Raw genomic sequence first — 276,613 nt, forward strand, 5'->3', positions numbered from 1 at the left:
CAGGCAGCTGGTTTTGGCCTGGACAGAGGCAGGAGGCATCCATCTGGTACATGCTGACCGACTTGAGTGGCGGCAGCATCAGCTCTGGCTGTGAGATGGCACCAGGCCTGTCAGTGCAGTGCAGCAGACACTTCTAAAAAGTGCCTTAGTAACTGGATATATTCTGTGCAGGCTTGATCCATGAAACATTATGAACCTTCCTGTCTTATCTTTCCTTTATACTGTGTAAGTCTGAACATTTCAGTACCTACCCCTTCTGTCTGGAGTGACTGTTGATGACTTTTAACCTTGTGATCTAGTTTTGATTAACTTCTGTGATTATATTAGATTAGATTAGTACTTGTTCCATAGATCATGAATAAGACACTTCCTAATGATGTGGAACGTGTCAGGTTAATAAAAGGTGTCTGTACAAGATAATACATTACACAAAATATTACATGACACTTAATATTTTTATTTTTTTATTTTTGTGGGGGTTGGGGAAATTACCCACTTACTACATCCAAAAATTCATCTAAAGAGTAGAAGGAGTTGCCATTAAGAAATTGTTTTAATTTCCTTTTACATGCTGTATGGCTATCTGTCAGGCTTTTGATGCTACTAGGTAAGTGACCAAAGACTTTTGTGGCAGCATAATTTACCCCCTTCTGAGCCAAAGTTAGATTTAACCTTGAGTAGTGAAGATCATCCTTTCTCCTAGTGTTGTAGCCATGTACACTGCTATTACTTTTGGATTTGTTTGGATTGTTAATAACAAATTTCATAAGTGAATATATATATTGTGAGGCTACAGTGAAGATCTCTAGCTCTTTAAATAAGTGTCTGCAGGATGATCTTGGATGAGCTCCAGCAATTATACTGATTACACGCTTTTGTGCAATGAACACTCTTTTACTCAATGATGAGTTACCCCAGAATATGATGCTCTATGAAAGCAGAGAATGAAAATAGATGTGGTAAGCTAATTTACTGAGATGTATATGGCCAAAATTTGCAATGACCCTAATAGCATAAGTAGTTGAACTCAAACGTTTCCACAGATCTTCAGTGCATTTTTTTCATTTCAACCGTTCACCAGTGCATACACGTAGAAATTTTGAATATTCTACCTTAGCTACTGATTTTTGATTGAAGTCTATATTTATTAATGGTGTCACTCATTATGTGGAACTGTATGTACTGTGTTTTGTCAAAGTTTAATGAGAGCCCATTTGCAGAGAACCACTTAATGATTTTCTGAAAAACATCATTTATAATTTCACCACTTAATTCTTTTCTGTTGGGTGTGATAGCTATACTTGTATCATTGGCAAAAACCACCAGCTTTGCATCTTCATGAATATAGAACGGCAAGTCATTAATATATATTAAGAACAGTAGAGGACCCAAGACCAAACCTTGTGGTACCCCATTCTTGATTGTTTCCCAGTTTGAGAAATCACCAGTTTTTTGCATATTATGTGAACTGCGTATTTCAACTTTCTGCACTTCTCCAGTTAGGTATGATTTAAACCATTTGAGCACTGTCCCATTCATACCACAGTACTTAAGCTTATTTAGAAGTATTCCATGATGTACACAATAAAAAGCCTTTGAGGGATCACAAAAAATCCCAACAGGTGACTTCTGGTGTTTTTCACATTCAGTAACACATGGGTCTGCAACACTTTTAAGATACTACCAGTTCACGTGCACACACTTGAGATGTCCGAATGCTGTTCTGTCAGTCATGACCCGAGAGTTAATAGACGTAAATTAATGTCACGCAGCAGTTAATTGTATCAAAAACACATTACCCAACATCAACGCGAAAGGATCTCCAAGTTAATGTCACGAGCAGTGCAAAATTGCTAATTTAATAATTGTGGAAGGGGCTAGGCTATTCCCGTAACCAAGTGAACTTCCCATAGCTACATTTACTTAACATTTTCGTGACTAGAACAGCTTCTTACATCATACACGTGACAAGAATTTGGGATAGGCAGAGTAGTCAACAGGTATGAATTATTGCAAAATTTTCATGTATATTGTAGTTTATTACAATTATTGAATGATCTCCCAAACTTTCTAAGCACAAAACAAAATCCTTACTGATTGAGCTCTGATTAACTTTACATTCTATACTCTTTCAAGAAACAGCTGAATTGTAATATTACTGTAGCAGACCGTAATCACAATAAAAGTGTGGGTGGAAGTATGTTGTATTTGGTTCCACTTCTACATGTTCCAGAAATAAGCAAGCAAATGTTCATTTATTTTGGAATATTATCACAAACTATGTGTTTAGGAGATGCAGAGACAGAAGTAGATTATGCTGTGTAGAAGTCCATATGGGTACAATAAGTTTCCCTCACTAACACGAGATGAGGATAGCATACATGTTTGAAATGCAAATTAGGGCTGCATAATTTAATATGTGTAAGGATACAACTACTTGTCTACTATGACCCTAGTTACTAAGTTTGCATACGTATGCTATGGTCATGCTGTTAGTACCAACATATGGACACAGTGAAATTTCATCCTCTTTTGTCCATTATTGCTCAATGATGACAAATTCCAAAATATTTTACCTACATAGTCGTGCATGGTATCATTAAAACCTCTGTGAAAAGGTCTGCACACTTGCCTTGCTTAAAATGAATCTATATAAAATTCACAAATATGTGGCAATAAGATGCTGCCCACACGACACGTTTCAAATAAGTGATGATTTCTTAGACTTAAGTGATGAGTTCATTCTCTATGTGTCAGTCATATAAGTTAGCATGAAAATGCTGTTAGATTGTTTTAGCTGAGGTATGTATCGAATTAAAGAACCACATAGTGGCTGGACTCGGAGGTTATAGCTCACACAAATAAATCTAATTAACATCTGAATTAAATACACACATCATTTTATTTCTACCATCTCTTAATAAATGTTGACTTTAACAGCTTGTTTCTTAATAAATGTTGACTTTAACAGCTTGTTTCTTTAAGGGCCTCCTAAGCTAGGACGAAGTCTGGAACTGTAATTATGTCAGCGCAAACAAAGTGGAGTTTACAATGAGCATTTACTCCAAAACAGGTCAAATAAATTAATTCGACAGCCCTACATTTTATTGTGGATCAATTCTATCTAGTAACATGAGGAAATTAAACCTGATCATGAATTATCAAAACTTTTTTCTTAGAAGACTGCAGAGCTTTGCAAAATGCATTAGACACTCACCAGGTCCTGGACAGCTTTGCCACTCAGGCCGCCTGAGATTTTGTGGGGTAATTGGAAGGAAGACAATTGCCACTAGCTGCTCTTCCCCCATGGGTAGCTGGCCATTCTCTCACTTGAGGCAACCTCTCTGAATCTGCTTTGAGACTGGAAGTAATTAAGTTGGTACCCAGAACCTACACCACTGTACTACCATCAGACCCTGATGAAGCACAGAGGAAATGAGCTTCCAAACCTCGTTGTTTTTGCAGTGTCACACAGGAAGAAGAGAATAGAATGGAAGGGAAGGAAGACAGGCAGCATTTAAAGAAATATATATATGTGAGCCTTTTGTGTCACCATTGGCAGAGCAGTCAACTTTCAGTAGTAAAACACAGTTAGTTGCTGACCAAATTATGCCCCCCCTCCCCCCCCCCCCCCCCCCCCCACACACACATAGAGAGTGAACATCACAAGAGTGGGAAATACTATCTCCTTTCAATGTGATTTCACTTGTGCTGTCAGAGGCAGCTGGCAGCTTTGGAGTGAGTGACTGGGGATCTGGACGTGGGCATCCAAGACAGCTTGCCTCCTCGTAACAATGGGAGAACAGCTGAATTTTGCTGAATGGAAACCAGGGTCCCTCAGGGTGGAAGGCAGCAACAGTCACACTGGAGGCCTCCAAATGGTCTGCTAAGACTCTGAGTGGACTTCAAAAATTTTTCAGTATAGGAAACCAATTAAATATGCCAGAATTTCAATCAAGAACTGATTCTAGTATTAATTATTTAATTTAGATGCCATCGGTTTAGTGAAGCAACTGAAATCACATAATAAAGACAAGTCCTGCAATCTAGATTATATATCATTTAGATCACTTTGAAAATGTTGATATAATATCTCCTCATTTCAAAATCTTATACAACTGCTCACTTGCTGAAAGCCACACAGATCACACCACTAATTAAGGAAGGAACGAAGAGTGATCCAATGAATTATGGACCCATATCATTGACTTCTGTTTGCCACATTATTTTGGAATATATACTGTATTTGAACATTGTGCATTACTTCCTGAAGATAAAGAGCTAGTTGGAGAGGGCGGGAGAGGGAGAGGGGGAGGGGGAGAGGGGAGGGGTGTGATAAGTGACTTGAGATGGCAATAATTAAAATGAGGGCATTTTTTGTTGAAGTGAGATTTATGTAGAAATTTCAATCTACAAAATACTCCTCAGAATGTGGAAATACTCGGTTGACCTCCATGTAAGTACAGAGAAATTGCCATTGTAATAATTTATGAGAGATCGGAGCCCACACGGAAAGATATAAGAGTTTGTCTTATCTGTGTGCTGTTAGAGAATTGAACTGTAGAGAAATAATATGAACGTGGTTTAATGAAGCCTCTTCCAGGCACTTTGATGCTGTTAGTGTTGTACATCATCGATCTACATTTACATGACTACTACACAACTCAACTAGAGTCTTGCTTTGCTCCAGACTGACATAGCTGCACTGGAAATGAGCAGTTTAATGTGATGCCACTCCATGTTCAATATGCACCTGGCCTGCTTTGCTTGTCTGATCAGCTTTCCTGAATACTTTTCAATGTCCCAACATTACATTTCAGTCACTCTGGCTATTGTAGCCTCAGTATACTGCGTATGCATGTAAGTTACACTTTCTTGCTTAATCATGCATGGTCAACAGAATGACAACACCTCTCTCCTAAAATAATTTGTTTCATATGTATCTTAGGCTATGCGGTTCATGTGGTATGCAGCAATGTGTTCCATAATGCGAACATACTAATTGCAATATCAAAGGTCTCCGCAATCTGAAACTCCACTCCATTACTGTGGTTTGGCCTGCTTTCCTCTGCTTCCTGAGTTGCCAGGGAGGATGTCTGAATTTTTACTTGGCTGAACCAATATGTTCTTTCACACCACAGCACTTCATAGCAGACTCTTATCAAGCTTCCAGTAGAAAATTTATATACATCAGCTGGCTATCCATTGATGAGTATCATTTCAGTATTTGATGTTTTTCCAACAGAAAAGAATTGGTTATCAGATTTCACTCACTAAACACCAGGAGTAAATCTCTTCAAATTTTACAATGGGTATTTTTCTCACATGCAGAAAATGTCTGGCTTCTGCCGCACTCCCCTCATTCTAAACTTCGAACACATTTTGTATGTACACAATCAGTGTTTGAGATAGGCAGTTAATCATGACATTGATTCAGGGTTCATAATGGAGATGATTCAGGTACTTGAAAAATAAGAGAATGCATCCCAAATGAGGTTACTATTTTCTATCTCTCAGTACTGTTATGGAGACCCAATCAGATTCCCTTCGTCATAGTGTGAAGTGGGCCATCTCCTCTCTACATCTGAATATCACATTGGCCCCATCAGCAGAGTGCACGTACAGCTGCTGAAGCAAGGTTGTTGTCTGACCCAAACCAACATCACAATCGAGGTGAATCAGTCAACTTGTAAAATCAAAATTTGATGACAGACTATACAGATTTCTGTATGTAAGCAACCAGTTCAGGTAACTTGACATGAACACATGTTGTGTAGCTGTTTCTGGACTAGCCATGATTGAAGTATATGGAACTGATAGGCCACATTGTGTTGGGCAGATGTATATGCTCTGGATAGAAATTAGAGGTTAGTATTTCCATATCACATTTCTGCACTGAGATGTTTGCAGCAGTATTAATTGCAGTTCTCTCATAAACAGCATTGATGTAATTATTTGAATAGCCTGAAAGGTCAGGCAAAACAGGGTTATGGTGCTTGCCATTGATAGCATTTGCATGTGCCAGCCAATCAATTTATGTAGCAGATAATACAAGAACAGGATATATATTGCTAATGTTGAGGTGTCATGTGGGAACAGGGTGCATCTCTATTCATAAAGGCATGGAATGAGTAAAAACCTTTTTTCTCAGTTTGATTTAGACTGGAAGTTAATCCACAATTGACATTCATACTACTTTTGGTTTTCGAAAGATCAAAGAAAGATTTTATTGCTGTAATAAAACCTTTTGGAAAGGAAACAATCCATCATCACCAATGAGATGTGTTGAATGTTTCCAAGGATATCTTTTATAATATTCTCCTGTATTGTAATATTGGTTCCAAATCCGTTACACAGAAGTGAACATTTATCTTTTGAAGGTCTGGAGTTAATGACATCATTGATATATTGAACAACTTCAGTAGTGTCCTTGTGTAGAGCATACTTCAAGACCTGAACTGTTAGTCATGAAAATATGAATGATGACATCCATTCTGCACTGCTCATCCACTTACACTAAAGTACATTTTGATAATCTGGTGTGTTATTGTTAAATCACTCTTTTGGTGTTAACAAATGATAGAGAAACTTTCTAATTTTCAAACTATCACACAGGAAAATGTCTCTGTCTGTGTACTCACTCTGGTACAATTTCAACAGGTGATTGTTGAAGGAAACACACATGCTCCTGCTGTTACCTGCTGGATTCAGAAAATAGTTCAGTAATATTTTTTGCACTGTATCTTATGTCAGAGCTACAAGAAATATTGTACGTTCTTTGACAGTTTTGATGATACTCTGAAGCAAACAACTAGTCATTACTATATACTAATTTTAATAAACTCATTGCTTATACAACCTGTGAATAGTGACAACCTGTACATTGGAATGTGTATCAAATGCCATGAAGGGCAACACTTCAGATGTATGGAGGAATTTAATTGCAGGTCTGAAAGATCTTGTACATCTATTATTGGGGGTCATAGTTAGAAAAGGATTTTCTTACTTTCATAAGTGTGTAATTTTGGGGAGAGGGCCTGTAAAATTAATGCGTGGGCACTGTCCTCTGTTGCTGCTTAACAGACCAGACATAAGTATAGAAAGTGTTCTGTCATAATGTTTTGTGCCTGTACAAATATGAAGTGTTTTATCTTTCACTGAAAGAAAACTGCAGAGAGCATTTCGTCTTCTTATCAAACCTGTAAAATCCTTCTAGTTCACATCTCTCTCTCTCTCTCTCTCTCTCTCTCTCTCTCTCTCACTCTTCTTTGGTTGACGTTTTGCAATATGAAGCTCAGTTATAGATTGTCTGGATCTGAAGAACCAGCAGCATTACCAGTTGTTGTTTTCAATACCTCAGCAGATTGTTTATGATCAGAAAATGACATTCTGGCCTTACCTGTTTTTATGTAGATGCGGTGAGAAACCTCTGTCACCTCTACTCAGATAAAAATTACTTGATAGTTGACAATACACATGTTGGAGTTGCTTTCCTTCAATCGGAGCACTCAGCATCATGCCTCAACTGCTCACTGCTGCCAAACTATCACAACAATTGGCCAGTTCACTTCCAGTTCTTTGTTCAGTTATTTTTCGTGACGTGTTTGGATCCCAAATATTGGGTTTGGCCCACTTAGATCACATTTCATCACATGTGACATACCAAAACAAACACACACACACACACACACACACACACACACACACACTGATCTCTGTAATTACAATAAGTTTCACATGACATTTTACTGTCTCATTTTCATCATCAAATTGAATTTTCAATTTTGTCTTATTTCTCTTCCTATCATTCTTTTCTCGTTTGGAACCATCATGTGTGCCTACAACATGAAAGCAAGTGGCAACCTAGACAGCTCATTAATTGGTTACAGGATATCTCATGTAGACAGCGTGAGGATAGTTTGAGGTAACCAATGAGAGTAAGAAATTACAATTTGCTTTTAGTGCTGATACTGAAATTTTTCTCTTTCCTGAGTTGCTAATAGATATTAGCCTGAAATGCTGTGACAAAAGTGATTGTGATTTTAGTTTGGCTGTGGATTGTTTACCACCATTTTCTCAGCTTAAATTAGGGACTCATCTGCACCAGTTAAGTCATTGGTCACTTCACATTAGCTGTAGGCAGACCATCTTGCGTTTGCATCATACCTAATGGTGGCTACTTTGGAAAGTGCTCCATGTTACACATTAACAGCATTTTCAAAGTGACCCACTGTGTTTGTGTGCCACCTATAATGGAGCAGCAACTGGCTGCCAATGTGGCTTCACTGCAGCGGCAAGTGACATACATAAACTGTCTTAATTTTGAATTTCAAAATTTTCCTGGCGAACTGACTGTTCAAACAAATTTTGAGCTTGCAGCCAGTGGTCGTTTAATACTTTGCATGATATTTCAACTGGGTACCTGTCAGTCATCTTAAGGTGAGCCGCTGCAGACTGGCGAAAATGTCCTCCGTTCTGCAATATATAGCGTACTGTAACTATTCTGCGCATGCGTCGAAAACTTGATAGATGAACCACACTGCCCGCCGGCAGCGCTCTCGCTGGTGGAATAGCGGAACTCAGTCGCCCTTTGCGTTGCTGTTTGCCAAGGCCATCGACGCACTCTGTCATCTTCGATTTGAGCAAATCGTGGAGATGATGGGATTCCATGCACTGTCCAGCTGGTAGCCGCTGTCACGATTTAACAGATTTTCCGCCAGTCGTATTTCTATGGATTCTTTAATAATGGAGTCCCAGAAAGACGTTGCTGTGGTCAAAATCATTGTTTTCTCATACTCCATTGAATGTCCAGTAGAAATACAATGTTCAGCAATAGTGGACTTACTTAGCTGCAAAAGGTGGGTGTAACGTTGATGTTCAGTGCAGCGTTCTTTCACGGTGCGTGTGATTTGACCTTTGTAAGCCATACCACATTGGCATGGTATCTTGTAAATTCCAGCCTGGACCTTGTGGGATCAGTTAAGGACAATCTGTTACTACGAAAGCCCGGAATTTACAAGATACTGTGCCAATGTGGTACGGCTTACATAGGTCAAACCACATGCACCGTGAAAGAACGCTGCACTGAACATCAACATTACACCCGCCTTTTGCAGCCAAGCAAGTCCGCTATTGCTGAACATTGTATTTCTACTGGACATTCTGTGGTGTCACCGCCAGACACCACACTTGCTAGGTGGTAGCTTAAATCGGCCGCGGTCCATTTAGTACCTGTCGGACCCGCGTGTCGCCACTGTGTAATCGCAGACCTAGCGCCACCACCAAGGCAGGTCTCGTGATACGAGAGAGCACTCGCCCCAGTTGTACGAGAACCTAGCTACCGACCAGATGTATGAAGCCTTTCTCTCTCATTAGCCGAGAGACAGAATAGCCATCAGCTAAGTTAATGGCTACGAACTAGCAAGGCGCCATTAGCCATACAGTGATTGTACTTAAAGTCTTCTGTGTATCGTCAAGATCGATGTACCACAAGGAATGAGTAAAGTTAAGTATTAAACCTGCTCCGTACTTTTCTTCCTAACATTAATTACGTATCCTGTTCCAGTACTTCACGCCCGTCTGCGTTAGTCTAGCTTGCCTTTTCAGCCATCTCAACTTCACGGTGTCGGCCCAGATACCGACACAACACATTCAATGGAGTATGAGAAGACAATGATTTTGTCCACAGCAATGTCTTTCTGGGACTCCATTATTAAAGAATCCATAGAAATATAACTGGTGGAAAATCTGTTAAACCATGACAGCGGCTACCAACTGGACAGTGGAATCCCATCATCTCCACGATTTGCTCAAATCGAAGACGACAGAGTGCGTCGATGGCTGTGGCAAACAGCAACGCAGAGGGCGACTGAGTTCCGCTATTCCACCAGTGAGAGTGCTGCCAGTGGGCAGCGTGGTTCATCTATCAAGTTTTTGACGCATGCGCAGAATAGTTACAGTATGCTATATATTGCGGAACAGAGGACTTTTTGCCAGTCTGTGGCGGCTCACCTGAAGATGACTGGCAGGTACCCAGTTGAAATATCGTGCGAAGTATTGGACGATGACCGGCTGCAAGCCTGAAATTTGTTTGAACTGTCTTAATTTTAATCTGACTATAGTTACAATATCTTGTCTCAAAACACAGTTTTCAAATTTTGTACTTGTTGTCCAGTCTGAAGACTGATTTGGTGCACCTTTCTTTAACAATACACAGATACCATTTACTGCCAGCTCTGTTTCTGCACCACTGCAGTTGAATACTGCTTGTTGTTCAGTTAAATAATCTACCCTTAAAATGATGTGTGGGGTAAGAAGTGCAAATATGAGAAAGTTGCTGCTAACTTAGCTCATTGCCACAGGTAGTTCAAAGTAATTCCCATTCAAACTTTTCTCCTCCCCCACATCTGTTCTCGTAAATTTCATTATCGATTTTGACTGGTTTTGATAGGTACCAATTTTCTCACAACTACCAAATACAGTATCACTAAAAGAGCAAAACAGGATATTGATTATCAAGAATGCAAGAGAGAAAGACTTCATTGGTGAAAATCAGGACAGGGTGAACCACAGAGGCCTGATGTCTAGCGTCTGCATCTGACAACAATCCCTGTATATCTGCAAGATCTACAAAATCAATGCTGCTAAATCAGCTTCCTCACTCCTCACTGTTGCATCAGTTACTATCTGACATGTCATTGCTGTGAGAGACTTTCTCTTGTAGGATTATTTCCTGGGTTCACGGATGTAACCTTAACAATCTTTACACCATTGTATGCCACTGGTCTCTCTGGGTCATGGCTGTTTATACTGCACTTAACTTCTATAATTATTTTTATGCATTCATGGGGTACCAAAGCCCTCATCTCTGGCAATCAGATTGTACATAAATATCATAAACAAGTGAGAGTTTAGTTATTTGGTCTGCGCGGCTGAATTTGTGTGTCCTCGGTAGGTAGTCGACGGTATCAGTCAGAAACCAAAGCTAACAAAGTCTTGTTTTTCTAGAAGGCTTTGGAATGCTTAAATATCATCCTTGCAATGGCTTGCTGGTATCACATGTCTTAGCCTAACAAGTAACTTCGTCAAATATATGATAAATCATAGTTTCTCACAATCCATGTAGTCCTGCAGAACTGATTCTTTTGAAACATGTATCTGAGGAAATGGGCAAGACTTCTAAAAAATCAGCATGATGTTGTTTGATATCAGCTTACATTGCCTGCCAGCTCCTCATCAGATACTACCACCACAGCAGGTAAGCTGAAAGGAACAACTTGACAGGAGATGTGACACTTGTAAGGTAGGGGCCAGATGCTTGTAGCCAATTCCCCTTCTAAGAACCTGATCATTATCAGTACGGCACAATGGAGTCAGTGAGTAATGAAACACTTGTATCCAAGTGCTAGGGTGGATATTACTACCTGTATTCCAGAACACTTGAGGCTGTCAGACAACAAAGGAAAAGAGTGAACTGAAAACTGTGGAAGTCTTGTTGCTGCAAGTTTTTTCCTGATCTGTCGAATTGTGTGATGAATATTTTGCCTCTGAAAAAGGTCGTACTCATGGGAGACTAATCTTAATATGGGGAGTCATGTTTGTTGTGGCACCAATCATTGCTTACTACTGTTTTAGCTTCCTCTACTGAAGACCAATTTTTTGTTCCACCTCCTTCATTTGGAATGGAAGAACATTGACGAAATTGGGTTCTGAGTCTGATCGCATGAGGAGATCTGGCACCCATGGCATAACGGGGTAGCATTCTCCTGAAATTTATTTGGTTTCTCTCTCTCTCTCTCTCTCTCTCTCTCTCTCTCTCTCTCTCTCTCTCTCCCCCCCCCCCCCCCCCCCGCCCCCTCCCTCTCTCTCTTTAACTTCTTTGAAGTACTGGAACATTAGAGGGCTTACCTGCTGTGGCAGTAGGATCTGATGAGGAGCCGGCAGCCATGGGACTTACAGTCCATGTCTCCTTCAGCCACTGGCTGCTATCAGGTCGCTGTACAATCTGCTAGTTTTTATTCATAGTAACAAAATTATGAAGTGAAATGAGGCAGCTACAGGTGTGTGCTTGTCCTGCAGTGGTCGAATAGTAACAAATTTGATTTCATTTGATGCCGAGACACTATTCCAATACAATTAGAGAGCCTCTGCAATGCTGTTAGCTTTGGGAATACAAAGTGGACTGAGGCATGAATGGAAATATGGACTGAGGAGGGAAGCCCGCAAGGGTGGTCAGTGCAACTGTGCAAAACGACTGTGCCAGGTTAATGTATTGGTTATTGCATCTGCCTAATGAGAAAGAGGACATTAATAAAAATTTTAGTCTTCATATAGACAAAACTGGTGTTTGAAGTCTCTGGAACTATACAGAGTGGTCCATGGATAGTGACCAGGCCAAATATCTCATGAAATAAGCATCAAACGAATAAACTACAAAGAACGAAACTCGTCTAGCTTGAAGGGTGAAACCAGATGGCACTGTGGTTGGCCTGCTAGATGGCGCTGCCACAGGTCAAACGGATATCAACTGCATTTTTTTAAAATAGGAACCCCCATTTTTTATTACATATTTGTGTAGCATATAAAGAAATATGAATGTTTTAGTTGGACCACTTTGTTCGCTTTGTGATAGATGGTGCTGTAATATTCACAAACGTATAAGTACGTGGTGTCACGTAACATTCTGCCAGTGCAAATGGTATTTGTTTCGTGATACATTACCCATGTTAAAATGGACTGTTTACCAAATGTGGAAAAGGTCGATATCATTTTGATGTATGGCTATACTGATCAAAATACCCAATGGGTGTGTGCTGTGTATGCTGCTTGGTATCTTGGACATCATCATCCAAGTGTCCGGACCACTCACCGGATAGTTACGTTATTTAAGGAAACAGGATGTTTTCAGCCACATGTGAAACATCAACCACAACCTGCAACAAATGATGATGCTTAAGTAGGTGTTTTAGCTGCTGTCGTGGCTAATCCACACATCAGTAGGAGACAAACTGCGCTAGAATCGGGAATCTCAAAAATGTCGGTGTTGAGAATGCTACATCAACATCGATTGCACCCATACCATATTTCTTGGCACCAGGAATTGCATGGTGGTGACTTTAAATGTCATGTACAGTTCTGCCACTGGGCACAAGAGAAATTATGGGACAGTGACAGATTTTTTGCACACATTCTATTTAGCGACAAAGTGTCATTCACCAACAGCGGTAAAGTAAACTGGCATAATATGCACTATTGGGCAATGGAAAATCCACAATGGCTGCAACAAGTGGAACATCAGCAACCTTGGTGGGTTAATGTATGGTGCGGCATTATGGGAGGAAGGATAATTGTCCCCTATTTTATCCATGGCAATCTAAATGGTGCAATGTATTCTGATTTCCTACGCAATGTTCTACCAATGTTACTACAAGATATTTCACTGCATGACAGAATGGTGATGTACTTGAAACATAATGGATGTCCGGCACATAGCTCATGTGTGGTTGAAGCGGTATTGAATAGCATATTTCATGACAGGTGGATTGCTCGTCAAAGCACCATACCGTGGCCCTCACATTCATCGGGTCTGACGTCACCGGATTTCTTTCTGTGGGGAATGTTGAAGGATATTTGCTATCATGATCTACTGACAACACCTGACAACATGCGTCAGCACATTGTCATTGCATGTGCAAACATTACGGAAGGTGAGCTACTCGCTGTTGAGAGGAATGTCGTTACATGTATTACCAAATGCATTGAGGTTGACGGACATCATTTTGAGCATTTATTGCATTAATGTGGTATTTACAGGTAATCACGCTGTAACAGCATGCCTTTTCAGAAATGATAACTTCACAAAGGTACATGTATCACATTGGAACAACCGAAATAAAATGTTCAAACGTACCTACATTCTGCATTTTAATTTAAAAAACCTACCTGTCACAGGAAGTGCAAAATGGCTAAGCAGGGATGGCTAGAGGACAAATGTAAGGATGTAGAGGCTTGTCTCACTAGGGGTAAGATAGATACTGCCTACAGGAAAATTAAAGAGACCTTTGGAGAGAAGAGAACCACTTGTATGAATATCAAGAGCTCAGATGGCAACCCAGTTCTAAGCAAAGAAGGGAAGACAGAAAGGTGGAAGAAGTATATAGAGGGTTTATACAAGGGCGATGTCCTTGAGGACAATATTATGGAAATGGAAGAGGATGTAGATGAAGACAAAATGGGAGATAAGATACTGTGTGAAGAGTTTGACAGAGCATTGAAAGACCTGAGTCGAAACAAGGCCCCGGGAGTAGACAACATTCCATTAGAACTACTGATGGCCTTGGGAGAGCCAGTCATGACAAAACTCTACCATCTGGTGAGCAAGATGTATGAGACAGGCGAAATACCCTCAGACTTCAAGAAGAATGTAATAATTCCAATCCCAAAGAAAGCAGGTGTTGACAGATGTGAAAATTACCGAACTATCAGTTTAATAAGTCACAGCTGCAAAGTACTAACGTGAATTCTTTACAGACAAATAGAAAAACTGGTAGAAGCGGACCTCGGGGAAGATCAGTTTGGATTCCGTAGAAATGTTGGAACACGTGAGGCAATTCTAACCTTAAGACTTATCTTAGAAGAAAGATTAAGAATAGGCAAACCTACATTTCTAGCATTTGTAGACTTAGAGAAAGCTTTTGACAATGTTAACTGGAATACTCTCTTTCAAATTCTGAAGGTGGCAGGGGTAAAATACAGGGAGCAAAAGACTATTTACAATTTGTACAGAAACCAGATGGCAGTTATAAGAGTCGAGGGGCATGAAAGGGAAGCAGTGGTTGGGAAAGGAGTGAGACAGGGTTGTAGCCTCTCCCCGATGTTATTCAATCTGTATATTGAGCAAGCAGTAAAGGAAACAAAAGAAAAATTCGGAGTAGGTATTAAAATTCATGGAGAAGAAGTAAAAACTTTGAGGTTCGCCGATGACATTGTAATTCTGTCAGACAGAGCAAAGGACTTGTAAGAGCAGTTGAACGGAATGGACAGTGTCTTGAAAGGAGGATATAAGATGAACATCAACAAAAGCAAAACAAGGATAATGGAATGTAGTCAAATTGAATCGGGTGATGCTGAGGGAATTAGATTAGGAAATGAGGCACTTAAAGTAGTAAAGGAGTTTTGCTATTTAGGGAGTAAAATAACTGATGATGGTCGAAGTAGAGAGGATATAAAATGTAGACTGGCAATGGCAAGGAAATCGTTTCTGAAGAAGAGAAATTTGTTAACATTGAGTATAGATTTAAGTGTCAGGAAGTCGTTTCTGAAAGTATTTGTATGGAGTGTAGCCATGTATGGAAGTGAAACATGGACAATAACTAGTTTGGATAAGAAGAGAATAGAAGCTTTCAAAATGTGGTGCTACAGAAGAATGCTGAAGATAAGGTGGGTAGATCATGTAACTAATGAGGAGGTATTGAATAGGATTGGGGAGAAGAGAAGTTTGTGGCTCAACTTGACTAGAAGAAGGGATCGGTTGGTAGGACATGTTTTGAGGCATCAAGGGATCACAAATTTAGCATTGGAGGGCAGCGTGGAGGGTAAAAATCGTAGAGGGAGACCAAGAGATGAATACACTATGCAGATTCAGAAGGATGTAGGTTGCCGTAGGTACTGGGAGATGAAGGAGCTTGCACAGGATAGAGTAGCATGGAGAGCTGCATCAAACCAGTCCCAGGTCTGAAGACCACAACAACAACAACAACAACCTGTCACCAGCTGTTTGTCTAAAATTGTGAGCCATATGTTTGTGACTATTGCAGTGCCATCTATCACAAAGCGATAAAAGTGGTCTAACTAAAACATTCATATTTCTTTACATACTACTCGAATATGTAATAAAAAATTGGGGTTACAATTTTAAAAAAACACAGTTGACATCTGTTTGATCTATGGCAGCGCCATCCAGCGGGCCAACTATAACGTCATCTGGTTTCCCCCTTCAAGCTACACAAGTTTCGTTCTTTGTAGTTTTTTCGTTTGACGCTTATTTCGTGAGATATTTGGCCAGTTCATGATCAATTGACCACCCTGTATAGTTTCATTTGAGTAAATTATCTTGCTTTAGTGTCTCTACTTCTAATGTAGGTGTCCGGTTGTGCAACTTCGCATTGTGTCCTAAAGAAATGTGTAATCATAAAGGCCGAGCCTAAGGAAAAGTCAATGACTAAATTCCAAAACACAAATAAATGTCAAATTTTAAACTGACTAATACTGTAACAGCCTATTAGAACAGGGATCTACTGACAGCTAATATTATACACAGTGCAATAAATGTAATTTGAAGTAGCAGTAAGGTCAGAAGAATCAGAGAATGCACAGGCAGCAGTGAACGTGTTCCAGTGTCCTTGTGCAGTGCGCCAGAACATTTTGACAGAAAAAAATTCCTACTTTCAGTAGTTGATGACGAATTGCCATTCAGACTGGCCTCATTGTTCAGTATCCAAAGTCAGTATTAACAGAATGAATACAAATTATCAAGTTGCAGACTGATACACTGAAATGACTATGTCCAATCTAGCTGCAGCACAGGCTAACACTGAAGCACTGAGATAGCTCATAATATGCTGAAACACTTAACACCTTACCCAGCCAAGAACAATGACCAAAAGATGATGTTACATGCTCTGCCTGCTCGCTCCTCAACTATCTCACATCACTGACATCCTTTACCAAGAGTTACTATGTGCCTTACCACCATTCCAAATACAATACAGTTTTTAAAATACTGCCAATGTGTAGAATATACTTGTTCAAATAGTGGTAACTGAAGACCATTTATTTTTAGGTACATATTGTTAATATGCTAACATAAATACGTTTCATATTATGCATGAACTGGAAATGGGATAGCTGCTCAATGGATCACCTTAATTTTTCTCTTACTGGCTTTATATTATGTTGTTCATTTATCTTTGTTATAAATGTTAATCCATGTATTTCTGATTGAATGAACATAAAAATACAAACGTGTTACATATGGTAAATAATGGTGGTACTGCTAATAACCTGGTCATGATAGTGACATCACAATTAGTGGCACAAGTCAACACCATAGAGATGGGCTATAAAATGCTACTGCTTTTTCTAGGTTTCAAGATAAGAGAAGGAGGCAAGAGTTAAAATTTTTGGGGCTTACATTGATTAATTATTGTCCCACACTTTGACGACTGAGGGGTGTGGGGAAGGGGGGGGGGGGGGGGGTTATTGTGAATGCGATTGACATAAATTGTTTGGATGCTTCTTGAAAGCTCGTACACTTCTAACTTTATGCTCCACAAAGTGGTGGGTTTTACACACACACACACACACACACACACACACACACACACACACACACAAAGAAAACAGCACTGGCACTTGAAGCACCGTCTGCATCAGGATCACCATTTTTTTAATCACCTTTAGAATTTCAGCCAGCACTTTCTTCAATCTGATATTACATACAAATTTTTCTGTAAAATGCTCACCTTCTACACCTCTCAAAAAAGAATTATTACTTGTTTTTGCTGAGATGCACAGCTTTACTGCATTTGTTTCCCTCTGATAATCCTTAAGGAGCATATAATACATTATTTTTGCTCCACTGTTATGTACTGAATTTCAAAATCACACTCTTCAAGAGGGGTTGGTCTGCTGTTCATTAGTTACCAATTTAGTATGAATGAAAGTATTTTATGACCTGTAACAATATGTCAGCTGAGTAAAAGCAAGACTTTCAGATGGAAAGTGCATCTCCTCCTGTAACAATGTGCTTGCTCTCCCAGTGAGTGAGTGAGCACATGAGTTGTGAAAACAACAGTAATATTTTTGATGACTCTAGTACTGGTTCCATTTATTTTTTCCTTGGTGCAGAAAAGTATGAGGTTAACAATGTAGAAATTTTTGCTTGAATCAGGACAGTGAAGTACATGTGCCTCTATATAAATCTTCTTTCATGTTAGTTACACATTTGAGCTTGATAGTGTTTATTGTGACTTCTGACCATTTCCCACAACTTCAGTTTTGGAAAGGGACATTCCTAAAACTTTATTTAGGTTAATGAACCTTGAATTCTCTGATTATGATTTGGGCTTGTGGTACATTCTGGCCATTGATTTTGCACTCTGTCTCCGCCAGGTGCTGGAATTTTTAATTTTATGTTCCATTGTTTTTCTCAAGACCAAAATTTCTTTAAGACTGCAGTTTCAAATTCTTCATATTTGGAATAATTTTTGGATACACAAATGTCCCAGAGATATGCTTAACATTAAACCAAACAATCTAAAATAAACACGTGTTAGTCACATGAAATGTCTCTGAAATAAATGTTTGAACTGTTTGATAAAGGGCACAGCATGTATACGTTGGTTGGGTTCATTGTCCTGAAAATTCCATTATCTAAAATTATTTGAGGCACGTTATCATTGTTAGTCTCCACTTTGTTCAATTCTGCATTAATTTTGTGCAGTAGAAGCTCTTCATTTATTCAGTTCGATCCTTGGTCAGAGTCTGTGACTTTACAGTGGATGCTATTTCCTTCAGTACCCACTACTGCTCACCCACAATCTCTACTGAATTTTTTCACCATGGACACTATTGCATAAAGTTGCTGTCAATGATATTACATTCCAACATGTACATGTACTTTTCCTTTACAGTGGGTATCCTGGTACTTCGTATTGCTGATATCACATCCTAGTCACTTTCCTCTTACATGTAGCTGATCTCCATTATTTGTTTGACTTTACTGTTTAAGCTTGTTATCAACATGGTTGTCCAACAGTATCTTCCCTAGAATTTGGCAGTTGGTTTGACTAATGCCTCCTATGTCAGTTGACATATTTTAGTATTTGCTCCCACGGTGTGAAGCTGCTTTGACCCCTGAAATACTTTTATTAACCTTTGTCACTTATGAAACTTCTTAGGCACATCTTATCTAAGATAAGCTGTCTATAAACATAGAGTACAACATAGTGATTCAAGAGCAAGATACGTAATTCAGTTTTGAATAGATAAATACTATTCCTTAAGATTTTAAGTTCAATGGGAAGAAGGTTGAAAATTTTTACAGCAACATATATGCTATATATAGCATCTCTATACAGCAGAGAGAATTCATGTAATTCTTTTGTTTAGTGCCACACCTGTGAATTGCTGAGTTTTGTTACCAAGGATCTGGTCTCTAGGAACATGATACATTAAAGAAAATAAGCGTTTAGAAGCAGTAGTAAATATTCTCAGGTGGCTAAATTACTTGCAATGGAAGGTTCACAGACTCACTCTACATATGACTCCAATCTCCCTACTAAGCAATGAAAATATTTTGAGTAAGTAAAGAGTTCCCCCAGGACGTAGAACAATGTGACACTATTGAATGCACAGAAGTGGGATAAGCCGCCTTTCTGACCTCTTCATCTCCAGAATGAGAGATCAAAAGCTGCTGAGCTGATAAATGTGATGTTTCCAATGTGATTTGCAGTGTAAGTGAATGCCCAAGCACTTGATGGTATCAACTCTTTATCTGCTGGTAATTGTGTATCATGGAGTGTATCTCACTTTTTGTGACTTGGTGTAAATTGCATAAATTTTATCTTACTTAGGTTGGCAGGAAGAAAGTTAACAAACCCGCTACATAACTTTGGAGAAGTGTCATTAATATTTGTCTTTGACAGATGTTCCATTACAATAATGGTGTCATGAGCAAACATGGTACCATTTCCACTTTACACCTGTCACAACTGAAGGCAGAACTTAGCATAAATCAGAGATGCTGAAGGACCAAGAAGGACAGAAGGTGTTTCTCTACCCAAACACTATTCCAGATAAATTATTATTAAAAGACTAATAAGGTTCATAACACCTAGTACCAGTTGCATGTAGCCTATATAACTGCTTTCTTTGATTTTCATTATTTCATGCAAACATGGAGTGAATTTAAATTCCTTTCATAATTTGGTACTCAAGAGGTATGATCTTACGACAAATGTTTAACACCATAGGATGAGTATTACAGTCAGTAATTGCATATACATCTTGAGACATTGTAGCTCAACTTGAATGAATTATGCACACTATATATACAGGGTGACCATCTGAAGTTTCGGATGAGATTATCTCGAAAACTATACATCACATAAAGTTAGTGGGTAAGGCAACTTTGTAAGCTCGAAGGGGTACATTGTAGATTGTAGATTGTATTTTATTGGTCCTGTTGTCTACATAGCAGCTTATGCATAAGACATTGGACAAGTCAAGTTATAAATATACAGGCTGAAAGTAATTTCAAGGCATACATATTTAAGCTTACAATAATACATATTTAAGCTTACAATAATACACTTTACACACAAGTATTTATATAACACATTTCATAAATTTAAATATTCTTCAATGGAATAAAAGCAGTGATGCTGTAAATATGACTTTAGAGATTTTCCAAATGTATTGACCTCAGTGATAGCTTTTATGTTTTCAGGAAGTTTGTTATAAAGCTTAACTCCCATGTGAAAAGTACCTTTTTGGCACAGTGCTGTGCTGATTTGAGTCATATGTAAGTTCCTGTTTTGTCTGGTAAAGTGCTCATGTATATCACAATTTTTTGTAGCCTCTGGTCCTTGCCTATTACATTTAATTTAAAGAACAAAAGGGTTTCCATAATGTATACACACAGTAATGGGGGAATACCAGATTTCTTAAACAGGGGTTTACAAGAGTCTCTAGGCTTGCACCCAAACAAGATTCTAATGGCCCTTTTTTGTAGTTTAAAAGTGCTATTAGCTATTTTAGAGTTTCCCCAGAAGGTGACCCCATATCTAAGACGAGAATGAAAGTACGCATGATATGCATTCATTACTGTTTTCTCACTACAGCATGATTTTAATGAACAAAGAAGATAACATGTTTTGCTCAGTTCTGTATTGAGACATTCAATATGCTTATTCCATCTGATGTTACTCTGCAGCAAAGTCCTAAGAATTTGGTTTCAGTACTGTTACCAACTGGTTCGTCATTGATAGAGACTGATGGGATAAACATGTCCTTGTTAGGAACATTGTGGAATTTTAGAGCAACGGTTTTCTTACTGTTTATTACAAGCTGGTTACTCTGTGCCCAGCTGCTAAGTTGTTTCGTGACCGTGTTTACTGTCTGCTGTAACTGTTCATCGTTGTCTCCTTTTAATAGAATCGTGGTGTCATCTGCAAATATGATTGATTTGTATGCATCAATATTTAAGCTTAGATCATTTATGTACAGAAGAAACAGAAGGGGTCCCAATACGGATCTTTGAGGTACACCACATTTTATTTGTTTATAGTCAGATAAGTGATTAGATACAGTTTTTAGTTCAATATTTGTGTGCTTGACGCACACTGCCTGCATACGATTTGTCAGGAAGGAACTGATCCACTTGTTGGACAGACCTCGAATACCATATCTTTCTAGCTTTCTTAGCAGAATTTTATGGTCCACCATGTCAAAAGCTTTTGACAAGTCAATAAAGACTCCTATTGTTTCCTGTTTTTTATCCATCAGGTTTAGGATGGAATTGATGCACTCATAGACAGCAGTTGTCGTTGACCTCTTATTTCTGAATCCATGTTGTTCATTACATAGGATGCTGTTTTTATTTATAAATTTCATAAGTTTGTCATACATAACTTTTTCCAGTACTTTAGAGATGCAGGAGGAAATTGTGATGGGTCTGTAGTTATTTACATTGTCTTTATCCCCTTTTTTATATACAGGAATAACTTTTGATGTTTTTAACACATCAGGGAAAGTGCCTGCCTGAAGCGAGCAGTCGCATAAATGTGTGAGTACTTCAATTGGGTTTGATGCGCTCTTCTTTAACATTGTTGCAGGTATACCATCAATACCTGCCGATTTGGAATTTTTTAGTCCTTTTATTGCTTTAGCTACTTCATCTTGTGAAACAGAACTGATGTACATTGATCCTCTACATGTACTTATTTTATATTCATTTGCCTGGATGCTCTTAAAGTTTGATTGTAACATATTTTCAGCAACACCTGTGAAAAAGTTGTTAAATGTGTTAGCTACTTCTAAGGGGTTTGTTACTTTTTTATTTTTATGTGATAGTGTTATATTTTTCCAAGGTTGTCTGTATTCTCCACATTCTTTTTTTATAACACTCCACATAGCCTTTGATTTATTAGCTGAATTATAAATGATTTCATCATTATGCATTATTTTTGCTGCTTTTACTACTTTTCTTAATATTTTGGAGTATCTTTTATAGTATGCGCGTACTACAGGTGAGGAATTTTTTGAGTTACATATTTCATGAAGTAGTCTTTTCTTCTGGCATGAAACCCTTATTCCCTTTGTGATCCAGCTGTTTGTTCTAGAGTTTCCCCGTATGGTTAATGTTTTCAGTGGGAATGCAAGTTCAAAGAAATGGGTTAATGTATCAATGAAAGTGTCGAATTTTTCATTTATATCGTTCATTTTGTACACTCCTAGCCATTTTTCTTTCTGTAATAAGTTGTTGAAGTAGTTCACATTATGCTGATTATAGCTTCGATATGCTTTTCTAAGAGGCTTAATATTTGAGCAAGATGATCACTAAAACCTGCATTGAAAATTTTTAGTCAGGTGTTGTGTAAACTCTTCTTTACTAGAAACTGATCAAGAACTGTTTGACAAGTGTCTGATACTCGGGTAGCTGCTTTTACTTCAGCCTTTAAATTGTAGGACGTTGCAAGTTTCAAAATGGTCTCCCTATTTCCACTATTCGTGAGGAAGTCAATATTGAAGTCACCACAGATAATCAATTCACAATCTATTTTATTTACTTTATTTAGCAATGACTCCATTTTGTTTAAGAAAAGTTCAAAATTCCCGGACGGTGATCGGTAAACTGTAGCAATAACCAGGTTGAACTGAGTAATTTTTATAGCTGCAATTTCATAATCCTTTTCGACATTTGCCCTAGTTAAGTCAGGTAGTGTAATAAAATCTACATTTTCCTTTGTGTAAATTGCTACCCCACCCTGTTTGCTGTTTTTCCTGCAGTAGTAAGCAGCCAAGACAAATTTGTTTATTTTCGTATTCTGGATTAATTCTGGGTTAAGCCAGTGCTCAGAAATGCATAACACTGAGATATCGTTAAGTTCATGTGTTAATAGAACGTTAATTTTATCGATCTTATTACGCATGGATTGCACATTATGGTGATAAATTTTTAGTTCGGGCGTATTCACGATTTGGTAATTGGGAATCATATTTACAGCATCATATACCTCTAGTTTAAATTAGGAACGTCAGCAGCGTTGTATTTTCGTTCTTCTTTCTTGTTTATTTTGTTTTCCTCGCTGTTGGAATGATGTTCAGGAAGCTGATAAATTGTTCTATCCCTTACAAGTCTTTCTTTGATTATTTCACTAACACGATCACAAACAAATCTTTTCCCATCATAGTTCAAATGCATTCCATGCTTCGTGTGCAGATTTCCATGCAGCTTGCTTATATCCAGTACATCGCACTTAGTGTATTGAGAACACAGTTTCCTTATTTTAATGTTTGTTTTCCGAATTTCTTTGTTTACACACGAATTATAAATCAGATCATGCCTATGAGGAAGTGTGGCAACTACTGTATTTCTGCATTTATTAGCTTGTAAAAAATTCTGTAGCGTTTTCACGCAAACCTCTGCTTCATTTTTTGCCACATCGTTTGAACCCATTATACAGACGATAAAGTCATTTTGTTGCATTAATTTCGTCTGAGAGTTAATGTCTACAACATTTTTACATCCCACTCCCGGTTTCACTACACTAGTTACTGCTATGTCGCGATTTTTCTCACGGAGCATGCTGGATAGATTCCTGCCATGACTGTCTGCTAGTAATAGTACATTTCTCTTTTTCCCTGATGATCTGTGTTTGTTGTTGACATTATTTGAAAAAACGCTATTCATTTTCAGTTCACTGTCTTTTTCAAGTTCACGATCATTTGGAGAGTCGTTATCACAGTCACTTGTTTGCAAAACATGATATTTGTTTTTCTCCGAAAATGTGACATTTTTAGCAGACTTTGTTGTTCTTTTTGTAATTGGAACACTATTTTTGTACGGCACTTTTACCCACTCGGATGATATATTACTTTTGTCTTGCATCACTTCACTTAGTGTTGGCTTCGATCGCAGATCCCGATTTTCTTTCTTGAGTGAGTCGATATCGCTTCTTAAGGAACTGACTATGAATTGTAAGCTAGCAATTCATTCTTTTAGGGTTGTTATTTCAGTGTTACAATTCTTACAAACTCCCTTTTTAACAGCATAACTATAACTATTTCTCAAGTTAGATTCACACACTTCTACACTCGGGGCCATCTTGATGTGATCTCCAGCCCCGACCCCCTTGGGTGGGGTGGGGGCAACTTTTAAATCTTAAATGGAAACCCTCATTTTTTATTGCACATTCGGATTCTCTATAAAATAAAAGCAAGCAAGTTTTGTCTGAAACATTTTTTTAAACCATTGACAGATGGTGCTGAAATTGAGAAAAAGTAGAATTGGGGAAGAACTCTGACTTACTTAGAATTATCCAAGAAAGATGCATGAAATCAATAAAAATGTGCACCATTTCTTTCGTTATGCCAAATTAAGCTACTTTTGTGCAAAGTGCACTGTATCCTACTTTTAGCGTTACCCAGGAATGACGACATGGACATAGTAAAATGTGTTCATTAGTGTGAAGCCCCTTGCCTCTCACAAATTGGGGTGCTTAATTAACGAAATTATCCATGAAGAAATTGTTCAAAATTATCCCCATTTGCTTCAACCCATAAATTCAATCATCTGTGAAAGTTGTCCACAGTTTTGAGTAGCACATCCTGTGGTATGGCTGCACATACTATTCAAATGCATTGCTCCATATCGTTTCAAGTTGTGGGCTGTCTTTCATAAACAATATTTTTTAACTAAACCCACAAGAAAAAAATCAGGAGATGTTAAGTTTGGTGAATGTGGAGGCCACTGAATTGGTCTGCCGTGTCCTATCCACCAACCACGGTACCATAAATTTAAAATGTTCCGCAAATTTTTCGCATAATGGGGAGTTGCTCCGTCCTGTTAGAACCACATTTGTTGCTTAGTTTCTAAATCAACATCTTCCATTAGCTCCAACAAATCATCATGGAGAACTTTTTGATAAGATTCCCAAGTAACATTTCGGTCAAAAAAATATTGTCCTATCAATAACCCATTTAAAATTCCACATTAGACCATTAACGACCATTTGTGTTGATTGTCAGTGGGTCTGTGCATGTGTGGATTGACAGGGGACCAATAATGACAATCACAATGATTTAATTCGCCATTGTTTTTGAATGTGGCTTCATTGGTGAACATAACATATCTAAAAAAAAAAAAAATCATTGGCACTTCTTATAATTTCCAAGGCCCATTGACAGAAATGCATGCATATTTGCATATTTTTCTGTGTTAATGCCTGTGCCAGTGTGATATGATATGCATGATATTCATGTGCCTTCAAAATCCTCAAAACAGTTGATTTCGGTATTTCAGTTTGTCTCTGAATCACACGACTACTAAATTAGGGATCCAGTTGAACACAGGCGAGAACGGTATGGGTATGAGCTTAATTTTCATTGTATTCACGAAGACGAGGTGGATGGTGCATGTATCCATTTTGAGCTCATTGAGTGCAAATTCAAATAATGTTTCCACTTGGATGTTGTCTGTTTGGGAAACAATCCGCATACAATTGCACAGCTGCAGCGTAATTGTTATGGCATTCACCTAAAGTTAACATCATATCAACAATCTGTGCAGGGGGATAGTGGGCAAGTTTCACTAAAGAATAATTTACTTTCATCAGTTGATGTTTACGGTTCACAATCTGAAAGTGAAGTGATGTCTGATCGCATTGCACTGACCTTTATACTGAGCCATAGTTCACAGTTTGGCCATGGTAGCACCACAGTCAGGTGAGTAATGCAATTGTGAAGAGTTCCCTAATGAGATTTTAATATCATTCCACCTCCCTCCATCAAAAACTGTGGCAGGTAGGACACATTTTGTAACAAAATAGTTTAATTTGGCATAATGAAAGGATTGGGGCACATTTTGTATCAGTTTGATGCATCCTTCTTGGATCATTCTAAATAAATTGGAGTTCTTCCCACATTTTAATGTATCTTGATTCATCGCCATCTGTCGATGGTTTAAAAAAATGTTCCAGACAAATCTTGACTACTTTTTTTTATGGAGAATCCTAATCTGCAATAAAAAATGAGGGTTTCCATTTAAGATTTAAAAGTTGTCCCCCGCCCCACCCAAGGGGGCCGGGGGCTGCGGGTCACGTGTAGTATAATTTGCTGTACCCCTTTGAGCTTACGAACTTGTCTTACCCACTATTTTTACCTGATGTATAGTTTTGGATATAATCTCATCTGAAACTTCAGATGGACCAACCTGCATATCTCCAAAATTTCATAATGAGAGCACTTTGTGATTTCCAAAAAAATTTAAACCTTTCCTCATTGCTTAACATCAAATTTAACACAGTTGCATACTTGCAAAGCAGTCAGAAGTCTGAAGTTTTTCTCTACATTGGAGTTTGAGTCTTTAAACATACTGAAGATGATTTATCTGGAAGACATTTTTATGCATCATAATTTGAGAATATTTTTATAATAATGTTATAATAATCACTTACAGCAAAAATTCTCTTACCAAGATGTATCTAATAATCAAACAGAATGTATATTATTGTACTTTCAGTTATAGGTTACTCTTACAATTGTACTTTATAGATAAGTAACTGATGTATGTATATGCTGAAATGTATCTGTGCCATTGTCCTAATTATCTGAATGTTAGTAGTCTGTTACACTGATACATGAATTACAACTTGACCAAACAGATTGTGATCTGTGTATATTTCTGTTAAGCTACGGTCTTTCCAAGAATGACACAACACTTCAGTATTATAAAATACGCATCATATTAGTGTATCAGAGGTTGACATGGGAATTGTGTGGGACTAGATATTATCACCCTTCTCACTGTGTATACTATGTAATCTTCCTTGGCATATGGTATGGGAAGACTTGTATATTGTCTTTTAGTGTGTCTTTGGCAGAAATTGAAACAGGTGATTAATCCTTCATTCTATGTGTTGATGTTACTAGTAGATTTTAATACTTGTGGTTCACAATGGTACAGTATGGTCCAGCAGTGTAAGGACAGAATCTTTGTCCTTCAGTTATAGTTACACCTAATTTACCGTTCTTTCCTTTGTATTTGATACATATATACAGCTTTTCATGTGTGGTTATGTGTGTAGACTGGGAATTTTATCTGTATGTCATATCTCATGCAACATAGTGCATACTGTTAATGTATTTATAACTACAGCCTCCAACAGACATTGCTTTCTTCTACAAAATGTTCACATGCAGGTCCTCAACCTCCAAATTAGGTTATCAAACTTGCTAAATGGTATATACAGAAATTTTTGGTCAAGGTGGTGTAACTACAGTTGGGAATTTATTAATGACCTTGTAAGTATATGGTTGTCATTACTTTTTAAACTTTACTTACTCATAGAAAACTTACTGTAACATAATCTAGAAACACACAGATGAAGTTCTACGAAGCAGTATTTACTTTCTGTTAATTAACCTGTGAATACAGGCAATTACTATATTTTACCTTGGTTAAATTGTTATACAGCTACCAAAATGGTAGTACGTTTTTGTACAAATTGTCTCCATCAGTTGAAACACGCTAATTCTAATATCTCTCAACTTTGTTATTTTATATGATGTTTTTCCACGTTTATTTTTTATTTTATTTATTTATTTAGCATTCGTGTCATCGCACAAATGATATTGGACTTGTCATACACAGAAATTAACAATATAGAATATACAAAATGAAATTGTCTACAGTTGGATTTGTCATACACAGAAATTAAAATATAGAATGTACAAAATGAAATTGTCTATAATAAATGACAGCAAACTTACAATTTCTTTCCACATAAATGGTTTATAGTAATTTGTTTCTTAGTTACAATACATAACTTTATAACTATATAAAGTATAATAAAAGCTGAAACAAACGAAGATCAAAAATTTTGGAGGTTAGTGTGTAAAGTCATTTTCTTGGTCTTCAAGATATTCATTTATTGAGTAGCAACATTTATCAATTAAAAATTTTCTAAGTTCAAGTTAAAAATTTGTATTGAACTTTAAATCTTTAATGTACTGAGGCAGTGCATTATAGAGCTAAATACGCATGTCTCTTACATGCTTCAGAGTTCATGTTCTTTTTACTTGTTCTATGTGGAGATCATTCTTGTTCCTTATTTATAGTTGTCCCCCCATGAACCATGGACCTTGCCGTTGGTGGGGAGGCTTGCGTGCCTCAGCGATACAGATGGCCGTACCGTAGGTGCAACCACAACGGAGGGCTATCTGTTGAGAGGCCAGACAAACATATGGTTCCTGAAGAGGGGCAGCAGCCTTTTCAGTAGTTGCAGGGGCAACAGTCTGGATGATTGACTGATCTGGCATTGTAACATTAACCAAAACGGCCTTGCTGTGCTGGTACTGCGAACGGCTGAAAGCAAGGGGAAACTACAGCCGTAATTTTTCTTGGGTAAAATATTCTGGAGGTAAAATAGTCCCCCATTCGGATCTCCGGGCGGGGACTACTCAAGAGGACGTCATTATCAGGAGAAAGAAAACTGGCATTCTACGGATCGGAGCGTGGAATGTCAGATCCCTTAATCGGGCAGGTAGGTTAGAAAATTTAAAAAGGGAAATGGATAGGTTAAAGTTAGATATAGTGGGAATTAGTGAAGTTCGGTGGCAGGAGGAACAAGACTTTTGGTCAGGTGATTACAGGGTTATAAATACAAAATCAAATAAGGGTACTGCAGGAGTAGGTTTAATAATGAATAAAAAAATAGGAGTGTGGGTTAGCTGCTACAAACAGCATAGTGAACGCATTATTGTGGCCAAGATAGACACAAAGCCCTTGCCTACTACAGTAGTACAAGTTTATATGCCAACTAGCTCTGCAGATGATGAAGAAATTGATGAAATGTATGATGAGATAAAAGAAATTATTCAGGTAGTGAAGGGAGACGAAAATTTAATAGTCATGGGTGACTGGAATTCGTCAGTAGGAAAAGGGAGAGAAGGAAACATAGTAGGTGAATATGGATTGGGGGGAAGAAATGAAAGAGGAAGCCGCCTTGTAGAATTTTGCATAGAGCATAACTTAATCATAGCTAACACTTGGTTCAAGAATCATAAAAGAAGGTTGTATACCTGGAAGAATCCTGGCGATACTAAAAGGTATCAGATAGATTATATAATGGTAAGACAGAGATTTAGGAACCAGGTTTTAAATTGTAAGACATTTGCAGGGGCAGATGTGGATTCTGACCACAATCTATTGGTTATGAACTGCAGATTGAAACTGAAGAAACTGCAAAATGGCGGGAATTTAAGGAGATGGGACTTGGATAAACTGAAAGAACCAGAGGTTGTAGAGAGTTTCAGGGAGAGCATAAGGGAACAATTGACAGGAATGGGGGAAAGAAATACTGTAGAAGAAGAATGGGTAGCTCTGAGGGATGAAGTAGTGAAGGCAGCAGACGATCAAATAGGTAAAAAGACGAGGGCTAATAGAAATCCTTGGGTAACAGAAGAAATATTGAATTTAATTGATGAAATGAGAAAATATAAAAATGCAGTAAATGAAGCAGGCAAAAAGGAATACAAACGTCTCAAAAATGAGATTGACAGGAAGTGCAAAATGGCTAAGCAGGGATGGCTAGAGTACAAATGTAAGGATGTAGAGGCTTGTCTCACTAGGGGTAAGATAGATACTGCCTACAGGAAAATTAGAGGCCTTTGGAGAGAAGAGAACCACTTGTATGAATATCAAGAGCTCAGATGGCAACCCAGTTCTAAGCAAAGAAAGGAAAGCAGAAAGGTGGAAGGAGTATATAGAGGGTTTATACAAGGGCGATGTACTTGAGGACAATATTATGGAAATGGAAGAGGATGTAGATGAAGATGAAATGGGAGATAAGATACTGCATGAAGAGTTTGACAGAGCACTGAAAGACCTGAGTCGAAACAAGGCCCCGGGAGTAGACAACATTCCATTAGAACTACTGATGGCCTTGGGAGAGCCAGTCATGACAAAACTCTACCATCTGGTGAGCAAGATGTATGAGACAGGCGAAATACCCTCAGACTTCAAGAAGAATATAATAATTCCAATCCCAAAGAAAGCAGGTGTTGACAGATGTGAAAATTACAGAAGTATCAGTTTAATAAGTCACAGCTGCAAAATACTAACGCGAATTCTTTACAGACGAATGGAAAAACTGGTAGAAGCGGACCTCGGGGAGGATCAGTTTGGATTCTGTAGAAATGTTGGAACACGTGAGGCAATACTAACCTTACGACTTATCTTAGAAGAAAGATTAAGAAAAGGCAAACCTACGTTTCTAGCATTTGTAGACTTAGAGAAAGCTTTTGACAACGTTAACTGGAATACTCTCTTTCAAATTCTGAAGGTGGCAGGGGTAAAATACAGGGAGCGAAAGGCTATTTACAATTTGTACAGAAACCGGATGGCAGTTATAAGAGTCGAGGGGCTTGAAAGGGAAGCAGTGGTTGGGAAAGGAGTGAGACAGGGTTGTAGCCTCTCCCTGATGTTATTCAATCTGTATATTGAGCAAGCAGTAAAGGAAACAAAAGAAAAATTCGGAGTAGGTATTAAAATTCATGGAGAAGAAGTAAAAACTTTGAGGTTTGCCGATGACATTGTAATTCTGTCAGAGACAGCAAAGGACTTGGAAGAGCAGTTGAAAGGAATGGAGTCTTGGAAGGAGGATATAAGATGAACATCAACAAAAGCAAAACAAGGATAATGGAATGTAGTCAAATTAAATCAGGTGATGCTGTGGGGATTAGATTAGGAAATGAGACACTTAAAGTAGTAAAGGAGTTTTGCTATTTAGGGAGTAAAATAACTGATGATGGTCGAAGTAGAGAGGATATAAAATGTAGACTGGCAATGGCAAGGAAATCGTTTCTGAAGAAGAGAAATTTGTTAACATTGAGTATAGATTTAAGAGTCCAGAAGTCATTTCTGAAAGTATTTGTATGGAGTGTAGCCATGTATGGAAGTGAAACATGGACAATAACCAGTTTGGACAAGAAGAGAATAGAAGCTTTTGAAATGTGGTGCTACAGAAGAATGCTGAAGATAAGGTGGGTAGATCATGTAACTAATGAGGAGGTATTGAATAGGATTGGGGAGAAGAGAAGTTTGTGGCACAACTTGACTAGAAGAAGGGATCGGTTGGTAGGACATGTTTTGAGGCATCAAGGGATCACAAATTTAGCATTGGAGGGCAGCGTGGAGGGTAAAAATCGTAGAGGGAGACCAAGAGATCAATACACTAAGCAGATTCAGAAGGATGTAGGTTGCAGTAGGAACTGGGAGATGAAGAAACTTGCACAGGATAGAGTAGCATGTAGAGCTGCATCAAACCAGTCTCAGGACTGAAGCCCACAACAACAATTTATAGTTGTGACAGTCTGTATTTGTGCAGAATTGCTTAGATTAGCTTTGTTTAAGAGTACACATTTAGGTATAGAGATTGATGGCAGAGTAAGTATTCCTAACTTTTTGAAAAGCGGTCTGCAGTGAGCTTGTGTTGGACTGTGGGTAATTATTCAAACAGCCCGTTTTTGTAAAATAAAAATGTCTTTCAAATCAGATTTTGAGCTGGCCCAGAACATTATTCCAAATGAGGCAACAGAATGAAAGTATCCGAAGTATGCCATTCTGATGCCTTCTAGAGTGCAAACATTTGCAATAACTCTCAGTGCAAAGCAGGCTGAGTTTAGTCTGTGTGTAAGAAATTTTACATGGTGTTTCCAATTCATAGCTTCATCTATATGCATTCCTAACACTTTTGCAAAATTCACTCTCTATTAGTCTGTCATCCAGTTCTAGATTAATGTCTTCATCCTAAATCATTTTACCAAACTGTATGTAATTTGTTTTCTTTACATTGAGTGTAAGTTTATTTGCACTGAACCAAGTCTCAATACTTTTTAGGATTTTGTCAGTAGTTGACTGTAACGAGTTTTTAAAGTTGCTCACTATCAGACTTGTGTCATCTGCATATAGTACAATTTTGGCTGTATCATATTGTAACTGTAAATCATTGACATACATGAGAAAGCATAGTGGTCCTAAGATGCTGCTCTGGGGTACTCCTAAAGGAACTTCTTTTGCTTCTGAAACTAACCTTATTTTTTGATTTGAATTTACAGTGGTGAGCTCTACAATCTGAGATCTGTTTTTGAGATATGACGCAAACCACATTTTAACTCTGCCTCTAATTCCTACTGCTTTCAGCTTATCGAGGAGGATTTCATGGCATACCATATCAAAAGCTTTAAATAGATCTAAATTGATTCCTACTACACTTTTGTTTTTCTCCAGTTTTTTAATTATTTCTTGGGTGTAGTCTATGACTGCAGTTTCTGTGCTTTGTTTCACATGAAAACCATGTTAATTACTATTCCAAAGTTTATTATTGTCTAGGTAACTAGTGACTCTCAATTTCATCAGTTTCTCTAATATTTTGGAGGAAGCAGGAAGAAGTGACATGGGACAGTAGTTTTCTATTTTATGTCTGTCTCCATTTTTAAATAGTGGCCTCACTTGTGAGATCTTCAGTCGCTGAGGAAACACACCTTCACTAAAGAATAAATTTGCAATATGTGCTAAAGTTTTAGCAATCTGCACTGTAGTCCTTATTATGATTGAAACTGATACTTCATCAACACCTGTTGCAATTATTGGTTTTAAACTTCTAATCACTCTAATTACTTCCTGTTCATTTGTTGAAGGAATATTCAATCTGCAGGCAACCCTTGCAGCATGTATTATTTTTTGTTTCATGAAGTTTAAGTTTAGTGAATGTGGTACATTTAAAAAATAGTTATTAATATAGTTTGCCATTCCCTTCTTTTCCATATTGCAATTTTCGCTGCTTTTGAGTGTTATTTATTCCTCTTCTCCCAAGGCAGTAGTTTCATTCCTCACAATGTCCCATATAGTTTGTGGTTTGTTGTCTGAGTTACTGCTTAAATTTTCATTATATAGCAACTCTGCCTTTGCTATCACCTTTCGGTATATTTTTCTGTATGTTTTTACATATTCTACAACCTATGGATCTTGCAACTGAATTCAGGCTCGTTCACTACCTATTTTTCACGTGGCTCATCTCCAAAGGGGTTGGTAGTAAACGGTTGCATTTACGCCCCTACTATTGAGTCATATATTGGCTAGCTTTTGAACAGCAGTGAATTGAACTATACACGTTCAGATTAAAACTTATTTATTCAAAAGAAACACTTTAACTTTGTGGCCATGCATTTTTAAGTTCACAAAAATCCAATCTGTACAAATAATAATTGATGCAATTCATACACTGTTTATTGTCTTGCACCTACACACGTTCATGTTGTTCCTTCACATACACTGGCGTCCATGCTTACACACACTGCACTTTACCGCTCCCAACTTACCACCATAACGGACAATGACCAAAGACCCGGTTTTCCCGCTCATATCCACAGTCCTGAGTCAGGTCACGTGACACTACATTAGTCAAAATAATCCCTAAACAAGGCCACAATTCATTTACAATTTTTATAAGATTTAAATACTTAAATCTAAATACATTATATAATTTTACACGTTTATTGCCACACTTTTATAATTCATTGCAATTGAAAGAAAACCAAAACACTATGCAATGGAACTACAATGCCCATCAAAACACAAAACAAGTATTTTCCGGTCTATTTTGCACAGCATATTATCTCTGCTGCTGTGCCTTAAACTTAAATTATGAACTACTTGAAAGAGCTCCATATTATCCCCTGTTACCTTACATACCCTCACTTCATGGAGACATTACCTTAGTAATGGCAACATGAAGTAGCACCAAACAGAGCCAACCCATATTACTTTATATATAAACATTTTAATTATAACTATAATGGCGCCAAAACATGTAGAACAGTGTTATAGTGGTGAGTTAATCAGAGTAAATACTGTCATCAGAAAACATACAAACATTATCCAACAATGTATCCAACTCAAATATACACTTAGATAGTCTCCTCTTGAATCTGGTTGGGCTGGCAAAATGCAAAGAAATTTACATAATATAAATGCCCATGCTAGTCTATATGTAGGTTGCACAATCACTGCACATTAACACTTCCACTCTTTACACATTTGTTTCTGTTGTTACACAAGGTGGTTGTAACCAGATCCTTGTGTTCACAGCTTTATGCATTGGAATGCAGGCTTCCCAAACTTGTCAGTTAGCAGTACTGTGCTTCCTCCTGTTAGCCAAATCATCCTATCAAAATTTAGTCAAATCCTCATAAATCTTGCCTAGACATGCAGACCCACATTTCCCAGGAGTCAGGCTATCCAGCCCCTCCCTGGAATATCATGTGTTCGCTGATCAGCCCTTATTGAGGTTTATACAAATGACAAACATGCACACAAATCAAACACAAACATGGCATAGTTAAATATATTCTATTTCACCCTTCAAATGTTCCCAGATCAGGAGCTTTGACATTTCTACCCCCCACACCAAGAGAATTTATTCCCAGATGCAGATTATTATGTTTTTAAGCACCCATTCAGCTATATCACTGTACATAAATAAGCTCAATTTTTTTCCATGAATTCCTATATCAATTTTCACGTAATATTTTGTAATATCTTGAAACCCATTCTTTTCTGCCATTTCCATGGCTAACTAGATTTTATTAAAATCTCAATAATTTTTTAAACAAACTGTTTGCAGATTTCCTCCCTCCTATAATCTCCACACATTTATACGGAAATAAAGACCATATATACAATAGGTTTCAGTTCCTGTATGACTTTTTCAACAAGGCTTCTATCACACCCACACCAGTTCTACAAATCTATTGGACAACGGATTCCCTTATTGCAAATACATACAGTATAATGAAGTTTGTTGACCACCAACAGTGGCATTGCAACATATACAGTAACACAAATAATACTTCAGCTATAAATACATGTACACATAGATCCCAATAATTATTTTTTTATAGCTTCATATAATAGTCATACCCCACATGCAAACACACACTTTTTTCTTTTTAACTAGACAATAGTATACATGAGAATCTCACTTCCTTACCCTTTATTCTTTCACCACATATTTTTTCAACTCCGTTACATTTCTGAGTCCAAATGGCACTGGATATACCAACCTATATGCATTAGGGTGTGGACAACCAGTTATCTCAAAGGGTCCATGGTACAATTCAAATAACTTTTTGATTTCGCCATAAATGTCACTGATTTCACCATAAATGTCACAGATTTTTTCTTGTTCCTCACCAGCACCTTATCTCCCTCCTTTAACTTTGTTGTCTTATACCTTTCTCCGTGCCTCCTCTGTCTCTCATGTTCTTCTTTCTTTCTTTCTTTCTTTCTTTCTTTTTTTTTTTTTTTTTTCTTTTTTTTTTTTTTTAGAATTTGTTGTCTGGCCATCTGCATCTTCTCTTGACTTGTCAAGCCTTGAGATGGAGGAAAATATGTGTGTTCTGCTATTAGATTGTCTGGCTTGATATCTTTCATGAGCTCATAGGGTGAGAATCCTGTTACACAACTCATCACTGTGTTCATAAGATCCTCAAACACAATTATATATTGTGCCCAAGTACTATGCTTTTTACTGCAGTGTGTCCCGCATAGCCTACCCAGCTCCCCCATATACCTCCCAGCCAGGTTTCCCACAGGGTGATAGACTGAAATGCTTATATGCTTTATCCCAGATCTTTGCACAAACTTCCGCCACATACTAGATACAAATTGTGCTCCGTTATCAGACAGAACATTCTCTGGTTTTCTAAATGATTAATTGAAAATCTCATATAAAGATGTGAAACAAATACTAATAAAGAGATAGAGGGGCTGGCCAGTACTTACCTCAGCTCAGTACAGCCGATAGATACACAAAAAACAGAACCGAAAATTTACGTTCCAAGCTTTCGGAACAAATGTTCCTTCATCAGGGAGGAGAGAGGGGAAAGAAAGGGAAGAAGGGAGAGTAGATTCAGTTACTCACAACCCAGGTTATGAAGCAATAGGGAAAGGAAACAGGGAGGGTAGCAAGGATGGAGGCATGGTTGTCAGAGGGAAGCCAAAGATATTCTACTGTAAGTACTGTGCCAGCTTCAAACCAAAGAGGATGCATACAGAAGTAAAGAGGTATATAGTATAAAGATAAACACAACTATGTAGGATGAAAAGATGCGTGAATGGCTAAAGAGGAAAGGGAAAGAGGAGAAGACTGAAGAGTAAATGGGAATGAGGTTGTGTAACGTAGGTTCAGTCCAGGGGGATGGCGGGATGAAAGGATGTGTTGGAGTGCGAGTTCCCATCTCCGCAGTTCAGAGGGGCTGGTGTCGGGTGGGAAAAGCCAAGTGGCACATACAGTGTAGCAGGTTCCTAGGTCCCTAGAATTATGCTGTAGGGCATGCTCCGCTACTGGGTATTGGACATCTGCTAGGCGGACAGTTCGTCTGTGTCCGTTCATGCACTCAGCCACTTTAGTTGTTGTCATACCGATGTAAAAGGCTGTGCAGTGCAGGCATGTCAGTTGATAAATGACATGTGTAGTTTCACACGTGGCCCTGCCTTGAATTGTGTACGTTTTACCAGTAGCGGGACTGGACTAGGTGGTTGTGGGGGAATGCATGGGGCAGGTTTTGCAGTGGGATCAGTTACAGGGGTAGGAACCGCTGGGTAGAGAAGGTAGTCTGGGAATATTGTAGGGTTTAACAAGGATGTTACAGAGGTTAGGGGGGTGATGAAAGGCAACTCTGGGTGGTGTGGGGAGAATTTTGTCAAGGGATGATCTCATTTCAGGGGTTGACTTGAGAAAGTCATATCCCTGGCGGAGTAATTTGTTGATGTTTTCGAGGCCAGGATAATATTGGGTGACAAGGGGGATGCTTCTGTGTGGTCTGGGGTTAGGAACATTGTTGTTGAACGGGGAAGAATGTATTGCTCGGGAGATCTGTTTGTGGACAAGGTCTGCAGGATAGTTGTGGGAGAGGAAAGCACTGGTTAGGTTATTGGTGTAATTGTTGAGGGATTCGTCACTGGAGCAGATACGTTTGCCACGAATACCTAGGCTGTAGGGAAGGGAGCATTCGATGTGGAATGGATGGCAGCTACTAAAGTGAAGGTACTGTTGTTTGTTTGTGGGTTTGATATGGACAGAGGTGTGGATGTGAGCTTCAACAAGATGAAGGTCAACATCCAGGAAGGTGGCTTGGGTTTTGGAGAAGGACCAGGTGAAATTCAGATTCGAAAAGTAGTTAAGGTTATGGAGGAAATTAAGGAGTGTTTCTTCACCATGAGTCCAGACCACAAAGATGTCATCTACAAACCTATACCAGGCCAGGGGAAGCAGCCGTTGGGTCTTCAGGAAAGCCTCCTCCATGTGGCCCATGAAGAGGTTGGCATAGGACGGAGCCATCCTGGTTCCCATGGCCGTTCCCCTGATTTGTTTGTAGGTCTGGCCTTCAAAAGTGAAGTAATTATGGGTGAGGATGAAGTTGGTAAGTGTGATAAGGAACGAGGTTTTTGGAAGATCTTCGGGTGGGCGTTGGGAGACGTAGTGCTCAAGTGCAGAGAGACCATGGGTATGTGGGATGTTTGTGTAAAGGGATGTAGCATCTATGGTGACAAGAAAGGTTTCAGGTGGGAGAGGAGTGGGAATGGATTTGAGGCGTTCTAGGAAGTGGTTTGTGTCTTTGATGTAGGATGGCACTCTGCGGGTGATAGGTTGGAGGTGTTGGTCTGCCAGAGCTGAGATATGTTCTGTTGGGGCTTTGAAGCCTGCTACAATGGGACGGCCAGGGTGGTTCTCTTTGTGGATTTTGGGTAATAGGTAGAAGGTAGGGGTACATGGCTCAGGTGGAGAGAGTAAGTCTATGAAAGCCGTTGTGAGGCCTTGTGAGGGACCTTGGATTTTTAGGATTTTCTGCAGCTCAGTCTGGATGGAGGAAATGGGATCCTGGGTAACAGCTTTGTAGGTTGAGGTGTCGGAGAGTTGACGCAGTCCTTCTGCCACATACTCCACATGGTCAAGTACGACAGTTGTGGAGCCTTTATCCGCCGGGCGGATGACAATAGGGTGGTCTATTTTCAGCTCCTTAATGGCACGGGATTCAGCTGGGGTGATGTTGGGGGTTGTCCAGATGTTCTTCAAGAAGGACTGAGAGGCAACACTGGATGTGAGGAATTCCTGAAATGTCTGCAAGGGATGGTTTTGGGGGAGGGGAGGAGGATCCCTTTGAGAAGGCGGTCGGAACTGTTCTAGACAGGGTTCAACACTGGGTCTAGTATTTGGGGGCTGTGTTTGGGTAGTGAAGTGATATTTCCAGTTGAGGTTCCGGGTGAATGAGAGGATATCTTTAACCAGGGCAGTGTGGTTGAATTTAGGTGTGGGGCTAAAGGTTAAGCCTTTTGATAGAACAGATGTCTCTGGAGGAGAGAGGGATCTGGATGAGAGATTTAGAACTGAATTGGGACTGGTGATATGTGGCATTTGTCTGTGGTTATAGTTGAGATTTGGTCTGTGTGGGGCATGTGCTGGGATGGGGAGATTGAGTAGGGTGGCTAGGCTAGGTTTGTTGACTATGAGGGGGGTTTGTTGAAGGTTCTGTTGTGGTTGGTGTTTGTGAGGGATAGAGAGAGGGACCCCACTTCTTAGGTGTTGCACTAGCACTGTGGATAGTTTTTTCAGGTGGTGTGTGGCATGGAACTCAAGTTTGCAGCTGGCTTCTAGGATGATGTTCCTGAGTGTGTTCTCCAAGCAAGGGTTTGAGAGGTAGAGGACTTTGAAGAGAGATAGGAGCTGTTGGGATTGGTGGTTACATGAAGTAGTATAGAGATTCAGGACAAGTTGGGTAAGGGCTAAGGATTGAAGGTTCTGGAAGTCCAGGAGAGACTGGTGGAAGGAGGAATTGCACCCAGAGATGGGAACTTTTAAGGTAAGTCCTTTAGGGGTAATTCCAAAGGTTAAGCAGGACCGAAGGAACAGTATGTGGGATTGCAGTTTGGCTACAGTGAATGCATGTTTCTGGAATGAATGTAAATAATGTGGTATAGGATTAGGGTACATAGTGGGTAACTGGTGGGTAGGGAAATTAAATAACTAAAGTTAAAATAGTAATCATAAGAAGGAATAAAACATGGAGGGAAGGACGAGAAAGAAAGAAACTGTGTTGGTAATGTTCAATACCAAAGGAAGACCACTAAATAGGAAAAATACGGAAAAAGTTGACCAGACCAAGCAAGTATGTCCAGATCAGGGGAAAAGAACACACGTTGCTCAAAAACAGAGATAGCGAGTGGCGAGAAAAAAAAATCGCGCGTGCCGCAAAAGAGATCGTGCGTGCCGCAAAAGAGATCGTGCGTGCTGCAAAACAGATCCCATGTGCCGCAAAAGAGATCCCACGTGCCGCAAAAAATATCGTGCGTGCTGCAAAAAAGATCACGGGTAGCGCAGAAATGTCTCAAAATCTCTGGTTTTATAACATTCACAAAGTAATCTTTCTCTAGCTTGTTAATTATATTCTGGCTAGTCGCCTTTTTTAGTGGATACAGCTTTACAAACTTTGAGAATACATCAACAGCTAAAAGAACATACTTTACACCCCATCGACCTGTTGGCAGCCTCCCAAATAAATAAATAGCCAACAGTTCACCATTTCTTTTAGGAACAATATTCTGCATCTCTCCTTGTACTGCAATAGTATTATACTTCACTTTTTGACATTTGTCACAAGAAGCCAACTGTCTCTTTACCCTCCTGGCCATGTTGTTAAAAACTAACTTGCAGTATTTCCAAACATTTCTGAGCCCCATAATGCCCATGGCTAAGGTGGATGTAATTGATTAATTTTTCCACGTGCTCATCTGGAAATCATACCTTCCACTCCTCTTTGTCGAAATAAAATCCCCTTATAAATTCTATAATTTTTTCATGTTCTTTACTTCCCTTCCAAAGTTTGTTTTGATAAACTTCAGAGGTTTGGTCCCATTCTTAAGTCTTCTCATGTCCTTACAGATGGATTTGATTTCCTTCTCTCCACCCAGTCCTTTCATATACAATATCTGTAGTTCTTTCTTGTCTCCATTCCCTTCATGTTCTTCTCTAATGAAAGGTATGCTTGATAAGGCATCAGCCACATTGTTGTCTGTGCCTTTAATATATCTTATCTCATAGTTAAACTGCTGCAGAAACATGGCCCATCTCATGAGTTTTTTATTTAACAGCTTACATTCTTGCAAATAGCTCAGAGCCTTATGGTCTGTGTAAACAATCACTTCCCTGCCTTCCACATATATCCTGAACTTATGAAATCCAAAAACTATGGCTAAAAGTTCCTTCTCTGAGATACCATACATTAATTCATGTTTGGACAGCATTCTGCTTGCAAAAGCGATTGCCCTGTGCTCAGTCTTCCCATCTACTACCCTCTCCTGAAATAGCACTGCCCCTATCCCATAATCTGAGCTGTCTGCCCCAATACAGAAAGGCAAAGACAAATCTGAGTAGTACAAAATTTTGCTATTTTTTAAGCTATTCTTTATGGCTTTAAATTACCTGTCACACTCAGATGTCCAGCACCAGGTTACACTTTTCTTTAATAGTCTACATAAGTTAGGTGAATTCAGGCTATAATTACTTATATACTTCCTGTTGAATGAACATAGTCCTATAAATGACTTCAGTTGTTTCCTGTTTGTTGGCAGCCAACAATAGCCTTGATTTTCTCTTTATTGGGCAAAATGCCATCAGGAGTTAACTGATGACAGATAAATAGTAATGTTGCTTGAAAAAATTCACACTTACTTAACTTAAGGGTCATCCCCCATTTATACATAGCCTTGAATACATCCTCCAACAGCTGACAGTGCTCTTCCCAGTTGCTACTCATAATCAAAATGTCATCTACATACACTGTCAATTTTCTCATTAGTTCATCACCCAACACATGACTTAAAGCCCTTACAAAAAGTGCAACAGGTATTGATAAACCAAATGGCACAACTGTAAACATATAAGTCCTGCCCTCAAATAAGAAAGTAGTGTACTTTCTGCTCTCTTCAGCCAATTGCACCTGCCAGAACCCAGAAGCAAAATCAACACTTGACAGAATTTTATCATTATAAAATTTTTGCAACAGCTAATTCATGTTCTCTGGCTGATCATTTTCTTTGACTATTATTTTATTTAACTTTCTTGCATCCAATACCATTCTTATAGAGCCATCCTTCTTTTTCACCACCACTACTATTGGATTACAATACTCACTCCTCCCCATTTCCAGTATGCCCCACTTCAACATCATCTTTATCCTCGCCCTTACAGCCTCTCTATTAGCTATTGCTATAGGATAAGGTTTGGCCCTTATTACTACATGTGGCAATCCCCTCAAAACATAACTGAAATCTGCAACTTTTCCAGATCTGTCAGAGAACACATGTTTATGTTTACTCAATAAATCTGTAAACTGCACCTTTTATTCCTCATTTAAATGTCCCATTTCATTTACTTTGTCATATATCTGCTGTTCAGTGCACATTTCATCACCTACCTCATCTGTCCTTTGTAAATGAGTCATTGTCTCACCTCCTTTTAATTCCCCTTTAAATTTTATTCTTCGTCCGTTTCCACCAGCATGAAATTCTACCACTCTGTCCTTTACAAAAATGCTACTGTCATACTTGTACAAGAAGTCCATACCCAAAACTACATTCAATGCCAAACCCTTCACCACAAAGCAACTAATATCAAAACAATACTCATTACTATTAAATTCCAGTAATACTTCTCTGGTGATGGGCTTGCTACATGTCCCAGTTGCTGTCTTAATTTTGACTCCTGTAACTGGTAATTCCATTAATCCTAAAACCTTTAATTTGCTGCCAGAAAGATTCAGAAATTGCAGATGAACTTGAGCCAGAGTCTAATAATGCTATACCTGTAATTCCTCCCACATTGATATCAATTATTGGCTGTATCACCTCTATTTCTACTCTGTTCTGCCCTTATTCCTGTAATAAATCTCTTTCTACTTCACTCCTGCTTTCCTCTTGCATAATGCAAATATCTTTAGGCCTTTCTCCAAAACATACATCAGTATCCCCTTCAAACAGATCCTTAATAGCAAACTCAATATTCTCTTCTTCACTTAGTACTTCCAATTTTCTGGCAATTTTAAATTTTATTTTACCCCACTCCTCAGGCATCAAAGCTTTATGTAATTTTGCATAGGACACCCAATCACTCAAATCATAATCAGCCTCCTCCTTTCCTAACCATCTACAATTAACATCTTTCAGGCTTGCATCCTCATCAGTTAAGAAAACATGGGTTTCAATTTTATCTTCTGGGCAACCTACAGTGACATTCTCCATATTATTACACATTTCCATATCCACATTGAACTCATTATCACTACCACAGTTAACACCTGCTCCCACAAGCACATTAGTAGATAATTTACTAGCATTTTCCACATTGTCAAATACACCACTCATATTAGCCTTCACATCACACTGAGTAACCCCCTCCTCACCTTTTCCACAATCCTCCATACTATTTCCGATAGACATCTCTACCCATTCATCACATCCATCATTACTGTGAACATTGCCCCTTTATTCCATATCCACCTCCGTTTCCCATTTTGGTGAAACCACCTCTGTCTCTGATCTTTCAACGAATTTTGCTGTACACAAACAAATATTGTCCTCTTCTGCTTGTTATTTCACTTCCCTCTTAAACATGTCATCAAAAACTCAAACTGTTCATTGCTGATATTAGACTCGTTCTATTTTTTCCTCTTATACCTTTTATCTGTGTTTCTATAATTGTTAAAACCTCCCCACAGATTTTCATTTCGTAAGACAGCATCCATATGACACATACCAATTTCCCTATTTTCCTAGTTTTTTGATTCCCTACCCTGTCCATTTGTATCTGGCATTCCTATTCTCATACCTTCTCTATCACTCCTCATCTGATCAAAATTGTCTCTTATCCCCCCCAAAATTTCTGTTATATCTTGGTGGCCTGCTTCTCCAATCTCTATCCTGATTATTCTGATCACTTCTATCTTCTCTCCACCTTTTATGATTATTACTGTCTCATAATTAATACTGTTTCCCCTTTCACGATACGTTCAACTCTCCCTCTGTTCCATGTATTTAGGTCTGTAACACAATGCCCTGTCCATATTATCCACAAAATTAAGAAATTCTTCCACTGAATCTGTTGCACTGTGAATCAGATCCCATTGCAAATTCTCTGGTAATCTTCTCTTTGGTGTAGGTATTTCTGTTAATACACCCAGTGGCCTATCCAGATGATTTAATTTATTCAGTTCTCTAACACAGAACTCTCTTATACTTTCCTTTCCACTCTTGTAACTGGGCCCATTCAAAAAATCGTTTTGCAATCTCAATTGTTTTGCCTGGCCCCAGTATTAGTTCAAGAACAGGTTTTCAAAGGTTTTAAAATCACAAAATTTATCATCATTTTGGTTTGCCGATGTCTGAGCTCCCCCTTCCAGCTGCCTCTTAACATATTTATTTTTTGCCTACTCACTCATCCCTGTCATAAAGTTATCCTTACACGCAGTTAGAAAGTCAACTGCATGGTATTTATTCTCCACACTAAAAGGTTTTGACTGAAATCCATGCCCCATAGGATATCCCAACAATAAATTTCCGTTCCCTGCTGCCACATTATTAACTGTTTCCCTCAAGACATTTATTTCCCCTTATAATTCCTTCTATTCTCAGTAATCCTCTTATGGCAATCCAGCAGTCCTATCCTAATGGATTCAATGTCTGCCTCTGTTTGTTTTTTAAATAATGTGCATTTCTGTTCCTGTACCTAAACCTGCCCCACAAGATCACTTTGCACAGTGTCCACCTTGGCTACTAGTCCTCTTTCAACCTCATCAACTCTCTCAATAATTCCCTCAATAATTTTAACTGTGTTTTCGACTTTATCTGTAATTTGAGTGAATTTGAGATCTAGCTGATCAAATTTTTCACTCACTGTCTTTATTTTATCACTAAGCCTCAATTCCATATCCCCTACTTTCGAATCCATTTCTCCAACTATTGCAGATTCTATTTTTGAGTCTATTTCTCCTAATTTACTAGTAAGTTTTACAAAAATGTACTCAGGTCACTTCCTGGTATCCAGCCTATTTTTTTTTATTATTTTTCTTTTTTTTTTTTTTGGCATGCTAGGGCTACTACAGTTACTCTTAACATCCACTGATTTGCCTTCACTTTGAGATTCATGCGTCTCATCAGCCATGGCTAATGAAAGAGCACAATTTTGCAATGTAGCTGCTGGCTGTACTTATCCTTTATATCCTCGTGTGACGCGACATCTGCAGTGAGCTCCGCAGCACATCTATGCAATGAATCGTAGTCGGCGGCATGGACATGCAGCAAACTCAATCAGGAGTGAGAACTCGTTGCGTGGGCCCCTGGCAGCATGGTTGGTGGCACAGACAATGGTGTTGATCGTCAGCAGCATGTGGATACAGCTTCGACTGCTTTACCCATAGCAACACATGGACACAGCATGGACGACGGTTTTTTCCCACGGCAACATGCGGACACGGCATGGACGACTGTTTTACTCGCGGCAACACGGGGTCGACTCATCAGGCTGAGTGAATGACTGCCTCACCATCGTGGTGGCCTTATATCAGCATAAACAAGGGGCAGCGCGTATCTTGTCCAGCACAAAAACACTCCGCTACTGCTAATGCACCGATTTAGCTCAGAGCCCCCACACTGACTGTTCAAAAGCCTAACCATCAGATGAATACCCAATTCCAAAATACTATGGGATAGAGAAGAAAGTCCTATCTCAGATGAGCCCCCAATCACAACTGAACTCAGACTCGTTCACTACCTATTTCTCATGTGGCTCATCTCCAAAGGGGTTGGTAGTAAACGGTTGCATTTATGCCTCTACTATTGAGTCATATATTGGCTAGCTTTTGAACAGCAGTGAATTGAACTATACACATTCAGATTGAAACTTATTTATTCAAAAGAAACACTTTAACTTTGTGGCCATGCATTTTTAAGTTCACAAAAATCTGATCTGTACAAATAATAATTGGTGCAATTCGTACACTGTTTATTGTCTCGCAGCTACACATGTTCATGTTGTTCCTTCACATACACTGGCGTCCATACTTACACTCGCTGCACTTTGCCACTCCCAACTTACCACCATAACGGACAATGACCAAAGGCCCAATTTTCCCTCTCATATCCAAGGTTCGTATGAGCAGTTGCCAGCGGTCTCATGCACATGCGCAGAGCTGAATTCGCATATGAGCAGTGCCTTCCTCCCATTTCTGGCTACCTGAAGTGTGGCTGTTTGCTGTATGAGCAGTAGCAGCAAGTAGCCAGAAGCTACTCAGAAAAAATTTTCTGGCACACCCAAGCTGCCAGATTCGCGCATTGAGTTATAGGGGGTGGGGGGTCCTTCCCCACGTGACCCATGTATATGTTTTGTGTCTTCTTTTACAGCTTCCACGTCAATGAAAACAAAACAGATTTCTGTGGCCGGGAGCCATCAAGTGAATTAATATACATTCTCATAATCATGAAAGACCAACATAAGTTAGTAGTTTCAATTTTCTGATTTTCTACTATTTCCATGTTATTAGCAATCAACCATTAATGTCTTAATGAAGCTATTTCTGTCTGTTTTATAGAGAAATTTGCTTCAGTTAATTTTTTTCCCACTGAGGCAGTTAGTTTATTTGAAACAAAGTGTTTCATTCTACACTATTGGCTACTTTCAACCTCATTCAATTTAAAGTGCAAATTTTCATTTTCTGGGACGAATGAAGTTATACCATAATAAAGATCCAAACATGAGAATACAGTAATGGACCTCCAAGAAAATTGCTATCACGAAAACCACATGAAAAGCTGAATATCGGGTACTTGAGAGTGCATCTGGACATAGAAATGTGCAATTAGAACAGAATGAAGCATTTCAGTACGGTTTATGAAATTCTGATGCTGCTGGAGCAGTCTCTGATGTCCTGTTCCTTTTATGACACTGTAAGATCTCTTAATGCTATATATGTATTAACATACGTGAACATTGACTTGAAGCTGACTAAGTAGGCAAATTTGGACAGTAGTTTGTAACTAAATATTTTGTTTCAAATATAATGGTAGCTGTAGCAGAATTTTACAAATCTCCCTTCTGTGAAAGTGGTTTTCGATCACAAGGCAGTTGTCTAGTACTTCCTCTAGGCCTGAAGTTATTTCTTAATTTGTGTTTATGTCTTAAATTTATAGAATGCCATTCTATGCTAAATTTTAGACTGGCAGCATACCGTGTTTTATCATTTTAACCCTCCACATGGCTTCATATTTATTCCTAGAGTAGAATATAAACTGTCAGTTGTACAGTTTCTCTGCCTCACAGACAACCATGTTAATTTTTTCACATTTTGAAATAGTCACGAATTTATTGACCTTTATTCCGGTGTAAGCTACACAACAAACTCTTTTTTGTTGCAAGAAATTTGCATTCCATCCTACTAGTTTTTTGCAGTGCTGTGTAGATGTAAACCTGTTGGAAATGCTACATTACAATATTGCAGAGTACGAATTTTTTTAAAAAATCTGTCAAAGTCACCCCTTAGCAAAATTTTATGGCACTTTGAGCTGTGGAGTCTAATTTTGAAATGATATTTTTCCAAGAACTGCTTCCTTATTTGCATCCTTTATCTGTGTGGGATATGATAAAACAATTGCTCTAAGTACAACTCAGTATGTCCTCTCAACAATATGCCGCACGGCTACACATGGTCACGTGATGCCCCACCAGAAATACGACGAAAAGCATACGAGCAGAGCAAGCACCAAGCACGGGCTGCCTACATCATCATAGCTGCGCATGCGCAGTACAGCCTGTTGTCTGGCGCTTTCTGGTAACTGCTCAAATGAAGCACCACAGTCCTGAGTCAGGTCACGTGACACTACATTAGTCAAAATAATCCCTAAACAAAGCCACAATTCATTTAAAATCTTAATAGGATTTAAATACTTAAATCTAAATACATTATATAAGGTTACACATTTATCACCACGCTTTTATAATTCATTGCAATTAAAAGAAAACCAAAACACTATGCAATGGAACTACAACACATCAAAACACAAAACAAGTATTTTCCGGTCTGTTTTGCCCAGCATATTATCTCTGCTGCTGTGCTTTAAATTTAAATTATGAACTACTTACCTTACAATCTGAGCAAGTTTTAATTTCTTGGTTCAGTCTTTTCATGGTTGTACTGGAAATCCTAATGCATGTAGTTATCCAAGGTTTCTGTGCTTTTTGTTCTGAAGACTTGGACCCCATTAACTTCTTAGGGAAACACATTTCATATTGTGACATGAATATAGAAGAAAAGGTATTATATGCATTATTTGCACTTGATTCTGATCTCACATCTGTCCAGCTTTCATTGGTTAGACAGTTAACAAAATGTGAGCAGTTGTCTTTAGAAAAAATTCTTTTATAAGTGTGACGTTTTTTTCACACGCAAGTTAAGCACAAGAGCATTATGATCAGATAAACCAATGTCAGTGTTATTTACCTCCACTTCATTGGAATCTATGTCTGAGAATACATTATCTATGAGGGTCTGTGATGTGTGCATTATTCGGGTAGGACCTATTACATGGGGTAACATGTTAAAACTCTGTTAAATATTCAGAAATTTATCTTTAACCACAGAAGATTTATGGTAAAATCCTCACAAAGAAGCACAGTAGCTTTTTCATTGTACCCAATGTTTAACATAATTTCTAGTTTTGAAAAAAAATTTATCTACATCTCCACATGGTGGCCTGTACACAATCATTATTATCATTTTCCTTTGCTTACCATACAACTCAATAGCAGCTGCTTCAAAATGTTTTTCTACACTTGACTTTTCAATATCATATATCCTTTTGAATTGTATCCCTGTTTTTGTATAAATACAGAAACCACCACATCTGGCATTTTCCCTGCAGTAAGAGCTAGCTAGTCTAAAAGGGTGTTTAATTCATATTCCATACACCAATGCTCTGAAAGACACAAGCACTCAATGTTAAACTCATCTAAAGCAACTCCTAGTTCAAGGTATTTATTTTTCAGAGACTAAATATTTAGATTGATAACTTGAAAAGAATTTGATGCGAGCCTAGATTTAGTTACACTTACATTTTGTTTTATTGACCTGGTTGTAGAGAAGTTGGTTGTCTGCACATTTGTTGAAAGTTCTATACTGCAACTTTTCCTGTTCTGGGATAGAAAAAATCCTGGTTCATTCTTGAAGGTCGTTTTGGTCTTAAGCTCATTTTTCCATTCTTCGGTGTGTCGGTTGTCACAGTAGGCTGCACTGATCTTGTTTTTCCATTATTCTTGCAACTACTTGGAATAGTGGAGTGTGTCCCTAAATTATTGATCTTGCTTTCAGATTTCTGTGTGCTTGTTCCAGCAGGAGTGAGCTGTACTGCATTTGTTATTACATTGGTTATTGAAGCTGTTGGAGTACATAATTTGTTTTGAACTAGGCCTTTAGGCACAGCTTTCATAGTTAGAGAAGGTGCCATGGTTGTTACCTTAGTATCTATACACATATTAGAGTACTGTGTTGTGTCTTCTGCTTCAATTTGTAATATAATAGGATCATCATCTTTCTTGTCAATAAATTTCCAGATGAGCTTTTTTTATTTGTGTACAGACATATTGCTTTCCCATATTATTCAAATGCATACCATGTCTGGTATAATGCACAGTTTCTAAGCCATCAAGTTTTAAAAACAATGTATTTGGGAAGGCTTTGGTAATCTTTTCCAGTGTTCTGTTCATGACTTCAATTTCCTTGTTTACACACAAACTTGGAACTAGATCTTTTCTGAGTGGTATGCTTGATACCACTACATTTAGATTTTTTAAATGATTCAGGGCTTTTCTGGCAGATCTGATGGCTTCTCTGGCATTGTTTTGGTAGACATCATTTGCACCACTAAATATTAAAACAACATCCTTTTTAGTTATTGGGCATGCTAGTGTTTTGCAGTCCTGTGTGACTTTATTCATTGGAACACCCGGCTTAACTATACCTGTTGCATTAGCTTGTAGTTCTTTCAACATATCTGCTATTTTTCGTCCATGACTGCCAGCAAGAATAAGAATTTCTCCTTGAAATCCAATGTGTCCATTTGTATTGTGTTTGTGTTCTGGTCTGTCGCTTTTTTTTTATATATATATAATGTTTACTATTAATTGCACTGTTGCTTATACCAACACATTCCATAACACACACACTTGGTCTATTGCTGTCATATTTAGGCTTCTGAACCCTTCATTCTGCATTTCTTTTTCACTATTTACAGTTTCCATAGGTTTTGTTTTGGATGACCCATGGAATTTCAGGTAACTTAGCAGTTCAGTATTTTCCTTTCAAAGTTTTACTATATCACTCTTTAAAGAATGAATTGCTGATTGCATATTTGTGATGCATTTTTTTAGATGTTCAGTATCAGCTACAAGGTTAGTACATGGCATATTTTTACCTCCAATGGCTGTATTTTCGTTCTGAGAAACATCGCATACTTCCTGCAGAGGAACCATTTTCTTTCGCTTCTTAAGTGACACTATTAATCACAATAAATTTTGGATCACAATAGACAAGGAATCTTTTGCATATTACACTTTTTTCACACTTTACGTTTATATTTTCAGGCTAACACACTCACGATTTCTTACTAGCCACCATGACAACAATCTAAATTTGTAACACAATGTAGGAGGGGCATTCAATAAGCAATGCAACATATTTCTTTTCTCTCAGTGTCAATTCAAAAAAATGCCCAATTTAGTTTTGGGGCATGATGGAATCATAGGAACTGAAGTAGGAATATTCCATGAAGTCCCGATAAGTGACAGCACCATATGTAGGCTTCAAAATGGCATCTCTAATGAAGATGCATTCCAAGCAGAAACTTGTTGAGTTTTCTATGCAAAAACAGACAATCACAGATGTTCATAGGCTCTTGCACAATATCTATGGAGACCTGGTAGTGGAAAAAGAAGCATGCCAGCCACACACAGTTGTGACTCCTGCAATGTTGGAACACGCTGACACTCTGTTCTGATCCACTGACCACAACACGTTTCTGCTCAGATGGATGTCTCTGTTGGTAGTGCAGACACACTCGTCTACCAATTGGGGTACCCAAAGGTGTGCCCTGCTGGGTTCTTAGTAAACAACCTCCAAAATGCTACTGTGTCCAGAGTTGGGTCTATCATCCCAGACTTCACAGGTGTCTGCCCTGATCCTCATAATTTGTATTTTAGTGTCTTCTACTGGGAAAAAGATGATAGTCACTGCAGAAGACTGTTCTGCAAATGTAGGCCAACATCCTTCCTCAAAACAGTGTCAAAACTGACTCACATCAGGAGCCAAATTGCTGAGCAGCACGCTTCTTTCAACCATTTACATGCCTTACCTTCCCAAAAATGAGCATCAGCATTACAAAAGCCAGGGCACAAATATATGAAGGGTAGTTTATGAGTGCTGTTGACTAGAATTTGTGGATCCTACATCATGCACTAACACTGCATTCAACCCAATACTAGTTGGGATACTTTGTAATTACTCACAGCACATCAAAGTTAAGTATTAGTGGCTATCACTTTTGTGTGATGTGGAAGGAGCCAACTAAGAAGAAATACGATGCAAGGTGCCAGCCTTAGCACCACCACCTTAAACTTGCAATTCCCTTCCAGATATCTGAGATGCAGCCAGTGAGATCTGGTTAAGTTGGTTCTGTGTGCATGTCACATGTAATATCTTTGGATTTAGTTTCATTTTAGATATACTTTTGATAGTATTTAAACTTGTACCTTTTCTGCAAATTTAATTTATTTCTCCTGGTGATCTGTAATATGTTTAACCAAAGAATACTATTTACATAAGTATTTGAGATTTGAACATCATTTTCTGTTTTTGTTTTGCAACAATATTACTGCAGAGAAGCTGTGGATTTCCTACTGACACAGGTGACGCAATGTATTTTACATCAATATGTGAGCAATATAGTTACCATCTTAAGTAATGTAACTTTTTTGTATGTAATGTGCTAGTTGAAGTAAATGGAGTGGATAAGATATAAAGTTACTTGTTATATTACAGTTGCCAGTTAACTATAAATATTTTACCAATAACAGATAGTTAGCGTACCATACCTTCAGGATTAAATGTTTTAAAAAAGAACAATAAAGTCACTATTTTTGCCATGTATTTATTTAGTCACAAATGCCATGCCATTCATGCTCTTGGCACATTTTCATTGGTGCTACATAAATTTAATATAAATTACGTAGTCTGTTGTAAAATTGCCACACCGAGCTGTTAAGTTTTTTAATGTAAATGTGCATTTAGCTTGGTGTGGTAATTTTGCAACAAAATGTATCCATGCAAGCTGAGATGCAAATTTTAAGGTTTCACTATAGATCAATTGTGGTAGTTACTATGGTGTTTTCCACATCATATTTTTGGTGCCAGACATTGTCTTAGCCTTTGATAAAGAACTATTTGAATTATGTTGCTTCTTTAATAAAGTAATTGGTGAAACATGATATTGTGACTGTAGAGATGCTATGATAATGCTTGTTTATAATGTGGAAATCGAGACACATACTCATAGAAAAATTGGAAAGCCTAGATTTTGGCTCAACCTTTTTAAATCACTAAAATTGTTTTCCAATTTGAACCTTACCTACTCTGTCATTCTTTCTATTTGTAGCACTGCACTTACATTATTCACTTTAAGATGAATGACTAGCCACTCACAAATATAGAGAGAGAGCTGTAATAGAAGACTTATACATCATTCCAGAGTTATATTGAAGTGTACTGAGAATGTTTCTGAAATTCTTAAAGAAAAGCCCAGCTGGCAGTTTTATCTGAATAACAATAAGAAATCCTTAGTGACCACTGTTTGAAATTTCATTCACATTGCCTCAGGTGGTCTGAACCTCCTTAACACAAGCAAAATGAAAGTCTACAAGTTTCTCTTGCTGTATCCATGGCATGTCACAATTACCATTACAGACTTGTAGGAGGGGTTGTAGAAGAAAAATTGTACATTTCCAGACATGGGTTCATTAATGTTTCTTAATGGATAAAGTTTAATCTAAAACCTCCCTGTAACAGGAATTGTGAGACACCCTGTCTCTTTTAATGACCAGTTGGATGTCATGTGTTGAGTGTAGATTGTTGAGCTTCAGTAAGTCAATGTCCTTTATATCTAGTTTGCTCATAATTCCACTTTCTACAAAGTGGCAGATGTTATCAATACTACTACACAGAAAGAAATTGTATATTCATTTTGTGTGTTTGTTTGTTTCTTCTTGTTATGCAAATAGGTCAATCTTATTTTTTAGAAGCTTGTTGTTTACAGTAAAGCTTATTTTGATGCCACTGTAGTGAACTAAGTTTTTGTAAAGGCTATGTAAATTATTGAACTTTGTTTTGCAAGTAGTTTTTTACCTGGTAATGGAAAAAAACTGCTTGCACTAAGAGGCTTTGCTTCAGTCTTAGTTAATGGATATAAATACGCAATAATACAAATACATAATTATTCTGTAATGTCCATACAATTGTGTGTGTAGATATTTTTGTACAAATATTACCCCAGTCTTGAAGTTGTCCATTGTCAACAGTCATGTTTCCCTTATAAATTCAGTTTTACACTGGCAAAGAATGTGAGTGAAACACATTAGGTAATAATACAATATTTTGTTCATAAATATTGACAAAGTACTTACGCTGTTGGCAGGAATAAATATATGTTACCCTTATTCTATTATAACAAACTTTTTTGCTGTTCACAAGATACTATAATTGGTGTACATATGATGGTGTCTCAGTCAGATGCATGTATTCATCAACCCATCTTCAAGCTGTCTTCTCCGTTGCCCTCAAGAACAGTCTGCGGGAAAAAGGAACACTTCAGTCTTACTGTACGAGCTCTGATTTATTTTATGATGATGATGATGATGATCATATCCATGACACTATCTCCCCCATTTCACAACAATACAAAATGAGCAGCCTATCATTGAATTTATTGTTGACCTCCGTCAATCCTCTCTGATGTCAATCCCATATTGAACAGTAATACTCTAGAAGAGTGTGGACAAGCATAATATAAGCAGTCTCTTTAGAAGGCCATTTGCACTCTTCATGTGTTCTCACATTAAATCGCAGTCATTGGTTTGCTTCCCTCACAATATTGTCTACATGATCATTCCAATTTAATTCATCTGTAATTGTAATTTATAGATATTAAGCTGAATTGACAGCCTTTAGATTTATGTATTATGAAACTGAAATTTAGTCGATATCTTTTTGTACTCATGTGGATGGTCTCACTTCTCCTCATTGAAAGACAATTGCCACTCTTTGAACCATACAAATATCTTGTCTAAATCATTTTGCAATTAGGTTTGGTCACCTGATGACTTTACATGACTTTAAATGATGGCATCATCTGCTAACCTTGATAAAACCCAACAACGTTTACTGAGTTATTGCCTATGCGATTTTATTTTCCCATTAAAATTCTTAGGTATTTATATTGCCTCAAAACTCTATTTGGAGGAACATGTCGAGGTATGCCACTCAGGATATTTTTTCACATATATGATTATCTTTAAACTAGAGAGGAAGTGAGCTTGGGGTACCTTAGGGTGACATAATTTGGACTATTCCAGTCACATACGTCATATGGTCTGATTATATAGGGGCACTCCCCTCACATCAAGAACATCTTGAAATTACAAAAAAAAAAAAAAAAAAAAAAAAAAGGTCATAGGGAGCACTGTTGTCATGTCATGCTCTTTTTCACAGACTCAGAATACTCACAATTACATATTTGTGTGTCTGTACTCTATACTAAAAATAATATTTCAGAATTTATTGCCAGAGGCGAAATCTATGAAAACAACACCAGAGCTAATGGTAATTTAGACATACCACGCCACAGATTAGCAAGAACAAGAAATTCCCACAAAGTAAATACACTCAGAATGTTCAAAGAACTGCCAATTCATGTTCAGTCTACAGATATATATTTTTTTTAACTTAAGCAGTACAGCTGGCTGTCAGATCATCCATTTTATGACATTAAATAATTCTTTGAGGTGCCTGAGAAGGATATTAACATTTAAAAGTTTTCTGTAGTTAATATATTTATTGTGTGCTTTGGTTAATAGTGTGTAATTACATAGTGTATACAATACACTGTGTACAGGGTATACTATATTACTGTAGAGCTTAGTGTATTAACTATTAGAATCTATCCTGGTGTAATCTGGTACACTGCCATGCTTAAAATGTATACTGTAATTTATTGACATTAATTTATTTTATTAATATGTATATGATACTGCATCCTATATGGCAAAGCCAATATCATCGTAAAATGATCTATGGTGAATAAAATTCTTGATTCTTGAACAATCTAAGAGGACTGCTCAGACTGTCTCCTAAATCATTTGTGTAGAACAGCGAAGGGCCTATAACACTCCCTTGGAAATCACCAGATGTTACTTCTCGTTTACTTGATGACTTTGCATAAATTGCTATGATCTATGACCTCTCTGATAGGAAATGGTAAATGCAGCACACAACTAAAAGAATAGCATGGCTATGTATTATCGATAAGTCGCATATGAGGAATAGTCTTGAAATGTAAATCTAAAAATACTGAATCAGTTTGAGATCCCCTGTCGATAGCACTCATTACTTTCTGAAATCAAAACACTAGTTGTGTTACACAAGCAAGATATTTTCTGAGTTCATGCTGACTGGGTGTTAACATATCATTTTCCTTGAGGTAATTCATGATGTACAAACATAGTTGAGGCCCCAAAATCCTCCTGCAAATCTCCATTAGCGATGCGGATGTGTAATAGAATGAATTACTCCTGTTTCCTTTATTGGGTACTGGTTCGCCTTGTGCAACTTTACACTCTTTACACATGGATCTTTCAAAGAGTGAACAGTTGTATCTGAAACGAACCTGACTGGTATACAATACCGACCAGAGGCCTTGCTTTTATCAAGTGATGTAAGCTACTTCTCAACACAGAGGATACCTGTTACTAAGACAGTCATGTAGGCTGTCATTCTTGATTTTAATACTGGAATATCTACTTGGTTTTCCTAAATTCTTTCAATAAAGGAAACTATGTTTGGTAACTCAGCTTTAGTGGCACATCACCAGTAGCATCTCCTTTTTTATTATGCAGTGAAGGTATTGATTGTGTCTTGGTGTTGTTGTACTTTATATACAACCAGAAACTCTGAAACGAACCTGACTGGTATACAATACCCACCAGAGGCCTTGCTTTTATCAAGTGATGTAAGCTACTTCTCAACACAGAGGATACCTGTTACTAAGACAGTCATGTAGGCTGTCATTCTTGATTTTAATACTGGAATATCTACTTGGTTTTCCTAAATTCTTTCAATAAAGGAAACTATGTTTGGTAACTCAGCTTTAGTGGCACTTCACCAGTAGCATCTCCTTTTTTATTATGCAGTGAAGGTATTGATTGTGTCTTGGTGTTGTTGTACTTTATATACAACCAGAAACTCTTTGGACTCTCCCAGATTTCATGGCAGGTTTGTAGACGCTATTAAAAGGCTCTCACACTGAAGATTGTGTTAAATTTCCAGCTTTTGTGAGACTTTTTTTTGCCAGTGTTGGGATTTTACATTCTTTTACATTTGGCATGCTTTTCTTCATAATTTCTGTAACAGCGTTCTGACCTGTTCTGTGTACCATGTGGGATCTCTTATTAATTTATTTGGTATACATCACTCAACTGCCATTGATTCTATTTATTTTATTCCAAGCAATGTTTGGTCTAGGCTTATATAGTCAGATCAGAAGGAGTGGAGTCTGTCTCTTAGAGAGGCATCAAGCGGATTTTTATTTGCTTTTCTATATGTATATAATTTTGCTTAGTTTTGATGGGTTTGATTTGATTTGATTTATTTCATGTTCTATAGGTCCAACTGTGTTGGATACACAAGGACGTGGAACGAGTCAGTTTTTTACAAATACAATCTGATAATCTTATAGCACATACAGAAATTTGAGTACATAATTGTATAAAAATGTATACAGTAAATTCTTTGGGCTGCAATACAGAAAATGAAAATATATATTTTCTTAGCATCATTAAAACACTACAGAAAACAGATACAGAGCGCACACAGATACAGATCTGTCAACTTGTATTATATAATATTAAAATATTACAATTTATTTAGTTAAAAATGCATCTAGACTGTAAAAAGCTTTTTCTAGCAGAAATATTTTTAGTGTTTTCTTAAACTTACTCTTGTTATGTATCTCTGTCTTTATTTAGGGAGGAAGAGAATTGAAGAGTTTTGCTCCAGTGTAGTGGACACCCTTTTGTGCCAAGCTCAAATTTCAGAGTTCACTGTGTATGTCATTCTTCCTCCATGTGTTATGCTCATGATAATTACTGTTTGGTTGAAATATATCTATATTTTTACAAACAAAACACATGAGAGAAAAAATATATTGGCATGTAGTTGTGTATATTTTAAGTTTACGAAAACTATTTCTACACAAGTCTCTTGGGCGCAATCCACATATAATTCTTAAAGCTCACTTCTGTGCAATGAACACTTTCCTTGCTAATGGCTGGTTGCCCCAAAAAATTTCCGTACTCAATGAGAGAATGAAAATAGCCATAGTATGCCACTTTTGCAGTGTTAGGTTCAACACATGTAGTGACAACCTGTAAAGCATAGGTAGCAGAACTAAGCCTCATACAGAGATCAATAGTATGTGAAGACCAGTTCATTTTCTTGTCACTGTGCACTCCAAGAAATTTTTTTGTTTCCATTCTAACTATTGTTTGATTACCACATGTCACACTTCTCTCTCTCTCTCTCTCTCTTTCTGTTTTTGTACAAAATTGAATAAAGCTGGTCTTACTGAGAAAGACCATTCATCTCGAACCAATTAACCATATCTGAGAGTATGTGATTAATGAGTTCCTTAAGATTGTATTCTGTTCTACTGCCCATAAAAATTGTGGTATCATCAGCAAATAATGTAAATTTACACGCAGGCTTGTACATGATTGTAGATCATTTATAAAAATCAGGAATAATAGTGGCCCAAGAATTGAGCCCTGAGGCACCCCAGATGTAATGGAACTCCGTTCAGAATCTGAGAAAGTGTCACATACTCCACCCGAGCTATTCAAGACAACTTTTAGTTTTCTGTCTTGGAGGTACGACTGTAGCCAATTGCCTGCAACACCACTTATTCCTACTAATTTTGCTTTTTGCAAGAAAATCTGGTGATGAACACAGTCAAACGCTTTGGATAAATCACAGAAGACACCAAGTGCTAGCATTTTTTCATTAAGGGTTTCTAGGACTTCATTTGCAAGTGTGTAGACTGCGTCTTCTGTTGAACGGCCCTTTTGAAAGCCAAATTGGCTTTTGCTGAGAACTCCATTCTTCATGAGATAATCAGTAATTCTTACATGTATTAGCTTTTCTAGAATTTTGGAGAAAGCTGTCAGCAAAGAGATAGGTCGATAGTTAGTTCAGCTTTATCGCCCTTTTTGTACAGGGGCTTCACAATGGCATACTTAAGTCTACTGTGAACAACACCTTTCTGTAGGGAAGCATTGAAAATATGACAGAGAATGTCCCTTATCCACATGCAAGAATGTTTCAATAAATTACTAGATATATTATCAACCCCTGCAGAGTTCGTACTTTTCAGAGACATGATGATTTTTTGAATTTCTTCTACAGTGACAGGATTAAGGTGCATTTCTGAAATTGTGTTTGAATATACTGCTTGACAAAGAGTTACAGCTTCATCAACATTGGGCTTGCAACCAATCTGTTGAGTTACTGATAGGAAGTGTTTATTAAAAATCTCAGCCACTGTTTTGGGGTTATCTACTAGGGTACATTCATATCTGATACTATACATCTTCTTTACTTGTTGTATCTCTTCCTGTTTCTTTTTTTACAATGCTCCAAATTGTTTTTATTTTATTATTGGAATTATCTGTTTTTTTTTCTCATAATAAAGGGCTTTCGATTTCTGTATTAGTTTCCTCAAAATTTTACAGTATAATCTATAGTGTTCTCATTTTTCTACATCTTTACAGAATCTTATTTGCCGCATAAGTTTCCCGTTTGGTTTAAATGACTGTTTTATACCTTTTGTAATCCAAGGCTTACTTACAGAATTGGAAGCACTGTTTCTGACCCATTTCTTGGGAAATATTTCTTCAAAAAGAGCACAGAATTCATTTATAAAACAGTTAAATTTAGAGTCAACATCATCATGGCTATATATTAAAGACCAATCCATTTGCTGCAACCTGTGGTTGAAAGTTCCTTTTGCCTCTTCATTCATTACTCTTATGAATTTCCATTGAGGAAATTCTTTTTTGAACAGATTAATGTCATAAAGTGTGAGAATTTGTCCATCATGATTTGAAAGCCCACTTATAACCTGCCTGACAATATAATTCTGATGTCTATTTACATCTAAAAAAATGTTGTCTATCATAGTTTGGCACTTGGATGTAATTCTTGTTGGGAAGTTTATTACTGATGTCAGATTATGTAAGGTCATCACAATCTCAAAGTCTATTTTATTCTTATTTTCTGTCATAAAGTTTATACTGAAATCACCTAAAACTACAATATCCTCTGCTTTTGAAAGTAACCCTGACAGAAGGAGTTCCATTGAATGCAGAAAAGTTTTTATGTCACCTGAAGGTGCCCTGTAGACAGCCAACACTATTATTGGGTAGAATTTAGTTATTATTTCTGTGGCACATGCCTCAAATTGTTGTTCCACACAATATTTTTTAATATCTATAGCTTTGTATGCTACACTATCCTTAACATAAATTGCTACTCCACCTTTATCTTTACTTTCCCTACAGTAGTATGTTACTAAACTATAAATTACTATAGATGGCAAGGCACATTTATCAGTAATATGGTGCTCAGTTAAGCACAAAATCTAGGCATTATTTATACTGTCCTTTTCACTAATGTTAATAAGAAGTTGATCTGTTTTGTTTAAGAGGCCCCTTATATTTTGATGAAAGAAAGAGATGCCTTCCTCTTGCTTTTTTATTCTATTAGTGCTATTACCTGACTGAGAATCCATTAGAGTCTTTTTTGAGACAGGAGAGAGGAGACACCTGACACTACCTACTGTTGTCCCTTCTTTTTCTTCAGGCCCACACATAAAAAATCGTTGAGATGCGAAGGAGGCTCAGCATTTCCTCTGTCCCCCTTCCTTCTATTTGTTGTTGTCGATGGTGATGCTGTTTCTGACACTTCAAATGTTGGTTCTGCCACTACTGATATGTTTCCTTGTGAACTTGGAGTCTTCTCGTATTTGTTATTTTCGTCTAAACTAATATTTGGCTGATGAGGAACGGTAGTCCTTTTGTCGTTGAAATTGATGTCCACTGTTCTTTCTGTTAAAATTTCATCTTTTTTTACATGTTTTGCTGGTGCTAATGATGTTTCTAATAAATTTTTTTGAAGTGTTTTCGTTATGGAGTCAGGCGATGGCAATGTAATTATCATTTTGGTTTTGAATTTATTTTGGTGGTTTTTTATTACCTTGGTTATCAGGCTTGTCAGATATTCTTTCCCCAACCATTCAGGCGAAGTCCTTGTTGCATGTGGAATCTATGTCCAATACTGCTTATATCAACGCATTTCACGTTTTTGAAATGTCTGCAGATTTTTGCAAACTGACTGTTGGCACTTTTTATTTCCCTGTTAACACATGACCATCTTACAAGATCATAGCGATGTGGAATATTGACAAGTATTACATTAGTGTGAGTGAGGTTCCTCAGACACTGTCTAAGATCGCGCGTTGCACTTGCTGTTTTGATATTACGATATTTAGAGTCGCTCCAATAAGTGTGTGGACACTAACCCATATATCCTTCATGATGCTCCATATTTGCTGAGGATGATTTATTGCTAAGAGGTCAACTATGCTTTTCCAGCAATTTATGCTTAAAGTGGGCCCCTGAACTAATAATTACACTGGGGAACAGGCATTTTGTTGTCCTAGGTCTGTGACTTGTTCTTAACTAGTTTTTGATCCCTGAATTCAAAACTGTTAGCAGTTTTTCTGTATCACGTCAAGTTTTTAAACTACAGGATACTCTCTCTCTTTACCCTAAAAGTCATTAAAACTGGGCATACAAAGGAAAATAAAGTGGGCACTAACCAAACACAGTAGAATTTTAGAATATTTATTCATTAATAGGTTATTATAATATTCAAAGTTACATTGTGTTTATACAAATAATAAAAACAAAAATATTAGGGTACAAATTTGTGCTTATAACTTTTCCTACAATGCTTCTCCATCTGGGGACATTCTTGCTTGATGCTCCAACAGTAGTCATCCATCATACCAACATCCCATTACATTGATAGCTTGCTTCTATGACCAAATCTTGGTGGAATCACTCATCCTGTTCATCGCTAACAGCACTAAGATTTTCTGGAAAGTTAGCAAGACGGCTATAAAAGAAATGCAGTGTAACAGGCAAGCTTTTTAAAGCTCCCTAAGAGTTGTTTGAACAATTTTGATGTAATTCTGGGCTCGTGTATTTCCTAAAAAATCCTTGACAATACTTTTGAATGCTAACCAAGCATTCTTTTCAAGCTCAGTCATTGTTTCTATCAAATGTTCATCTTTAATAAGTTGCTGAATTTATGGCCCATCAAAGACACCAACCTCCATCTTCTCATATGACAAGCTAGGAAATGCCAAAATGATGTACTTAAAAGAGTCCCCTTCAGTTGACAGAGCTCTAACAAATTGCTTCAGGAGACCTAGTTTTACACGCAAAGGTGGAAATACAATGTTTTTTTCTGTCAACAAGTGGATCATTTACAATGTTTGGATCACCAGGTTTTGGGTCAGATCTTGGCAGCCACTTTGACTGCACCCAATGCTTCTCATGAGCTCTGCTGTCCCACATACACAGAAAACATGGATACATGGTATATCTGCATTGCTGGCCAAGAAGGAAAGAAACCATTTTAAGGTCAACACAGATGACCCATAGTTGCAAGTTATATTGCAACAAGTCAATGACCTTCTTTATTTCTTCGTATTTTTCATGCAGGAAAACTGAATGGCCTATTGGGACTGAACCGTATAAATTTACGTTGTGGAGGAGAACACACTTCAAGCTACATTTTGAGTTATCTATAAACAATCGCCATTTGGTTGCATTATAGTCTGAAATTCCCAATTCCTTCATTAAACCAGGTAGGTTGTGGCAATACACAAATCCATCAGCACTCTGAAAGAATTGCAGAAATGCACTTTCTCTTAATCGGAGTAGGTAATTTTAGCTCCTTTATCTAACAAGTTTTTTTTTCATGCAGTCTTGATGCTAGAAGTTCTGATGCTTTTTTTGGATTGTCCCAAATCCCATACCAATTCATTTAAATCCTACTGATTAAATCCTTTATGAACAGAATCATTGTCACCTTTAAAATCTTCATTGCGGCGATCACTTCGATCTTCGACCGACGCATCTTCTTGTATATCCAAAGAGGGTAATTTCTTAAACACTGGTACTGGAGTTTCATCTGAATGCATCACAGGGTGTATAGCTGATATATATAATCCTGATGTTTTTACTATACAAAAGTAACAATCACTGAAGTGATCTTTGGGTTCTCGCCAAAACATTGGTATACCAAACGGAAGTTTATCGCATGTTCCTTTTGTGCACATTCTCAAACCCTCCACACACTGCTTGCAGACTTTGTGAGGGGCCCATGATTTTTCTTGGTCACCAATTTTTACTTTAAAATAAGCAAAATAGGCTTCCCTGACAAAATTACTGATGTTTGTCCGTTGACTGGGTATGGTAAAACTGCCACATATGTAACAAAATGAATCAGGGCTGTTTAAGCACTTACGATGCAAACTACCAGTGGCAGACATAAAGAAACTTTCTCGTTCATATATAAATAAGAAGTAAATACTGCTAATCTTGTGTAAATACAAATTATTGTACTATGCGTCGGAAACCTGCTTCACTATGTCAGAGTGACAAGGACCCCTGTTTACTACAGCATCTCATGCATAACTCACCACATTAGTCTAGACATTATGAATCTAAATGTGTCACGTGGCATCACTATCCCACCCCAGTCATCACTGGTCTAAGGTTCACCAACAGAGTGCAGCACTGCTTTCTGTAACAAACAAGTTACCTGTCAGAAGCGTAATCGCATGTGCAACAACTGTAGAAACAAAACTTGATGTGATAAGAAAAAATTAATTACAGTTTTGGAATCAGCATGTCCATTTACCTCTAAAGCATCCTAACAATCGAAGTCAACAGAAATTAAGTTACAAATTGTTCCCCAGCATTATTGTGCAGAATACTTCTCTGAGAAAGCATTCAGTACAATTTTGGATGATGTCTTATTGAGATGCCCACTAAACCCGCTGGGTAGAACAGGTGATTAGTATTGTAGAAAGGGCCAAATAATGTGTCAGTCAGTTTCACTACAAAATATTAATTTATTGTAATTTAATAACACCTTCAAACCTTTACAACTATGAGTTACAAAATCCAATTCTTTCACGGCTGAAGGCCTACAAACAAGAAATCTTAAAAAGCAACAAGATAAATTTCAAGTGACAAGGTGCAATACAAACGGCTGAAGGCCACAATTAAATTTCATAATTTTGAAATATATTACCATCATCTTTTAAGGCAGAATGCCATAATGTTTTCACTTAAGAGGAAATTTTGAGAATAAGATTTTCAGAGGCTGAAGGCCTACAGTTGATTTTCCAAAAATTCAAAAATACCTTAACCTTTACGTTTTCAATAACACTACATAAAAAAGCAATGCAAAGACAATAACTAAATTTAAGAATAAGGTTTTAAGTGGCTGAAGGCCCACAATTGATTTACATAAATTGATTTACGTAAAACACAATAATTTTTTATTTCTTTCAAAGCATTAGCTGTAATAGATTACCAACAGACCATTAAACACCCATGAAAACCAACCAACCGACTACCTGCAGACCTCCTAGCTGGAAACTACATGCACAAGACCAAAGATGGTACAAAGTGCAGTATCAATACACATTGCTACTGCCACACATAGGAGGAGGAAGAACCATGGCATAATCCACGACAATGATGGGAAACCAAACACAGATAGACAGCCAAGTTCAAGGAAATAAATAGTTTACAGTGAGCATGGCTCAATCTCCCCCCCCCCCCCCCCCCCCAAACTTAACCGAGGAAGGGGTTAATTCAAACCCTGAGCCATTTGAACTTAACTTGACTAAGGTGAACCTGATATTGCTTGCCTGAGCTGTTCTCCTTAACCAACAGATTTCCTGGGCCTAATATATGCATAATAGTGCAAGGCCCCAGAAAACGAGGAGTAAATTTACTAATGTTACCGCCACGCACCTGCCTCCTTTGGAAATTGCAGACATAAACTTGATCCCCCTGCCTACCTTTAAAGGTTTCCCAATTACGATTATAATGCTCACCTTTCTTATTATGAGCTCTGAGTGTATTACGGCTGGCCCAGTTCCAGATTTCCTTGATGACCCTCGGATTAACATTAGGTGGAATAAGATCCTGAATTCCCCACAAGTTGGAAAGAGGGGAATTAACTGGGTAGGAAAACATCAAAGATGCAAGCATAACTTGTGAGGCTTCATAAATGGCGGTATTAAAGGCAAAACTGAGCCAGGGAAGACTGGAGTCCCATTTCCTGGATGTTTTCTGATGATAAATAATCAAAGTGGACTTAAGATTCCGATTAACCCTTTCCGCAAAGGTCCCCTGGGGATAATGCAGGGTGGTGGTGACTGCTTAACACCATTCTGAAAGAAGAAGGCGTTAAAGGGGCGCAAAAGAAACACAAGCACGTTATCAATAACCAGCTGCTTGTTGTTGTTGTTGTTGTTGTGGTCTTCAGTCCTGAGACTGGTTTGATGCAGCTCTCCATGCTACTCTATCCTGTGCAAGCTTTTTCATCTCCCAGTACCTACTGCAACCTACATCCTTCTGAATCTGCTTAGTGTATTCATCTCTTGGTCTCCCTCTATGATTTTTACCCTCCACGCTGCCCTCCAATACTAAATTGGTGATCCCTTGATGCCTCAGAACATGTCGTACCAACCAATCCCTTCTTCTGGTCAAGTTGTGCCACAAACTTCTCTTCTCCCCAATCCTATTCAATACTTCCTCATTAGTTATGTGATCTACCCATCTAATCTCAGCATTCTTCTGTAGCACCACATTTCGAAAGCTTCTATTCTCTTCTTGTCCAAACTATTTATCGTCCGTGTTTCACTTCCATACATGGCTACACTCCATACGAATACTTTCAGAAATGACTTCCTGACACTTAAATCAATACTGGATGTTAACAAATTTCTCTTCTTCAGAAACGCTTTCCTTGCCATTGCCAGCCTACATTTTATATCCTCTCTACTTCGACCATCATCAGTTATTTTGCTCCCCGAATAGCAAAACTCCTTTACTACTTTAAGTGCCTCATTTCCTAATCTAATTCCCTCAGCATCACCCGACTTAATTAGACTACATTCCATTATCCTTGTTTTGCTTTTGTTGATGTTCATCTTATATCCTCCTTTCAAGACACTGTCCATTCCATTCAACTGCTCTTCCAAGTCCTTTGCTGTCTCTGACAGAATTACAATGTCATCGGTGAACCTCAAAGTTTTTATTTCTTCTCCATGAATTTTAATACCTACTCCGAATTTTTCTTTTGTTTCCTTTACTGCTTGCTCAATATACAGATTGAACAACATCGGGGAGAGGCTACAACCCTGTCTTACTCCCTTCCCAACCACTGCTTCCCTTTCATGTCCCTCGACTCTTATACCAGCTGCTTAGGTGGCCCGAAAACACTAAAGACACTATTCAAGTGATTAATCGTGCTGGTAGCGGTAATGTTATGGCTTGGAAGCAGTCAAGTAAACCCAGAAAATGCATCAATCATAATGAGTACATATTGATGACCCCTTTTAATCCGAGGTAAAGGCCCCAAATAATCAATATAGAGCTTGTGCATGAGAGAGGACTCTCATTCAGAACTCAAGCAGCCTTGTTGAAGGGCATTATTGGGTTTGGCTACATTACACGATCGGCATTGAGCTATCATTTGTCTGACATCCTGGTCCATAGAGGGCCAAGTTAAATGCTTCTTGATCTTTTGGAGTGTCTTACAAGTCCCTAAATGGCCACCCACCAATGAATCATGAAATCAACAGAAGACCTGATGCACCAAGGCAGCTGGCAGACAGATGTTAGACTGCTTAGCATTGCCCACCTTCCTGCAAATAATCCCCGTCTTAATTTTATATTCTTCCAAGAGCTCTCCTGCCAACACACATTGCTTAATACCAGCCCACACGGGGTCCTGATCCTGATGGTGGGCAATGTCTTCCTCCAAAAGGGGAATTTCACCTAACGCCATACAATTAAGATTGTCACCGTCTTCCTGCTTGCTTCCCTGACTAGACACGTCTTTGGTAAACATCCTGCTAAGAACATCTGCCAAGACATTTTCAGAACCTTTAACATGTTTAACTTTGAACTGAAGTGCCGATATACATACTACCCACCTGGCAATACGGCCGGTCTTAGGTGGTCTCACCAGTACCCAGCTCAACACTTGATTGTTGGTTTCCAATTGGAGAACCCGATGCTCAAGGTAGAACTAATATTTCTCTAATGCAAACAAAATGCCCAAAGCCTCACCCTCATAGACAGAGTACTTAAGCTCAGAATCTGTTAACCACTGAGACACGTAAGCTAATGGTTGTCTCTGCCTCTCAAATTTCTGGAGGAGAACAACTGAAATACTGGCATTAGAAGCATCAGTCTGTACGATAAACCTTTTGCTAAAATCGGGTACTCCAAGAACCAGCGGGTTGGTTATCACTGTCTTAATATGCTCAAAGGTGACCTCCTGGGCAGGTCCCCATTCAAAATGCATGCCTTTACGGTGTAACTGATTTAAGGGTGCTGCCAACTGAGCAAAACTAAGCACAACACACCTAAAGTAATTTCACATGCCTATAAATCCAGTGATTCCCTGCTTATCAGCAGGAGAAGGCGATGCCCGCAGGGCTTTCGTCCACTCTTGGTCAATGCAAATACTCTGACCTGAGGCTATATGGCCTAAGAAAAATACCTCCTGCCTAGCTAGGGTACCTTTACTAGGTTTAACGGTTAGACCAGCTCACTGTAACCTCAAAAGAACTTGCTGGATATGCTCCAAATGATCCTCAACACAGCCGAAGGTCAAGTCCCCAGGAATATTATCCAATAAATGAGTAAGCACTGCTGCTCTGGTAGCTAATCCAAAGGGGACTCTGTTAAACTCGAACAATTTCCAAACAGCACTAAAGGCATTGACATTTTACATTCTTCAGCCAACAAAACTTGATAATAGGCCTGATTCAAATCAAGAACAGTAAACCAGTTAGCGCTAGCAAACCAAGTAAAAGAATTATGCAAATCGGGCAAAGGTACTGTTAGAGTACAACCTTGGTGTTCAAATGCCGGTAGTCTACGACAGGTCTGAAATCCCACCCCTGATCCTTAGGTACAAGAAAAATGGGAGAAGCATAAGCAGAAGTAGAGGGTCTGATGACTCCTTGTTGCAGCATCTGAGATATCTTAGTACTGAATATCTTAACCTTCGTGGGTGAGAGGCGATATGGAGATAGCTTAATGGGGGTGTCATCGAACAAACGGATATGATAGTCAAGAGTGCTGGTGACACCCAGATTATCGCTAAGCAGTTGTGAAAAACTGTGCATCAAATTATGTAGCTGAGACACCTGATTGGGCAAGAGATGGGCCAGATCAAATTCATTAGCTGCAATCTCTACACCGAAGGTCCCGGTGGTTCGCCATACACCAGGTTTAGTACACTTGCTAAGGTCAAACTTCTCACCAGAAGAGAACTTAAAGGAAAATGTGCACCTGGAATAATCCAAGATGAGCCTAGTTTTATGAATGAAATCACACCCCAATATTAGATTAACAGGCAGTCCCTTAACCAAAGCTAAAGATACAGGCCAGGAAAAATCAGCATCCAATACACTCTCTCGGACCCAACCCTGCAAAGGTAACACCTGGCCATTGGCCACCTGACATCTCTGCCCTGGGGACGGGACCAAACGAATTTTAGTAAGATGCCCAAATTCCAAAAACCACTCGAAACTCAATAATGACAAGGAACTACTGGAATCCAAGACAGCACAAACAGGCTTGCCACCTACCTGAGAACAAACATAAGGCAAAGGGGATGATGTGGGGGTGACCACGTGAGTACACTAAGGCCTAAAGGTTCGAACCCAGGTTCGCACGCCAACCCAGCGTCGTCTATTAGCTCTAAAAGCACGAGGCTGATCACAAGAGCGTACCAAACGAGCTGTACTGCCGCATCTGAAATAACACCTGGGTTCCCTTTTGCTAAGTTCAACAGATGTGGATAATCCAGAATCGGCCCCTATGTTGTACCCTGCAACATCCCGACACCCGTGGCTCTCAAGGGGTAATGCGGATGCTGCTACAACCACATCACAGAGTTCTTCCCAGGTCTCAGGCTGCTTACGGAAAACAAAATGCAACTTATCCGCTGCACACATTCCCTTGAGAATGATAGAAACTTATTCATGTCCGGGTAATTCAATCAGCAAGGCCAAGGAGGCTGTGTGGATTCTATCGACATACTGATATAACTGCTCGTCATCCCTCTGCACTTCCCAAATGTGGTAGCACTCAAGTTGTTTGTGAACCCCAGTGGCTAATCTTTGACTAATTACAAGCCCCCTTAATTGATGCAAGGTAAACTCTTCTGTCATGGCTCATGAGAGGATGTTCTGCAACTCACCTATAGCAAGCGGATATAGCAATGACAGGATCACGTGGTGTGGAACACGAAAAGCGGCCACGTGCTGTTCGAGACAAACCAACAACCACAATAGATTTTCTACTTGATCAATTTGCTCTACAATCAATTTGGTCAGACACTGAAAGAAATGAGGCAAAGGGTTAGGCAACTTAGCAAATATGGCATCTAACTTAACAGCCGCTGGAACAATGCCACCCCAACCTGGCCCACATGTTCCACCTGACAGCGCAAGTCACTATCTTCGAAATTCTCCCCATCCAACTCCAAGCATGTAAGCTTAAACTGCAACATTCTCACCAGAGTTCCCAACTCAGCAGCCACACAGTATTGCATTGGGCCAGAATTTTCACTTTTTCTGTTAGTGGTATTGCCTTGGACATATACTGTGCAGGAATTGTCTACAACAAAGAACTGAACAGAGAAACATGGAAAGAATGAGAGACAGAGGTAGGAAGAGAATTTGAGTGAAGGACAACATTAGATGAGGACAGGCATACAAAGAGATCTCAGTTCTGTCTCAGATATATTTTTGCAGCAACATTAGACATAAGTGAACAGTGCCACACACAGTAGTACTGATATGTCTGCTGATTAAGAGTTGAATGATGTGCAACTTGTATGTGCTTTCAGCAAACACAGAAGAGGGCACAGTGACATTACTGCTTGGTGTTTCTGCGTCAATGGCAGCCACATCCTTGTTTGGTCTGTGAGTTGCAGCCTTAATCTGTGTTTCATGAGTTGTACATTTTAATAATTGCATATTTTTCATTGTTGTAAAGAGCTCTTTACTGAAACAAAGGTAATATGTCTAACAAGATGAATAAATTATAGTTATATTAATCCATGTCACTCGCTACTGGAGACTGTAGATCTGTTATACCAAAATATTCAGACAGTACACCAGTACAACTTTGAAGTTCATCAGAGTTCTGGTTCACCCTGTATAATTTCACCAACTCCAAACATTTTGGGGCAACTATTTTCACTTTAAGTTAATTTGTTCAGGAAATATCGTTATTTGGATACATATCAAATACACCCCCCAGGGTGCTCACCACTCTTTGGCGGGTTTGTGCTTGGCTACCACATGGCCCCATTGGCTACGTCACGTCCCAGCCTGTGCAGCATCTTTTCCCTTCCAAGCTGCAGGTCTATCCTCTTGCTATTCTTTTCCCCCCACTTGGGGAATGTTTCTGGGATGTCATTGGGAATGTTCTGCATTGCCTGTCATTGACATAACAACAGTCTCACCACTGTTTTCCATTCCATTTTCCTTTCTTTGTTTACCTTCTCCTAGCCTTCCTCCATTTTGGTGTTTGAGGTTCCTCTCTTTCTTGTTCCTCCTTGTACACTCCTGAAGGCTGACCCATGTGTCTTATGTGTAACAGATGACTGGGTAATGCGTAATTCCCAGCCCTGGTTCGACAGGTAGGTTTCGCATGTACACCCTGGTAGAGGCCAGGCCCAGGGAGGAGTGATTGGACAGAGGGACCAGTCAGCAATTTGCCTCAGCTGCTACCTTCCCAGTGTTCTGGAGGTGTGAACTGAGGTGTGAACTGTTGTGTCTAGACAAGACAGCCTAGACACAATGAGAGGAAGCCGAAAGGCACGCGCAAGCTAAAGCAGGATGGCGGGAGGTCTGAAACAGGATACGTAATGAATGCTATAAAGAAAAGTACGTAGCTTCTGGAATACTTAACTTTAATCCATCCTTTTGGTACATCTGGAGATTGTGGCGGTACAAGTGAGACTCTTTAGATACATGCAATGTTACTAATGGCGCCTTGCTAGGTCGTAGCCATTGACTTAGCTGAAGGCTATTCTAACTATCTGCTCTGCAAATGAGCGAGGCTTCATCAGTGTGCATCGCTAGCTACGTCGTCCGTACAACTGGGGCTAGTGCTAGTCAGTCTCTCGAGACCTGCCTTGTGGTGGCGCTCGGTCTGCGATCACACAGTGGCATCACGCGGGTCCGACATGTACTAATGGACCGCGGCCGATTTAAAGCTACCACCTAGCAAGTGTGGTGTCGGGCGGTGACACCACATTCCTCCCCCGCAAATCGGCGAACGGTCGTGTTATAAGGCTTCTGCCCGCCGTGGGGAGGACCCCATGTTGACGTTTGCGATGAGGTGGGGAGCCTAACAACAGGCGAGGCTGTGCCACCCGCACCCGGCCATTCGGTCCAAGGGGATCTAGGAAACGCCTGAAAACCTAGTCCAGGGTGCACGTCAACATGCGGTGTATGTGCCCGTAAAGAGACAGGAGGGGCTGAAGGGTCGACCTCCATTGCGTCGGGGTATCTGACGCGCGATGACGTCATGTGGTCCGGAGCGGGCAAGAGTTCCATGGCGGAGGACTGCTGGTCACGGGAAGCGATTGGCGGCGCGTGACCCAGGCAGGCTCTTGGCGGCTGCAGCGAAGCGTCCACTGCGGGCGGCGCCGGCGGGAGAACAGACGGCGGCGGCGCGTCGCGATGGGGCAAAATGGAAGGCAGCATCGGTAACACCTGGGGATAAGGCGAGCCAGTAGATGGGTCCCCAGGGCGCTGACCGGACGGCACCGTCGCTGAAAGCAGACGGGGAGCGGCAGAACCCAGGCGACGACAGAGGCGCAGCTGATTGAGATGCCGACGCACCTCACCAGAGGCCCCCAAAACCAAATACATCGCGCGGCCGAGACAGCGAAGAATGCGCCCTGCGACCCAACGCCGTGAACCTCGATAGTTGCGATAGAATACAACGTCACCTGGAGCAAAAGCAGAAGTCTGCCGCTGCACAGGAACCTGATGCGGCGGGTGCAGCAAAGACATCAAGGTTCGATGAGGATGACCGTGGAGCAACTCAGCCGGCGAGCGACCATCTCGGGGCTGAGAGCGATACGATGACAAAAAGAGCAACAACGCGTCCTCCCGAGAATGCGACTCTGTCAACTTCAACATCTGTGACTTGAAAGTCCGGACCAATCGTTCAGCGGCACCGTTTGACTGAGGCGAAAACGGCGCAGATGTCAGATGTTGAAAACCATTGGCCTGGCAGAATGACTGAAATTCTGAGGACATGAATTGTGGGCCATTGTCGGAAACAATAGTCTGTGGAAGACCTTCAATGCAAAAGATAGCAGACAACGCTTGGATGGTGGCAGTTGACATCGTGGAAAACATCCGGACAACAAAAGGAAAATTACTGAAGTCATCTACCACAACCAACCATCTAGCATTCCAGAATGGACCAGCAAAATCGATGTGCAAGCGTTGCCAAGGGGAAGTGGCTTTTGGCCATGCAAAGACTTTCCGCGGCGGTGCGGATTGTTGTTCGGCACACGCCAGGCAAGAAGAGCACATATTCGTAATCGCAGCATCGATTCCGAACCAAGTACAGTGCTGATGAGCAAGTTGTTTCGTTCACACTATACCCCAATGTCCGTGGTGAAGAAGCCATAAGACAGAGGACTGTAACGAATGGGGGACCACGACCCTGGACTGATCATTATCAGAACGCAACAACAAAACACCACGTTGAACAAAAAGTCCCTCCTTATGAGCAAAAACTCGGCGAACCAACGGATCCTCGATCCGTGACTGACAAAGGCAATTGCGTAGCAACAAAACGCAAAACGGTAGCAAGGACAGGGTCAGCAGCTGTGGCTGTAGCTACACGACCAAAACCAATCGGAACTTAGTAACACCAAACACGAGAGCCAAAGCTTCCTTCTCGATCTGTGAATAATTTCTTTGCGCAGACGAGAGCAATTTTGACTCAAAGGCAATAGGGCGATCAAGCGATCCATCTTTGTGCGCAAGCACAGCACCGATCCCTAAATCCGATGCATCTACCATCAACAAAAGGGGTTTCTGGGGATAGAATGGCGTAAGGCAAGTATTTGAAAGCAACGCCGATTTCAACTGGCGAAAAGCGCGGTCGCATTCCGTCGTCCAGACGAACGGAACACCTGTACGGCGTAAGCGATGAAGCGGAGCTGAAATGGAAGAGGCATTGCGCACATTCACTCACACCTTGTGATTCTAAATTGTTTAATGTTCCTGCGACCTCATCACGCAATGCGTGGGGAACATTGCGCGCTGTGAAAAATTTCGGTTGCGCGTTGACTTTCAGTTCCAAATGTGCTTCATAGTTCTTAGCGCAACCAAGGCCCGGTGCAAAAATGTCTGCAAATTCTTCACATAGACGAGAAACACTGGCGGAAGGCACAGTCTGGTTCACTGAGAGGACCTGATTTAGAATAGACATGTTAAACAACTGAAATAAATCTAAGCCAAACAAGTTCACTGCAGTAGAAGAACGAAGAACGTAAAATGATACAAGGTTTGTTTGTCCCTTGTATGTTGCAAGAAGAGTGCACTGTCCTAACACAGGGATATTCTGACCTGAATAACTATTTAACTGAACATTTGCGGCACGCAACGGAGGTTTGCCCAGTTGTTTGTATGTGTCGCGATTGATCAATGAAACTGCAGCTCCGGTATCGAGCTGGAATGGTATGACCTTGCCATTAAAGTCCAAATCTACAAAAAGTTTATTGTCCTGCTGACGACATGAGCGACTGTCTCGTGCAATTTGAACTGATACAGGTACAGCATCACTTGCTAATTGACGTGACTTCCGGCGACGTCGACGCACAGTTTTTGTGGGACGAACACAGGCACTGTTAGAGAACGTGGCACTGGACGAAGTGGAATTAACTACATGAATGTCCATGGGCGAAGGGTCACGAGCCTGAGTATTCTTGGTTCGATTCCGGCGCGAAGCAATGGGCCTGGAATGGTTGTGATTGTCTGATCTGAGCTTTTTCCGGCAAACACTTTGAACATGTCCTTTCTTATTACAGAAAAAGCAAATAGCTTGGTGTGACGGGCAATTTTCACGCGAATGTCTAGTAGCACACCGCGGGCATGATTTCACTGCAGTTGTATGCTGTCGCGGCACACCTGGTTTAGAGCGTGGCGGCAGTTGCGCAGACGTGCGCGAGGGCAGTCGACCGTTCTGTGCAGCGCGCCCGGCGGGCCGGTTAACCTGACACACGGCTGGCGAAGTTGCAAATGATTGCTGAGCAAAGTCAAGCGTGTCTTGTCTATCCAATATGTCTATCACTTGTTGAAGGGAAGTATTAACCAATTTCAAAATCTGTTCTCGTATACGAACATCAGAAACGTTCTGTGCTATTGCATCACATACCATAGTATCTGAATAAGGGAGTCCACATTCACACTCAAAAGCGCAATCCCTTGTAAGGCCTTGCAATGTTGCAACCCACTCCCTATTATTTTGACCAGCCGTACGTTTTGTACGAAAGAAAGTATACCTTTTTGCAACTACATTAACTGTTTCTTTGAAATAGGCATCTAAATTTCGTCGTAGGACAGAGTTGCTACGTTGCGTCGGGGAAATAATTTCACTACCACACGGTACGTTTGCACCCCTACACATGCCAATAAATGAGGCTGCCGCTCGTTACCTTGAATTCTGTAGGCGTCGAGATGAAATCCAAACTGGCGTGACCACTCCGTCCATGTTTCCTTAGCTGGTTCGTAGGGACGAAATGGGGGTGCAACTGCATGTTGTGGCTGCGGTAGCGGTGAAGCGGCGGCGGCCGCATCGTTTTGCAGTGCACGTTGACCCTGGACGAGCCGTCCAAGGGCATCCAATAACGCCTGCGTCTGCTGATTCTGCAAGCGATAAAATTCGGACAGTACATCTGGCGAAGTCATGACATAAGTAAATGTAAGCAATTAGAAAGAACAAGACCCTTTGTTGACTCGTCGCCAAAAATGTTGTGTCTAGACAAGACAGCCTAGACACAATGAGAGGAAGCCGAAAGGCACGCGCAAGCTAAAGCAGGATGGCTGGAGGTCTGAAACAGGATACGTAATGAATGCTATAAAGAAAAGTACGTAGCTTCTGGAATACTTAACTTTAATCCATCCTTTTGGTACATCTGAAGATTGTGGCGGTACAAGTGAGACTCTTTAGATACATGCAATGTTACTAATGGCGCCTTGCTAGGTCGTAGCCATTGACTTAGTTGAAGGCTATTCTAACTATCTGCTCTGCAAATGAGCAAGGCTTCGTCAGTGTGCATCGCTAGCTACGTCGTCCGTACAACTGGGGCTAGTGCTAGTCAGTCTCTCGAGACCTGCCTTGTGGTGGCGCTCGGTCTGCGATCACACAGTGGCAACACGTGGGTCCGACATGTACTAATGGACCGCGGCCGATTTAAAGCTACCATCTAGCAAGTGTGGTGTCGGGCGGTGACACCACATGAACAGTCACCTAAGGTGGGTGTGCCTCTTCGTGAAGGGGGCCCCCAGGAGTGGGCCATTGTAGATGCTGGCAATCATGGGGGATTTTCTCGCAATGAGCCAGTCGTCTACACAATCAATGTCTACAAAACATAAGTGAAATGAGGCTAACAATTCAATGACCCTTCCAGCTACACTACTGTTCTTGAAGACAGTCAGTCCTTTGCAGTGGTAAATCTGTTTATTATTCAGAAAAGTGTTGATGCAATTAGCCCTGTGAAGTCCTGCTCTTGTTAGTGGAATGTTACTTTGTGCTTGAGAGTAAGTAGTAGTCTACAAAAGCAATTGCTTGCTGCTTTGATTCTTCATGGCTATCCTGTTTGTGTCGAGGCCTGTAGGACTCTGAATTCTTCTCATAGCATTATTTACAATAGGCTGCTCAGCGGTCTGACTGAGGCCAAAATCCAATTGTACCTCTCTGATCAGGGTGTCATTGCTGTCTATCAGGTGATGATAAAGGTAGATTCCTCCTTAGTGCCCACACACGCTCTTTTTCTCACCTTTGATAGACTGGTGCTCCTGTCCAAGATCAAAGCAGGCTATGAAATTATGAGAGTCCATCCATACATTTCCACCCCGATAAACTGCTACCAGTGTCACATTTGGCCAAGTGTCAACAAGACACTCATGTGTGGTTGAAAAGATGTCACCTGTGGTAGATATGCACCTGAGGGCAATTGTCTGCCTCTTTCTTCCCACTGCATGAACTGCAAATGGTGGCCATGCTGCTTCTTCTAAATATTGTCCAGTGTATCTCAATGAGTGGGCTGTCCAGGAGATTTGTGTTAAGGAAAAAGTCCCTTGCCTGGTTGCTCACAAGTTATTGGCTAATTGCAAATCCTGCATTCCACTGTCTGGCACTTATAGTACTGTTCTTGCTACATCTCGCTCCATGAAGGGCATGGTCACGTGTACATGTGACCTCTAATTCAGCTCTGAGGTTGCGAAATTTCCCATTGACCCCTCGTCCAGCTGTGAAACATGCCATCAAATGCTCACCTCAAGGAGCAAAGTTACCAAGTACACAACTGGCAGGCTGGAAAGGACAGGAGAAGTACTCCTGTGAAGACATTCAATGGCCCTTCTTCCAACCAACACCTGAGTCTTCCTCAGCTAATTGGAAGACTCAAAGAATTCTGACAAAGGCAAACGGTGTTCTCCCTCGCCAACTTGAAGATCCTGTTCGACGGTGTTGCCACATGATGCCTTCACCCGGCTGGCCTCTGTGTTGCCAGTGTGCACTAATAACCATGTTTCTTGTTGGACTCAGCAGATCAACTGCGCAGTAGAGCTGATGCTTCTGTATACCCCATGGAACAGGATCCTCCTGCCTCTGTGCCCTGTAGAAGAGTGTCTTCGCAAGCTGGCACTCGGCAGCTGCCGAGGTGACAGCCCCTAATTTTTCCTCATCATGACTCTCCTCCAATCAAATCACAGCGTCCCCTTGTATTCTGCCTTCAGGAAACAAAATTGAGTCCTCACAACCACTTTCAGCTTTTGCATGTCTTCCCTCTGAGATCGGCATTCCATCTCATGGAGGAGTCTTGATGCTCATGAGGGATGACATACATTGTTACCCCATGTCTCTGACTACCCATCTTCAAGACGTTGCAGTTCGCCTTTTCCTTCCTCATCTGACTTTTCCCTTTATACCATTTATATCCCTTTGTCATCCAATGTCAGCAGGACAGACTTCCTCCAGCTTATTTGGCAGCTACCTCGCCCATTTATGCTGCTTGGTGAATCTACGGTTCTCCAAGAAGCTGTGAGAGAGGTGCCATCTTGGTTGACATTCTTAACCAACTTAACCTCTTCTGCCTTAACACAGGAGCACCCATATTCCTTTCCAACTCTTCACGCACCTATTCCCATTTGGATTTATCCTTCTGCGCTGTCCAGCTTGCCCATCATCTCAAATAGTCTGTTCCTTCTGACACCTACTCGAGTGACCATTTCCCATGTGCTATCCATTTGCTGGCTCCTGCACCACCTGCATGCACACCAAAATGGCAGCTTACTAAGGCTAACTGGTGGCTTTACTCCTTCCTGGCCACCTTCGAAGAACAAGATTTCCCCAGTTACTGTGACCAGTCAGAATATCTTACAAATGGTATCCTTACTGCTGCAGAACATTCCATTCCTTACACTTCCTCTTTACTACACTGTGTTCCAGGCCCTTGGTGGGCTGAGGCATATCGCAACTCAATTCACATGTGAAGATGTGCTCTCCACATTTTTAACCTTCATCCTATGATGGCAAACTGTGCACCCGTCTGTCTATAATGAATGCAGGGTCGTCACGTTCTTTGGGATAGCAGAAAAGCTAGCTGGATTTCATTCACTAGTTCTTTTAACAGTTCCACCCCTTCCTCTGTCATGTGGACCAAACTCTGATAGCTCTTTGGGACCAAGATTCATTCCCCAATTTCTGGCCTGACAGTAGCAGACGATTTCATTGCAGAGCCTACTGATAACTCCAACACCTTGGTCCACCATTTTAGTGAAATTTCGAGCTCTTCCCACTATCACCCTGCCTTCCTCCATCGGAAATGAGTGGAGGAGGTTTGGGTGGTAACCTTCTCTTCTCAGGATTGAGTGCTACAATGCTGCCCATACTCTGAGGGAGCTAGATCATGCTCTCAGTTCATCTTGATCCTCCGCATCAGGATCAGATGCTGTTCATATTCAGATGTTGCAGCATCTGTCTCTTGAGGGCAAGTACTTTCTGCTTAATATGTACAATGATATTTGGGCAAAGGGCATGTTTCCCAACTGCTGGCTTGAAGCCACTATCATATCCCCACTTAAGCACAGTAAGGACAAACATCTCCCTTCTAACTACCATCTCATCTCACCTCTCTCACGAACTGTGTTTGCAAAGTCAGGGAATATATAATTCTTTCCAGGCTGGTATGGTGGCTAAAGTCTCACAATCTACTAACTGCTGCACAGTGTGGATTTGATTGCTTCATTCTGCAGTTGACCATTTTGTCACTTTGTCCACCCATGTCATGAATGGGTTTCTGCAGAAATCCCAGGCTGTGGCTGTGTTTTTCGATTTGTAGGAGGCCTACAACTGCTGTTGGGGAAATGGTATTCTTTGTACTCTTGACATGTGGGGCTTCTGTGGCTGCCTGCCATGTTTTCTTCTGGAATTTTTAAAACACCCAGTTTTCAAGGTAAATGTGGATTCTGCCTTGTCAGACACCTTTATCCAGGAATACAAAGACAGCCAAAGATGGCAGATTCCCAATGAGAGAGGCAAAGGGAAGTGTTCCATGTGGTAGAAATCTCCTGGACAGCCCGAATTTATTAGATGGGCAGTAGCCTCCAAAGAGTCGGCCCATGATTTATGTCAAATCCCTTTTGCTCAAATATGCAAATCCACCTCAAAACGGGTCATTGAAAATGGGGATACGTGGCTGACCCCCCCCCCCCCCCCCCCCTCTCAGCCAATCAGTAAGTTCATTACCAGGAATACCCATGTGGCTGAGAAGCCAAAGGATATCAACGAAAGAAGCACCGCCACCGCCACCACCACCAACAACAAGGTGGTCACTGATGGCATAGACCAAGAGGTGTTGAGAAAAATTCCGAGTAATAGCCTGTATGAGATTGAGTCGATACATAACAAAACTTCGATGAGCGAAGACTGCGTAATGAAGCAGAGTACCTGATAGATGGCCATCAGTTCCTCAGTAAACACCCCACATGTGGCAGACAAGAGATGGTGTTCCATGCCACCAGATGATCTGCAGACATATCCAACATGATCGGGAGATGTAGAACAGTAGATTTCTGAAACTTATATAAGAGTATTCAGTGGAAACAACAGAATATTATTGGACTGATGAGGCTTTTGGACCCCAGAAGAGATCCATCCAAATCCAGGGCTGAGGAACTAACCAAGGCAGGGAGGGCATCGAGAGAGAATATGGGGAAGAGGACAGGGAGGGTAGATTGAGGTCACAGGAGAGATAGCCCAACTGGTACACACACCCAAGGGTACACATGGGTAGGCAATGGCCCAAAGCCAAGAAAACAGTAGAATAGGAGGGATGAGAAGGGGAGGAGTGGATAGTGATGGCATAGGAAAGAAGTAGCTGGGACTGCCAAATGGAAAGGGCAGAAATTCCAGTGTCAATTAGAAGACTATCGATAGGGCTAGTGGAAAATGAACCCATGGGTAAACTAATACTATGCTGGTGAACTGGGTCCAAGAGGTGCAGTGTGGAAGGGGCACTGATCCATCAACTTGACAACCATAGTCCATTGAGACAGAACCAATGCCCAGTAAAAATCGAGAAGATTCAATGATGAAGTAGTGTGGGCAAGAACACAAAGAACATTGAGTTAATGGAAACAGCCATCCTTAAGATGACAAGCAGTGACAAAGTAAGCTTGTAGTTAAAAAGAAGACCCATGGAACTGAACTTTGGGTCCATGGTCAGGCTCCGAATCAGGATGGTGACAGAAATGCATACCCTTGACTTAAAGGGAGAGAACAAAAACCATGCAAAAATGTCCATGTGGAAGTGTGCTGGATGGCATCCTGGAGCAGAGGATACAGAAATCATCCACGTACAGAGCAAGGCTGACCAACAGTCTCACAAAGACCACAAGCTCACTAATAGTGATTAGCTAATATACAGTCCTGCAGAACACCATTCTCCTGGGTCTGCACAGAGCTGAGAACAGTGCCAACCAGACACTAAACAACCAGGGGGCAGGAACTGGCTACTAAAAGTAGGGAGTAAAGCCATGAAGACCCCACTTATTAAGTGTAAGGATGATGTGATGGTTCCACCACGGTCTTTGTTGTAGGTCTTACAATGATTGAAGAAAACTGTGACGAGATGACACTGCTGAGAAAAGGTCTGTAGATCAGCAGACTCCAATCAGAGCAGATCATTGATCAGAGACCATCCCTCCTGAAAGCTGCACTGGTAAGGAGATAAAAGGTCTCGAGATTCAAGGACCCAACTGATCCAATGAGGCACCATCAGTTCTAGTAACGCGCATGAGACAATTGTCAAGTTGCCTGGCTGTGCCGAAGTATGTTGCTTAATCAAACAAATACATTTAAAGGTAATAAGACTGTCAGAGGACAGGTGCTGCTTAAGATGTTGCAAGACATGATGATGATGATGATGATGATGATGATCATGGACAGTGGTAATAGCCATGCTCCACCGCAAAACTGGCCAATGGTGAATGGGGCTTGTCAAGCAGTGAATGGCAATGTGGGCAGCACAGAGTACCTAAATGGAGAAATCATGAATGACTTCGTCAATACAACCTGACAAAGAAGGTCGAATAAGATCTGGAAGGTATATAGAGGCCAGTCAGCACAAAGGAAAGCCCCATGAGGTAACGTGGTCATTAGGACGTGGGAAGAGGTCTGTATCACAGAGGGCATCATGTGGTGAACAGTGTAAGGAAGAGAGAAGTGAAGGGGAAGAGAGGAAAAGAGCAATAGTAGAGAACTTACCTTGTGCGGCATTAAAATGAGTCAGTGAACCTTCCTTAAGGAGGCTCAGATCATAGTCTCAAAGAAACTGTTCAGTGAGGAGCCACAGAGTTGATGAAAAAGCACTGTTACACAGAGGATGATGTGCATTAAAATCCCCAGGTAGAAGGAACAGTGGTAGGAGTTGCTGAATGAGGGCAGTTAGAGCAGCAGCTTTAGGTGGCCTGTCAGGAGGGGGGAAGATAGCAAACCGTGACTGCATAGTCGGCATGGACCTGTGTAAATTTTCACTTCTCTGTGCAGGATGTACCTTGAATCATTGGATTTGAGATGTACATCTTTACTTGGTACTGGGCATCGCATCAAGTGTAGATTAGACACAGATGAAGCAAGATTACATCAGTTCATGTGGAGTAGAATAGTGACAACCTCTGTTACATCAAGTCACCTGTGTGCTGCAAAGGGCTTTGCTGTATTTTTTGTGGCCTGGCTAGACACTGTTGTGTGGTAGCGGCTCAGCACTTAACCATCAGTTACTTGCATGGTGTTCTGCTTCTTGCAACATTGAGTGATTGAAGAAATGATGCAGCAAACTGTCCTACAATGGGTGTAGTAACCCCGTTAAAACCATTTTTTCATCTAAGAGATTTAGTAAAGTTTGCACCCAATACAACTTGTCATTCACTATGCCACAAACATCTGTGAGGGTACGGTGAAGCGGCTTAGAGGGGGGGGGGGGGGGGGGGGGGAGGAGGAGAGTAGTGCACTAATCCCCTAAATTTAGAAAAGTTAACTTGTATGACAACCGTGAGGACTGTGGTAGTCCATTATCTCTGCCTATTATCTGTGACAATTGTGTACACAAATTATGAATCCAGTTATCATGTGCTTTAAGACAAATAAAGTGGTATTTGTAATAAGATAATATGAAACAGGTGTCTCTTGTTCATAATTAATAAGAGAACTTCATAAAATGATTGTAATTTGCCTATGATAGTTATCAGTCTCTTTCATGTTAAAACTATCCTCAAGTAGTAAGATTTAGTGCAAAATCAGCTTGCAGTGTCAGAAACTGGTTAAAAAACCATTCAAATGACATCTCATTTATCCCCGTACAATTATTGTGTGCTGAGAAAAAGGGATGTCTGTTTGAGAAATAATATATATAAATAAAAATGGGTAGCTTTGAATAGCAAAGGTGGAACAGAATCAGATGGGCAAAAAGATGAGGCCTAGTGGAAGTCCCTAGATATCTTCGGAGATTATGAATTTAATTTATGAAAGGAGAAAATACTAAAATGAAGCAGCCAGAAGGGAACACAGGTGACTAAAAAATGAAACTGACAGAAAGTGCTAAATGACAAGGTGGGAATAACTAGAGGACAAAGGCAAGTCTATAGAAACATGTATAATTTGGAGACAAATAGGTAACCTATTGTTTGTAGGAAAACTAAAGAGGTCTGTGGAGAGAAGCAATGCAGCTGTGTGAATCTAGAGCTCAGACGACAGGACAGAATTAAGCAAAGAGAGGAAAGGCAGAAGGAGTATACAGAAGGGCTATACAGTGAAATAAATTTGAAGGCAATATTACAGAAAGGGAAGAGTATGTTGATAATTACAAGGTGGGAGATGTGATAATGTGAGAAGACTTTGACAGAGCAGTGAAAGACTTAAGTTGTAACAAAGACCCTGGAATTGTTTGTTGTTGTTGTGGTCTTCAGTCCTGAGACTCGTTTGATGCAGCTCTCCATGCTACTCTATCCTGTGCAAGCTTCTTCATCTCCCAGTACCTACTGCAACCTACATCCTTCTGAATCTGCTTAGTGTATTCATCTCTTGTTCTCCTTCTACGATTTTTACACTCCACGCTGCCCTCCAATACCAAATTGGTGATCCCTTGATGTCTCAGAACATGTCCTACCAACCGATCCCTTCTTATGGTCAAGCTGTGCCACAAACTTCTCTTCTCCCCAATCCTATTCAATACTTCCTCATTAGTTATGTGATCTACCCATCTAATCTTCAGCATTCTTCTGTAGCACCACATTTCGAAAGCTTCTATTATCTTCTTGTCCAAACCATTTATTGTCCATGTTTCACTTCCATACATGGCTACACTCCATACAAATACATTCAGAAATGACTTCCTGACACTTAAATCAATACTCGATGTTAACAAATTTCTCTTCTTCAGAAACGCTTTTCTTGCCATTGCCAGTCTACATTTTATATCCTCTCTACTTCGACCATCTTCAGTTATTTTGCTCCCCAAATAGCAAAACTCCTTTACTACTTTAAGTGTCTCATTTCCTAATCTAATTCCCTCAGCATCACCCGATTTAATTAGACTACATTCCATTATCCTCGTTTTGCTTTTGTTGATGTTCATCTTATATCCTCCTTTCAAGACGCTATCCATTCCATTCAACTGCTCTCCCAAGTCCTTTGCTGTCTCTGACAGAATTACAGTGTCATCGGCGAACCTTAAAGTTTTTATTTCTTCTCGATGGATTTTAATACCTACTCCGAATTTTTCTTTTGTTTTCTTTACTGCTTGCTCAATATACAGATTGAATAACATCGGGGAGAGGCTACAACACTGTCTTAATCCCTTCCCAACAACTGCTTCCCTTTCTTGTCCCTCAACTCTTATAACTGCCGTCTGGTTTCTGTACAAATTGTAAATAGCCTTTCGCTCCCTGTATTTTACCCCTGCACCTTTACAATTTGAAGGAGAGTATTCCAGTCAACATTGTCAAAAGCTTTCTCTAAGTCTACAAATGCTAGAAACGTACGAGGGCAGTTCAATAAGTAATGCAGCACATTTTTTTTCTCGGCCAATTTTGGTTGAAAAAACCGGAAATTTCTTGTGGAATATTTTCAAACATTCCCGCTTCGTCTCGTATAGTTTCATTGACTTCTGACAGGTGGCAGCGCTGTACGGAGCTGTTAAAATGGCGTCTGTAACGGATGTGCATTGCAAACAACGGGCAGTGATCGAATTGCTTTTGGCGGAAAACCGGGGCATCTCAGATATTCATAGGCGCTTGCAGAATGTCTACGGTGATCTGGCAGTGGACAAAAGCACGGTGAGTCATTGGGCAAAGCGTGTGTCATCATCGCCGCAAGGTCAAGCAAGACTGTCTGATCTCCCGCGTGCGGGCCAGCCGTGCACAGCTGTGACTCCTGCAATGGCGGAGCGTGCGAACACACTCGTTCGAGATGATCGACGGATCACCATCAAACAACTCAGTGCTCAACTTGACATCTCTGTTGGTAGTGCTGTCACAATTGTTCACCAGTTGGCATATTCAAAGGTTTGTTCCCGCTGGGTCCCTCGTTATCTAACCGAACACCATAAAGAGCAAAGGAGAACCATCTGTGAGGATTTGCTTGCTCGTCATGTGGCTGAGGGTGACAATTTCTTGTCAAAGATTGTTACAGGCGATGAAACATGGGTTCATCACATCGAACCTGAAACAAAACGGCAATCAATGGAGTGGTGCCACACCCACTCCCCTACCAAGAAAAAGTTTAAAGCCATACCCTCAGCCGGTAAAGTCATGGTTACAGTCTTCTGGGACGCTGAAGGGGTTATTCTGTTCGATGTCCTTCCCCATGGTCAAACGATCAACTCTGAAGTGTATTGTCCTACTCTTCAGAAATTGAAGAAACGACTTCAGTGTGTTCGTAGGCACAAAAATCTGAACGAACTTCTCCTTCTTCATGACAACGCAAGACCTCACACAAGTCTTCGCACCCGAGAGGAGCTCACAAAACTTCAGTGGACTGTTCTTCCTCATGCACACTACAGACCCCATCTCGCACCTTCGGATTTCCATATGTTTGGCCCAATGAAGGACGCAATCCATGGGAGGCACTACGCGGATGATGAAGAAGTTATTGATGCAGTACGACGTTGGCTCCAACATCGACCAGTGGAATGGTACCGTGCAGGCATACAGGGCCTCATTTCAAGGTGGCGTAAGGCCGTAGCATTGAATGGAGATTACATTGAAAAATAGTGTTGTGTAGCTAAAAGATTGGGAAATAACCTGGTGTATTTCAATGCTGAACAAAACAACCCCTGTTTCAGAAAAAAAATGTGTTGCATTACTTATTGAACTGCCCTCGTAGGTTTGCCTTTCCTTAATCTTTCTTCTAAGATAAGTCGTAAGGTCAGTATTGCCTCACGTGTTCCAGTTTTCTAATGAATCCAAACTGATCTTCCCCGAGGTCGGCTTCCACCAGTTTTTCCATTTGTCTATAAAGAATTCTTGTTAGTATTTTGCAGCTGTGGCTTATTAAACTGATTGTTTGGTAATTTTAACATCTGTCAACACCTGCTTTCTTTGGGATTGGAATTATTATATTCTTCTTGAAGTATGAGGGTATTTCACCTGTTTCATACATCTTGCTCATCAGATGGTAGAGTTTTGTCAGGACTGGCTCTCCCAAGGCTGTCAGTAGTTCCAATGGAATGTTGTCTACTCCCGGGGCCTTGTTTCGACTCAGGGCTTTCAGTGCTTTGTCAAACTCTTCACGCAGTATCGTATCTCCCATTTCATTTTCGTCTACATCCTCTTCCATTTCCATAATATTGTCCTCAAGTACATCGTCCTTGTATAGACCCTCTATATACTCCTTCCACCTTTCTGCTTTCCCTTCTTTGCTTAGAACTGGGTTTCCATCTGAGCTCTTGATATTCATACAACTGGTTCTCTTCTCTCCAAAGGTCTCTCTAATTTTCCTGTAGGCAGTATCTATCTTACCCGTAGTGAGATAAGCCTCTACATCTTTACATTTGTCCTCTAGCCATCCCTGCTTAGCCATTTTGCACTTCTTGTCGATCTCATTTTTGAGACGTTTGTATTCCTTTTTGCCTGCTTCATTTACTGCATTTTTATATTTTCTCCTTTCATCAATTAAATTCAATATTTCTTCTGTTACCCAAAGATTTCTACTAGCCCTCGTCTTTTTACCTACCTGATCCTCTGCTGCCTTCACTACTTCATCCTTCAAAGCTACCCATTCTTCTTCTACTGTATTTCTTTCCCACATTCCTGTCAATTGTTCCCTTATGCTCTCCCTGAAACTCTGTACAACCTCTGGTTCTTTCAGTTTATCCAGGTCCCATCTCCTTAAGTTCCCACCTTTTTGCAGTTTCTTCAGTTTTAATCTACAGGTCATAACCAATAGATTGTGGTCAGAGTCCACATCTGCCCCTGGAAAGTCTTACAATTTAAAACCTGGTTCCTAAATCTCTGTCTTATCATTATATAATCTATCTGATACCTTTGAGTATCTCCAGGGTTCTTCCATGTATACAACCTTCTTTCATGATTCTTAAACCAAGTGTTAGCTATGATTAAGTTGTGCTCTGTGCAAAATTCTACCAAGCGGCTTCCTCTTTCATTTCTTTGCCGCAATCCATATTCACCTACTACGTTTCCTTCTCTCCCTTTTCCTGCTACCGAATTCCAGTCACCCATGACTATTACATTTTCGTCACCCTTCACTATCTGAATAATTTCTTTTATTTCATCATACATTTCTTCAATTTCTTCGTCATCTGCAGAGCTAGTTGGCATATAAAGTTGTACTACTGTAGTAGGTGTGGCCTTCGTATCTATCTTGGCCACAATAATGCGTGCACTATGCTGTTTGTAGTAGCTTACCCTCATTCCTATTTTCCTGTTCATTATTAAACCTACTCCTGCATTACCCCTATTTGGTTTTGTGTTTATAACCCTGTAGTCACCCGACCAGAAGTCTTGTTCCTCCTGCCACCGAACTTCACTAATTCCCACTATATCTAAGTTTAACCTATCCATTTCCCTTTTTAAATTTTCTAACCTACCTGCCCGATTAAGTGATCTGACATTCCACGCTCCGATCCGTAGAACGCCAGTTTTCTTTCTCCTGATAACGACATCCTCTTGAGTAGTCCCCGCCCGGAGATCCGAATGGGGGACTATTTTACCTCCGGAATATTTTACCCAAGAGGACACCATCATCATTTATCCATATAGTAAAGCTGCATGCCCTCGGGAAAAATTACGGCCGTAGTTTCCCCTTGCTTTCAGCCGTTCGCAGTACCAGCACAGCAAGGCCGTTTTGGTTATTGTTACAAGGCCAGATCAGTCGATCATCCAGAATGTTGCCCTTGCAACTACTGAAAAGGCTGCTGCCCCTCTTCAGGAAACACACGTTTGTCTGGCCTCTCAACAGATACCCCTCCGTTGTGGTTGCACCTACGGTATGGCTATCTGTATCGCTGAGGCACGCAAGCCTCCCCACCAACGGCAAGGTCCATGGGTCATGGTTCCTTGAGGAAGCCAGCCATGGCAAAACTATCCCACCTGGTGTGCAACATGGGTGAGCCAGATGTAATGCCTTCAGATGTCAAGAAGAATATAAGAATTGCAATTGCAAAAAGGCAGCTGCTGGCAGTTATGGATACTGTGAAGTAGGAATTTAATAAGTGATGGTTGCAAAATACTAACTTGATATAATTACAGAAGAAAGGAGAAACTGGTTCAAACTGATACCAGGAAAGGTCATTTTGTATTTGGGAGATGTGTAAGAACATGCGAAACAATACTGACTCTAAGATTTATCATACAAGACAGGTTAAATATAGTCAAACCTACATTTATAGTCTTTGTAGACTTAAAGAATGTTTTGGTAATGATTGACTTGAATGCACCTTCCAAAACTCGGAAGGTAGCAGAGGTAACAAGTGGAGAGCAAAAGGGTGTATACAACTTTTACAGAAATCAGACAGTAGACATAGGAGATGAAAGCAAGATGCCTATTCCCAATGTTACTCACACTTCACATTGAACAAGCAGTTGAGGGAAGCAAAGAAAAATTTGAGGAAGGAATTAATATTCAATGAGATGAAATGAAAACTTTGAGATGAATGGAATATACAGTCTCTTCTGTGTTCACCTTTAAGCTTCCTATCAAAACAAAGGTAATGGAATGTAGGCAAATTAAATCAGGCAAAGCTGAGGGATCTAGGTTAGGAATAGAGACACTGAAAGTAGTACATAAGTTTTCCTATTTAAAGAGTAAAACAACTGTTGTAACCAAAGTGGAGAGGATATAGAATACAGACTAGCAATGGCAAGAAAAGCATTTTTGAAGAAGAAATATTGCTTAACAGCAAATATAAATTTAAGTGTTAGGAAGTCTTTTTCTGAAGGCATTTGTCTGTAGTGTAGCACTGTAAGAAGTGCAATGTGGGCAGTTCAGACAAGGGGAGAAAACATCTGAAATGTCATCCTACAGAAAAATGCTGGATATTAGATGGGTAGATCACATAACTAATGCAGTAGTCAACAGACATGGGAGAAAAGCAATTTGTGACAGAACTTGGGAAAACTTGACTAAGAGAAGGGGTCGGCTGACAGGACACAGTCTGAGGCATCATAAAGGACTCATTAATTTAGTTTTGCAGGAAATTGCATTGGAAAAACTGTACAGGAAGGCCAAGCATGCATGCCAGTTCAAATGATAGATAGCAGTAGCAATTCGGTGATGATGTGTGGATATAGTATTCTGGATGTCTGCATCAAATCAGTCTTCAGATTCATGACATAAATGATGACAACAACAGCAGCAGTAACATAATCAGCTTTTAGTGCATTACACATTCTCAGACTCGCAGTAAGAGTTGAATAAAAAGGATAATTCTCAACTTTTACCCCCCCCCCCCCCTCCCCCCTGCCCCCTCTTAGAAAAATTTCTATGGTTGACCATGAAGATAGGTCATGCCAGTTCTATAGGTCATGCCAGTTCTATAGTCAGTTCCTGTACTGCCCTTCTTTTATTAAATAGGTCATGTTCCAGATTTGTCATACGTTTTGTGCCATTCCACCATTGCCCTACTTGTATCTACTATTGCTTGTTCTTGTTGTAGCATTCTGTTCAGCTTCATAATGTCATCATTGTCCACTGTATTGAATACTTTCTTCAGCAGCTTCCCACCTGCATTTAACCATCTTCATTTCTTTTGAATCAGTGTTGTGGTACCACATCTACCACATGATGTAGATACTAATCCATCTTATCTTATGAAGAAAGTTGTACCCTACAATGTTCCTCTCACAGTTCTGCCTACTCTCATCCTTTCTCTGTCTCCTGCAACTTCACTAATGCTTCTTGTTGCTTCCCTGCTTCACTTATTACTTCCCAAAATCTCAGCTTCCTCCAGTGACTAGCAAGTAAGATGTCCATTTGTCTGGCAAATAATACTCCTGCTTCAAGGGGACCACTCCACAGTGCATTTACAACTCTTCTCCTGAAGAGATGTTATGTAATATTACATTTTGTGATGGAAAAAACTGTGTCGTAGTGTGGTTATTGTGCTGTATGTAGGAATCAAAGATATGACTCCTTGCATAAGAAAAGTGAACATTATAACTGCATTATCTCTGATATTTGTATTCTCTCTGTTGCTGAATGTAATGTTAATGACTCTGATTTCTTGGATGTAATGTTAGTGAGCCCAATTTTGTTCATGCTCTGATAAAGATGAAGGAAACTTCTCACATGCAGAAAATGTGTGGTCTTCACCAGTCTTCCCTCACGTCAAACATTGAAAACTTTTTATGAATGTTATTGGCTACCAGTGGCTAATGGAGGGGGATGCTCAGAATGGCTGAAAACTGGGCCGCCCCCTTACATGATGCAAACTTAAGCTGTTTACTACCTTCAACAACTTGCTATATATGGATAATTAGCTCACCTTTTACTGTTACAATATCATTCTTACATTCTTGTTTTGCATGGAAAATTTGTCCTTACATACGTTCATTAACTGTGATATCTCATGTTTAAAGAATCACTTAAGCCTGATGCTCTGTAATCAATTTCCTTCTGAATTTCCTCTTTAAAATTTTTCAATTTATTATCAAACTGTTCTTACTGTTTTATAAACGCCTGACTAATTTCAGAAACTAGCCCACTTGTTTTACTATTCACATCAGACCCAAGTTCATTTATTTTTGTATTCATGTTAGTTATATCTGTATGCAGTCCTTTCATTTCATTACTCTGTCCATTTATCCCAGATCTCACTCGACTCATAATACTATTGCTAATACCACCCATCTGCTCCATAATGTTTTGGAACACAGCTGCAATGTTAACTTTCTGATCACCAACCTCCAATGCTTGCTCCTTTTTCGCTTCAGTAGCAGTAAATGCTACTAATTTCACCTTAATATCAAGTGTCTGTTCCCTATTTATTTCTGGAATATGAGTTCTTATTTTTTCTCATCAACTTCAAAACTTGACTCCCTTTTTATTTCGTTCACAAGACCTGGTGCCACCCTAACATCAACTTCCACCGTATCTTGCTCTTTAATTGACTTATAAGTACCAGACACTGAATTTGGTAAACCACTGTCATTAATTTGAGACACATCAAAACTAAAATTCCTCCCATACTATCATCTGCAAGCACTGAATCATCAAAACTTACACCCTCCTTCCTTTCACGTATTACAGGCTTATCACTTTTCTCTATGTTGACACTCGCATATCAAACGAAGCAAAACATTACCTTTTTTTCCACGTTGTCAGCACAGTGACATATTACTGAGAGCCCATGTGCCAAAGGCTGCCAACTCCGGTCCACTTTCTGGGACCCCACGGCACTGACCACGGCTGCCAACTGCTCCTGCTGCTGATCTGCTTCTGTCGGCGTTCGTGTAGTTAGCTGACCTCCCTACCTGCTGCGCCTTGTCCCTCCACTATTATTGTTCACGGTATTTGCACTTGGTTTAAGTCCTTCTTCTATCGCTTCAATTCAACATTTATCTGAAAGGTTTTTACACTACCACATTTAAAGTCCATTCGACACTTAACTTTACTTTTCCCTGCCGCTAAATGCACCAAATGCAGAGGGACGGGTTGCTCTATAACTATCCTTCAAAACAATCAGTCCGCCTACCTGGATAGGCTCCAGGTTGTCTGCCCCTTCACTCTGCGATGGTAGATACTGGTTTAGGTGACAAAAGCAGCGTTGACGAAAATTCGACTATATACCTACCACGCAAAGGCCACATAACTCTAACCATGGGCAGTAACTGAAAATTAATTAAATTATCGAACGTTCGAGATTCTTGCATGAGTCGTCTGAAAAATGTCAAAAATTTCCTTTTAATTGGCTTATTGTCATTAAACAAATAAAATGGCTAACAACCCGACATCAATTATGCAATACGAGGTGCATTCAAGTTCTAAGACCTCCGATTTTTTTTCTCTGGACTGGAAATAGATAGATACATGAACATTGTTTTAAAATGAGGCCGCGTTCATTGTCAATACGTCCCAGAGATGGCAGCACCGTACGGCAGATGGAATTTTACCGCCAGCGGCGAGAATGAGAACTGTTTTAAATACTTAAAATGGCGACGTTTTCCTTACTTGAACAGCGTGAAATCATCTGTTTTCTGAATTTGTGTGGTGTGAAACCAATTGAAATTCATCGTCAGTTGAAGGAGACATGTGGTGATGGAGTTATGGATGTGTCGAAAGTGCGTTCGTGGGTGCGACAGTTTAATGAAGGCAGAAAATCGTGTGACAACAAACCGAAACAACCTCAGGCTCGCACAAGCCGGTCTGACGACATGATCGAGAAAGTGGAGAGAATTGTTTTGGGGGATCACCGAATGACTGTTGAACAGATCGCCTCCAGAGTTGGCATTTCTGTGGGTTCTATGCACACAATCCTGCATGACGACCTGAAAATGCGAAAAGTGTCATCCAGGTGGGTGCCATGAATGCTGACAGACGACCACAAGGCTGCCCATGTGGCATGTTGCCAAGCAGTGTTGACGCACAATGACAGCATGAATGGGACTTTCTTTTCATCGGTTTTGCCAATGGATGAGACGTGGATTCCATATTTCAATCCAGAAACAAAGCGCCAGTCAGCTCAATGGAAGCACACAGATTCATCGCCACCAAAAAAAATTCGGGTAACCGCCAGTGCTGAAAAAATGATGGTGTCCATGTTCTGGGACAGCAAGGGCGTAATCCTTACCCATTGCATTCCAAAGGGCACTACGGTAACAGGTGCATCCTACGAAAATGTTTTGAGGAACAAATTCCTTCCTGCAATGCAACAAAAACGTCCGGGAAGGGCTGCGCGTGTGCTGTTTCACCAAGCCAACGCACCCGCACATCGAGCTAACGTTACGCAACAGTTTCTTCGTGATAACAACTTTGAGGTGATTCCTCATGCTCCCTACTCACCTGACCTGGCTCCTAGTGACTTTTGGCTTTTTCCAACAATGAAAGACACTCTCCGTGGCCGCACATTCACCAGCCGTGCTGCTATTGCCTCAGCGATTTTCCAGTGGTCAAAACAGACTCCTAAAGAAGCCTCCACCGCTGCCATGGAATCATGACGTCAGCGATGTGAAATATGTGTACGTCTGCAGGGCGATTACGGCGAGAAGTAACGCCAGTTTCATCGATTTCGGGTGAGTAGTTAATTAGAAAAAAAATCGGAGGCCTTAGAACTTGAATGCACCTCATATTACTGACTGTCTCTGTAACAAGTTCACACCAAAAAGCAGTCAGAAGATACTTAGTCTGACCCGATATTTCAAACGTCCTAAAGAGTCACTGACTCATGGTTACTTGCAAGTTAACACATTCAGTAGTTCAGCAGGCTTTTTGAGAAGAAGGACTCGCCGTAATGTCTCGTAATCTGGACGAAACACGTCACGAGGAGTTTATGTACGACCTGAAATGTTCACACGCGAACATCTCCTAAAATAAACCTCTCACAAAGTTCAAACTTACACAAAATACTCAACATGTAGTCGCTCTTCGTCAACAAAACGAGAACCGATCAAACGCGCGAATTTCTTCGTTTTGGTACAAATTTGATCAGCGCGATTTAGCATGGGTGTTTACCAGAAGACGCCCCCTGAGCGAGTCTCTCGACTCGTAGGCCTACATCTGAGGCAAAAAGCCCTACTAAATCCGTGGGAAACGCTGAATTCCTATAGGCTAATATGTTAAGCAGCCAATCAGATCGTCTCTAGCACTTTTATCCTCGGCGTATTTGTAATGTCAGCTAATCAGATTATCACAAGAAATAAGGCTAGAAGTTTCGTAATCCAGAAGCTAAATAAAATATAATAAAAAAAATAGATCCTTTCCTCAAAAGAAATCACTAATTAATTTAATACCCAACGCCCTTCTGGCTGCCTTTTACAGAATCAAGCTCATTCAGACATACGTCACAAATTCCCCTATTGCACGACAACTTTCTCACAAATGCATTTACATAGTTTTAATAAAATATCACATTCTCACTTTCGTATGTCCTCCATTCACTCTCTCAGCCTCTCCAAAACACTCACACAACCAATACACGATGAAACAACGATTTTCGAATGTACCGGTACTATTAATTAATCAGATATCTGTGGTAATGAAACTAAAGAAAATTCCAGAAAATTATGTGAAACTATCCTCTTGGCTGTAGTTTCAATTGATACTAAAGATGAATACATTACAATCCCTAACTCCGTTTCACAATGCCAGATTTGGTTATTATGTGTTTTAGGTAAAAATTTATATTACTGACAGTATTGAAATTATTGATTTGAAATTTTAACAGTAGGGTTGTGTTATCCATAAAATTTGGTATCTAAAGTATGAAAAAGATTGATTCATATTTAATACACTCCTGGAAATTGAAATAAGAACACCGTGAATTCATTGTCCCAGGAAGGGGAAACTTTATTGACACATTCCTGGGGTCAGATACATCACATGATCACACTGACAGAACCACAGGCACATAGACACAGGCAACAGAGCATGCACAATGTCGGCACTAGTACAGTGTATATCCACCTTTCGCAGCAATGCAGGCTGCTATTCTCCCATGGAGACGATCGTAGAGATGCTGGATGTAGTCCTGTGGAACGGCTTGCCATGCCATTTCCACCTGGCGCCTCAGTTGGACCAGCGTTCGTGCTGGACGTGCAGACCGCGTGAGACGACGCTTCATCCAGTCCAAAACATGCTCAATGGGGGACAGATCCGGAGATCTTGCTGGCCAGAGTAGTTGACTTACACATTCTAGAGCACGTTGGGTGGCACGGGATACATGTGGACATGCATTGTCCTGTTGGAACAGCAAGTTCTCTTGCCGGTCTAGGAATGGTAGAACGATGGGTTCGATGACGGTTTGGATGTACCGTGCACTATTCAGTGTCCCCTCGACGATCACCAGTGGTGTACGGCCAGTGTAGGAGATCGCTCCCCACACCATGATGCCAGGTGTTGGCCCTGTGTGCCTCGGTCGTATGCAGTCCTGATTGTGGCGCTCACCTGCACAGCGCCAAACACGCATACGACCATCGGCACCAAGGCAGAAGCGACTCTCATCGCTGAAGACGACACGTCTCCATTCGTCCCTCCATTTACGCCTGTCGCGACACCACTGGAGGCGGGCTGCACGATGTTGGGGCGTGAGCGGAAGACGGCCTAACGGTATGCGGGACCGTAGCCCAGCTTCATGGAGACGGTTGTGAATGGTCCTCGCCGATACCCCAGGAGCAACAGTGTCCCTAATTTGCTGGGAAGTGGCGTTGCGGTCCCCTACGGCACTGCGTAGGATCCTACGGTCTTGGCGTGCATCCGTGCGTCGCTGCGGTCCGGTCCCAGGTCGACGGGCACGTGCACCTTCTGCTGACCACTGGCGACAACATCGATGTACTGTGGAGACCTCACGCCCCACGTGTTGAGCAATTCGGCGGTACGTCCACCCGGCCTCCCGCATGCCCACTATACGCCCTCGCTCAAAGTCCGTCAACTGCACATACGGTTCACGTCCACGCTGTCGCGGCATGCTACCAGTGTTAAAGACTGCGATGGAGCTCCGTATGCCACGGCAAACTGGCTGACACTGACGGCGGCGGTGCACAAATGCTGCGCAGCTAGCGCCATTCGACGGACAACACCGCGGTTCCTGGTGTGTCCGCTGTGCCGTGCGTGTGATCATTGCTTGTACAGCCCTCTCGCAGTGTCCGGAGCAAGTATGGTGGGTCTGACACACCGGTGTCAATGTGTTCTTTTTTCCATTTCCAGGAGTGTAGTATTTCTTCACATTCATTGAGAGTACGTGTAACGTATTGCATGCAGCATTAGTCAAGCACACCGTTCGCCCTGCCCAGTAGTCAGCGTCAGCTGTGAGAGAGTGAGAACAAAAATCTGCTCTCCTATTGGCTCCTCAGCAAGCTACGCTTCAATGGAAATGACAACCCGTAATCACTCTCTGTGTAACAGCTTGGTTGATATGGAGAGAGTCTTAGTGGGAGCAACACCTTCTGGGGATGACCAGCACCGAAACAGTGGTCGTGTACATGGCTGCAATACGAGGTGTGACGATAAAGTAATGAGACTGATTTACTTTGCAAGATGTGGCAACCCTGCAGGATTGCGTAGGCACAATAGCTTTGACCTTGGTCTATAAGTTGCTTCTAGTCCAACTGGCACATCAATGCAACTGCTCAGTCGTGAGTTGTGCTGTAATAAGTTAACACGTGTTTGTGTCTCTCATCAGGGAAATGGAACCGCATAATATTGTGCAACGGTATGCCATTTCTTTTTGCGTTAAATTGGGTGAAAACGTGACGACAGCTTACGGTAAGATTCAGAAGGCTTTTGGAGAGGAGGTTATGTCAAGAGTTCAAGTTATTCGTTGGCTTAAAACGTTAAGTGAAGGCAGAACGAATGTTGAAGATGAAGACCGCAGTGGACGACCATCAACCTCACGGAGAGATGTCAACTTGGCCAGGGTGCATGAACTCGTACGATCTGATTGAAGATTATCCGTGAAAATGATTGCAGAAGAACTGAACATCAATCGAGAAACGGTTCGTCTAATAATAACTGAAGATCTAGGTATGAGAAAGATTTGTGTAAAAATGGTCCCCAAAAGACTCACACCGCAACAGCGAAAAACACGGAAAAATGTGGCAGCCGATCTGTTAGATCAAACGGAAATCAATCCAGAATTGTCGAGCCGTGTTACCACTGGTGATGAAAGTTGTTTTTTTCAGTACGATCCAGAGACAAAACGCCAAAGTTCGAAATGGTGCTCAAAGGGATCACCCAGACCAAAAAAAGCTCGCATGTCTAAGTCAAAAGTGAAATGCATGCTTGTATGTATCTTTGATTCCAAGGGAATGGTTCATAAAGAGTGGGTGCCTCCTGGACAAACAGTTAACCAATATTACTACAAAGAAATTTTAGGAAGACTTCGTAAAGGACTTCTTCGTGTCCGTGCCAACATTGCTGATAATTGGATTGTGGATCACAATAATGCGCCATCCCATACTGCTCTGTCACTACAGCAATTTTTAACCTCAAAACAAATTTCAGTACTATCATAGCCACCTTATTCACCAGATATCGCTGCGTGCGACTTTTTTCTATTTCCAAGAGTCAAAATGGCGCTCAAGGGACACCATTTTCAAACAACACAAGATGTCCAAAAAGCTGTGACGAGGGTCTTGGAAGATATTAGAGAAGATGAGTTCCAGAAATGTTACCATGAATGGCAGAAGCGCTGGAAAAAGTGTGTGCAATCAGAAGGGAACTACTTTGAAGGAGACAACGCTAAACTTGACTAAAACGGTAAGCAACATTTTTTTTCACATCAGTCTCATTACTTTATTGTCGCACCTCGTACAACGAATCAAAGCTCTCAGTCTCTTCGAAATGGAACGCCTAGACATATGTTACGGCAGTTGTGTGGAAACACTCCACAATGCCAAGAACTTTTCCAGTTTCCATATGTTGAGATGTCTCCACATTTTTGTCAATAAGAAACAGTGGCTCTGTCTTTTATTTGTCATCCTGTGTATTGTGGGAGCAGCATAGTTTACACCATGTAATGTCCAGCATTCTGTGACAACCAACTAATCGAAAGGTGTTAATGCTGGATTAGCACCTGACACAGTCCTTGAAGTCGAGGTAGAAAAAGAAAATGTATGGTGGTGTACAGAGCTATAGTCATACACTTCTGTCTTTTATTTGTCATCCTGTGTATTGTGGGAGCAGCATAGTTTCCACCATGTGATTTCCAACATTCTGTGACAACCAACTAATCGAAAGGTGTTATACACTTCTGTCTTTTATTTGTCATCCTGTGTATTGTGGGAGCAGCATAGTTTACATCATGTGATGTCCAGCATTCTGTGACAACCAACTAATCGAAAGGTGTTAATGCTGGATTAGCACCTGACACAGTCCTTGAAGTCGAGGTAGAAAAAGAAAAATGTATGGTGGTGTACAGTGCTATAGTCATACACTTCTTGGATGAATTACAGCAGAAAAAACAATGTAACAGACTGCTTACGTAAAAACAATGCAGGGACCCTTTCTTGTGATTGATAGTGTGTGGGATATGGTCCTCCTACAGTACGGGTGATGAAACTTTACACTGGTTTGTGCAAGCAATATGGATCACTGGCCACCTGTTCCACTGGACCAATACCTGTATTAGAAAAGACCACTTATGCTCGATATCAGAAACCAGAGGGTATTTGTTTTCGGTAAATCAGGGAGAGGGATGCGGTAATATCTTACCAAGTTCTCTGCCGGGTAATGTAGCAAGTTTTTATAGTTTTTAGTTTTTCTCTGTTGGATGGTACAAGATAAAGAGCATAAAGAGAATGTTTGAGTGACAGACATGAATGTACCCCGAGGGACACAGATCTCCTTTGGACTGCAGTACTAGTATGTAGTTCGCAGACGCACTACAATGCAATAGCAGAATCCTCGTCCTTCTTCCAGTTCCCGTATGATGTGGAGTCTTCCCACTTTTCACCATAAGAAATATCACCATAATTGCTGGTACTATATTTTCTACTACCTTGTGTTGCAGGAGAAAGCTTCGTTTGGCGCTGGCTCAAATGGTTCAAATGGCTCCGAGCTCTATGGGACGTAACTTCTGAAGTCTTCAGTCTCCTACAACTTAGAACTACTTAAACCCAACTAAGCTAAGGACATCACGCACATCCATGCCCGAGGCAGGATTCGAACCTGCGACCGTAGCGGTCGTGCGGTTCCAGACTGCAGCGCCTAGAACAGCTCGGCCACTTCGGCTGGCCTTACACGTTGTATTCAGTTGGTGGAGCTATGCTGATTTCCACCAAGTGGTCAAAACATGGTCATGTTGCATTACCTCAGCTCACCCTGTTTCTCCACAGGATGCACAAGGTCTTAGATATTGTGCTCTCTGACTTCTGCACAGTTCCGACTTAAATTGGACCAATCACTTGGACAAAGCTGCAGGGAGAGCAGGACAGACATTGAGGAACAGTTGCAAGATGCAGAGGGACTGTGAAGAACCACGCTCCAGTTATGCTGTATGGGATCCTTAGCAGACAGACTCGAAAAAGGCGACTCAATTCCAGACAGGAGAATGCCAAGACATGATTCATCAGTAGCTGTAATCATTAAAAGACATCTCCATAGGATTCAATGCAAGTATGTCATTCAGTGACGAGACTCGATTCCATATCGCTGACAGCATTTCTCCTAGAAAACATCACACTACAGATCTGAAAAGCCAGTGCATTGGTCATAGGATTTTGTACATTTCTTACGACTTCAATTTACCGTTGCATTTTTTAAGTGATTCCTCACATAGCATATCATCAACTGTATGTGATCATTCTCAATCAACCATCATCATCCCTCGCCTATAGCCCCGTGGATATATCACAGAACCTTTGTTACACTGTCTACATTAGGGCTTCACAGCATACGTGCTCGCGGAGCAAGCTGTGAGCAGCAAGGCCCGAGCACGGAGCAGCGCGAGCACGCTACCCCCACTACCGGACAAGAGCGGAGAGTGGGGAGAGTCACGTGGGACACTCAACAGCTGCCGCCAGTCAATGTAAATCTGCGGCCACCTGCAGGGATATCACTCACGAATTAATACTGCGACAAATGAAACAAATAAAGGAGAATGTACATGTGCCACATAATTTTATTAGCTTAGTGTCTGCCTCTACATTCGTATTAATTTGTGAACTGTTACTCAATAAAAGGTGTCACTGAAGTGTGGGATTCCCGGTTATCTTGTACTTTTTGTCCTTTACAATTGCGTCTATGTTTGGAGTAATTGTTCTTGTGCATTGTAGGCGCAGCGTGCAGTTTAAATTTCGATCAGACAATGCGTTTCTCAGGCGCGTCTTGTTACATTTCATTGCAGACAACAGTTGTTCTCAAACATACGTGGAACCGAACATTGATATTATTGTAGCCGCCAGTTTGTGCAAACGAGGAAATCTATCCTGAGGGAAGTGTTTGTAGAATTCCAAAATGTTTTTCTTGTTCTGAAATTTGTCTCTGTATTCTCTGTCACACTGAGGTCAATAATCTCTAGTTGCAGCTCAGGACGAATCTCTTCAATATTCGCTGAATATGAAGAGGAGAACAGATCAAAATCACTGTCTAGTGCTGTCAGATCTTGAAAGCGTTGATCAAATTCTTCCATAAGGGCAACTAAACTATGTGAATAACGTTCACAGTCTTTGTGAACATCTTCCATTGATGATAATTTAGGAAAATGAGCTAGATTTCTTGTTTCCAGCTGACTCACCCAAAGGGTCAATTTCATTTTAAAAGCTCGTATTCAATCTATGAAATGAGTAATTAGCAGATCTTTACCTTGTAGTGAAATGTTCAAAGCATTCAGATGGCTAGTTAAATCTACTAAGAATGTGAGATCACATTTCCATGAAGGCTCTTTCAATTCAGGAACACACATGTTATTTATTTCCATGAACATATTTATCTGATCTAATAGGCAAAAAAATCGATTTAATAATTCGCCACGACTAAGCCAGCGGACCTCGGTAACAAGGCAAGCTACCATGCAGGCTTTCTACATCCTCAAGAAAGATTTTAAATTGCCTGTGTTGTAGCCCATGCTTCCTTATATAATTGGTTGTACGAACAACAACACTCATCACATTTTTTAGAGTGATACTCTTTGCACATAAGTTTTCCTGGTGGATCACACAGTGAACGCCCCTTACTTCATTCGGCATGGTCAGTTTTTGCATTTTCTCCTTCAACAGCGCAACGAAACCTGATTTTTTTCCCTGTCATCGCTAGTGCACCGTCTGTAGACACTGAAACTGAAGAATTCCACGACAACCCTATATTTTCAACACTTTCTTCAACACTACTTAAAATATCACCTCCGGTTGTAGTGTCCTTCATGGCTACTACATCGAGGAGCTCCTCCCTCACCTGAAGATCTCTATTAACACCTCTCATAAATAAGGCAAGCTGTGCTGTTCCAGTGATATCAACACCTTCGTCCAGAGCTAGAGAATACGCCATAAAATCTTTACAGATATTTTCAAGCTGGCTCTGGACGTCGTCTGCCATGTCCTCTATGCGACGCATAATGGACATGTTAGATGATGGCACAATCCGAAGTTGTTCAACTTGAGATGGACACAAATGTTCCGTTGCAACTACCAAACATTCTTTTATTAAATCGCCATCAGTGAAGGGGCGCAGGGATTTTGCTAAAAGCAAAGCAATTTTGTAACTCACTCTGAGAGCTGCCTCAGTTGATTTTTCTTTTTCGTACAGATCTTCTTCGGATAGCTTCCTTTTAAGTTTAATAACTTCCTGTGCACGATCTGGTCCATCACATTTTCCACTTCCGTAGTCTTTCTAGTGGTACGACATATAACGTCGCTGCAAATTAAATTTCCTAAAAGAATTCAACGTTTTGTGACATACTAAACATTTTGCAACACCATCTTTTTCTGTAAACAGATACAATTCCTCCCAATGGGGGTTGAACTGCGAAAGCATGGTTGGGGCTACACAATGGCGACTTGACATGATTCTTAACCAGCAAAGTGACTGTTAGATTGATCGTAGTACTTTAAACATTACACAGTCGGCGCGAATTCAATAGGCACGCTGCGGCCCTATTCAAACGTGCGCGCGCATTTCCCCACCCTCCCCTCCCTCCCTACTCAGCGACCTTGCACCTGCTCGCGAGCACGTGCCTGAGCAGGCGCGAGTACTCGCGCTCAAAACCAGCCAGTTGTTAAGCCCTGGTCTACATGGTATCGAGATAGAATGTGTTACAAATACTGTAGTGTGGGAAACACCTAGCAGCAACAACAGGGAGTTACAAACATCGGCTTAATGCCATGTTCCTTAGCCGAATCACTTTCTAAATTTAGTGATACAAGTGAATTTATTATGAGCTTACACCGCTGAGGACATGCACCCACCTTTTCGATCTGTTAAATACACATCTTGTGATCACCGTCTGTATTCAAAGTTGTGGTATTTGTGTGGAAGACAACTTTATTAAGAAACAATACCCTTGCCACAACTTTATTAAGAAACAATACCCTTGCCCGATTTATAAAACATGTATAGTTTTTAACATGTATGTTGTTAGTGATACTTGTGTGTGCCTGTAGAAACAAGACCGCATTTTACACAAAGTGACAGTGACATGGTCGTTGTGATCATGTTTTTAATAGCTGGCCGCTTATAAGACGATTAATCTCTCTTCCGAAGGCACGCTGGTACCAATCGCAAGAAAAACGAATAAGGCATGTCGATCCGTTGCGGATATGCGCTAAGTATTCATTGGCGCCACCAGAGTTCAGTTATTGACAAAGTATTATATTTAGTAGGGGATGTGTGATAGATTTGCTGTGATCGGCATGCTCATAAAGTTTGTGTTGGGGCGTAACGTTACTGTGGTCATTGTTACGACATGTGCGAAGAAAATGACTATGTCTGGTCTTAAAGGGAGGTATGGATTTGACTTGGGAAATGGTGACAGCCGTAAGAGGGATGGAGGATATTATGTTGAAAGTTATGTCCACTCACAGGAGGCATACAGATATTGATATTTTCAGTTAAAATGGAGAGAAAATATTTCCAGATTTGTATCTAAATGGAAATATGACTGATTCTCGAAAGGAACATAATTTCATTATTTCTGAGAGTGTGACAATTTTAAAATGAATTGTTACCTTGGTATGCAAGTTATGGAATGATACGAGGGCGGTTCAGAAAGTAACCTCCGATTGGTCACAGTGCGGGTTGTGGGGGGAGTAGCGACGCCATCTGTGCGTTCACGCACTCAACAGGTCAGTCGGCATCAAGCCGTGGTCGAGTGAACGTCGTACCTGCGCTAGTTTAGTTTTTGTGGCAGTTTGAAATGTGTGCTGCAATAGAAAACCCCGCCAAATGTGAAGTGCGTGCTGTCATAAGGTTTTTTACAGCCAAAGGATATTCTGCAGCAGCTATTCATCGTGAGCTTTGTGGCGTGTACGGACCAAGAGTTATGAGTGAAGGAGTTGTCCATGATTGGGTACGTTTATTTAAAAGTGGACGAGAAAACGTTCATGATGAAGAGAGGAGTGGTAGACCATCATTGGTGACTGACGAACTCGTTCAGACAGTTGATGCAAAAGTTCGTGAAAATCGACGTTTCTCAATGTCGGAGTTGTCTACTGGTTTTCCACAGATTTCTAAGACTCTCTTGTACGAGATAGTGACAGCAAGATTAGGTTACTGTAAGTTCTGTGCACAATGGGTGCCCAAAATTCTTACCGACCACCACAAAACTCAAAGAATGGCCTCTGCATTAGACTTTCTGTCACGTTATGAGGACGAAGGAGAACCATTGTTAAACAGAATCGTGACCGGTGACGAAACCTGGATTAAGTACGTGAACCCTGAGACAAAAGAACAATCAAAGATGTGGGCACATTCAAATTCGCCTACCAAACCAAGAAAAGCCTCGCAAGATTTTTCTGCCAGAAAACTGATGGCAACGGTGTTTTGGGATGCCAAAGGGGTGTTGTTGGTTGAATTCATGGAACGTGGTACGACCATTAATCAAGACGTGTACTGTGAAACAATAAAAAAGTTACGACGGGCTATACAGAACAAACGCCGTGGTATGCTGACTTCCGGTATCGTTTTTTTCCACGATAACGCCCGTCCTCACTCTGCTCGCAGAACAACGGCCCTTCTTGAGTCCTTCAAGTGGGACGTTATCAACCATCCACCTTACAGCCCAGACCTGGCGCCAAGTGATTATCACCTCTTCATGCATTTGAAGAAATGGCTCGGGTCACAGCGGTTTGATGACGACGAAGAGCTCAAAGATGCGGTCACAGGCTGGCTCCAGGCACAAGCGGGTGATTTTTATGCAGAAGGAATTTCAAAGCTTGTGAAGAGATACGATAAGTGCCTCAATCGCTATGGAGACTATGTAGAAAAATAGTGCAAAGATGTAGTTGTAAGATGTATATATTAAAATATTTTTATTTAACCTGGTGTATTTTTTTAAATCAACCGGAGGTTACTTTCTGAACGGCCCTCGTATTTTAGCGTGGTTGCGATGTAGGGAAGTTACCTCTGATTAACGTCATCAATTAAACAAGAGCGTAAACACTATATCTCTGAAAGTGTGACGTAAAATAAATATTATTTAAAAGTACAGACAAGCCCAATGCAGTTTGCTGGTTCTGCGCGGTCCGATTGTGGTTTCCAATTGGAGAGACAAGTGGTATAATTCATAACGGCGACTGGTATTTATTTTTCAATAAAAGATTCAATATTGTTGTTAGGCCGTTGTTTAGCGAGGTTCACTGTTGTGTAATAAATATATACAGGGTGAGTCACCTAACGTTACTGCTGGATATATTTCGTAAACCACATCAAATACTGACAAACCAATTCCACAGACCGAACGTGAGGAGAGGGGCTAGTGTAATTGTTTAATACAAACCATACAAAAATGCACGGAAGTATGTTATTTAATACAAACCTACGTTTTTTAAATGGAACCCCATTAGTTTTGTTAGCACATCTGAACGTATAAACAAATACGTAATCAGTACCGTTTGTTGCATTGTAAAATGTTAATTACATCCGGAGATATTGTAACCTAAAGTTGACGCTTGAGTACCACTCCTCCGCTGTCCGATCGTGTGTATCGGAGAGCACTGCAACATACATCGCAATTCTACAGAATGATCTGCCAACGTTGCTCGAAAATGTCCCACTGGAAACGCGTCGATGTATGTGGTATCAGCATGATGGTGCACCTGCACATTCCGCAATTAACACTAGGCTGACACTTGACAGGATGTTCGACGGGCGTTTCATAGGACGTGGAGGACGCATAAATTGGCCATCCCGTTCTCCTGATCTTACACCTCTGGACTTCTTTCTGTGGGGTACGTTAAAGGGGAATGTGTCCCGTGATGTGCCACAACCCCAGAGGATATGAAACAACGTATTGTGGCAGCCTGCGGCGACATTACACCAGATGTACTGCGGCGTGTAACACATTCACTACGCCAGAGATTCCAATTATGTGCAGCAAATGATGGCCACCACATTGAACATCTATTGGCCTGACATGTCGGGACACACTCTATTCCACTCCGTAATTGAAAACGGAAACCACGTGTGTACGTGTACCTCACCCCTCATGGTAATGTACATGTGCGTCAGTGAAAAAGACCAGTAAAAATGTGTTAGCATGTGGACGTAATGTGCTGTTCCAGTCTCTTCAGTACCTAAGGTCCATCACCGTTTCCTTTGGATCCCTATGTAATTCGGTGCTCTCCGATACACACGATCGAACAGCGGAGGAGTGGTACTCAACCGTCAACTTTAGGTTACAACGGATGTAATTAACATTTTACAATGCAACAAACGGTACTGATTACGTATTTGTTTATATGTTCAGATGTGCTAACAAAACTAACGGGGTTCCATTTAAAAAAAACGTGAGTTTGTATTAAAAAACATTCTTCCGTGCATTTTTGTATGGTTTGTATTAAACAATCACACTAGCCCCTCTCCTCACGTTCGGTCTGTGGAATCGGTTCGTCAGTATTTGATGTGGTTTGCGAAATATATCCAGCGGTAACGTTAGGTGACTCACCCTGTATACTGGAAGATTTAATTTGTGGCAGTGAGTTGTGAGATCGAGTCTCTGATTTTCTGTCCAACGTATACTATAGTGTATAGTATTTTCCACTGATGCTGAGATCTTCTTCGGTGGTAGTGATTCGTACGCACTTTGTTGTCAGATGCATTATTAATTCATTCTCATCATATTCCAGTTGCTACCAATAGCCCATCAAACCGCAAATAGTGTCTGTGGAAATTCTGTAGTCCACAACATTTTCATAGTGGTACGTAGCGTGGCCTGTGTCGTGAGAATTTCAACATACAAGTTAAAGCGTCCACGTTGTGACTGGACAGACGCTACTTCCAATACGGATGTTAACGCCCGCTGGTTATCCTAAGCGTAGTCTTACCTGTAAAGTCGAGTGGCGTATTTCCGCAATAGAGCTAACATAGCAGATTCTTGTGTTGTGCTTTCTGAGTACAACTGAGCGAAACTAAGGTGCTGATTGCTGCTGTGCGTCGTCGTTCTCCCCTTACTTGCCACTGCGCATGCGTAGTGTCTAATCATTTTGTTATTTCTATTAGGGTGGTCGTGTCTATAGGGTGGCGTAGTACAAATTGCGTCTCTTCTCCGAAGAGATGAGCTTGTACTATTCCCTCTCTAGACAGGCAATAACATTATTGCCACGCACTTAATGCCAGTGGTTGCAAATACGTATTTCATAATTTTCATAGCAGCGGCAAGCGTCCACAGAAAATACCCCTACCATAATTATTACTGAGTGGCTGGTTATTAATACGCCTGAGTATAAATTCTTTTTGGTTTATTGAGTTACGTCTTACCTTCTCTCAAAACAGGATAGAGCACTATTCACTCTTTTGTGAAAATTGTGTAGGTAGTTCCTTTTTCTAGCAAATCATTTCACTCAAAAATCTTCCTTATTTTATATCTGACATATCACGGAATAGTTTTTATCTTCTTCCGTAATTTCATTCTGTCTTTCTAAATTTCGTAATATTTGGAATAAACAATCTATACACGATCCACGAGATTGTATTGTTCTGAATCCAAATATCGCAACGCTGATAAGGCTCCCAGTTACTTAGCGAGAGTTAAGCAGTCTGTGCGATTTTCAGTGAAGTTACGGATTGTTCACACTCTTCGTTAGGTGTCAGGTAAACATAAAGCGGTAGCTTTAGATGGCCAGAACTCTTTTTTTATCGCAGTTCAGTTAAAATAATACAGAGTAACTGAAATTCACGTGAACATTAGTTAATCCGAACGTCAGCTACGTTTTACCCCAGATCACGAAAGAAACAGATTGCCCAATCGCTTGGTCTAGCAGGCAACCCTTGTCAGGGAACGGCCACCAGGCGGCAACAGCGTCGCACCCTTACTTGTGGAATCAACCACTAGATGGCACTCCGTTCTGTGAAATACGTGGCAACATCGGCCGAACGCGTGCAGCTTTCCACTATTTGGCGTCTGTGAAGTACAGCTGTTTCTGACATACCAGTGGTAGTGGATGGAGTCGTCATGCCGAGGGCCTGCGAGTATATCAACTGTGGAAGGAGTAGACAAAGATTCCCGTCAAAAATAAAGAAAGGTTACGCGAGTGGATTTTAAATTCAACTAAATCTATAAATTAGTTACGAGTAACAATTAATAAAGAGCCTTAAGCATTCGATCCTATCTAAATTTTGTCGATCTTCTATTCTGATATAACGTGGCAGCCCTTCCTGTACAAGAATCATATCATATAATTTTTGAATGAAATCTTTGCTGCGATTTGGACTTTTTTTAAACTGTTTATTCACTTCACTATCGTAATTTTGGCTGTAGAGGCGTTTTTGTGGGCAATGTGAAAAGTGAAACCAATATAAGATATGGATAACAAAATGCAAAGCATAGTGTGGTAACATTTGGTAAACAATTTAAGAAGCATTACCTTACAAGACCTTTCCCTTGGTACTTGAAAATGGCTCTAGAGCTGAGATAGCAACAGTGAAATAAATGAATAATAGCCGTCATCTAACTGCTAGGTCATCAGTCCCTCTAAATCCTGGTATATAGTAGAGCGAACGAAGTGAACGAGTGTAAAACCTTGTTTACACTGCTGCAAATGAGTTTTCATAGATAATTCGCTGATGTTCACTGCCACTCGTTTATACATGTGAACAAGCGTTTATACTGGAATGAAGGGAGGAGGATAGAACAGAACGAGCATAGCATGCAAACTATAGACACTGCCTATTTTAATTTTTTTTTATCTGTGCGCTAATAATCCTCACACAGCTTTCTCTCGAAAACAACACTGCATATAGTAACAGGTCTGCGCGAGTGCAGATTGTGTATTACTTTTCATTTCGCATATGATTGTGAGAAGTATCCCTACAGTAGAAATAAACTTGGTTTGTAGAATTACAGGAGCTAATCTACATTCTTCGATTGAAAACTCGGGAAAAACCACAGCCGAGCATGGTCTACAGTCAGCTGTGTGACGAATGCATTTCGCGCGCAGCGCTCTAGCGGAAGACAAATCAGCGTCATTCATGTCACCGAAGATACAGCGTTGCCAATTCCGCGACATGGACAGGTCAGTTAGCATTGTAGCGTCGCCTGCGACATCTGTTGACCGACGGGAAAACTATTTTTACGGTTGCCTGTTCCGCCGTAAGGACGGTCAATCTGTTTCTTACGTGATCTGGGGTTTTACTACCACAGGTGACCCATTTCCTTCCAAAGAGGGTAATGGCGGCTGAATGAGGCGGATATTATTGACAACTATTAATCCATCCGGAATCGGGCGTTATCGTGTATTTTTCTGCCTGTGCGCATGACGCACCCACTGTCTCCTTGCTTTTGTCGCTTGACGCCTTGGCGATCAGCGGTAGCCTGTCCTGCGAGAAGAGAAGTTCGTAATGTAGTAAAGTGAGGCAGCTGCAGCCGCCGTTTTGATGTCATTTTGTTACACTGCAGCCAGTTCGGTGACTCCGTACACCATCTTCAGCCCTTAACTGAAGCTGAGGCGTTGAACTTCAATAGTTTATGCGATCCCATCAGTGGCGAACATTTATGAACTGGCTTCCGTACAATACTGTAAAAGCGATGTTGTATCTGTAGCCGTCATCTACCAGGTCAACTTGAATTGTTCGTTGACGGTTGCAGATACAACATCGGTTTTACAGTGTTGTACGGAAGCCAGTTCATAGATGTTTGTCACTGATGAGATCGCTTAAACGATTGAAGTTCAACGCCTCAGCCTCAGTTAAGGCCTGAAGATGGTGTAATGAGTCGCCGAAACTGGTTGCAGTATGATAAAATAACATCAAATCCATGGCTGCAAGTGTTTCATTTCATAATATAAGTGAACGACTAAAGTACCGCATATCGTCAATCGCAAGGAGATACACACAAGAACTAGAAGTTCGTAAGGTTGTAATACTTCCAGGCGCCAAAGCTGCGCGTATAAACTGAGTGGTTTTGGATAAGCTGGCGGAGGGTGATGTAGCTCAACGTTTGTGTCGATTATAGACAGAATCAGTCAAACATTTGAGAAAGGTTTGCTCCTATTTTAGGGAACCTTGTTTCATGATAATAGTGAAAAAACACAATGGGTTAATACCAACAATAGCTTTATTTCACCATCTATCTCATATATTTAGCAGGAAGAGTTTTTGTTCTGAATATCTCCTCCAAAAATCTACTAGATGCCTTGGGAGTCCTCTTCCGATCCGGATCAGTGATATCCACGTAGTGAAGTCCAAATCTCGTCCTTGAAACACAAAAAAACACAGTTTCAGTACATTATACAAAATTTGTCTTTCTGATCAAATAGTTTGTTCTGTGTGTTAGTGAATTTAGCAGTTCCAAAATTACTAAAACAGCACAATCCTCTCACCGTTATGTAAACTTTTAGCGTTATTTAGGTAACAATGTTCCTTAATACTTAGAAATTAATTAACTTATATAAACCCCGATGAGGATCACGCTGAACATAATGTTAGTTGCAATCAGTAGTGTAAGATAGCTTACGTGAAACCGGTGCCCCACTCGAAGTTATCCAGAAGACTCCATGCGGTGTAGCCTATTACAGGGACGCCGTCCTCATTCATAGCGTTCAGCATCTCCGCCAAGTAGGCCTGGCGAAAAGGAAAACAGTTAAATGTAGGTGATTTGCCCCGCTTGGCTAACGAATGTTTGCTGTATAGTTTGGAAGTACGAGAGAATCTACATTTGGTGTAATTAAAATTCCAAGCTCTTGTCATCTAGTGTGAGGAGAGAATCGTAAATTTTTTCTGGTGTCTTATAAATGTTTAGTGGGCTATCCAAGCCATTCATCCTCACAGCTTGGCCAGTACCTCATCTGCTTACTTCCAGGAATGTTGATTCTGGAGTTATGCAAGAGAACGTCTGTGAAATTTGGAAGTAAAGAGAGAGGTAACGATCGAATTGAAGCTTTGGGGGAGTATTGTGGATTGTGCTTGGATAACAGAGCCGCTGAAGCAATTGCGCGCGAAATCCAGAGGTCTCAGGTTCAAGTTCCACCCCGGTACACAGTTTTGGCCTGCCCTGAAGTTTGAGATCAGCGCACACTCCGCTGCAGGATGGAAATTCATTCCGTCACGCGCTATGATGCGTTTACTGCAGTTGGGACATGCGTTATCAGCAATAATTATCCACAATATACTACCATTCACGTATCATCACTGATGGAGTAGCCATCATAAAGTTGGTGGATGAACAAGCTACAGCAAGAGAGGTTTCCTTAATGTAACAGACGAAAACTGTTTTTTCAGTTATCAGCAAGTCTCTCTGAGATGCAACGTCAGCAGCCGCTACAGTATGGGACTATTCTGAGTCACCTTAAGAAAAGAAATGAATGAAATTTTCCGTCTACAGCGGATTGTGCGCTGATATGAAACTTCCTGGCAGATTAAAACTGTGTGCCCGACCGAGACTCGAACTCGGGACCTTTGCCTGGCGGAATTAAAGCTGTGAGGACGGGGCGTGAGTCGTGCTTGGGTAGCTCAGTCGGTAGAGCATTTGCCCGCGAAAGGCAAAGGTCCTGAGTATGAGTCTCGGTCCGGCACACAGTTTTAATCTGCCAGGAAGTTTCAAAAGAAAGGAAGTTGCTCACCGTCTCTCTTTATGAGGATTGGAACACTCATCAGGTTTATAGTGCTTTCCTGATGTTGGAGTATTTGTAAAAGACATAAACATATATTCATTCGATCGAAACAAGTGTTTAGCTTCCACAGTACAACAGGGTTTGGTGCAATTCAGAATTCGAGTTCAGATCGTTCTGAATACTCGTAGGGGTGTAAAGAACGCTGCATGGAACAATTTCCGATGCAGTTGAAGAGTGAATTGCATTCATCAAGCCGAAACAAAAATGCTGGCAGTAAAACGTGTCGACGCAATGATTCAAAAAGCTCCACCATGCCGAAAGTATACAATTTTCGCTTAGCAAGATAATAAAAAATTAATATACAGTGTATTTCACATTTCATGTTACACACTTCTAAAGGCTGTAGAGGGCAGTTAGTAGATTAAGTTTTACATGGGAACCCATGTTCACAAACGCCATCCAGCCTGGTTACAATGGCTCTGAGCACTATGGGACTTAACATCTGAGGTCATCAGTCCCCTAGAAGTTAGAACTACTTAAACCTAACTAACCTTCACATACATCCATGCCCGTGGCAGGATTCGAACCTGCGACTGTAGCGCTCACGCGGTTCCAGACCGCACGGCCACACCGGCCGGCCATTGAACAAGGGCTCATAGCTCCTCAGGTAGGCATTTTACGGTCCATGTTACCAGACGTTTCTTCTTGTCTTGGTCCATACTACCACTTCTGAAATTTGCCTACCCTACGTACATTCTTAGCAACAACAATACCGGTACATGTATTCCACTGTAGGAGGTACCACAATGATTTCCGCTTGTCACTTTCACCTCGTTTGTTCCCCCCAGGGGGTCCACAACTCTTTTGTGGACACGTGCGTAGCGAGCACGGGACCCCGAGCTAATGTGGCCCTCCTTCCTTTCCGGGCTGCATACCTTCCCTTCCCTTTCCGCATCCCTCCCCGTCCCCCATCTTCGCCCCCCCCCCCCTCTCCTCTGTCTCTTTCCTTCCCTTTCTCCCCCTCTGGGAGTATGGTTTGTGCCTACGTCCGGAGACGGACGCTCGAAACTGTTCCAAATTCCTCGCTTTTACACTTGCAAGTCCTCGTCCTTCCTCTGTCCTTCTCTTTTCCTTCCCTCTTCTCCTTGCCCTTTTCTCCGCTGCGGCGTTTGAGACCCCCTTTTCTTTCCTTTCCCTTTCTCTTTTTTCCTCCCTTTGCGTGTCTGAAGGCCGACCCACGCACTTCCATGCGTAGCCGGTGACGGGGTAACGCGTAATTCCCCGCCCCGGGTAGACAGGTAGGACACGTACGTACCCCCTGGTAACGGCCAGGCCCAGGGAGGGGTGATTACCCGAGCTGATACCTTCCGAAAGTGCCGATTGGTACCTCCGTCCGTTTGTCGGGAGGTGTGACCTGAGGTGTGAACAATCACCTAAGGCGGGTGTGCCCTCGGTGAGGGCCCCCACAAGGGAGGAGCGCGCCATCGGAGACGCCGGTAATCATGGGGGATTCTTCCGCAATGGTTTCCTCACCTTCCACTATGTCTGAGTCTCAGCCACAGACGGTTCTTCAATCGTTGCCACAGTTCCTTGTTGTTTCTCGGTCTGACGAAGGTCACGACTTCTCCACGGTCAACCCTTTCATTATTCAGAAAGGTGTCGACGCAATTGCGGGTCCTGTAAAGTCTTGTTCCAGATTACAGAATGGTACCCTGTTGTTAGAAACACACAGTGCCCTCCAGGCTCAAAAATTGCTGCGTACTTCTCTGCTCCACACCTTCCCTGTCCGGGTGGAACCGCACCGTACCTTAAATTCCTCGCGTGGAGTCGTTTATACACGCTCCCTCGATGGATTGTCTGACGAAGAAATTCAGCACTACCTGTCTGACCAGGGCGTCACCGCTGTTCATCGGGTTATGAAAAGGGTTGACTCGAACATCATTCCAACCCGCACTGTCTTCTTGACATTTGACAAAGTTCAACTCCCATCAAAAATCAAAGCAGGCAATGAGATAATTTCCGTTCGCCCTTATGTCCCAAACCCTACGCGTTGCTATCGATGTCAGCTGTTCAATCACACCAGCCAGTCCTGTTCCAATCCGGCCAAATGTGTTACGTGTGGCAAGGATGCCCATGAGGGTGCTTGTCCACCTCCATCCCCTCACTGCATCAACTGTATGGGTGACCACGCTGCTTCCTCTCGAGATTGCCCCGTTTTTAAGGATGAAAAGCTCATCCAGGAAATAAGAGTGAAGGAAAAGGTGTCGACCTTTGCTGCTCGAAAGTTACTCGCCAGTCGACAGCCCACCATGCCTCAGAAAGGAAAATACAGCACTGTCCTTGCTTCTCCTCGGCCAACAAAGGAGGCAGCCACGCAGACTTGCGACCTCACATTTAGTACCACGGTCGTCAGATCGGCTAGCGCAAAGATCGCCCATTCAACCTCACCACTTTCGCCTGCCCACTATATGGCTCACCCTTCGTCGGGTTCTGCTAAATCTCGAGCCCAAAAGTCAGACGCCAAGTCTTCGAAAAAAGAGCATTCTCGTGAAGAGTTTTTACGTACTGCAACTTCACAACCATCGGTTCCTCCTTCATCTAAACATCATACCTCCAAGAAGGCTACGAAGAAACACAGTTCCTCTCCTTCTCCGCCAAGGCGTGTCCCATCTACAGCACCACCTGGCGGAAATCGCCCTTGGCCATCTTCTGTGTCGCCGAGGCGCACTGCTGGTGGCCGGTCAACTGGCCGATCGTTGGTGGCAGGAGCTGCTCCTGACCAACCTATGGTTCAGGATCTTCTGCCTTCGACTGAATGCCATTCCATGCTGTCGCTCGCAAGCTCTGAGCAGTCGTTGAGTTGACAGCACCCTTGGTCACGTTTCTCCATTTTCTGTTCACCCTATGTCCATTATCCACTGGAATATCCACGGCATTCGCGCCAATCGGGATGAATTGTCGATCCTCTTACGATCCTACTCGCCGGTCATCTTCTGTCTTCAGGAAACAAAGCTGCGTCCCCATGACCGCTTTGTTCTCCCTCATTTTCAGTCCGTCCGATATGACCTCCCCTCTGTTGAAGGCACTCCAGCCCATGGAGGACTCATGATTCTGCTCCATGATACTCTCCATTATCCCCCAATCCCCTTAAACACTTCCTTCCAAGCTGTCGCCGTCCGTCTTTCCCTTTCTGGATACACGTTCTCTCTTTGTACGGTATACATTCCATCGTCTACACCACTGGCACGAGCTGATCTCCTTCATCTTCTTGATCAGCTTCCACCCCCCTATTTGCTGGTTGGGGACTTCAACGCCCACCACCCGCTTTGGGGATCTCCACATCCTTGTCCACGTGGCTCACTATTGCTAGACGTCTTCCACCAAGCGGATCTAGTCTGCCTCAACACTGGGGTTCCCACATTTTTGTCTGCCTCCACGGCAAATTTATCTCATTTGGACCTTGCGGTCGGTACTGTTCCGCTAGCTCGGCGCTTCGAATGGTTCGCCCTTGATGATACACACTCGAGTGACCACTTTCCATGTGTTCTTCGACTGCAGCCTCAACTGCCATATATGCGCTCGCGACGCTGGAAGTTTGCCCAAGCCGATTGGACACTTTTTTCGTCTCTAGCGACATTCGATGACCGTCGCTTTCCCAGCGTCGACGATGAGGTCACACATTTTACCGACGTTATTCTCACAGCTGCGGAACGTTCAATACCACGCACCTCCGAATTGCCCCGGCGCCCCCCAGTTCCTTGGTGGAACGAGGCATGCTGTGACGCAATACGTGAGCGGCGACGTGCTCTTCGCATTTTCCGTCACCATCCAACTTTGGCCAACTGTATCCGATATAAGCAGCTCCGTGCGCGATGCCGTCGCGTCATCCGCGATAGCAAGAAGGCAAGCTGGAAATTCTTTATTAGCTCATTTAACACCTTCACTCCATCCTCGGAAGTTTGGAGTCGGCTTCGACGGTTCTCAGGCGCGCCTAGTTTCTCCCCGGTCTCTGGGCTCACTGTCGCGCATGATACCTTAGTGGACCCCATCGCAATTTCTAACTCATTGGGTCAGCACTTTGCTGAGATTTCGAGCTCTTCAAATTACCCGCCCGCGTTTCTCCCGAAGAAACGTGCAGCGGAAGTGCGACATCTTGCTTTCTCCTCTCAAAATCGCGAAAGCTACAATACTGTTTTCTCCATGCGCGAACTCCAACATGCACTCTCTTCTTCTTGCTCCTCCGCCCCAGGACCGGATGGTATCCATGTCCAAGTGTTTCTGCATTTATCCACCCATAGCCTGCGTTACCTCCTTCGCCTTTATAATCGAATTTGGACCGACAGTACCTTTCCCAGGCGATGGCGGGAAGCTATTGTCGTTCCCGTTCCGAAACCTGGAAAGGACAAACATCTCCCCTCTAGCTATCGCCCCATTTCTCTCACGAGTAGTGTCTGTAAGGTTTTGGAGCGTATGGTGAATTACCGTTTAGCTTGGTGGCTGGAATCCCGCAGTCTTCTAACACCAGCCCAATGCGGATTCCGACAGCATCGTTCTGCCGTTGACCATCTTGTTGCTCTCTCCACTTATATCATGAACAATTTCCTCCGGAAACGCCAAACGGTAGCAATATTTTTTGATCTGGAGAGAGCATACGATACCTGTTGGAGGACAGGCATCCTCCGCACACTGTTCTCTTGGGGCTTTCGAGGCCGGCTGCCCCTTTTTCTTCGCGAATTTATGGCAGAGCGCACATTTAGGGTGCGGGTGAACACTACTCTCTCCCGTACTTTCTCCCAAGAAAACGGGGTACCCCAGGGCTCCGTGCTGAGTGTTGTACTGTTTGCCATCGCCATTAATCCAATTATGGATTGTCTCCTTCCTGATGTCTCTGGCTCCCTCTTTGTGGACGATTTTGCGATCTACTACAGCTCTCAACGGACCAGCCTTCTTGAAAGACGTCTTCAAGGATGTCTCGATCGCCTCCACTCGTGGAGCATCGAAACCGGCTTCCGTTTCTCACCCAGTAAGACCGTTTGTGTTAATTTTTGGCGACGTAAGGAGTTTCTTCCGCCCTCCTTACATCTAGGTCCTGTCAACCTTCCGTTTTCCGACGTTGCTAAATTCTTGGGTCTTATGTTTGACAGAAAACTGTGCTGGTCCTCCCACGTTTCCTATCTTTCGGCTCGCTGTCTGCGTTCCCTTAACACCCTCCGTGTCCTGAATGGTACCTCTTGGGGAGCGGACCGAGTGGTCCTTCTCCGCCTCTATCGCGCCTTAGTGCGCTCGAAATTGGATTATGGAAGCATAGTCTACTCCTCTGCTCGGCCGTCTATTCTTCGGCGTCTCGACTCTATCCACCACCGTGGATTACGTTTAGTGTCTGGAGCTTTTTACACCAGCCCTGTGGAAAGCCTTTATGCTGAGACTGCTGAACCTCCGCTGTCCAATCGGCGGGCAGTCCTTCTGAGTCGTTATGCTAGCCATCTGTCTTCTATGCCTGCTAATCCAGCCCATGACCTATTTTTCGACGCCTCCTTTGATGTCGGGTATGCAGGCCGCCCCTCCTCCCTACTACCCTCGGGAGTCCGCTTCCGTCAACTGCTCCATTCTCTTTCCTTCCGCTTTCCTAAAACCTTCTTGACAACTTGGGGTACAGCACCGCCTTGGCTCCGTCCCCGGATCGACTTGCTCAGAGACCTATGTCAATTTCCCAAGGATGGTACCCCTACACTTGTTTACCGTCGGGCATTTGCTGCTCTATGTGCACAAATGACGGAAGCCACATTTATTTACACCGATGGCTCGAAAACATCGTTAGGTGTAGGGAGTGCCTATATTGTTGGCGACACCCCAAATCACTTTCGGCTTCCCGACCAGTGTTCGGTTTATACTGCGGAGCTTTACGCTATTCTCCAGGCTGTCCACTACATCCGCCGCCATCAGCGGATACAGTACGTAATCTGCTCAGATTCTCTCAGCTCTCTCCTAAGTCTCCAAGCTCTTTACCCTGTGCACCCTCTGGTCCACCGGATTCAGGACTGTCTGCGCTTGCTCCACCTGGGGGGCGTCTCAGTGGCGTTCCTCTGGCTCCCGGGACACGCTGGTATCTGTGGAAATGAGGCGGCCGATATAGCGGCCAAGGCTGCAGTCTCTCTTCCTCGGCCAGCTATTCAGTCTCTTCCGTTTACCGATCTACGGAGCGGTTTATGTCGCCAAGTTGCTCATTTATGGCATGCGCATTGGTCAACACTTCCCCATAATAAATTGCGGGAAGTGAAAGCCCTTCCTTGCGCTTGGACCTCTTCCTCCCGAACGCGTCGTCGGGAGGAGGTAATTTTAGCTAGACTCCGGATAGGGCACTGTCTTTTTAGTCATCGACATCTTTTAAGCGGTGATCCTCCCCCACTGTGTCCCCACTGCTCTCAGCTGTGGACGGTCAGACACCTTTTAATTGAATGCCCCTATTTTAATCCGTTACGCTCCCGTCTACAGCTATCGCCTGATCTATTGTCGATTTTAGCAGATGACACGCGCTTAGCTGACCGCGTTCTACAGTTTATTAGTGACAGTGAAATGACGTCAGTCATTTGAAGCTTTTTTTGGGGGACAACCAACCCCTTTCTATAGTGGATTTTTAAGCATTCCTTCTGCCTTTAGTTTCTCAAATTTTATGACTTTGTTCCCATTGCTGCTGATTTTAAATTTCGTTTTTTTCCTGTTTTCTACGTCACGGGTTGGGCGCTAATGACCATAGAAGTTTTGCGCCCTAAAACCACAAACAAAAAAAAAAAAAAAAAAAAAAAAACCTCGTTTGTTTCCGAACCAAGGACTCTCACCTCAAATTGATATATTTATCCTTGAGAGTTTTTAGCGTCATCACGGAATAACCCCTATATACATACATTTACAGGCGCCGGCGTCTCTAAGTTCTGCGCTCTGTAGCGTCGCTGGATCACGTTTCTGGACTTGGGTTCCTATGTGAAACTTGATGTACTAAGTCCCCTCTTTAACCTCTGGAAGTGTGTAACATGAGCCGGCCGCAGTGGCCTTGCGGTTCTAGGCGCTTCAGTCTGGAACCGCGGGACTGCTACGGTCGCAGGTTCGAATCCTGCGTCGGGTATGGATGTGTGTGATGTCCTTAGGTTAGTTAGGTTTAAGTAGTTTTAAGTTTTAGGGGACTGATGACCTAAGATGTTAAGTCCCATAGAGCTCAGAGCCATTTTTTAGTAACATGAATTGTGAAAAGCCCTGTGGAATGTGTGCGGAATCTCTACCTATTTTCATGATTTTTTTTCTATGGAAATATGAATATAGTCTCCCCCGTTTTTCTTCGGCCTAGTACATCGATTGTGCATCTTTCTCGTGTGGATGGTTAGAGATCTGAAAGAAAAACTGACGGTAAAATCTGGTGACCTGCAGCTGCCTCCTCCTGTCGAACAGCAAAAACTGAGCTTATCATCTCCGTCGGGCTAGGCGATCGCTTGTACTCCTCATTATTCGGGACACTGCAGAGAGATTTGGGGCAACACCGACTAATAGTTTGTGGACGGCACCATCTCTCAATTCCCTTCCGACCAAGAACTGAGGATTAAATTTGTTTCCACAAGTAAGAATTGAACCGGTTACTCTCGAGTCACCCGCCACTGCTTCCTTCACGGAGCTTGCCTTCAGAAGTGACTATTTCTGTACTTGCTGGTTGCAAGGAGGATATACTCGTCGTGACATAACTGTACTTCAGCGAGACCTACGACGAATACGTATCTGCAGGTTTCAATCTACACACAATTCGCAGGATCATCGCTGTTACCCACTGATATTCTGAAAAATTACGTAACTCCGAAAAAATGATAATGCAAACCATTATCTAATTAAAAAAAATGCTCTTTAGCGGCCATTGAACGGGGTACGTTGATAGTACTTTTTGCGAGTTATGGACAAATACGTCGAGAAACTTAGACAACAGTACAAAATTGTTAAGGCTTTCGTGGCCACTTGTTGACAAACTGCCTATTGGCTTCTGTCTCGGGTTCTTCGGCCGACGTTCATCTAATGATTTTTCTGACGTTTCACCAGCACGAGTGGCCGGCATTGTCAAAGCTTCACCCTCCATTGCCGGTGGTGAACTGGAGCCGAGCTCGCGGCCGCAGACTACATGTACCTGGCACGCCAACGTCCGAGGGCTTCTCCGCGGTCATTTCCGGTGCGGTTCTCCTCTTGCTACCTGCGACGGTCGTTAGCTGCAGTACGGGACGCCAGGATCCGTTTACCTTAGGGCTTTCCTCTTTCTTGTTGAAACCGTTCGCGTGTTTTTGTATTTCTACAGCTTCTCTGAACAAGCGCGTGTGATAGTGCTTTTCTACAGCCAGAGCCAAACACTCGGCGAAGTAACGAACGAGAAAAAGAAATGTCGTGTACGGCCTTTCTGCCATACATTCCCAGAGTGACGGACAGAATAGGCCGTATATTGCGCAAACATGACGTAAAGACGATTTTCAAACAGACAAGGAAGATCAAAGAGTGTCTTAGATGGGCGAAGGAGAAAAGGGACCCACTTGCAATGTCGGGAATATACCGTATACCATGCACATGCGGAAAAGTTTATGTCGGAATGACTGGACGATCAGTTAACACCAGGATCAAAGAGCATAAGCAACATTGCAGGTTGGGGCAGATGGAGAAATCGGCCGTGGCAGAGCACGCACTGAATGAGACCGACCACGTAATAAAATTCGCCGACACGTAAGTTCTGGCTGTAGAGAAGCATTATCACACGCGCTTGTTCAGAGAAGTTGTAGAAATACAAAAACACGCGAACAGTTTGAACAAGAAAGAGGAAAGCCCTAAGGTAAACGGATCCTGGCTTCCCGTACTGCAGCTAACGACCGTCGCAGGTAGCAAGAGGAGAACCGCACCGGAAATGACCCCGGAGAAGCCCTCGGACGTTGGCGCGCCTGGTACACAAAGTCTGCGGCCGCGAGCTCGGCTCCAGTTCACCACCGGCAATGGAGGGTGAAGCTTTGACAATGCCAGCCACTCGTGCTGGCGAAACGTCAGAAAAATCATTAGATGAACGTCGGCCGAAGAACCCGAGACATCGTCAGCAAGCACTTTTGTCTATGACAAACTGCCTATTGGCTTCTATCATCAAGCAGCCACTGTGGTCCATGCCGCCGAAAGTTGCACCATTTTGTCAAAAGTGATCACATCTCCAGCGAATACAGCAGCTGAACAAGCTAGGAGAAGCATTTTGCAGAGGAGGCGACTTGCAGTGCCGCAAGAGATAGCGATAAGGCTCAGCGATTTTTCTGTTTTCACCAACAAAAGATTCAGGAACGGCGAATTGGAAATCGATGAAACACGCAACAACACACGGGGTGTTAATTTTCTCCAAAAAAGCCTTCCTCCATGCGAGAACACGTATCAATGGAAAGAGACATGGTTTTCTAAGATTACTCAGTATACAAGGCGAAAGGTATCAGCGTCTCTGCTCTCAAAAGAGGTCTGGAGTACGGTTGAGGTATTACAGTCACCTTCCAGTTTCAAAAAGAATTTGTGGTAGTATTAGATTGCCATGCAACTCAGAAACCACTGCATTGAACTCATCCATCTGTAGCTTTTACCACCTCCAAAGGACTACATATGACATTTGGCCCCGTTGCTGATAAGCTATCCACCTCCATGTACCTTAGATCTACACTGTGCTGTGACATCTGCTTTCTGTGCTGTACGTAGAGGTTTTATACGACATTAAGCCTCGTACTATGAGTTGAGGAGAAGAACCTCCCGTCATTTTGACCCACAAGTGTCCACTGGTGTAAGTAGCGTTCCGCAGCTGTCGGTCGCTTCTGTGACGGTGGGCGACAAAAGTGACGAAGATCCACTGGTCATTCCAGTGATGTGAAACGTGTCGTTGTGGCGCCTGTAACAACGTAATGCGTGTGAACCTTAACACACGTACCGCATTTTTTTTATGTGACGAACCGAGAATTACGGTTTCTTCAGTGAGTTATCATTCACCTCTCAGTATTAGTTTCTCGAAGTATGAATTCTGTAAACTATCAGAGAGCGCTGGCCAAGTTCCTGTAAGCCATGCCGTTCTAACAGGCTGAAAGTGAAGCTCCTATCTCAGTCATGTTCGAAATGAAGCGAGAGAAGGTATTAATGTATCAAACGCCACGATCTCAATGAACTGAGTATTTTTTGTATGAATTACTGGTAACCATGCAATACGTAAATTATTGCACTGAAGTTGGTCACGATGAGTGAGGAGAGGAATAACATGAAAAATTAACAACACTCTCGCAAAAAGTAGGGCGTGTGTCGCCGAAGATCGGCGCCACGTCGCTATGTCGCCACGAAACTAGAGGCAAGTGGTTTCGCGTGTACGTCGAAATGCGCGTCAGCTTGAGACACTTACACCGTAGTAGTCTATCCGCCCCTGGTCGTCCAGCTCTCCCGTGTCGGACCAGCCGTTCTCCATGACGAAGATGGGGTACCCTGGGTACTGCTGGACCAGCCAGTTGAGCGTCTTGCGGAAGCCCCACGGCACACTCTGCAAAAAGACAAATCACACGTAAGTACACAGGCTAGTGATTGGCTGTCATCATCATTTGGCGTGGAAATTCAACGCATATTGTCAGTTACAGTCTACACAAATTAATAATTAGCTGAAGAGAACGTGCTACAAATAATTTCCAGTAAAAGATCTACTGAAACAAAGCTTCAATTTTAAATGGCTACAGAAATGTTTAACGCTTTCGACTCTGACGATCTTCCGAGAGAGATCACCAGCGCATGCTACTATTCTTCCTCACTGCATTCGTAAGGCGTAGTTCACTTTCAAGAAAGGCAGCTAATTGTTGCGCACTGTGGGTCAAAGTCGCCCAGAGGACAGAATTCCGGGATACAAAGAAACACAGAAGAAGAAAGAAAGTACTAACCTGACTGTAGGAGATGAAAGTGACCACCTGACGCTCTTGGGAGCTGGTCAGAAAATTGCCGAAGGCGGATGGACGCTGGACTGCTGGCATTGCTGCAGTCTCATCCGAAATGTCCTGCTGCAGGTCTTGAAGACTATGAGGGTTGTTCGGATACAACTTAGACTTGGGGGCTCCCGGCAGAAAGTAGTCGCACGCTGACATGGCCTGTGGGGCCACCGGACTGACTTTTGACAAAGTCTTCACGCCTGACACAGTTAGCAAAGTGCTACAAGGTTCGGCCGGTTGTATGGGCAGTTGCTCCATCCTGCTGGAGATAACTGTAGGTCTTTCCCTTCTCCGTTAATGCTGCCACAAATGATCGTCCAACCGTATCCTGGCCACTTTTATTTGCCCCACCCTGCATTTTCTAAATTGGGGGGGACGGGGTACTAGTTCATTAATGTTTTCATGAAAGACTATCACGATCACTACATGAAAGACTATTCACTGTCACTGTGAAGAATACCTTAGACCGTTTTATAACCACAGGCTGTTGGAGCTTTCTCACATTTCTAACAGACTGCCGGATCTCGGTGCTCTTCGTGTTGTCCATTAATCTTGTGGCGCTGCCGAAGCATAAAAACGTAAGTCGAGATTGAACAGGTCGCTAGTTTTCAACCGAAAGAAAGTAGTCTTAAGTCACGTGGCCGAGCGGTTAAAGGCGCTACAGTCTGGAACCGCACGACCGTTACGGTCGCAGGTTCGAATCCTGCCTCGGGCATGGATGTGTGTGATGTCCTTAGGTTAGTTAGGTTTAAGTAGTTCTAAGTTCTAGGGGACTTATGACCGCAGCAGTTGAGTCCCATAGCGCTCAGAGCCATTTGAACCATTTTTTTCTTAAGTCACGTATGTGAAGCGTTTAAACTTTGGCTGACTTTAATTACCGCATGACAGCATTAGGCACATACAGGGCTTCCATAAGTATCGACTGTGCTGATGAAGAGATGAAGACTTTCTAGTCGGTTTCAGAAGTAGCAGGTCTCATATGACGTTGATGCTTACTTGAATCACTTGACGCGAACGGCAAAATGTCTTTTAAAACGCTTAACGCCCATCTTCCTTATCACCGTCCAACGGGGCCAGAGCGCTGGTTCCAGTCTTCCCAGCAACGCGTTAGACTACAGTGGTGTGTTGAACATCGCGACCGCGACCATCGGCCGGTGTACATGGTGATTCTGTGACATCAATGCCGAGCGACGGGATGCTCAGCGAATGCTACTACAGTAAAACTTAAACTCCGCCCAAACAGGTCCAACGGTACCGACCGGCCGCCATGTCATCCTCAAAGGCTTTATTCTGTATCGTTCATGCCGATCGGTGTAGTAGGTTAGTCTCGGTAGTGACGTCATTTTCGGTTCTTTATCGAAATATCCTATTCAGTAAGCTTCTGAGACTTGTTACCGAACGGTCCTCCCACCGATTTTACGACAATTGTACCGAGAGGTTTTGGATTTCGGTCTGGCCCTGTCGATCGGTGAGCTGTGGTTTATGTACACCTATAATTTGTTATTTTAAACATATTTACCGGTTTTAGCTTTGGATTTAGTGATTGTGTTACTGAAGAATCACCAGAGGACGCATCTGGTTGGAAAGTGAGTTCATAATTGACTATTTTCCTTTGTTAGAAATACGGTTAGGTTAGGTTGTTACTGTGAATGATTACATCCAAAAAAAAAACACTCTTCAGTCAATATTTTCTCAAAATATTTGTTATCTTTATGCAAATAAGAGTTTAAACATCATTAAATATCAAGACATCGGCTCTGCTTACGTATATTACATGAGTGTGAACTGACGTTACTGGTGCCTTTCTGTACTTTTCCCCACAATTGGGTTAGTTAGGAATTATCTAAACGTGTTTACAACTTTCAAGTAACAATAGAAAGCAAATATGTGATGCCTGATATTGGAAACCTTCCAAACTATCACGTATTTATGACTTACGCAGCACCGTTTGACAACGAAGTCAGCCTACGTTTCTCTACACAATACTACATGAATTGACCACTACGTGTCTGTCGGTTGGCGTGGCCAAGTGGTTAGCGCGCGGGACTGCGATACGAAAGGACATGGGTTCGTAGATGCAAAAGTTTTTTTTCCTCTTCATATATGCAACACGTTCTGAGGCATTGTCATTCGTGTAAGTTAAGATTTTTCTGCAGCATTCGTTATTGCATACATGTAAGAGCGCACTTCTTCAGTAATGATTTCCTGATTTCTGTGTGTTTAAAATACGAAATATGAAATTGTTGGAGATGAAACTGCTGTGAGTGAAACAGCCGACAGTGACCTTTATATTTTTTCTTGTTAGAAATAATTCACCATTTTTTCCGTATATGTAGCGATTTCCGAGTATGCGGTTAGACAGAAATCTAAGAGCACAACTTAAATTACTGGGAAAGTAACTAGAAGCAGTCATCTTCATAATCTTGCTTGTCACAAGTATTTATTTGCGATCGAATACTCAACCACTGTAGACGGAGATGAAAGATCTCTGCCGTAATATGGTTAGACTGTAGCACCATATACGAAACATTTTCATTCATGAGATGCATGTTATAATCTGCAGGAGCTCTCGAAAATGCGTTTTTTTTTTAAATTTTGTTTTTAAGACCCAAACAGTTGCATCATATTGGTAAGTGGGCTACTTAATCATTTGGATCTCTAGGAGAGTGTAATAACCACACGCTGTTTATCTTCTTATTCTTTGAAAGTCTCAGAATCAATTTTTTGGATGTTTTTATAGACGTATTAGTACAATTTGGTACTACACACTATTCCTAACTCATTCACACTGACATCGTGTTTCCAATTTTACGTTTCGGAAAATAAGATGATATAATGCTGCATTTACGACAATCTGCAGAATACAGTCAATATCGTTATTATGCATGCATGGAAACATGCGGTCAGAGAAACTGTAAAAATTTTTATGCATTTCAGCTGAGAATCATGGAAATGGATATACTGCGCCTGATACTGTTGAGGAGGAGGCAAGGGCGATGAAGGCGGGCACTTCAGCTCGATGGAATGCGACGTCATGCGTTATGGCAACGTAAACGCAATTTTTGGTACTTGGAAGAATAGCGCGCCTGTGTCGTCTGCTAACCGCTTTGTGTTCGTGGCGCTGTGCGCGCTGCAGTGCGCATGCATGGCTCTGCGGACGCTTGCTTTTGATTGGCTTGAGCGACACGAACCGACAACAGCGCTTCAGTTCTCTAGACCCGAACGGTATCGCTACCGAAATGCATACTGAATAACGGTTGGTTGGTTGCTTTGGGGAAGGAGACCAGACAGCGAGGTCATCGGTCTCATCGGATTAGGGAAGGACAGGGAAGGAAGTCGGCCGTGCCCTTTTAAAGGAACCATCCCGGCATTTGCCTGGAGCGATTTAGGGAAATCACGGAAAACCTAAATCAGGATGGCCGGACGCGGGATTGAACCGTCGTCCTTCCGAATGCGAGTCCAGTGTCTAACCACTGCGCCACCTCGCTCGGTACTGAATAACGCAGAGACTCTAATTAGAGTACTAGAACGTTCGGTGCTATTGAGTACTGAAACGGGCACAATGGCGGAAAGATACAGAATAGGCACCCAGGTCACAGGCGTCGCTGGAAGCGGATATGGAGGAGCATGGGCTCAGCACACCGCTCTCCCGGCCGTATGTCAGTTTATGAGACCGGAGCTACTACTTCTCAATCACCCAGCTCCTCAGTTTGCCTCACAAGGGCTGAGTGCACTCCGCTTGCCAACAGGGCTCGGCATACTGGATGGTCACCCATTCAAGTGCCAGCCCAGCCCGACAGCGCTTAACTTACGTGAAATGACGGGAACCGGTGTTACCACTGCGGCAAAGCCGTTATGCTATTACCATACTGTGCTTTATTTCTTTATTACTTAAATTATCCGAGCCATAACTTTAGCAAGAATTCATATGTCCTGGAGAGAATCTCAGTTACAGTTTGTCAGGAAGTCGCGTTACGCTAAGAAGTATGGTGAAGAGTAACAGTACTTATTCTTTAACGATACGACGTAACTGACGATTTACTATTCCTTCTGAATATAACGAATTTTGCTTTTGATTTTTCTAATATTTACGTCGTCGGAAAATCTCTTTTGAAATAAAAGAGAACAAAATTATGCATTTAAAAGCACTATAATGAGTCTCAAAAAAATTGCGTATTGCATTTTATTGCTGTGTAATTTATCTTGCACAAAAAGAGGTAAATTACATTAATAGTTACAGAAATTATAACACCGTAGTTCGCCTGACCATTTCATGTTAGCCTGTATTCCTGCTTTTCTTCTGCAACTTTCAGTAATTTTCATCCAGTACTCAAATTTTTTAAGTGGAGTAATTCTTCTTGAATATTATTTGTCTGAAATTCAATAAATAATTCGTCTGTATGCCTTACCTACCTTCTGTAGATTGTGAACTGAAGAGACGGTAACTAGTATAAAAGAAGCAAGGGATGCTGATCTGGGTGTCTTTAGTCAATGTAAACTTGTTTGATTTTCGAAATATCTTATTTACTGAAACGTTTCTGTAGATTAAGCAATGAAAGCTGCATAAGACTCATAGATACCGTTGTTGTTGTTGTCGTTGTTGTTGTGGTCTTCAGTCCAGAGACTGGTTTGATGCAGCTCTCCATGCTACTCTATCCTGTGCAAGCTTCTTCATCTCCAAGTTACTACTGCACCCTTTCTGAATCTGCTTAGTGTTTCATCTCTTGGTCTCCCTCTACGATTTTTACCCTCCACGTTGCCCTCCTATAATAAATTGGCCATCCCTTAATGCCTCAGAACATGTCCTACCAACCGATCCTTTCTTTTAGTCAAGTTGTGCCACAAATTCCTTTTCTCCCCAATTCTACTCAGTACCTCCTCATTAGTTACGTGATATATCCCTCTAATATTCAGCACTCTTCTGTAGCACCACTTTTTCAAAGCTTCTATTCTCTTCTGGTCTAAGCTGTTTATCGTCCATATTTCACATGCATACATCGCTACACTTCATACAAATAATTTTAGAAAATACTTCTTTAGAAATGCCATAGTCGGTCTACATTTTATATCCACTCTACTGCGACCCTCATCAGTTATTTTGCTCATCAAATAGCAAAACTCGTCTACTACTTTAAGTGTCTCATTTCCTAATCTAATTCCCTCTGCATCACCTGGTTTAATCAGACTACATTCCATTATCCTTGTTTTGTTTTTGTTGATGTTCATCTTATATCCTTTCAACACACTGTCCGTTCCTTTCCACTGCTCTTCTTGGTCCTCTGCTGTCTCTGACAGAATTACAATACCAACGGCAAACTTCAAACTTTTTATTTCTCCTCCAGAGTTTTTAATTTCTAGCCCAATTTTTGTTTGTTTCCTTTACTGCTTGCTCAACATACAGATTGAATAACATCAGGTATAGGCTACAACCCTGTCTCACTCCCTACTCAACCACTACTTCCCTTTCATGGCCCTCGACTTTTATAACTGTTATCTGGTTTGTGTACAAATTGTAAATAGCCCTTCGTTCCCTGTATTTGACCCCTTGCAACCTTCAGAATTTGAAAGAGAGTCTGCCAGTCAAAATTGTCAAAAGCTTTCTCTGAGTCTGCAAGTGCTAGAAACATACGTTTACCTATCTTCTAAGAGAAGACGTAGTGTCAGTATTGCCTCATGTGTTCCTACATTTCTACTGAATACGAACTGAGGTCGGCTTCTACCAGTTTTTCCATTCGTCTCTAAAGAATTCGTGATGCTATTTTGCAACCGTGACTTATTAAGCTGATAGTTCGGTATTTTTCACACCTGTCAACACCTGTTTTCTTTGGGATTGGAATTATTATGTTCTTCTTGAAGTCTGAGGGTATTTTGCCTGTCTCATACATCTTGCTCACCACATGGTAGAAGCTTGTCAGGGTTAGCTCACCGAATGCTATCAGTAGTTGTATTGGAATGTTGTTTACTCCCGGGGCCTTGTTTCGACTTAGGCCTTTCAGTGCTCTGTCACATTCTTCACGCAGTATCGCATCTCCCACATCATCTTTACTTACGTCCTCTTCGATTTCCGTAATATCCGTACATCGCCCTTGTATAGATCCTCTATATACTCCTTCCATCTTTCTGCTTTCCCTTCTTTGCTTAGAACTGGTTTTCCACCTGAGCTCTTGATATTCATACAAGCGGTTCTCTTTTCTCCAAAGGTCTTTAATTTTCCTGTAGGCAGTATCTGTTGTACACCTAGTGATACATGCCGCTACATCCGTACATATGCCTTCTAGCTGTTCCTGCTTAGCCATTTTGGACTTCCTGTCGATCTAATTTTTGAGGCGTTTGTATTCCTTTCTGCCTGCTTCAGATACTTTTGGATAAACTTAAATCGCCCATGAGATCTGTGTCTCGGAAATGACCTAAGGAGTGACAAAGCGGACACAGTGGAGAGACAGTAAGGAAAGATTTCGGCAGCGGTGTAGGTGTAGACTTATGGTAGAGTACGCACCCTGAGCCAGGAAGAGGCAGAGAGCGGATAGTCCGTGTAGTCGCCGGCCACGGCACCAGCGTCGAGGTCCATGGACGGGTTGGAGCCGCTGACGCCCTCGGTGGTGGGGTAGCTGGTGTAGTGGTTCAGCCCGAAGAAGTCCGCCGTCCCTGCGACAGGGTGAGAAACATTCAGGAGGGACTAGCAAACATTTGGCTGAAGCGTAAGTGCAAGGTTACAATAAGTAAATTTACTGTGTGATACAATGCTACGTAACTCACCGCATTTTCATACGTCTTATGCAACAAAATTAAGTTCTGACGCAACATAAGATACATTTTGCACCACTACACAAAATTACCTGATACTGTTTGTCCTTTTTCGTATCACGCCCTTTTCTTACATTTGCTTTGTCAGTTTTCTCCCTATGGTTAAAGTTTTTTGTATTTGGTTCCTGTCTTAGAAATTATACCCAGTTTTATTAATGTGTGTTGTAAGTAAGAAACATCTTTTATCCGCAAAGGCTGATAGGAAACAATTATAGTTTTGTAATCTTCTGATGGAACGACGTTCTTTGGTGTACATCCCAATAATATACACTACTGGCCATTAAAATTGCTACACTTCGAAGATGACGTGCTACAGACGCGAAATTTAACTGACAGGAAGAAGATGCTGTGATATGCAAATGATTAGCTTTTCAGAGCATTCACACAACGTTGGCGCCGGTGGCGACACCTACAACGTGCTGACACGAGGAAAGTTTCCAGCCGTTTTCTCGTACACAAACAGCAGTTGACCGGAGTTCCCTGGTAAAATGTTGTTGTGATACCTCGTGTAAGGAGGAGAAATGCGAACCATCACGTTTCCGACTTTGATAAAGGTCGGATTGTAGCCTATCGCGATTGTGCTGGATCCCAATAGCCTCGTATCACTAGCAGTCGAGATCCGCATGATGTAACGGTTCGTGCAGCCACGTCTCTATCCCTGATTCAACAGATGGGGGCGCTTGCAAGACAACAACCATCTGCACGAACAGTTCGACGATGTTTACAGCAGCATGGACTATCAGCTCGGAGAACATGCCTGCGGTTACCCTTGACGCTGCATCATACACAGGAGCGCCTGCGATGATGCACTCAACGACGAACCTGGGTGCACGAATGGCAAAACATCATTTTTTCGGATGAATCCAGGTTCTGTTTACAGCATCATGATGGTCGCATCCGTGTTTGGCGACATCGCGGTGAACGCACATTTGAAGCGTGTATTCGTCATCGCCATACTGGCGTATCACTCGGTGCGATGGTATGGGGTCACCTCTTGTTTGCATTGACGGCACTTTGAACAGTGGACGTTGCATTTCTGATGTGTTACGACACGTGGCTCTACCCTTCATTCGATCCCTGCGAAACCCTACATTTCAGCAGGATAATGCACGACTGCATGTTGCAGGTCCTGTACGGGCCTTTCTGGATACAGAAAATGTTTGACTGCTGCCCTGGCCAGAAGATTCTCCAGATCTCTCACCAATTGAAAACGTCTGGTCAATCTTGGCCGAGCAACTGGCTCGTCACAATACGCCAGTCACTACTCTTGATGAACTGTGGTATCGTGTTGAAGCTGCATGGGCAGCTGTACCTGTACACGCCATCCAAGCTCTGTTTGATTCAATGCCCAGGCGTATCAAGGCCGTTATTACGGCCAGAGGTGGTTGTTCTGGGTACTGATGTCTCAAGATCTATGCAGCCAAATTGCGTGAATATGTAATCACATGCCAGTTCTAGTATAATATATTTGTCCAATGAATGCCCGTTTATTATATTTCTTCTTGGTGTAGCAATTTTAATGGCCAGTAGTGTACTTAGGTTTTTATTCTGGCACTTTTTTAAAGTGATTCGTTTTAGGCTCTTTCCATTCCGTTCAACCCTGTTCAGTCATAGCGTTCCATATAAACGACGATACGAAACTGCAGTGTCTGTTTTGTTAAGAAGAACGATGCAATGTTTCTTGGGACATGCGTGCATCTCGGAAGGAACATTGCAACGTTGTTCTTAACATCACAGATATTGCAACATCATATTTATTCGCCGTTATCGGGCAGCGACTTTCAATTAAAGTGTCCTCTCCTGTATGGGACTTCATAATGTGTCCACGAGTGCAGCTAAGTCGTGCACGGGTAGCCAACAGGCCACACCTAGCAGCGTTGAGGAGCGGACGTCTGTTTGCGTGCGGTTAGCGGAGCTGCGCGCGGGCACCTGCTTGCTTCGAGTGGCCGTCGCGAGTCGTTAGGCACACGTCCTAAATACTGCACAACGATCCAAGTCACTTTTCAACAGGATCACGCCAGACCACGCGCGCATGACGTCGAACGATTCCCTCGAGACGATCTCCTCCTTGATCGTACGCACATCGTGGGCATCCATCTCTCAGTTACGGCCAGCGTCGTTTACATCAGGATGGCAAATGCCGAGTTGTGCACAACTGTGGTGAACCAATTCGCGAACTCATTTGAGTTCAAACACTGCATTCGTCACACGAGGGCGTCCACAGCGGACCACGCGGCCCTGGACTCGCGCACATTCAGAGTCGTTCAACTCCCCTTTGAGGTGCCAACCGACGTCGTAACTGCAGCTTCCCGACCGTACGGCAGCGTGATCAGCAATGTGCTGGAGAAACGTTTGGGTTTTATAGGGTGTATGATGGTGTCCATCAACTAAAAATCGAACTGACGAAACACGTCCCGTTCCTACCTGAGCATCCGTGTTTGCCATACGTTAGTAACGTACGGTGGCCAATCACCCACGTGTTCTGACTGTGGTCAGTGTATTCAACGCCGGCTGACGCGAACACCGACCGGAGCATCGGCGCCACCGGCGGAGGAGACAATCATCCTCGTCTACTAAATCAAGGTGGCGAAGACGTCCCCTATGGACGAAGAAACCACTGATCATCTGCGGACGGCCGCAGTGGCCGAGCGGTTCTAGGCGCTTCAGTCCGGAACCGCGCGACTGCTACGGTCGCAGGTTCGAATCCTGCCTCGGGCATGGATGTGTGTGATGTCCTTAGGTTTAAGTAGTTCTAAGTTCTAGGGGACTGATGACCTCAGATGTTAAGTCCCATACTGCTCAGAGTCATTGAGCCATTGATCATCTGCGGGTGGAGACGTGCTCTGAGGCCTTCCAGCGAGGACACGACCTAGCTCACGACACCACCCCACGCTACAAAAATACTGCTACGTCCACAACCGCTGTCAACGGGCGAACTTCAAGAAAATGATGGACGTCGACAACAGGTTCGCGCCAGTCTCGACCGTCCTTAGTGAGGGAGCGATGGCGACCGATCAGCACCCATACTCTGACACGAGAACTCATGTCTGTAAGCAGCGATCGCCTCGCAAAAGGCGGTGGCACGCACCTTCCGAAGATTGCCTCCTCTGCACAACGGGACAGGAAAGTGACAACGTTGCAGAAGGCTCAGAGGACGCGCGCGTGCACACGAGCGCTTGCCCACAGTGTGTACCAAATACACACGGAGCAGAAAAGGTCGGGTCGCGACGGGCCCTGGAGCACGCTATCGACACGGAGGGTGGTAACGTCTCAACGAACAATGGCAGGTAGCCAAAGCTTTTCATGGTGATTATGCTCAACTGTATTCGGCGTGGTAAACCAGATCCGGCGGTCGTTACAGACGTCTCAGGGTTGATCCACACCCCCATACCATACGCACTGGAAGCAGCTTGATTGGGGACGTGTCTGAAAACGGGGTGCCTGCTGCCATCGCCATAGGAGCTACCAACAAGAGCTCGGGACCAGACGGCCTCCCGTTGCAGTTTTATTGGGCCTTCAAGCAGCTGTTGGTGCCATGCTGGGCAGAGATTTGCCAAGAACTGATGTCTACAGATGTACCACTTCCTCTAAAATTCTTAGAAGGTGTAATAGCGCCTGTTTATAAACCGAAGTACAGTCCCGTATTCACGGTTACCGGCGCTTTACGCTGCTGAAGAGTTACATGAAAATTTTCACCAGGTTAACTGTTAAGCGTTTTAGGAGTGCAATACAGTATGTAATTTCGCAGGATCAAGCATCGTTGGAGGTGAGGTGGGCGCGGGGGTTCTACACAACATACGTGCAGCTATGCCGATACAGGGAGCCGACACCACTGGCGACTTAAGTCAAGCATCTGAGCGAGTTGACCACTCATTCTTGACTGCAGTTCTCTGGAGCATGGGCACCCACACTGCTTTATCGAAGTGGTGTGCGCCTAATAGGTAATGCGTCATCAAAGGTGCTCGTTAACGGACGTTTAACTGCAGCCATCCAGATTCGCCACTTGTTGCGCCTAAGCTGCCCATTATCGACGATATTATACGCGTTGGCCGTAGAATCCTTACGCGGCCTACTGGCTGATGGATGTTCGATGCTGCGACGTTCCGATGCACCGCATATGTGAACGACTTGATATTGGTACTTTGCAGCGGTGATGATACGAGGGACGCCATGGAATTGATGACGACATACGGGGCTGCCCCTGGTGTTCTATTTAACGTCGAAAGTCACTAGCCATGCGAATCTGGACGGGATTACCACCCGACAGTGTCACCCCCTTGCGTATCAGCGACCAGATGAGGTGCTTGGGTTTAGATGAACGATAAACGCCGTACGACGACCCGAAATTATAGGCGCTCCCTGCGAAAATGGTTCAAATGGCTCTGAGCACTATGGGACTTAACTTCTGAGGTCATCAGTCCCCTATAACTCAGAACTACTTAAACCTAACTAAACTAAGGACATCAGACACATACATACCCGATGCAGGATTCGAACCTGCGACCGTAGCGGTCGCGCGGTTCGACTGTAGTGCCTAGAACCGCTCGGCCACCCCGGCCGGCAACGCTTCCTGCACCAAATTAGAGCAGGGATAGCAAATCACCACCTGCAGACTTCGAACATCCTCCAAAAAAACACAGTATGCCAATGTTTACCTAGCGCCGCCAACCCTGCATGTCGCACAAGCACTTCCAGCATTATGGCGACTCTCGGCTACTTCACCCTCCCCAAGGACAGGGGAAGAGTAGGGCTGGTAAACGTTGTCATGTTCGTTGGTTCACATTTAGGGTTCTGGCATTGCTGTCCCACCAGCCTTACGAGCTTGCTGTGGGAAGCTTTGGCGCCAGTCTCCCTCGCGTCCCCAGTGTCACTGCAAAACATCCCAGCACCGTTCTTCTACCTTGGCGGTTATTATTTGGAACTTACTTTGGCGACGGCGATGGAGATCTATTGCGTCATGCAATGCATACGGCATCCGAATGTGGTGGAAACGATACACCCCATCATGCAATGGCGTATCGTGTGGCGGACAGTTCACACAGCCTTACTCGGCTCTAATGTCCGATCCAATTGATACGTGAGAGTCAACATGAAACACATCACACAGGTACAGCTACATAAAAACCACATGGCGGAATCCCGCAACAGTGTGCAGTGCAATGTGACTGACACAGTCGGATGCCGCCTTATCTGAGCTGAGGCTGTGCTTTGTCAAACCAGTGTTGGCTTTCCTACTAACGGTAACACTGACACACGTCACCACTCAAAGTCTTCTTCATCCAGACGAAACATACTATCTGAGAACCAGGAGCGACGCCGTCACGTTGGTCCGAGGCCATGCAGTCCATTACTTATCCAGTGATGGCCCAAAGGATGTACTCGATTTCTGGAACTATATGGAGGAACGGCATTGTACCATTGTTAGGAACTCCAACTATAGACATTAGTTTTCGAACTACCTCTGGAGTGCACTACACAATCTGCCGTATAGCTGGATCATTCATTGCGAGAGACGATGAACGTGTTGAAATGCAGATGACTTTGGAACAAACAACGGTACCCAACAAAAGATGTGAGAAGACACGCTGCGATGGCCAGGCAAACACGAGGGTCCTAGTTGTAACTACTAGTGGAGTGACTGCTTGCTTTTTTTCAATCGGAGTGTGGACCTCCCTTTTCTTTTCCATTACAACAATAATAAAAGAAATTTAAGAAAAGCGGATAAGATGACCGCCCGTATAAAGCAGGAAATACAGTTCGAGTCTCGATCCGGCACAAATATTCATTGTCATTATTGCCTTATACAGCTCACAGTTATTCGTATTGGTAACTGCGAATACGTTCCTTTGGACATGTATGCGTGTTGGAAGGAACACTGCAGCGTTCTTCTTAGCAATACAGGCACTGCAATATCGTATCTACCCGCTGTTACCAAGCAGTGATTTTCAATTAAAATGTCCTCCCCTGCATGGGAATTACGTAATGTGTCTCTGAGTACAGCCGGTTGTTCGTATTCGCAGCTGTGGATACATTTCACGGATTTCGTAACAGCTGTAGTCGGCGTAGTGTCTATTACTTTGGGCACGTATGCATGTAAATCCAGGCAGTCTCTAGTGCAGTTTTAATTTCTTATGAACAGCCAGCTACATAGCTGATTGTGCATCAGCGTCAACTGCTGTTACATCACAAGGGGAGCAAGTTGCATGCCTAGCATTCTGTCGGATTTTATAGTTTACTTCTTCAGTTAGTCTTGCTATGATGGGTAGGATGTATCAAAGTTGTGCGCAGACCCATGAGGAACTCGCCGCAGTTCACGAGCAGCTGTATGCTCATTTGGCTACGGTCAGCCACCTTCAGACTGCTGCCTTGGGAGGTAGCGGTGGCAGATAATCTAGCACATTGCAGGGGCACAAAGCTGTAGTTCGTTTCGCTCGTGGACTCTGCTGCCGAGGCACCTCATAAAGTACCCGACACGGTGGATCTGCCCTCGCAGCAGAACGAGTGGCGGGTGGTAACGCATTTGCGTCACTTGATGCGGTCGGCCGATGTAGAGAGTGGACGGGTAACCTCGCCAATTCACCATGTGATTGGACACGTAGCTGCTCCTCCAGCAGGGTTCGGGCAGGCAGGGATTTACTAGCCATTGGGAGCTCCACATTTAGGTGCGTTATGGAGTCCCTTTGGGAGATAGCGTTCAGGGCTGCAAAGAAAGCCAATGTGCACTCGGTATGTGTGCCGAAAGTGAGGGGGGGGGGGGGGGGGGAGGCTCATCCGAGATGTGCGATCACGCCTGCAGCTATCGGGCGCGTAGGGTGCAGTCGTCTGCAGTTTGCGACTCACGTTGCACCAACGACACCTGGGCTATCGACAGTTCATACAGCGACTGGCGGAAGTGGTGAAGACTGCTGGCCTCACATGTAGGGTGCAAGCAGAGCTCGCAGAATGGAGCCTTGTTACCAGAGTAGAGCGGCGATCCTGTGGTCTGGAGCCAAAGCATCCATGGACTCTGGATGGTCTTGGCTTGCGTTATCGGGCGAGGATTTGTAGAACTCCCTTTGATAGATTAGGGGTGCGCTACACAAAACGAACAGCTACTCAGATAGCAGAGTACTTGTGAGGTGCACATGTTTTTTTTTTACTCTAGGCGATAGTCTAAGGAACTCTGATGAACACTTGCCAGTCATTACGCAGCAGGGGAAGTCAGACCATGCTCGAGAGTAAAGACACTTTATCTGTCAAAATTTTATCAGTAAATTGTCGAAATATTCGTAACAGTTTCTGAATGTACTACCTTCCGGAAATGTTCTCACTCTCAAATTATTCTCGGGACTGAGAGCTGGCTGATACAGGAAGTGGAAAGCTCTGAGATATTTAACAAGTCATGGAACATATATCGGAAAGACAAATTAGGGGTCATAGGAGGGGGAGTGTTTATTGCTGTCGACAAAAGCACTGTCTTGATGGAGGCCGGCGGTGAGTGTGACAGTGAAGTTATCTGGTCACGTATAACAGGGCTAAGTGAAACCAAGTTAACTGCTGGAGGTGTTTACCGGACACCCGATTCTGCTGGGACAGTTCTAGAGTCATTCAAAGACTGGCTGACTGTGTGACTGGCTGACTGGTGTGGCAGTTCATAAATACCCAGCTCATGCAATACTACGAGGGTAAGTCAATTATTAACTGCAAAGTAGTTATAAAATTTTATTGTAATCAAATAGGAAACTTACAAGAACATAATTTTTCGACATAGTCTCCTTGCATTTCAACGCACTTGGCCCATCGTTGTACAAGCTTCCTGATGCCCTCATAAAAGAAGGTTCTCGGTTGAGCTGTGAGCAAGGAATGTACCGCTTCTTTCACTGCTTCGTCAGAGGCAAATCGAGTGGACCAAACAAGTGATACAGGGGGCAAGATCGGGTCTATATGGAGGATGATCCACTGCTTCAAATTTGAGTTTCTGGAGCTTTTCAGCAGTGTGGGCAGCAGTATGCGGACGGGCTTTGTCGTGCAGCAACACGACACCTTTTGACAGCAATCCTCGGCGTTTGCTTCTAATTGCAGGCTTTAGCAGCTCACTGTAACGTACACTGTTTATTGCTTAGCCCCTTTCTCCACAATGTCCCAGTACTGGACCTTGTGCGTCCCAAAAAACTGTTAAGCGTCAGTTTTCCTGCGGACGGTTGGGTCTTGAACTTTTTCTTACACGGCGAATTTGGATGTTTCCATTCCATACTCTGCCTTTTACTCTCCGGCTCGTAATGAGGGATCAACGTTTCGTCACCAGTAATGATCCTATCCCTTCTCTCCTTCGATACCATAGCAAGCGCCTTTGTTTATGCAACTGTGTGAGTTGTTTTGGGAGCCATATTGTACAAACTTTATGAAACCCAAGTCTTTTGTGGATGATTTCGTAGGCGGAACCGTGACTAATTTGCAGATGATATGCCGCTTCGCCAATAGGTAATCGTCTGCCTAAGAGAATCGTTTCACGTGAACGCTCAATGGTTTCTTCATTTGTGGCGGTAAACAGTCGTCTGGCTCCTTCATCGTGCGTATCACTTGTGCGGCCATTTCGGAATTTTTCAATCCATTCGTAGACACTTCGTTGTGGCAAAACACAGTTCCCGTACTGTACCGAAAGCCTTCGATGAATTTCGGCCCCTGTTACGCCTTCCGACCACAAAAAACGGATCACTGAAGGTTGTTCTTATTTGGTGCAAATAGACAGCGGAGCAGCTATGATTAACAGCACGGCAGCGATAACGAAACTAACCTAGCAGCTTGAAAATTGCAAAGATATAACAACAAATAAACAAAGCATGCGTCATCAACGTAAAACGACAGTTCTACCAAAATAAACAAAAATGTAACTACATTTCGGATAGTAGTTGACTTACTCTCGTATTTGGAGGCGATTTTAACCTACCATGTATAGACTGGGATGTCTACGGATTCATTGGAGAGGTACAGACACGCAGTCGTGCGAAGTACTTTTGAACACGTTTTTTGAAAACTGTCTTGAAAAGTGTTGTGCATAGTTCCGCGTAGTCAGCGCGTACACAACTTTCCCACTAGAGCGCGCCCCGCTAAGCACAACAGCACAGGCGCAGCGCTCGTCCGTCTCCGCACTACGAGATGGCGCTGTCTTAGAGACGGACCAAATTCTGCTTCCGCCGATCCGCGTATTAATATGTAACGCAGCCAATGAGATTGCTGCTAACGTAGAACCGTTTCTCCTCGCGGATCACACTCGCGCAGTGATACCTGAACGCGCGAGGTATTATAACGAGTGTACAGACCTCCGATTAGTCAGTCTGCATTTGTCTGCACCAGTCTGCATTAGTCTATAGTCAAGTTTCAGTCTGCGCCTAAAAAATTTATCATATTCCTGTACATAGCCATGAAGAGAAATGTATAGACACTTTGTCAAGTATCAGACATATGTGAGAACAAGATTAACGTACCAAGCCCAAAGGAAATTCAGATTGTCAATTGTAAATAGCATCCAGAACCAAGTTCAGTTATTTTTATGCTTGTTATTATTTTAATAAATGTGTGTGAAAATTAATCAAGTTCTTTTTAAAGTTGGTCACCGTCAATCTGCTACTCTAAGCGTGCAAGTGGCATTTGTGTCGTCTGACCTAACGGCAGAAGATAAACACGCCACAATAAGACCACGAGACATAATGCTGACACTCGCCTAATTCGTTAGAGCGACGAGTCAAATAATCTGATGGTGTGTGTACCGAAGGTCTTACAGTACACACACCACAAAAAGCTAGTTCGGCAGCCCACAAGCAGTGAAAATATCTTATACCTTATACAAATAGGCCTGACTTTATCGAAAATGTCAGTAACAAACAGGGAATAGCGATCGTGATGTCATTATAGCAACTATGGTTACGAAACTTAATAAATCAGTCAAGAAAATTAGGAGAGTGTTTCTGCTAGAAAGAGCAGATAAGCAATTGTCAGCATCTCAATTAGACAGTGAACTAACATAAGTTGGTTCCTGTGGAATGGACGTAGAGGAATTATGGACAAAGTTTAAGCAGCTTGTAAATCGTGGTCTGGAGAATTATTTGCCTAGTCAGCGGATAAAGGACGGAAAAGACCCACCATGGTTTCACAACGAGATTCGGAAAATGCTGAGGGTGCAGGAGCTGTTGCATTCCCGGTTCAAGAGGGAACGCGAAAAGAACGACAACCAAAAGTTAGTAGAGATTCGCGAGTCTGTGAAAAGTCAGTCATCACCGTCACATCTTAGCATAAGATCTGGCAGAGAACCCTAGAAAATTCTGGTCCTATGTAAAATCGCGAAGTGGATCGAAGGTTTGTCACTTGTTGACCAGTCTGGTGTAGCAACTGAAGATGCAAATCGAAAGCCTAAGTTTTAATATTACATTCAAGAAAACGTTCAAGCAGGAGAAATGTACAAACAAACCGTCGTTTGACCATCGAATAGACTTCAGTGTGGACGATATAGCAAAAAATATCCCTGTCGTAGATAAAAAAGTGACAGATTTGAAAACAAAAATGTCACGAGGTCTGCATGGAATTCCATTTCGGTTTTTCAACGAACGCCCTACGACATTGTACTCTTACCTTGCTTGAATTTATCGCGAATTTCTCGCCCACCGCCAAGTCCCAAGCGACTGGAAAAAGGGGACGGATGATTCCTATATACATAAGAAGAGTAAAAAAACGGACCTGCAAAATTACAGACCAATATCCGTAACATCAGTTTGCTGCAGGCTCCTTGAACTCATTCACAGATCGATTATAAATTTTCTGGAGACGAAGAAACTTATGTCCATGAATCAGCTTGTTTTCAGAAGGGATCCCTCTTATGAAACAGAGTTTTCCGTTTTCTCACGTGATATACTGCGAACTATGGCTGAAGGGCAACAGCAGATTCCATGTTTCTAGATTTCCAGAAAATGTTTGACACAGTGTCCCATTGCAGGCTTAAAGAAGATACGAGCACGTGGGATAGGTTCACAGATATGTGAGTGGCTCCAAGACTTCTTAAGCTATAGAGGCCAGTATGTGTCCTCGACGGCGAGTGTTCGTCAAAGTTATCGTCAGAAGTGCCCCAAGGAAGTATGACAGGACCGCTTTTGTTCTCCATATACATAAACGATTTGGCGGAGAAGGTGGGCAATTAGACAAAATATCTAATTGGTGTGATTTATGGCAGCTGGCTGTAAATTTAGAAAAATTTCAGTTAATGCGGATGAGTAGGAAAAACAAAACACGTAATATCCGAATACACCATTAGCTGTGTCCTGCTTGACACAGTTCCGTCGTTGAAATACCTGAGACGTGGTACAAGACTGTCATCAGAAAAATGCCTACCAACTCAGACTTCACGCCATCCACCTCATAGAGTCTCCGCTGTCGGCATCTCGTGGCTTAATGGATACTGAGGAGCTATGATTAGTGTGCGCTAAAGTACAGGATATCCGGCAAACGCTTAGACAAAAATTAGCTTGCATATGCAGGACAGCACCAGACAGTATCACACCAGCAGACTTTTTACACGCAGATAGAATTCAACAATGTAAACTCCAGGACAGAATGCAACAATATTATGAAAAGGGTAGTTGCTACTCAGCAAACAGAGGAGATGTTGAGTCGGAGATAGGCGCAACAAAAAGACTGCCAGAAAATGAGCTTTCGGACAAGGCCTTCGTCGGACACAGAACGTACATACACACGTCACGCAAACGCAACTCACACACACATGATCACAGTCTCTGGCTGCTGAGACCACAGCAGCCAGAGACTGCGGTCACGTGTGTGTGAGTTGCGTTTGTGTGTGTGTGTGTGTGTGTGTGTGTGTGTGTGTGTGTGTTCTGCCTCCGACGAAGGCCTTGTTGGCCGAAATTTCATTTTCTGACAGCCTTTCTGTTGTACCTATCTGCGACTTAGCATCGCCACTATACAGGGTGTTACAGAAAGGTGCGGCCAAACTTTCAGGAAACATTCCTCACACACAAATAAAGAAAAGATGTTATGTGGACATGTGTCCGGAAACGCTTTATTTCCATGTTAGAGCTCATTTTAGTTTCGTCAGTATGCACTGTACTTCCTCGACTCACCGCCAGTTGGCCCAATTGAAGGAAGGTAATGTTGACTTCGGTGCTTGTGTTGACATGCGACTCATTGCTCTACAGTACTAGCATCAAGCACATCAGTACGTAGCATCTACAGGTTAGTGTTCATCACGAACGTGGTTTTGAAGTCAGTGCACTGTTTACAAATGCGGAGTTGGCAGATGCCCATTTGATGTATGGATTAGCACGGGGCAATAGCCGTGGCGCGGTACGTTTGTATCGAGACAGATTTCCAGAAAGAAGGTGTCCCGACAGGAAGACGTTCGGCGCAATTCATCTGCGTCTTAGGGAGCACGGAACATTCCAGCCTATGACTCACTACCGAGGAAGACCTAGAACGACGAGGACACCTGCAATGGACGAGGCAATTCTTCGTGCAGTTGACAATAACCCTAATGTCAGCGTCAGAGAAGTTACTGCTGTACAAGGTAACGTTGACCACGTCACTGTATGGAGAGAGCTACGGGAGAACCAGTTCTTTCCGTACCATGTACAGCGTGTGCAGGCACTATCAGCAGCTGATTGGCGTCCGGGGGTACACTTCTGCGAATGGTTCATCCAACAATGTGTCAATCCTCATTTCAGTGCAAATGTTCTCTTTACGGATGAGGCTTCATTCCAACATGATCAAATTGTAAATTTTCACAATCAATATGTGTGGGCTGACGAGAATCCGCACGCAATTGTGTAATCACGCCATCAATACAGATTATCTGTGAACGTTTGGGCAGGCATTGTTGGTGATGTCTTGATTGGGCCCCATGTTCTTCCACCTACGCTCAATGGAGCACGTTATCATGATTTCATACGGGATACTCTACCTGTGCTGCTAGAACATGTGCCTTTACAAGTACGACACAACGTGTGGTTCATGCACGATGGAGCTCCTACACATTTCAGTCGAAGTGTTCGTACACTTCTCAACAACAGATTCGGTGACCGATGGGTTCGTAGAGGCGGACCAATTCCATGGCCTCCACGCTCTCCTGACCTCAACCCTCTTGACTTTCATTTATGGGGGCATTTGAAAGCTCTTGTCTACGCAACCCCGGTACCAAATGTAGAGAGTCTTCGTGCTCGTATTGTGGACGGCTGTGATACAATGCACACATGGGGGTTTTTTAGGTTAGAGAATTCCCTCCCTAGGCCCTAAAAGACGCCTCCTGAGACGCGGCAAGGTAGGAGTAAGCAAAATGCAACAGGGAATAACAATATTAATGTGCTAATTGTAAACTGCATAAAAAGGTCTCAGAACTGCTCTCATTAATAAACGGTCACAACGCCCATATAGTACTAGGGACAGAAAGTTGGCTGAAACCAGACGGAAACAGTAATGAAATCCTAAACTCAGATTGGAATGTATACCGCAAAGACAGGCTGGACAGTGAAGGGGGAGGCGTGTTTATAGCGATAAGAAGTGCAATAGTATCGAAGGAAATTGACGGAGATCCGAAATGTGAAATGATTTTCGTGAAGGTCACGGTTAAAGCAGGTTCAGACATGGTATTTGGATGTCTTTATAGGCCCCCTGGCTCAGCAGCTGTTGTGGCTGAGCACCTGAAGGATAATTTGGAAAATATTTCGAGTAGATTTCCCCACCATGTTATAGTTCTGGGTGGAGATTTCAATTTGCCGGATATAGACTAGGAGACTCAAACGTTCATAACGGGTGGCAGGGACAAAGAATCCAGTGAAATTTTTTTAAGTGCTTTATCTGAAAACTACCTTGAGCAGTTAAACAGAGAACCGACTCGTGGCGATAGCATATTAGACCTTCTGGTGACAAACAGACCCGAACTATTTGAAACAGTTTACGCAGAACAGGGAATCAGCGATCATAAAGCGGTTACGGCATTGATGACTTCAACCGTAAATAGAAATATTAAAAAAGGTAGGAAGATTTTTCTGTTTAGCAAATGTGACAAAAAGCAGATTGCAGAGTACCTGATGGCTCAATACAAAAGTTTTGTCTCAAGTACAGATAGTGTTGAGGATCAGTGGACAAAGTTCAAAACCATCGTACAATATGCGTTAGATGAGTATGTGCCAAGCAAGATCGTAAGAGATGGAAAAGAGCCACCGTGGTACAACAACCGAGTTAGAAAACTGCTGCGGAAGCAAAGGGAACTTCACAGCAAACATAAACATAGCCAAAGCCTTGCAGACAAACAAAAATTACGCGAAGCGAAATGTAGTGTGAGGAGGGCTATGCGAGAGGCGTTCAATGAATTCGAAAGTGAAGTTCTATGTACTGACTTGGCAGAAAATCCTAAGAAATTCTGGTCTTATGTCAAGCGGTAGGTGGATCAAAACAAAATGTCCAGACACTCTGTGACCAAAATGGTACTGAAACAGAGGATGACTAAAGGCTTAGCATTTCGGCCTTTAGTCTTTTTCCAAAGCTGTTTCACAGAGGAAGACTGAACTGTAGTTCCTTCTCTAGATTGTCGCACAGATGACAAAATGGTAGATATCGAAATAGACGACAGAGGGATAGAGAAACGATTAAACTCGCTCAAAAGAGAACAGGCCGCTGGACCTGATGGGATACCAGTTCTATTTTACACAGAGTACGCGAAGGAACTTGGCCCCCTCCTTGCAGCGGTGTACCGTACGTCTCTAGAAGAGCGTAGCGTTCCAAAGGATTGGAAAAGGGCACAGGTCATCCCCGTTTTCAAGAAGGGACGTCGAACAGATGCGCAGAACTATAGACCTATATCTCTAACGTAGATCAGTTGTAGAATTTTGGAACACGTATTATGTTCGAGTATAATGACTTTCCTGGAGACTAGAAATCTACTGTGTAGGAATCAGCATGGGTTTCGAAAAAGACGGTCGTGTGAAACCCAGTTAGCGCTATTCGTCCACGAGACTCAGAGGGCCAAAGACACGGGTTCACAGGTAGATGCCGTGTTTCTTGACTTCCGCAAGGCGTTCGATACAGTTCCCCACAGTCGTCTAATGAACAAAGTAAGATCATATGGACTGTCAGACCAATTGTGTGATTGGATTGAGGAGTTCCTAGATAACAGAACGCAGCATGTCATTCTCAATGGAGAGAGGTCTTCCGAAGTAAGAGTGAATTCAGGTGTACCACAGGAGAGTGTCATGGGACCGTTGCTGTTCACAATATACATAAATGACCTGGTGGATGACATCGGAAGTTCACTGAGGCTTTTTGCAGATGATGCTGTGGTGTATCGAGAGATTGTAACAATGGAAAATGGTACCGAAATGCAGGAGGATCTGCAGCGAATTGACGCATGGTGCAGGGAATGGCAATTGAATCTCAATGTAGACAAGTGTAATGTGCTGCGAATACATAGAAAGATAGATCCCTTATCAATTAGCAGGTCAGCAACTGGAAGCAGTTAATTCCTTAAATTATCTGGTAGTACGCATTGGGAGTGATTTAAAATGGAATGATCATATAAAGTTGATCGTCGGTAAAGCAGATGCGAGACAGATTCATTGGAAGGATCCTAAGGAAATGCAGTCCGAAAACAAAGGAAGTAGGTTACAGTACGCTTGTTCGCCCACTACTTGAATACTGCTCAGCAGTGTGGGATCCGTACCAGATAGGGTTGATAGAAGAGATAGAGAAGATCCAACGGAGAGCAGCGCGCTTCGTTACAGGATCATTCAGTAATCGCGAAAGCGTTACGGAGATGATGGATAAACTCCAGTGGAAGACTCTGCAGGAGAGACGCTCAGTAGCTCGGTACGGGCTTTTGTTAAAGTTTCGAGAACATACCTTCACCGAGGAGTCAAGCAGTATATTACTCCCTGCTACGTATATCTCGCGAAGAGACCATGAGGATAAAATCAGAGAGATTAGAGCCCACACAGAAGCATACAGACAATCCTTCTTTCCACGAACAATACGAGACTGGAATAGAAGGGAGAACCGATAGAGGTACTCAGGGTACCCTCCGCCACACACCGTCAGGTGGCTTGCGGAGTATGGATGTAGATGTAGATGTAGATGTACGCCATTCTCCAGGGCTGCATCAGCGCATCAGGGATTCCATGCGAGCCGGCTGGAGTGGCCGTGCGGTTCTAGGTGCTGCAGTCTGGAATCGAGCGACCGCTACGATCGCAGGTTCGAATCCTGCCTCGGGAATGGATGTGTGTGATGTCCTTAGGTTAGTTAGGTTTAATTAATTCTAAGTTCTAGGTGACTGATGACCTCAGAAGTTAGGTCGCATAGTGCTCAGAGCCATTTGATTCCATGCGACGGAGGTTGGATGCATGTATCCTCGCTACCGGAGGACATTTTGAACATTTCCTGTAACAAAGTGTTTGGAGTCACGCTGGTACGTTCTGTTGCTGTGTATTTCCATTCCATGATTAATGTGATTTGAAGAGAAATAATAAAATGAGCGCCGGCCGCGGTGGTCTCGCGGTTCTAGGCGCTACAGTCTGGAACCGCGCGACTGCTACGGTCGCAGGTTCGAATCCTGCCTCGGGCATGGATGTGTGTGATGTCCTTAGGTTAGTTAGGTTTAAGTAGTTCTGAGTTCTAGGGGACTAATGACCACAGCAGTTGAGTCCCATAGTGCTCAGAGCCATAAAATGAGCTCTAACATGGATAATAAGCGTTTCCGGACACATGTCCACATAACATATTTTCTTTCTTTGTGTGTGAGGAATGTTTCCTGAAAGTTTGGCAGTACCTTTTTGTAACACCCTGTATAGCGAGTAGCAACTATCCCTTTCATAATAGTTGTGTGATGTCCTTAGGTTAGTTAGGTTTAAGTAGCTCTTAGTTCTAGGGGACTGATGACCTTAGATGTTAAGTCCCATAGTGCTCAGAGCCATTTGAACCATTTGAGCCATTCATAATATTGTTGTATCGAAACAGAGTTGCACACCCGAACATGAAAAGAAATGCTGTCATTTTGCTCAAGGAACATTCGGTCCATTACATCCTGACAGCAGTTACGAAATGTAAAGAAGACTTAATGCTACATCTTACCACACAGCTTCGCAAATTATCCAAGACAACAAAATACAAGGAGACGTATTGTAATTGTTTGAAATATAGTGTAAGATTGAATAACTACTTGTGCTGCAGCTGGTCTGGCGCGCTACTGATTCCGCATTACGTCCCAGTGCAGTTGACATCACTAGTTGCTATCCTTTTCTTCCATTTCTCCCCCTCCACCTCCAATTTACGTAACAATTTACTTAGCATTGCAGTATACGCTACCTTTGATTACGTATGAGATAAGATATTACTCGGACGCCCATCACCACGCCGATGGCACACTCTCGTTCTTTTGATACTCTCTTGCGCAACTTTTCAGTATACCTGCACCATTAGTTCTGAAGTTACAGGCTGCATTACGCCTTGAGTTATGAGTGTGATCGTAGTTTGCTGGCGTACACATCAGATTTAAAATACTCCCTCAGAAAGAAATGACACGGTGTCAGATCACAAGATCCAAGTCGCCATTACACGTCACCATTGCGAGAAATGACCTCTCTGGGGAACCTCTCTTTTATCAAGCCCATTTTCGCAATCGATGTGTGGAAGGTAGCGCCATCTTGTATAATTCAGATATCTTCAGCATTCAGAAGGTCCACCAGGCGCCACACTCCTTTAACATATTTCGGTGGCTTCCGTGGTCCTCTGCCAATGCGTATCCGCGACTATCTTCAAAGAAGTACGGCCCAATTAAGACCTCGGCCCAAATTCACACTACGAACTTGCTCGACGTGGATGTAATGGTTTTTCCATACTTACTCGAGGGTTTTTTTTGGGCCCTAAGTGCTGAAAGTTCGCTTTTGCGGGAAGCCATTCTACAGAAAGTACGCATCTTAGTGAAAATTATTTTCTCGGTGAAATTCTTGTGTGCTCTTTGATTAGTAAGCATCCAGCGGGCAAACGCTCAGCGCTTTTCATGGCCGTCTGACTTCCAGTGTTACTTATAATTCGTCTCGATTGCAAAATTTTTATTCATATGACCGGTTTCGGTTCATCTAGAACCGTCTTCAGATCTGTTATTTCGGTTACAGGAGTAACCCGTCCAAATCCAGCAACTTTCACATGCTGCGTCACATCAACCGAAACCGGTCATAAGAATAAAAATTTTGCAGTCAAGACGGATTATAAGTAACACTACAAAATCACTGATTGCTGCTATCCTATTAGACATTATGTCTGTTTTTGCAACGTCTGACTTCCGTTCTTACGTCAGCTGGGTTTCGTAGGTTCAAAGGTGCACACCTTGTTTCAGAATTCGTTGCTTGCCGGTTCTGGGAGTATCTAGTTTCTCGGATATTCAGCGTATGGGTTTCACCAGGCTTGCATTAATGTTATTACTCACGATGGCGTTTTTTCCGCATACGACGCTCCGAGGTTTTATTGCCCACAACCGAAATTGTTTTCTCAAATTTAGTAGTCAGTCCCATAACAGTGGACGTATACAGCACATTACGTTGGCAATACTTTCCTCGGAGTTTGTGAACAGTCTCTGGACAAAACTGACTAAAACTGTAATAAGATTGCACTAGAGCAACACACTGTTCCGCCGTGAAGCGCTCCATTACTAACCACTAAGAAAAGACATGAAAATCGTGCAATGGCCAGTGCCACATCTATCTAGCAGCAAGCGGTACCGCTGTACTCCTGTCGTAGTAAGTTTCCCAATTTCTCCCATCAAACTGACAATAAAATTTTCGTAATGTGTCTGTTCGAATCACACATCGCAGGTTGCTCTCCGTCGAGATGTTTAAAAGGGAGTTAGAAGTCCTCACAAGTCGATGGACCTCGACGTCCACTCTGCGCTAAAGTAACTATTCCGACCTTTCTGCAGTATCCTCCGAGTACTGGCAACGGAACCTCACTGAACATCAAGCACGTGGTAGCAGGAATCTTATGTTCGCCTGTTACTTACGATGCAGTGACTCATTGTCATGGATGTCACCTACATCTGATACACCGAAACAGTGACGCTGCGAACCCTTTGTTACCTCAGTATAGAGGGTGCAGTTCGTTTCCGTGTCATATTCACGCGTTGCACCTCAAACTTTAGCTCAAGTTTTAGTTTATTTTTATAAACTTCTTGAAAATCAACGCTTCACTATAAAATAGGTAACCATCAAATTTCTGAACATGGGACCAGCGTCTGAGATAGGCAAAGACCAGCAGCATAATTATTAGGAGGCGAATCACCGCATCCCTTGTAACATCTCTTGCATGGAATGATTGCAAGCTAAATTAAAACAATCGGTCGTTTATCTCATGAAATTACAATGAAACGATTACCCTTAGGCGTTGATATACGTCAACGGGGACAAATGAAAATGTGTGCCCTGACCGGGACTCAAACCCGGGATGTCCTTCTTACATGGCAGACGCTCAGTCCATCTGAGCCACTGAGGACACAGAGGATAGTGCAAGCACATATCTTTGGCACGCCCCCCGTGAGACCCACATTCTCAGCTTAATGTCCCGCACTATATCTCATGATTGCTGACTGCTATGGACAAGTACAAAGTCTGTTGACAACGATCTGTCGACTTCACCTGAATCCTTTGGAAAAAAAAGAAATCGGAGCAGATAAATTTAAAATAATTACAAAAGTTCTTAACAGATGGTCCATCTAATTACTCTAAAACCAGCAAACAAAAACATTGTAACGCAACTTACACAGCATGTCTGCAAGCTATGACAAACCAGGAAAGAGAGGCACAGTAACTGAGTCTGACTCGCGCTCCTTTCCAGATACATGAGAACATTTTTCCCTATTCTATTATGTTTCAGGAACAGGCCATTTCAGTATCGCTGATTATCGATAAATCTCTACTACGGTGTCACAGAATACAGTTATTATCACACACAGACTGTTACAGAAAAAAAAGTATGTACGGGAGCCTGGCTGTTTACAAACATGAACGAAAATATGTGGTTCATCCCATAAGTAACATTTTAATGTGCATTACGGAACTGAGGAATGAACGTTAGTACGCAACGTTTCTGTGGATTTAAACGTATTAGAGGATATCCTGGTGCTGGACAAGCATTGGGGAACTTTACGTAAATGATCATATCTACAATTCCGTTTAGTGATTGTAGATAGCCCGGAATGTAATTTGCGCGACCAAATGCGGATATGAACCGTTATTAACTAGAAGTAGTTATCCTTTCATATTTGATTATTTGTTGAAGAGTACGTGCAGCCGACTGAAAAGTTTACGAAATAATTTAAAAATTTTTTTTGCCACGAACAGATTTTCACATTACGGAATTTGTCGTAAGAAACAATTTCCTTAATTATCACTTCGCGTCGAATAAGTCTTAACCTTGATGCAGTACTGTCATACGGCAAATAGTATAGTGCAGCGTCCAGTGGTGGGTGCGTGTAGCAGAAGTCTCATTCCAGCACGAGATTCATTCCACAACTAAGTCTTACAGTTTCTTTTCAAATGGAAAGATAAGGTGAAGTACTGAGCCGATAGCTTTAAATTACGGTCATTTTAAAGTAATAGTATCGGATTTTACACCCTGACAGTTTTATTTTGCCAGCAGTGCCTGTAAGTTACCTACGTTCAGCAGATATTGTCCCGGTTTTATGCAGTTCCAACGATAAGATTTTTTTTTTTTTTTTTGAGATAGCACTAACACTAAAGCAGGAATACCTGTGTGCAATGATTATTAAAAATACTGCAAAAACTATTTTACGTATTTCTGGGACAAACTGTGAGAAGTTTTGACTACTGTTTGGAAATCGCATCGACGGATCGTGATAACCCACTCATTAAGGGAGCTGTGAACACGTACCCGGATGATTTCAACATTCTCGGTGACTGGAATGCTGCCCTTTCTTCTACATCTTCATGATGAGTGTGCTGTAGACACTCTTGTCTTCCAGGATGACAACAGTCATTTTACATGGCTGCATCCGTACGTCCTGGTATGGCGAACACTCATGCATCCTATTCCACCGCAACTGACGCTTTAAATCACCCCATCACCTGGTCTTAGTCTCATAGCAAATGTTTGTCAGCGTTTGGAACTGGAGCTCCATGCGATCTGATATCGTCAACGAGTGGCTCCGGCCGGTCGTAGTGTACCTGAACAAACTTGAGGACTGTTTTGCTCGTCGAATTGGGTTCATAATCAAGGCTGGAGGCGTGTCACACGATGTTACCGTTATTTCTCCTGGGACGACAAAAGTTTTTTTTCCGTTGTGTTGATTACACTTTCATTAACACGACATTGTCATTGTTGTTTTCACAGTTTTATTACTCCCATTAACCTTATAGAACTGAAGTGTCAGAAGCAATTTTTCTTCATTTACCAATACATGGAATAGGTCCGCTGTTGAAAGTGATTCACGTTTTTCACGGACGTTGTAACTTACGTGTTTCGTAGAATGCTGCGAAAGCGCACAGTGCTCACCTTTGATGTACTCGACCTCCTCCGGAGTGAACTCAATGAGGCGGGACCTGGGGTATCCCTCAGCCTGACTGTTCTCCGCCACCCTCTGCTTCACGACAGCTGGGTAGTCGCCCTCTGACGTGAAGATTGGGTGACCGTACAGCCCAGCCTAAAACACGATTAAATTATCACTGATGACTAATGATTTGTCGTCGGATTTTAGGCAAAAAGCCGGCCGGAGTGGCCGTGCGGTTCTAGGCGCTACAGTCTGGAACCGATCGACCGCTACGGTCGCAGGTTCGAATCCTGCCTCGGGCATGGATCTGTGTGATGTCCTTAGGTTAGTTAGGTTTACGAAGTTCTAGGCGACTGATGACCTCAGAAGTTAAGTCGCATAGTGCTCAGAGCCATTTGAATCATTTAGGCAAAAACCTATTTTGTTTCTCATTAAATAAAGACAACAGAAGTTGTACATACACAAATTACGCCAACTTATGATTGAAAACGCTAATTTTATAGCACCTAAAAATACCTAATTTCAGGCGAGTACCTGATTGTACCTAAATTTTAAAATTCCAATAAAATAAACATTTTTGTGTCTAACATTCTCTCGTGGTCTTCCCAGCTAAGAATTAACGCAAATATTTCATCGAAAATTGTGATTTTATAGTTCCTTAAATACCCAATTTCATGTTAGAAACTGATTATAACTCATTTTTAAAAATCATAAAAATACCTAATTTCATGTTCGAACCCGACAGTATCTAATTTTTAAAAATCCAGTCTATTAAAATTTATATGACTAAAACTACTCTTCTGGTCTTCCCGGCTACGTAGAAAACAGTAACTGAATGATAACTGGTTTGCTCGCATGCGTGAACGCCAATCGTGAGTCAGACGACGACAGCATACGCCAGTTTGCGTTGTCGCTCGCTGTGAACCGACACGTGGGCTTGCAGGGCACGGAGGAGCCTTGTGTTCTGCCCTGTCTGAAACACCTGCGCCGTCTTCATTCAGTCGGTCAGCGTGCTGCTTGCATGTGGTGAAATATTTCACAGCGACAGTGTATGTGTGGAAAGTCAAGCATGCCGGAAGTAGTTAGCTCCAAATCGTCTCTGATTCGTCAGTAGATACAAGAATTTCCTGATTTCTCTACAGACGGAAGAGTTATTCACTGCAATGTATGCAAAATAACCTTTTATCTGCTACGCCCCCTCTGAGAACAGTGATTCCACCTTTTTTCCCGCGTTCGCTTGGACCAGACACATGCGAATGCAAAATTACTGTTTGTGCAAGAATTTACGTACGAGATCTACTTAACAAAATTAAGGATTTACAAAGTATTTATCATTTATTCTCGGTTTTAGGTACGATCTGAACAGAGGTCGCATGTAAGTCAGCATATTGCAGGGATTAAACACAAGGCAAATTTGAAAAAACAAATCAAACTTGAAACAAACGTTTGTAACTAAACCTCATGCAACAAACAAAAACGAATTTCATCTTGACCTGTGTCGAGCCATTGTTACAGCAAACATACCATTCAATGCAGTTGACAATAGCCAGTTCAAAAGTTTTCTAGGGAAATACAGTCACCGCAGCATTACGTCAGAATCCAAACTGTGAAAGAACTGTTTAGATACTTTATATGAAATACATTCATCAGGATAAGGGAAGATATAGGCGATTCATACATGTGGGTCTCTGTAGATGAGGCAGCTGATAGACAGGTTCAATATGTGGCTAATTTGATTGTTCTTAAGTTAGACCCTAACTCTCGCTCTATATCTCCTCTGATCTGCATCAAGGCGCTAAAAAGACTAACCAGGAAATACTGCTCACTTTATTTATAAAGCCCTCAAATTATCCCAACAGTCTAGGTAGAAATAAAGTACTTGGAGCAGCATATATGATTGCGCTTTTAAATTGTTGAAAGTATTTTACACAGCCTTGCTCCATATCATATGCCTTGCGCAGGCCATGAATCATGTAGCTGAGACGATACGTCTATTATTTCCACATGTAAATAAGCTAGTTTCAACCATCAATAAGGTCTTTATTAAAGCACCTACAAGAATCCAGTTATTTCGAGAGAAATTTCCACCGGAACCCATACTTACCCGCTGGGGAACGTGGCCAGAGGCCATGGAATATTACAGCGAGCATTTGGAAGAAATTGACAATATTGTTCTTAAATTGCGGGAGGAGGCAATGAGCAATACTGCAGCGAAAGATCTTCTAAAGGACCCAACAATTTCCAACGACGCTGCATACAAAAAATCTCATTATGCATTTTTGGTTCAAAATGGTTCAAATGGCTCTGTGCACTATGAGACTTATCATCTATGGTCATCAGTCCCCTAGAACTTAGAACTACTTAGACCTAACTAACCTAAGGACATCACACAACACACAGTCATCACGGGGCAGAGAAAATCCCTGCATTTTTGGTCTCTATTATTAAAGCTCTAGTGTGTTCAGGGAAACCGGTCTACACGCAACTGCGATTGACAGAAGAGGTGACGGAAAAAATCAATTTTGTAAGTACACATACAGATATTTGAAGTATGAAATACCAGTATACCTAGATAGGAGAACAGCAGGGTGTTGTGTTTAAAGAAATTGCAAAAATTAGAAAATTCCTTTATATACAAAATTTGATATTTTGCCCATTAGAAACAAATAATCTTAGCTGTGACCCGCGAGCAAGCTATGTAGAGTTGTCCATGAGAGGAAACAGTTCAGCCTGAGGCCGACAGTGGCGGCTCGAGGCGCCTGTGCTGGCGACATGTTGATGGTCAACGCGGAGCATAAGCTTACGGGGAACTGCATGCGTTTGAAGAGGAAAGGGGAATTGTTGAGAATGGCGGGTATTGCGTGGTTTGAAAACTATTTCACCAGTTCCACAGTCCACGAGAATTTCACCTTTTATAATATTATTACGAAGCGACAGCACCTTAAGGCAAGTTTCATTACACAGCTTCGGAGTGGTTAAGTTTGCTGTGTCGTCCGAACAAGACACAGCCAGGGCAAAAGCACCACAGGCGCAAAGATGCGAGCTGGTGCCGGTGCCATAGAGACTCGCCACTTGCGCGAGTTACATCGGCGCCACGGGCGCCGCTGAGGATCAAGATATCGACTTCGCCTCGGCCAGTTGCCGCCCGAGTACAATTCGCCAATGACTCAGAAGGCCAGCTCTCGCCCCCTTGCCTACAGATCATCGACCAGGGCTGACTCAGACAGGGAACGTCGTTCAGTGAACTCTTAGAAGCGAACGGACAGTAGTTGTAAATTGCATTTGCCATGTACTGTGAAGTTTACCTATGATTATTTGCACTTAGCCACTTGAAACACCCCGTTTAAATCCCTTAATCATTATGATTATATGACCGTGTGCCTAGTGGAAGAAAGGATATCGGTTTTTCTGCTGTTGTTTCGGGGGTATTTCAACCGAGTGCGGCTGTTTTGCAACTGAATAGTGGCATGACTGAAAGTTCGTCTATTATTAAGGAACATAAAGGTTCCGATGTACAAACTGTATTGTATTTTCTACGAACACACAAATTCTGAGGCAGTTGCTACCTTCGCCTTACACGTCTAATTACACTTATATCTTTTTATTGGTTGCTGATTTTCAGTACTTCGTCACACGCAATGCTGATGGTTAGCATTCACAACAATCCTCACTGCAATCCATGGTTGTTGCTGGCCGACACGGTTGACGCGAAACACGTTAATTCGGCACATGTCACTTTCTGTTTCATATCACTCGCGAATCGGTATTAGTGAGGGTCAACCCCATGACGATCAGGGGGACGTGCTCACTCGTCTTTTTTTTTGTTCATCAGTCTACTGACTGGTTTGATGCGGCCCGCCACGAATTCCTTTCCTGTGCTAACCTCTTCATCTCAGAGTAGCACGTGCAACCTACGTCCTCAATTATTTGTTTGACGTATTCCACTCCGTCTTCCTCTACAGTTTTTGCCCTCTACAGCTCCCTCTAGTACCATGGAAGTCATTCCCTCATGTCTTAGCAGATGTCCTATCATCCTGTCCCTTCTCCTTATCAGTGTTTTCCACATATTCCTTTCCTCTCCGATTCTGCGTAGAACCTCCTCATTCCTTACCTTATCAGTCCACCTAATTTTCAACATTCGTCTATGGCACCACATCTCAAATGCTTCGATTCTCTTCTGTTCCGGTTTTCGCACAGTCCATGTTTCACTACCATACAATGCTGTACTCCAGACGTACATCCTCAGAAATTTCTTCCTCAAATTAAGGCCGGTATTTGATATTAGTAGACTTCTCTTGGCCAGAAATGTCTTTTTTGCCATAGCGAGTCTGCTTTTGATGTCCTCCTTGCTCCGTCCGTCATTGGTTATTTTACTGCGTAGTTAGCAGAATTCCTTAACTTCATTGACTTCATGACCATCAATCCTGATGTTAAGTTTCTCGCTGTTCTCATTTCTACTGCTTCTCATTACCTTCGTCTTTCTCCGATTTACTCTCAAACCATACTGTGTACTCATTAGACTGTTCATTCCGTTCAGCAGATCATTTAATTCTTCTTCCCTTTCACTCAGGACAGCAATGTCATCAGCGAATCGTATCATTGATATCCTTTCACCTTGTATTTTAATTCCACTCGTCATACTCCGGTGAATTTTGCCGTTTACAACTCACTCGACCACCATTCTTGCCCGTCTCTCCGGCACCACTGCTCGCTCGACACTCACCAGTACTACTTCGCACTCGACACTCGTCTCACTGCCTCCTGCAGCGCTCGACAATCGACTCCTGTCTGCTATCGACCTGGGCGTCGGATACTAGCATCTATGCTTGTGGGATCACGGATCCCTTACACACTGAAGGCCTTTTTTGTGTTACATTACATGCACTGCTCTAGACTTAATTATTCGACAACTCTAAAAGATAAGTAAATATTTTTAAATCATTTGTGCTACTTTGTTACTAATTTGTTGGAGCGTTGTAGAGCCTTCGTTCACCTATCCTGTTACTGAGTCTGGGACATAGCCCTGTAATATTGGCATGGATCATGATGTTTCGTTTGTGAAGCGCTCAACTGCGCGGTCATCAGCGCCCATACAAAGTCCCAATTTTTACACAGTCCAATTTTTTCTCAATCCGGTCTAGCCACTGTCACGAATGATGATGATGAAATGACGAGGACAACACTAACACGCAGTCCCCGGGCAGAGAAAATCCCCAACCTGGCCGGGAATCGAACCCGGGACCCCGTGATCCAGAGGCAGCAACGCTAGCCACTAGACCACGAGCTGCGGACAGTGGCAGGGAAAAAATATCTTAGCGGTGTACTGGACCAGAAGAGGTTTCACGAACTCACAAGCTCGGCCTACCGCAACAACAGTGGCACCTAGGCCTCCTCAGCAGTAGCGGCGAGACCTAGCGACAAGGGTCTACAAAAACGTACAGAAGCAGCGTAGTCGGAATACCTACTTTCAGAAGGGTATTATGCGCGGTGAGTCCTGGTGCAGGGAAGGGAGTTAAGAAGCTCTACCGGATAAATGGTAGCATAGACCCGGTACAGAACTGTATTTATGAAACGATACACCACTTCGTTCCCATCTGTTTTATAGCAGCAGCATTACATGTTATTTCGGATATATCTTCATCAACGAAACGAATATGTTCCTCCATCGAAGCAACAACTAGACAAAGGCACTGTGGCAGAGTCACAGACCCATTCGATTAGGGCAATATATCCTCGCCGGTAATCAGTCGCAATCTGCAAGAATCCACTGAAACGATCGCATTACGAGAGGCGTCGCTGTTTTATTTTGTGTGATTTCCGTCAGACTTCTCCTGTTATAACCCTAGGAACTAGAGCAGATGAGGTGAGCGCATGTCTCTAGTACCTAGAGCTACAACAGGTGAAGTCTGACGGAAAGCAGCGACGCCTTCCGTAAATGCGATCGTTTCAGCGGATTCTTGCAGATTGCGACTGACTGCTTTCACGCCTTTTTTGTGTGCCATGGTGCACTCGTCGCAAATGCTTAGGCAACACTCTGATAGGATCTTCGCCTTGTTGCTCTTTCGCGATACTGCCCGTACTGGGGTTTCTTTTATGTCTAGATCCAAAGATATCTTGAAGACAAAAAAATGGCTCTGAGCACTATGGGACTTAACAGCTGAGGTCATCAGTCCCCTAGAACTTGGAACTACTTAAACCTAACTAACCTAAGGACATCACACACATCCATGCCCGAGGCAGGATTCGAACCTGCGACCGTACAGTCACGCGGATCCGGACTGAAGCGCCTAGAACCGCTCGGCCACCGTGGCCGGCTAATAATGTTCACGTATACCACGGCTGTCACGGTGCCCTCAATTACTACCGCAGGTCCCATGCAAAACCAGGGGAACGTCCCCCATAACATAATACTTGCTCCTACCGTCCGTGGCGCGCTGCATGTCTCGAGCAGTCTAGATGACGGCATATCTGGACACGGCCATCGATATTGCTCAAGTCGACGTATTTCCGCATTTGCGCCCCTTGTCTTCGCCATAATGTTTTCCCACTCGTCTCCGCTCCGCTCGTATACTTCTCTTACCTCGCCACGTGCCCCCAGCGCCAGCAGGCAGCATACAGCCTCGCGGTGGGCAGTGGTCATAGTATGTTGGCTCACCATTGTAGATTTCGCTAAACGGAAAATTTATCGTAGTACTTTCTATAACACCAGCTGAATGCCAAGCGTTGGCCGGGTATCCACTTGTTCTAAATCTATTAGTCTAACCCCAACTTGCCTCCCTCGTTCCTCTCTGTCCATCACCTCCTGCCGCTCTCTCTGTACATCTCCTCGTTTCCCCCTCTCTGTCTGTCCATCACTTCCTCCTCTTCTCACTCCACGTTATCACCCCCATCCTAATAGAAGTGTGCTTGTGCTTACCTCCACAGTATTTCTTTCCTGATAGTAAGTAGTATATGTACAGCATTTCGTTGCAATCGATCCAGGATATTAGGAGGAGATTTTTACTCGCAGCTTTGCCCGCATACATACACGTTACATATACCGAACGTATTTCACACATATTTATACACATATTTGACCTGTATCTCTAGCGAATTTCACCCTGCAGTTTAGTTTTCAAGGAACTCAATGTTTATGACGTCATGTCTCCTGATCTGTGTGTCGCAAAACGAAATTTGGAGATACATTCCCTGGTATATATAAATGCTGTCTGCTAAGCGTGTTGCGATTACAGTTATTAGTAAAGAAGTAGTGCCCTAAAAGTTCATGCGTGATATGGCAGTTTTACTGCCTGAACTGCGAAAATGTAGAAACCGATAAACTGTTTTCGTTTCATCATTTCGTACGGGTGTGAGCGAGAATAAACCTCGAAAAGGCTTGAAAGTGTATTTCAAGTTGGTTGCAAATTACAAAGTTCTCTCATTCTTAAATAATGGATTAACATAGTCTGGCTATTTGCTACACTTCTTCTTCATCGCCATCCCTACTCCTTTGGAGGTAGGTGCTTCTTATCCCCACAGTGGTTCTTTACAAGCGGTAAGTGACGTTTTACCAAGTTTGGTTGTAATCGATCCAGTGGTTTAGGGTAAACGTACTTACAATTTTATAATATGTATGCTTCTGCTACATAAAAGACTAACGGTAGTGTGCCAACACATAACCTACTGTAGTCTGCTCAATATTTTGTAGCAACTGTAGTAAACTACACTCGCTACACCTCATCGGAAAAATTTATCCGTTTCATTACCATGTTTCTATCGTTATTACTTTGTTTGTGTTATGGGTAACAGACAATTTCTCAGTTTATGTAAAATTTTGTAAGGGTTCAGGTGTCGACCGAGCTATTTATTGCAGAATGAACTATTTTCTACACCGTGAACGGCATAAAAGACTTTTTATTTTTTTAAGTTAATTAATATTAAAAGTCATTGAAGCTTCGCAGAAAATTAGCAGAGGAGAGGAGAGTGTTTCCTAAAACTCATTCGCGAGGCTCTTAAGCGATACACACCACCCACAGTGAGTTCTAGTGACACGTAATAGATCGAATGACCAGCTCAAGCCGCAAGCACGGCTTTATAACTGAGCTGACAAAGGTCTGTGTCCCGGCATAGTTTAGCAAGTCGACGTGTCGTGGACTCAACAAGTCGTTGGAAGTCCCCTGTAGAAATATTCAGCCACGCTGCCTCTATAGGTGTGCATAATTGCGTAACTGTTGCCGGCGCAGGGTTTTGTGCACGAACTGACTCCGCGACTTTGTCCCATAAATGTTCGATAGGATTCGTGTCAGACGATCTGTGTGCCCACATCATTCGCTCCAATGGTCCAGAATGTTCTTCAAACAACCGGCGGCGGTGGCCGAGCGGTTCTGGCCGCCTCAGTCCGGAACCGCGCTGCTGCTACGGTCGCAGGTTCGAATCCTACCTCGCTCATGGATGTGTGTGATGTCCGTAGGTTAGTTAGGTTTAAGTAGCTCTAAGTCCCATAGTGCTCAGGGCCATTTGGACCATTTGATTTTGTTCTTCAAACGAATGACGAACAATTCTGGCCCCATGACATGATATCATTTTTTGGGAATATGAAATCCATGAATGGCTGCTAATGGTCTCCAAGTAGTCGAACATAAAACTTTCCATTCAGTGATTGGTTCAGTTTCACCAGAGAACCCGGTCCATTCCATGTGAACACAGGCTACACCATTGTGGAGCCACCTCCTGCTTGTACAGTGCCTGGGTCCTTGCCATCGTGGGATCTGGGCGACACTCGAACCCTACCATCAGCTCTTACCACTTGAAATCGGGACTTATCTGACCAGCCCACGGTTTTCCAGTTGTCTAGGATCCAACCGATGTGGCCACGAACACAGGACAGTGCGGCGAAACTTGGGGTTAGTGGGCTATGGCAGCAGCCGACCGGCGCGAGTGCTTTTCCTAACAGGACGACATCGCCGAAAGCGCTTCTTCTAACGGCTACATTTGTCGTACGTCCCACATTGATTTCCGCTGTTATTTCGTGCAGTATTGCTTGTCTGTTAGCACTCTAAGCAAACGCTGCTGCTCTTGATCGTTAACTGAAGGATGTCGGCCACTGCGTTGTCCGTGGTGAGAGGTAATGCCCAAAATTTGGGCAGCAGTTATCGTTTGCTCGAGATCAAAAATATGTCTCGGAAACCAAGAAATTCTGAGCTCACCTTGATGTAAGATTGTAGTTTTATTTCTATATGATGAATTGACTTTTCAGTTATTATGTGTTCAAATGGAGTAATTGATGTAGGACGATTTTGGAATATTGAATTGCCCAACAAGTTCCGGAATAAAATGTGCAATGCGTCTAACTCCAACTGGTATTTCGCGTTCAAAGTCTGTTAATACCCCTTCGGAAACCTCTTCATATGAGTCTCCTAAGGACGAATGACACCTCCGCCAATGCGCTGCCCTTTTATGCCCCGTGTACGCGGTACTACCGCCATCTGTATATCACCATACAGCTATCCCATGACTCTTTTTCACGTCAGTATACAACAGCTCGAGAAAGACCAGTAGCAGGGTGATACGACTAGTCCTGCTGCGAACGGTCTGGTGCAGCAGTTGTCGTTTGCTCAAGATCAAAAATATCAAGAAATTCTGAGCTCACCTTGATGTAAGATTGTAGTTTTATTTCTATATGATGAATTGACTTTTCAGGTATTATGTGTTCAAATGGAGTAATTGATGTAGGACGATTTTTGATGAATGAGGAAATCATGCAGTGTTGCTAAAACCAAAAAAGAATGGATATTGAGTAGAAGCAACGAATGTTTGTGGCTAGCTACACTGTGTTAAGACCGACGTAAAAGAGGAGCACATTATGGCAGTGAAAGATGGATAATGAAGGAATCTACACTCACGTAGAACTGATTCTTGCGTTCAGCTGCGTCGACATCGGCTTGAGCGTCCGTGGCGGGTTCATACCACATCACGTTGATGGTGATGCCCACCTTGCCTGAAACACGTGAAACAGCGTTCATCAATCAAGTTGTCAAGGAATTCACCTCTACTAAAACCGAACTGGAACATAGCAACAGTACCACGTACGAGAAACTGAGAAAAATAACAGTATGGCAGTAAAAGTTCTCACACTTAACTCATAAACAAAACTGGGTTAAAAATTAGTATATGTGCACAAAGTAGGAATTATATCAAAATGTTAGAAATAGTCACAGTGAGTTGCAGTAGCCCATTACAAACAGTACCTTAAGCTGCTTCACAATGTCATTAAGGAGACAAAAATTTGTGGTATGCAAATAGAATAGCTAATTTTCAAAGTGTAATTAAAACGATGTGGTCAATCGTGAATTTTGCCAACAGCACAAGGTCGAGGATACTAACCCAATGTGTAATAAAAACGTTTTTATTACTAGTTAGTTAGATATATTTATATTATTTAAGTACCACTTTGGGAACATAGTATGTAAATTAAATAAAAACTTCCTTTCTGAAGGGAATCGTATAACTGTCTTACAAAATGGCTATCTGAGATACACCTCCGCGATTCTGACAAGGGGGAGACGGAGTCCCTAAAGACTGAGGATTATCAGGGATACAGTGACGTCTGCAGCGCGATACTGAGTTTACCGCTGTGCTGCATCTGTCAGCCCTGTACTTTGCCACATATCTAATTTTTCCGTTAGGAGTGGTCAGTTTCTTGAACGATTAAAGTACGTAATAGAGAAACTAATTTATAAAACAGCATAAAGGAGTGATACAGACAATTTAGACCTATTTCTATACTATCGGTATTTGCAAAATTTATTGAAAAGGCTGTATAGGAATTGAACATTTACGTTCACATAATTTGCCGTCAAACGTACAGTTTGGTTCAAAAAGTGCTTTAGTAAGTTAAAACGCTATATTCTATTTTCAGTGCGAGGCACTCTACGGGTGAAATACTTCATCATCTTTGATTTAACAAAGGCGTTTGATTATGTTGGCCATAAATATTACTGCAGAAATCGAACCATTACGAAATAAGAGCAGTAGCTTACAATTCGTACCTCTCATACTTTAAGAACAGAACGAAGGGAGTCATTCTCTGTATTAATGAGAATGGTTATGAGGTGGCGTTCTGAAGGGGACAGTGTAAAGTTGGAGGTTGATCGATGTCAGTTTCTGTTTGTTATGTGGATAATGATGTATTTCTGTTTGTTGATGACACTAGCTTGGTAGTGAAGGATGTTGAGTGCAATACGGGCAATGTAACAAACAGTACAGTTCAAGACATCAGTTCGTGGCTTGTAGAAAATGAACTGATGCTAAATGACATCAAGATTTTGTTTTTAAATATCAAATACGCAATTAAACTATTACCGATATTTTGATTACACAGAACTGGGATATGACTAGCGCGTTTGAAGAATCCGTATTCCTAGGCGTTTGGATACATGGTAAGGTGTCTTGTAAAGCCAATGTTGTACATTATCTGTGGTTCGTACCTATCTCAAACGTGGTCAGAGGGAAGATTAGGTGTAATCTATCTTGCAGAGGAAACTGTAACTAGAAAGCAGCGCATCGGCAGGCAGAACGAAATGCCATGAATAAATAAGCCGGGGACACACTGTGGCTCGATATTAATATCAGTCTCATCAACAAAATATGTGTAAGTATGAAAGGAAGAACTACTTGTTGTTGATGTGCGTTTTCTGACTGGCCTAAAAGGGAACGCATGTGGATCCACATAGCTTCCCAGAATGACTATAAATTATCTGAATGAACATCAATTACATATATCAGTTTAATATCACAAAAGAAAACATATTTTACATGTTATGTAATAAACAAATTGTCAAACTGCAATGGTGATACGACTGGGGAATAGCAAACTGAATCTGAACAATCATAATGAACCCATAGATGGGGCTTGTTCACATTTGAATTGTCACGTTACAATAGACACGTGAATTAAAACTTGACTGGTTCCCACTAGTAATGTATCGTAGAATAACTTGCATATGGTAGAGGTATATACTGTTATTAAGGCAATGTTTTCCGTGGGTAACCATCGCTAATATTGCGGGCGTCACTGTGTTTCTGGAACGAGGAACGTACGAAAACATCCTGCATTAGGACACCCATTCATAGACTCATTCAGAATAGCTACTCTATTATAACACTATGGCATGCAGTGTTGCAGCACGTAGACAGGGAGGACGTACCACATCACCGAGAACAGAGTTCCAAGTTTACAAAAACTGTTTCCTCTGAGAAAACCAGGATTTTCATCATCTGTTACTATTGTGCATGATAAGTAACTACGAGGAAAGAGGCTGTTATTTCACTATTGGTACTGTGGATGCCAGGGATTGTCGGAGAGGCGTGAGACTGAGAATCAGTGTACTAACAACAAGAAAATCAATTAAAATCCTGATACAGAAGGTATAGTAACTCGCGTGGAACATATAATATGAACGAGTAACGCATGGTTTATACCTCATACAAAGTGGTTGTATGTTACCCACCAGCCGCACAAAGGCATGTGGATCCAGAATTCTTAAGTTCAGTAACACAAAAATGGCTATAAAGTGGGAAACTAGCGTGAAGCGCATTGATTCACTATAATTGTTCCTCGAAACTGATAAATGGTTTGTAGTTATAACCGTTGTCTAAATGTCCACTTCCTTTGTATAGTCGGTCCGCGTGGCCCCGATGTTCCTCTGCGTAAAGTAGTGATGCTAATAAACGAAAATACTTCTAAACGTCTGATTTTCGTGTATCTCAAACCTGGAACTTCAACAGAAATATGTTCATTAAAAAGAAAACCGATTAAACAGCCTAATAACGGGCTAAACTGGAAATCTGAACATCTATATAACACAAAATCTAAAGTTGAGAGTGTCCACGTCTGCCTCATCTGATGCCTGGCCCGCCAGTGCTTCCCCAGGTGATATCTGTTCCACCTACCACAAGTTGCTGTTGAGGGAGAAAGCTTGCCGAGCCCTTACCAACTTATAGAAAACATCCTTTGTCTACATCCCGAACCAGCCGTACAGCTCTTTGGCCACGCAGCACTATTTTAGTATTGCCAAACCTGCATTAGCAGATACGCTACTCTTCACCCAAAGAAGAGACTCAAACTCATTTTAGAATACTTCATTTTCCCGAATAAATAGGCAGTTGAAAGTAGAAATAAACATTTATTCACCCTACCATTCACATTTATTCACTCTATCCTACGTTGAAACTGGCTTACACTCCGCATGGATAGGAAGAGGAGTAATGCTGAAACACATTGATATACTTCTCCCTCCTCGAGGTCTGCTGCAGACGCTACGAAGTAGCGAGGGCCAGTTATGATGGACATGTTAACTACTGTGAAAGAGATCTAATCGAACCTTTTCAAAATCAGAGTCAAACACGAAATTTAGTCAACAGTGCATATTGTCATTCGCCTATGACAACTCATTTTATTCACAAAGTATATTTTCGGCTCAGCGAGGGGCGGTTCGAGCAATACGTAGCGCAAGTTTGCGAACCTACAATTTCACCTGTTGTGGTCACGCGTCTAGAAAACCTGACAGTGGTTTTTTTTTTTTTTCTTTATTGTGATTTTAACACCTTATACAAAGGCGGGCTGGCAGCAGCACAATACCCCGCTCTTCAGCCTTGAGTGTTACAACAAGTAGTACATAAAGGTGGCACAGAGTAGACAGTAAAAACGGTGGGCAAAAAATGAAGACACTAAAAATCGAGAAAACATGTAGCCGTTCACGCTAGACGAGAAACATCACTAACACTGGGCGACACGATGCATTGAACATGGATGATGGCGACGGCACGTGAACGGTGGGGGCGTGACGGCGAACAACACTGCACACAAACGAAGGCACACACACGAAACACTGACGGCGATGATCCCCGGCGCGCGAATGTTCACTGAGCGTGTACGAGTCCGGGGACCTGCCAAGAGAGGAGGTGGAGGAGGAGGAATGGGAAGGGGAATGGGAGAGGGGGGAGCAGAGATGCCATGGGCAAAGGAGAGAGGGGGAGGGAGGAAGGGGGAGGGAAGCCCGGTGGAGAGGGGAGGAGGGAGGGGGGAAAGGAAAGAGGAGGGAAGGGAAGGGAGGGAGGGAGGGTGCCTAAAGGAGAGGACATAGGAGGTGGGGGGGAGGATCAAAGTTGATAAGAGGGGTAGATGGAGGGGACGAGGACATCATCAGGGAGGGGGAGCTGGCGGAAGCCACCTTGGGAGAGGGTAAGGAGGGTGGAGAGATGGAGACCGGGTGGGACGTGGGAATACAGGCGCGGCAGCGGGCGGGGGTGGGAGAGGATCGGGGAAACGAGCGGGTGAGGAGGATCAAGTTTACGTGAGGTGTACAGGATACGTATCCTTTCAAGGAAAAGGAGGAGGTGGGGGAAGGGGATGAGATCATACAGGATCCGCGTGGGGGAGGGGAGACGGATGCGATAGGCAAGGCGGAGAGCATGGCGTTCAAGGATTTGGAGGGATTTATAGAAGGTAGGGGGGGCGGAGATCCACGCTGGATGGGCGTAACAAAGGATAGGGCGGATGAGGGATTTATAGGTGTGGAGGATTGTGGAGGGGTCCAGACCCCACGTGCGGCCGGAAAGGAGCTTGAGGAGACGGAGTCGGGAACGTGCCTTGGCTTGGATCGTCTGGAGATGGGGAGTCCAGGAGAGGCGACGGTCGAGGGTGACGCCAAGGTACTTAAGGGTGGGAGTGAGGGCGATAGGACGGCCATAGACGGTGAGATAGAAATCAAGGAGGCGGAAGGAAGGGGTGGTTTTGCCTACAATGATCGCCTGGGTTTTGGAGGGATTGACCTTGAGCAACCACTGGTTGCACCAAGCGGTGAACCGGTCAAGATGGGATTGGAGACCTGACAGTGGTCTCTCAATGTGTATTTTCTTCAATACCTTTTGATTTTAACAATATGAGCTCATTCCCAAGAAATAGCAGCTTTCACTCAGCTAGTACTAAGTTGAAGTGCAATCCGTGTTCGTGTCGCACCTCCTTGAATACTTGTGCACAAAGGCGCAGGAGAGGGTGGGGTAAAACCGACTGGTAGCGTCAGAACGACCCCTAGAAGATATCCCGTTAGGTGCTGCTATCACGCGGCTACGTTATGAACTAGTGAAGAGGCAGCGATTATGAGCAGTTCGAGCTTTGTTTGGTTCGCGTGCTGGCCGTTGTTCGGATGGTGCGAATTTTTAAAATTCCAAACAGTTTCTTTTCCGATTTGCGCGAAGTTTGTTCATGGATTTGAGAATTACTATACCATCTTTACCCAGCGATGGAGAACTGAAGAAAAAGTGGCTGAAAAAATTACCACTGAATTCTTAAAACTAAAGAAGCCTATAATATGCACAAAACAGTTTATAAACTATGGGAAAGTAAAAACATTTGAGAGGAGTTATTCAAAACTGAAACCAGATGCAGTGCTATTAATTGCCTAATTTTCCACGATACTGTATAACAGCTAGATTCTCTTGCAGATGCAGAAAGAGAAAATTTCGAAAAAGTGGTGGTAAGAAGCCTGGAAGATGGATAGGCAGTATGAAACGCAGAATGCTATTCATAATGTGGAAGACAAACATATATACACTCATGTTCAGAAGAAAAACATAACATCTTGAACTACTAGAGATAGGACGTTCATATTCATAGGACATATGCGTAGAATGTTCTGCAGAAATGATTTGAATTTGAACCGTGGCAACCAGCGGGTTGAATGTCAACATCGATATCGCGGCGCAACTTCACCTGCCGATAAAATGCGTCTGCGGCTCTCGTTGTCGCTATAAACCAACGGCAGTGGATGAGTGTGACTGCTCAAGTCGCGCAGGCTGCCTCGATGACGTATGCGCAAACTGTACCATGAAATGAGTGAGTGTGAAAGAGGGTGTCTTATTAGCATGAGAGAATGTGATGAATCCATCCGGGAAATTGCTGCTCGTGTGGGACGAAGTGTTCCGGCAGTGCAACAGGTGTTTTTTTTGTGTTTAGGGCGCTCAACTACTAATGTCATTAGCGCCCAGTCACAAACGTTAGTGCACTAATGGCGTAGAAAAACGCAAGGGGGCAACATCAGAAAGTACTTACAAAGACCCAGAGAAAAAAAATAAAGGAGTTAGATCTTTTTGGACAAGTCCATCAGTGTATTAAAACGAAGGACACGAGCATCTGCTCGAGCGTCATCAGCTAAAAATTCCTGTAAGGTAGACGGCAGACGTAGGAACCACACGAGAGTGAATAAAACGGGGACAGGACAATAAAACATGGCGCACCGTCAATGGATGACCACAGGGGCACTGTGGGGCGGGGTCACCGGACAACAGGTAGCGGTGGCTAAATCGGCAATGCCCAATCCGCGACCAAAATGATCTCCTCTCGCCGGGAATAGTTCACGGAAGGCTGTTAAACATGAAGAGACTGATCAGATCGCATCGCCAGAGGTTCCCCCCCCCCCCCCCCCCCCCCTCATCCAAATGGCATTGCAGGACAGATTTGCGTCCTCCTCGCCTCTGGCGCAACAGTGGAACACGTCATACACTATGAGGGGTGACAGTCCATCGCTGTCTCTGTTACGTGCGCGTCTTACACTTGTCCACCTACCTTTGACGAATGTTCAGAAACTTCTAGACAGAAATGGTGTGTGGAATGATGTCAATCAGGACGATAATGGCAATAATAGATAGTGTTTCTGGACGAATCCAGGTTCATTTTGTTTGAAAATAGTGGCCGCATTTTGGTTCGATGCAGACAGGGGGAGCGGCATCACAGTGACTGCATTTGCACAAGACGTAGAGCGCCAACTCAAGGCCTTATGGTATGGGGTGCTACTGGGTACAAGCACAAATTACAGTGTGACCACTGTGAACTACGTGAGTAACATCCTGCGACCCGTAGCCATGCCCTTTGTGCAGCAACATGTGGTCGTGCATTGCCTTGCTGAAAATGGCGTCTGGCGTGTTTTGCAGAAACACATGACTTCTTGGTGTCACAGGACATCAGCCTTTTGTCCTGGCCCTCCAGATCAGCAGACTTGCGCAAATGTAAAATGTGTGGGATATGGTGAAATGACGGGTGCAATATTGTGACCCAGTTCCAACCACCGCAGATGAACTTTGGAACCAGGCAAATGCAGCGTGGATGTGTATACCACAGGACGCCATTCGCGCCTTATACGCGTCGCTGCCATCACGCACAGACCAAGTTATCAGGGCACATGGCAGATTCTGTGTCCTCTAGGCAACAGGACACATGCTGAGCTGAGGTGACTGAAATGCTAGTTATTTCTGCAGAACGTACCAATCTACAACTCCTGTGAATATGACCCTCCTATCTCTAGTCATTAAAGGTGTTCTGTTTTCTCTCAACATGAGTGTATTTTTCGAATGCTGTCCATTTCAACAAGAAACAATGGTGCTGTGTTTAGAATGAACAAAACATACTGCTGCGTTTTATTGATAAGAGTGGTGAAATACCCAGCATTACTGGATCTGTAACTGTTATGACCAATTTGAGAGTCCTGATTACCCTAAAAAAGAATCTTGTGATTCAGCACGTAGCGAATATGTTGGAAGAGAATTTTTCAGGGCGCAAATCGAGTTTTTAATTAAAAACGTCGACAGTCGCAGGTTGAGTTGAACCAAGAGCTGCGGGCTCTTTGGACTTGATATACAGAAAACAAACTGGCTCACTAGCAAAACATAATCATTTGCTGTAATTTAAGATCCTGTTCCCTTGTAACATTCAGAAACAAAATGTTAATCTAGCACTGAAAGTTTTTGATAAAAGGAAGTAGCTGTTTTAGGTTCTTAACTTCTAAGGACACAGACTTTTCAGGGTCAGAACATCATTCATACAAATAATTTGAGACTGGTGGCACACAGTGAATGTTAAAGACGCACATGAAGGTGAAAGATTCAACAATCAGTACAGGCAACCTATTAGGATAAATAGCTTCTTACAATTAGACTTTAAAAATTGTTGAAAAAATGGAGGCAAGTTGTGCCTGGCTCCGAATCTTTAAGCCCTCAGACTTTTCAGTCATTAATGAATACCCTTGATGCATTTTAGTCTTGATTCCATATGTATCTGTACTTTACAAAACGGATTAAATATTTATGAGCAAGTTTCTGAATGACAATCTGGAAGATAGATTTAGTTTTTATGTCAGCTCAGTAGTGCACATTACTATCTAAGTTATGTCCAAATACTTGAGAGTGAGAAAAAATTAAGATTCGAAGATACAGCGCTGCTTAATTCTTTGAATAAAATAATACAATTGATGACTCTCCTTCCTTGTTCTGACACAAGTGGTAAATGTGCAACTGTTGACAAATATTCCGTGATGTTAAAGGACAATTTTAAAATATCAAAGGTACCAGAAAGTTTTCTGCATTTACTGTTGCAGGTATATGATTATGCTGCAAAGAAGGAACTTTTTGTTAAAAAACTGAGAGATATGCATCTCTTGTGTGCAATCTGATAAGGAGGTTGAATTATCTATCCCAAGTGACCTCGTTGCAGAATGAACCCTGGAAGGTTGACATTTCCCACTGACAATGTTATTGTTGTGACTACTATTGCTAGGTTAATGTTGAAACATACTGTATTTTGGATGTGTGTTCAAGTACTTTCATTGGTGATGTAAATGATCGTTTTGTTTTTTGCAAAATGTGTAGTCTAAAGCTTCAGGGCTGTGATATTGTTGAGGGTGAGACCCGTAAATGCCAGAGAACTGTGAGCGATCTATTGCAAAACATCAATTCCCAATCATGCAAGGTAGTGATAAATAATTTGACTAAGAATATCAGTGACACTGTCGCCAGCAAACTTAAGTGGCAGGCAGTTAAAAATACTAAGGACAACATAGAATATATTGTAAATAACTATCTAAATGCTACATTTTCTGCATATTTTACTGTAGTTTTGAGTAAATACATACGTAAATGCTATATTTTTCAATCATTCCATCCCACTTCCCATTTATGAAAATTTCGGACTAAAAGTTTGAAGAATCTTAAAACTGAATTTTTCTCTTTTGTTTCTAAGTTTGTGTGTGTGTGTGTGTGTGTGTGTGTGTGTGTGTGTGTGTGTGTGTGTGTGTGTGTGTGTGAGCTGTAAGTTTTTTTTTTAATTACAAATGAAACAGTACCATCATTTGTTTCAGTGAGGACACAGATTTCAGATACTTCACAGTTAAAGCAGTTAATGAAAGCGCTGTGCTTTTCGCTCTGAGAGTAAATAATAATTAACATACAGTTATGTCATTTATACTTTCTTTAGAGCAGGGGTTCCCAACAAAATTTTCTCGAGGACCCCCTTATCGAGCTTGATTGGTACCTTGTCGTATCACAGTATCAAGTACCTAAAAAAGCCAAATTAAAAGTCTTTTGATATGTTTTCTATTTTTGGTACTTAGAAAAAATATTGACATAGTCATTATTGAAAAAATATTGAGCTTAAAACTTTTTCAATTGAGCCGTCATTGTTATTGTTAAATTTTTGATTATTACTTAAAATCTTTGTCTTCAAATCTGGCTGTTTAGTATAAGAAACTCATTAAAAAAAAATAAAAATTGAGTATGAACTGAAAATGACAGGAAAAAATTAAAACTGAGTGTATTGGTCTGTCAAGTGTACTACACGTGAGATTGCATTGAGTAGACATGTGTAAAAAATAAGAGAACACTAATTTCATGCAAGGTGTGCTAGTGTCAGTTGACTCTAGGAAGACACTACACTCAGAAGTTAGCGGTCATTAGAGCTCTGCTCATGCAGGAAGCAGCCAAAACAAAAAAATCTCTTATCATACGAAATAATTTAACATATTTTTTATTCTAATAGCATCTTGCGGATCCCTCTGGCATAGCTCGCGGACCGCTATTGGGAACCACTGGTTTAGAGCAACATGAGAGGCAAGTGTGCGACGTTGTGCACAGCTCTGGCCACGAACCGCCAGCGGGCGTCGTCAAGCCGTAACTCTGCTCGCGGCTGATGGAGCTACTTTGCTGACGTCACCAGTGTGCGCGCCAGACCAGCGTTTCTAGTCGGCCGTGAGGCACCCTAGGCCTATTTTCACTTCGCCCTCAGTCGCGGAGTGACCCTGCTGCCGCTCCGGGAAGAGCACAGTTAGACGTGGAGTGGGGGAAGCGGCTGCCTACCTTGCTGGGTGGCGCGGTACTGCTCGTCGTAGAGGCGGTAGGCGGCGGCGTGCGCCTTGAGCAACGTGTAGGCGGCCATGTAGTCGCCCACGCCCGAGGAGTTGATGGCCGGCGCTATGGCGGTGTTGCCCGAGTAGCCGGCCACGAAACTGGCCGGCTCGTTGAACGTCTGCCACCACTTCACCTGCAACCAGCAGCACGGTGTGTCGCGTGAGATCTGGAGATCGTTGCGGTCTTAATCACTGCTACTTTATTATTCACGTTCTTTCTTCGGAGGATCTACCAATGTATACACGGCGTTTCCTGCTTGTTTCTCAGCTCTCTGCAAACATATGGTGACGCATAAGGGACGATCGAAAAGTTTCTGTCACAGGGCGTTGCTGCAGCGTATACGCTGTAAGTAGGCTGTTTAGGTTTTTATATTGGTAACGCCAGGTAGCGCTCTGTATGAAAATCACTGGCTGTGCTGTGTGCAGTCTGTGGCTGGTTTGCATTGTTGGAATATTCTAGTGTTGGGCAGTTGGATGTGAACAGCGCGTAGCGTTGCGCAGTTGGAGGTGAGCCGCCAGCAGTGGTGGATGTGGGGAGAGAGATGGCAGAGTTTTGAGAGCGGATGATCTGGACGTGTGTCCACCATAAAGAGTAAATTTGTAAGACTGGATGTCATGAACTGATATATATATATATATATATATATATATATATATATATATATATATATATATATATATATATACTATGACTTTTAAACACTATTTAGGTAAATACATTGTTTGTTCTCTATCAAAATCTTTCATTTGCTAACTATGCCTATTAGTAGTTAGTGACTTCAGTAGTTAGAATCTTTTATTTAGCTGGCAGTATTCGCGATCGCTGTATTACAGTAGTTTGAGTAATGAAAATTTTTGTGAGGTAAGTTATTCATGAAAGGTATAGGTTATTGTTAGTCAGGACCATTCTTTTGTAGAGATTATTGAAAGCCAGATTGCGTTGCGCTAAAAATATTGTGTGTCAGTTTAGTGTTGATCAGAATAAGTAGAGAGCGAAATGTCAAAGTCCGTTCAGTTCTGCTCAGCTGTTTGAAAATCAAATAACGTAAGAGGTTTACCAGCACAATCATTTATAAGTTTTTCTAACGGGACGTTTCAACGCAACGTAACCCAGATGCAAGTATGTATACACCAACGTGCGGGCAATGGACTGGTGTGGTTCAAATGGCTCTGAGCACTATGGGACTTAATATCTGAGGTCATGAGTCCCCTTGAACTTAGAACTCCTTAAACCTAACTAACCTAAGGACATCACACACATCCATGCCCCAGGCAGGATTCGAACCTGCGACCGTAGCGGTCACGCGGTTCCAGACTGAAGCGCCTATAACCGCTCGGCCACACCGGCCTGCGACTGGTGTGGCATTCGCAGCTTTTGATGTGCGCACGGTAAATGGGGAAACGTCAACTATGGCAACGTTATTACCAAATACATCCAAATAGCGCCAACATGGTGTTATTACTTTCTTGGCTGCCAAAGGACAAGCACTGATAGACATACTTCACAAAGTGAAGAATGTGTATGGAGCAGCATGTCTATCGTAAACCAGTCTGGGAAAACTGCAACGAGGGGTGCTGCTGCTTCATACTAACGCCCTCACCGTATCGCAGGTGTCGTAACGTAGAAGCTGCGTCCAAACAAGTGGGAGACACCAGCGCATCCGGCCGATAATCCTCATGTCGCCCTGCAGTCCCTTAAGAAAGGCCTTCACGTGTCGTCAAGTTCTGTCAGACGAGGATGTGCAGTATGCAGTTACGAACTTCTTCACACCGTAGAGCCGGCCGGGGTGGCCGAGCGGTTCTAGGCAATACAGTCTGGAACCGCACGACCGCTACGGTCGCAGGTTCGAATCCTGCCTCGGGCATGGATGTGTGTGATGTCCTTAGGTTAGTTAGGTTTAAATAGTTCTAAGTTCTGGGGGACTAATGACCTCAGAAGTTAAGTCCCATAGTGCTCAGAACCACTTTTTTTCACACTGTAGAACACAGTGTCTTACGAAACGAGTATCTTCAACCTGTGCGTAGATGGGTTGATTGCCCCAGTATTCACGGCGATTTTGCCTGATTGGCATACCGATTCTCCACTGGGAATTACCAATATCAAAGTTAAGGCTTCAGTACTGTTTATACCACATAACATTTTAACATGTACTCGAGCTACTCATTCCATCACATCTCTTTTATTTACGTGTCATCGACCGGCCAGTGTCACTCCCCTTGTCGACGTCGACCGGATCAATTCTAATTCCGGTACACACGTGAATTTTATACTATTATAAGTTTTCTGAGAGCTGACATTTTATTAGTGACACACCTTACCGCTAGATCTTTGCTTTATCGTTGAGGAATACAGTCATCACTCTAGCGACATGAAACGGGCTCGCCATTGGTGTACTGGAAAGCAGTGTGGTTTCACGTTAGCCTGCCTATCCTCTGAATGGATGTAGCCTCATAGTGGTGTAGGGTCGTTCACAATTTGATCCCGACCAAGGAACGCCTTCATTGCACTGGTCGTAGTCCGACTGATCTTTGCGACGCTTGTCATCTACCTGATACGTTACGCCACACACTCGTCTCTTGCGGACGAGAACACGCACCGGATTCGCAGACAACTGGCTTCTCTTACCCGGTCAGCTGAAAGTGCTTTCTCGGTTGAACTTGTCTGTCCGGACTTTCCCATTTTCCATCCGGCGAAGAGTAATTCGATCGTATGGCTACTCGGACACCAGACCCACTACGTAATCGGGTGTGAGAAAGATAAAAATACCCGTTGCCGCGATGTGGAAGTCGTAGGATACTCTTAGCAGTGCCAGTTATGTTGACAGTTCGAGTGGGGCGGTCTATTGCCCGACGAATTTATATCAGTTCTGAAGCGAATGCCGTGAAGTGTTTCCTTCAGTTTAGAAATCGAGTTGAACTCACAAGGGCTTAAGTCAGGGGAGTGCAGTAGTTGGTATAGGACTTAGCAGCCCTATCAGTCAAACAAGCCAGTAACAGCTTGCACTGTACGTGCTTGAGCATTGTCCTGCAAAATCATGGTCAGGTCCTGTAGAAAGTGTCATCACATCTGCCTCTATGCTGTTCATTTTTGGAACACAACCTACCACCAGCTTACAGAGAGAAGTGGTGACAGTTTCTGCAGGACCTGACCATCATTTTGATGTACAATGCTCAAGAACGTACAGTGCAAGCTGTCACTGGTTTCAGAATGAGATTTTCACTCTGCAGCGGAGTGTGCGCTGATATGAAACTTCCTGGCAGATTAAAACTGTGTGCCCGACCGAGACTCGAATTCGGGATCTTTACCTTTCGCGGGCAAGTTTGGAAGGTAGGAGACGAGGTACTGGCAGAAGTGAAGCTGTGAGGACAGGGCGTGAGTCGTGCTTCGGTAGCTCAGATGGTAGAGCACTTGCCCGCGAAAGGCAAAGGTCCCGAATTCGAGTCTCGGTCGGGCACACAGTTTTAATCCGCCAGGAAGTTTCATATCAGCGCACACTCCGCTCCAGAGTGAAAATCTCATTCTGAAACCACTGACAGCTTGCACTGTACGTTCTTGAGCATTGTACATCAAAATGATGGTCAGGTCCTGCAGAAACTGTCACCACTTCTGTCTGTAAGCTGGTGGTAGGTTGTGTTCCAAAAATGAACAGCATAGAGACAGATGTGATGACACTTTCTACAGGACCTAACCATCATTTTGCAGGACAATGCTCAAGCACGTACAGTGCAAGCTGCTACTGGCTTGTTTTACTGATAGGGCTGCTAAGTCCTATACCAACTACTGCATTCCCCTGACTTAAGCCCTTGTGAGTTCAACTCGATTTCTAAACTGAAGGAAACACTTCACGGCATTCGCCTCAGAACTGCTACAAATTCTTCGGGCAATAGACCGCCCCGCCCGAAATGTCAACACAACTGGCACTGCTAAGAGTATCCTACGACTTCCACATCGCGGCAACGGGTTATACACAATGCTGGTGACTACTATGAAGGTCAGTAAAACTTTGAAACACGTATCTATTTTGTACGAGCTGGAAATAAATAGTTGAAACTATTAAAGTTCCAACCCTCGCATATATCAGCTTGCCTTTAACCGTCAAGTTACTGGTTAGTTTTTTTGTTCGTTTTTTTTGTTCTTTTTCCGTTTGTTCTGGAGCCTTGTTTCATTGTGTTCTTCCAATTTTTCTTTTTTTTCTGTCCCGGAATTGTAGATTTTACATCTGTAGAGTTTTATTTTCATAAAAAATTCAAAAGTAATAAAACAAAAAACAAATGGCCTAGTAGTCAGTAAAGCATTTGCCCCCGAGAAGCAAAAGGTTCGGTGTTCAAGACCCGGTCCGGCAAACAGTTTCAGTCTACCAGGAAGTTTCGAATCAGCGCACACTTCGCTGCGCAGTGAAAGTTCGTACTGTACTATAACTGCTTACATCGATTATAGAGATAACCAAACTTGCATTTCTAAGCCGACTGTTCGGATACATTTTAATGAATTAGACAGTCAACCATTACTTGTGTAGCACGAAATAAAGGTTTGTAAAAATCTTAAGCACTTTAACCACCCTACAATACACACCGACGGCAAAAAATTGCAGCACCAAGAGGGAGTGCGACATAAACGAAAGTTGACAGGCGACTTTCTAAATCTGAAAGATGATGTCTATTCAAATTTCGCGCCAGTCTCATCAGTGTGGCGCTAGTAGCGCCACTGTGATGATGCAGATCAGGTTTGCTTTAAATACACACTGTAACGATCGTGAGCGTCAGTTACATTTGAGAATGGACGTGATGAGTCGGTTAGTCAAGAATGCCTTTAAGACGACAGAGACGACGTTATTAAAACCTCACTGAGTTTGAAGGAGGTCGAGTAATAAGGCTATTGTCGTGGTGAACTGTCGGCCTTTAAGGCAACAAAAACACAATTACGAGAAACTGGACGTTCCTTCTGCGATATTGAAGAATGTCTTGGCAGCACTATAGCCACTGTACATAACTGCTGGCAGCGGTGTTCATGGAAGGACTTCTCCGACCCAGAAGCTCTGTAGTGTGCATTCCACTGACCCCGAACCACCACCACTTGCGACTTCAGTGGTGTCGAGTGAGAGCTCAGTGGAGGTCAGAGTGGAGGTCTGTTGTGTTTTCTAGTGAGAGCTGGTTCTGCCTCGGTGCCAGTGAAGGCCGCGTGTTGGTTAGGTGGAGGCCGGTTGAGGGCTTGGACCCAGCCTGTCTGCGTGCTGGACACAATGCACCCACACCTGGAGTTATGCTCTGGGATGCGATTTCGTATGACAGCAGGAGCACTGTTGCGATTTCCTACGCACCTTGACTGCAAATTTGTGCGTCAGTCTGGTGATCCGACTTGTTTTGCTGCTATTCATGATCAGCATTCCAGGAGCTGTTTTCCAAGAGGATAACGCCAGCCCTCATACCGCTGTTGCAACCCAACATGCTCTGCAGAGTATCGACATGTTACTATGGCCAGCTCGATCATGAGATCTGTTTCCAATCGAGGATATATGGGGCGTCATTGGACAACCACTCCAGCGTCATCCACAACCAGAATAAACCGCCTTTGTATTGACCAACCTAATGCAACAGACATGAAGCTGTATGCCACAAACTGTCATCCGACGCCTTTAAAAGACAATGGATGCACGTTTCCACGCTTGTGTTCATCATTCTAGAGGTTAAACCGGCTATTAATGTACAAGCACTTCACATTTGTAATGTCTTATCTCTGGTGAGCAAGATGCATGAGACAGGCGAAGTACCCTCAGACTTCAAGAAGAATATCATAATTCTAATCCCAAAGAAAGCAGGTGCTGAAAGATGTGAAAATTGCCGAACAATCAGTTTAAAAAGTCACGGATGCAAATTACTAACGAGAATTCTTTACAGACGAATGGAAAAACTAGTAGAAGCCGACTTCGGGGAAGATCAGTTTGGATTCCGTAGAAGTGTTGGAACACGTGACGCAATATCTTAGAAGCTAGATTAAGAAAAGGCAAACCTACATTTCTAGCATTGGTAGACTTAGAGAAAGCTTTTGACAATGTTGACTGGAATACTCTCTTTCAAATTCTGAGGGTGGCGGGGGTAAAATACAGGGAGTGAAAGGCTATTTACAATTTGTACAGAAACCAGGTGGCAGTTATAAGAGTCGAGGGACATGAAAGGGAAGCAGTGGTTGGGAAAGGAGTGAGACAGGGTTGTAGCCTCTCCCTGATGTTATTCAATCTGTATATTGAGCAAGTACTAAAGGAAACAAAAGAAAAATTTGGAGTAAGTATTAAACTCCATGGAGAAGAAATAAAAACTTTGAGGTTCGCCGATGACAGTGTAATTCTGTCAGAGATAGCAAAGGACTTGGAAGAGAAGTTGAACGGAATAGATAGTGTCTTGAAAGGAGGATATAAGATGAACATCAACAAAAGCAAAACGAGGATAATGGAATGTAGTCGAATTAAGTCAGGTGATGCTGAGGGAATTAAATTAGGAAATGAGACACTTAAAGTAGTAAAGGAGGTTTTCTATTTGGGGAGCCGAATAACTGCTGATGGTTGAAGTAGAGAGGATATAAAATGTAGACTGGCAATGGCAAGGAAAGTGTTTCTGAAGAAGACAAATTTGTTAACATCGAGTATAGATTTAAGTGTCAGGAAGTCGTTTCTGAAAGTATTTGTATAACGCGTAGCCATGTATGGAAGTGAAACATGGACGATGACTAGTCTGGACAAGAAGAGAATAGAAGCTTTCGAAATGTGGTGCTACAGAAGAATGCTGAAGATTAGATAGGTAGATCATATAACTAATGAGGAGGTATTGAATAGGATTGGGGAGAAGAGAAGTTCGTGGCACAACTTGACTAGAAGAAGGGATCGGTTGGTAGGACATGTTCTGAGGCATAAAGGGATCACCAATTTAGTATTGGAGGGAAGCGTGGAGGGTAAAAATTGTAGAGGGAGACCAAGAGATGAATACACTAAACAGATTCAGAAGGATATGGCTGCAGTAGGTACTGGGAGATGAAGAAGCTTGCACAGGATAGAGTAGCATGGAGAGCTGCATCAAACCAGTCTCAGGACTGAAGACCACAACAACAACATAATATCTCGCTTACATTAACCCATTATATTCCATGGTATGATTTATCATACGGTTGCTCTTCTCAGGTATATTTGTTTTCAGAAGCTCTTTGTCAACAACTGAAATATTTCTTTTATGTTTTATTGTTAGTATGAAAGTCCATTGTTGAAACTGACAATAGGAGCGGAGATCAGGATTGTTTATTTCCTAGTGGAAAGCATTTGTTCTAGTGCTGTTGACTCTGCTTCTTCTCGTCATGAACAGGAAGTAAGTAATTATAAAATTATGATGTGCAGGTTCATAATTTCGCTCATGTTATTACAGATTAGTAATTTGAATACTTAAATGCAGTATATAAGAACAAATTGGAAAATAGTACGTTATCTGCTTCGTTGTGGTTCTGGCTTTATGTATGAAATATCATACTGTGGGCAGTAAGGGGTCATTTTCTCGCAGTTGGACCGATTCATTTAAGATGTAATGTATCCTGTGATCCTACACCTGATATAATAGAACATCTCGGCACATCAAACTTGACTCCAATAGGTCTTTATCGTAAAGTTTTTGATGCTGATTTGGTTGAGATTCTGACGAGAGAGACAGTAAAATATGCTGCTCAAGAGGGACACAACATACAAATAAGTCATGATGACATCTACCAATACATCGCTATTTTGCTGTTATCTGGATATTGTAAGATCATGCATAAACCTATGTACTGGGAGATCACACCTGACACCAACAATGTCCTTGTTTCGGATTCTATCTCCAGAAACACTTTGGCAAAATTCATAGCATCTTCCATGTCAATGATAATGACAGCATTGAAAAAGAAGATAAAGTTTATAAGGTTCGACCATTAATTTCACATCTAAATAAGAAATTTCAAGACACCACGGAACCTCTAGCGTCAAACTTCTCCTTGGATGAGGCCATGGAGCCTTATTATGGCCACCACTTTGTGAAACGGCTGATAATAGACACGCCAATTCGCTATGGTTTCAAATGGTGGTGTTTAGCTACATCTAATGGATATCTCATCAAATTTGTCATTTGTCCTTTATTATTATAATGTCTTAGTTTATTAACGTAATGCAGTACAGTTATTTTGTTGATTCCGTTATATGAATTTGCCATTTATACTTGATGTTTTAAAAAATAATGGAACCTTATAACATAAATAAAATGAACATTACAATTCCTGGAAATTATTTTTGTACTTTTTCTTCATTTATTCGCCTAATAAATGATAATAACAAAAAATTCAACATAGTACTTGTGGTAAAATTGTATAAGGAATTCTACCCCTTACTGCCCACTGTATGATATATCATACGTTAATAAAATTATAAATTTAAGGCCGTCATCATATATTAACATTCATAATGTGATTATTAATCCATGTGGGTAGTGGATCTGAATCAAAACCGAAGGAAAAAATTAAGTCTGGGATTAATGGGTTAACTGGAGATTTTGCAGTGTTAATCACTTAAATGTTTTACCTAGACACATGTATTCCGAAATTTCACTACTCTACATTAATCATTTTTTAGGGGTCGCAGTTTTTTCCGTCAGGGTACTTTCACAGTGTGATCCATCGTACTGCAAATTTTCATGCACAGGATAGGTGAGGGGTGCCACTAATGTTGCTGATTTCAATACTTCGTTTATTGTGAACGGAAGTGTACTCGTCTATTTTCCAGAGAGGCAAAGAAAAAAACATGAAGGTCGTAACGTAAAAAGGAGAAGAATCGTCATTTTCATGATGGCACTAGAAAGTGTGTGTGTGGGGTAGTGGGTGGTGGGGGGGGGGGGGGGGGGGGAGCCGCGCGCGCGGTTCTAGGGCTTCAGTCCGAAAGCGCGCGACCGCCACGGTCGCAGGTTCGAATCCTGCCTCAGGCATGGATGTGTGTGATGTCTTTAGGTTAGTTAGGTTTAAGTAGTTCCAAATTCTAGGGGACTGATGAGCTCAGATGTTAAGTCCCATAGTGTTCAGAGCCATTTGAACCATTTTTTTGTGTGTGTGCTTGTGTGCGTGCAGCGACCTATGGGTAATTACAGGCCTGTTGAATGAATTGGTAGATTTGTGTGAAATCAGTTTGTTGGCACACATTATACTGCATAACCATATCGATGAATAAACAATGCTCCTAGTAGTCCCAACACTCACACAGGAGTGGCCGACAGTGGGCAACTACAAACTGGTAACTGTGCCAACAGTGGACTGGGCTCTCCGCGTACGGCACAACCTCACGGCATCCAAATTACGCACTACACGAAATACATATCTCTTTGTTGCTCCTTTGGGTGAGCACTACTTCAAAATTCTCCGGTCTCGATAGCCATGGCACAGGACGGGCGCAGAGTATCGCTGGCGATCTACTCACCCTGTCTCCGTAGTTTTCGTAGAGCACTCTTGCGTACTCGACGAAGTAGTCAGCCAGCCTGGGATTGGGCCATCCGCCGATGTCCTGCAGCTTCTGTGGGAGGTCCCAGTGGAACATGGTTATCTGGAACACACACACACTCACTCACACTGAATGTCAGCGGCGGTGCAGAGATGGCAACTTCCACTGTAACAGTAGGGCGATGTTTCTGCCCAACGTAAACACCACAGTCTCCGTTCTCTCCTTAACGGCGGTTATTTTAGTACTCAGAATAACATAGAAATTTGCATCGCTTTGAATAAAAGCTGGTCGAGAATATTTACTTGAAAGCCGGTATTTGTTATCTCTATTGAATTTACTGTCTTCAGAAGCAAAGTACGAAAATAGTTTGTGACTAATTCAGGGTGGGAACGTTTCTATCGTCGGTCCTTCTCCTAATCTAAGCAAGAGCGCAGTAGCACGCTTACTTTTCTACTCTCACAGAGAGACGCGGTCAGCAGTGATATTCTCGATTCGTATTCCAGAGGGCGGAGGCTCAATTCTCCGTCCAGAGCTCCAGATTTAAGTTCCCCATGATTTCCGTAAATCTGTTAAGACGAAATACGATAAATTCTTGTAAGGTGTTCGCCGATTTCTTTCCACATTTTCTTGAATTTGCTATTGTGATCTGTCTTAATGTTCACCTGAACGTTAAATATCAGTCTTACTTTCTCCTCTCTGAATTCTGAATTTTTCGAGTGGACAAATGTTGTTAATTTCCGAATGTCAAGAGGTATCACAGTTGACAATGGCACCGAGAGCATGCGACACATGTTCACAATACTCATATACTATAGACAATAAAGCCTGATTCTTACCACGGGCTCGATGTCATTTGCCAACAGTCCATCGATGACGTTGTTGTAGTAGTCGATGCCCTCCTGGTTGATGTTGTTTATGTCCCCAGTTGGGAGGATCCTGGCCCACGCTATGGACAAGCGGTAGACATCCACCTGCAACAGCACTGACACGTCACTAACAATATAAAACTACGTACTTTATCTTATGCTAAACAGACAGTTTTGTACCTCTCATCATATGAATTGTTAAAAGTTGCTATCCCTTTAGTACACGTGCATAAAACTTTACATATTCTGATGTAAATGTTGTGTAGCATTATTAGCTGGAATATCCCACTGGGTTGACTTAGGCTCGTGTTAAAAAGGGTATTCTTTCTCCGCGGACGACGGCCCCTTACCTTGTGGATGCAACTACATCTAAATACACTCGGTTACTCTGCAGTTCGCAATTGAATGCTGTGGCGGACGGTTCATCGAACCACCTTCAAGCTCTTTCTCTACCTTTTCTCTCTCGAACAGCGCACGGGAATTAGGAACACTTAAATGTTTCCGTGCGAGCTCTGATTTATCTTATTTTATCAAGATGACCATTTCTCCCTGCATAGGTGGGCACCAACAAAATATTTTCACACCCTGAGGAGGATGTTGGTGGTTGGAGTTTCATGAGAAGATCCTACCACAACGAAAAACGCGTTTGTTTTAATGACTGCCACCCCATTTCTCGTATCATATCCGTGTTTATCTCCCCCCTATTCGCGATAATACGAGACGAGCTACCTTCTTCGAACTTTTTCGATTTCCTCCGTCAGTCCTATCTGACGCGCATCTCACATCGCACAGCAATAGTCCAGAACAGGGTGGACGAACGTAGTATAAGCAAACTCTTTAGTAGACCTGATGCATTTTCTAACTGTTCTGCCCAAAAATCGCAGTCTTTGATTTGCTTTCCCCACAACGTTATCTGTATGAGTATTTGAATTTGAATTATTCGTAATTGTAATAGCTAAGTACCGGTACTTAGTTAAATTTACAGCCTTTAAATTTGTGTGTATTATCCTGTAGCCGAAATTTAGCGGATTGATTTTCGTACTTATGTGGATTGCTTCACACTCTTCGTTAATTAAAGTCAGTTGCCACTTTTGTCACCATACAGAGAATTGTGTCGTATGCGTTTCTGTAGATTGTAGTTCAGTGTATTCGGTGTGTGTATAATGCAACGCTATGTTTGTGCTGTGTGATGATGAAGAGATGTGGGACAGGCTGAAACCCGATGCCGGTACATAGCCTGCTCCCCACCTACACTCACATCTGTGTACATCTGCTAGCCACCTTACGGTTCTTGGCGGAGGCTGCTTTCCCCTCTTCCTGTTCCAGTTGAGTATGGTTTGCGGGAACAACGACTGTTGGTAAACCTCCGTGAGGGCTCGAACCTACCTATTCCTCTCGAAAAGGACAAGAGGGCCGCCGAGCGTAACGTCCACACCCGATGGGCGAGTCGCCATCAACAGTGTCGCATGACTTCACCTAATGAATCACCTTGCAGATATTTTGAATTTAACCCGGTGCATTTGCGCAGAGACTGCCGCTCAGGAACTGTACGCCACCAAGTCTCTTCCCAACGCTGGACAAATACTGTCAGAGAAAATTTTCCAGCTTGCACCTTCCTGTCTTATCTTTCACATTATAATATTTCTTTTCACTCAGAGACGACGTAGCCAAATAATATTTGCTTTGCTCCGGGAAACAACAAAATATACAGGGTTTGCTTAATACAAACAAACAATGAGGAAGGCGGTATTTATATTATTAAGAATTTATTTCTGCAGAGGTAAAATTAAAATTAAAATTCAGAACGTATCACAATATGTATATAATGCATCCTTCTTGTTTGACGTCCAGAAAACGAAAGACGACCATCTCGAGTCCATCCGATAAAAGAAGAAAACGGCAGCAACGATGGAGCTGCTCTGAGATAGCGTCCTACCCGAGAGAGAGATCATGATGAATCAGCGAAACAAAACAGAAAGACTGCTGTCGCTGATGTTGGAGATTTGTATATGACAATCCCTAACTTGCTACCTGTTAGAAGATACCGTGCTGGCGGTTAAAGATGCCGTTTTAAGCACCGTAATTCGAGCACTTATCTAGTCGTTTTAGTCGGGCGCTGCAAGCCACAAACAATCACTCCGATTGCTTCAGTCTCCACAAGATGATAGAAGAACCAGCGTTTCAGACACTTTGTCTTATACTCTGCTTCGACATGGGGTGGTCAAAAACGTGGAAACACAAAACACGAAACACAGTGTCCATTGTGGTGTAGAAAAACTGTTGCCATTCAAAATAGCTTCCCACCGTCCCGGAATGGTTAAATGCAGAAGCTGAATGGTTATCAAAGGTATCTTCCACCATTCATCCCGAAAAACAGCAACAAGTTTAAGTAACGATGATGAAGGAAGATACCAACCACACTTCTCTCTAAAGTAAACACGTAAGGCTCAGTAGTAATGAGATCTGATGACTGTGGTGCCCAGGGGAGACTCGACAATTCATCCTGGTGCCCAAAAAACCAGGGTCGGTGCAAGCTGTGTGAACAAGGGCCTTGGCGTTCGGAACACATCACCACTGGGAAACAAATATTGTACCACGGCATGGACTTGATAAGCCAAAATGGTCACCCACTCCTTGGTGGTTATACGACCTTGTAGAGTAACAGTGGGGACCACAAATTATCACGATAATGGCTGCCTAAATAATTGTCAAACCCCGCAATGTTTCATTTTTGGGACGTAACGTTGGTCAGAAGTTGGACACAGTGCGAAATTTGACTAATCGGACTAAATGACTTTTTCCCATTGCTGCCTAGTCCAGGTATTACGGCTTCGGCACCACGATATCCTGTTACCGACATTTTCATTGCTAATGAGCGGTTTTGGAATTCTCCCCGCAGTTCTCTAGTTACGGAGACCCTTAGTGCTGTTTTGGTGCTGACAGTTTGTAAGTGACATTCAGTTCTTCAGTGACTTTTGCAGCTTTCGTAATATTCTTTTTAGTATTTATTCTCTTCAATGACCGTCCGTCGCGTTCAGTGAAGATACATTTCCATCCGAGTTGTCACTTAGCGAGTGAAGTTCTCACTCTTTACCTGTATGCGGTATACATCTTCGATACGGTGCCTCTCAAAAGACTAGCAATTCCGGCTATCTTACTTACGGATTCACTCACTATACGAATCCCAACAACTTGCCAGTGGTGTGAACTTTGACATATTGCAGTCCCAACTACGCAGAACACTGTCCTAAGCACGACTGACGCCTGTAACGCATCGAGGGCATTCCACAGATGCCGTTCGTGGTGAGACACAACACTGCAGGCTGCAGGCTTCGTTAGCATCTCATCTGTCCTTACACTGATCTGCCAGAACATTACTACCACCTACCTGACAACCGATATGTCTTCTTTTGGCACGGATAACAACGGCGCCGCGTCGTGGCATGGAAGCAGTGAGGCCTTGGTAGATCACTGGAGGGAATTAGTACCACATCTGTGCACACATGTCATCTAATTTCCGTAAATTCGCTCTGTCACTGCGCAAAGGTCCAGTGTTGATGGTCACGTGCTCATTTCAGTCTTACTTGCCGATGTCGTGGTGTTAACATTGGCACATGCATGGGTCGTCGATCGCGGAGCACATCGTTATGAGTGTTCGGTGCACTGTGTGCTCAAACACACTAAAGTCTGATTTCCGGCACAGTTCACCGACTGTCCTGTTTTACCAGTCTGCCCAGCATATGACGTCCGACATCCGTCATGAGCTGTGACCGCCCAACTTCCCGACGTCTGGACGTGGTTTCACCACGTATTGAAGACACCACAGCACTCCTCGAACACCCAATAAGTCATGCAGTTTTCGGAATGCCCCCGCCGAGCTATCTTTATTCCTTGCGGTAATTATAGAAGGAACCTTAAGTCACACTTTGGCAGAATTATGACTGCGAATTTGTAATAAACTGGTGATCGCGTGCCTTGCACTTCTATCGTAACATATTCAAGGGCCGACTGGTGATTCAATGTGTGCACTGGCTGTTATGGTTGTACGTGTTTCTTGTGTTCTTTCTTCATAAAGTACTGTATTTTCTCTACATGTGTTTTATCGTTGCTTTTGTAATACTGATTACTCTGTATGTTCGTATAGATCGTATCTCAGTAGCACACTGTTGTAGACTGTATGTCATTAACACACCATCACACATTGTGAGCCTTCAGCTGTTGGCCACGTACTCTTGCATTCATGAAACTTCCTGGCAGTCCTGCCGGACTGAGACTCGAACTCGGGACCTTTGTCTTTCGCGAGCATGTGTTCTAGCTACTTTTTTTAAAGCATTTATTGAAGGAACAATATAACACATTCCAAATACATACTAAGTACATCTACTAACCATGCACACATCTTATACATGAAATGATTTAAACAAAAACAGTCTGATCAATGCAATTACGCCGATGTTAAAGAAATACAACGGAAGATTGTGTTACTGACTAAGTTACCAGAAAGAATTAATCTGAATATGAAGAAAAGTTTTTTAAAGACATTCAAACTTCTTCTAACGTGAATAAATAAAAAACTGCTTTTTGAATAACATGTGCTCCAATCTTTACAGAAGCAGTAATAGGATTTACCAGCAAGTTTGTCGGATAATTTTTAATATATTAATGCAAACAAGGAAATCGTCTCCGTGAGAGACAGGTTGAGGGAAGAAACTGATCTTTAACCTTCTCAGATCAGTCAGATTAGTTATGAGCATTTCACACAATTGTAGGGAAGTTATCAAAACTTATACAGAATAAGGAAGATTTATGCCCATGGCACATAAAAACAATTTAATAATCATATTAGGCAATCTCTTAAATACTTTAGAATGGTGGAAAAGAGATGTTATAAAGTGGACTAGCCTTCCAACTACACTTTCTGGACGTTAATGGATTGTTAATTATCTGTAGTGATCATACCTATATAATAGATCTTTCTCTGGAAAACTGATTGACACATCACAGTGGCCGGCCGCGGTGGTCTAGCTGTTCTAGGCGCGCAGTCCGGAACCGCGCGACTGCTACGGTCGCAGGTTCGAATCCTGCCTCGGGCATGGATGTGTGTGATGTCCTTAGTTTAGTTAGGTTTAAGTAGTTCTAAGTTCTAGGGGACTGATGACCACCACAGATGTTAAGTCCCATAGTGCTCAGAGCCATTTGAACCATTTGAACATCACAGTGTAAAAATGAACTGGCAATTTGCCAGGCATTGAATATTACACTGTATCAAATACAATCTTATGGTTTTAACCAATCGATAAAGACGTTTCCATAAAAACTGTCAGTTTTCATATTTGTACTATAAACCAATAATACAGCTTTAATGATTTATGTTTTGACACTATTAGACACACAATATGACTGTCACATAAGTTCTGTACATTAGCTTATAAAATTTCAAAAACTGCTTTCTGGAGTAGAAAAATCACACACTAAAAATTTAGCGTAAAATGTAAATAACATCGTTAAGGTAACTACAGTACGTCACTGTCAACAAAGTCTTCTTTTTTTATATTAACCAATGCCCATACGTTCAAATATAATTTTTAACGTATTACCGAACTTATTCTTGTGACTCGAATACCTTCTACTGTTGTGGTACTCACACAGCATGTGTACCTTGAACTCTATGTTGCTGTCGGATCCTAGTTTGTTAATGATGTAATTAACAAAATTTCCCAGCAACCAGTACACAGCGTTATTTTTTGCCTCTGGGAAACAGCGTGCTTCAGGCCTGTGTATCAATGACTGTGATGTACTCTCAGAGCTTTTCGCTCTCGGACCCACTTCCAACTATTCATGTGACCGCTGCAATCGGCACTTACATAACTGAACTCAATATAGAAAACCCTCACATACGGTAAACGAGTGTTGATATTCTGCGCATCAATGGGGGAAAGCAGGCTTCGAGGTTTAATGATCTCGAAAAGTTGTCTGGTTACGCTTTCTCACGATTCTCTTATTAAATTAACTTGCCTTTTGATAAAAAGCGCAGAGGCTTTATCCGTTATATCAGTTAATCCTAGTCCACCATTTTAAAGTGGCTACTTTAGCACTTGCTCTGAACGCTTTACTTTTCCTCAAAAAGTTTGTGATTCTGGACGTTATTCTCCTCGCTATCATACTCGGTATTGGAAACAGCTGGGCCGTATAATAAGTTTCAGCAAGGATGCATAAGTTGATATACTTTGTTCCTTGAACTTGGTTCATATATCGAGTTAAATTCTCTATAATGGCTCCTTGCACTTTCCAATTTAAAGCCGTCATTTTCATGGGGTATGCTGTCAGGGTGATCCCAAGTGTTTTATGTTGTCGGACTAATTTTGCCCACTCGACGTTGATATTATCAAAACCTCTAAGATTTAACATCTTACTTTTTTCGTTTGCATTGGCTCCAGATGCTCTACAGTACGTATCAATCACTGTTGCTAGCGTAGTTACCTCTTCATTATTCCTTATAATGATCCCTATATCATCAGCATAGGCTCTTATAAATGTTTTATTTCTTGATAATGTTAAGCCTTTTAATCTAGCATGGATACGTCGGAAGAAAGATTCAAGTGAAATGGCGAAGAGCGACATGGACAGAGGACTTCCTTGAGGAACACCTCGTTGTATTTGCATCGGCCTGGATTGTTGACAGTTCACCGCAATTTTTGCATTTATCCCAGTTGCTATGTTCTTTATCAATTGTATGACCCTATCGTTTAAACCTATATTCTTCAACGTCTGTAGAAGATATTCATAATTTACTACATCGAAGGCTTATAAAAACCTAAAAAACATAAAGAACACTTTATGATTGTTACAGAAGCTACTGCAATGAGATCCCTGAATTCTGCTAGATTATGAAAAATGGTTCTGCCATGCGCGTAGTTCTGATGTTTACTAATAATTTTATCTGTAAGGCATTAAATTCTCTTGTTTACTATTCTAGCTGTTAATTTATAATCAGAATTCAGCAGTGAAACTGGACCAAAAATTATTTACATTTTTGTTTCCATTATTTTTTAGCACAAGAACAATTTTATTCTCCTTAAACTCAGTCGGAATCATTTTACCCTAAATAACTTCATTTACAATGTCTGTGATTTTCGCACCCACTATTTGCCAGTTACAGATGTAAAACTCTGCTGGCAGACCATCCGATCCTGGGGATTTTTTTGGTGGTGAGGCGCACATCTCGAGTCTCATACACGTCCTCTTCACTGACTACCTCGAGAAAATTTTCGTTGTCATCTTCTGTCAGCTGTGGGGCTAGGATGTCAATAAATTCTCCCAAGGATGCATCACTACGTTGATCTAAGGAATATAGCTCGCATTAATAGCGATAAATCTCGTCCATGATGCCAACCGGTTTGGCCGTGCGGTTCTAGGCGCTTCGGTCTGGAACCGCGTGACCGCTACGGTCGCAGGTTCGAATCCTGCCTCGGGCATGGATGTGTGTGATGTCCTTAGGTTAGTTAGGTTTAAGTAGTTCTAAGTTCTAGGGGACTGGTGACCACAGATGTTAAGTCCCATAGTGCTCAGAGCCATTTGAACCATTCGTCCATGATATCCTGCTGGATTCTGAGAATCGTACCGCTTTTTGTTCGAATTTTATCAATAAAAGTCTTTCTTCCGTTTTTCGTATGCTTCTCTAAATGATACAAGGAAGTGGTTTCGTCTTCTAACACCGAATTTGCCTTCGATTTTATTTTCAACCCTTCCATTTGATTTCTCTTGATATTAAGTAACTTGACTTTGACTTTTTTGAGGTCTGCTATCCGACGGAAGGAACCTGCTGAGATCTCTCAAAACGGAAGAGTAATATTCTATAGTGCATTTAATTTCTATTGCGCTCTGGACACTGTATTGAATAAGAACCTTCCTCAACTTTGGCTTCGCCATTTTAGCCCACCACTCGATAGCAGTGGCATATCTACTAGGAGCATGCAGGCATATTGCCGATATTTCTTTAATCAGGTCTTCTAAATGATGACTTACTAACAAGGAAATGTTCAAATTCCACTGATTCTTGAATTGGCGAACTGGCTATCTTGTTAGATTTATGCAAGCTAAGACACTTGAATGGTCTGAAAAGTACGTAGGAATGGTTTCTACGTTTGTCACGGAAGTTTCAAGATTTTTAGAAATATAAAAATCTATGAATCCTGAAACGAGATGTTGCCGTGACGTAAGTGAACACAAAAATGGACGGGTATTTGATTTCCCATACATCCTTTAATTCTAAACCAGTAACTAGTTGTTTTAGTTCATTTGAGAAATTAAAGTTAGGTAACGAATCTTTTCTATTTAAAACACAATTAATAACTAACAAGTAATAACTATCTTGGATTTTTACTTAACAAGTATATCAGTTCATCCTTGAAGAAACGTGCCCTGTCAGCTCGGTGAGAACTTCCTGAAGGGGCATACAGGTTGATGATAGTCACATCATAAATATTTAGACCTATTCCCTTCCGGATTCCAGTCGTTCCACCTCACTTACTGGAATCCCTTCCCTCACCAAAACAGCTGTTCCAACACTTGTTTCGTGAGGCACATTAATGCAACTGACATAACTGGGAACGACTAAATCCGACATTAGAACTTCTTGTAACAGGGCAATATCAGTCGCGGATTCGTACAAAAACTCCTTAAGTGCCGATAGTTTCAAACCAGACGTAATCTTATTTATGTTTACAGTTGTGACAGAATAAGATTGCGCCATTGCGCTGTCACTATATAGTTATTTATTTACTGATCGTATGGCAACAACAGCAAACATTGACAGGTACATGAAGTTTAATTTTACTTGCCTATCTAGTTAAATATTTAGATATAGTTTAGTTTTACTTTTGGCACAAATTTTATACACATTTTTAAATTGTGAAAATTACTAACTTAATGTTACTGACTACTTTAACTTATATAGTTGCAAGTTAAAAAACAAACAGATACATTTAATCATAGTTCAATATCTAATGATTGAATCCAACTAACAGCATAGGGAGTAGCATTAATGAAGTCACTGTATGGTCCAGGGTACTTCCTCTGAGGACATTCTCTAACAATATGTTGAACAATTTGTTCTTGGGTCCCACAATCACAGGCTGGAGAATCTCGGAGTCCTCACTTGTGCATCTTGCGTGGCCAGTTCTAATCCTGTTCAGTCTTATCCAGTCACTTCTCTGCAGATGAAATCCTGGTAGGCTGGAAGTTGGGCCTTGATCACCTTGATGTGCTTGCTGTCGTTGCAGCATTCCACCTCTTACACCACTCCTCTTTAATGTCGAACTTCTCATCGTTCCTTCCATCATGCCACAGTGGATTGCGAGATTTTAAGCGGTCTGAGGGAGGGTTGTTTAAGACTATATGAATTGGGAGGTCTGCCGGGCCGGCCGGAGTGGCCGAGCGTTTCTAGGCGCGTCAGTCTGGAACCGCGCGACCGCTACGGTCGGAGGTTCGAATCCTGCCTCGGGCGTGGATGTGTGTGATAGGTTAGTTAGGTTTAAGTAGTTCTAAGTTCTAGGAGACTGATGACCTCAGCTGTTAAGTCCCATAGTGCTCAGAGCCAGCCAATTGGGAGGTCTTGTGGGTAGTCGAGGTGGTGTAGTTTCCTCCATTCTCGGTTGGTTGCTTCTTAAGGTCGTAATTCTGGGGGTGGGACGTTGCTGACGGTGTGCAGCCAGGGGATCGGGGTGGATTTTAATGTGCTGGTAATAATCCTCATTCGCTTGTTCAGCTGTACGTCCAGCTTGCTCGCGTGGGCACCATGTTGCCACATTGGAGCACAGTATTCGGCAACTGGGCACACCAGCGTAAGTACCGTAGTACGTAGACTCGATGCGTCGGCACCCCATGTTGTACCAGCTAGTTTCTTTGCGATGTTGTTTCGGGTCTTTAGTTTTTGGCTTGTTTTTTCCAAGTGTTTATTATACGTCAGAGACCGATCTAGTGCGGCACCAAGGTATTTAAGCTGCAAATTATGTCTAACCTTTTGTCGGCGGAAGCTCACGTTCAGCTGCTGGTTTGCAATTCTGTTGTTTAGGTGGAATGAGCAACCAAGGTATTTAAGCTGCAAATTATGTTTAACCTTTTGTCGGCGGAAGCTCACGTTCAGCTGCTGGTTTGCAATTCTGTTGTTTAGGTGGAATGAGCAGACTTTTGTCTTTGCTGCATTTCGCTGGAGTCTCCGTGCTTTGTAGTATGTATTGAGAGTTTCTAAGTCTCTAGATAACATAGTTCCTCCTTCCTCGAGTGTGCTGGTTTGTATGGCTATGGCAAGGTCGTCGGCATAGCAGTACTTTTCACTAGCAGTGTTTGGCAAGTCACCGGTGTGCAGACTGAAAAGTAGGGATGCAGGGATGGACCCTTGCGGGAGCCCATTATTCAAGGAAAATGACTTGCTCTGTTTTTGTCCAACGCTAACCTTGAAATAACGATAGTTTAACATATTTCCCACAAGTGTCGTCAGTTTCTTACTTGGGACATACTTTTTTAACTTCAACAGGAGTCCACACTGTCATATGTTGCTGACAAAGGGCACTAGTGTCCTTAGTTTATTTTTGAATCCAGCCTCAATGTAGGATGTCAATGCTAGGACGTGCTCACAGCAGCTCCTCTTGCTTCTGAACCCAGCCTGATATGTTGGGGTTTTGTTGTTTACTATTCCTTATACTCTGTTATGGATGAATCGCTCCAGTAGTTTGAAGCACACGCTCAGCAGTGCAATTGGCCGGTAACTTGAGGGGTCATGTACTGAATTTCCAGATTTGAGGATTGCTAATGTGTGTGCGATCTTACACTGAAGACCGGAAGGGTCCCTCAACAGTTCATCATTGTAGAACTTCTTCAGTCAAGTTCTTCCATGTTCCCCTATGTGTATTATAAATTCAGGGAATATGCCGTCCAGTCCTGCGGCTTTTCTCATTTTCAGTGTTTTGATGGCATCATATATATCTCTTTCAGAAAAGGGGTCTGATAGTGTGGTTTCATCATGTAGGTGCCTAATCATTCAGTTTGTTCTTTACTTTTTCTTTCATGGTTGTGTCTACAGGGACCTCCTCAGCTATTGATATTATGTGTAGTGACAGTTCTGATGGCGTTATCTTCGGTTGCTGATTGCAGACGTTGTTTGCAGTGACAAGTTTTCTTAATCATCCCTATGCCTTTTTGCTTGAATGAGTGAAATTTAAACTAGACGTCAGGTCTATCCATTATTGCTTCATTTAGCTGCTCTAGTATTCTTTTACCAGTTTCAGGGTTTTCAGTTTGCTGGTATTCTGCATACAAGTTTTCTATTGTGTGGCCCCAGCAAGAGATGTATTGTTTCCTGAGCCCTCGTGGTATATCACGTTTGGCTGCACCAATTATGATTCCCACGAACCTCTTGTAGTGCGACGTGTAGACAACCTCCAAGGTGGTGTACCCCAGACAACGGACTGCTAAGGCGGGACTTCGATTAAGTCTGTACTACCGGCAACCATACTAGACCAGTCTCTCATGGCTACTCAAGACGACAGCACAAGAAAACAAACTACAACAAAGGCTCTTCTAAGAGATAGACAAAGAGTATGAAGAATTTTGGACAAAGTAATAGTTCGTTACAAAACATTATATAGTTGTTTTGATGAACTAATTTAGTGTCCTGTGGTTCAGGGTTCAGTTAAAATATTAACAGTTTTCTCGAAAGACTGACATGGAATAACACTTCAATCAGTGTATTAGTTACTGTCTCGTTTTTTTCTACTTCTAAGGTTTTCTCTTGTACCGCTAGCAGACTGATTTCCTTGTAAACTTCCTGATTTTTCCTCCAATGATTCGTGTAGGACCGCCTTGTACCGAACATTCTGTGGGCTTGGGTCGCCCTTTCCGGATTTTCCCTTCCCTTGGTTACGAGCTACATTCACATTTGGTTGCGTTTTGGTTTTACTTCGCGGCTCATCTGGGGCAGTAGCAGACGCTTTCGCATTTTCTGTTGCTGCCGCCTGCCCTGCGGTGTTGCCCGTAATTTCATTTTGGCCACCACTTCCTTGTCCTTTATTAGTATCATTTACTTCCTGATCGAGGGAAACAAATGGAGACGGCAGTTTTACAACCTCTCCTTGGATTTGTTTACTAAAAGTTAGCTGCTGATCTTTGCAGTCTGCTACTCCACCTGTTGTTTCTTGCAAATTAAGACTGACTACACCCACTTCATTTTCTGGTACCATATGGTTATTACCTTTCTGTTCATCAGTTTCCATTCGCATTCTGCCTTCCGGTTCCTCTGCCTCCTCGTCGCACTGTTTTTGCTTGCGAACTGAGGGAGTTGTACAGGACAGCTCGTCCTCTGAACAACTATCGGTTGTCTCCAGAAGTCGTTTTCTGGTTGCATTTCATTTTCACTAGTAGTGGTGACAGGCTTCCCCTTTGTTGTTAACGGGGGAAATTGACTGTTATCGTGAAGGGAGACATCAGCTTGGCCCGCTGCGTTAACATCCTCAACCAGTTGATCCGGGCTATTCTTTGGCAACAGCTCATTTAAGGTAAGTTTCTGACGCCGTATCAAATCACGTTTAAGAACAACAGTTTGTCACGGACATTCCTGCCTGCAGTGGCCTGTTTCGTTACATATTTGACATGTAGCTTCCTGACCTGTATAAACAATTTGTGGGTTACACCCACAAAAAGTTCTGTGAGACGGAATATTTGTCTTAACGTTCATCGCTACACAGCGGACCCCGTTGAAACGTTGCAGTTTAAAGCGAGGCGACCATCTATCATTTGCAATTGATTTCACGTCTCCGTAGTTTGAAAGAGCTTCCTTAATCTCATCATTTTCAATTTCAATGGAAAGATTCAAGACACGAAAGGTTTCGTAATCAATGTCAGCTCTGTAGATAGAAACCTTACTTTTATAACCATTTCTATGCACAAAATCTACTTCATAGCTGCACTTTCGTAATACTTTGTCAACAGTCGCAGCACTGAATAACTTGACAAAAACGCAGTATTTTTCCTGATCCAATTGCTAGGTATGGACGGTTTCAGAATTGAGACCAATTACCTGTGTAACCCAGTCATCTGTTTCCAGGGATGCCGGCTGAACAGGAAGAGATTCCTAGTCAAAAGCAAATACCAGAATTTTGTTCCTGAGGGTTGTAGCCCTGGTTAATCCAGCGAAGAAATTTCGGTTAAACAACCGAAATTCCAATTAGCAGCAGCATGACCAGCAGGAGCAATCAGATCACAAGGAATATGAACGAACACGGAGATTAACGGACGGACAGCACTCGGCGAAGCACAAGTACAGAGATGTAAACGCAGAAGTGCAACAACGTCCACTCGCTAGCGCGGCTGGAACGGAACTGTGACTGAGCTACCCAAGCACGACTCACGACCCGTCCTCACAGCTTAATTCTGCCAGTACCTCGTCTCTTACCTCCCAAACCTTACAGAAGCTCCTCTGCGAACCTTGCAGAACTATCACTTCTGGAAGAAAGGATATTGCGCAGACATAGCCACAGCCTGGGGGAATGTTTCCAGAATGAAATTTTCGTTCAGCAACGGAGTGTGCACTGATATGAAACTTATTAGCACACCGTTTTCATCTGCCAGGAAGTTTCATAACAGTGCACACATTGCTGCAGCGTGAAAATTACATTCTACTTGCATTCATATCTAGAAGTTGAGGTGCATTATCTCTGCTATTCTTGTACATTTTAATATCACAACGCTCTGTTTATCTTTACCATCCAAATTTTTTTTCTGGAAGGAAAATGAGAAACACTATGGGGACGCTAACCAGCATGGTTGCATTTCTAGGAACTTCGTTCGCTACGTAAATAATGAACAGAGGCAGGTCTTTTTAAACAGCGGTGTTCTTTCCTTATTCGGTATGCACTTTCCTCTCCTCAAGACGTATCCAAAAACTTATCAATATGATAAACATAACATAACACAAAATTCCCCTCCCCACCCACCCCCCAATGAACCATGGACCTTGCCGCTGGTGGGGAGGCTTGTGTGCCTCAACGATACAGATAGCCGTACCGTAGGTGCAACCACAACGGAGGGTATCTGTTGAGAGGCCAGACAAACGTGTGGTTCCTGAAGAGAGGCAGCAGCCTTTTCAGTTGTTGCAGGGGCAACTGTATGGATCATTGACTGATCTGGCCTTGTAACACTAACCAAAACGGCCTCGCTGTGCTGGTACTGCGAACGGCTGAAAGCAAGGGGAAACTACAGTCCTAATTTTTCCCGAGGGCATACAACTTTACTGTATGATTAAATGATGATGGCGTCCTCTTGGATAAAATATTCCGGAGGTAAAATAGTCCCCCATTCGGATCTCCGGGCGGGGACTACTCAAGAGGACGGCGTTATCAGGAGAAAGAAAACTGGCGTTCTCCGGATCGGAGCGTGGAATGTCAGATCCCTTAATCAAGCAGGTAGATTAGAAAATTTAAAAATGGAAATGGATAGGTTAAAGTTAGATATAGTGGGAATTAGTGAGGTTCGATGGAAGGAGGAACAAGACTTTTGCTCAGCCGAATAAAGGGTTACAAATACAAAATCAAATAGGGGTAATGCAGGAGTAGGTTTAATAGTGAATAAAAAAATAGGAGTGCGGGTAAGCTAATACAAATAGCATAGCGAACGCATTATTGTGGCCAACATAGACACGAAGCCCACGCCTACTACAGTAGTACAAGTTCATATGCCAACTAGCTCTGCAGATGACGAAGAAATTGATGAAATGTATGATGAGATAAAATAAATTATTCAGGTAGTGAAGGGATATGAAAATTTAATAGTCATGGGTGACTGGAATTCGATAGTAGGAAAAGGGAGAGAAGGAAACATGGTAGGTGAATATGGACTGGGGGGAAGAAATGAAAGAGGAAGCCGCCTGGCAGAATTTTGCACAGAGCATAACTTAATCGTAGCTAACACTTGAGAAAATATAAAAATGCAGTAAATGAAACAGGCAAAACCGAATACAAACGTCTCAAAAATGAGATCAACAGGAAGTGCAAAATGGTTAAGCAGGGATGGCTAGAGGACAAATGTAAGGATGTAGAGGCTTATCTCATTAGGGGTAAGATAGATACTGCCTACAGGAAAATTAAAAGACCTTTGGAGAAAAGATAGCCACTTTTATGAATATCAAGAGCTCATATAGAAAATCTGTTCTAAGCAAAGAAGGGAAAGCAGAAAGGTGGAAGGAGTATATAGAGGGTCTATACATGAGCGATGTACTTGAGGACAATAGTATGGAAATGGAAAAGGATGTAGATGAAGATGAAATGGGAGATATGATACTGCGTGAAGAGTTTGACAGAGCACTGAAAGACCTGAGTCGAAACAAGGCCCTGGGAGTAGACAACATTCCATTATAACCACTGACAGCCTTGGGAAAGCCAGTCCTGACAAAACTCTACCATCTGGTGAGCAAGATGTATGAGACAGGCTAAATACCCTCAGACTTCAAGAAGAATATAATAATTCCAATCCCAAATCAAATGTTCAAAAGTATGTGAAATCTTATGGGACTCAACTGCTAAGGTCATCAGTCCCTAAGCTTACACACTACTTAACCTAAATTATCCTAAGGACAAACACACACACCCATGCCCGAGGGAGGACTCGAACCTCCGCCGGGACCAGCCGCACAGTCCTTGACTGCAGCGCCTTAGACCGCGCGGCTAATCCCGCGGGGCTCCAATCCCAAAGAAAGCAGGTGTTCACAGATGTGAAAATAACCAAACTATCAGTTTTTAATAAGTCATGGTTGCAAAATACTAACGAGAATTCTTTACAGACGAATGGAAAAACTGGTAGAAGCCGACCTCGGCGAAGATCAGTTTGGATTCCGCAGAAATGTTGGAGCACGTGAGGCAATACTGACCCTACGACTTGTCTTAGAAAATAGATTAAGGAAAGGCAAACCTACATTTCTAGCATTTGTAGACTTAGAGAAAGCTTTTGACATTGTTGACTGGAATACTCTCTTTCAAATTCTGAAGGTGGCAGGGGTAAAATACAGGGAGCGAAAGGCTATTTACAATTTGTACAGATACTAGATGGCAGTTATAAGAGTCGAGGGACATGAAAGGGAAGCAATGGTTGGGAAGGGAGTGAGACAGGGTTGTAGCCTGTCCCCGATGTTATTCAAAATGGTTCAAATGGCCCTGAGCACTATGGGACTTAACATCTGTGGTCATTAGTCCCCTAGCACTTAGAACTACTTAAATCTAACTAACCTAAGGACATCACACACATCCATGCCCGAGGCAGGATTCGAACCTGCGACCGTAGCGGTCACGTGGTTCCAGACTGAAGCGCCTAGAACCGCACGGCCACACCGGCCGGCCCCGATGTTAATCAATCTGTACATAGAGCAAGTAGTAAAGGAAACAAAAGAAAGATTCGGAGTAGGTATCAAAACCCATGGAGAATAAATAAGAACTTTGAGGTTCGTCGATGACATTGTAATTCTGTCGGAGAGAGCAAAGGACTTGGAAGGGCAGTTGAACGGAATGGACAGTGGCTTGAAAGGAGGATATAAGATGAACATTAACAAAAGCAAAACGAGGAAAATGGAATGTAGTCGAATTACGTCGGGTGATGCTGAGGGAATTAGATTAGGAAATGAGACACTTAAAGTAGTAAAGGAGTTTTGCTATTTGGGGAGCAAAATAACTGATGATGGTTGAAGTAGAGAGAATATAAAACGTAGACTGGCAATGGCAAGAAAAGCGTTTCTGAAGAAGAGAAATTTGTTAACATCGAGTATAAATTTAAGTGTCAGGAAGTCGTTTCTGAAAGTATTTGTATGGAGTGTAGCCATGTATGCAAGTGAAACATGGACGATAAATAGTTTGGGCAAGACGAGAATAGAAGCTTTCGAAATATGGTCCTACAGAAGAATGCTGAAGATTAGATGGGTAGATCACATAACTAATGAGGAGGTATTGAATAGAATTGGGGAGAAGAGGAGTTTGTGGCACAACATGACTAGGAGAAGGGATCGGTTGGTAGGTCATGTTCTGAGGCATCGAGGGATCACCAATTTAGTTTTGGAATGTTACGTGGAGGGTAAAAATCATAGAGGGAGACCAAGAGATGAATACAGTAAGCAGTTTCAAAAGGATGTAGTCTGCAGTAGGTACTGGGAGATGAAGAAGCTTGCACAGGATAGAGTAGCGTGGAGAGCTGCATCAAACCAGTCTCAGGACTGAAGACCACAACAACAACAACACAAAATCGACTTTCATTCTCCTGTACTACTACACAGTAAAGGTGGCGGGAGTAATGCAACTCGTCTTGGTTTGTTTGACAGCTTTTTTATTTTTAAAACTTTAATTTAATTTTATATTTTGAGACATCAGTCTTCTCTGCCAACCGCTTCATCTTAGAGCAGCCCTTGCATACAACGCCCAACGTCCTCAATTATTTGTTTGATTTATTCCAATCTCTGCCTTCCGCTACGGTTTTTACCCTCAAAAGCTCCCTTTTCTGCCGTGGAGTTTTTCTCTTATGTCTTAACATACGTGCTGTCAGCCTGTCCCTTGTTCTTGTCAGTGTTTTCGAAATGTTCCTTTCTTCGCCGATTCTGCAGAGAAGCTCCTCATCCCTTATCTTATCAGTCCACTTGAGAGTAAACAAGTGGGAACACCAAATTTACATTTGTATCTTATCTTCGTCGGTGCACATTGTACTAACCTTCGGCTGAACGCGGGTGACTGAGTGACCTGTGGGCATTTCCCAGTCGTTCCCAAGATCACATTCTCGCCTTTATGCAACCTGTTAAGCTTCGTATACTGCACGTACAGGTACACGCACGTTTTCTCTTCGTGGTTGCTGCAGTGTAAGTTGATTTTCGTAATTGAATCTATCATTTCTTACAGAAGCCTTAGAGTGAGAGGTGCGATGTCGGAGCCCATACTTACGCTCATGTTTTTTGCGAGCTCGATGTCCGTCTCGTACTTGTGGTAGGAGTCGCAGGCCACGTCGCCGTTGGTGCCGTCCGTCGTTAAGTTGGGAGTGGTGTGGAACATGTGGTCGAAGATGTTCTCGCCCTTGCCTGCAACACCGTCAACCGGCACTTAGCAATAAGTCCGTTTTCCTTGCGAATAGAGCTACGTTTCGCTGGCTGTGACATATTTGGTTACTATCTGCGATTTACAAAGATTCTCTTTCATTAGCTCTGATCTCAGAACGATTAAGAAAGAAGAAGTATGACGTTTGTCCTCCAAAACACTTATTGTTAGAAAAAAAACCGTTTTAAGTTTCTATTCCAGTTTCCACAGGTTATAGTAATTTAATTTCAGTTACATAAGATGGTCTCAAGAAAAAGTGTTCAGTATATATTTTCATGTCACAAGAGTAACATCCATATCATAACCAGGGTTAACTCATATACGGAATTTAATTTCGGTTGTAGAAATGTACTAATTTGGGTGATCGAAAATGAGATCTGTTGCGAAGCTGTACATCTGGGACGCTAGAAAATGCGAAAATTTTAACGTCTGGATTGAAATTCTCGATCTGACGGGCTGACAAACTAATAGGTATGAAATTTTGTAAAAATAATGTTGCGTTACCACCACTTTTAGATTTTGGCGTCTTGAGGAACTGAGAGCAATGAGGGGTTGTGCCTGCCATCGCTTCCCTTACCTTCAGTTTAAAATGACCTTATATTATATTTTTCTTCTTCATGAACCGTTGAGACACCAGACAACCTTCCCTACAAAGGAAAATCGTAGCCAAAATTATTAACTCGATTACTGAAGGGAACAGGTGGAGACCATACACCAGTAGAAGGAAGAGAAATTTAATTAAACCAGTTATATTCTTTATGAAACCCAGAAATGCCAGGCAGTTTTGCCACCAAAAAGTGGAAATCTGCCAACCCACATTTTTGAATTAATCGGCGGTTCGCTAGCTTGCCGTGGGTCAAGGTAAATGTACGGACAAAGAAATACCACAACGGTGACATACATTCCCTACGATAACAACTGGTTAGAAAAACTAGACGAATGTTAGGGATTTATACTAGCTGACGTATATAACGAACTGTGAGTAATTAACGTAATTCGAGGACCAGACAGGGGCAGTGGGACACAGTTTACTGCTCAGACGATGATGGAACCATAACGCTGTTGCCTCGCGGTAAAAATTGCATGTTGTTACTGTGGTCTTCAGTCATGAGACTGGTTTGATGCGGCTCTCCATGCTACTCTATCCTTGCAAGCTTCTTCATCTCCCAGTACCTACTGCAACCTACATCCTTCTGAATCTGCTTAGTGTATTCATATCTTGGTCTCCCTCTACGACTTTTGCCCTCCACGCTGCCCTCCAATAGTAAATTGGTGATCCCTTGATGCCTCAGAATATTGCGTATTTGAATCTTAATCACGGACGAAATTGCTATGAGCTTTCCACCGTGAAAGTCTTCACTAAAGCTGAATGTAACCCTACACGGTTGAATCCAAGACACTGGAAGCCAAGGGAAATGACAGCAACTACTGCGCAATTATTCATGACGAAGTGAAGCCTGTTAAGAACCGCAACCAGCTGGGCTGAGAGAGCGTCAAAAAAATGGTTCAAATGGCTCTGAGCACTATGGGACTTAACATCTGAGGTCATCAGTCCCCTAGAATTTAGAACTACTTAAACCTAACTAACCTAAGGACACCGCACACATCCATGCCCGAGGCAGGATTCGAACCTGCGACCGTAGCGGTCGCGCGGTTCCAAACCGACGCGCCTCGAAGCGCTTGGTGACTCTGGCTGACGAGGGAGCGTCTATTAGTAATTTGTTTACTCAGACGCAGCACAAAAGAGTTCTTCCTCTAACAGCAAACGGGTTCCCGCAGCCAACCCGACTGGAGGTGGCAATGCAGACTGTTGCTACAGCTTCTGGCAGAGGCGGCAGATCGCCCACACAACGGGCAGGTTGGTGCACCTGTGGCTACACCAGTTCTTTGACCGTGGGTCAGGTCACAGTCCCTACGTACCGCCGCTGCCGTGCGTTGAATTTCAAATTAATGGCCCCTTGAACTTTTGCAGATTTTCGCTGTCTTGTTTATTTTATGAATTACAGGACTGGTGATCATGAAAACTGCTCCAACCTCCCCATTCCCCGCCCCTCCACACCATTACCATTACCATTCGATAGTACTCTACGTAGACGAGTTATCCGTTGTTTCAGTTGACTGGGGAAAATTGATTTTAATGTATAAACAAGCAGATTAAAGTCCCTGACTTTTTAATTAATTAATTTGCAGGCCCAAGCCTTCTACCATTGAACTTGTAATTGCGCAAGCAATACAAGTCTATGATTTGAAACACTATTATGATTTTATTTAAGTCTCTTCCTTTGCACTGGGAAAGCCGATAAGATTTCGTCACGTGCCTTAAAAGTGTCCGAAAAGTCTCTGGGTTACACACTGAGTGGCAAACACACGACATGGAATACAGTCACAATAGGCATAAGCGAGGAGACGTCTGTTCAATATTCGCGATAAGTTAAAATAGTGGAAAATATGCCGGCCGGAGTGGCCGTGCGGTTCTAGGCGCTACAGTCTGGAGCCGAGCAGTTTCGAATCCTGCCTCGGGCATGGATGTGTGTGATGTCCTTAGGTTAGTTAGGTTTAATTAGTTCTAAGTTCTAGGCGACTGAAGACCTCAGAAGTTAAGTCGCATAGTGTTCAGAGCCATTTGAACCATTTTGAAGTGGAAAGTATCAAACGTCAAGAGACTCCGATAACTTCCTCCAACAGGAGTTAAACCGAAAACATCCCCAGTGCACATCCCCTTGTGAGGTGTCTGCCTTCCTTTTTGTCGTACGTAAGTGAGACAGCCTCGCATGTTTCACCATAATTTAAATTTCCTCCTAGGGTTAGAGTTCTTTTACAGTGTGCAGTTGTCTTATATGTACGACACGCAGTGTAACCTAAGAAGTTAGGAGAGGGGAGAGGAAGAATAGAGGAGGAAAGGAATGAAAGGGCATGGGAGAGGGGGGGAGGGGAGATAACCAAGCTAGTCTGTGACGTAAGTAATTGCTCCCTTAGAGAATGTACGTTAGGGCAATGTTTGTAATTTGGGCCACAAGATACTTATGCCTGTTGTTAAGTTTGTTTTATAATTAATAAGAAGAACAGTTGTAACTTTGAGAAAGTGGATAATGATACCAGGTACTGTATTGACAGACGCAAAGTTCGTCAACAACCTGCTCACACTTCGTGACTCGACTACAAATGTTCTTTCTGCGTGGCAATCAATAATTTTTTTATTGCTGGGTCTACGCAGTCAGACACATAACTCAAGCAGCTGTCGAGACTGTCAAAGCGCAGGGTTCAAGTATTGTTCCCCAGGATGTTTTGAAACATTTATCATTTTACCGTTATCGGAGAGAGGTCGAGAGTTAATTACACTGACATTTAAATCAGTGGATGGAAGTCCATATGAAGAGCACCTGGCTATCTGAACAGGTTGCAATAAGTTTATCGACCTCGTAGATAACGATCGGTTAAAACTGAAATTACGAGTGCAGTCTGTTCACGTCGTAAAAATGTGAAATTATTAACGAAAATCAGTATTTCATTACGGGCAGCATAGCATCTACATGTGGCCGGTGGCAGAGCATAATTAGATGATCAGACGATATCTGTTTTGACAATATTGATAAAATGTTGTTTCCAGAGTGAAATCATTTACTACTAAAAAAAAGGTATGTGTTGTTCCTGACCCTAGGGAAACAATAAAGAATTGATAATGGATGGCCACCGAATGTTGTTCGGAGTTTCTAAAACTATCTGCTCTCGCCGCACAGTTTATAACAGTGGGAGGAGTGGGGTTCGAACCTCCTTCAAGCTGCCGTGCTCTAGGTATTACGTCCTTTCTCTAAATCGACTGTGATTGATACTGGTATTGTCGTTTTCAGAGACATGCCATCAGTTCTCTTAACACTGAGCTGTCTCCGTACTTAATTACTTCAGAGCTCTCCCCTCTCCCACGTTCAGGTTTAGATTTGTGTACGTGTTATACAACGATTTCCGCATTTCGTGGCAGAAGACGGAACTTTGTGACTTCGAAATTGAACCCAATTAAATTTAAAACCCAAAAATACAGCTCTAAGGATATACAAATAAACAGAGAATAAATAGCATTTATTCTGGCCGGTGATTATGACAATCTTTTCCTAAATTTCGCTAAATAAGACACAAATTACGAACTGAAATGATTGCAGTTATTTAATTGAGTGAAATGGAGCTTAAATCTTGCAGAAATGGAAAATCCATTTATTTGCTCAAAAAGAAGAAAGAAGTTCAGTGTTCTATAACCCGTCGATCATGTGGTCATTAGAGATCGACTACCAGCTCGAATAAAGCAAGGATGAAGAAGGAAATCGGTCGTGTCTTCTCCAAAGTAACCAAACCAGCCTTTGCCTTGAAGCAATTAGGGAACCCGTGGAAAGACTGACAGTAAGTGTTTTGCGTCTATATTATTTTTCAGAATGTAGATCGTGGCGATAGACTTATTTATAGCATTGCGCGGGGCCTAGGTTGGACTGAAAGGTGCTGGCTTCGTCGCGAGTCAGCCAATCCAAAGTATATGAAAGCGAAGTCTTAGTTCTCGTGATATACTGACCTGTCGCCTAGCCTGAGACCCAGATTGGCTCGAGAGGTGACAGTTTGGTTGTGTTTTGATGAAGTGGTATCGAAGGCTTTACTTGAATCGTCTTTTTTCTTTACGTTTGCACATGGATGTCTTCATAATACCGTTGTCAGAACTTCACGGGTCAAAGCCGACGTCCGGTATCAGTAAGTTCAGTTGATCTCCTTCTCCCAACCAGGATAAATACAAAAGAAAAAAGAAAGCGAAACTTCCTGGCAGATTAAAACTGTGTGCCCGACCGAGACCGAACTCGGGACCTTTGCCTTTCGCGGGCAAGTGCTCTACCATCTGAGCTACCGAAGCACGACTCACGCCCGGTACTCACAGCTTTACTTCTGCCAGTATCTCGTCTCCTACCTTCCAAACTTTACAGAAACTCTCCTGCGAACTTGCAGAACTAGGTTCGCAGGAGAGCTTCTGTAAAGTATGGAAGGTAGGAGACGAGATACTGGCAGAAGTAAAGCTGTGAGTACCGGGCGTGAGTCGTGCTTCGGTAGCTCAGATGGTAGAGCACTTGCCCGCGAAAGACAAAGGTCCCGAGTTCGAGTCTCGGTCGGGCACTCAGTTTTAATCTGCCAGGAAGTTTCATATCAGCGCACACTCCGCTGCAGAGTGAAAATCTCATTCTGGAAAAAAGAAAGCATTTAGGTGAGGCAAAATGACACATCAATGAAGGATCTATTGGTAATTTAGTCAGGAACACGTCCACTTACACAATGCTCAGAATTGCACTTTTTTACGCGGATGTCAGTGTACCACCTACAGCGCACCGCTATCAGTTGCTTGCCTCAGGTTTATCGGTAACTTTAGGAACTGACCTCGGACTGGATCGCGTTTCGCTTTTTTGAAGGTTAAGATATGAACAGCGAATCAGGTGTTAGCACTAAGTGGGCGTCTGATCTATCTTGTCAGTTATCTTAGGAAGATATCATATACGTTACCGAACCTCACTGTTTCGTTAACAACAGGTGTGTTGCCCCACGATAAGCCGAATTAATATCACGTAAATAACACAATGAAAGTTTTTGAAATGTTTCACGTTCGCATTATCTTATGTTGTTTGTTGTTGTTGTCTTCAGTCCTGAGACTGGTTTGATGCAGCTCTCCATGCTACTCTATCCTGTGCAAGCTTTTTCATCTCCCAGTACCTACTGCAACCTACATCCTTCTGAATCTGCATAGTGTATTCATCTCGTGGTCTCCCTCTACGATTTTTACCCTCCACGCTGCCCTCCAATACTAAATTGGTGATCCCTTGATGCCTCAGAACATGCCCTACCAACCGATCCCTTCTTCTGGTCAAGTTGTGCCACAAACTTCTCTTCTCCCCAATCCTATTCAATACTTCCTCATTAGTTACATGATCTACCCATCTAATCTTCAGCATTCTTCTGTAGCACCACATTTCGAAAGCTTCTATTCTCTTCTTGTCTAAACTATTTATCGTCCATGTTTCACTTCCATACATGGCTACACTCCATACAAATACTTTCAGAAATGACTTCCTGACACTTAAATCAATACTGGATGTTAACAAATTTCTCTTCTTCAGAAACGCTTTCCTTGCCATTGCCAGTCTACATTTTATATCCTCTCTACTTCGACCATCATCAGTTATTTTGCTCCCCAAATAGCAAAACTCCTTTACTACTTTAAGTGCCTCATTTCCTAATCTAATTCCCTCAGCATCACCCGACTTAATTAGACTACATTCCATTATCCTTGTTTTGCTTTTGTTGATGTTCATCTTATATCCTCCTTTCAAGACACTGTCCATTCCATTCAACTGCTCTTCCAAGTCCTTTGCTGTCTCTGACAGAATTACATTATCTTATAAGAAATCGAAATCACGTTCTTCGCGGCTTTGTGCTGACTTTCACTGCTATTACACAGCGGGACGATGCTAGAGATTCTAAGTAAAAGAGGCGAACCGAAGAGTGGAGTGTGTAAGTAATCAAGTACTTGTGCAATATACAATTCCGTTCAGATATCTGTGTCACTGTTATTAAGTAACTCCTTTTTTACTACTTTCTATGCAGAACTGGCTGCCCACCAAAGTACACCTAACACTTACATTCATTGACTTACGTAAATAAACGGAAAGATGTTGCTTTCCTGTACAGAGATCGAAATACCATGATGAGAGTGATAAAGCCAATATTTATCTGTGCAGATGCATTTCTCTCAGTATCCAAGGAAGAAAAAGTATATGAAAAATTATACAACGTGTTAGAGATATAGAGGTAAGTGCAGATATTGCGATCATTGGTTTCTTAATATGTACTCACTTCAGTGTGTTAGTTCTTTCTTCTCTGCGTATAGCAGTCTTCCCTCAAACATTCGCATAGTTTACTGCCTGATGCTTTCTGCACGATCGTACCTGCACCAATAAATGGTTTGCGCCTCTCAGTACTGACTAATGTTTTGCGTGTACGTGTCCTCACTTCAACACTTAACCTGCTGCCCAGGGGAAAATACGGACGAATGACAACATCCAGTATGTATAAAGTATGAAAATGAATGTAATTTTTCAGTATTGTACTGGTCGCTGTTCCACCTACAGTATGTACGTAATAACGATCGCTAAGCACGGGACAAAAGCTACCTGGAGTAGCCTACGTTTACCTGTCTTGAAGTTTACGCTTCTGTTAAATGAAACTTGGAGCTACTAACCAACCTGAAAGCATACTGGTCCGGGTAGCTGTATTTATTAGTCTGCAAATGAAGTAAATACTGACGTAATGTTATTCAGTACATTTCCTCACTCACCAATAAATCTACAGTTAGACCACAACATCCAGTATGTATAAAGTATGAAAATGAATTTAATTTTTCAGTATTGTACTGGTCGCTGTTCCACCTACAGTATGTACGTAATAACGATAGCTAAGCACGCGACAAAAGCTACCTGGAGTAGCCTACGTTTACCTGTCTTGAAGTTTACGCTTCTGTTAAATGAAACTTTGATGTCGATCGCACACTATACCTTCATTCCACACGAATTACGAAAGGCAGCATTAAAACTGTTCTTCATGTTCTCCAGGAAGTATGCAACTAAATTCTAATCTTTGAGCAAACGTAATCACTTGTAAATGTGGTAGTCAAGGAACTACATACAGAGTGCAACTTAACTCTGTTGGAAAACTCTCGGAGGCCATGTCACGAGTAACTGCAGAGATAAAACAGTGACGGCAACAGAGGATTAAAGTGGCGAAACAACAGTCTAACGGAATTTAATTAACAATAGGAGAAAATATATAAAAGCAGCAAATGAAGCAGGCAAAATTGGAATGCAGTTACAGCACAGAAAAGTAAGGGTTTGAGAATTGGAACGTTTTAATAAAACTCGTTCACCTTGCTACAAGCAAAGTGCGGTCAAAAACAGACACAGAACCAAGGAAATAAGCGCTATGTCACAGGCCTCGGCACGTTACAACAACGCGCCGAGGGAGATGTACAAGCTCAGCAGAAAATAGACCGGGGCAGAAAACCAAAACACAAAAATGACACCCGTATTCGTTACCTCGTAGAAGATTCCGAAAGAAACTATACTTTTTTAATAAGAACCAGTATGAGAGGACCTACACAGCACTAAATAGCCTGTGAAGCGAATATAACAGGATAGAGAGGACACATGAGGTCATTGCGAACCGAGTATCGCGCCATAGCCTCACCTTAGCTCCCTTTAATCACTTGAGCTCTGCAGCTCTCAAGAAGCTCATCACTGCAGTCGATGGCGTCCGCAGTAACAGTACTCGATTCCGCGATTACGATACTGTAGCGAACCTAGGTATTCCAGAACGGTATACGAACCGTACCCGAAATGACGGTCTTCGCCTGATGAACTTCGTACGGTTCGCCGCCTACCGTTGCTGACGTAGAATCTGACAGTCTTCTGACAACATCACGTCGCGGAGTGCTGACAGCACCGGCAGCAGGGTCACGTGGGGTCCACGTTGGTGTTTAACACTTAAGCCGTCGGCTCACGGACCGTGCATCCGAACGTTGAGCGTTGAGCGTACCGAGTTTCTGACGCCACAGCATGGAATAGCACGCTCGGGCGTCTTTCCGAACGTGCAGAGCAATGTCTGGTACGTCAGATATTCTGACCGTTGGTCTGAGCGTTGACCAATGAGATGGCACAACGCCACCTACGCCACAAGCACGCCGTCTCCTTTCAGCACAGAGTTGTGAGGCGTCATATTGGCATTCATTTCAAGCCTGTATATATATACGCCGTTCCGAGCACCAGAAAATTGAGAATCACTGCAAAAGCCGTTGTTAACTGTGTGATTCGTTCCAATAAAATAACGAGAAACATCATATTCGTGAGATTTTTTGTTGGGGCAGTGGTTCGCGTCCTGACACAACCAATTTTTTTCCTAACATTCGCGATTTTATTAGGCTCTGATATTTTATTATTAGTTTAATACAAGTATAGTCTATAATATTTAATGTTGCGTAAATACAAGTTCACCTTTTTTTGAGGGATGACTTTGTTCCATTGGCTTAATCTAAAGGACAGCTTGCGCTACTTGTATAAAGATATTTTGCTCCTTCTTCTTTTACGCTTCGTAATTCACATGTTGCAAAGATTCTGCTACTTGGTAGGAACAGTGGCCAAGTAAGACTGACCTTGGGGTTTTACTAAAACGTGGGAATGATGAAATAATTTTTATCTCATGCGGAGAAGTATTCCAAATTTGTAACGCACTGTTTGTAATGGAAATTTTGTAAGCCTGTGTCCTTATTGATTGGACATGGTACTTCCCTTTTCATGGACGATGGAAGAAATGTGCGTTTTAATAGAGCTAACGTGGGAATTTTACGCGCACCCGTTGAATAAACAGTGTGATTTACGAACTAGAAACATCCCTCAACTGCCGCTGGAGTGTGTTGCGATCGCGTATACCGCGTTGGGGGTCACGTACCGTATGCAGAAGTCGCATAGTTCCTGAGCGTTCAGCAGCACGTTGAACTTGGCACGCCCAACGTTAACGTTCGACAGCACGGTCCGTGTGCCGACGGCTTTCGGCGCCTGCGAGTGCTCAAACCTACCAGGCCGGTAGTAAAAAGATCGACCGACCACACGACACCCAACAACACCACATCGCGGTTGGGTCATCAAGGGTCAGCACAGAATTCGGAGTGGGATCGAGCACACGCGAACGAGACCATTCGTGCTGGACCAAAGCGGCGCCGGCAGCTCGCCGTGGCGCGAGGTCATTCACCTCTTCCCCTAGTCCTGCCGACGCAGAGCTACTGCTATCCTGACTTCACGCACGACCCCTCCGCAATACGGAAGTTAAGAAATGAGACTGACAGGGGATACAAACCGACAAAACTGCAGTGGCCACAGAACAAGTATAACGATTTAGAGCCATGTGTGACTACAGGAAAGACATATGTCATGCAAACGAAAATTAAAGACACTTTTTGAGAAAAAAGCAGCAGCTGTATGAACATGATGAGCTCAGATAGCAAACCTGTATTGAGCAAGAGAGGGAATGCTGTAAGGTGGATGGCCTACATACACTGAAGAGCTAAAGAAGCTGGTACACCTGCCTAATATCGTGTAGGGCCCTCACGAGCACGCAGAACTGCCGCGACACGACTAATGTCTGAATTAGTGCTCGAGGAAATTGATACCATGCATCCCACAAGGCTGCCCATAAATCAGTAAAGAGTACGAGGGGGTGGAGATCTCTTCTGAACCGCACGTTGCAAGGCATCCCAGATATGCTCAATATTATTCATGTCTCGGGAGTTTGGTGGCCAGCGAAAGTGTTTATATTCAGAAGAGTGTTCCTGGAGCCACACTGTAGTAATTCTAGACGTGCGGGCTGTCACTTTGTCCTGCTGGAATTGCCCGAGTGCGTCGAAGTGCACAATGGACATGAATGGATGTAGGTGATCAGACAAGATGGTTCCGTACGTGTTACCTGCCAGAGTCGTATCTATTCGTATCATATATAACTGAACACGCCTCACGCCACCAGCTTGAACAGTCCCCCGCTTACATGCAGGATCCATAGACTCATGAGGTTGTCTCCATACCTGTACACGTCCATCTGCTCGATACAATTTGAAACGAGACTTGTCCGACCAGGCAACTTCTGTCACATTGAACGATTCTCTTCTGTCGTCGTACGTCCCGTTCTTGTAGGATCTTTTTCCAGCCGCAGCGATGTCGGACAATTCATGTTTTACCGGATTCCTGATATTCACGGTATACTCGTGAAATGGTCGTACGGGAAAACCCTCACCTCATCGCTACCTCGGAGATGCTGTGTACCATCGCTCGTGCGTCGACTGTAACAACACGTTGAAACACACGTATATCTTGATGACCTACCATTGTAGCAGCAGTAGCCGATCTAACAAGGGCGCCAGACACTTGTTGTCTTATGTAGGCATTAACGACCGCAACGCCTTATTCTGCCTGTTTACATATCACTGTTTTTTAATACGCATGCCTATACCAGTTTGTTTGGCGTTTCCGTGCAGAAGGACTATGGAAATGAACTTGAAGGAAATATTATGAAAGGGGCGAGGAAGTGGACGAAGGGGCGATGGGGCACGTAATGCTGCTAAAAGTATATAACTGAATACTGAAAACATAAGTCGAAACAAAGTAGCTACCTGAAGTAGACGACTTTGTGAAGAACTATTTGAAAGAAGCAACCACAGCAAAACTGTTTCACCTATGCGCGGGATATATAATAGAAGAGAAATACCTCAGACAGAAAATTAATTTGTTAATGCCAGTATCAAAGAACGCAGTTGCCGGCAAATTTGTTAAGAACTATCAGTTCAGTATGTCATGGTTGAAAAATAAGGAGAATGACCGCTAGAACCCGACTAGCAGGGAGATCATTTTGGAACTTGCAAGGTAGGAGAAGATAGTGGGGAAGTGATGCAGTCTTCTCCACACGTTGTATTAACTGCACACAGAGCAAGCAATAAAGAAAACTAATGAGAAATTTGCAAAAGAAATTGATGTGCAGGGAGAAGAAACAATTTTTTAAGGTGTGTCGTTACTGGGAATTGTTACAGACGACAAATGACTCCTAATATCAGTCGAACGGAACGGATAGAATTTTTAAGATGAACACTAGCTAAAGTACAAGAAAAGTAACAGAGTGTAGGTGAACTAAGTTACATGAAGTTGAGGGAATTAGGGTAGAAGACGAGATGTTAAAATTAGTAAACGAGTTTTCCTGTTTGGAGCACTGACGAGGGATTAAGTGAGGATAATACAAAATTCAGACCGGAAATAGCAAGAAATATTTTTCTGACAGCGTCCAATACAAAGTTAAGTGCTAGGAAGACTTTGCTGGAAGTATTTGTCTGGATGTAGTCTTACGTGGGAGTGGAACGTGGACGATAAACGCAGCAGGGAAGAAGCGATTAGCACCTGTGAAATGTGGTACTATGGAACAGTGCTGAAGATAGAGGGCAGATCGAGTAACCAAAGCAGAAGCACTGAATCGAAGGGGAAGGAAACGGATTTATGGGAGCAAGTGACTAAGATGGGCAAAGTGTGTGGGAAATAATGTAAACAGAGAACGAAGCTTTCCTATAGTAAAGAGGTTCAAACTGATGTGGATTGCGTTAGTCACGCAGAGGTGGAGAGACTCGCAAAGAATGAACTGGTGTGGAGATCTGCATCAAACCAGCGATATGAGTGAAAAATACAGCAAAGGTAACGACAACAGTTCGTTTCACGTATTTTGAAATCAAAGACATTTTTATGTTATCTCAGTACTATGAGTTGAGTAAGTGCAATTACGTCGTCTTTATCGAGATTCATTAAGTGTGTGTCTGTTCACAATTTCCATCGGAACAAGATAAGTTTTGGTCAGAAAACATCTATCAGCGTCTTCTTGTACACTTTGCACACTTAGGACACCAGCACAATGAGGCTCTACCGTCCTTTAAACGACTCTCCCCACAGCGTGGCACTGCCAGTATGGTCACTGTAAATTATTAATGTCCAGGATACTGGAGAACTGTCGAAATTGCGCCGAATGTCGGTTCCACACCTCAGCAATTTATGGAAGAAGTGTGATCATTAATATACACTTTGTCTCCCCCGAAGATTTCTCAAGCGCTTTTTCTCTGGTGTTCTTGCAATGTGTAGCCGGAGTCAGCCCAAACAAACACTGCTTTCATGCGGCGCCAGTGTCGGCGAGAGGACAATATGAGTTTAAAGTGGAACTGTACGTTCGCTTCGATAGAGCCGTCCCAGATTAGTCCAGTGCGACATTACTAACAGGAACAGTGAAACGCGCAGAAATTTCGCTACGCCTACACCAGCAGCCCAGCACTGGGGCCCGGGCCCACCTTGACTGCTACCACCATGCAGCAGCGCAACTCAGTCGCTGCTGCAGTACTGGTTATTCGTCGTGTTTGACTGTCCCTGATGATATACAGGGTGTTACAAAAGGTACGGCCAAACTTTCAGGAAACATTCCTTACACACAAATAAAGAAAAGGTGTTATGTGGACATGTGTCCGGAAACGCTTAATTTCCATGTTAGAGCTCATTTTAGTTTCGTCAGTATGTACTGTACTTCCTCGATTCACCGCCAATCGGCCCAATTGAAGGAAGGTAATGTTGACTTCGGTGCTTGTGTTGACATGCGACTCATTGCTCTACAGTACTAGCATCAAGCACATCAGTACGTAGCATCAACAGGTTAGTGTTCATCATGAACGTGGTTTTGCAGTAAGTGCAATGTATACAAATGCGGAGTTGGCAGATGCCCATTTGATGTATGGATTAGCACGGGGCAATAGCCGTGTCGCGGTACGTTTGTATCGAGGCAGATTTCTAGAACGAAGGTGCCCCGACAGGAAGACGTTCGAAGCAATTTATCGGCGTCTTAGGGAGCACGGAACATTCTAGCCCATGACTCGCGACTGGGGAAGACCTAGAACGACGAGGACACCTGCAATGGACGAGGCAATTCTTCGTGCAATTGACGATAACCCTAATGTCAGCGTCAGAGAAGTTGCTGCTGTACAAGGTAACGTTGACCACGTCACTGTATGGAGAGTGCTACGGGAGAACCAGTTGTTTCCGTACCATGTACAGCGTGTGCAGGCACTTTCAGCAGCTGATTGGCCTCCACGGGTACACTTCTGCGAATGGTTCATCCAACAATGTGTCAATCTTCATTTCTGTGCAAATGTTCTCTTTACGGATGAGGCTTCATTCCAACGTGGTCAAATTGTAAATTTTCACAATCAACATGTGTGGGCCGACGAGAATCCGCACGCAATTGTGCAATCACGTCATCAAACAGATTTTCTGTGAACGTTTGGACAGGCATTGTTCGTGATGTCTTGATTGGGCCCCATGTTCTTCCACCTACGCTCAATGGAGCACGTTATCATGATTTCATACAGGATACTCTACCTGTGCTGCTAGAACATGTGCCTTTACAAGTACGACACAACATGTGGTTCATGCACGATGGAGCTCCTGCACATTTCAGTCGAAGTGTTCGTACGCTTCTCAATAACAGATTCGGTGACGGATAGATTGGTAGAGGCGGACCAATTTCATGGCCTCCACGCTCTCCTGACCTCAACCCTTCAACCCTCTTGACTTGTCTACGCAATCCCGGTACCAAATGTAGAGACTCTTCGTGCTCGTATTGTGGACGGCTGTGATACAATACGCCATTCCCCAGGGCTGCATCAGCGCAGCAGGGATTCCATGCGACGGAGGGTGGATGCATGTATCCTCGCTAACGGAGGACATTATGAACATTTCCTGTAACAAAGTGTTTGAAGTCACGCTGGTACGTTCTGTTGCTGTGTGTTTCCATTCCATGTTAATGTGATTTGAAGAGAAGTAATAAAATGAGCTCTAACATGGAAAGTAAGCGTTTCCGGACACATGTCTACATAACATATTTTCTTTCTTTGTGTGTGAGGAATGTTTCCTGAAAGTTTGGCCGTACCTTTTTGTAACACCCTGCATAACGATAAAACAACCATCGAAGTAGACTAATTTAGGATCGCGCGATGCACTTCTTACGAGAAGTCGGTGAACAGCTGGGAATCGAGTGACAAGGTGGCCTGGACTGACCGCAATGTTCCTTCCAGAATACTGGAGAACGTTGTAGAATGTCATACAACAAGAATGACAGCGAGACAGTTATCAAAGTATACAACTGAAGTGCCACAAAAAGATTAAACAAAAGCTCTATTTTTTCAGAGGATACAGCTCATATACATGTAACTGCCGCTTCAATTCAGAAGACAGCATTTTCCAATAAGATTACGATTTTGTATCGCTATAAACAAGACAGAGTGACAAATTTTTAGATATTGTGGTATTAATGTAAAAGAATCATCTGTAGAGGGGAAAACCCAAGAATTTATATATTTACACACCAAATGATAAGGAGAGAGGGTGACTGGGCATGGACGAGGCAGGTTCAGAAAGTGAGTCTACTGTGACAATAATGGGCTACTGGTATTTCTTTTTTTAGGTTTGGCAGCACTGAGAGGCAGAGGGCGTTCCCTTGGCCAGAGCGAGCATCGCAAGAACACGGTAGTAAACACACGTTGTAGAGTCCAGTCGCGTGAGAGATGTCAGTAATAAATCCAGCCAAGTGCGAGCCATGTGCCGTCACCCGCCTCCTACACACGGAAGGAATAACACCGATCGCAAATTTTTCGGGAATCGAAACAGTTTACGGCGAAGGTGTTACGAACAGAACGAGTCTGTTTAAGTGATGTAGGGAGTTCAGTGGAGGCAGGACATATGTGCATGACCAACAAAGGAGTGGAAGGCATTCCATTTTGACTAATAAGTTGGTGCAAAAATTCGGGGGACTGTTCATCAAGACCGCCGATTGACGGTGAACGAAATTTCTGCGATGTTCTCATAACTGTCCAGAACTCTCTTATACGAGACACGCACAGAAACGCTGTGATGCCGGAGACTGTGCTCAGGATAATTCCCAGAAGAGCTGCCAGAACAGCACAAAAGAGATCGGATCAGTGGCGCCCGTGAGTTTCTTGAGCGATTTCAATAGGAAAGTGGGGATTTTCTGAGCTCTTTTATGACTAGAGATGAAACGTGGCTGGGTCGTTACACGCGTGAGACAAAAATACAGTTGTCACAGCGTCGTCACATCAGTCCCAGACCTGCAAAAAATTCAGGACCACAATTTCGAGCAAAAGAAAAAAAATCATGGACTCAGTGTTATAGCACTGAAAAGGCAAGATTCAGGTCAGATTTCTGCTTCAGGTGGAGACCATAAGGCAAAACGATATTGTGAGTCCATGAAAAAAAAACTAAAAATTGGTTCAAATGGCTCTAAGCACTATGGGACTTAGCATCTGAGGTCATCAGTCCCCTAGACTTAGAACTACTTGAACCTAACTAACCTAAGGACATCACACACATCAATGCCCGAGGCAGGATTCGAACCTGCGACCGTAGCAGCAGCGCGGTTCCGGACTGAGGCGCCTAGAACGTCTCGGCCTCAGTGGCCGGCAAAACTCCAAAGGAGCATTCAAAACAAAAGGAGGGGATGGCTTTCGAGAGGAGCGTGCTTGTTGCACGACAGCGCCCGTCCTCACACAACCTCAGCCACTAAGGCGCTGTTAGACTAATTTGGTTGGGATGTTCCTCTGACTTACCCCTTCAGGTTATCGTCTTTTGACCGCCTTGGAGGGATACATAAGTGGAATTAAATTTTCAACCGACGAATGGGTGCCGAAAGAGGTTCGAAAGTAGGAGAAGGAGCTGGCGGGGGAGTTCTTCGAGGAGGGCATGAAGAAGTCCGATGGCTTACCGCATGTTCTGAACGGGATGGCGAGAACGTGGAATAATAGTCTACAAGTGTCCCGACAGTATGCTGTAATTTTTTTCAAATATACTTTTCCCCAAAAGTTTAAAAGTCTAGTACACTTACCATTTGAACACGTCTGTATAGAAAAATAATGTTTTTGGGAGAAGTTTTCGATACGTGCAAACCCATTCATAGCCGGACACTGGTCTTAGTGTCTAGCGCTACCTAACCGATATTGTACACTATAGTGGATGTGAGGTGGTAGCTTTTCTGTTTGAGAAGGGAGTTATTGAGAGGTACCAGTCCGTTTCTGACCTGACACATCTCATTTTATTGCGCGAAATCCATGAATCATAGAGTCATGTTTGTACAGATCGAGTTACGCTTATGGCTAAATACAGTAATGATGCCAGTGATTGTACTAGACAAGCCATCTCTTCCTGTGAAGATGTCAGTGATTGTAAAGAACAAGTCAGTTTTCCGAGAGATTAACTGTCCCTATTCTGACTGGGAGTTCTTGCGTGTGGACCTGGGCCGACAGCAGGAGAGGTTCTGACCCTTGTCCGGTGGGGCACAGGTACTCAGCCAGCCAACGATGATCTGGCCCTTCATCCAGCACAGGTTCTGCTAAAAACCCTAATAACAACGAGTCATCGTGAGACTCGCACGTAGTGAATAAATGGTTGTTATACTACCAGACCCAGCTCGGTCAAAGAATGCTTTGAAGAAGGCAGTTTACTCAGTCCGGTGGCTTCTCGGGAGGCCGGTAGAGTGGGGAACACTTTGAACAGATCCCTGTCCCCTGTCGTCCCGAAGAATGTCGTGCTTTCTTTACTGAGTTTCATTACTCCCAGAGAGAGTGATATCCGTTAACCACATGCTACTCCCCGTGGCATGAGGAATTCTTCCACAAAAAGTTGGGAACCGTCCTCATTACGAGCTGTTAAAAAAAAAAAAAGACAGAGTATGAGGCTAGGAGGCCACTCACCATGGTAGCCGAGAGCGCTAATGTGCTGCCTCCTGGACTCGGGTAGGTGCGCTGGTCCCGGATCGAATCCGCCCGTCGGATTAACGACGAGGGCCGGTGTGCTGGCCAGCCTGGATGTGGTTTTTAAGCGATTTCCCATATCCCACTAGGTGAATACCGGGCTGGTCCCGACGTCCCACCTCAGTTACACGACTCGCACTATTTCATGGCTTACACTGCACACAGACAGTTGGGGTACACTGATTCCGTCTCGGGGGGTACGGTGTGGCGGCAGGAAGGGTATCCGGCCACCCTCTGACACCAACATGGTGTCATGGCGGCTGCAGTGTAACACGTGTTGAGTTCGGCTCGCGAAATTTAGTTGAATTCGAAGGTGTTCTCGCAGGTGGTGTTGTCTAGTACAAGTGGAAATCGTGAAAACAACAGTGTTCTGTGCAGTAGTGCTATTTTTTTTTCTGTGCTCCGCCAATATCTTCGAGAAAATGGTAAACAGAAGAGTGAACAGCAGCGCGTCCAGCAGCGGGGAAGCAGCAGGTGCGGCGGGCCCGCTCTTGGCGGAAGGTGCGGCCGCGGCTCCCGGTATAGCGGAGCTGGTCCGCTCTGAGGTAAACGCTGCGCTTCGCGATAAAAACAATCTCGATCTGATAGCAGGCACTATATCAGATACTGTAACGGCAGCAGTATTGGCCAAAATGCGTGAAACTGTTGAGGCCAATACTGCCGAAATTACAGCACTAAAAAAGTCTGTGTCTGAATACGAGAAAAAGGCACGAGAGTTGGAAGTCAAACTATCTGCCGCAACTGACGAACTAGAACAGTACCAAAGGCGAAATAGTCTACGACTGTTTGGAGTAGTAGAAAATAAGGAAGAAGACACGGACAACCTGCTTATACAAGTTGCACGTGAAAAATTAGGTGTTGAAGTGACCGAGGCAGACATTGACAGGAGCCATCGGGTGGGACGAAAATTACCAGGTGCCACCAAACCTCGTCCAATAATAATTAAATTTGTTTCGTACCGAAAAAGGGCAGAGATCTTTACCCAGAAGAAGAAGTTAGCAAGGACAGGGCTTACAATAAGGGAAGATCTGACACATGAACGGCTAAAGATTTTAAACAGTGCCATATCCCATTTCGGTCTTCAGAATGTGTGGACTCAGGATGGCAGAGTAATCATTAAGACAGCAGCTGGAAAGAAGACAGTCACAAACATGACAGAACTGAATAGTATTAAGTGAAGCTACTCGAGCCAAAAGTGCAAACTTAACACCATTTGCAATTGTAACAGCCCCAATACTCAGATATAGTCTTGTAATTGTATTAATTTTTTAATTATACCCATATTTGTACCTTCAACTAATTGTTTTTGTAACTGTATTAACTTTTCACTATTTTTTTGTGTCTGTAGCTCTAACCATTACTTAATTTTAGTTACTGCTAATTCTTTTTTCATTTTCTCAGTTTATTCTCTTCGATTCTGAAATAGTTCTATTGCAATTATTAGTCTCTCCTTTAGTTCATTAATCACCCATCTCTTCGGTTTAAATTGTTCATAACTAAAATCACTATCAGTATCACTTTAGCAAATTTCAATCTAATTGTAGCTTCCTACGATAATCACTACCAGTATCACTTTAGTAAATTTCAATTTAATTCTAGCTTCCTACGATAATCTATTAATTACTAAGTTTACTTCTCTCTGCTGGCAGCATCGGCCTCTTAAATCACCCCCTTCTCCCTTATTTCCACCCTAAGCTGTTTCAAATACGCTAATTACATTTCTCCTCGTACGACAGAGGATACACAGTGACACACAGCCGTCACTATTTTGGTCATATTCTCCTTGCACAGAATACCACTAATCCATTTTCTATACTCCCGCAACCTCAGGAAATCTTTAGCAGGCGCCTTTCTTTCGGCACTCGCGGTGTCACAAACAGGGCGTGCAAAATCTTGGACACCCCTGTGTTATGTCACTTGGCGGAAGCACCGGCCAGTGCCCCTCGCGGCAGGTAGTGCCTAACAAAGGGACAAACCAGTCTGCCACCCTACTCCAGGCAGCTCGGCAGAACTCGTCAGAGCTTTTAGCAGCTCACTGCAACGTCCAGTCTTTACCTGCGCATTACGAAGAACTTAGCCTCCTCTTCAACCAACTAAACTACCACGTAATCCTCTTATCCGAAACGTGGTTGAAACCACACATATCCTCTGCATCTTTTCATCTCCCAGGGTACACATTTCTTAGGGCTGACAGATCAAAAAAGCGAGGTGGCGGGGTCGGCGCGTATATACGAACAGATCTCAAAGCGAAAGTCTTATGTACGTCAAATCCTGCTGAAGAAAAAGAGGCTGAATTCATGTTCATTGAAATAAATATACAAAGTCGGAAATTCTTGACTGGCGTCGTGTACAAGCCGCCAAAAATAAGCTCAATGAGTTCTTTCCAGTCGGAATTACATTCACTTCAGTGTCAATACGAACATGTCATCGTAATGGGTGACTTGAACATAGACCTGCTAAGAGACACTCCCTCCGCAATAAACCTAAGAAGACTGTTTAGTTGCAATAGCATGAACATTCTTCCATTACAACCTACACACCATACAGCGCACAGTCATACTCTTATAGACGTAATCGCAACGAAACAGACTGACAAAGTAAGAGATGTTGGTCAAACATCGGCCCCTGGCCTCTCAGCACATGATGTAATATTCCTGGCCTACTCTGTGCAGCCCCCAAGGATCAAATCGCGTTACATAACTTGTAGGAACATGAAACGTATTGACCTTGACGCTCTAACAGCCGATTGCTCAGAAATCCTATGGCATCAAATAATCAGAAAACCCACAATCGACGGCAAAATTAATGACCTTGGTGATAAACTCACTGCCCTCTATGACAAACATGCACCTGTGCGCACAATCCGTGTAAGAAAATCTCCTGCTCCATGGCTGACAGCTGAATTACGTCAAATGATGACTAATAGGGATGCTGCCCACAGGCGTTTCAAGGCAGATCCGAAACCCGAGCGTTTCGAAGAATACAGAAAGCTACGGAACAGAGTGAAACAATGCATTCGCAATGCTAAAATCAGGCACGCTCGCTCCCTTCTATGCAGCGATCTGACGCCCACGACTCTATGGAAGAATCTCCGTAGCTTGGGGGTCGGAAAGGCAAAATCCGAAACTACTTTTCATGTGTCTGCTAACGAATTAAATGAATTCTTCTCTGCACCTCTGAATACCAGCACAGCTGATAATTACCGTCCACAAGAATCCCCAAACAGGATAACTAACAACGATACCTTCCATCTAAAACATGTAACAACAAATACGGCAAGAAAAGCAATAATGAGAATCTCTTCTGATGCAATAGGCAACGACAGTATCGGTATAACCATGATTAAGAATGTTGCCGATATCTTAGTACCTGTCTTAACTGACATATTTAATTTTTCCCTCGTGAACGGAATATATCCTACTGCATGGAAAAGAAGCCTAATTCGACCCATCCCTAAGATCGAAAACCCGCAACTGCCTAGTGATTACCGACCAATTAGCATACTGCCTGCTGTTTCCAAAGCACTTGAATATATTGTTCATGACCAAATCACTGAACACTTGCATGAATTCAGCCTATATGACAAATTTCAATCCGGTTTCCGTAAACATCACAGCACAAACACTGCTCTAATTAAAGTAACTGATGACCTGAAATATGCCATCGACAATCGAAAGGCAACAATATTGACGCTACTGGACTTCAGCAAAGCTTTTGACACTGTTAACTTTGACATATTGCTCAGAAAAATGCAACAGCTTAATTTCTCTGATAGTGCAATGAGATGGTTTGAAAGCTACTTAAAAGACAGACAGCAATGTGTTGTCTGCGTAAATGAAAAATCTTCCTGGAAACATGTTTCCTCGGGAGTGCCACAAGGATCAGTCTTAGGACCACTTTTGTTTTCTTTATATGTCAACGATATTTCGTCGGTTCTGTCCTCCTGTAAATATCATTTCTATGCCGACGACCTCCAGCTCTACCTAAGCGTCAGACCTGAAGATGTAAACACTGCAATCGCTCAGATGAATGATGATCTGTCTTCAGTAGTGAGATGGGCGAAAAACCTGGGGCTTAAACTAAATGCAAAAAAGACGCAAGTAATCTTAATAGCCCATCAGAAATTAATAAGTTCAGATTTTCGCGAACGGCTACCTCCTATTCTGCTCGACGGTACTCCAATACCATATCAGAAAACAGTGAAGAACTTGGGTGTAACTTTGGATGAGCATCTCAACTGGGCGGAGAATACAGTCGCAGTGTGCCGAAAGACGTCTGCTTGTCTCTATGCTCTCAAAAAGTTTCGGAACATATTTCCACAGGACTTGAAACGCCAGCTCGTGCAAGCACTCGTTCTACCGAACCTCCACTATTGTGATGTGATTCAACAAGGCATGAGTAGTGAAAACAAAAGACGGCTAGAGCTAACCATGAATGCCTGTGTGCGTTACACCTGCAACATTCGCCGATATGATCATGTTAGTGCTTCATACTCCGAGCTAGGGTGGCTGCGGCCGGACAAATTGCGTGACTACCACACTCTATGTCTACTCCACCGACTCCTCATCGCGCAAGCACCCCAGTACCTTGCTTCAGAGATTAAAAACCTGTCATGTCATCATAATCGAAACACGAGGTCACTCTTATTTGGTATCCTAACTGTGCCCACTCACAAAACAAAAACTTTTGCAAACTCCTTCTCAGTTGCCGCTGTCCGCCTATGGAACAAACTGCCCCTTACCTTGCGCAAAATCCGATCTCCTGCTGCTTTTAAGAAGAAGTTGAAGCATTTCCTACTATCATCCTCACTAAGTTCTCCACAAAATTAATGTACAAGGACAATCCCCTCATCTGTCAAATAGCAAAGCTAGCGTCTCCTATCTTGCTCCTGAGATGCCTTCCTCTTCATCTTTCTCTATTAGCCACGCAATCTTCTTTTCCTTTATATTTCCTTAATTATGTTTCATCATGTCTCTATTCTTCTCCTCCCTCCACCATGAGTCTCCCTCATACTCCGTGCTGCCGGCACTCCTATCTAAAATCTGTCTCTTCAATAATGTCTAATTATAACAGTACTTGTGACCTAAGAATATAAACTCTATATGTATGTATTTTTCCAGGTGTACCTTTCAAATTGTTTATTTCACTTTTTGTACTAGATGTAGTTTAACATGCCTACTAAAACATATGAATGTAAAATAAGTAGAATGCCTGGTTAGATGTAAGAGAGGGCCTGATGGCCCTAATCTTGCCAGGTTAAACAAATCAATAAATAAAATAAATAAAAACATCGCCAAATCCATACCAACGAATCCGACCCTGCAAATGATGAATGATGAGGCTAAGAGGCGACATTTTGAAAATCTCGTACAGCAAAAAACTACTGATTGGCGACTAAAAAAGGAATCAGTCGTGTAGGGAAGCAACACAGAATGTTCTAGAACGGCGTCGGCTGGAAGCCGGATGATTGAACAGCTCTTTATGACGTTTCTTTGGTAGTAGAACAGGTAACGCCTTAACAATTCCGGCATCGAAAAGACTTTGACACGCCCTTTTCACTGGAGGATTATACGAGGATTGGAACTTTGATAGTGGCAACAATTTATATACAACTCGTACAAAATAGATACGTGTTTCAAAGTTTTACTGACCTTCAAAGTAGTCACCACCATTGTGTATAAACCGTTGCCAGCGATGCGGAAGTCGAATGATACTCTTAGCAGTGCCAATTGTGTTGACAGTTCGAGCGGCGCGGTCTATTGCCCGACGAATTTGTATCAGTTCTGAAGCGAATGCCGTGAAGTGTTTCCTTCAGTTTAGAAATCGAGTTGAATTCGCGAGGGCTTAAGTCAGGGGAGTGCAAAAATTGGCTCTGAGCACTATGGGACTCATCTGAGGTCATCAGTCCCATAGAACTTAGAACTACTTGAACCTAACTAACCTAATGTCATCACACACATCCATGCTCGAGGCAGGATTCGAACCTGCGACCGTAGCGGTCGCTCCGCTCCAGACTGAAGTGCCTACAACCGCTCGGCCACACCGGCGGGCTCAGGGGAGTGCAGTAGGTGGTACAGCACTTAGCAGCCCCATGAGTCCAATAAGTCAGTAACATCTTGCACTGTACGTGCTTGAGCATTGTTCTGCAAAATGATGGTCAGGTCCTGCAGAAAGTGTCATCACTTCTGTCTCTAAGCTGGTCGTAGGTTGTGTTACAAAAATGAACAGCATAGAGACAGAAGTGATGACACTTTTTGCAGGACCGCGCCTCTCGAACTGTCAACACAACTGGCATTGCTAAGACTTCCACATCGCTGGCAACGGGTTATATACAATGCTGGTGACTACTTTGATTTGCCAAGTTCATCAGTGCTAGTTGTATCGGTAGACACGCGATACCACGCGGTACCTAATTCATTGCAAACCTCAGCCATATGAACGTGTTCCTCTCACGGTTTCTGCGTCAGTTTCTGTTGGCGACAGAAAGGTACGGTTGATGTTTTGTATAGCTCTTGGGCTAGGGACTATTTGTATACCCCACAGAAGGTCTGTCTCAGTGTCACTATCCTACAGTAATACAGAAAAGGGTCAAAGTATGAATATTACACAATTCCTCTTGCCGAGGCAAATGGAGCACATAGGTTAGTTCTTCTTGCATATGGTGTAATGTGTGATGGGTCTTAAGCGGCTTCTCGACGTAGCAATAGTTCACGAGCGGTTTCTTAGGAAACCTCATGAGAACGGTTTTTTGTACCATTTTCTCGCTCCAAAGCCGAGCTGTGGATTCCAAGACGGCTATCGACAGGAAACGGCTGAAATTTTTACGATGTATTCCTAAGATCACTATCTCGAACGACCTTGAAAATTTTCTTGATATCTTTATCCTATACCGAGTTACAGAGATATTGAAGAAGTTTTTATGCACACTAAAGCCGCTTTGAGGTGTAAATTAGTTTACCGTTATTTCAATGTGACATAAGTAAACTACCATAATTTTGTTGTTCCATGAAGTTGTTTTCATAGGAGTGATGCCCCCTGCTGTGGCAGGGAAAAGCAGAGAATAAGGGAAAAAATACTCCTATCAGAGCACAAATAAGGTGAATATGCTCTGTTTAAAAGATTCTGATTGAAAAGCGGGATACCAGCTATCTCATTTACCTTGTTACCTGTAAAAAATTTCTCATAAATTTTGGGATGCGAACATATTTGCGCTCTTTTTGCTGAGAGGAAAGGACGCACGGCAATGGGAAAGATGCGGAAAAGTAATATATGTTGGAAGATAGTAGAAAGTGGTTGTGGTACAGTAAGAGTGGAGGAGACAACGGCAGTGTCAGAGGAAGAAAAGTACACAGTGGCAGTGGAACAAACTTGACAGTAACAGAAAAATGCTGGGAAAAGACAGTGGAATATACTTGACAGTAATAGAAAAGTGCTGGAAAAAGGGTGAAAGAGACAGTGCCCGTGGGATAGGAATAAAGAGAAGGAGAAAGTTGAAGTGGGTGGGAGCCAGTGATACAAGAGACAGTAGCAGTGGGAAGGAATGAATGAGACAGTAGCAGTAAGAGAGAGCAAGAGGGAAATGGTGACTGTGAGCGGAGATGGTGGTAGTAGTAGTAGTAGTGGTAGTAGTAGTAGGACAGAATGAAGGAGACTGTGGCTATGAGACAGGGGACAGCAACAGTTAGAGAAACACAAAGAAATAATGACAAAAAACTGGGAGTGGATGGGCATGGGCGACTTATACCGATGGACCAGTGGGTGTCAACGAGTTACGGTTAGGGGAGCTTGTGAGAGTGAGAGGCGAGTTACGTGTTGAAAAGAGCGCGAATACGTTCGCATGCAAAAATTGTTTGGAGAATTTTTGAAGATGCTGACTAAGGTAAAATAAATACATGGCAACCCTCTTTTCAGCCGTAATCTTGTAAACAGGAGCGTATTCGACTCCTTGTGCTCCGACAAAAGCGTTTTTTCCGCTGTTCTCCTTTATTTCATCTAATCAAATGTTATCATTAAATCCATCGCGTGCAGTTCTTAATTCAGTACTGGCTCGCGTTCGGTTCGGCCGGTGTGGATAGGAATACTAGGCGCTTCAGTCCGGAACCGCGCGACCGCTACGGTCGCAGGTTCGAATCCTACCTCGGGCATGGAAGTGTGTGATGTCCTTAAATTAGTTAGGTTTAAGTAGTTCTAAGTTCTAGGGGACTGCTGACCTCAGATGTTAAGTCCCATAGTGCTCAGAGCCATTTGAACCATTTCGCGTTCGGTTGGCGCTTTGCAGTACGATGACGTTTGGTTTGTGGGCGTTCAACTGCACACTCGTCAGCGCCAGTACGAAGTCCAATTTTTATCACATTCCAATTTCTTACATAGTACAATCTAGACACTGTCACGAATGATGATGAAATGATGAGGGAACAACACAAACACCCAGCTCCCAGGCAGAGAAAATCCCCAACCCGGCCGGGAATCGAAGTCGGAACCCTGTGATACAGCGGCAGCAACGCACTCCACTGGACCACGAGCTGCGGACGTTTTGCAGTGTTTATGAGTGTTTGGAGTGGTCGCTGCCACGCTGTGGTGTTGAGCGAGACATCATCCGTGTATTTCGCTTCAGTGTGTATATCAAGGGGAAAAAATTCGGTGTTTATCTGTACTCTTCTCGATCTTTTACGAATATTCTTGAATGTCAACAAAAGTTTTCCAAATTTCTAAAGTATTCTCGAATGTTCTAGAATATTTCAGAGTGTTCTGCATTTTCCGGAGGGTTCGTTAAAGTTTTCCAATGTTCTTGAACGTTTCATAATGTTCAAAAATGTTCTCCGAATTCTGTAAAAAAGTGAATGAGTGACTGTGTATTTCACTTCAAATTAGGGTATTTTTGAATACTTAAATGGATTTAAGAGTATTTTTGAGCAGTCAGGGCTATTTTTGAGCGTGAAATGCGAACAGTTTTACGGTTTTTTGAATGTTCGTTCTTACTAAGTTCTCGAATGTTCTCAAATGATCTGGAATGTTCTCAGAAAAGAACTCAAACCAAAAACCGTGCGAAGCGGATCTGTTTCAGAAATAGAAACAGGTGAGGGGGAACTCACAGAGTCCTCGTGGGAGCCGACAAGGCTTAAATTCCCTTTAGTGTAACGGCTGCCGCAAATCTGCTGGTGACAGTCGCGGCTTGCGAGGAAAATACCAGCTGAATAAGGGCGCGACACAACAGATGTTCCGTGATGAATAAGTGAAACGACCATCCACATTGTGGTGGAAAAGAGCACACGAATTCCGGCTCAGTCAGCCTGATTATATTTTCCATCAACTGCCAGCTCTGTGACATTTAGTTCAGTGTGGATGCACTAATATCGCCCGAACTCCCACGGGAATCAATAATTTGCGAATAGGGGTTTAATGGGCGAGGGGTAAGTTGGAAATCTGAGTCGATCAGGGATCGTATCCTCATGGCCGGAGCGGTTAAGGCAACTGCCCACAACAAGCGGTAAATCCGGGCTCGAGACCCAGTGCAACACATATTTTCAGCTTTCGCCATTGCATTTCCACAGTGCCCCGTGCAGCTGGAGGCCAGTAGTTTTTCGCCAACCCTTTCCCTTTCCTTACCATTCCTCTTCTTCATACACAAAGTCACGCAATTCACATATAGGGCTGGCACGACTTCCCTCGCTCTGGTAACTGCCAACCGTGGGGATAGGAAGTGCATCCGACCGCAGAGGTGGATAAAGGCATATTTTCCAAATCTCGAGTACATCGGAACCCTTACTTGACGGGATTAACGAGAAGAAAAGTGTATGCTTGTCCGCGACAGGTGCTTGCTGCTGTTTGGGTGCTGGTGGTCGAGCGTTTACCTCCCTCGTTCCAGGCGCCTTCTATCTGGTACGACGCCGTGGCCACGCCGAACAGGAAGTCCGCCGGGAACTGCCCGGCGTCCTGGGCGAGCCCCCAGGCGGCGGTCGAAGCCACCAGCAGCAGCAGGCTGTGGGCGCGGGTCGCTGACGTCATCTTCACCGTGGTCCGCATCCCGCGGCCCGCGCGCTTCCCTTTATACGTAGCTCCCCGACCTATCGGTGCAAGAGTGCGTGTTCTTATCTGGGCGGCTGCCAATGATGGCGATAACTCCGCCGACGGGAACGTGCGCCAGCAGTTGGGTTCGGCCGTGCTTAGCTACACATCTAACGGTGAACTGATAAGTCCGATGAATGTCCGCGAAAGAGAACGGCTTGTTGTTAACTGGCAACATAGGTTCCAGCGTAACTTCTTTCGCTTAAGCGACTGGCGCCATTAGTTTAGATGCGAGCGGATGAGAAACATTTGTGTCTGGTGTATCAGCTGAGCCGCCTTTTCACCCGAGTGAACGCGCATTCGCAGACAGTTAGCCAACGTTCTATAGCATTCGCTTGTATCTGTTCACAGAGCGTTTACACTAGAGGACAACACGAGATAACGACCGTGGCTTGTGAACGCTGCGTTACTGAAATTTATCGCTTGCAATCGGTACACTGGACATCGACAGTGACCGGGCCAAATATCCCACGAAATAGGCGTGAAACGAAAAAACTGCAAAGAACGAAACTTGTTTAGCTTGAAGGGGGAAACCAGATGGCACTGTGGTTGGCGCGCTAGATGGCGCTGCCATAGGTCAAACGGATGTTGTTGTTGCTATGGTCCTCAGTCCAGAGACTGGTTTGCTGCAGCTCTCCATGCTACTCTAGCCTGTGCAAGATTCTTCGTCTCCCCGTACCTACTGCAATCTTCATACTTCTGAATCTGTTTAGTGTATTCATCTTTTCGTCTCCCTCTACGATTTTTACCCTCCGTGCTGCCCTCCAATACTAAATTGGTGATCCCTTTATGCCTCAGAATATGTCCTACCAACCGATCCCTTCCTCTATTCAAGTTGTGCCACTAATTTCTCTTCTCCCCTATTCTATTCAATACCTCCTCAATAGTTATGTGATCTACCCATCTAATCTTCAGGATCCTTCTGTAGCACCACATTTCGAAAGCTTCTGTTATTTATTTGTCTAAACTATTTATCGTCCACGTTTCACTTCCATACATGGCTACACTCCATACAAATACTTTCAGAAAAGGCTCCCTAACAGTTAAATCTATACTCGATGTTAACAAATTTCTCTTCTTCAGAAATGCTTTCCTTGCCATTGCCAGTCTACATTTTATATCCTCTCTATACTTCGACCATCATCAGTTATTTTGCTCCCCAAATAGGGTCAAACGGATATCAACTGCGTTTTTTAAATAGGAATCCCAGTTTTTATTACATATTCGTGTAGTACGTAAAGAAATATGAATGTTTTAGTTGAACCACTTTTTTCGCTTTGTAATAGATGGCGCTGTAATAGTCACAAACGTATAAGTACGTGGTATCACGTAACATTCCGCTAGTGCGGACGGTATTTGCTTCGTGATACATTGCCCCTGTTAGAATGGACCGTTTACCATTTGCGACCGAGCGAGGTGGCGCAGTGGTTCGACACTGGACTCGCATTCGGGAGGACGACGGTTCAATCCCGCGTCCGGCCATCCTGATTTAGGTTTTCCGTGATTTCCCTAAATCGCTCCAGGCAAATGCCGGGATGGTTCCTTTCAAAGGGCACGGCCGACTTCCTTCCCTGTCCTTCCCTAATCCGATGATACCGATGACATCGCTGTCTGGTCTTCCCCAAAACAACCAACCAACCAACCAACCATTTGCGGAAAAGGTCGATATCGTGTTGATGTATGGCTATTGTGATCAAAATGCCCGACGGGCGTGTGCTATGTATGCTGCTCGGTATCCTGGATGACATCATCCAAGTGTCCGGACCGTTCGCCGGATAGTTACATTATTTAAGGAAACAGGAAGTGTTCAGCCACATGTGAAACGTCAACCACGACCTGCAACAAATGATGATGCCCAAGTAGGTGTTTTAGCTGCTGTCGCGGTTAATCCGCGCATCAGTAGCAGACAAATTGCGCGAGAATCGGGAATCTCAAAAATGTCGGTGTTGAGAATGCTACATCAACATCGATTGCACCCGTACCATATTTCTATGCATCAGGAATTGCATGGCGACGACTTTGAACCTCGTGTACAGTTCTGCCACTGGGCACTAGAGAAATTACGGGACGATGACAGATTTTTTGCACGCTTTGTATTTAGCGACGAAGCGTCATTCACCAACAGCGGTAACGTAAACCGGCAAAATATGCACTATTGGGCAACGGAAAATCCACGATGGCTGCGACAAGTGGAACATCAGCGACCTTGACGGGTTAATGTATGGTGCGGCATTATGGGAGGAAGGATCATTGGCCCCCATTTTATCGATGGCAATCTAAATGGTGCAATGTATGCTGATTTCCTACGTAATGTTCTTCCGATGTTACTACAAGATGTTTCACTGCATGACAGAATGGCGATGCACTTCCAACATGACGGATGTCCGGCACATAGCTCGCGTGCGGTTGAAGCGGTATTGAATAGCATACTTCATGACAGGTGGATTGGTCGTCGAAGCACCATTCCATGGCCCGCACGTTCACCCGATCTGATGTCCCCGGATTTCTTTCTGTGGGGAAAGTTGAAGGATATTTGCTGTCGTGATCCACCGACAACGCCTGAGAACATGCATCAGCGCATAGTCAATGCACGTGCGAACATTATGTATGGAAGGCGAACTACTCGCTGTTGAGAGGAATGTCGTTACACGTATTGCCAAATGCATTGAGGTTGACGGACATCATTTTGAGCAATCATTGCATTAATGTGGTATTTACAGGTGACCACGCTGTTAACAGCATGCATTCTCAGAAATGATAAGTTCACAAAGGTACATGTATCACATTGGAACAACCTAAATAAAATGTTCAAACGTACCTACGTTCTGTATTTTCATTCAAAAAACCTACCTGTTACCAACTGTTCGTTTAAAATTGTGAGCCATATGTTTGTGACTATTACAGCGCCATCTATCACAAAGCGAAAAAAATTGGTCCAACTAAAACATTCATCTTTTTTTAAGTACTAAACGAAATGTAATAAAAAATGGGGGTCCCTATTTTAAAAAATGGCAGTTGATATCCGTTTGACCTATGGCAGCGCCATCTGGTTTCCCCCTTCAAGCTAGACAAGTTTCGTTCTTTGCAGTTTTTTCGTTTGACACTTATTTCGTGAGATATGGCCCGGTCACGATCAATGGACCACCCTGTATAGTGACAATGCAAAATGTTGATATTAACAGAGAATTATTTCGCATTGCAAGTGCACTATTTTGGGCGAAGTAATCGAAGTGGGAAAGAAACAAAAGAATTTAGGTGTCTGAATTTGTACGTAAGCGTGGAACACCCTGAAGTGCAGCTGCAGCTCGGCCGAGCGTATTACAAAACTTCCAACACACGTCGCTTGACGTTATTCGCTTGCTTCTCACTACAACTCAGGAGGAAATTTAAACGTAGACCACTAATTACCCATTACCAATATAAGCAACATAACACTCTAGATGTTAGCATGGCTCTGAGCACTATGGGACTTAACATCTGTGGTCATCAGTCCCCTAGAACTTAGAACTACTTAAACCTAACTAACCTAAGGATATCACACACATCCATGGCCGAGGCAGGATTCGAACCAGCGACCGTAGCGGTCACGCAGTTCCAGACTGAAGCGCCTAGAACCGCACGGCCACATCGGCCGGCAGATGTTAGCAACTGAAAACATTTACGTAAGTGTACTGTCGAGTGTCAGTACCTCCTCTATCGCAGATAATTTCTGATGTTTGCAGTGAAACGTGCGAGGCGCTTGAAGGCTTTAAGTATAAAGTGCGTGCAACTAACATAATGCCAATAAAATGTGATTAATGAAATATACTTCCGATCTGTTACATAGGCTACTTGATAAAATCTGCTATATATAGCGTGACCCAAAAGTCCATTAACATTTAAAAATTCAATACTTCACAAAGTAGTAACACCTAAAATTGACACACATGCTTGAAGTAACGTGGGGTTCTATTGAAAAAAAAATTAAAAAATGATCAACAGACGGAACTTAATATGATAAAAAGCTATAATTAGCGTAACAATTGATTTCTAGCAAACACGATGTTCTGTATAACAAATGCTCAACATGTCCACCGCCACTCGTCAACACCTGTAGTCGAGGGACAATGTTGTGAACAGCAGTGTAGCATTAAGTATGGTGAGAAATTCCCTAATGAGATGGTATGATCGAGTTAGACGTGAAACTTTAGCTAAGCCTACAACCAATAATCACCAGGATTGTGGTCTGGGGACCTGGGAGGCCAAGCGGCTCAGCACGCGATCCTCACCAAACGATGTGCGCAAGAGGTGCCTCACACGCGTCGCAGTGTGGGGTGGAGCGCCATCCTGCGTAGAAGTCGTACCTTCCAGCAGGTGTTTATCTGCTGGGGTAGGGTTGATCTGACTCCCTCTCCCACTACAGCTCGTTTTATACACGATTCTCACGCGGCGTCACTCATGTCTTGCTGTCCAGCGCCATCTGTTGGCCAGTTTTTGTACTCGTTTTTGGTTACAACAGAAACTCATGTCACTTCAGACATTTGTGTCAATTTTTACGTTATTCCGCAAGAATTAGTGGATTTTCGAATTCTAACGGAATTTTGCTGGGTGGCAGATACCATGGTCCCTAGAAAATCATTTTTATGTACCATCAAAAATCTCTAAGATAACAATCATTCGTCAGCCATGTAATTACAGGTACCGTGAACGTAAACAATGACAATGATGTTTTTAATTTTAGTCAATGTAATATATGTAGTTGTTCTTGTCTTCTTGCAAAGAAATTTCTTTTAATAAAATAAGTAGAAAGCTTGCGCTTTCCCTTCCCCGCATGATGTTTGCATATACTGTAATGGTGTTCCCGCCTTTCTCGCATCCACACTAGGGCTTTAGAGTGTGTCTCGTGTTCTTCGGCCAAAGAAATGCCGGCCGAAGAAGTCGGGACAGAAGCCAACAGGCAGTTTCTCGACAAGTGGCCACGAAAGGCTTCAATTTTGTATGTGTTACTTTTTCTTCGGTATTTGTGCTGTGAATCTCTTGTATCCCTGAAGGAAGTACAGAGGCTGCGCTAAAATATGGAAATACTGAGAGAAATACTTGCTTCACCATCAATGTAAATTTTTACCAAGAGTTTGCTGTTGTATCTGACCACAAAGGGCACCCACGTGCAATGTCCTCAACACGCTGTCCGTGGTCCCAACAGAGTTCTGTATAGTTTTTACTGTATTGTGTAAGAGCTAAGTGAATTCTAACGTGGACAAATTGTTGGTTCTCCCATGTGGGTACTTCCGTAACTAAGGTATCCGCAGAGCGTGGTGTTTCAAGAGGCATCGTATGGAAAATTTGTACCGCTTACATGGAAAGCTGGAAAACACCTAAGTTGGGACTCAGCCTAAGGTGTGTGTTGAGTGATGTGACAGACGATCATTGGAGAGAATTGTTACGAAAAGTAAAAAGACGACACAGCAGCAAAAGTGTCTGCCGAACTGTATGTTGCACTCGCGAGCAGCAAGACAGCACGATGGCAGTTCCAGAAGCAGAAAATTTCAGGTAGAGATGAAATTCCAAAACGGTCTATGGAGCAATGGAAGGTACTAGTCTGGTGGGATGAGTTTCGCTTCACGCTGTTACCAAGTTCTGAGCGAGTTGGTGTCCAAATACATGGCGAAGGTTCGGTGATGAGCAGGCTTATCGTGGTACTCCATGGGTCCCATGGTTGGTCAGCAAGATCGCATTACCGCCAATGACTACGCGACCACTTTGGCTGATCAGGTCTGTAGCCCTAATGGACTGTGGGCTATTGTTGCTCAATGCTGATGCTGTGTTGCAAGATGAAAGGGCCTCTGTTCACATGATATACATCACCTAGGACACGTTTTGTGACCACGAGGATGTATTGTCGCATTGTCACCACAGTCACCACATATAAATCTTGTTGAGCCTTTTTTGACAGTTTTGGAGACAAGGGTGTGTCATTGTTGTCAACCACAGCCATCGTTATCTGAACTTGCCACTATTTTCCAATAAGTTTGGTATACGATTTCTTTCAAAACATTACAGGATCGGTATCCAACCATCTCGAGACGACTGGAAGCTCTTTTGAATGCCAGAGATTTAAGCATGCTAACGTGGTTTATGACACTTCCACATTTTCGTTCTCCCCTATATTACACCCACATTAATTAGTCAGTAACATCACAATGCCTTCAGACTGTTTTATCTCTCACACAGCTCATGTCAAAAACAACAAAACAGAAGACGAACGCTTTCCATACTGCTTGCGCCGAAGCAGGGAGGAGGGGAACTTCTTTTAATGGTTCATAGTGATATTCAAATGTAGATTCTGGCTCACTTTGAGAAATCTGTCAAAATATAAAAATTTTAACGGTTAAATTTTAGGTTCCTGCTTAAAAGATTGTTTTAAGGTTCAAGTTATACCATATAATTCATTTGGGTGAAAAATTTGGTTCTGTTCATTTACAAAATTATGCTAAATTTTTATTTGACTCAAATACAGTACACAATGAAAACAATCCGAATAAAAGAAGGCAAAGGAGATAAATATAATAATCTGATAAAAGTAATTGTTGAAGAATGTTTTCCGAGTGTTTCAAAAAGAAATCTTCACAGTTCATTAGAAAAAGTTCATGAAGGTTTAATAAAGAAATATTCAGAAAAGCCAGTCGAATATGTTTTGATGAACGATGTCAGCAATTCATAGTGAAGAATTATTTAGAAATAAAAATGATCCCAATGAAGTTGGAATAACTTAATCATTAACATATAAATTTAGTCATTTTACTATTAATGATCCAAATGGAATTCCATATTTGATTAGATTTTTCATTAATCTTCCTTATATATTTTGGAAATTCGAAAAAAGAAAAGGATTATTTAATACCTTGATTAATAAATTACCTTATAAATTATATATTCCTGGTTATAATAATTGTGATTAGAATAATGATTATGCAAAAGTGATAAACGAAATAATCAATTGGATGAAGTTTGTAAAAAACATCAAATTTTTTATAAAAATAATAAAGATTTGGAAAAAAGACATAAATCTGATAAAGAACTTAAGTTAAATGCAAAACAAATCAGTTAGGAAGATAGTGTACAGAAAAAGAAAATTAGGAGTGAGTACTGAAAGTGATGAAGATGGATGGAGTTTATAAAATTCGTTCATAATTTTTTAATCTCTATAAACAAATAATTTTAGTATAGATGGTAAATTGGTAAAATTAAACTAAAATCAATTAAAGGTAAATTAAATATTGTACAACAAAATAGTATCTGTAAGTTTTTCGCTGATACTCAAAAAAGAATGACATATAAGAAAAATTGTGGAAATTTTCGTACTACATTGGATATTCCTATTCTGAAAAGAATTAACCTACATCTAGTAAAAGAGAAAGAAGGGTCTGGATTAACAAAATATGAAGGAGGATATTTACCAGTTTTATTAGCTTCCTTGGGTGCTGTTGGTTCATTAATTGGTAGAATTTTGTTTGTTGTTTCATCTGTTCATAATAAAGAAAAAATTATAACAAAATACAAGAAAAAATAAGACATAAAGATAGAAAAGAAAGGCACTCCATCTTCAGGCCACAAGTGGCCTACCGGGACCATCCAACCACCATGTCATCCTTGGTGCAGGATGCGGGTAGGAGGGGCGTGGGGTAAGCACATCGCTCTCCCGGTCGAAAGATGGTATTCTTGACCAAAGCCAGTACTATTTGGTCGAGTAACTCCTCAATTGGCATCACGACGCTGAGTGCACCCCGAAAAATGGCAACAGCGCATGGCGGCCTGGATGGTCACTCATCCAAGTGCTGACCATGTCCGAGAACACTTAACTTCGGTGATCTCACAGGAACCGGTGTAGCCACTGTGGCAAGGCCGTTGCCCCAGAAAAGAAAGGACAGGATTGAAAAAGTAAAAAATTCAAAGAAATAATCAAAAACATAGTTACTGTGTATCTTTTTTTGATGTAGAAGAATTAATTAAACAAAAATTTGACACTTCTGTGGTGTATTCATGATATATGAATTATCTGGTAAATCATTAATAACTGAATATGGAATAGTTCCTTTAGATATTTCCAATAATATTCATACTCACTGGATTTGTTATTATAAATCTAAAAATAAAAATTTTGTATTATTTTGTTTGGTGGAAATATCCAAAAGAATTATTAAATTATTTAGGTAAAATAACTTGTATTATAATGCTGAAAGAATACACAATTTTTATGAATTTATTTGTAGTCATTTATATTCATTTGTCTTAAAACTATTATCAAATGTTTACAAATTTTGTAAAATTTTAAGTTTAATAAATGGACATTTTTGGAAATAAGTTATATCCTAGAGACAATGGAGAATTAGAAAAAAATCAAAGATTTTCAATCATTAGAACAGACAATTAAACAAGTATTAGCTAATCTTAGTGAGATGATAAAGATAAGAGAATAAAAATTATAGATATTCAGTCACTAGAACCGAAAATCAAAAGTTAATTTGATTCAAAATTGAAAAAATAAAATTGTCATTACAGTCGTTAGAAACAAAATTTAAAAATAATGCTTGTCTCAGGATCACAGGATTCCGGGTTCAATTCCTGGCTGGATTGGGATTTTCTCTACCCAGGGACTGGGTGTTTGTGTTGTCCTCATCATTTCATTATCATCATCATTCGTGACAGTGACTAGATTGGACTGGGTAAAAAAATGGACTGTGTAAAAATTGGGACTTTGTAAGGGTACTGGCTGCACAGTTGAACACCCCAATATAAAAAAAGAAAAAAGGATTGTATTGATCCAATAAATGTTAATGATGTTGCTAACAGTACTGAGAAAAAAGGATCAACCAATCTTTTTACAACACCTGAACACACAAGTATTTTAACACAATTCAATAATTATATCAATAAAGAAGAATTTTAAGAAATCTTGTCAGAAAGAATGAATATTCAAGTATTTTAATACAGTTCAATAATTATGTCTCTAAAATGTATTTTAATGAAAAGGTTAGTCAACTTAATAAAACTAATCTAACAAATTGCTTTACAAGAACGGAAATAGAAAAAGTTTTTGCAGATTAATCCTCAAAGAAAGATTTAGCTCCACATATGAATCAATGAACTAATCTTTGAAATAAAATCTGGTAAACAAATAGTTGAAACTTCGTTTATAAGAGGAATTGTACAAATAGCACATAATTTCGAGGAGTATGATTCTATTTTTAAGAAAATCGTTGTTGTTGGTGAAAACATAATTAAAAAATTACCTTTAACAATTCTGATATTTTGTTAAGTGTATTTCATAATCGCTACAAAATAACCAATTCTATAAACAAGTAAAATTATTACATAAACAAAGTTTTCCAACAGTAAAATTAACAGCTTCTGATAAAACTGTAGCAGTATATTTAAAAATAATTTTGTTTGGTGCATTACTGTTAGAATCAAATGAAGACGAAAGGTTAGAACTACAATTATTTAACCGAAATTCAACATAATCTTTTTGTATTTTTTAATACTTTCAAAGGAAACCAAACGACAGTTAAAATCGTCCTTTAAACCAGACGCCAGTTGAAAGAACAGTCAAGAATTTAAAATTTAAGCGTTAACATTTAATGGTTAAAATTGTAATATATTAACGAATTGTTGAACTTGGACCTTAAAACAGTATTTTAACCAAGAACCTAAAATGTTGTGGTTAAAATTTAATATTTTATCCGCTTTTTTCAGCCTGAGCCAGAATGCCCATTGTATACTACTGTTCACTAAAAGGCCGACAAGCAGCGCAATACGACCGATCACGGCGAATGCGAACCGAATGCTACCGACTGCCAGTTGCTCACGCGCACTGGCATGTATAACACAGAGAATTATCGTTCGCCGTTGCGCTTTCGCTTACATTCTCAAAATCGTAAAGGGAGTTTAAGACACAGACTGCACTTAGCATTTCGTGCAAGAATATAAGACTGGTCATTTTACAAGAAGGCATCACTCCCCGGAAAAGCACTTACTCATCGTACGTCGCAGGACCAGCGAAGTGTACCAGGCAGTTGTTGGAAAAAACTGCAACTCATGCCGATTCTCAACAAAAGTGTCATCGCACACATGGGGATAATTATAGAGCTATATCACTGACGTTAATCTGTTGTAGAATTATGGGACATGTTCTCACGTATTATGACGTTTCTGTAAAACGAATCACCTGTATAAAAACCAACAGGGGATTCCTTATATACAGATCTTGAAAAACAAATGTCACTGTGGTTCGTCCATGAAATACAGAGCACCGTATGCAAAGGTACCCAGGATGACGCCGTGCTCCTTGACTTAAGGAATGCATTCGATGCGGTTCAGTGTTGTCGTAGAGTGAACAAGTACTGGACATCGTTCTTAACAGAACAAACACGACAGATGTAAGGGCAGTATGGAAAGGACTCCAAGAGAGTGTTATAAGGGCTTTACTGCTTGAAAACTACATATATTTATGATCTAGCGGATGCTCCGTGGAGGCTTCGTGAGACTCCTCTCAAATCACGCTCCTGTCTATAGGAAGGCAGCGACGCCAGCAGGCTGTAGGGAGGACCAGAAAGACCAATAGAGGATCGACAGTTGAAGCATGGGTCGTAAATAAATGCAGCTTGCAAAGTACGAAATAGGCGAAAAGTTCCGCTATTCTTCGATTACACAACTGCTAACAAACACCTGGAAACAGCAGTAAAAGCATAAGCTAGTCCTTGGTTCATTTGGAGAATCTTAAGGAAATGTAAATGATACACGGAGGAAGTGGCCTAAAAACACTTGCTGGAAGCAGTCTTGCGTATTACTCCCTCTCGGGGACCGTTACAAGTAGGATTAGTACAGGAGATAGATAAGATGCAACGAAGTGTGGGGCGTTTCGTCATGCGATCGTTTACTCGGCGCGCGAGAACGTTACACGTATGTTGATCAAACTCTAGTGGCAGGTGTTGCAAGAGAGGCGTCGTGCGCCACGAACACGCTTACTTTTGAAACTCTAAAAGAGTGCCTTCCATGAATCGTTGGACAACATATTATTAATCCCTCCCACAAATCTCTCGCGAAATGATCACGACAACGAAATCAGAAAATAGAGCAAATATGGACCTTCACCAACAGGCATCTTTCAAGTCTTCCATTCGTGAAATGGTCTAAACAATATCAAATAATTTCTCCTAATCCAATATAAATGCCTAACTCCGAACATATAACCCTGAAAATGTATGCTTGTGCGTTTTTAATACACTGAAGAGCCAAGGAAACTGGTACACCTGCCTAATATCGTGTAGGGCTCCCGCGAGCACGCAGTAGTGCTGCGACAAGATGTGGCAAGGACTCCACTAATGTCTGAATTAATGCTGGAGGGAAATGACACCATGAATCCTGAAGGGATGTCCATAAATCTGCAGGAGTACAAAGGTTGGAGATCTCTTCTGAACAGCACATTGCAAGGCATCCCAGATATGCTCAATAAAGTTCATGTCTGGAGAGTTTGCTGCCAGCGGAAGTGTTTAAGCTCAGAAGAGTGTTCCTGGAGCCACTCTATAGCAATTGTGGACGTATGGGGTGTCGCATTGTCCTGCTGGAATTGTCCAAGTACTTCGGAATGCACAATGGAAGGAAGGTGATCAAACAGCATTCTTACGTACGTGTCCTGTCAGAATCGTATCTAGACTGCACACGCCCCACACCATTACAGAGCCTCCACAAGCTTGAACAGTCCCCTGCTGACATGACGTGTCCATGGATTTATGAGGCTGTCTCTATACCCGTACACGTCCACCCACTTGATACAATTTAAAACGAGACTCGTCCGACCAGGCAACATGTTTCCGGTATCAACAGTCCAATGTCAGTATTGACGGGCCCAGGCGAGGCGTAAAGCATTGTGTCGGGTTGTCACCAAGCGTACACGAGTGGGCCTTTGGCTCTGAAAGCCCATATCGATGATGTTTCGATGAATGGTTCGCACGCTGACACTTTTTATGGTCCAGCACTGAAATCTGCAGCAACTGGCGGAATGGTTGCACTTCTGTCACGTTGAACGGTTCTCTTCAGTCGTCGTTGGTCCTGTTCTTGCAGGATCTTTTTTCGGTCGCAACAATGTTGGAGATTTCATGTTTCACCGTATTCCTGATATTCACGGTAAACTCGTGAAATGGTCGTTCGGGAAAATCTCCACCTACCTCGGAGATGCTGTGTCCCATCGCTCGTGCGCCGACTATAACACCACGTTCAAACTCACGTAAATTTTGATAACCTGCCATTGTAGCAGCAGTAACCGATCTAACAACTGCGCCAGACACCTGTTGCCTAATGCAGTGGCTGCCGACAGCAGCTCGGTATTCCGCCTGTTTACATATCTGTATATTTGAAACGCATGCTTATACCAGTTTGTTTGGCGCTTCAGTGTACCTATGATAATACGTGCAAAATTTAAAACCAAAAACGTGGGGCGCATGCAATAGATAACTGACGGGATGCATAACTGTGACGAACAGTTTACTTGTACTAAAAATGATACGAACTGTTGTGTGATTTTCTCAGCGGCAACTATTACCTGTTTCATACGCTCCATGTTAGGGGTTATGAATTTGCGTGGAGCTAGGAGAAATTATTTTATATTTAAAACGTATTATATTAAACTTTTTATTTAAATAATTATTTTCTGCTTTTTCATCCTCCGCATGCAATTCTTGAATCGATTTCAAACATTTTGATGAGAGTACAACACAGACTCGTGATAAATTTCGGGTTTATTTCGGTTTCTCTTCAACTGAGTCAACCAAAATACTGCTTTCGCGTATGTACATCTCGAAAAAGATAGCTTGAACGTAAAACTGAGGGAGTATCGACCTCATGTGGAAACCAGCAATCGTTTTTATCGTGAAACATCCGCTACTGGTACAGGAGTAAGGTGAAATAGCAGTGATACGCAAAATACCCTGATCCGAAAACCGGGTAAGAAAGCGAGTTAACATTGCGTTGTCATCCAGTTGTGATCTTTCTTGAAAGTTTATGGAGAAATTAGTTTCAATTCAATAACAAAATCTGTATCGAAGAGACAAACAGGCGAGGAAGTGACTTAATAAACATGAGGTATAAATGCGGAGGAGATAGTGGTTGCAAAGTAACCTACGCCACACACTTTGAGCTGGTTGGCGGACAGTTTATGGAGATGTAGAAGAATTAGTCACCTCCTTACCAGAGCATGCCGTCTCTTCGGAGCGCTGCAGTACTGCTACCACGAGCTGGTACGACCCGCCGGCGCTGACGTGGGGCCCGATGCAGAGGCGCCGTGTGCGCGGCAGTCGGTTGTACAGAGCATCGCAGTAACGTGCGGTGGACATGGAGACGTGACGGAATGACAGCAAGCAGCTGTCGCGTTTACAAGCGTCAGTGATAAAACAAAAGACAATGGACTCTCTCTCAGATACCGAGCACGCCGTGAAAAGTTCACGATGACTGCTTCTCCTTCTTCTTTTTCTTCTCCTTCTTCTTCTTCTTATTATTATCATTATTAGTATTCATGACGGGGTAGACAAATTTAAGTGTATTGGTCCTAGAACTCAAGGTTTAACACGTGCTGCACAACACACTGACGTTACGTCTGAAGAAATGTTCGGAAAAGTTACGGAAGGAAGATAACGGTTTACCGCGCTCTCTACAACTAGGTCATTAGAGATGCAACTGAAGCAGAGATTGATAAAACCGTTGGAAGTATATGGGCTTTGGCCTTTCAAAGGAAAGTTGATTTAGGGGAACCAAAATAAAACTGTTTGTGGATAGCTAGGCGTGGTATGAAACCCGCTCCTTCCGAATGGAACGGTCGATAGCGTTAGTGGTGACAAAAGAATGCGAATGAGAAAAGTTTGTGTCGTGTTGACTCTGTAAGAAAAATCAACACTCGAAAATTATGTCTGGTCAAGTTGAAACATAATGTGAAGGGAGTCTGGAGCCGTATTGCAAATCCTGAGAGATACCTTCTGTCGTAACTGCGCTTCTAAAAACAAGTAGTAGACTCTTTGTTGTTAGGAAAAGAGACAACGATCTTCCCGTGAGTCACAGTCATTATTTCGAAATCTATAGGAGTTTTTCGATTCTTAACTGAAAATTTTGAAGCTGGAGCGAAGAACTGCACGCAGAACGTGATATTGCGCGGCTGTGGTGCACCTCAGCCACTGAGATGGCACAATTGGACTATCAGAGATTCTAAATTTCTCCCCACCCATCCTTTTTCCCAGAAATGCGCGTATTTTCCCTCGTCAATGTCAGTGTTTTGTAGGAATGAAATTTTCTTAGAATAAAAAAGTTATCCGTACCGTAAACGACTGTTGTACAGAGATGGAGTAGCTTTTTTATGCTAAGGCGGTTTAGGGTTTGGAATTTACGATTTCACACGTCAAACTAATGACTCCTTTCCCGTGCATCGTGACAGCAGGACTCGCTTCTTCTTAACTGGGCAAAGTGGCGAAACCTAAGACTTCCCACAGTACTTGGGCTCCGTGACGTAGCTGCACTACTTCAACAATGGAACAAACGTGACTCTTCAGGCTTTAGCCGGTGCATATGTTCAATACAAACCTCCCGAAATTAACACCAGATCAACTTTTGTGTATCTGACAACATTTCCTCGATACAACTTCTTGACATGGTCAAATGGTTTCTGCTGGGTACTGCCGATAAGTGGACGTCCTTAATTTCGTGAGTTAAATCGGAGGGGAAGGGGTCCAGCAGAATCTCACCGTACCTCATTTAAAGGGGAAGGAAGTGGACAATGAAACTTTCACGTCAACTATTGAACTTTTGAGCTGTCCTTGAAGTAACCGATTTGTAACAGTTCGTTGTGTCTCTGTGGTGCCAAGTGCTGCTCAGATTGCTGGTGCAGATGCAGTCCGAAGCTCCAGAGCCGTAAGCCGGGCACGACGGTCTTCCCTCTCGGTAGGACCACGGGACCGTCCAGAGGCCGGTCTTCTTGCGCCGTACATTCTCGTGACCACCGCTGCCAGCAGTCATGTGCAGCGGCACGTCTTTCTGCAGTATCGCAGAAGGAACATCCAGCTTCTCGTAGTCCTTTTACACGACCTCGTTGAAACTCTGTGAGGTGCTGATAATGCCAATGGCGTCATTCTTGACTAGCACCTACTCACCACGTCCGGCCACAAAGGTAGCTAATCATCATTAATGTTACAGCGCATATAAAGCGAACCTGATTTTCATCCTCATAGTGGCGCGAAATTTGAATATGCGACATCTTTCAGATGTAGAAAAACACCTATCAACTTTAACTAATGTCGCACAACTCAGCTCCTTCATTCGTGTTGCGATGTTTTTCATTCAGTGTATATAAATACCTGTAGAAGGTCAATTGCTTTGGGGTCCGTCAAAACAATTAATACTAATTTCGTGGAGCCTCTTGGCCTGTCACTCCGTCTGAATACTACACAGGATTGGCGTGTTTAAAATAAAATGTTTTTCATTATGATTTAAACACACTGCTTCTTACATCTAATAAATAAAACACGGTTTTTAAAAATGTTTTATTCATTGTCTAGAAGACATAAAAATCTCGCGGTTACGTATTTTTATCCGACTGTGGAATAGATCTCAAGTAAATCTCACACCTTAGACCTCATAGAATCTCAACATGTATGGTTGGTAGGTGGGGGGGAGGGGCGTCTCCAGGTTTTAAAGAAAACCCATCACCTAATTAATGGATGTCCCCTAGGTAGCAAGTCCCTGTTTCGTTTGGAAGTTACGCATGCACGATCAATCTGGTTGCCGGCAGACCGATGATGGTAAGGAGTTCATCACCCCCTACAGGACGAAAAAGGAGAAGAAGATGATGACGATCAGTTTTGGGCAGTGATAAAGTTGTAGCTCTAGAATATAAAAGAAAGAAATGCTAATTACTATGAAAAAATCTGTAACTTTGTAAGGTGCCGAGTAACAAACACTTTTTGGTGTGCTACTTGATGTGAATATATCTATATTATGTTCATAAATTGAAAAAAGAACTGTGAGGCGGTGATCTGCGTCCTTCTGGACAGGCGTTGGGTAACCGGTGGCGGTGCCGACTGTGTCACAAGCTGTGGCCCACACCAGTCTCTGTGTTATTAAACAGCTAATCCGGGACATGGTGCCAGTTGCAGGGTCCCTGTCCAGTGGTGTCCACGGTATATATATAAAAAAAAAAAAATCGTTTTAAGTATTCACATGATTAATGATCGAATTTAAAAATTTAAAATTCTATCATAATCTACTTATTGACAGGTATGATCTTACGCTGAAGGTTTAACACAGTAAGACAAATATTACAGTTAGGTGCAGATTATATTCATCCAGCACGTGAGAATGAAAGCACTTGACGGGTTCCAACAAACTTTACAAATCATTTCATACCTTTACGAAATGTTATTTGGGTGACGTCATCCACAAAATGCTGGAAAGAACCAAGTATCAACTCACTGTGTGTGGTGTCACCGCCAGACACCACACTTGCTAGGTGGTAGCCTTTAAATCGGCCGCGGTCCGGTGGTATACGTCGGACCCGCGTGTCGCCACTATCAGTGTTTTCAGACCGAGCGCCGCCACACAGCAGGTCTAGAGAGACTTCCTAGCACTCGCCCAGTTGTACAGCCGACTTTGCTAGCGATGGTTCACTGACAAATTAAGCTCTCAATTGCGGAGACGATAGTTAGCATAGCCTTCAGCTACATCATTTGCTACGACCTAGCAAGGCGCCATTATCATTTGCTATTTATCTTGTGATGCATGTACCGTCAGACCGATGTTCAGCAATTATGGATTAAAGTTAAGTATTCCAGCAGCTACGCACTTTATTTGCTAGTCTCAATTACTTTACCTGTTCCAGATCTCACGTCAGCCTGTGTGAGTTTAAACGTGTGCCTTTCGGCTACCTGTCATAGTGGATTGGCTGTCTTGCCAGTCCACAACAGTTGGCGACGAGAATTTTGCGTTCGTATTGATATTGCCCTGATTTACTTGTGTAATGGCTTTGCCACAATCTCCAGATGTACTGTCCGAATTTTATCGCTTACAGAATCAGCAGACGCAGGCCTTATTGGATGCCCTTGGACAGCTCGTCCAGGGTCAACGTGCAATGCAAAACGATGCAGCAGCCGCCGCTCCACCGCTACCGCAGCCACAAAAAACAGTTGCACCACCTTTTCGTCCTTTTGATGCGGCACTGGGAAGCTGGATGGAGTGGTCGCGCCAATTTGGATTCCATCTCGCCGCCTACAGAATTCAAGGTAACAAACGGCAGCCTTTTTTGTTAGCATCAGTAGGCATCCAAACGTACCGTGTGATAGTGAAATTATTTCCCCGACGCGACGTAGCAACTCTGTCCTACGAAGAAATTTTGTCTGCATTAGATGCATATTTCAAAGAATCAGTCAATGTAGTTGCAAAAAGGTATACCTTCTTTCGTACAAAACGTACGGCAGGTCAGACTAATAGGGAGTGGGTTGCAACCTTGCAAGGCCTTATTAGGGATTGTGCTTTTGAGTGTCAATGTGGACTCCCTTATTCAGATACTATGGTGCGTGATGCAATTGCACAGAACATTTCTGATGTTCATATAAGGGAACAGATTTTAAAACTAGTCAATCCCTCCCTTCAACAAGTGATGCACATATTGGATCGGCAGGACACACTTGACTTTGCTCAGGAATCATTTGAAACTTTGCCACCCATGTGTCAGGTTAACCGGCCCGCCGGGCGAGCTGCATGGAACAGTAAACAGTCCTCACGCCCGGCCGCGCCAACGCCGCCTGGCTCTCAGCCACGTGTCCCGCGTCGGCAAGCAAATGCAGTGCTAAAATCATGCCCGCGGTGTGCTACTAGACATTCACGTGAGAATTGCCCGTCACGCCAAGCTATTTGCTTTTTCTGTAATAAAAAAGGACATGTTCAAAGTGTTTGCCAGAAAAAGCTCAGATCGGACGCTCACAACCATTCCAGGCCCTTTGCTTCGCGCTGGAATTGGAATCGAACCAAGAATACTCAGGCTTGTGAACCTTCGCCCATGGAAATTCATGTAGTTCATTCCACTCCGCCCAGTGCCACTCTCTCTAACAGTGACTGTGTTCATCCCACAAATAGTGTGCGTCGACATCGACGGAAATCCCGTCATGTCGCAAGTGCTTCTGTACCAGTGTCAGTTCACGTTGCACGAGACAGTCGCTCTTGTCGTCAGAAGGACAATAAACATTTTGTAGACTTGGACATTAATGGCAACGTGATACCATTCCAGCTCGATACTGGAGCTGCAGTTTCCTTGATCAATCAGGACATGTACAAACAGCTGGGCACACCTCCGTTGTGTGCCACAAATGTTAAGTTACGTAGTTATTCAGGACAAGCAATCCCTGTGTTAGGACAGTGCAGCCTTCTTGCAACATACAAGGGACAAACAAAACTTGTGTCATTGTACGTCCTTCATTCTTCTTCTGCAGCGAACTTGTTTGGTTTAGATTTATTTCAGTTGTTTAACTTGTCTATAGTCAATCAGGTCCTGTCAGTGAACCAGACTGTGCCTTCAGCCAGTGTTTCTCGTCTATGTGAAGAGTTTGCAGACATTTTTGCACCGAGCCTTGGTTGCGCTAAGAACTATAAAGCACATTTGGAACTGAAAGTAAATGCGCAACCGAAATTTTTCAGAGCGCGCAATGTTCCCCACGCATTGCGTGATGAGGTCGCAAGAACATTACACGATTTGGAATCACAAGGTGTGATTGAACGTGTGCAGGCTTCTCTCTGGGCATCACCCTTAGTAATTTTGCCAAAACATTCTGGAAAATTGAGACTTTGTGTGGACTTCAAGGCAACAGTGAATTTACAACTCGTGACTGCAACTTTTCCTTTACCCTGCCCGGAAGATCTTTTTGACAAACTGTGCCCAGGTAAATATTTTTCGAAGTTGGACCTAGCAGATGCGTACTTGCAAATACCGGTGGACGAAGAATCCCAGCGCGTTTTGGTGATTAACACGCATCTTGGTTTGTACCGATTCAAACGACTGCCATTTGGGTGTGCATCCGCCCCTTCATTGTTTCAGCAATATCTACAAACTATTTGTGCATCGGTCCCTACTGCAGCAAACTATCTGGACGATATTGTGATCTCCGGAAAGACGGAAGAAGAACATTTCGCCAATCACAGAACATTATTTCAGGTCTTGCGACAAAATGGTCTTCGCTTGCGGAAGGACTAATGTGTGTTTTTTGCTCGTGACTTACCCTATCTGGGACATGTACTCAATGCCCAAGGCATACATCCCAGTCCCGAGCACCTCCGTGCCATACAAGACTTGCCTTCGCCGCAGAATTTGAAGCAGCTGCAGAGTGTGCTGGGAAAAATCAATTATTATCATCGCTATGTGCGCCACGCCTCTTCCATTGCAGCTCCGCTTCATCGCTTACGCCGTAAAAGTGTTCCGTTCGTCTGGACGACAGAATGCGAACGCGCCTTTCGCCAGTTGAAATCGGCGTTGCTTTCCAATACTTGCCTTACGCCATTCGATCCCCGGAAGCCCTTTTTGTTGATGGTGGATGCGTCGGATTTCGGGATCGGTGCTGTGCTTGCGCACAAAGATGGTTCGCACGATCGCCCTATTGCCTTTTCGTCCAAATTCCTCTTGTCTGCGCAAAGAAATTATTCACTGATCGATAAAGAAGCATTGGCTCTCGTATTTGGTGTTACAAAGTTTCATGATTTCTTGAATAGTCGTCACCTTACCATCATCACAGACCACAAACCTTTGACATCGCTTTTTCATCCTACCAAGCCTGTACCTCCACGTGCAGCGCAGAAATTCATTCGCTGGTCTATTTTCCTCTCGCAGTACCGCTACGATATCTTGTATCGGTCCACTGCTAAGCACGGAAACGTCGATGTGTTGTCCCGTTCGCCTGTTGCTGAGGATAGAGCATTCGATTCCTCAGAACTTGCTTGCATGTTCATTGATTCGGAAACCGATTACGTGGTCGAATCGTTTCCGATTGATTTTGGTCGTGTAGCTACAGCCACAGCTGCCGACCCTGTCCTTGCTACCGTTCTGCGTTTTGTTGCTACGCAATGGCCCTTGTCAAAGTCACGGATCGGGGATCCGTTGGTTAGCCGATTTTTTGCTCACAAGGAGAGACTTTTTGTACGACGTGGTGCTTTGCTGTTGCGTTCTGATAATGATCAGTCCAGGGTCGTGGTCCCACGTTCGTTACAGTCCTCTGTCTTACGACTTCTCCACCAAGGACGTTGGGGTATAGTGCGAACGAAACAACTTGCTCGTCAGCACTGTACTTGGTTCGGAATCGATGCTGCGATTACGCTTATGTGCTCTTCCTGCATGGCGTGTGCCGAACAACAATCCGCACCACCACGGAAATTCTTTGCATGGCCAACAGCCACTTCCCCTTGGCAACGCTTACACATCGATTTTGCTGGTCCATTCTGGAATGCTCGATGGTTGGTTCTGGTCGATTCATTCAGTAATTTTCCTTTTGTTGTCCGGATGTCTTCCACGACGTCTTCTGCCACCATCCAAGCGTTATCCGCTATCTTTTGCATTGAAGGTCTTCCACAGACTATTGTTTCCGACAATGGCCCACAATTCATGTCCGCAGAATTTTAGTCATTCTGCCAGGCCAATGGTATTCAACATCTGCCGTCCGCGCCGGTTTCGCCGCAGTCAAACGGTGCCTCTGAACGATTGGTCCAGACTTTCAAGTCCCAGATGTTGAAGTTAAAAGAGTGACATTCTCGGGAGGAAGCGTTATTGCTCTTTTTGTCCTCGTATCGTTCTCAGCCCCGCGATGGTCACTCGCCGGCTGAGTTGCTCCATGGTCGTCCTCATCGAACCTTGATGTCTTTGCTACATCCGCCGCATCAGGTTCCTGTGCAGCGGCAGACACCTACTTTTGCTCCGGGCGACGTTGTCTACTATCGTAACTATCGAGGTTCACGGCGTTGGCTCGAAGGGCGCATTCTTCGCTGCCTCGGCCGCGCTATGTATCTGGTTTTGGGGGCCTGTGGTGAGATGCGTCGGCATCTCCATCAGCTGCGCCTCTGTCGTCGCACGGGTTCTGCCGCTCCCCGTCTGCTTTCAGCGACGGTGCCGTCTGGTCAGCGCCCTGGGGACCCATCTACTGGCACGCCTGAGCCCCAGGTGTTACCGACGCTGCCTTCCGTTTTGCTCCATGGCGACGCGCCGCCGCCGCCGCCTTTTCTCCCGCCGGCGACGCCCGCAGTGGACGCCTCGCTGCAGCCGCCGGGCGCCTCCCTGGGTCACGCGCCGCCGATCGCTTCCCGTGATCAGTTGTCCTCCGCCATGGAATTCTTGCCCGCTCCGGACCATCTGTTGTCTTCGCCCGTCGGTTGCCCCGACCCGATGGAGGTTGACCCTTCGGCCCCTCCTCTCTCTCTACGGGCGCATACACCGCATGTTGGCGTGCACCCTGGAGTAGGTTTTCAGGCGTTTCCTAGCTCCCCTCGGACCGAATGGTAGGGTGCGGGTGGCACAGCCTCGCCTGTTGTTAGACTCCCCACCTCGTCGCATACGTCAACATGGGGTCCTCCCCACGGCGGACGGAAGCCTTATAACACAACCGTACGCCGATTTGCGGGGGAGGAATGTGGTGTCACCGCCAGACACCACACTTGCTAGGTGGTAGCCTTTAAATCGGCCGCGGTCCGATAGTATACGTCGGACCCGCGTGTCGCCACTATCAGTGATTGCAGACCGAGCGCCGCCACACGGCAGGTCTAGAGAGACTTCCTAGCACTCGCCCAGTTGTACAGCCGACTTTGCTAGCGATGGTTCACTGACAAATTAAGCTCTCAATAGCCGAGACGATAGTTAGCATAGCCTTCAGCTATGTCATTACCTAGCAAGGCGCCATTATCATTTGCTATTTATCCTGTGATGCATATATCGTCAGACCGATGTTCAGCAATTATGGATTAAAGTTAAGTATTCCAGCAGCTACGCACTTTATTTGCTAGTCTCAATTACTTTACCTGTTCAAGACCTCACGCCAGCCTGCGTGAATTTAAACAAGTGCCTTTCGGCTTCCTCCTACTGGATTGGCTGTCTTGCCAGTCCACAACACTATGTATTTGGTGTTGACGCAGAAAAACTTCATCATCAGGCACGCGGTTTTAATTTATTACTCCTTTCCTACTAACTCTATTCGCAACACATTTCGTTGACAGTGTTTCTTATATATCTCTGAAGGTACTGCAAAGTTAAATCGGTGCACAACAAATAGTTGAGGAGATATGACAGATATAACTGTTGCGGCCACACGCAGTGCTGAATGGCAAAACAGAGGCACGCCGGCGACCAAGGCGTTGCGAAATAAGCACGCACAGATAGACTTGCTCACAGCAGCAGTCTACCAACAGGGCTGACGCAAGGACGCACACAGACCGAGCGCCGAGCAAAGCCTGGAGAGTGCTGAGTAAGGAGAAGTGAGGCCAGCACGCTAAGTTACACTGCAATATACTGTGGAAGTAATAACAAAAAGCTACCACCGAAGGTAAAAAACGTCCTCCTGCCGGATATAAATAGTGGAGCGCAGGCAGCAACAGACAGAAGCCATTAGGAAGCAGTTCGGGTCTGAGGACGGACGTGGTCCGTGCCCGAATGTTCAATCGTCACCTATGACGATTCCGGAAGTCTGTTCGAGCTAACAGGAGTCATCCGTTTGCCGCCAGATATCATCTTCAGCTCCAGAGGTCGGCCCGAGATCGGTCGGCACCATGCCTGACTAATTACAGCGAGAACTTCCAGCAGGACCGGCCACAGCGCGTTCTTGGTCACAGGCGCCGCCGAGGACTGATGCCCAGACTTCACGGCAACCCAGCCCCACGGCGCGTGGTCCGTCCATGACGGGACCTCACGGACATCGCAACTGACGGCTTCCCAGCCGTCGGTGCACCAGGCGTCTGCAGCTGACCTCACGGCGACTTCATCTCAACCACAGGGCTTCAACGGAGCACTGGTGGCCTGAGACTCCTGAGTGCGATCAGCGGCGGAGAATCTACACAGCAGCAGCCAGGGATCCACAGGGCTGGGCAGCGACGAGAAGGGAGAAATTTTAAAGGAACTTTAAACAGTTGAATATAACATGAACTGATATTTTCCTTTCCATAGCTATATCCAGCAACCAGCTGCCGTTCACACTGTAAGACATTTGGCCTGTGTAGGATGTTGCACACTCACTCTAAATCTCGTAAGCAGTTTGTTTCCTGAGGCCATGATGGTCTGTGACAGGACATAACAAATTCCTATTCCGCTGTGGGTCGAAAAACACATCTAATGTAGTATCTGACGAGGATTTATTCGATATTTGAGGAAATGCCGCCAGTAGTAGAACAATGGGGGTGCCACCCCACCGTCCATTGTTGCCAGATGTATAAAAGATGGGTGTGATGATGTCATCCAAGACCGCGGCCTGTAGACTTGGCAACAGCGCTTGATGTAATCCAAGATGGCGGCTGTTACGTCAGCTGATGACGTGAGCACTGTTATCCAAGACGACGGCTTTTGTTGGGAAAGTGCCACACCCCCCTGGTGGCAAGTTTGAATTTTTTTTTGCATGATGGTGAGTCATCCTCTTGGAAAATTGGTGGGAATTTCGAATTTTGGTGGGAATTTCTTCTCCCATGACTGTGCTGATGTCCCCACCCCACCCCACCCCCAACCTACCCTATTGGCGGGAGTTTCGAATTTGGGACCTATTTTCTTTCTATCCTCACATGACCAGAAGTGATGGCACATGTTCAGTCTTTGCTGAGCTGTCATTGGGAAACTGTCATGATGTGTTCGATCATCGAGATGAATGTGTAGGATAGAGTAGCTTTCAACAGCTGCATTATATGCACACATTCGAAGAAGGACTGTAGCCACAGATAATTACATGAGGTATGGAAGACTACCATAATGGAAGAACATAGGAGAAAGAAGCAGAAGAATTCAGTTCAGCAGATTGTGACAATGCAGAGGGATGGAAGCAAGATGCATGTCATAACTGATACATGCTCATGCACATGCGCAGACAGTCAGGATATTCCACATCAAGTATTCACTCTTCCAAAATGGAAGAGGTGGGCAGTTGATGTCAATTCGCTTCAGTGGAAGCAAATTTGTAGGAGTTTAACAGCCATGTTACCTGCAAGCATACAGCCAAGGACCACACCCATAGCTTCCTACATGTAGAATGGAAGCAAGTGTTAAAGCTTGAACATATGAAGAGGAAGAATACAGTCCTGCGATAAATGCTTTGCATCAAGATGCATTACACAATGCATAGAAACATCTGTCTCTGCTGGAACTGTCTGTCATTTCTCATTGTCTCTTATATAAGCTCCCACCCAGCAAGAGACAACTGCCTCCAATCCAGCAGACCAAGGAACTGAGCAAGTTCGCAAGTTCACCACTGGAGGCACAGCAATAGGTCACGTGATCATGCAGTTCAGCCAATAGGAGCATCATGATGATGTAGGCATGGTGTATATAAGGGGAGCCCCATCAGTTGCAGAAAATCTATCGCCATCAGTCAGCCAGGATGATGAAGCGTCAGTCAGCCCAGCAGAACAGGAGGTGGAAGCAGCATAAAGTAAGTATCTACTTTGCTCTGTTATTATTATTATTATTATTTCTGTAGCAGCAACATATGATGCTAATGATTATTGTTCTCTCTGCATATGGTGTTTCCATAGAGTCCCCCTCCATCTTGTTTGGGTCAGCACACGTGTCAGCAAGATCCGACTTGTCGGCACCGACAAGTTCCAGCCCATTGTGGACCACACCCGTGGTGCCGGCAAGATCCAACCTGCCAGGAACAGGAACTTCCCTCCCATCATGTCCTGCTCATGTGGTGGCAGCAAGCTCCAGCCTGTTGAGGCTCACAGTTTCCAACCCACAGGCATCTGCACCCAGGGCACCGGTGGTTTTGGTCTCAGCCATGAAGGTTCCTCAGACGCAGCTTCTCAGCATGCTGGATCAGGATAATGAGACTCTATTTTGTGTGCCACTCGATCTTGTCAAGGGTGCAACATCGTACTGGGATCCATCGTATGCACCGTCCATTGAGCCAAGTGCAAGAGACATTCCAGCATCAGTGAAAGAACAGATGGCTAACTGTGCTGGTGTGAATGTTGTGGATGAGAAGCTACCTACCCCCAGTGCACTGCCACCTTTACTATTTGCCTCATGCTATACCTTAACAACTAGCAGTTCAAAACGTATTCGTCTAGGAATTGAAGTTTCACAAGATGGAGATGAGTCAGCTATGTTAGTGTTTGAAAATGTGCCAAAAATATTAAAGTGCGTTTTTCAGACTATGAGTGGGATGAACTCTATCGCACAAAAGCTTACATCAAGAAGCATATGACTACGGAATATGTTGAAGCCCAATTCTACCAGGACATCTACTGTGGAGGCCTAACGGTGAGTAAATTATCAGTGTATGATGATGCTACACTAAGAGTTAAAACTGCTGTCGGGCAGAGTACTTACATACAGCACTCAACAGTTGAGAACTTGTTCAATGTGCACTCTGCGATAACTACTATGATGTAAGGACTAAATAGGTGGCTCCCTCATGTTCAAGCTGTATACACTGATATCAAGAACTGGCTTCACACATGCAGCATTCAGAAAGTAGATATGGAACACTGTTTTAGTACCTCTATAAGTGGTGTGCTGAAGTCTCGCGCTATTCGTTGAATAGGTGTGGAAAATGTTGAAATTAAATTTACTGATGGAATACCAGATATTCCAATGCACTGATAACACTGTAGGATATATGTGCAGAATTTGAGGGATATATGAAGCAGCTATTTTTCAAATACTGCACTGCTAGACCGACTAAAAAAAAAAAAAGAATAAAGTGATCTTTGTGATGGTGATAATGCTATGTATAATTGTCAATGGTGAATAAACAAATATATTTATTATCTTACATTTGTGTTTGTGTTATTTCTCTAGACAAAATGATCCTGCATATAACGCCACATGTGATAATGCTCATTTTCTTTTTTATACAAAAGCCTATTGCACGCCACGACCTAACACAGTAGGTATCATGGCAGGCTGGGTTAAGCACCTTCGCAAAAAGGACTTCGTGTAGTGCTGCTTCCCAACAGCATACGACCTATTGTAGGTTCCTCAAACTGTGGCAAAACAAAAGTTCTCATGGCTCTGCTAACAGACATTGAAGGAGTCCGCTTCGAGCATATCTACAGATTCTCCAAAACACTATTTCAACCCAAGTACCGGTTACTGCAGACAATATGAGATGGCGTAGTTGGTGTAACATACAGGGCATTCAGTGAAAGTGAAGACTTGCCTCCATCTAAAGAAGTAAAGTCAAACACGGTCTTCATATTTGACGATGTAGCTGTTGGAAAGCAGGACCAGATCTGTAAATATTTCTGCTTTGGTCGTCATATGGGTGCTGACGTATTTTATCTGAGTGAAACAGATCCCAGGATCCCAAAACAGTTGGTCAGGGATAACTCCAACCTCATTATAGCATTCATACAAGACAAGCTCAGTTTAAAACACATTTACCAGGCTCTTGTAGGGACTGACATGTTGTACAATAAATTTGTAAACATATGTCGAGATTGCTGGATTCACTCACTGTGCAGGTTTCCCGTTATTGAAAAAACTCAAAACTTGACTGATGGTAGATACAGCCAGAACTTCCAGGAGTTTCTCCATATATAATCGTATAAAATAGGTGAATGCATCAGTATACTCTACTCCATGGACAAGTTCGCACACATGTCGGACGCTCAATCTGAGAGGTTAGGTTTACACAGACAAAATGATCCCATGTATACTGATATGAAATTTCTAACTCTTGAGGGAAGACAGCATACTTGATAAGGCTGTAAGGGAATTATAGGACAATCAGGTAGTTTTTGTGCTTGACCAACACCAGCTAGAGAAAAGAATTAGAGCAATTTAGGGGGAAAATAGAAGGCCGGCCAGGGTGACCGAGCGGTTTTAGGCGCTTCAGTCTGGAACCGCGCGACCGCTACTGTCGCAGCTTCGAATCCTGCCTCGGGCATGGATGTGTGTGATGTCCATACGTTAGTTAGGTTTAAGTAGTTCTAAGTTCTAGGGGACTGATGACCTCAGATGTTAAGTCCCATAGTGCTCAGAGCCATTTGAACCATTTTGAAATAGAAGGTGAGGTTCTTATTATTGAGGAGGAGGAGGATTCGGGAAAGAAGAAGAAGAAATAGAATAACAAAGCATATATAAAGCTTCGCGATATACAGTGCTCAGATTAGTATGCGTCAAGATATCGACTAAGCATAAAGTCATTCACGCGCGTAAAGCTGTTCTAGAGAAATTACGTGTTTTGACAACGGGGCATATGGAGCGGGAGATAACACTAAGAGAGACATTTAAACCCGTTACCGAATCTATCAGAAAGCTAGCATCACGAGATGATGACAGTGTTGAGAACCATCCAATTTCTAACTTCACTAACCAGTACACGACTAGAACAGATAGAAGATTCGGTGTCAACAGGGAGAGACCGTACATGCTCGGCGCTCAATCTATAAGTTTAACTGATAGCACAATACGGATCGGGGATAAGGAGCATAAAAGAACACCTGGCTTAATGAAACTCATCTTCCTAAGAGCCTCAAAAAACTTAAAATACTCCGCCCGTGATCGCAAGGTGTTTGGAGAAATAATACTGTTGACTGAAGTATATAAGAATGCAGACGGCGCACTGAAAAGTCCACTGAACTCTAAATACAGTAGCATTATACAACCTTTACTGAGTGAGCAGCCCCAAAGCATTGGTGTAGGTCTTGACATTCAACATAAACGAGTGAGCATATGAACTAATAGATAGACTGCGGTTGATGGCTTCGGCTGCAGCGGGTAATACAGCGCATTCGAATGAGGTTGTCTCAATAATTTCACAACTTAGAGAAAGAGGAATCATCGAACAATAATAGCAAGTATGGAAACAATAGTTCAGGAGCTGCATAAACCAGCATTCAGAACATACCCTCGCAGTCATGTGATGATTAAAGGACTGGATGACTTATGGCAGACGAATCTTGTGGATTGGATCAGTACAACAGTGAGAATAAAGGTTTCAAGTATATTTTAATGGTCATTGATGCATACTCTAAATTCACATGGGCATTACCTGAAAAAACAAAGATAGGAAGAGATGTAGCTGCGGTGTTCGAGCGTTTGCTGCAAACAGGAACGAATCGATGTCCAGACAACCTTCAAACAGATCATGGTGGAAAGTTTTACAATGAATATTTCAAGATTGTGGTGGAGCGGTACGGAATACACCACTACCCAACATTTACCCACATGAAAGCGAGTGTTGTGGAGCGTCTGAACAGAACAGTGAAAGCTCAAATGTGGAAGCGATTTGATCTTCGTGGGTCGTACAAATGGACGGATATCCGACCGCAGATAATAGCAAAGTATAATCGAAACAAACATAGTAGAATAAAAAAGAGACCGATTGATGCTCGTGAAATTCACTCAAGGAGTCGGTACGTTTCCGTATTAAAATGCTGGATCCACGCAAACAAAGGTTTAATGTAGGTGACTAAGTACGCATTTCAAAGCACAACACTGCATTTGAGAAATCGTACTTACAAAACTGGTCAGCTGAAATATTCACAATATCCAAAGTGCAGAGAACGAACCGCCGAACATATATATTAAAGGATAGCAAGGGTGAAGAAATTGCAGGATGCTTTTACACAGAGGAATTGCAGGAGAGCTCTGTACCAGATGTATTCCTCATCGAACGTGTAATAAGATGTCGCGGGAATAGAGCGCTAGTTAAATAGTTGGGATTTCCATTATCAGAAAACAGCTGAATTGATGCTGACGAATTAGTATACAATATTGGCCATTAAAATTGCTACATCAAGAAGAAATGCAGATGATAAACGGGTATTCATTGGACAAATATATTATACTAGAACTGACATTACATTTTCACGCAATTTGGGTGCATAAGTCTTGTGAAATCAGTACCCAGAACAACCACCTCTGCCCGTAATAACGGCCTTGATACGCCTGGGCATTGAGTCAAACAGAGCTTGGATGCCGTGTACAGGTACAGCTGCCCATGCAGCTTCAACACGATACCACAGTTCATCAAGAGTAGTGACTGGCGTATTATGATCAGCCAGTTGCTCGGCCACCATTGACCAGACGTTTTCAATTGGTGAGAGATCTGGAGAATGTGCTGGCCAGGGCAGCAGTCGAACATTTTCTGTATTCAGAAAGGCCCGTACAGGACATGCAACATGCGGTCGTGCATTATCCTGCTGAAATGTAGGGTTTCGCAGGGATCGATGGAAGAGTAGAGCCACGGGTCGTGACACATCTGAAATGTAACGTCCACTGTTCAAAGTGCCGTCAATGCGAACAACAGGTGACCGAGACGTGTAACCAATGGCACCCCATCCCATCACGCCGGGTGATACGCCAGTTTGGCGATGACGAATACACGCTTACAATGTGCGTTCGCCACGATGTCGCCAAACACGGATGCGACCATCGTGATGCTGTAAACAGAACCTGGATTCATCCGAGAAAATGACGTTTTGCCATTCGTGGACACAGGTTCGTCGTTGAGTACACCATCGCAGGCGCTCCTGTCTGATGCAGCGTCAAGGATAACCGCAGCCATGGTCTCCGAGCTGATAGTCCATGCTGCTGCAAACGACGTCGAACTGTTCGTGCAGATGGTTGCCCCAGATGGTTGTTGTCTAGCAAACGTCCCCATCTGTTGACTCAGGGATGGAGACGTGGCTGCATGATCCGTAACAGCCATGCGGATAAGATGCCTGTCATCTCAACTGCTCATCTCAACTGCTAGTGATACGATGCCGTCTGGATCCAGCACGGCGTTTCGTATTACCCTCCTCAACCCACCGATTCCATATTCTGCTAACAGTCATTGGATCTCGACCAACGCGAGCAGCAGTGTCGCGATACGATAAACCGCAATCGCGATAGGCTACAATCCGACCTTTATCAAAATCGGAAACGGATGGTACGCATTTCTCCTCCTTACATGAGGCATCACAACAACGTTTCACCAGGCAACGTCAGTCAACTGTTTTTTGTGTATGAGGAATCGGTTAGAAACTTTCCGCATGTCAGCACGTTGTAGGTGTCGCCACCGGCGCCAACCTTGCGTGAATGCTCTGAAAAGCTAATCATTTGCATATCACAGTATCTTCTTCCTGTCGGTTAAATTTCGCGTCTGTAGCACGTCATCTTCGTGGTGTAGCAATTTTAATGGCCAGTAGTGTATAATAGTATGCGTAGACCTCAGTCACCTCAGTAGCGTAGAATGCATGGTAGGAGACACACCATAGTAAGAGCTGGAGGTGGTATTCTCGACAAATTACCAGTTGAATTACACATTCCGGGATATAACTTCTGTGGACCAGGAACAACGCTTCAGAAACGCTTGGCACGTGGCGATTGAGGTATTAACCTACTCGACTAAGCTGCCTGGAGCACGACCTAAACTACGCCGCGAATAAAGATCTCCCAGCACGTCACGTCGCAGACAGAATTTTAGCTGATAGAGCCAAGGAAATAAGGCGAAGAAAAGATATTGGTGTAGGTCAATGTGTGGCTGCATTCGTTGTTGATAAAACCATGCGCGGTAAAATTAAGTTAGGCTTAGGAGAGATGAATTTCGAATGAATTATGAAAGCAGCGCGGTCCGCTTTGGGGAAGAAAAAGAAGTAATCAGGCTGCCTGGAAAGCTATATTCTCACTCGATGTGTTCAGCTAAGCACACAATGGTGAACAAGAAGAAGAAGAACAAGAAGAAGGTTACAAGTAAACCACCTCGCATTCTTCCTTTACCCAAGACATCAGGCGGAATTATTCCGTTCCTCGTTCCAGTCCCTGAGGCTGTATCATCAGTAGGCTCCCTCACAAGAGGGGCTGCAGCTGTAGCGAAAACAGTCAAGATTGCTCAAAACGCCTAAGCGCAGCTAGAGGAGGAAAGAAGACATAATCCTGTCATGGAAGCTGCAGCCATTGGAAAGGGTCTGTACTACTTGAAACCGTACAAGAAAGGACTCGGCCTCTTCATAAATTAAAAAGAAAAAAAGCCCGTTAGCTATTCTGCAGAATCGAGCGCTCACGAATAAAGGTCTGCTTTAGGTTGTTAAAGAAAAACTCCACATTCAAGGATTCCGTGGTGTCTTCATGCGAGATGCATTACCGAAGACAATGTGGCTGACTAATGAATGCGGAATTGTAAATTTAGATGTTGCAGGAGGTCCAGGAACCCATTGGGTCTCATATGTCAAGGAAAGTGCAAATACATGGCTCTGAGCACTATGGGACTTAACATCTATGGTCATCAGTCCCCCAGAACTGAAGTACTTAAACCTAACTAACCTAAGGACAGCACACAACACCCAGTCATCACGTGGCAGAGAAAATCCCTGACCCCGCCGGGAATCGAACCCGGGAGCGGGAAGCGAGAACGCTTCCGCACGACCACGAGCTGCGGACAGTGCAAATACAGTTTATTACTTTGATTCATTTGGAGATTTACAGCCACCTGAAAAATTGCAACAATACTCCACCAGCAAAAGACGAGTCTTCTACAATTTTCAGTGATATCAGTACTTTAACACATACTTGTGTGGATATCTCTGTATCATGTTCCTCCTCACATCCTTGATGAAACAGCTTGTAAAACTAGACCAAAGATAAGAGCATACTCAACATCCAGGACGGGTGGTGTATATAAGAGCCATCACTGAAAGTGACCCTCCATCAGGTGAGGTTTAGATGCGATGTCATACACTCTGACGTTAAGAGAACGAGCGTCTGTATTACGTGCAAATTACCTTCCGCTGATCGATTTAAGTTCTGGTGATTGGAATATTGCGTTGATTTCTCTGGAGACGTATAACAGCATCCCAAATATCACAAACGCCAACAATGAACAGCACCTGGAAACTGACGGTGAGAAGGAGATTCTAGAAATACGGCATGGTGCGTACGACGTTGATGATTTAAACGAAGTCTTAAAACACTCTGGAAAAGGAATTGAACTACGCGCAAACATCAATATGCTTGAATCTGAAATACGTACAGAGAACGCGACGATCGGCTTTAGGCAGAAAGATTCAGCAGGTTCAATGCTTGGTTTTGCGAAAGACAGTGTTTTGGTGAAGGATTCCAGTAAATTTTACGCATCAGATCAGGCTGTGGACATACTACTTGTGAGCACAATCCAGGTTGAGTGTAATGTAGCTACAAGCTCATATCTCAACGATAAGTTGATTCACTGTATTTACGGATTCTTCCCTGCATTTGTAACCGGGTATAAGACAGTTCAGACTCCCAAAAACGTGATGTACCTCCCAGTGACAGTTCAGACATTGAAATACCTGGAGCTACGTATTGTGGATCAGAATAATCGACTTTTCGACCTTCGAGGTGAATAAATCATTGTACGTCTGCATCTAAGACAAGAGCTCACAGTCAATCGGTGTGCCACAGAAGCGCAAGGGGGTTCATTATTTCGTTTGGTCTCAAGCTGTGCGATGACGTCACTCAACGTAGCGCAGTCAGTGGAGTAGGATGATCGAATTATACGTCATGAATTCCACTAAATAAAAGCCCTATGCTTCAACCTCATTTAACAAAAATTATGAAATTAGGATTGTTGTTCAGCAGCAGGACGCTTTAACACTACCTTGCAAGAGCTTCTTACATCTGGACTGCGCATTTTAGAAAACTGATGGCGCTGCGATAACACTCTCGAAGCTGACTCGTAATGCTCCAGCATTCCTGTGTCAAGAGATCCGTTATGAACTTAATGGAATATAAATCGGTCGCACATGTAATGTCGGGCTAGCATCAACCTTTAAGATGTGCGTTTCAGCCTCAACAGCTTGGAAAATGCAGGGTGGTTCATAGACGCGCCAGATGTCGGATATACTCGATTTACTTCTTGCGTGCCTCTAAAAATCCTTATGGGTTACTCTGAGGACATGCAACGAAATATTATGAATGCCAAAGACGAACTTCTTTTGGCACGGAGTGCAACTGATGAGAATTCATACACTCAAACAGGGGCAGAGGACGTCGAAATCAAGATTAATAGTGTAGCATGGAAAATGCCCCACATCAGTGTTGCTGACGAGGAACGCTTGTAATTTTTATAAGTTTTGAATGCCGGCACTTATCTGCCGCAACATTCCGATCATGGGAGCTTCTTGAATACCCTGTCTTACCTGCAGAATCAACACATACATGGGCTATTAAAACATAAGCGCAATTGGAGGCACCTCGATTCATCATAGTTGCATTTCACACTCAAAGGCGAGGGAATACGTCAAGAGACTCAAGTGAATTTGACCAATACAAGTTAACTAACGCCATAGTCTACTTGAATTCGGAATACTATCCATATGATAATTTACATCTACAGTGGGACAGCAATGTATACAGTCTGGCATTTGACATGTCTGCAAGATTACGTGCATCTTACTATGAAGGAGTTGAAAATGAGGGATTTCTACTCAGTCCACAGAATTTCAAGAAGCTTTCACCAATAATCGTGATTGACTGCTCAAAACAGAATGAGATAATTAAATCAGGACCAGCAGATGTACGGATTGAATTTAAATCTTCAAGAAACTTCCCAAATCACACTGCAGCATATGCTCTAGTTCTGCATGACCGTGTTGTAAACTACTGACCATTCACAGGTGTTGTACAGCGAGCTGTATAAATTAATTGGTGCTCTGCTAGGTCCAGCACAGTCCACGATGTTACCCCAGGGTTTTATTACAATGAACGAAAGCGATTCATAATTAAAACTGTGTGATAGCAGCCTTCACACAAAGTGATGGCGTAATAGAAACATTCGCAGCAAGCATTGCATCGCCGAAACCTTTCAAGGATGTGAAGTTCATTAAAACAAGGAGAAGTGCAAAATGGCTAACACGTTTCTTTCATGGACTCCACTTGGACGATCCTGGTATACCTTATAAAGAAATGATGACGTCACTTTGACTATTCGATCATCCTGACACCATCATCTACGTCAAAGGCGAGAAGATCGAGTGGATGCAGCGAATCTTCAAGTTTGCATCTATTCAAGACCTAGAATTCTACAGGTGCCCTGCTATCTACAAGCTCAAGAAGAAGAAGAAGATGTGTGAAAACAGTGTTGTGTCTGCTTGTGAAAATTTAAAATTACTTTTAAGTTGGATTAATAAATATGAATGAATTTTCTAACTCAAATTGGGTTTTTCCTTTCTATCTAACTCCTACTTAGATAGCACGTGGCTTTGGCCACATCCTCTATCTGCGGCTTTGTTCAGGCACAGGAGGTATAATTTCAGGCATACTTGCTACATGCCTTTGGAAGCGGACACGATCCTGCCCCGCTTGTTTCGAAAAACATATACGTGCAGCCCGACAGGCGAAATCCAATGCAATCATTACATATATTTTGTTATCGTACATCTAAAACTTTACCTCCTTAATAGCACTCATCTTCATCAAAACTAATTTCATTTGAGACATGCACAGCCTTTATATACATATACACGAATAATGCAATAGGGGCTAGGGTTTTATGTAAATAACAACAACAAAGACGTATGGTGACTAATTTTTTCTTGGTTTATTCGGTTCACACAAATACAATATAGTTCTTGAGGTACAATGCAGTTTTTTGAGGTAGAATACAGTATTCTTCAGGTACAAATTGACTCTACTGTGCAGAAATACTTTTAACTTACATTCTACAACACTAACACTGGTAGTAATTTCTTTATATAAATCTGCACTAAAATCTAATGTGTAGATACTGCCCTTTACTACTACAACTAAATTCCACAGCCCCAGTAGCATAGCTTTTACAATAATTCTGATGGACTGTGCATGCTTAGAACATTATTTCAACAGTCCACAATAGCAAACGTTTTTACAATAACAATTCTGATGGACTGTGAGCTATATACACTTAAAAACTATTCTGACGTGGATGGTTAGTGGAGGGTGAAAAACTTAAAAGCTGTTCTATTCACAACACACACGTGGTGCTACACATATGTTGCATATGAACAGATCTATCAATATGCTTTTTCAATACTTTTTTGTTTATGCTATTCTTTCTTTCACACACATGGTGTCCATATATATATATATAAATTTTGTTCTTTTTCTTTCTTTTCTATGCATTCGCAGTCTCTCTCTATGTATGCATATACACATGCACATAGTCCACAAAATATTTATATGACGCACACACACACACACACACACACACACACACAAAATTACTTACTCTATGATCAAATGGTCATACTACTACTCCGTGGACTCTCTCTCTCTCTCTCTCTCTCTCTCTCTGTCTCTCTCTCTCTCTCTCTCTCACTCACTCAATCAGAGGGCCCCACCCCTTCTCTCGCTACAAAGTGAATAGTGGGAGTACAGGAGAGTTTCAATCTCGTCATGACAAATGTCCCTTTTATCGTCATGAGGCGACAGACCGGTTTTCGACTGCACCACAGTGTACACCTAGTGTCCTCTCGACCAAACCCTGGTCTGCCATACCATATGCGGTGGTTACAGTGCTGCACCGTGAACACCACTTCACAGGCACCACAAATAGTCTTTGACAGAGAGGTCTCTCGATGCCATGCGATGCACACCCATAGTCTGCCTCTGGGTGGCGTCTTCCAATATGCGATATGCAAACTCCACAATCGGGAATCCATTCGCCTCGTCCTTCATAAGACTGATAACCTTCTTGTTATGTGGATTAATTCCATGAGGAAATGTCGAATTCATTACCGTGGCACCTAATTGCTTCGTATGGATAACAGTTCTTCACCCAATAGATGACGCTATCTGTATCCATATAAAGTAATTTAGGATCTGCGAAATGAGTTTTCACAAGCTCATAATGAAAGCGGTACATGTGGAGTTTGGATAGGTCTAGTATGCATATCCCCTCATAAATAGGTTTCGTAAATTCTACTACAGTCTTTGTCATCTCCACAGCAACAAAGTTCGTATTTAACATGGTGACCCGCTTAAAATTTGGTCTGGCAATACACTTTCATACGCCATAACGCCTATTCCATCCGGTTATAATCAAAATTTCACGTTGTTCTCTCAAATTCTCTATTGCTTTTCCGAAAATTGAATTATTCATTAATTTATAAAAATCTTTCTCAAAGTCACATGTCATGGAAGCTCTCTGTCTCGTATTCAAATCAATATACTCGTTCAACCAGGGGGACTGCTTGAACGGGATTCTAACAAGCTCCATACCCAAGCTGACACACTGCTGGAGAGAATGATAATGAGTGATGTATGTCTGTCTATCGTCCAGAATTTTCATCAGTTTTGGCATGGAGTCTCCTCATGGAACTAGTTGCTCTGGACACAGCGGCAAATCGGTGTGCGCATCATGCAAACTAATAGGATATGTGAGTTCTGCCTCCACCACATATCCAACATCAGAATCAGCTGCCATAACCCCCATGATTTTTCCAACTAATCCCTTTCATTCGTCTTCGGACACCCATCAAAACTCTTTAACTGGCAGTGATTGCTGCTTGGCATGCCTGTATAAGTTATTTACATCCAGGTACATTCTGTAATGCGAATCAAGGGATGCATTGAACCTGTCACCCATCTGTGGGTTATTTGCTTTCAGGTGCCTATGGACACATTGGTAAATTCCCCCATAGATCCCTTGCACATAGAAAAGCAGTATGTCAGCATCGGTCAATAATTCAATGTTGCACTTCGTTTTCTTGAGTATTGCGTCCAAAGACAACCCAGGTGCCATGTAATAAAAGGCGGGATCCAGAGAATATGTGGTCATGCATAGTCTCTGGAATTTCTCGAAAACGTCAGCAAGGAAGCGCACGTCTGTGTCCATGTAAAGCCGTGTGTACTCTCCTAAAGTGGAAATACTGAATTCCCGCCATACATTCACGGCACGCTCATACTCTGCATCCGTTATGGGATCGCCTGTAAGGTCGCTGGAGAATGCAGTTATGGTGGGTAGCTTAGTTTCGTTGAGTTTCGCCATACTATCCACATACTCATATGGGAAAACCCCGTCCATAGTCACAAGTTGGAACTTATCCTCGTCGAGAAATGCAGCTCTAGATATGCATATCCCCCCAAGGTAGAGTTTCAATGAGTTTCTGGAGTGGCGCCTGCATAAAACATAGCGTATGAAGGAAGCGGAGCGTAATTCTTGGCGTCAATCGTTTGGAGAATGAAATGTCTCTCACGTCGCTCTCAGGTAGGACACTTATCTGATTTTCTCCCAACCGAAATCAGCCAAGTGCTAAACTAGAAAGTGAGTGTTATACCTGCTTTTAAATTATGAAAGAAAACGGGTATTTGTCTAGGTAGCTGGTACTTCAAATTGCACGTGTTGTGAACTGTGCCATGGAACTTCCCCATAAAATGACAGTGGTCCCTATGAGGAGTTTCCACTTTTCTGTCTAACGGCACCTGCAAATATGACAGTCAACCTTGTTATTATACAAATCTTCATTCTCCTTCGATTTTGTCATTGGAACGTTGCCACTGTGAAGCTTTTCAACCTCCCATGAAAATTTTTCAAGCACAGTGTGCAGCCAAACCGCAGAATTATCCCTGATATAAGATTTGTGGCGGTTAAAACTGGTATCATAGGACGATACAATTTGGTACACTGTCACATATGGTACATGTTTTTTTGTAAAGGTGGTATGTAAGGCTGTAGGCTCACCTTCACAGCTTATCATGGGAGCAAGGAGGCATTCAAAGTCGCCATAGACTGCAAATGGGCATTGGTCCTGGAACTGTATGAATTTGTTTTCCTCAGTAGGCATAATAACACGTACTGGGTCCTTGGAAGCACAGTCTACTAGAGGCACCATTTATTACTTGTCAGAGAAGAAATAATTCAGACACCTGAAGCAAATATGCTTTTTACGCTTATAGTTATTCAGTAGGTGGCAAGGGAGTCAGGACATGTCTTTGATCCAAACATAATGATAATTATCACTTTCAGAGAAGAGCAGCATGTTTGCATACAACTCACACTCACCCGCAAATTTTGAGATATGAAGGGCCCGACGACAATATGCTTGTCTTGCTCATCTGACTTGCTTTTCTTCTCCAGGCCATAAACATGAACTGATATGCTGGTGTTCTGCACCTCAAATTTAGGCATATCCTAGATATTGATGGGGAAATTGATACCATCGAAGTTACAACACCCATGAATATTTTCACCTACATGGTATGTACTCGGATGCCCAGGATGATCTCTGTAATTGTAGTTTCTCTCACAAGCCAGGATAGACCACGCAAAATAAGCCTTATCCTTTCTATTTTCGACATTAATGCATGTCTGTTTATTAGCTATATCTTTAGAGAGCTTCATATAGCTAGACCCTCCATTCACCAGATCGTAGACATGTGTATGGATGTTCAGGTGTGAGTATTCAGCTGAGGGCTTTAGCTGCCCCTCTGACTTCCATCTCTGAAAACTGGCCCAATATAGCACTCAAGGTGAATTTACGAAACCACTCGGTGATTGATGTGCTCTGCGTTATCACACCATTTTCCTCCCAAAGATAATGAATACTCGTCTCTTCAAGATCAGACTGGGGGGGGTGGGGGGGAGACGATAATTTGATGCAAAGCACCGCACTGCATTTAATGGCGAGGTACTGCGGATCATTGAGTACTTTGAGAAGCTCCGTTTTCACGAGAGGAAAACAGGGCCGTGGTACCCTCCTGCCAGGGTCTTGATCCTGGTGAATGAGATTCGCTCCTCAAAAGCACCTGCAACCACCGAGTACTCTAACTGACCTGATGTCCTTCACTACAAGGATGGGAGAGGGTACTACCACTAGCCATGGGTTCACGATCATTAACATTAATACTACTACTAGGTTGAGTTGTCCACCTAGTGGATGACTGAGTTGGCATGGCGGTCTGCAGTGTCTTACACCTGGGCACGATGTGCGTGCAGTTGAATAGTACCTGCTGGTGGTGGGTGGGTGGAGCTAAGGGTGAGGCGCCATTGTCTGGCCAGTTGGAACAACTGGGTCTAGCTGTGGGCAGGGCAAGGCTGTGGGCTCACCCCAGAATTAGACAGTCCGCCACTAACTGCTGAGGCATTGGTGGTCGTCTGTTACTGCTGCCCGCCTCCACTGACGACCAAGGGCGGGGCAGAAGGGAAGTGGGGACCCAGTGATGGTTGACTCCATGATGCACAGGTCCAGGTAGGTTGAACCTTGGACGATAGCTTTGTGGTGATTGGCGCAACTCATGGTTCTGCTCATAGTACTGGATCTCTAAAGACATTGCGCCGCACCCTGACACCTGATGTGGCCACCTCTGTGAAAAAATAATAAACATTGCATTATAGAGCATGCTTAGATAATTATAAATAGATTAGTATGGAAATATGAATAATAATAATAAGACGAATATGAAAGTTATAACAATACTCACCTTATTCGTTCCCGGGCCACAGTTCAGTCACAGCAGCAAGCTCTTCTTTGTGAAATTCAGGACTGAAGTCCCCACCTACCACAAACTGTGCATCGATAAATGCCTCGCGCTGTAAGTGCGCATTTAAATAATCAAGCCAATCCAAATCACCTGTGGCAAAAAGAATTAGAGAAAATGTATGTGCAAAAAAATGTGTTTACATATCGATGGATTCGAATCTTACACAGGAGAGATGGCTCCTCCTCCTGGGAATAAACACCGTCCTCTGAATTAGAGGGCTGCGCTGCACCCTCTGCCGAATCATCTGCAACAACAACAATGAAGTTTATACTATATTACGGTGTCATCGCACACTCGACATACTACAAAAACACAAAACAAATTTCATACTCGCGTTTTTGAGCTGACAGGGTCGGATTCTCCCTTCCCAGCGCACCATCCAGCGCGTCCAGCACCTCAGCGACGAATGCTGAAATGAAGAGAAAACAAATTCACTTTCACGCGTGCACAGAGCAATTCTGTATTCTAAACGGGGTTTCGCACACTAAATAACACTCATACGATAGCAATACCTTATGTGGGACCTCGTTCAGGTGAGGGCGCTTGCCCTCACCACTGCAGTTGGCTGAAGATCTCTTTATGATAACTGTGAATAAGACAACGAAATGCAGACAGAAGGACTGGCTGACTGTATCGGAATGGAGGAGAACACAAGGGTGCTAGGGTTCAGATGGGAGGCCGAGCCTCCTCCAACGTCACCAAGATGTGAACCAATGTGTGTTGACTTTCTTGGGTTGAGCCCACTAGCATCCCTGGCGACTGGAGCCTGAACTAGCCAGATGTGCCCAAAACCTCTAAGAGACCTGAGTCTCCGATCATTTATTGATTTACAGCGATACAATTCATACTGTAAGTAACAAAACTGTTTCTAATACATGATGGATGATATTGAATTCAGCCTCTACAATTGAAATCATTATGTGTATTCTATTAATTAACCACACTATATAACCAGCTCAGTGAATTCAGCAGATATTTCCATCGGAAGTTTCAGCTGCAAAGAATGCAATTAGGGCTCCAAATACTTTAGAAACATTCTGGCAAATAGCTGGCTGAAGGAAGCGAGTATTTTTCACAAACTTTACTGGATGCGAGAATGTTTTCAACACTTATTGGGTGGTTGATGAGATATTGCAACTCCCTCAATGTCTGCAAACTTTGTGATTTTCCATGGTGACTGTTAAATACGAGAATTCTATGTTGCTAGTATTAATACTAGCTTTGAGTGTTTTATCTAGTGTTTCTTACATTTAGCTTAGCTTTGTAAAAGCTGAAGCAAATGATTTACAAAGTCGTCAGATGATAAAAAATGAAAATTTTACTATTTAGGAAAGGCGTACAGTGATAAAGATAAAATTTCAAGTAGCGCTATTGGTGGAATCGACGGCTTATATGACCGCTGAAAGTTTAGTAAATTATTCTACCATGATGCTGGAAAATTTTTACATCAAATTTCTCGAAATGTGTAGTTATAACTAAATTTGCACTCGTTTGTACTAAAGTGTTATATGTTTTGAACTTTTCAGAGCTGGAGTTAAATATCTAATGGGTTGAGTAGATGTCTTTCAATGTCTTGTTATGCCTGGAAATTGTCTCAAAGGTAAATGTCATCTTACTTGAGTGATAGAATGAAACATGCAAGAGAATAATAAAGTGATGAACGCTAGAGAGAAAGATATAGTCCACTGTAAATTATTATTCTCTCGTTCTGCTGCGCATCTAGCAGGATGGCGGAAAAAAATTTCTCAAAATTCATAGTCATAACTTTTGAAGTGTTATACGTTTCGAACTCTTTAGAGCTAGAGTTAAATATCTAACATGTTTAATAGATGCCTTTCAAAGTCTTTCAATACTTCAAAAACTCGAGACCCATATGTGAAGAGCTTTGAAGGAATTCTTTGTTCATTGCTGTTAAAAACATCTGCCTGTGTTCCCTAGCAGCGCATTGCTTTCGTTTACATTGTTCCTATTTTGGGAAATATCGACACCTCAACCTTCTTAAGGAGCTCGCAATGCCTTTGTTGTCGCTGTTACCTATTATGAAAGCATTCTCAGACTCCTGCAGGCTGGTGTTTGTGTCGTGGCGCCGGCAGGACTGGGAGCAGGCGAATCTTTTGTTCTTACAGGTAACAGCACAGTTGGAAGCTCTGGTGTTTGTGTCACAGTGCCGGCGGGCGCTCTCTAGCAGTGAACTCGCGAACTAGCTCAGTTTTTTGGTCTGCTGGATCGGAGGCAGTTGTCTCTTGTGGGGTGGGGGCTGAGACAGATGTTACCTTGCATTATGTAATTCATGTTTAATGCAAAGCATTTATTTGCAGGACTGTATTCTTCCTCTTCAGCCAACTGCAGTGGTGAGGGCAAGCGCCCTCACCTGAACGAGGTCCCACATAAGGTATTGCTATCGTATGAGTGTTATTTAGTGTGCGAAACCCCGTTTAGAATACAGAACTGCTCTGTGCACGCGTGAACAGCATTAATGCTTATTTCCATACTTCATGGAGGAGGCTATGGGTGCAGTCCTCAGCTGTATGCTTACAGGTAATATGGCTGTTAAACTGCTCCTGGTCAGACACCAATAGCTCTTCAATAGAACACATGCTCCTTCCACACCAACAGTGCAACAAGCACTGATATCCCAGCCTCTTTAGTGGTAACACCAGACTAATCCAATACTGTTGTAGATAGATAATAAATTTAAACAAATTAGAACAAATTGAAAAATATTCAAACAAATTTATACAAATGTGAACAAATTATATTCCAATTGAATGACATAATGAGCAGTCTCTAGTGGCGGCAACACCGTACTGACTCACCTCAGTTGCAGGACTAACTCTTAGAACAAAATTCGAAATTCATCATGCAAAACAGTCAGTAAGGGGGAGCAGGGAACTGCCAGGTGACCTGTAGAAGCACATAATTCAATTTACCACCAAAATTCTAACTTCCTACTTGGGGGGGGGGGGGGGGGGCGTGGCATGGAGGCGTGGCACCTTCCTGCCAAAAGCCGCCATATTGGATAACAGTACTCGCGTCATCAGCTGACGTCACGGCCACCATCTTGGATTACAGCATGCACTGTTGCCAAGTCTACAGGCTGCCATCTTGGGTGACACCATCACCCCTATGTTGGATACATCTGGCAACAATGGAAAGTGAGATGGCACCCCTGTTGTTCTACTACTGCTACCAAAGTACGACAAGGAAACTGCAGTAACAGCTGCTTCCATTTCTTCATTTTTTTTCTCTTTCAGCGGGGTTCGTTCACATTGAATGCATAGTGAATTTATCTTTCAGAACCACAATTCTGTCGAAAACTGTGGTGGACGCTGAGTCTCATTCAACAGGCAATCACCATCATAAAAAATAGATGCTCTGTGAAACATAGTGTGCAATACACCACCAGTTGTGCCAGATGGAGGTAACTTGTAGCCTGTAGGAACAAGTCAGTGTGAGTAGACGTGCGATACACAATATGCTACTGTGCTCCATCGGCTTTCCTTTGTACCAAAACATCCATATAGAATTATGTGCCATCCTTAATCCATCGCCACCATAAACTGAATATCCGTATTCCTAAACAGACACAAAATTAAATCTGTCTTTCGGCCTCCAGCGAAACTGGAGATTTTTTTTGTCAACAGTTTTCTGACTGGTTTGATGTTGACCCCACCACTTCCCCTGTGATGAAGTCTTCATTCAGAGTAGCACTTAGACCCAGTATCCTCAGTTCTGTGTTGGATGCATTCCAGTCTCTGTCTTTCCCTAAAATTTTTACTCCCTCCAGCTCCTTCTAGTACCATAGAAGTTATTCCCTCATGTCTTAACACATGTCCGCCCATCCTGTTCCTTCTTCCTAACACTATTCTCCACATTTTCCTTTGCTCGCCGATTCTATGGAGAACCTTCCCATTACTTATCAGTCCACATAACGTTCAACATCCTTCTACACCACCACATCTCAGATGCTTAGACTGTGTTCTGTTCCTGTGTTCCACATTGCATGCTATGCTCCAAATGCACATCATCACAAATTTCTTCCTCAAATTAAAACTAGTCTGATACTAGTACACTTCTCTTGACCTGCAGTGCCCTCTTTGCTGTGCCCCTAGTCTGCTTTTTATATCCTCCATGCTTAGTCCCTGACATGGTGCTTTGCTTCCAAATTAGCACTTCCTCTCACTTCATCTACTTTGTGATCACTTACTTTGGTGTTAAGTTTATCGTTAATCTCATTTCTGCTACTCTCAATTTCTTCGTATTTCTTAGGTTTATCCTCAACACATATCCTGTACTCATTACACTATTCATTCCATTCACCAGATCCCGTAATTCTTCATCCAGTTTCACTGAGGGTAGCGATGTCATCAGCAAACCTAGTAACTGATATCATTTCATCACAAATTTTAATCACCCGCCAAAACTCTTGCTTTATTGCTCCTTCGATATATGGACTGAATAACAGGGGCAATAGACTTCATACCTCTCTTACATCATTTCCAACTTTCAACCTGAGGATTTCGTTACTGGTCCACCATTCTTATTGTTCCCTATTTCTTTTTTCTTTTTACAAACTGTACATTTCCCTTGTTTCTCTATAACGTATGCCAATTTTTCTGAGAATTTTGAACATCTAGCATCTCCTTTCATTCAGGAGCTCTAGTCCTGCATGTTTCGGAGAACTTCTGTGAAATCAGGAAGGTAGGAGATGAGGCATCAGCAGAAGTAAACCTGTGAGGATCAGTCGTGAATACTGTTTGGACAGCTCACTAGGTATAACACTTGCCTGCAAAAGTCTGAGGTTCCAGTTTCGAGTCCCTGCACGTAATTTTAATATCCCAGGAAGACGACGTGTGTTGTTTTACTTCAGTTGAGACGTTCAATACCGAGGGTACGATGATTTGGTCTAAGGTAAGTTTTATTATACGCCAGCACTTTTTTATGGCATCAGCGAGACAATAGTTAACTGAAGGAGATGGGTGCGAAGCAGCGTAATCCCTACGGTTCCTGAAGAAAATGGAGCCTTTCGTTCGGGAGTTACATTGTTACCAGCATGTATTTATTGCACTTTTTCTTTCCTGAAATTACGGGCGATGTCGGAGATAGCGACTAGGAGGTTGAACGGAGATTGTTGCCACTGTATATTTCCAGTCCAGTGGTCGAATTTCGGTAATCACCGAGTGAGTGATCTGTTCTGTCAGAGTTTTGACGCTTCATCGCGACTTACAGCAGGCTGTCGACCCCTTTCGTTAACTATTTTCACTAACACGGGAGCACAGTAAGCTGCTCCAGGTTCGCCAGTTATCAGTTCCTTTAAAGACCCATGTGTGTGCTGCCGGGTCACGTTTTGTGTATCCCACAGTAAGCGTTTCTTCTAGGCAGCTGCTCGGCACCGTCAGGTGTTGTCAGCTGGTTACTGCTTCCAACCGGCAACTGGCGCTCTCCGCTCGGTATCTCATTCACTGTCCTGAGCTAAGGCAATGCTCTGGTTTTACAGATTCTTCCAGTTTCCCCAGACGTGTACAATGATACTGTTCATGACATCGGTCTTGCACTGTACAAGAAGTCTGGTCAACGTACGTCATTCCACACTCACAAGGAATTTTATACACACCTTGGATCCTGAGGCAGAGATCATGCTTGGTAGGGCCTAAAAGATTCCAAGGGCAAATAAGTGTGAAAACCATCGCATCGAGCTTAATAACAAGAGTAATATACAACAGCTGGAATGACAACTAAGGGACTGTTTGGCTTCAGGAGAGACCAGATAATGGATGCAAGATTGAAGAAAAATCCGGATACTGGCAGAGAGTTTTATGGCTAAGAAGTTTCAAAAGAGCGCAATGTTTACGCTAGGCTTGTTTACCGTTCACGGCATTTTCATTGGTTCAGCCTCTTTCACAGTTATTGAAAAGGGAACCTCACTCACAACCAACTTTGCCAAAATAAGCAAGTTGCCTTTATGTCAAGGTAAGTTCTACATTAAAACCCTTCCTGTAGCATGCACGGATTTGAGAAAATCCCTGTAAGGCTGCTATTAAGCGAGTGTTACAACTTCCGTGGATTTTAGTACGCCTTTTGAAGATCTACGATACATCAATTACAGCTAGTGCATTGTTCGCTAGACCGAAATACGGCCCCTATCCCTGTCACCATGGACAAGATACTTTGTATCCATTTGGTTATAGACCAATGATCAGCTGCCCGGAGCAGCAGTTCTTTGTATACAATGCATGGTTTAGTTGTTCTCTTACGTGATTCTGAAAAGAACTGAACACTGAGCGTCTTTTTGTCCATGCTGAATACCGTATACTAGTTGTTTGTTAGGTTTAACCTAGTGTTTATCACTTAACTACGAAAGTCAGTTCACGGAACCCACAAAATATGCAAACAATTTAAGCACTCCGTCTTCAGGTCACGAGTGGCCTACCGGGACCATCCGACCGCCGTGCCATCCTCGGTGGAGGATGCGGATAGGAGGGGCGTGGGGTCAGCACACCGCTCTCCCGGTCATTATGATGGTATTCTTGACCGAAGCCGCTACTATTCGGTCGAGTGGCCCCTCAATTGGCATCACGAGGCTGAGTGCACCCCGAAAAAAGGCCTGGATGGTCACCCATCCAAGTGCCGACCACGCCCGACAGCGATTAACTTCGGTGATCTCACGGGAACCGGTGTATCCACTGCGGCAAGGCCGTTGCCCATATGCAAACAATTACAAAAAATAGTAAACGTTACTCAGCACAGACAAAAAGAGTATTATGATTTCAGTTATTCTGAACTGTACTTAGGTTCTACCTAACAACTGCTTACGTTAGTAACAAAATTTCTTCTACAGCTTAACGCAGTTAGAGATAGACAAAGTCTGCGCCTTTTGTGCATCGATGCACGTATACTTCCCATATATGGGTGAAATCTACGTTCAGTTTTCTGCCCGGGGTTGCGTCGTCTGCGGTGGGGGCTACGCTGCCTGTAGCGTCAGCTAGGATCCCAGTGGAATGGAAATTGGAAACTTGTGGTAAGGTCTTACGGGGTCAAACAGCTGAGGTCATCGCTCCCTAAGCTTATAAACTACTTAATGTAACTTAAACTAACTTACGCTAAGGTAGACACACACTCACCTATACCCGAGGGAGGACGAACCTCCGACGGGAGGGGGGACCACGCGAACCGTGACAACGTGCCTTATACAGCGCGGCTACTCCGCGACCTGCGAATGGACTGTGGACACTGGTGGGGTTGCGCATCTCTGAGTGGAAGGTGAAAGCAGCAGACTCAGTGGTACATCGTAAAGTCTTAAAAACAGTTTTGAGGGTCTTTGCCGTTACTGAAAGTGCGTCTGAGCTACTGGGCAGGCACTAACGCAGCAATTCAGAAAATCAAATGGTTCAAATGGCTCTGAGCACTATGGGACTTAACTTCTGAGGCCATCAGTCCGTTAGAACTACTTAAACCTAACTAACCTAAGGACATCACACACATCCATGCCCGAGGCAGGATTCGAACCTGCGACCGTAGCGATCGTGCGTTTCCAGACTGTAGCACCTAGAACCGCTTGGCTACTCCGGCCAGCAATTCAGAAAATACCGTGAGACGTGGCGGCTTATATCGGTCCTGTCCTGAGCCTGTGTATCGGGAGAATGACTCATGCGTGCACAGTGACAGATGGTCTGAAGCGGGTACAGTCGAGTAAACTTTCATCTGCTAAATGACAGTGGTGCACAGAGACATTCAAGAAACAGGTCAAGAGAATGCTTTTGTGAATGGTTCTGTTTATTTCTTGAAGGCTTTTTTGTTTATTTATATTTGTACAGTTTTTTGTAAGCTTTTAGCAGAGTGAATGATGCGTGAATGTGGTCTAAAGTAAATATCTAGATCATTGCTCTACTGATGAATGCTGTACGAACTAGTGTGAGAAAGTTTTAAGACAGTGTGAAAGCAAACGACGGGGAATTTTGTATCATAATATGTGAAGTAGCTTTATGGTAAAAGGAAAGCTAATTCGAGTGCAAACGAAAATAGTTAATAACGTAAAGTATAAACATACGTCAAATGTTAAATATTTATTTTGGGAAAACGTACAGTTCGAAAGTGTGTTATTTGTTGATTTTTAGTCATGAAAAGCGCGGACTAACGCGGGAGAACAATGTTTTTCTATTGGCCTTAAAAAAATGACCAATCAGAACGGAGTATTCTTCGTGCATCTTTGCTGTTGTTGATGACTGTGATAAGATTAGCACGAGCTTGGCAGTGAACGTGCACATTATCAAGGTTCAGAATATACCGAAGCTTTGCCAGTATTTACACCTTTCATTCAAAATTAAGACCTTTACCCGATTCTTGAAGTACACTCCTGGAAATGGAAAAAAGAACACATTGACACAGGTGTGTCTGACCCACCATACTTGCTCCGGACACTGCGGGAGGGCTGTACAAGCAATGATCACACGCACGGCACAGCGGACACACCAGGAACCGCGGTGTTGGCCGTCGAATGGCGCTAGCTGCGCAGCATTTGTGCACCGCTGCCGTCAGTGTCAGCCAGTTTGCCGTGGCATACGGAGCTCCATCGCAGTCTTTAACACTGGTAGCATGCCGCGACAGCGTGGACGTGAACAGTATGTGCAGTTGACGGACTTTGAGCGAGGGCGTATAGTGGGCATGCGGGAGGCCGGGTGGACGTACCGCCGAATTGCTCAACACGTGGGGCGTGAGGTCTCCACAGTACATCGATGTTGTCGCCAGTGGTCGGCGGAAGGTGCACGTGCCCGTCGACCTGGGACCGGACCGCAGCGACGCACGGATGCACGCCAAGACCGTAGGATCCTACGCAGTGCCGTAGGGGACCGCACCGCCACTTCCCAGCAAATTAGGGACACTGTTGCTCCTGGGGTATCGGCGAGGACCATTCGCAACCGTCTCCATGAAGCTGGGGTACGGTCCCGCACACCGTTAGGCCGTCTTCCGTTCACGCCCCAACATCGTGCAGCCCGCCTCCAGTGGTGTCGCGACAGGCGTGAATGGAGGGACGAATGGAGACGTGTCGTCTTCAGCGATGAGAGTCGCTTCTGCCTTGGTGCCAATGATGGTCGTATGCGTGTTTGGCGCCGTGCAGGTGAGCGCCACAATCAGGACTGCATACGACCGAGGCACACAGGGCCAACACCCGGCATCATGGTGTGGGGAGCGATCTCCTACACTGGCCGTACACCACTGGTGATCGTCGAGGGGACACTGAATAGTGCACGGTACATCCAAACCGTCATCGAACCCATCGTTCTACCACTCCTAGACCGGCAAGGGAACTTGCTGTTCCAACAGGACAATGCACGTCCGCATGTATCCCGTGCCACCCAACGTGCTCTAGAAGATGTAAGTCAACTACCCTGGCCAGCAAGATCTCCGGATCTGTCCCCCATTGAGCATGTTTGGGACTGGATGAAGCGTCGTCTCACGCGGTCTGCACGTCCAGCACGAACGCTGGTCCAACTGAGGCGCCAGGTGGAAATGGCATGGCAAGCCGTTCCGCAGGACTACATCCAGCATCTCTACGATGGTCTCCATGGGAGAATAGCAGCCTGCATTGCTGCGAAAGGTGGATATACACTGTACTAGTGCCGACATTGTGCATGCTCTGTTGCCTGTGTCTATGTGCCTGTGGTTCTGTCAGTGTGATCATGTGATGTATCTGACCCCAGGAATGTGTCAATAAAGTTTCCCCTTCCTGGGACAATGAATTCACGGTGTTCTTATTTCAATTTCCAGGAGTGTAGTTACGTTGTATGCAGCCCGGTGCAAGTTGCAGTACGGTGGGTTTCTGCTCGGCGATCTGCGGCAACGAGTTCACAGGTAGGTGCAGGAAATGGACGAGTTGAGCACGCGATGCCGATGAGTGCGGACAACGAAGCGCGCGCGTCCGAGCCAGCCCCCACAGGACGGATACAATGGCGACGACCCCTGCAACGACAACGGGTCCTGAAAGGCAAGGTAATGAGCACAGGACCACGACGAGCGCTGTGCGAATGCAGAGAAGAGGACACCATACGTCAAACCCCCATGAAGAGAGATTTCAGGTGACATAGGACGATAGGCAACAACGGGAACTCAGACGTGAAATACAACACATGATTCTGCAAAGTCAGGAAGTATACGACAAACGCACTAGTACAGTTCCTACTTCACAGCCTGAAGAACAAAAAGACGACCTGGAACGCCAGAAGACGACGACGAAATGGAGGGAGTCTCCTCTGAAGAAGTTTTGGACCATGCAGCCCAATGACGAAGAGGGCGATTTTACACTAGTTCGCCGAAGAAAACGACTCAACGCTTCTCCTAAGCAGAACAACTCTCGCAAGCAGCAACGACCAGAAAAACCGAAAACTTCAAACCGTTATTCGGCTATTGCGACAGAAGACACTACGGATGCTCCAGAACGTATGGACCAAACGACTGACGTCAATCTAGAAGCAGATAAAGAGGGGACAGATGGCTCTGGCCGGAACTCAATACGCAAACTCCCGCCCGTTACTATTTACCATACCAAGAAATACATAGAACTCAACAAGGCGCTGAAGGAGAATATTGACGGCAATCTTAAGGCCATCTACCAACCAGACAGGATCAAACGTCACACTGAAGATCAACGCACGGTCCCTCAATTTCTTTGTGTCGAAGGACATCAACTTTTTTACGCATCAGGCCGCAGAGGACAAGGATCTCAAAGTGGTTGTAAAACGTCTACCTGCCGAAGTTACGGAGGAAGAACTGAAAGATGCACTCATAGAGAAGGGTTTCCCAGTCATCAACGTCCACCAATTTAAAAATCGAGACGACAACACCAAGGAATTACGACCTCAAGCTGCTTACTGTGTCACGATGCCAGCCCAAAAGGGAAACTACAAGATTTACGACATCAAATACCATCTGTATACTAAAGTCGTTATTGAAACCTACAACAAACAAAAAGGACCTGTTCAATATCGCCACTGCCAGCGATTCGAATATGCAGTTAATTATTGCAGCTTGCCTGCTCGCTATGTTCGATGTGGAAGGCAACACAGATCTTCAGCATGTATTCATTCATCCCAGAGGGGCTCCACCGAAATGTGCTAACTGTGAAAAGGGCCATCCTGCCACATGGCGTGGCTGCCAGAAGTACCAGGAACTTCTCAGGAAATATAGACAACGGTCTCCGACGCAGCCCTCTCAACGAAGGATTCTTGTATTACGGAACTCCAACCCGACGACCCACCCACCGCCACACCGTCAGCAAACACCACAAGAACAGCCGGCGACGACTCGGCAGCCAGTACTACAGCCTCCTCCTGAAGCATGCCCACCACGACAGCACCGCCAGCATTATTCATATGCCCACGCAGCATCACCACGTCCACCGGAACCGGAAACCTACGTCTCACCAGCACATTTGATGGAATCTATAGCTCCAGCGCTCTCTGATGTCGCCAACAGCAACAACTAGTGGGGATACTTTCTTTAATCCAAAGTGTACTGAAGCCCTTTGAGACACCTTAAGATGGATCGCCCTGGGATCACGAGAGACCTGAAAATCTGTATATGAAACGCCAACGGACTGAAACACAAGAAAACAGAATTCACAGAGTTTTTACGACGTCACAAATTCGACATTGCACTTGTATTGGATACGCACCTTCGTCCAACAACTGAGCTCAGATTTCGTAACATGTACGTCTATAGAACGGATAGACAAGGCCAACGAGGTGTAGGGACAGCGGCACCATCATGAAACACTACCACGCCTCCAATATCTGGAGGCAACAGCAGTAACGGTTCGATCGGCGGCAGGCAACATCACTTTCATCACGGCGTACAACAGCCCCGGTAATCGACTGGTGCCAGATGATCTACGGAGTATCTTCACCAATTTTGACAAAATCTTCCTAGGAGATAGCAAGCACGTCGCGTGGAATTCCCGGCGTACGAACCCTCCTGGACGAACTTCGATTGCCATGGAAGAAGAACTGGGCATCACAGTCCATGGTCCACGAGAGCCCACACGGATTCCTTACTTCGATCGGCAAGAAGCAGACGTCCTAGATATTGCTCTCATCAAAGACATTGAGACGAACCTCCAGCTCCGCACCGTCGATGATCTCTCGTCGGACCACCGACCTATTCTCAGCATAGCG

The 276,613-nt window shown here is 42.8% G+C and overlaps 1 protein-coding gene across 1 annotated transcript; it reads right to left on the reverse strand.

The window, feature by feature from the left end:
• Positions 1-107,802: 107,802 nt before the first annotated feature.
• LOC126413268 (myrosinase 1-like) lies at positions 107,803-224,746 on the reverse strand. Its single transcript, XM_050083170.1, has 11 exons — positions 224,575-224,746; positions 197,125-197,258; positions 179,135-179,269; positions 178,278-178,400; positions 168,758-168,941; positions 158,479-158,573; positions 148,603-148,750; positions 126,767-126,915; positions 119,703-119,837; positions 108,190-108,296; positions 107,803-107,929 (listed from the first exon to the last, which is right to left on the reverse strand). The coding sequence occupies exons 1-11, from the start codon at positions 224,744-224,746 to the stop codon at positions 107,803-107,805; spliced, it is 1,509 nt and encodes a 502-aa protein (XP_049939127.1).
• Positions 224,747-276,613: the final 51,867 nt, after the last annotated feature.

Source organism: Schistocerca serialis, chromosome 7, assembly GCF_023864345.2.
Source record: "Schistocerca serialis cubense isolate TAMUIC-IGC-003099 chromosome 7, iqSchSeri2.2, whole genome shotgun sequence".
NCBI classification, from domain to species: domain Eukaryota; kingdom Metazoa; phylum Arthropoda; class Insecta; order Orthoptera; family Acrididae; genus Schistocerca; species Schistocerca serialis.

Bases quoted from the DNA above. Each gene is read 5' to 3' on its own strand.
- LOC126413268 (XM_050083170.1), bottom strand. From the start codon at position 224,746: ATGCGGACCACGGTGAAGATGACGTCAGCGACCCGCGCCCACAGCCTG. The intron at 158,574-168,757 runs GTAGGCAGCCGC...CACGTGTTTCAG, and splicing joins GTACCGCGCCACCCAGCAAG to GCAAGGTGGGCATCACCATC. The intron at 107,930-108,189 runs GTAAGCTATCTT...TTGTGTTTCAAG, and splicing joins GAGTGGGGCACCGGTTTCAC to GACGAGATTTGGACTTCACT.